The 288,358-nt window shown below is 37.6% G+C and overlaps 1 protein-coding gene across 5 annotated transcripts; it reads left to right on the top strand.

Moving 5' to 3' along the window:
* Positions 1-132,239: 132,239 nt before the first annotated feature.
* Positions 132,240-272,274, top strand: PAM (peptidylglycine alpha-amidating monooxygenase). Of its 5 annotated transcripts, none has more exons than XM_032213399.1 (26): positions 132,240-132,364; positions 175,486-176,022; positions 177,115-177,235; positions 186,960-187,017; positions 194,656-194,743; positions 205,696-205,781; positions 206,473-206,556; positions 211,191-211,239; positions 213,059-213,126; positions 214,310-214,390; positions 216,240-216,316; positions 218,980-219,083; positions 227,748-227,935; positions 230,561-230,632; positions 240,605-240,922; positions 244,258-244,387; positions 248,068-248,184; positions 250,701-250,773; positions 251,129-251,339; positions 252,049-252,249; positions 261,938-262,056; positions 263,919-264,018; positions 265,283-265,336; positions 267,879-268,079; positions 270,404-270,460; positions 271,165-272,274. In XM_032213399.1, exons 2-26 carry the CDS (start codon positions 175,913-175,915, stop codon positions 271,344-271,346), a joined length of 2,949 nt encoding a protein of 982 aa, XP_032069290.1. In that variant the 5' UTR covers positions 132,240-132,364; positions 175,486-175,912; the 3' UTR covers positions 271,347-272,274. The 5 variants fall into 5 exon arrangements, with proteins under 5 accessions (XP_032069290.1, XP_032069287.1, XP_032069288.1 ...); XM_032213396.1 differs by lacking the exon at positions 240,605-240,922 and adding an exon at positions 155,115-155,284; XM_032213397.1 differs by lacking the exon at positions 240,605-240,922 and having other exon boundaries at positions 267,882-268,079.
* The last annotated feature ends 16,084 nt before the right edge of the window (positions 272,275-288,358 follow it).

Raw genomic sequence — 288,358 nt, 5'->3', positions numbered from 1 at the left:
TGATTTATGACCTTTTCTATCATGGTTGTTAAGTGAACCACTGTTGTGGCCCGTCGACTGCCAGCAGAGCTAGCGGCAGAGTCTGATGAGTAGGAGGTTGAGGGCAGGCTTGGGCCGCTTTTGAGCCTTTGGAAGGCTCTGATAAGGAAGCAGCATAGAAGATAGAGGCATAGCCAGGGCCTTCTGTCCTACCCCAGGTGGAGAGGCAGCTGTTCTTTCACGAGAAGAGTCCTCCACTCTTCTGTTCGTAACAGAATACCTTATGCCATCAGACTTGAAATGTTGGGCTTAGAACATTGATCTGACCTAAGTGTAGTGCATAAAATTATCTGCTACAATGTTCTACCTGTCAGTGACTACTTTAGCTTCAACCACAACAACACACAAGCACACAATAGATACAAACTTATGGTAAACCACTCAAAAGTTGTTTGCAGAAAATACGATTTCAGTAACAGAGTTGTCAATGCCTGGAATGCACTATGTGACTCTGTGGTTTATTTCCCAACCCCCCCAAACTTTAACCTTAGACTATCTATTGTTGACCTCACCCCATTCCTAAGAGGTCTGTAAAGTGCATGCATAAGCACACCCACATGGCTACCGTCCCTGTCCTGATATTTCTTTGTATTTGTATTCATTTCAAGTATTCATAATCATGTTTATACTTATATCTGTTATCTAATTCATTCATTATTGTTATTGTTGTTATTGTTGTTATTGTTGTTATTGTTGTTATTGTTGTTATTGTTGTTATTGTTGTTATTGTTGTTATTGTTGTTATTGTTGTTATTGTTGTTATTGTTGTTATTGTTGTTATTGTTGTTATTGTTGTTATTGTTGTTATTGTTGTTATTGTTGTTATTGTTGTTATTGTTGTTATTGTTGTTATTGTTGTTATTGTTGTTATTGTTGTTATTGTTGTTATTATGCTATTATTAAATATTTGGGGAGATTCACAGCCTTTGGGGCTGGTTGGTAGCTCAACAACTCGAGTCCTAACCAAGGACCTAGGAACTGTTAAGGTAACATCGGCGGATATAAGCTGTTCCAAGTAGGGTGGTTTTTTGTAGAATCAGAATGTTCAAGTCCGATAAATTTAGAATTTTCAAATAGCGAGGTAGCCCTCTAGGTATTGCTCCAAGGGCTCCAATTATAACAGGGACAACGCACAATTTCTTTTTCCACAGTCACTCAACTTCAATTTGCAAGTCCCGATACTTTGTGATTTTTTCTTGCTGCTTATCTTCAATTTGCGCATCACCAGATATTGCAATGTCAATGAACCAAACTTTTTTCTGTTCAACTATTGTTATGTCAGGTGTGTCTCAACCTGATGTTTCCAGTAGTTTTTGTTGTACTCAAATCCAAACTTCTGGCAAAATTTCCAGTGAATGATTTTAGCAACTCGTCATGGTGTTGTTGTTTGTGAAACTTTGTTGCACCCACTGATCAAGTGGTTGACTGTCTCATCTTTCTCATTACAGAGGTGACATTTGCTGTTGGTGGTAACATGTTGAATTTTTGCCTTCATGCAGTTTGTGCCTAAGGCTTGTTCTTGAGCTGCCAAAATAAAGCCTTCTGTTTCTTTTTAAAGTGCTCCTGATCTTAACCAGTTCCAAGTTAGCTTTTGGTCAGCTTTGCCTTCAATGCTTTTCAAGTATTGGCCATGCATAGCTTTGCTTTTCCAATTTTCAGCTCGCTTCCCAATTACTTCTTTCTTGTATTCAGCTTTTCACTTAGTTGTCTTCAAAAGGCCTCTTTTATTTACTTCCTTAATCATTGGTTCTTCACTTTTCTGGATGTAGTCATTCAAGCTGTGACTTTCTTTTTCCATAGTCTGCTTTACTTGTAGGAGTCCTCAACCAAGCTCTGCTCTTGGTAGATATAACCAGTCTACATCACTTTTAGGGTGCAAGGCATGATTCATTGTCATAAGCTTCCTTGTTTTTTTGTCCAAATTTCCCAATTCCATCTGGGTCCAGTCAATTATACCTGCAGAATATCGAACCACAGGTATAGCCTAGGTATTTATGGCTTTTATGATGTTTCCTCCATTCAATTTGGACTTTAATAACTTTGGCATTGGTTACTAGTCGGGCCCCACCCAGGGGCCTAGGACGTCGTAACATATTTTCGTAATATGCGTGCAGATCCAAGCAGTGCGGCTTTTTGCATTTGACTGATGGTGATTTTGTCAATTTTTAACTGTTTTAAATGTAATTCCAGTGCTTTTGGAATAGCACCCAGTGTGCCAATTACCACTGGAATTATCACTGCTGGTTTGTGCCATAGTTGTAGAATTTCGATTTTTAAATCCTGGTATCTTGTGATTTTTTCATGTTCCTTCTCGGCGACCCTGCTATCACCTGATATTGCGATGTCTATGATTGTGACCTTATTTTTCTCAACCAGTGTGATGTCTGGTGTATTATGCGCCAGTATTTTGTCGGTTTGTATACGGAAATCCCACAAGATCTTGACCATCTGATTTTCGGTGACTTTTTCAGGCTGATGTTCCCACCAGTTTGTTGCTGTTTTAATATTATAATTTTTGCACAAATTCCAATGGATCATTTGTGCTACTGAATTGTGCCACAATTTATAATCAGTCTTCGCGATTTTTTTACAGCAGCTGAGTATGTGATCAACAGTTTCATCAGCTTCTTTGCAAAGTCTGCATTTGGCATCATCAGAGGATTTTTCGATTTTGGCCTTAATGGCATTGGTGCAGATAGCTTGTTCTTGCGCAGCCAGGATTAGTGACTCTGTTTCTTTCTTTAATGTACCTGTTGTTAGCCATAACCAAGTTTGTTCACTGTCCACTTTATCTTTTATTTTTTCCAGAAATTGGCCATGCAGTGCTTTGTTCTGCCAACTTTCCATTCTTGATTTTATCACATCTTTTCTGTATTCTTGTTTCGTCTGTTGGGCCTTCAGTAGATTTTTGTTCTTTACTTCGATTAATAGATGTTCTTGACTTTCTTTTAAATAATCAGCCAGTGCATGTTTTTATTCTTCAACTGTTTGCTTCACTTGTAATAATCCTCTGCCACCTGATTTTCGGGGCAGATATAGTCTATCAGTATCACCACGTGGATGTAAACTGTAGTGCATTGTCATTAGTTTCCTGGTTTTTCGGTCCAAAAGGTCCAAATCAGCTTGTGTCCAGTTAATTATACCAGCTGTGTATCTTATAACTGGTATTGCCCAGGTATTTATGGCCTTGATTGTCTTTCCACCATTCAATTTAGATTTCAAAATTTTCCTAACTCTGTTGGTGTACTCTCGCCTGACAATAGTTTTTACTTCTCCATGCTTGATGTTATCCAACTGCAGAATGCCTAAGTATTTGTAGGCTTCATTTTCTTTGCATTTAATTAATTGGCCATTGGGCATTTCAATTCCCTCACATGCAGTGATTTTGCCCCTTTTTATGGATACAGTGGCGCATTTTTCCATGCCAAACTGCATTGAAATATCGGTGCTGAATACTCGGACTGTGCTTGTCAATGATTGGATTTCTATTTCTGACTTTCCATAGAGTTTCAAATCATCCATATATAGTAAATGTGAAATTTTTTCAGCTTCTTTGGCTGTTTGGTAGCCTAATTTCATTTTTTTTAAGATTACTGATAGTGGGATCATTGCAATGATGAAGAGAAGAGGTGAAAGTGAATCACCCTGGAAAATTCCTCGCTTGATATTAACCATTCCGTAGATCTCATTCCCTACTGCCAACTCAGTTCTCCATTGTTTCATCGCCTTTTCAGTAAAGGATGTAATATTTTTGCTAATGCCAGTTGTTTCTAAGCATTTTATGATCCAACTATGTGGCAGTGATTCAAATGCTTTTTTGTAATCAATCCAGACCATATTCAAGTTCGTTTTTCTGTTCTTACAATTTTCTAATATCATTTTATCAATTAGAAGCTGATCTTTTGTGCCCCTGCTCCTTCTTTTGTTGCCTTTTTGTTCTACTGGCAAGATGTTGTTTGTTTCCAAATAATACATCATGTTATCTGCAATAATGCCTGTGAGTAATTTGAAGGTTGTTGGCAAGCATGTTATTGGTCTGTAGTTTTCAGGTGTTGTTCCTTTAGTTGCATCTTTCTGAATCAAGTATGTTTTTCCAGTTGTCAACCATTCATCAATTTGGCCCTTTTGTAAAATTTCATTCAGTTGCCTGGCCAATATTGCATGTAAACTGGTCAGATATTTGAACCAGAAACCATGTAATTGGTCCTTTCCAGGTGATGTCCAATTCTTTACCTTTTTAACTCGATTTTTGACCATCTCAGTTGTTATTTCTAATACTTGCATTTGTTTGTTGCCAATGCTTTTCTCAAAGTCATGTATCCACTTTGCTTTCTTGTTGTAATCCTTTGCATTTTCCCACAATTCTTTCCAGAATTCAACTGTGGCCTGCTTTTCTGGTTTTTCACTTTTGGTGTCACCATTCACATTAAGACTTTGATAAAAACGCCGTTGGTCTGATCGAAATTGCTGATTTTGTTTATATTGGATGATTCGTGCCTCATATCTTTCAATTTTTCTAGCTGTTGCTGTTATCTGCTGTTTTACAATCTCTACAGCTTCATTGATGTTTCTTGTATCCAATCTATATCTTCTGATTAGCCGATCTATGATTTTGTTGTTTTTAAGCCGTTGCTCATGCATGTTCTTTAAGTTACTAGCATCTGCCCTTAATTGTTTGATTTTTTCTTCTAAACGGATTTTCCACTTTGGCTTTGATGCTTTTTCTGTTGTGTGACTAGGTACTTTGATTTTAATGCCTAGTTCATTAGTGACTATTACAGCTGCGCTGTACATTAACTGGTTCGTTTCCAAGATGGATCCCGGTTCAATTGTTGAAAACACTGCATTAACCATTTTCATGATAGGGGCCAAAATTTTCTTAGGCACAGTTTTTAGTGATGGTAAATGTTGCCTTTCCTCATTAAGCAGAAAATGCTCCATGATCTTATCCTTCAATTCTTTTTGTTTTTGAGTTAGTTCATCAGTTGGTTCAGTGATAACTGGTTCTAGTGGTGGTGATGTTATTTCCTCCCCGAGAGCTTCTTCTGGGAGTTCTACTATAATGTCTTTAGTTGTGTCTTGAATATCAGTTATTTCCACTTGTGATATTGTTTTTTGGGTTTTGCAATTTGCCTGAATTTCCTCATGTTCAACTTCACTAAACACTTTATTCTGTATAATAAATCGCCTTTGATCTGTTAGTCGTTGTTCACTAACATTTGAATCTGGATATTGTTGTTTCCATAATTCATACATTCGCTTTAAATAGCCTCTTTTTTCTGGCTCTGAGTTGTAGTAACAGGCCATTATGGCACGGTTTTCATCTGCACTATATTTTTGTCATTTTGTTGGCTGGTCCACTTGCAGCCCACTTGTCGACGGATGTCCAGGGACCCCAACATCCGCCGCGGCCCTTGTTAACCCGCGCGACGACCGATGCGGTATGGAATTCTTATTTGTTTTTTTCATCATATTGTATGGGTTGGCGGGTTTTTTTTTACGGGACCAGATGCCAACCTGACCCCAACCTTCCTCCTTTCTCATCCGGGCTTGGGACCGGCAATGGCGGAGTTGTTGTTGTTGTTGTTGTTGTTGTTATTATTATTATTATTATTATTATTATTATTGTTGTTGTACAATTGTATCACAGCGGCCAGTTGTTTCGCCAGATTTGGCATTGGTTACTAGTCGGGCCCCACCCAGGGGCCTAGGACGTCGTAACGTATTTTCGTAATATACGTGCAGATCCAAGCAGTGCGGCTTTTTGCATTTGACTGATGGTGATTTTGTCAATTTTTAACTGTTTTAAATGTAATTCCAGTGCTTTTGGAATAGCACCCAGTGTGCCAATTACCACTGGAATTACCACTGCTGGTTTGTGCCATAGTCGTTGAATTTCAATTTTTAAGTCCTGGTATCTTGTGATTTTTTCATGTTCCTTCTCGGCGACCCTGCTATCACCTGGTATTGCGATGTCTATGATTGTGACTCTATTTTTCTCAACCAGTGTGATGTCTGGTGTATTATGCGCCAGTATTTTGTCGGTTTGTATACGGAGATCCCACAAGATCTTGACCATCTGATTTTCTGTGACTTTTTCAGGCTGATGTTCCCACCAGTTTGTTGCTGTTTTAATATTATAATTTTTGCACAAATTCCAATGGATCATTTGTGCTACTGAATTGTGCCGCAATTTATAATCAGTCTGCGCGATTTTTTTACAGCAGCTGAGAATGTGATCAACAGTTTTGTCAGCTAATAATAATAATAATAATAATAATAATTATTATTATTATTATTATTATTATTATTATTATTATATACTTTATTCATGAAACAGCCAACTGAACATTCAAAAATGCATTACAAATACCATTGACTGATGCTAATGGTTGATACGGTTTGCTGCCAGCGTCCTAGGTATCAACCAAATACTTTCTTAAAATATAAGATGTTCTGAGTAGCACAGTTTTTTGCAGTTCCGCTGCTGTTATTGCAGGAAGCTGCAATTTGTTGATGTACGTTATAAAATTCTTGGACCAATTCTTGGTGCCAAGTGCCCTGATGATAATTGGTATCACCGTTACATGTTTCATCCATAGCGTGTAGTTTCGATGGCCAGGTCGTGATATTTCATTATTTTCTCTAGTTCTTTTTCTTTGACTCTGGTATCTCCTGGAACAGTGATATCAATAAACTGTACACTTCAGCCCTCTATAACTTTGATATCTGGCATGTTGTGCTCCAAATGATGGTCTGTTTGTATTCGAAAGTCCCACAAGATCTTTACCTTCTCATTTGTGATAACTTTTTCCACTTTATGTTCCCATGACTTTCTGGATACAGGTAAATCATATTTTTTACATAATGACAAGTGGATTAATTTAGCAACTCGGGTTGTGTCCAGCTTTGTGTTGTTGTTGTTGTTGTTGTTGTTGTTGTTGTTGTTGTTGTTGTTGAAAGAAATTGTGGGTGACAAACATTTTTCTTTCATTTCATTAATACTGCTTGGGTATTTGGATACTCTGCTATCTTTTCTCATCTAAAGGTCAGGAAGCAGATTCTCCAGATATTCTAACAGAAGGGAATATCTCCAGATATTGCTGAACCATACTTTAAAAAAGCCTTCATCATTGGTCATGCTGGTTAGAACTGATGGGAGCTGTAATTCAATAATGAAAGGATGACAAATTTCCTGTCCTATCTATTCTTTAACCAAAGAGGTTAACAAAAATCAGTAATGAAACCATTTCAGTTCCCTGGGTGGGGAAAGGAAGAAAGGAAGGAAGGAAGGAAGGAAGGAAGGAAGGAAGGAAGGTGTAAAGTTTCCAAATTAATTTATGAGCCTCAAGACAAGGTTCAAAAAAAAACCCAATTCATTTATTAGGACTAACATCTTGACACGGACTTCTGTAGAGCCGAAACTAAAATCCACTTAATGGTGTCTGAACTTTACTCCTGTTTCCCCTCTCCTCCGGTTGGGGTTATTAATCACATTCCCAAACAGGATGTTATGGTAGGGTTCTGGACATGCGCATTTACAGCCCAGTAGAGAAATATGAGACATTTACTCTGGCCAAAATTATGCATGGCATTTTCGCCCCCTCCTCAAGTTGATAGTAGTCATGGAAACGCTTTAGACATTGTCATCCAGCTCCCCTCACTTCCTTAAAGTGACCTGTGTAAAACAAAGCAATTTGAGTAGAGGTGTATAACTTAGGGATGTGGCCCTCCCCCAGGCTTGTTTGGATTTTCTGCATGGAATTTTGCTATAAGGCAATAAGCCTGGATATTTCTACTTTTCACCCAAGATGCCTCTGATAAGGGGTAGCCCTTCCATTTGATTAAGTATTGGAGTTGTCTCCTGTGCAACCCTGAATCAAGGATACACTGAATTTCATAATGGTTTTGGCCCCCTATGACCATAGGGCCTGGGGGCTCCTGGGTTAGTGGTCTCAGAGTGGATCCAATCATGGGTTTTAAGAGGCTGCTATGACATGCTGGGTGTATCTTCCCCAACAATCAAGGCAGTTTCAATTGCACTGTGACTGGGTTGATGATCTTTACTATGGGGAATGGTCCCATAAACTTCGGCCCCAGTTTCTTGCTAGGCAGTTTTAATCTCAAATATTTTGTAGAGAGGCAAACCGTCTCTCCCACCTGGAATGGCCGTTGTGGAGCTCGGTGTTTGTCTGCCTGTTTCTTATAGGTGACTGAGGAGGGTGGATCCCTTGTATACTCAAGCATTGGGACGAAGTCCATACCACTCACTATTTTGAATGGCTTGAGTCCTGTGCTACTGTGAACAGCATTATTGTACGCCACCTCAGCAAAAGATAAAAGGTTTGCCCAATTGGACTGCTGATAGTTCACGTAGCACCTCAGGTACTGCTCCACCATGGCGTTCAGTCTCTCTGTTGCCCCATTGGTGCTCGGATGAAAAGCTGAACTAAGACCCTGAGATGATCCAATGGATCACAGGAACTTCCTCCAGAACTTAGCCGTGAACTGGACCCCTCTGTCTGAGATAATTCTTTGAGGTATTCCATTCAGTCAGTAGATATGCTTCACAAACAGTTTAGCCAGCTTGTGAGCCGAGGGTAGTCCACTACAGGGTATGAAGTGTGCCTGTTTGGAGAACAGGTCTGTTACAGTCCAAATCACCATGTTTCCCCCACTTTTTGGCAACTCTACTATAAAGTCCATTGCGATCTCCTCCCATGGCCTCGTTGGCTCTGCTACTGTTTGCAGTAGTCCAGGGGGTTTTCCTGGTCCTCTCTTCATTGTGGCACAGATGGTACAACTTTTCACGTAACTATCGACATCTTTCTTCATGCCAGGTCACCAGAATTGCCTCCAGGCTAAGTATAAAGTCTTTAGGAACCCAAAGTGGCCTGCTGGTTTGGCATCATCACTCTTCTGGAGAATTAGGGTATGTAGGGATTCTGGGACGTAGAGTTTTGTCCCCTTCCAGGCAAGGTCACCTCTCTTTGTCAAGATGTGTTGGTTGTTTTGGAACCAGGGGTCTGCTAGCAGTTCAGTTTTGAGCCTCGTGGTTAGGTTGCTTGCAAGTTGGTCTTGCCGGTCTTACCAGCGTTGCCATCTGTTGGTCACTTGGACAGCAGTTTGGGTAGAGGGAATGATGGAGTCCACTACGTGCTCCCATTCCCATTTGTTCTGAGGCATGTGGGAGAGGGCGTCAGCTATAAAGTTTCTTCCCCCTGGAATGGGCTTTAAAACAAAATCAAAACGGTTGAAGTTTTTTTTTTTTTTTTAGTATTGAGCCCATCAGACTTGTTTGGGTGATAGCTTCCATGGGATCCTAAGCGCCTCTAGATTTTTCTGGCCCCCTTCCAACAGGTGTCTCCAGGTTAGCAGTGCCCATCTCACTGTGAAAGCCTCCTTTTCCCACACGGCCCATCATCTCTCTGTGTCTGTGAGCTTGTGGGAGGTGTAGGCACAGGGTTGTGAGTTTCCTTGGTTGTTTCTTTGGAGTAGCACTGCTCCCATTGCCATGTCACTGGTGTCTGCCTGAATCATGAAAGGTTGCTCAGGGTCAGGATGCTTCATCACCGGCTCCTTTGCAAACATTTCTTTTAGTGTTTTGAACACCTCTTGGCAGGTTTGGTTCCACTGTAGGGGTTGTCCCAGACAGGGTTTCATTCCTGGGCTCCTTGTCTTCAGGAGATCTGTTAGGGGTTTGGTAATTTTCGCAAAGAATGGGATGAATTGCCTGTAGAAGTTCGCGAAACCTAGGAAACTTTGTAGTTGTCTGCGGGTGTGAGGGGGTTGCCAGCCTAATATGGCTTGCACTTTGGCTGGGCCCATCTCTATTCTCTCATTTGACACTAAGTAACCCAGGTAGTCTAACCATACATGGTGGAATTCGCATTTTGATACTTGATGTACAGGTTGGCTGCCAGAGGTTTTTTCAGTACTTGGCGAACCAGGGGTACGTGGTCATCCATGGTTTCAGTGTAGATAAGGATGTCATCTAGGTAGAAGAGGACCCCCTTGTAGAGGTGCTCCTGCAACATCTTGTTTATTAACTGCATGAATACCGCTGGGTCCCCCTGCAGTCCAAAAGGCATGACTTTGAATTGAAAGCTTCCTAGGGGGCAGTTGAACGCTGTTTTCCACTCATCTCCCTCTCTGATACATACTCGGTAGTATGCTTCTCTGAGGTCTAATTTGGTGAAGACTTTTCCCTGGGCCAGATGGAATAGCATGTCCTTCATGAGGGGGAACGGGTATAGGTTGTGTATGGACAACCCATTTATCCCTTGAAAGTCCAAACACAACCTCATAGTTCCATCTTTTTTTTTTAAGAGGATTGGCGCTGCGACCCATGGCTTGGCTGGCTCAATAAACCCCCTTGCTAGGTTTTTGTCTATGTATTTGTGCATCTCTTGCATTTCCCAGGGTGTCATGGCATACAGTTTGGGCTTGGGTAGTTTTGCCCTGGGGATGATTTTGATGGCACAGTCTGTCTCCCGGTGGGGAGGCAGAACATCACACTCGGCCTCGCTGAATACTTCTGTGAGGTCCTGATATTCCATCAGAATCAGTTTGGCCTCTGGGGTTTTGTCAGATGTGGTTGCCAGTTGTTCTTGTGGGCTCTTTTGGGGGGTTTCCAGCATGGATGGTGTTTCTGCTTGCTGGTGTGGGAGGGGTTGGGGGCCCCTTGATATTCTAAGTCTGCGGGTACCCCCTTGCCACCAGATGGTTGGTCCCAACTTGTCTAGCCAGGAAAGTCCCAGTATGGCTGCGTCTGTCATTTTGGGGAATATTATGAATCAAATTACTTCCCAGTGATCCGCTAGCTCTAGCCTCACTGGTTCAGTCAGGTGGGTGGCATAGGCTTCTCCCATTATGGACCCATCGACCTGCTCAAACCGGATCGGGTGGGCCAGTCTTTTTGCTCTGATCCCCAGTTTCAGGACTGTGGTTAGGTTAATCAAGCACCTTGTGCAGCCTGAGTCTATTAGGGCTTGAAAATCCCCCTGGTTTCCTGTTTTTGGGGCTGTGAGGCATGTTGGAAAAAGGAAAGGGTGAATTGGTTTTCTCACCATTGGGTCATTTTTTCCCTTGTCCTCACTGTCATATGGTTCAGGCAGCTGGCTGGCGTTGCCTGGGGTTCCACCACTTTTGCCGGGGGGGGGGGATTGTCAGTTATCTAGGACATGGTTGTCCCAAAGGTGCTTTTTCAAGAGACAACTGGACTTTTTTCTTTTTCTCTGAAGACATTTCGCTCCTCATTCAAGAAGCTTATTTGGCTCTGAAGAAGCTTGGGTGAAAAGCAAAGCCTCTTCAAAGAAAAACAAGAAAGTTGCCTCTTGAAAAGCCACCTTTGGAAGGAACTCATTCTTAAATATACAGTTTTTAGATAGCCTGCTGAAACAGCTGTTTCTAGAAAATTCATATTCTATAATATATCTATTATTATCAGCTATTCATTTTAAAGATGACACTATTATAAGGAATGACCTCAATGTATAGAAATCTAGAAAAGACAGGATCTAAAGACTAAGATATAAATAAGATTTCAGTATTCCCGGGCTATATTTTATTCAAGAAGGACAGATATATAAAATATCAGTGATCAATGTTCTTATGTGTCATTGTTTGTATCCCCTTCCCCATGAGTTGTAAGCCGCCCTGAGTCCCCCCAGGGAAAAGGGCAGCCTATAAATAAACTTTAAACTAAACTAAACTAAAATAACAATATGTTCAAATTGTTTGTCTGGACTATCATATTCTATGCCTGATTTATTTGCTTCAAACATATTAATTCCAGATGGAAGAAGCGAAAGTTGTAATCTTGCTTCCCAGATATTGCTCTTACAAGATAAAGCAACTAAGCTAAGATCTGAGGTCAGTAAGTCAAACTGTTTTAGTCTACAAAGCAAATCCTACTGATGAAAATATGAATGTTGCAAATTGTAGAAATCCATTTGATCTGAATGCATCATGGCATTATAAATATGGGCAGTAAAGCCATCGATCATACTTGAAAATTACAAAAACTTATGAAAATCCATAATGCTAAGAAAATGTTTGGTCATATGTTGTATACTTGTCAATAATTCTCTGGCAATCTATACCAAATTTATGACAAAGCAGAAATTCGATTATTCAATAAAAAAACCAGTAGGTTTGTGTACTCCTACCCCAAGAGGAATAACTGACTCTAAAATCCAATTTTATGCTGAAGGATCAATAAACATACTAAGAGAATTAACCTAGAATAGGAAACAGAAAAAAGATAAGAAATAGCATGATAGCCATTTCATGTTAGATGCGAAATGGAATCTACAAGAAGAGAATACCGGATGAATCAGGACATAAAATAGTGGGTGAATGGTTCAAAGAGATTTATAAGCAGATTGGTCATCCTGAAACTGCTTGAAAAATAATCATTACTTATTGCTATGCAAGTTAATTAGCCCATTTAATAAATAAAATGAATAAAAATATCCCCAAGGAGATATCCTATGCTTTTGAAGTATGTGTGAATTATGGAGCCATATTAATGGAATTAATCATGTCAGTTTTTCCCCATCTGGTGCTTTCTTTCACCTCCCAAGCAAGTAATTATGCAACTGTTCTTGACCAAGCACTTCCTATATCTGAGTGCATATCAGAACAACAAAAGTACAAACGATCATCTGGAAAAGTAGTAACACAGATTGTGTCTTGAGTCATTAACGCCAGTAACTCAAATCCCCAGATACTTTCCAGGGAAAATATTTTATGTTATTTAATGACATGTGGATTTACAAATATAGTGTGTAACATTTCAGTACATTTGCCTTTTTATCAACAGTTTTTAAGGAATACAAATAGTATATAAAGTAAGGTGACCAGATTTTCAGATTGGAAAAGAGGGACACCCTTAACCGGGGGGGGGGGGCTTTTTTTTAAAAAAAATTTTTTTGGCAAAAGGTCACCCCAGGGCACTGAAACCAGCATAAATACGAATCTGTTGCCAAACAAAATTTTGATCACGTGACCATGAGGATGCTGCAACGGTCGCTAAGTGTGAAAAATGGTCGCAACGGTCGCTAAGTGTGAAAAATGGTCGCAACGGTCACTAAGTGTGAAAAATGGTCGCAACGGTCACTAAGTGTGAAAAATGGTCATCAGTCACTTTTTTCAATGCCATTGTAACTTTGGTCACTAAATGTTTTCCCCCTCCTCGAGACTCCTCACTTCTTCCTTCATTCCTCTTGCTTATCTACCTTCACCTTATCTGTCTTCTGCTCTTTCCCTCTCTTCCTTCCTTCCTCCCTCCTTCCATCCTTTTCTTTCCTCACTCACTCCCTTCCTCCTTTTTTCTCTTCCTTCCTCCTTCCATTCTTTCATCTTCATGGGAGAGGCAGCTGCCGGCCGTTTCACCTCGCGCAGAGAACTTCCACTCGGTCCCGGGGTTTCTGCCGGGTGGGGGGGCTTGATTAAAAATTTTATACGGAGCAACAAAAATTTTCATACATCACAAAAATAGTATTGTAATATTTTTTTATTTCAACATAACTACAATATAATACGTTTATTTACATTTATATTTATTAAATATATTGACAAAAATTATGTACAGTGCAAATATAATACGTTTATTTACATTTATATTTATTAAATATATTGACAAAAATTATGTACAGAATAATTTTACTCTTTGGCATATTTCTCACTTGAGTGAATTTTTTTTAGTAGATTGCTGTCATTGTTTAAAAGCTCATGAAATTTTTCACACGAATTCGTTAAATTATATTTTACACATAAAATGGCTTTCAAAGTCTCAACACTTAATTGTGATTTTTCTGATGTCCACACTTGATTTACCGTAGAAAAAACACGTTCAATCGCAGCATTAGTTCCTGGTAAGGACAGCGCGTATTCCACAATTTTTAATACATTATTATATGAAATATGGTTTCTTTGAAAATGATTAAACATTTCTATCCATTTATTCTCTATTGTCATTTTTGCTGATGCCCAAGATTCAACTTTTTCCTTATTCATATATAGTTTTAAATGTGATACCTCAGTAAAAAGATTAGTTTTGGAAATATCACTATTTGGGAAATTTTGATGAATATGCTCGAATTATTTTTGCACATCATGCCAATCAAGTTCTTTTTTTAATTCAACCCAATTAAAATGTTCGATATTGTTAAAATGTACCGTCCACTCTTCTAAATAATCTACGCAGTTACTATAGAAGTTTTTAAAATGATTCATGGTATCTGCACGATTTATTGCACCTTCTTCTTCTAGCTGCCTTATAGTATTACGGATAGTAATGGGAATAAAAATTGCATCTAACCGCTGTTGACACTGAAATTTTAAATTATTAAGTTCATTTGCTACTTCGATTGCCGAAATTTTGTCACCTTCAATAAGTTTTATACTATTTTGAAAAAGAGCTGCTTGATTGTGTACAAACTCTAGCCAAATTTTTGAAGATTCTTTTTCAAAAAGCTCTTTTAAAATTCTAGGACATTTATCCTGTGATAGAAAGTAGGACTTCAAAGGATCGTATAGTTTCAAAATTCTTTCGACAGCTGGCAAAAGAGCTAACCAGCGTGTTTTACTATATCCAAGCATTTTGTGATATTCGACTTCCGCATCTTCACAAAATTCTTTAAGACTTTCAACGCGCACAGTGTATATATGAAAATAACAATATATTTTAACAATAATATTTTCCACATCTATGGGCAACAAGTCAGCAGCTGTTTGAATGTCATTATGTATTATGTGCGCTGCACAACCAACACCAATAATGTTTTGATTAAGGTTTTGGTTTAATTTATAAAAAATATTATTGGTACCCCTTCTCACTTTTCCTCCAAAATTTGCATTCATATTGTCTCCACAATATGCAATTATTTTGTGTTTTAAATTGTTTTGTTCCAAAATATTAACAATGGAACTGAAAATTATTTCCGAAGTTTCGCCAGGCAAAGAAACAAAATCTAACATTCTAATTTTTATTCCAGTTTCCGAATCAAAAAATCTAATAAGGGTTGGAAATAATTTGATATCCTTATGATTTGATGCATCAGAGTATATGGATACAAAATTAATTTTCTCTAGATTTTTGCTTAATTCTGTAAATGCATATGGGGAAAGCACATTACGCACAATTGCCTAGGATTTAGTTCTAGCACAGGTAAATTTTTTGTTGAATAACTTTTTGACCACTTGTGATGTACAGTCCATAGATCGGAAGGAATGATTGTGATTAATAGTATGAAAAGACATAAGTCCTTCTGCCAATGCTAATTTCTTGTCTTCGTCTGCATATGTTGGTTTATGAAAATAGTCTTGCATTCTGGAGGAAGATGCAACAGCATCTACATATCTCTTATGTTTCTGCGTCTCCAAGTGCTTTGTAATATCATGCCTCCCACCGTGCGCAATAGAAAATTCGCCATTGCATTTCTCACATCTTACTATGTGATCGCTTTTTGTTTTTTTAAGAAAAGGAAATTCATTTCTTAGATCATCGTTGAATTTGCATCCTCTTTTCTTACTCATGTTAATAATCTAAAAAAAATTAAAATTATATGATTTTATACTATATAAAATTCAATGAGGGTGAAACACACCAAATCTGGCAAAGCTGCCTTGCACCAACCTGGCCTGCCCATAGAATAGCAGCCACTTTGAGACACATAAACCTGGTCTGAACATATTGCATCACAAAGATTTGCAAAGATCACATTTGCAAAAAGGAACATTTCTTGTAGTAAATACATTTTATAAACAATTTAAAAATAAAAATCCCCCCAAAATAATAAAAAGGTATTCTATAAATAAAAGAAATCCTTAAAAACCATTGTTAAGTATTACACCAGCAATAATTTATACTGTCACCATTTCAAACTATTCCACACAGAATAAATTGAAGTAAAATCATTTTAAACCATGAGGTTCCACAACGGTCGCTAAGTGTGAAAATGGTCGCTAAGTGTGAAAAATGGTCATCAGTCACTTTTTTCAATGCCATTGTATCTTCCTGATTATTAAAGTGCAAATTCATTCAGTGTCAATCATGACTCCTGAGTCCATTTCAAAGTATTGTGCATAGAAATTTTAAAAATGGCTTGTTTCAATTTATTTTGGATAGAATCTTTTTTTAAATAGTTTAAGACAATTTAAAAAAAGAATCAACACAGAATACCACTATTTTAAAAAATCATATGCACAATAAATAAAATATTATTTTAAAATACATTAAAAAAATAAAAGAAAAAACCCGGCTCACTTACCAGCAGGCAGGCAGAGTCAGCAGATCTTCGTAGCGATGGATGGAAGCACACAGGGAGCCTAGTATATACGCAACTGCAGTAACAATGACAATGATGAAGGATTGGATTGAGTTAAAGAATAAAAGAATTCTGATCTTAGAAGGCCATGACCTGCAGGCAGGCTGGCATAATTTCTTATGGAATGACAAACATAAAACGCACAAATACTTTCAAAATCATTTAATTGGAACTTTAGTGCAACAATGGCTCAAAATAAAAAAAAACACTATGTGAAAACCCCAAATTGGCTATCACCAACAGAAAGAACGACACACCCAAATTTTACAGATTGGAACAAAATTCTAAGATACAGAGATCTAATTGACAGACAGGGAAATTTAAAAACAATTGAAGAATTGGCAGATCAGAATATGAAAGGTGATTGGCTAACCTACCTCCAAATTAAAACTAAATACAATAAAGACACTAAAATATATGGTATTGAAACAGAACCACACAAATTGAATAAAATTATTCGAAGTCTGGACAGAAAGATGATAGGGAAAATATACAAATTCCTCTTGAAGTATCAAATGGAAGAGGAAATTGGAAACTGTAAAAGAACCAATGATAAAATGGGCACAGAACTTTGGCTATAACATTGAACTAGACAAATGGGAAAAATTTTGGGGAATAAATTTAAGAATGACACTATCAATCCCATACAAGGAAAACCTTGTTCTTTCAATCCTTCCAATATTTTTTTTCCTTCATTCCCTTGTCTGTTTCAATATTAAGTACATTTCTTCCTTTCTTCCTATAATTTTTTCCATTTTCTTCCTTATATTCTTTTCCATTTCAACATTGTCTTCCTTTTTTCCTTCCTTCCTTCCTATACGTCTTTCCATTTTCTTCCTTATATTATCTTTTCTGTTTCAACAGTCTTTGTTTCTTCCTTCCTTCCTTCCCTTCCTTCCTATACTTCTTCTTTCATTCATTATATTTTCTTTTCCATTTCAATATTAAGTGTAATTCTTTGTTCCTCCTTCCTTCTTTCAATCCTTCCAATACTTTTTCCTTCATTCTCTTTTCCTTCAATATTAAGTGCAATTCCTTCCTTCCTTCCTTCCTTCCTTCCTTCCTTCCTTCCTTCCTTCCTAAGTTATTTCCATTTTCTTCCTTATATAATATTTTCTGTTTCAACATAAAGTGCCTTCCTTCCTTCCCTCCCTCCCATCCCTTCTTTATGTTTTCTTCATGCTTTCTTTTCTTTTTCCTCTGCTCTTTTTAAATTCCCCCTCCCTTCTTCTCCTCCTCTACATTTAGGTCGGATTAGTTTGTACAACGGTCATCAAACTTCTGAAGTAAAAATAAATAAATAAATCATATTTAAGAAGAAGAAGAAAAAGGAAGACGTTTTTAGTTAAGTCAAACGTTTTAATAAAAGTTTCATCTTTTAAGATTCGTCCAACACATCCAATTGTAACCTTAACAGAATCCCATTGATTCACGAACGGACTCCACGGAAGGAGGAGAGGTCTGGGCAGCAGCGGGAGCCCCAGAAGTGAGAGAACGTTCTCTGCTGGCGTCTGCCGCTCCCCCGACCTCTCTTCCTTCCGCGGCGAATCCCATTGATTCACGAACAGACTCCACGGAAGGAGGGGAGGTCTGTGCAGCAGCGGGAGCCCCAGAAGCGAGAGAACGTTCTCTGCTGGCGTCTGCCGCTCCCCCGACCTCTCTTCCTTCTGCGGCAAATCCCATTGATTCACGAACGGACTCCACGGAAGGAGGGGAGGTCTGTGCAGCAGCGGGAGCCCCGGAAGCAAGAGAACGTTCTCTGCTGGCGTCTGCCGCTCCCCCGACCTCTCTTCCTTCCGCGGCGAATCCCATTGATTCATGAACGGACTCCACGGAAGGAGGAGAGGTCTGGGCAGCAGCGGGAGCCCCAGAAGCGAGAGGGCGTTCTCTGCTGGCGTCTGCCGCTGCCACGACCTCTCTTCCTTCCGCGGCGAATCCCATTGATTCATGAACGGACTCCACGGAAGGAGGAGAGGTCTGGGCAGCACGCACAGAGCGGGAAAGGCAGCACCAAAGCCTGGCCGCGAGCGAGGGAGCGCGCGGTGAGCAGCGACGCCGGGCTGCTTCCTCCTCCTCCGCCACCGCCGCCTTCACTACCCAGCAGACAAAAGCGAGGGCGGCCGGCGGGGGCTACTTTCGCCGCGGCTGTCAGTCCCGGCGAAGGCCGCGCGTTGCTTAGCCGCCGGACCCGTCCTAGCCCTTCTGGAGAGCGCGGCGCATTTGCGGGAAGGTCGGAAGGAAGCACAGGCTGTGCTGCACTGGAACGGGTGGCAAAGGAGAGCGAGGGAGCAGCCGCCCGAGAACTTCCACATGGTTCCAGAGCTTTTGCCGCTGGCACGGGCGGCAAAGCTCTGGATGGAACCACAGGGGCTGGCTGTGAACTCCGCAAAGCCAAAGGGAAGGGGGCTGTCTCCTCCCCCCAGCGCCTCCCGATTCCCTCTCTCTCAATTTTTCTTGGCTTCCAGCTGCTCTCGCCTTCCTCCCTTAACGGTTAGATATCGAGATGTCCCCTGAAGCCCCTGAACCATGTGGAAGTTCTCGGGCGGCTGCTCCCTCTGGGGCAGGAGAGCGAGGGAGCAGCCGCCCGAGAACTTCCACGTGGTTCCAGAGCTTTTGCCGCTGGCACGGGCGGCAAAGCTCTGGATGGAACCACAGGGGCTGGCTGTGAACTCCGCAAAGCCAAAGGGAAGGGGGCTGTCTCCTCCCCCCAGCGCCTCCCGATTCCCTCTCTCTCAATTTTTCTTGGCTTCCAGCTGCTCTCGCCTTCCTCCCTTAACGATTAGATATCGAGATGTCCCCTGAAGCCCCTGAACCATGTGGAAGTTCTCGGGCGGCTGCTCCCTCCGGGGCAGGAGAGCTGGGAGCAGCCGCCCGAGAACTTCCACGTGGTTCCAGAGCTTTTGCCGCCCGTGCCAGCGCAGCACAGGGGCTGGCTGCGAACTCCGCAAAGGGGAGAAGGGGGCTGTCTCCTTCCCCCAGCCCAGCGCCTCCCGATTCCCACGGTACCAAATTAGACAATACAAAACATGATTTACTCACCACCAGTGAGTAAGCGCAGCTGCCCAAAACAAAGACGAAATAAAATGGAGACTCACGCATGCGTCCTCAGCTAAGGACTCCAGCCAATCAGTGAGCTGGTTGGGATGGAAAATTTTCAGCACGTGGCGTGCTGAAAATTTTCCAACCCAGCCAGCTCACTGATTGGCTGGAGTCCACGCCAATCAAATCAGTGAGCGGCAGGCTGGGCTGGCTTAAATTTGTAGGTAGCATAGAACGAAACGATGAGCCAGCCCAGCGAGCTAGCTAGCAGCTGATGGGCGGGGGAGGCTCCCCCGCCCAGACTGGCTCATCGTTTCGTTATGCTACCTACAAATTTAAGCCAGCCCAGCCGGGGAGGGCGGGCGGGGCGGCGGCTGTTTTTCACCTCGCCCAGAGAACTTCCACGTGGCTTCTGCCGGGTGGCGAGAGAGCCGCGGAAGCGAGTGAAAGTTGTCTGCAAGGGCAGCAAGGCTGAAAAATGGACTCTGCGGCAGGAGAGCCGCAGGGGAGGGCGGCGGGACGCGACCACGCCTCGTGGACTTGCGGCGTGGTCGCTGGGAAGCCAAGCGCACAGCACAGGTGCCACCACAAAGCTCCGTCCGTGACCGAGTGGAAGTTCTCTGCGCGACCGGCAGCGGCTTTTTACTCCCACAGAGAACTTCCACGTGGTTCCATCCAGAGCTTTGCCGCCCGTGCCAGCGCAGCACAGGCTGTGCTGCGCTGGCACGGGCGGCAAAGCTCTGGATGGAACCACAGGGGCTGGCTGTGAACTCTGCAAAGCCAAAGGGGGAGAAGTGGGCTGTCTCCTCCCCCCAGCGCCTCCCGATTCCCACGGTACCAAATTAGACAATACAAAACATGATTTACTCACCACCAGTGAGTAAGCGCAGCTGCCCAAAACAAAGACGAAATAAAATGGAGACTCGCGCATGCGTCCTCAGCTAAGGAGTCCAGCCAATCAGTGAGCTGGTTGGCCAGCTCACTGATTGGCTGAAGTCCAGCCAATCAAATCAGTGAGCGGCAGGCTGGGCTGGCTTAAATTTGTAGGTGGTAGCATAGAACAGAACGATGAGCCAGCCCAGCAGCTGATGGGCGGGAGCTGCGAGCGCCAAAAAAAGCATACCTTTTAAAAAAGCGGACGGGACGCGGGAAAATGCATCAAAAAGCGGGGGTGTCCCGCCAAAAGCGGGACGTCTGGTCACCTTAATCTAAAGATGTACTAATTTTAGAAAGTTAGCCAAGTATAGCTGGGTTTATTTATAGAAAACTTTATTATATTAAATAAACCCAAACTGAAATTCTGCATCTTCGCCTTTGTTTTGGCTTTCTGGATTCCAAGACTAGCAATGTTTCCAAAAGATTATGATTTATTCCCAAGGCTCCACATAGCTTGTAATAATATTTTTCACTTTTGGCTATGTAGCCATAAATCTGGATTTAGTTAGAAGAGGAAAAATAATGCTGAATAAATTGAGACCACAGAATGAAATGGCATTATTGCACCATGGATTATTTTAGCTCCATCTGCTTGTTTTTTTTTATCCCACTGAACTTCCAGGTCTTATTATCAATGTATCACAAAGCTGAATAAAATAATAAAAATCAATATCACTTGTGGAAAATAAGAAACTCACCAGTGATTTCAATATTCCTTGGGAATTTCAAAATATTGACTTTATTGGTTTGGAAATCCTTCTGAATTGCCTATTTTGCTTGAATTTCAGGCTGCTAATAGTAACTGGGATTTTTTTCAAACTATCAGCTGATCTGTAATAGGAATATAAATGCAATAGTTATACAGTATTTATTACTGAAATTGGGATTTTGCTCTGTAATCTCTATCAACTTTAAGAATGTTGGTTATTTCTTGAGACTCAGCAGGAAGTTAACCCTGGGCCTTCTTTCAACTGTTTTTTGTCTGATGTGCCAATGAATGCCAGAAGGCTGGAGGTGGGAACCATTGCCATTGAAACTTAAATTTAAATTAAGTTAAATTAATGCATAGACCTAGCCTTGCTCAAGGGCAATTTAGCTATTCCTTGATCCAAGCGCTCTTTTTTTCCCAGGCATCTGTGTGAAAGGATTAATGATGGAAGCAAAACTTGACATTACTTTCACTCTTTGCAGTGAGAGGTTATTTTTTCCCATTTCCACATAACCCTATTATGAGATTTTCATGAGAAAGGGTTAGTCATAATATACTGTCTGTGAAATGTAAATCAACGGGGATAATTGTTTATGGATGTTTATATACATTTTAAATTAGCCTGCACACATTTAATGCAGATTGTGCCTACTTGATCTATGCTCCAAATTCAGGAATCTAGCAATATGCAATGGGTAGATAATATTTCTTTGGGGGGGTGTTTCCTAAAGAAAATATTGGGCCGTAACCATTCATTAATTTTGTTTTTTTTTTAATGCCCTTGAGCTTAGTAATTTTAGAATTCTTGAGAAGAAATTTCATATTGCTACAGGCTGGCATTTTACTTTGCACCATGCCAGCATAATTAAATTATTGTTCATTTTAAAATAGTTTGTAGAAGCCAAACATGGCACCAGAATGGTATATGTGTGCATGATTATTCCAACTGGAATTACTTTGCCACCTCTGTTCTAGAAATATACAACATTACTTCTGGATAATATAAAGGCTTTGATTTAATTAACTCTAAAGTCAAGAATTAATTTCTTCCCCAGTTTTAGATTCCTTTTTACTCCAAGTCTTCATTCCAGCCCAAGCAACTCATCTTAAAAACTCTCATCAGAATATTACATTTTCTAGATTCCAATTTGATTACAGAGAAAGCTGCTGTCTTATTTGATTTAAAAAAATCACCAAAGGTGGCTTAGCATAAAGTGTTTCTCACACAAATGTGTCCTCTAAATTACACCCACTCTGCAAGCTATCTGTCCAAAATATTTTATAAACCCAATAAAAGTCCTTTTGATAGTTTTTTTAAAAAATAGTCCTGGTTAAGTTATATAATTAACTTATATGTGATAATATATATTTAATCATACTCAAAACTTATTATACATCCTAAAATATTGACTAAATAAATTGTTGAGAAATGTGTTCAGGATGGGAAGGGGGAAAAGGCCAAGATGTTGACCAGAGCCATATGACTGAAGCTCCATCTTTTTATGTGTGTATCAGGACACCCCTGAAACTGTTATATATCTAAAAATTAAGATTGGACAGCATGGCTCTTGAATTTATGTCAAGAACTAGCCTGTTGGCTTGGCTCTTATTTCATTTAGAAGAGACACATACACAGAAAATGGCTAAAATAAAAAAAATAGAAACATTTAAGAAAATATCTCACGTGGAGTCTCAAAATGTTGAAAAATCAAATTCTACAATAGAATGACATGATTTGAATAGCATTAAAAATATGGTGGTTTTACATAAAAAGAATGGGGTCATCAAAGCCAAAGAACTGACGGACCTAGAATAATGCTGCTGATTAAGAAGTGGCCAATTTAATTTCTCCAGGAGTATAAAACTCCAGCATGAATTAATTTACTTCACACAGAGACCTGCTGTTCACTCTTCTTTTTTCAATCACTATTTACTTCCTAAAATCACCACTTACCCATCTTTTTTTGATTATTTAATTTCAGATGGATTTTCCTTGCTCAAAGCTCTTAGTACAGTTAAGCCTTACGTGACACTTAATATAGAAAAACAGTAGTTAGGGAATATTTTAAGTTTGAAACTCTGTTGTTTTAGCAGTAGGCCGTCTTTTTGCAGAGATCACACACAGATCAGCTGTTCTGATATCTTACAAGCTAATTTTTCTCTTTGTTCCCTTGTAATGTAAGAACTCTCCCTTCATCTGCTGGAACTCTACATTCTCAGGCAAAATTCTTACTAATTGCCACTGGATCTGATCACTGATTCTCTTTGTTTTATTTCTCAAAATTGCTTCATCATGTATACACATTTTTTTTGCCTGGTATGCATTGTTGAATCCACAAGATCTAGATCAGGGGTATCAAATTTGATTTCATTGAGGGCCGCATTAAAGTTGTATTTGACCTCTGGGGACCAGGATGGGCATGGACAGCTCAATGTCACTCATGTCATGGGTACCTGTGGTGGCCCAAGCGCTCTGCAAGTGAAAATGAGATCCCGAGCTCTATTTTGGGCTGTGATAGTCTCCTTCAACCCTCTACAGGAGAAAATGGAGCTCGGAGAGGCCATGTGCGGCCCTCACAAGCTCTGTTTTTGGCTACAACAGCCACTTGCAACCCTCTGCCATTGAAAGCAGAGACTCCATGCCCCTTAGAGACACCATGGGCTGCTCCTTCACTGTTTCCAGGGAGGCCACATGGGCCAGATTTAAGCACCCCATGGGCAGGATTTAGCCCACAGGCCTTTAATTTGACACCCCTGATATAGACTATTAGGACCTGAATTTTCTCTATAGGTAAACCTCACTTTTATGATTGCCCTGTTTTTGTGACTGTTCAAAATTATAATGGCAGGTAAAGGTAATTTTACAACCAGTATTGACAATATACTTATTGTATATTCAACTTGTGCCAGAAGATTACACAAATTAAATATAAATAATGATATAATACAGTTATGAGTCACTGTAATATCTTTTAAAAATCATCATGTCCCAATAATGAAGAATTGATGGAAAAATAGAGTTGAAAAAGTAGTCAAAATTGGCCAGATTAAAGTATTATGGAACTTCCAAAAATAGACTGATAAAATCTTGACTCATAATATACCAAATATAACTGTCATTGGAAAAAAATGCAGATGTTTGATGTGACAATATCAGGGAACAACAATGTAGAAGATAAAGAATTAGAGAAATTCACAAAGAATCAAGATCTGAAAATTGAAGTTGAAACATTATGGCATAAACTGCCCATGATGGTCCTAGTGGTTATCAGCATGCTGGATGCTATATATATAAAAAAAAAATTGGATTGCATTTAGAAAATCTGCACATTTCCATTTGTCAATTATAAAAGGCCACACTGCTCAGAACCCCAATATACTACACTACACTATATTATAACATCCTAGGTTCTTAGGAAGAATTCAATGCATATGAAGACTGACATAAGCTAAGGAACTGACAGATATGATGATGATGATGATGATGATGATGATGATGATGATGATGATGATTCAACAAAAATGAAGCCAACAAATACTTAGGCATTCTGCAGTTGGATAACATCAAGCATGGAGAAGTAAAAACTATTGTCAGGGGACAGAACACCAACAGAGTTAGGAAAATTTTGAAATCTAAATTGAATGGTGGAAATACAATCAAGGCCATAAATACCTGGGCAATACCAGTTATAAGATACACAGCTGGTACAGTTAATTGGACACAAACTGATTTGGACATTTTGGACTGAAAAACCAGGAAACTAATGACAATGCACTACAGTTTACATCCACGTGGTGATATTTATAGACTGTACCTGCCCCAAAAATCAGGTGGCAGAGGATTATTACAAGTGAAGCAAATAGTTGAAGAAGAAAAACATGCACTGGCTGATTATTTTAAAAAAATCAAGAACATCTATTAATTGAAGTAAAGAACAAAAATCTATTGAAGGTCCAACAGATGAAACAAGAATACAGAAAAGATGTGATAAAATCAAGAATGGAAAGTTGGCAGAACAAAGCATTGCATGACCAATTTCTGGAACAAATAAAAAATAAAGCAGATCCAAGCAGTGCGGCTTTTTGCATTTGACTGATGGCGATTTTGTCAATTTTTAACTGTTTTAAATGTAATTCCAGTGCTTTTGGAATAGCACCCAGTGTACTGATCACCACTGGAATTACCACTGCTGGTTTGTGCCATAATCGTTGAATTTCAATTTTTAAGTCCTGGTATTTCGACCCTGCTATCACCTGGTATTGCGATATCTCTGATTGTAACCTTATTTTTCTCAACCTTTAAAGTCCCAGCGCCACATCCGCCATAGAGCGGGACGCATCCCACTCTATGGCGGATGCAGCAGCGGGGCTTTGGGGGGGGCTTTCATAAAGACATAGGGAGGCTTTTGCTCGCTTGCCTCATCGGCCATGAACCTCACTGCACGCCTCTGACTCTGGAGCTCCTCGACCAATTTCAACCAAACTTGGTACATAGATGATTTATCCTCTGGAAACAAATACTGGGAGGGAGGGTATAAGGCATCCTTGGTGTGTGTGAGTGTTCCAGCATAACTCTGGAATGCCTGGGCCATGAAGGAGAGTGAGTGCAACATCCTAGAGAGGCAATTGTTTGTGATGTCAATTCCTTTGCAGCTTCCTCCGGAAAGTCAGCCATGATGTTCACCTTCCAGTGGACTAATGGGGAAGTGCCTGATGGATTCGGGGCAAAGTGCCAGGTTTGTAGATAGGGTGGAAAAGAGGAGCACATGGGAGGGGGAAGGGAGAGAGCATGGGTGATGGGCATGGGATTAGAGGGAAGAAAAGTCCCTCTCAATGGCTCTCTGTCAGACAAACGCTTTGACGTCTATAAATACCCAGGCAACACTGGGTTATCAGCTAGTAGGCGAATAGAAATGCCAAATCCAATTTAAATATTTGACTGTTGAACAAATTACAATAATAATAAATTAGTATGTTGCCCAACTTCTCTAAGTAGCTCACAACAAGCAATAAAAATTACAATAACATGAAGAAAAGATAAATGATAAAAGATGGGAAGCATGATAGACCAGATCAAATTAAGTGAGAGGATTCACTCTCCCTCACCAAAGGCTTGGGTGAAGAGCCAAGTCTCCACAGCTCTTCTAAACAGCAACACAGTGGTGGCCATCTCATGGAACTGCGGACACCATCTGCACAATGTTGCAAAATATTAAGTTCCCAGTATTTTACCCTTTGCCATTTTTAAATTGTTAGCACTAGGCATTTTGTGTTAGTGTATTAATTATTCCTTTAGATAGAAATAAAATGTTGTGATGAAGGTTGGAAAATAGCTGCATAACAATGAGCTAGGAACTCCTGTTGTTTTATTCTTCTATGTGAATTACTTCTCTGAAATAATAAAAATTGTGCAAAGCTGGTGGAAAGATACAAAAGTTTTATTATAAATCTTGGGAAGCCAGGACTGCATCCAGAACTGAAACACCAGGCAAAATTGGGGTCTCTAAATAGGTTTAGGTTACATTGCTTAGATAGTAGATCTAAGCTTTAAAGTTGTATAAGGAATTTAGGTGCTAAGATTATAAGTGATTGGTCATAGATGGTCCTTCAGACTACGTTTTTTTAAAATAATTATTTTAAAGAATGATCTTATTTTTAAATTGTATCATAAAAATATGTATAAACACAAATAAGTTAAGACTGTATATCTTAAGATCAAAGTTCATACAAGCTTTTAACCCACAATGACATTATCTCATTCTGTTTTGTTTGCTAAATAGCTTTTTTATGTCAAAAGTCTCAGCATATTGATATACTGGAAAGGGTGTGCATACTTCAGATATGACTCAGTTTTTCAATTGTTTCAGAAGTAATAATATTTTTAATATGTCACCTCATTGAGGCAGCTTCATCTTTATAAATATGATATTTACATATGCAATGCCAACAAGAAGTCTGAAGAACTTTTGGGTGATTTTTGAAGTATAACAATGATCTCTATTTTGATATATTGATGCAGACTTGTATGGAATCTGGCAGAGCCAGATTATGGAGTTCTTAAAATATTTGGGTGAATTTTTGATTTTACACTAGCCTGTTATGCATTGCTATTTGTTGGGCAAGAGGTTAAATTGTGTGGATTTGTAGCTCTTGAATGGCATCATTTCATTCCAACAACGTTTAGTATTTGTGTCATTTATAACCAAGATTCACTATGAATTAAAGCATATATTTCTATGCATATGCTTTTTGTCCCATTAAATGACCAAACTTTGCAGTCTTTGTCCATGGACAGATGTTGATTACTGTAATGCTTAACATTCCAAAGGGAATAAAAAGTCACATTTGCAATACTCATCCAGATGGTTAGATTTTACTTTAGCCCATTAGTCCTGTCTTGTTATCCTATGGTGCCAAGAAATCATTTCTCTTTTGATGAAGGGCAGTTTCTACAACTCCTGTTCCTACTTTTAGTTCCAACTCCACATTAGTTTAATAATCTAGGATAGGATGTAGGATGATTAGTGCAGCCACATCTTGACTGGAATTAATCTTAATAAACAAAAAAGGAAGCATGCATACAAATCTAACACATTCCTTGCTCACAGCTCAGTCCTCTTTGTGATAAATAAAACTGAAAAATAAGTCCCACCAAATTAGGTGAGTTTTAAATGTTTAGAGTGCTAATGACTGAAATGCATTCAATTGTCCTGCATAGCTAATTGAAACTCCCCCTTTTAAAGGAAAGGGCAGTGATAGAGAAAAAATTGTGATGCTAAAGAATTGGTTGAAGTCATGAGGCATAAAAATAAATAAATAAGACATGAATTCAAAATAAGTAACCAATATTAAAAATATCATCTTGGCACATTATTTATAACTTCTAGAAATATTCACTAAAACTTAAATTTTAGTGAGATAGGTAGATAGGGCACCAAGTATAAATAAATAAGACATGAGTTTTAAAAAACAGTATTTAAAATACTCTCAACTGTAATTTACAAAACTGTAAATTCTAAAAACAATTACTACTAATGATATTTTAATGACATAAATAACTAGATACAGAGAGAGAAGTTGTATCGAAAGTCAAATCCCACAAAGTCAGACAATTTATTATATGAATTACATTAAACATTCAAATTGGTAGCCATTTTCTTCTAAATCCTTTCTTAGTCATTCAATGTATGATCTTTGAACATTCCTAAGGACAGTAAAAATTGAGGGGTGGGGGGAACAATTTAAGCCTACAGTACAGCCTGCCTGCCTGCCTGCCTGCCTGCCTGCCTGCCTGCCTGCCTGCCTGCCTATCTATCTATCTATCTATCTATCTATCTATCTATCTATCTATCTATCTATCTATCTATCTATCTATCTATCTATCTATCATCTATCATCTATCATCTATCATCTATCATCTATCATCTATCATCTATCTATCTATCTATCTATCTATCTATCTATCTAATCTATCTAATCTATCTATCTTTGTCTCACATTGTGAAAAAGACTTTCATTTTCACCCTTGCAGGAAATGGGGAAGACATTATTGCTAATAAATTATCTTCTGTACCAATTGGTAATACTCTGTGAGAACATTTGTTCTTGAACTTTAGGGATGCTTTCCCAGCCAAAAAAATGTAGGGCAATTATGATGGATGCATCTGCTTCTCTGAAAAGATGAGAGTTATGAATCAAATGTCCACTAGCAAGTCATTAGATCTATGCAGGAATATTGTTATTGGCTGGTTAGTTTACATTTCTTTATTTGCTAAGTGGGAAAAAAGGAAGAAAACATTAGTGGGGGAATATTTAAATGCTCTCTTAATATGTCTTAATGAATCCCCAGATCAAGTGCTTTAAAGAAAGATACAGATACAGTAGAGCAGGGGTCTCCAAAGATACAGTAGAGCAGGGGTCTCCAAACTTGGCAACTTCCCCAACCAGCCATACCAAACTTTGCATGGCTCGCTGGGGAATTCTGGAGGTTGAAATCCATAAGTCTTAAAGTTTGCCAAGTTTGGAGACCCCTGCACTAGAGAATCTCCAATACTGACTCCAATGTCTACTTGGATATGTTTTTGCCATTTATTATTTCTACAAAAGAAAGTCCTTGAGGAAAATGCTAAAAAAAAATGAGATGACTAAATGAGTATGTGATTTAAATTAATTTTAAGTTTAGGCACTTTGGAAAACATGTAATATAATTTCTGAGATGTTGTTGTATAAAAAAGTGATGTTGTTTCAGAGATCTCAGTGACCCGATTATACCCAGAACCTAACCTGAAAAAACTTTTCAATATAGAAAACCCACACCTTAGGTAATTTTCTTTCTTTGTATAATTTTTTCCCCCAGTTATTGGAAACCAACCATACTTTCTTTCTTAATGCATGTTACAAAAGGTGGTAGGCTAAAGCAACATTCAAAGGGAAGTGGTAAAGAGAACGTTAAACTTGATTCTGCAATCATTTTTAGTCTGTCACATAATATAATTAATGGATATAGTTTTGCATCCTGTTTAATTTTATTTCTCCAACTGACAATGAATGTTGATTCTTTAGTGTCTATATATTCAATGCCATGCCTTTATAGGTTTTTCTAATTTCCTGTCTTCTTTATATAACTTAAAGAAATTTTTTTTCTCATGAGGAACAGTCACATGCATAATTTTGCAATAACTATGTAAACTCTTTGTAAAGCTTTTTTAAGATTAGGAAAAGATAAATACCTCCAGAAAGGATAGCAGCTTATGGAGGAAACACCCATGGGATCCAACCTTTTTGAGAACTTTTCAGAATTTATTATTTCCCCCACACACACACCCACACATCTGTTACATAGATGTGATTAATCAAAACACCCAGTTACCAGAAAAATTACATTTTACCAGTCTTTAGACCTGGTCTGATGCTCCCTGATAACTTCTGTCTTTTTCATCTGTGTCTTCCTTGAATTTATAGAAAAACTTAAATTATAGTACCATCCTTATTGTTTTAAATAATGTATTTAATGGATTTAACCCTAGCTTTGTTTCTCATTCCACTCATTACCTGCCAGCATTAAAAACAACCACTGTTTTCTCATCTTAAGTCTGGGGAAGTGAAGTGAACAAGTTAAGATGTCACCTTTTTTAAAAACAAAATTGTTACCTACACTCTCCAGGTTGGTTAGAAGAAAAACAATAGATTATTCATAGTATGATCCAAGGGCAAAGGAAAGAAACAACCCATGGGAATTGTGATTCATCAACTCATAGAGAGCCATTTATTCCCTTTGATTGTTTAAGATTATTACCTGTTATCTATTACAATGCAGTTTTTAGTTTGTGACATGAGTTTATCTATTTCTCTGTTTTGCTCCATTGTTTTGAATTATTCTACAGTGATCTCATGTTTTTATTGTGGTGATCTCATGTTTTTATTGTGCATTGATCTTCATATTTCGAGAAGAAGTGATTCTTTATCAATTAATAATCTAATGTATTGTTCATTATCATATTAGGTCAAGCACTTCCAATTTAAGACTTGATCATATGCCGCCATCTTCCTTTTTGCTTCTATGCATGCACAGAATCAATTTTTTCACTATTTAGCATGCGCACGTAGCACGCCCAAAGCACGTCCCTGAGCGAACTGGCAGTAAAAGAATCTGGAACCCACCCCTGATACATATACACTTAATTGCATTTGTTTGAATGATGGTTCACCTGGGGAAAATAATCTTGGCAACTAAAACTGTAATGTATTCCTCTAACTCTGTTATGTTGTTGCATGCTCATTTTTTAAGCTTTATCATATGTATCATCACTAAAATAAGAGTCATTCTGAAACTGTTTTACAACCAGAACAAATAACATTTTTTTTAATTTCTCTTCAATGTGTCTTTGGCAAATGACAGATTAGCCTTAACTATTACTTAGGGTTTTAGTTTTAAAAAAAGCTTTATAGAACTGCTTATCCAGTTTATTTATTTGGATTAAACACATTGGTCCAGGACATGTCTCTTAACATTCAATAGAGATTATCAAGGGTGTTGTCAATATTTAATATGCTGAAATCAGAATAAATCAGATTATGCCCATGGCATTATTTGATTGATGCATAAATGCAGAAGCCCTGGTCCAGAATTGCATTTTTAGGTTTCTCTAGGGCAGCAATGGCGAACCTTTTTTGGCTCACTTGCCATACGTGGCATGTCACACCCATAATGCAATGCATGAACCCCCCCCCCAGCATGCATGCACGCATGACAGGCGCTCCCCCCATTTTTTGCATGCTTTTTTTGCCCTCCCCAGGCTCCAGAGGCTTTATAGGAGACTGGGGGGGGGCAAAAACAGTCTCCCCCGCCCTCCCACTGGAGGCTCTCCGGAGGTTTCAGTGACTTCCGGTTTGTCAGTTGGGTCATTTTTCGTCCTCCAGAGCCTTCAGGGAAGCCTCTGGAAGGTCCCTGAAGGCTCCGGAGGGCTTAAACCAGTCCCACGAGCAAACTGGAAGTCCATTCCCAAACTTCCAGTTTGCCTGTAGGACCATTTTTTTTGCACTCTAGAAGATTCAGGGAAGTCCTAGGGCATAAACCTAGGAACAAAATTATGTCCATACTTATTAACAATGTCTGGAAAAAATTACTGTTTTCTATATATTTGTCTCTTTCAGACTTAATAATAATTGTCAAAAAGATTTATTAGAAGGACAGTTTCTTTTCTTTCTTAAGCTCTTTCTTAAGCCCATTCCTGGATGCTTCATCAATGGAGATTTTTAAGAAGAGACCTGACAGCCACTGAAATGGTACACGGCTGTGATGGCAAACTTATGGCACCCATGCCACAGGTGGCACACAGAGCCCTCTCTGCAGGCACACAAGTCTTCACCCCAGCTCAGTTCCATTGCGCATGCACGCATGTCTCCCACCAGTCAGCTGATTTTAGGGTCTCTGTCGGCATGCGTGGGGGGTGGCTAATGCAGGAGATGCAAGTGCATGCATGTGGGGGCAGGTGTCACACGCACATGTGTGGGGGTTCCACGTGCATGCATGGAGGTAAGATGCATTCAGGGCGTCACACAAATATGCACGGGGCAAAGCACATACAGGGCGTTTGTGTGCACATACATGGGGGTGGGGAACACATGAGAGGTTGCATGCATGTTGCATTATGGGTGCTGCATGCACACTTTTGGCACACAACAACAAAAAGCTGAGCCATCACTAGTATGGGGTCTCCTGCTTGAGTGTTAGGTTGGACTAGAAGGCCCTTTCCAACTCTGATATTCTGATAATCTCACCTGCCCTTGGAGCATAGATGTAGACCTAAAGCTGGTTCCAGTTCCTGCCAGTGATTGTACAGAAAGAAAATAATTAGACAAGGAAGTCCGAGTAAGCTTACTAAAATAAAGTACATCTATGAAACAGAAGTGTGTAGTGTTTCTTCAGAATGAAGGCATGTCAATATTGTGTTCTAGTAATGTTTTCCTTAACTCCAACTTTTGACAATCCTGAGAGTAGAATATGAGCAATAAAAGTGCTGAAAGGGGAATCTGAAAGCATCCGTGATGTGTTGGAAATTGTGAGAAATGTTCATCTGTCTGCCTCAACATTAAACACTCAGCCAGTTTGGTCTAGTGGTTGAGGTACCAGGCTAGAAACCAGGAGACCATGAGTTCAAATCCTGCCTCAGCCATAAAAGCCAACTGGGTAACCTTGAGCCAGTCACTCTCTCTCTCTCAGCCTAACCTCACAGTGTAATTCTTGTGGGGAAAATAGGAAGAGAAAGGAGTATTAGATATGTTCGCACCCTTGAGTTATTTTTAAAAATAATAAAAGTGGGATATAAATAAATATAAACATCAGCTAAACAGTATTCAAGTTTCATTCAAAAACATGCATGAGAAATCAGCTTATGGAATAATACATATCACATTCAATTTTAAATAATACCACAATAAAGAACCTGAATATCAGGAAGATCCATTGGGGTGATCATAACTCTGATCATTTGTCAGTATGTGTGACAGTAATATACATACAAAAAGGTAAAGGTCTGATCACACTATCACAGCCACCATCTTAATTTTATTGACTCCTTCCTTCAAAAAAAAGTCATCAAACTTTGCGCATCAAAGAGTTAAAGCTGCCATAGCAAATTGCTATAAAAATTATTACTTCTAAAGCCTTGTCTCCAAAAATTTTAATGGGCAGGTGTGAATAAATACATTAATCTTCTCTATGTCTAAGCATTTGTCTTTTGACAATTGTAACTTGTACATAAAATGGTCACTACCACATAAATACATTGTAATATGTTTCCCTGTTCTCTTATTATTCAGAAACACTATATTATGTTATAGTTATTGACTATTTAAAGTGACCTCACCTTAAACACCAGAAACAAAATGGGAAGGTAAGGGTGCTTTGCATATTTGCAAATATTCAGACACTGATAGCTTTTGGTAAATGTTATTTAGCAAAAAGGAACAATTATGTCAAATTTGATCCCTTGGCATGGAACAAACTTTAAATATAACACCGAAATGACATTTTATTTGCTTTCTTTTTCTTTCAAGAGAATGAAAGTTTCTGAGATATGTTCACTATTTACAAATATGCAGGTAAAGCAGAGGTAGTGTTCTGTCAGTTCGCCCCGCTTTGGGCGAATCAGTTGTGGCAGTGATGTGAGGCTCCGCCCACTTGCCCAGACATCATCAGAGATGCTCTGCATATGTGCAGAAAGTTCTGCGTATGCACAGAAGCACTTCACACAAACAAAGTTCCAAACTGGTAGTGAAGATTAGAGGATTTCATGCCTGAGGTAAAGTATACATAAATACTTAGATTAGTTATAAGCAATGGTAAAACTAGCCATCAATCTCAAATCAGAAAAATGCCCACATTTGTGAAGGACCTTCCATCTTCTGTTCTTATATGTATCTATGTGCTTCCAAATGTCTACACAACTCCAACTCTCCATGCTTTAATTTGTCTTGTAAATCCAGCGATCGGTTTCTTTCCTTCTCCATGATCATTTATTTATGCCAGGAATAGTCACTGCTTTTCTCAAGAATGATTTCAACCAAATTAGGAAAGATGCATTCTCCTTTAAAAGCCCACAAAGCCATTTCTTTGTTTATTAAGATCCATGGACAGGATATCAACAATAAGCAATTTAGAAATGAGGTTTCTTATCATGAGAAAAATTAGGAATTTTTTTTATTTTTCTTTTAAAGAAGAGTCTACTTTATGCCTGACTTACAATTAAACATGAAGTAATTTGGGCTTCATCTGATGGATGAGCTCTCAATTTGTTTTGAATTTGGAGTTTGTGGTTTCACAAATGATTTAAATGCAAAAAATGTCAAAAGCCTTTAGCTGGTTTTCAGGATAATCCCTTTTCAAGATATTGAATGTTTTCCTAAATATCAATAGTGATACATTTATACTTACATACTGCCCCATGGTTCTTTACAGAATTCTCTGGTCAGTTTACAATCTCATCATAAAGCTCCAGACAATCTGGGTTCTCATTTTACTGATTTTGGAAAAATGGAAGGCTGAGTCAACTTTGAGCCGGTCAGGATTGAATTCCTGGCAATGGGCAGAGTTAAACTGCAATATTGCCTTCTAACCCTTGCACCATCTTATAACAGCATGGGGGGGGGGGGATTTCAGTGGATAATCTGACAGCAATTCTGTTAATCTTGTGCTAGGTTTCCATTCCCTTCATCTTTTTACATGACCTATACTCTCTCCACAGCTGTTCTCTGATAAAACTTTCCTTATGCAACCTGACAGCACTAATAGGCTTATGGTAGTGAATTCATGCTGCTGATGCTTAAGGATGTTTTATTTTATTTTTTGTTGCTATCATCATGTTTATTAGACTAACTGGGATGCCAGATATGGTCTCTTTTTGGAGATGATGGGTATTAGAATGATGAGATAAATGTTATTCCTGCTCCCTCCAGGGCTTATGCAGCACATACATTTGTTTGTCATGGTTGAGTAGCTCCAGACACATTCTGTAATGTGAAGCAGCAACTTATGTAACTGCTTCATTATCACTACAAGTAGTCCTCAACTCAAAACAGTTCATTTAGTGACTGTTCAAAGTTACAACGTCTCTGAAAAAAGTGACTTAAGACCATTCTTCCTACTTACAACCGTTGCAGCATTCCCATGGTCATGGGATTAAAATTTGGTTACCCAGAAACTGGTTCACATTTATGATGGTTGCAGTGTTCCAGGGTTATCTGTTCACTTTTTGCAATGTTCTGACAAGCAAAGTCAATGGAGAAGCCTGATTCATTTAACAACTGTGTGACTAAATTAACAACTGCAGTGATTCAATTAACTGTGGCAAGAAAGGCAGAAAACACTGTAAAATACATTTAGCAACTGTCTCACTTAGCAACATAATTGTCAGGCTCAATTGTGGTTGCAAGTCAAGGAATACCTGTAGTCACACAAAGGAGTCCTCCCATTTAGAAATAGGAGATAGCATTGGTTGCCAACTCCCCAATCAAGAAAATGAACTACTGCCAGAATCCCACCATGGGACAATCTTGATACCAACCATTTCATGCCTATACAATAGAGGCAGTTCTCGACTTACAACAGATCTTTTAAGGATGGTTTGAACTTACAACAGCACTGAAAACAGTGACTTTACATTTACAACTGCAACTTTCTGACGAGCAAAGTCCATGGGGGGATCCAGATTCATTTAACAACCGTGTTACTAACTTAGTAACTGCAGTGAGTCACTTAACAAATGTGACAAGAAAGGTTGTAAAATGGGGTAAAACTCACTTAACAATTGTCTCGCTTAGCAACAGAAACATTGGGCTCAATTGTGGTCATAGGTTGAGGGACCTCTGTACAGGTAAATCTTTTCAATGGATGACTTAAGTACTAACCTAGTATCAGTGTTATGTAGATAGATCACAAATGAAAAGAAGCACAGAAGTTACCTATATTTAGCAGTGGAGTGAAGGGCTTTGAGATGCTGCTAGTCTTTGGTTCCCATAAGTCACTGCCAGTATAACCAATGGCTCTGGATCATAGAAAATAAAACCCAGCACCACCTGGAGGGACACAGTCCTCAGTCCTGAATTAAGGCACATATTGGCCCAATGAATAAGCAATAGTGCTTCTGAATTATTACTATGATCCACTTCATGAACCATTTTAAGGAAAGCTTCTACTAGTAAGGATTACAGATGAATCTCTTTAACATTTCTTTAGCTAGCACATATGACATATCACAGTAGCCATGTTTTCTTAACAGTAGTTCAATCGGATTTGCGTATAGTGCCACATCGTAATGACATTTGTTGGCTGTTGTTTAACACAGTGAATTCATATTCATTGTGATTATTCAACAAATCATGGTGTAATGGCAGTTTATTGTACTATTGTTTAATACAATGAATTCATGTATCCAATTGCACTTATTCAACAAATCATGGTGTAACAAACCATATCAGGTCATGGGCTCTCAACTGCAGGTCAGCTCTGGAAACACACTCTAAAAGTAGGTAGGGCCATAACCAAAAAAGGGCTTAATTGTGGAGGAGGATTTAAGATTTTTAGATGGTGAAAATTAATCCTCTATAATGTTTAAAATTTAAAAGGGATAAAAAATACCAAACAGTGTAACAACTTTGGTAGCTCCAAGGTAGATCTTGTGATGCAATGGTTAGACTGCAGTATTTTTAGGGTAACTCTGCCCACAGCCTGGAGTTCAATCTTGATGGGCCTCAAGGTTGATTCAGCTTTCTATCCTTCCGAGGTTTCCCCCAATATGCTAACATTGTAAACCACCCAGAGACTGCTGTGAAGCATTATGGGATGGTATACAGAGGTAGGTTGCTGCCGGCATTATTGCTGGTTCACAACCCATACACAACGAGCATTGTTCAATGTAAATTTGCAGTGAACTGCACATGCGCAATCACTAAAATCCAAAATGGCAGCGCCCAAGTGGCAATGAGAGAACCGGTTTCAGTGGCATGGCAGGCCAGGGGTTGCTGCTGGTTCTGCGACCCAGGCCTGAATTTTACTACTAGTTCAGCCAAACCAGGCCGAACCAGCAGCAACCCACTTCTGATGGTATATTAGTGTAAGTGCTATTGCTATTGTTGCTCGGTTATCTATAGATAGTATTTTTGCACCCTCCTGATTGCAATGTAGAATCCATGTATGAGTTTTGCTGTGTAGATTAATTGAGATACATTTTAACTTTCTACATCTCCCATTTCATGGATATAAAGTATTTAGAAAAATCCTTTGTTCTCCTTCACAAGATATCTCAGATTATTTATGTTCAAAATTCTAAACAACAACAAAAAGGGAAGTATCACCAAGGCTAGGGAACAGCAACCTTATAACTGGAACCACAGAATTTTACTGAGAAAAAATATCAGATAACCAGAGGACAACTCCCTTCAGAATGACAACCAAAATCTACACAAGGGCCCTCAGAAATAATTGATGTTGTTTTCAAGGAAATTGGCTGATACACTGTTTGTCAACCTCAACAATTTTAGGATATGTGGATTTCAGCTTCCAGCATTCCTCAGCCAACATGCTGACTGGCTTATTCTGGGAGTTGAAGTCCACATATCTTAATGTTGTTGAGGTTGAGAAAACCTGATGTAATGAAATAATTGACTGAAATATGGGTTGAAGAAACACATTTGCAGGAAACAGTTATTTCAAGCCAAAACCAAATAGATTGCTGCAGGGCTTTTCAGTTGCAGGACCTTTCTGAAACAGGAAACAAACGGTAAATTATGAAGAAGGAAGGCACATCTCTTATCTGGAGTTTCTCAATTTTGACAGCCTCCAGATGAGTGGGACTTCCACTTCCAATTCTTAACCATGGCCAATTCTGGAAGTTGAAGTCCACACATCTGGAAGTTAGGAAGGTATGGGAAACAAGGAATCTGTTCTTCCAGGGATAACTCTAAACCTACAAGAAACATGTGCTGCTCTTCTGTCCTTTCCTTCCTTAATCAATCCTAAGCAGTTGAAAAAACAATGGGCAAATATGTATCTGTTATAACTGGTCTCTGATATGAATTGATGTGCCCCCCTTCACACAAAAAATATACTATGAAGATGCAAAGCAATTGCACATAAAAAGCTTTGTTCGGAATCACTGGCATTTGAACAAAACAGATTTGTAATCTTTTTTGTTCAATGGTTTTGTTTTAATTGGGTAATCTGGCTTTTATTTCGTTTTATTTTGCATGGTTGATTTGGGAATATGTGTGTCAGTGCATATTTCTCTATAGTTTTGTTTATGAAGGATTTGATTGTCTGCTTCTGGACATAAAAGGTCTTTCTGAGCGTTTAGAAACTGGCTCTTGTTGATAAATATTCACAGAGTTAGACAGTGACATTGGCACCTGGGACTTGACACAGATTGTGAGCAAAGAAGGAAAGAAGACTTTATATATGCTATTGAATGAATAATGGATGACATGAGGTTAACTTAAAGATGAAAATAAAGAAAAAGCAGTGAATTGGAATTATGTTACACTGCAAACAAGAAATTTATTATAAAAACACCAAAATCTTAATGTATGTCTGCTTGAAGAAATCAAAAGCAAAACACGATTGTCTGGATTTCTGCATAATTAAGTTAGAAAGATGACTTTGTAATATAAAAATAAACTATGATTCTGGGCCAAAATGTGCCTTTGTTCAAAGACTCCCTTCAGCTGCGGACAGTGCAGCTACTAGAATTCATGCTAAAAAGAGGATAAGGGTCACGGCTATTTGAATGATCCGCTCCTCATAAGCAGCTACACAGAAAGACATTATTACCAGATCCTCTAATATCCTGAATTTCCAGAAGAAAAATAGCTTTGTAAAGTTGCCCAGAAATCTTTCAATATTGCAAAAAGGCAAATAAGCAATGCAATATTCTTAGAAAAATAAAAATGCCCAGTCTTAAGCAGTTTATCAATAGGCGTTCTGAGGATCTGACTGGGAAATCTGAAAATCTCACCCTTCCTGATCCAAAAAGTCCTATTGAATTCAGGGTGATGTACTTTTGAGCAAATAGTCTTAAATTCAAATAATAATAATGTTCCTGAAGCATGATTGATTACCTTTTTATTCATCTGTAACTGCTGGGTAAAAGCTAAAATAAATGCAGTGAATGTAGCTGAAGTCATTAACTGTAATATAAAGCCTACGGTGCACCGAACACTGTTTTTACTACAAAAATATCCCCTCCCTTTCCCTAACAAGGAAAAGGCACCCTTGCCCACGTACTTAATGTAACCATACTGAATTGGCAGCATTGTCATTTCCATTGCAGCTTCTCATGTTCTATAAAATTCCACCTCCCCATGATTGCCCGTGTTCTTTTATTTAAAAGATTTATAACAGCAGTTACCAACAAAGTGCCTTTATGTGAATCATTCTATTTTCAATATAAGCTTTTAAGAAGCATGCAAGCCACAGGTCAGCAATGCAGCATTCATGGGAAGCAGAGGATAAATGCTCAAATTAAATAAAAAGTTATTTATTTACTTATTTCCTAAAATAGGTGAGATGGTTTTATGAGATCTCAAAATCTTACAAAACAAATCTTACAAATCTTGAAAGATCTGAGCATATCACACCGATCTAGTTGGATCACAGGTTGGGAATCACTGACACTGAGCAACTTGTACTCCAATTGTGCCCTTTTCTGTAGAGCCAAGAGCCAAGGTGGCGCAGTGGTTAAATGCAGCACTGCAGGCTGACTGCTAGATCAGCAGTTCAGCGGTTCAAATCTCACCGGCTCAGGGTTGACTCAGCCTTCCATCCTTCCGAGGTGGGTAAAATGAGGACCCGGATTGTTGTTGGGGGCAATATGCTGACTCTGTAAACCGCTTAGAGAGGCCTGAAAGGCCTATGAAGCGGTATATAAGTCTACTGTTATTGCTATTGCTATTGTACCAGGAAAGGTCTTGCTCATGGTCACTCATGTCATAGTTACCTCATAGCTGGATTATTTCAATGGATTTTACATGGGCTGCTCTCAGATGTTATAGGTGGTTCAGAATGCAGTAGTGTGCACAGTACTGAATCCCCATAGGTTCAGACATGTTACACCTTTGTAGCATGACCTGCAATGGCTTCCAATTTTCTTTCAGGTACAATTCAAGATGCTGGTTAACCCCGTGAAAATGCTACCTGGCGCAAGACATCGTTATTTGTGGGACAACTTTTTCCCTAAGAATATTCCTACCCCACTAGATCAAACAGCATTGCCATGCTCCAGGTTGCCACATTGAAATCTTGTGGGACTTCAGAAACATGCCTCTACTATGGTTACCCCTACTGTGTGGAACACCCTCCCAACAGAGATTCAGTAAGTCCGCTCCCTTCTAGCTTTTCAGGAGGCCGTTCAGACTTCATTTTTTAGGGAGGTGCTGTGATTGTATAAGAATGGAAGGAAGAGCCTGCTGGGCATTGACAATTACAGTGTAGGGTTTGTGTTTGTGATTGTTTTATTTTTTGGCTTTATGATTGTTGTAAGTAGCCCAGAGTTGCTTAAGATGGGTGGCCATATAAATCTTTTAAATAAATAGCTTACATGGAGCTTCTAGTGATGTCCCATTATAGAAATTGATTTGTTATATCCTTTTAACAGCAGCATTAGCTACTTATAAACATTGTCGTGACAGTTTCACATTAGAGTGGGAGTGTCACATTTGTTGCTTTGTTTTTATAATATTAAAAATATTAACAACGTGTTACATTCCAGTGTGCTATGTGTCACCTTTAATATTCTTCTTATGTATACAATTATATATACAATTTGTTGGGGCAACGGCCTGGATAAAAATGGAATATCAATGCCACTCTATCAGTTGCAGACACAAGAAATGATATTGCAAAGGTTATTATATGCCTAATTGGAAGCTTCCCCTTTTGAAACAGATAATTGTTTCGTCTCTTTTGTTTCTAATGAATTCCTGAATTGTCCCTTTGTTACCCTTTAATGTATCATAGAAAGATTGTAGAAGGATCTTGCCCAGATAACAAGTCTATTATTACAGGTTATTACAGAATACTGTTGTGGATTTATCCTTTTATTTGTCGACTTATTTTATACACTGCTAATCTGAAGAGACAGAGAAACTTAGTAGACCTATGCTAGTATTTTACTTATTTCATATTGCTTATAAATATTACTAATTCTAAAAAAGATTATAGTGCAAATTCAATCTCATTCTGTTACTACAACAATACTTGTTCTTTGTTGAATAATAACATAACTATGGAATTCTCTCATCTATGGATCTTAAGCAGACAAAACTTTAAGGCATTAAATTATCCCTATGCTTCATTCCATCTTCCGAAATAGCTGCATATCAAGCACAATGACTGAATACTGTAGTAATTTAATGTGATAAATGTTGTTTCTAGCTAAACATAGCCTGGCATATACTTTGAAACGTGACTGAAGCCAGGGTGTGTGAATTTTCTGCATAGTTTACCTGTGGGACTGTTCTGAGGTTAAAATACTATGCCATGCTTGAGTAAAAATGCGATAGTTATGAATAATAACCTGCAGATCCTTTAGAGTTTAAATAAATGGAAAGGAAATAGATAATAGCTGCTATCAAAATATAATAACCCTTTGTCCTCTAGTCCTGTCACTAAATTTTATGCCTAGAAATGGTAGCATGTGTGTGTTTGTGTGTGTGTGAACCCTGAAATGTATTGTGATGCTGTTGAACAGGGAGGCAGAGTGCATGCACAGACAAAAGCAGGGAAATAATCAAGCACGCAAGGGGGGGTGGAAAATCCCCCAACCTATGCTTTCTTATGCCCCTTTCACCTCAATTGTCCCAGAAGGCCCATTCAAACAGATAAGCTCTGTACCACATATGGAAACCCGACTAATTCAGGCTATTTGAGACCAGGAGAGAAAATTAAATTGAGTATTCAGGGCCGCTGCACATATTCTTGCTTTAATTGAACTCTATTCCATGGAAACTAATTATGGAGCCCCAAAACTTTTGAGGAATGTCAAATCTTTAGGTTCGATTATTGCTTAATCTTACCAAGAGTTTATCTTAAAGGAAAAGCCTGTGAATAGCAAGTTTCACTCTCTACATCTGTCGACCTGCAAGCCAGACCCTTTCTATGCAACCCATGATGAGAACTATAGTCCAACACAACTATAGGACCTGAGTTAGGCAGCTGTTATAGCAATAGCAATAGCACTTAGACTTATATACCGCTTCATAGTGCTTTTACAGCCCTCTCTAAGCGGTTTACAGAGTCAGCATATTTTCCCCAACAATATGCGTCCTCATTTTACCAACTTCGGAAGCATGGAAGGCTGAGTCAACCTTGAGCTGATGAGATCTGAACTGCCAAACTGCAGCTAACAGTGAGCTGAAGTAGCCTGCAGTACTGCACACTAACCACTGTGCCACCTCAGCTCATAAATTCTAAATTCTAAATCATTCCAAGTCTACTACATGGAGCTACTGAGCTCAAGAATCATTCTTTTAGAGCTGGAAGACCATGCAATGCTGTGCTCATCTCTTAGTCCATGTAAGCTCTGATTGATTAGTTAGTTTATAAAGGTTTCTACCCCACTTTTGTTGCCCCAAAACAAGAAGTGAATCTAAGTAGCTTACACTAAAAAAAAAAAAGAAATCATGAAAAATTGTAAGAATCCATTGCTAAAAGACACATAACCAAAAGGAACAGTATATACAGACTCATAGATGAGTAAATGACAAATTAAATAGATTTTGATAAAAGTATCAATACAAATTTGATATGATTTTTAAAGATCTAGGAAGCAAGGACTTGTCTACATAGTCTGCCCAGAATTTACAAAAGTGCTCTCAACGGCTGTGCACTCCAGCCAGTCTCCTGCATCTAAAACTCAATCTATCTGTGTTATACATTTAAATTGGTTTCATTATACTAGATTGACCATTATGGCTTAACACAAAGAATCCTGGGAACCTTCATTTAGTAGGATGCTGAGCCATTCTGCTAGAGTTCACTCTTCTGGAATAGACAATCAGATGCTTTTCTAATATTTCAGACTACAACATGCTTCCAATCATGTCCTCTGGGACAGACTGAAATTACTAGATCTCCTTTTCCTTTTGGCCTATCCACTGCCCAATATTTCCTGTGAAAATGGAAGTTATCAATAATTCAGTTTAAGTCTGGGATGCTCTATAAACCATCAGCTGCTACACAACGTTTCCTTTCTCTTCCACTGCAATTTTTTTTTCATAAGGTAAATATATAGCAAACTTTTCCAATATGGCAACTTATTTCATAATTGACATTCTTAATTAGGCAGTTAAAATCTAGCACTTCTGAAGAATTTTGAGGCGGATAATGTTGATTCATACTGTTAAGCAAAATGGCAGCCTACATAAGTGACTGTGGTTATTATCAAGGTTATTATCATAGCAAGTTGTTATGGCTTTTGTTGATTAAGGAGGGGAAGAGAAAATACAGGTAGTTCTCAAATTATGACCACAATTGAAGCCAAAGTTTATGTCACTCAGTGAAACATTTGTTAAGTGGGTTTTGTTGCAATGGTTGTAAGTGTGAAAAATAGTCATAACTCACTTTTTTCAGTGCCATTGTAACTTTGAATGGTCTCTAAATGAACTGTTGTAAGTCAAGGTCTACTCTATCTGAAAGAGATAGCAATGAGAACTTCCTTGTTTCTGTTTCATTTTGGCCTACTTGGTTTCATATCTTCCTGCAGACTACTCCAGTCTCTTTCAAGGATAAAAATGAAGGTAATAATTCAGTTATTACTTATGTATCTACTGTTTATCATTATATGACACTGAACAGAAGATAAGAGGTGGCGCAGTGGTTAGGATGCAGTACTGCAGGCCACTTCAGCTGACTGTTATCTGCCGTTCAGCAGTTCTAATCTCACCAGCTCAAGGTTGACTCAGCCTTCCATCCTTCCGAGGTGGGTGAAATGAGGACCCAGACTGTGGGGGCGATATGCTGACTCTGTAAACCGCTTAGAGAGGGCTGAAAGACCCTTACTACCCTTCCGGCCTTCCACAAAGCGACCAAGGCCTGGCTGTTCCAGCAGGCCTGGGGCTGTTGAATTATCCAGCCCCATCCTAAGTTATGAATGTTCTTGAATTTTTAATTGTTGTTTTTATTTTTTATTCCCCCCCCTCCCCTTCTTATTATAAGCCGCCCTGAGTCTTCCGAGAGTGGGTGGCATACAAGTTTTAAAAAATAAATAAATAAATAAATAAATAAATAAATAAATAAATAATATAATATAAGTCTAACTGCTATTGCTATTGCTAACTTGCATAGTACTAATGGTTCTTTGCTCTTAAGCCTACAAACCATAATATTATTGCTCATGCACACAGATCTGCAGCCAAGTTCATCTTGGGAAATTAAGACAGAGAACTTATTTTAATTTGAAGCACAACTTTGAATTTGAAATTTGAAATGAAATTATCAAAACTTTTCTTTTGAGCTTATTTTCATTAACACAGTTCTGAAGTTGAATTACGCTTCTGTTTGACAACATTACCTTGTACACCTTTTTTGAATACACCCATCCACTCACTAACACACACATAGACACTTGGTTTGTAAACCAAGAAGCCATCTGAATTTTCCTGGAATAATATTGTGTAGAAAATGAAAAGAAAATGGGGACAAAAGGAGTTTATGATTGTAAGTCTAAACTGTAAGAAATATAAAGGTAAGATAAAGGTTCCCCTCACACATACATGCTAATCGTTCCTGACTCTAGGGGGCGGTGCTCATCTCCATTTCAAAGCCAAAGAGCCAGCGCTGTCTGAAGACATCTCCGTGTTCATGTGGCCAGCATGACTAAACGCCAAAGGCGCACAAAGCACTATTATCTTCCCACCAAAGATGGTTCCTATTTTTCTACTTGCATTTTTACATGCTTTTGAGTTGCTAGACTGGCAGAAGCTGGAACAAGTAATGGGAGCTCACTCCATTACATAGTGCTAGGGATTCAAAATGCCAAACTGCCGACTTTTCTGATCGACAAGCTCAGCATCTTAGCCACTGAGCCACCGTTTAGTAAGAAATATAGGTTTAGATTAATATGAAAAATATTAAACCCAATTATTCTTAAATATTAATTAATCATCATTGGTTTAGAACAGCCTTATTTTAAAAAAATTAGGTGTCAGGCATAGGATAAGAAATATCCAAGGACTGAGCTGTGTGTAGCCCAAGGCCAGGCCAATTCCTCTCTATGCAGCCATTGATCATTGATGCTTTCTTGTATAATCACTGAGTCGAGGGAGTTCCTCAAGTTACTCTCAGCAGAAGCTGCTGGCAATTCTAGCTACTTTTATTAACATAATGGGATTAGACATAGAAACAAAGCAGTTCCTAAGCAAAGTTTACATACTGAATAGAAAATAGAAGGATGGGTGATACATGGGAAGTTCTGTTTTGGAGCATCTATATTATTGTGGACTTCAACCTTAGGGTTAGTTGTCAAAGAGGATCCATGTAGAAGAAGACATCAGGATGACTGCAATTAATTAAAGTTTATTAAGGAAATTCTAATACTTATAGCATTAAAGAAATTCTTGCTGGACCACCTGCTGTGAGTCAAAGTAGCAGCAAGAAGGAAATTCCATTGATTGACTTACAAAGGGATTTCTTTCATTGGACAAATGTTATAACTCTTCAGCCTTTCTCCCTGTGAACCCTGGAGTTGCTTAGTTTAGGTACAAAAATAGCTTTGTAGCAGTAGCAATGGCAGCTAGACTTATATATCGCTCCACAATGCTTTATAGCCCTCCCTAAGTGGTTGATAGAGTCAGCATATTGCCCCCAACAATCTGGGTCCTCATTTTACTCACCTCGGAAGGATGTAAGGCTGAGTCAACTTTGAGCCTGGTGAGATTCAAACTGCCAAATTGCAGGCAGCCAGCAGGCAGTAGAAGTAGCCTGCACTACTGATTCTAACCACTATGCCACCACAGCTCTTGTGTCAAGTGTCTAGCAGATATTGGATGGAAAATAATAATATAACAGTTTAAAGTGGGAAGTTTGCTATCTTGCAGCTTGCAAAGCAAATAGGAAGAGCTTGCTCTCTTCATAATGTTAATTTAAAAAATAGGTCACTCACAAGATCTCTATTTAAGTCATTTTCCAGTTTTGTCCATTAGGGCCTACTGGTTACTTGGAAAGCGCATTTAGATGTAATGTCTTCCTGTGTCCAATCATGCTGTTTCCTTTGGATATATCCAAATGAATCTGAAATTCTAAAAGATTTCATCACCCATTCTGTGAAAATCAGAAAAAGTAAGGTTTTTTTTTAAAAAAGGGGGAAGCTCACAATGCAAGGTTATCCCCAATCCATCTTTATCTGGGAGAAGTGACAGAATGAGGGTCACTGGCTTTTGCAGTTTTGACCCATCCACTCTAAGTATTTCAATCAAGCAGTTTCTCCTTTTCCTCTGAATAAGAAAAATCAGATAAGTTGTTTTTTGGGTTTTGTCTTCACACTGGTTAAAAAGGTTAAGGTTCCCCACACATGTATGCTAATCGTTTCCGGCTCTAGGGGGCGGTGCTCATCTCCGTTTCTAAGCCGAAGAGCCAGCGCAGTCCGAAGACTTCTTCATGGTCATGTGGCCAGCATGACTAAACAACAAAGGTTCACAGAGCACTGTGGATAGTTCCTATTTTTATTTGCATTTTTACGTGCTTTTGAACTGCTAGATTGGCAGAAGCTGGGACAAGTAACAGGAGCTTACTCCGTTATGCGGCACTAGAGATTCAAACCGCTGAACTGCTGACTTTCTGATCCACAAGCTCAGAATCTTAGCCAATGAGCCACCTCACACTGGTTAGTGGTTGTATAATTTATACATTTTGCCATTGACAAACAGATTCCTTATTATACCAGTAAAATATAATATGTGTTTAATACCATGTCAAGTAGTATTGAAAACCATCAGTTTTCTTCTATATCAGAATTCAAAATGGATGCAATCTTGAATTTCTAGTCATCTAGTAAAGCATAAAGAAAAACTTTACATTCCTTACATGCAAGGAAATAAACTAATTGATAATTGGACAAATCAACCCTGAGTTCTCACTTGAGACAAAATGAACAGACTCAAATTATACTACTTTGGACACATTATGCAAAGACTCAGCTCCATGTCTTAGCTATGAAGCATTATATTAAGTCAGGCTCTCTAGAGAAGGCTCTAATGACAGAAAAGACAGAAGTAAGGAAGAGAAGAACAAAATAGCAAGCTAAATGGACTCGGTTACAGTAATGATAGAATATTGAAAGACCTAAAGGATTAGGTTAAAATAGATTGTCATGGAGGGGAGGGGAATCTATGTGGTTGCTAAGAGTTGACACTCACTTGATGGCACATAACCAATCAATTACATTCCTTTTGTCTCAGAGCATCTGCCACAGTGTATATTTTTGGTGAGTTTTGGCATTCTTTTTAGCAGTTTCCCCTTTCTCAAATGAGATGGCATGTTGACCATGGTGATCTTCAATTTGACAGAGGATAGTGTCACACCTTAGGAGGCTTCATATCCAAAGCACAGATTGTTTAGAGCAGGGGTGTCAAACTCACATCGTCACAGCGGCATCACGTGACCTATTGAGACGTCTCCTTTGCTAAACAGGGCATGGATGTGGCCAGCACATGATGCATCTATTCTCTGCTTCGCAAGTCCCAGCTGATTGGGAGGAAATGGGGATTTTGCAGTAAACTTCCCCTGAAGTGGGAAGGGAATGGAGATTTTACAGTATCCTTCCCCTGCCATGCCCACAAAGCCATGGCCATCAAGCCATGCCATGCCCATTAAGCCATGCCCACAGAACTGGTAGTAAAAAAAATGAATCCCACCACTGTCCTAATAATTCTTATCTAGAAAGCAACATACTGGCTGCTGTGTTGGTTCTCGTGGTAAAATCTTGGCAGCTATGGAGTAGAAGATACTGTGTGAATAATCATGCAGTATCTTCAAAGTCACCTTATTTTGAGAGCCCTGTTCTTCTTATTATTACAAGATGTCATTAGTAGCTTGTCAGGGAAGCTGAGCTGTTCTTTGGCATGGATGTCACTGCTTGGTTAGCTCTATTTAAGGTGATTTTCTGGGCTGCTGAGCCACAGAACATAACATCTATTCTGAGGAGCAGATGACATCTTTTTCTGAAGCAATGTTTTGCATCTTCTGGGATGAAATATTTTATAAAGATATTCCCACATTCCTGATCAAGGCTAGAAAGTCAGTGAGTCTATTGGTGATGTGGGGTCTATTAGAAATTACTGCCAAAGGTAAATTGTAAATAATTCTATAATTTAGTGCCCAATAAGAAACAAAAAGAGGAAGGGCTATTGTTATTAAGTATATCATCTTGTGGCCTTGTCATGGTTAGTACAGCAGAATGTTTTGATGTGTAATGCTGTCCATGAGTCATCCCAGCATGCTGTGTTCTTTGTTTCCTAACTGTGGGGAACAATGTGAAATATAGAAACACCAGGATTAGTTTGGTACTATGAACCTGCCTTTCATTCTAGTGGTCTAGTTTCCATATAGAATTTGCTTGTTAGAACAGCAGTGGCACACCAGTATATGGAAGTCTTAATTTTAAGAAATATTAAAACTTTTTTTAAAAAAGTGGACTTTAATCAATTCAGAGCAATGATAAAGGGGATGCTGTGCAGGGAATAATAATGGTAAAATGTGCTCAAGATAAGTGGGTGTTCCAATGAAGGCAGATGTGGGTTGCTCTCAGTTTGGCCTACCGGTAGGTGGGTGAACCGGTAGTAGCATGCGCAGAAGCATTGCACATGCGCATGAGCATGCAAGAGCAAACCGGTAGTAAAAAAATTTGGAAACCCACAATTGAATGAAGGGGATATAAAAGCACACTTCCAAATAATTCCAAAGAGACAAAAAGTGGAGAACAATTGCACAATGAAAAGAGCAAAACGTTAACACATAAGAAAGACCCTATTCAGATCAAAGCACTATGAGTTCTGTCTGGATTGAGAAAGGTAGAGTGAACAATCATAAACTTACAAATGATAAAAACAAGATCAGAGAACAGTTGTTTATTTCAAATTAGTATAAATCTTCAGAACCAGCTAAATAGTGTATCCCAGTACTGAAGGAACTGCGATGGTGGCAAATATCTATAGCATGGGTGTAGGATGAGGGTTCATTCTCCAAGCTTGTGGGTTAGTTTCCAAATGTTTTGTTACCAGGCTAGGTAACATCACCACATAAACTCCACTGAAGTTGTTACCTAGCCTGGTAATGAAACATTCAGAAACCAATCCACAAGCTCGTGGAACTAACTTTCCCACTCACTGAAGGAACTAGCTGGCAGCCTTGGCAAATCCTTACCTTTGAGAAATTCTGGCCTCCAGATCTGGTAAACTGTGAAGGACTGTGAAGAACAAATAACTTTATTTTTAAAAATAGAGGAAGGAACTTCCAGCAAACTAAAAATGAATCAATCTGATGGTGATACCAAAGACCATAGGAAATAGACTAAAATGTAAGATATAGGAAGGGACATTCCGAAAGAATAAAATCATCAGTAGATTTGAATGCTTGTCAGTTATTAATTTGGCCTTGCTAGTTACTACATCTGTATTGTTATTATTTGACAGGCAAAGACAATTGTCTCTCTTTCTCTGGCAGCATCCTTTCATAAGGTACTTCTAGGTGAAATCCATGATTGTGGCCTCGAACTTGTTTTTTAAGGTGGAACCAAATGATGAAGTCGAGGGCGAGTCCTTAGTAAATACTGGTTCTCATTTCTACAGAACTTGATATATGGTCTTTCTGCACAAAGCCTGTTAACTTGGTTTTCTCAGTTTTAGAGAAGATTTCCCAGAAAAACCTTTTGATCAATTTGATAGGATGTTCATGAGGAGTTGGAGGCCCAGGGAAGCCCCACCAGATGACTGATAGGCTGTATTTTACCTGTTAGCCAAACTTTGGGCAAGTCTAACATATTTTGCCTAATCTAAATTATGGAAATTCAGTTTTTCTAGCATGATAATGGTTTGGAATGATATGGTTTGAAGTACAGCACAACTGGAGATAACCAGGTTGGGGATTGCAGGTTCATTTCATAAGAAGATCTCTACACATAGTTTCTAATCCAAAGGGGGTAAAATTCTTCTTTATGATTTTTTTCTATGTATCTGCCATGACCCAGATGTAACCTTTCAGTACTAAGCAAATATCAGGTAAATCTGCAACACAGACATACCTTGCTGTGAAATTTTCCTTTCATCACTGGATGAAGTAGAATTAGTTATGATGGAAAGCCATTCTATTGTGCTTAACCAATGCTAGATTCTTTTTATAATTGCAAGACGGTAATCTATTTTTACAGAGAGCCACACAACTTTAGTTCAAACAGAATTTCAACAATCCATGCCATCTATATTCCAAATTGTTTTTACAATAAGAAAAGCAAAACTCACAAACTGAGAGGCACTGAAAAGGTCAAGATGGTGCTTCTTACTGGATTAGCTTCTTAGAAGAAGTAAAAGCAAGTTAATTGGATCACTATCTAAGCATCTCAAACTAACATTCTTTCTGTGTTTTCAGCTTTGAGATGCTAATGAAATAACCCTATGGCACAGACTAACTCATCTCTTTTCAAGGTTTTGAATGTTTGATTGCAGAGGAGGAGGAGGAGGAGGAGGAGGGAAAGGTTTCCAGTTTTTCTGATATTTCAGTCTGTTTTATGCCTTACAGAAGCATCAAGGCAAAGATGATGTACATTACTTACATATTGATGAAGTAGATGATGATCAGCCTGAATCAATTCATTGCTATACGAAAGCCTACTTATTGAAGCCTATAGATGGCAACCTACTATGCTGGTCCATTGTGGGTTGATAAGTGTGTGTTTGTGTGTGTAAAATCACATAACATATTTAAAATCTACAATAAAAATGCATTAATATATAGTGCAGAGCACTATATGTTAATGCAATTTCAACGGCGTTAATTAAGATTAAGGAAAAATGCAAAAAAATGGAAAATAAAGAATACAAAGTCAGTAAACTGCAGGTTGACTTAAAAGAACTGCGCAAGACCTCATCTTGTGGACCGTTTGGTCTTGAGGTTTTCATAACTGACATTTCAGGATCATGAGACAATATTATTTCTGTGGTTACAAGGTGGAGAAATCTTGGTTTCCTTTACTGATCAGGCTACTTGTTTTATTTAGTTCAAAACTGAAAAAAGGCTCAATGTGATGCTTTGGTCTACACAGTGGTATTCATGGACACTAATACATCCATTAATGCCTTTGGCATCTATCAGGCTCTGCACACTCTGCTTTCTAATGCTATCGCAGCTACCCACCCTTTTTTCTGTTCATCAGTGGAATTCTGTGGAAGCTACACTGCAAATTTCATTTGTTTACACTGGCTCAAGAAGTCCTAGATATAGTGAATGGGATATAAAGGGAAGGGGGAATCCTTAGCATTCTTACCAACAGCCAAGATGAACTTCATTGGATGAGCCATGTTTGTGAAGTTAGTCTTAAAAATCTTAAAAATCTAAAGATTCAAGCCTCTAATTTTATCTGCAACAGAAATTGAGAAAACAGAGTGGGCAGAAGCAGTGAAAAAATGGGACTGAAGGTGCATGGGGGCCAGGTTCATCTTGTCACAGATGCAGGCTACATAATGTCTTCATTCCAAATTCATACAAAGGTGTGTAAGTGGAAATCTTAAAAGAATTGAGGAAGCTTAGCCCTGCCTTACCACCTGTGCTAATCTTCATCAAACCAACTGTTTCACTACACCTCTCCCAGGGGTATTGCTTCCAACAGTGGAAACCAACTATGAGAAAAATGCTATGGAAAAAAATAGCAGATAACAAGTGGTCTGTTTTCCCCTGTCAGGTGCATACTTTAGCTTTAAAAGCTACCCATGCTACCCTCTTTATATACAATAATCTAATACTTAGATAGTGAACTGCTGGTATCTAATTTCTTCTTCCATGCCTTATTTAAAGTTGTGGTCACCATTTATTTATTTATTTAGTAAATCGATTTGTATGGATGCCTATTTCAAGTACATCACTCTCAATGTTCATAACTTTAATATAAGATGCATACAAACAAGAATAAAAAGTAACAGAGAATAAAATCACAACTATTGGAGATTGAAAACAAGTCTGATAATCAGGACATGAGCTCCATCCCATACCTGGAGTTCCAGGGAGAACAGTCCTGTAAGTAACCTGGTCCCAAACCCTAAAGGTAACCATCAGGACTTTGAATTGCATTCAGAAGCAAATTGATTTGGGGACAAGGAGCAGGTAAGTCACTCTACAAACGAACAAGATATTATGGTTCAACTAGTTTTATACAGAGCTCTGTAGATTTAAGAACAGGTTTGCAGGCATATAAAGTACCTAAAATGTTGCATGTGCCATTCAAATTATTGTAGAAGAAGGCAGGACACTATTAATACAATTAAAACTACTTGTGGATTATTATTTTTTTAGTAAACACCATGCATGAAACAGAGGTAGAGATTGATATGAAGGTTCTGATCCTTTTATTATTTTAGAAAGGAAAATTCTAATCACATCACTGGAAATTTTTTTTCCAGTATAAATATCAAGCATGGGATATCTGATCAAGTTTGAGATTATAGCAGAGATCAATGATTAAAGCCTACAAGACAAGCTCTTGGCTCTCACATTGTTATATGCTTGTTAAAGAAAGCCTTAATACAAACATTTACAGTGTGGAGTAAATGGGGTTATGTCATATTATGAATTTTAAGAGACTCTGAGATGTTTCCCCAACATCAGAGTTTCAGGCTCAAACAAGACACTAGAAATGAATGATCAATTATCACATTTTTCATTTTCATGATATCAAGAAGATATAAGCAATTAAATCCTGTGACATAATGTGATTGATTGTTTATTTATTAATGTAATTCAAAATCTAAGCAGTATGCAATAATTGAAATATAAGAAAAAATATAATATTGATGCAAGTAAAATGATAAATAATACCTGCACATTCATGCACTATTCAACCATCAAAGGCTTCTTGGGAAAATTATGTCTTAAGAAGCTTCTGGTAAACCATGAGATTAGGAGCAACCCATTCCAGAAGATCATCCACCAAGTATATTTGCCTCCAGACACTTCTATTATCCTTCTTGATAAGTATAAACTAATCACCCCATATTATAAGTATTCTCTGTTTGCCTAGAATGTGTGTGTGGTGTCAAATCTGGGATAGTTGATCTTATGGATAAACCAGGCCCTGAGCTCTGTATGGTGATAAGCAATCTTTTGAATTTTCTTGGAAATGTACTTGAAGCCACTACAACTACTGTAATAGCAGTGTCATGTGACAGTATCAAGTCTATCCAGTGATCAAATGAGCTGCCATATTTTGCAATGGCCTAAAGTTTCTAGATAGAGTTGAAGAGTTACTTTATCTAGAGAAAATTACATTAAACCAGGCAAGAAGTGAGGAAGTGACAAGCACAGGATCAAGCATCCATGTTGCATCCTGTTTTAGGAAATTCCCTAATTCTTTCCCTCCCTCCCCACTTCTCTCTCTTTCTCTCTCTCTCTCTCTCTCTCACACACACACACACACACACAAACTGTGGCTCAAAACAATTGTGATTTTAAAATAGAGAAGATGTGAACTGAGTAAAAAACCAAACAAACCGCATTATGATTTAACACAATGTACCATACCAACAATATAATTCTGCAAATGTACTTCTTCGTTTGTGATGTGAATTTTCTTTTTTTTTTCTTCACATAGGCTGTATGCTGCTTTTTTGTTTGTACTGAAGTAATTTAAGTTCCTAAGAATGAGTTCTAGAATCGGTATGTGGCTTAGTTTCTGTCATCATTATCTGTAAACTAAGCCCTGATTCACAACAGTGTTTATTACATTATTCTGTAACAAGAGATAAAGGCAACAGTTGGGCCTCTCAACTGCAATAGTATCACTGAAGTATAAAACATTCTATTTTGCTGCAAATGGTCCAGTGAATTCTTTAATCTTTGATCTAAATCCTTCAGGGATGAGATTTCAAAGGACAAAATGCACCTGGTGGCATTCATGACAAACACATAAGGAAACCAGTTCTATTCATTTATAAATGAAGGTACAATATTTTTCTTGATCTGGAATAGGTTTTTTTGGGGGGGGTCTTTTGCATGGGGATTGTAAGGTCACCTCTTGTTTGTGCCTTGATGTTTAAAACTTAATCACTGAAACTTAAAGGATTTAGATAAGAAAGTCAGAAATCAGAAGATGAGAAAGCAGAACGTTTGTTAAAGGAGGTGACAGCAATAGAATTGATTGATTATGTGCCATGTCTTAGTGACTATATGGAGAGGCCTTTTACAGAATGATCTGCCCCAAACTGGTCCTTCAGATCTTCCCAAAGTGCACTCACCTCCATTCATCTTGCTGCTGGTTGTCTTCTTTTTCCTTCCATTTTAGAATTATAGACTTCTCCAGAGAGCTTGGTCTTTCCATAATGCGTCTAAAGTATGTTACTTTGAGTTTAGGCATTTCTGCCTCAAGTGAGAACTCTAGATAATTTGTTCTATGATCCTTTGATTTAAATTCTGCTATCCATGATATTCTCAGGAGCCTTCTCCAACAACCAAGTTCAAAAGCATGAATATATCTTCTACATTTCTTCAGAGTTCAACTTTTGCTTTCAAAGAGTGTCACACAGAAAACTTTTGCCTGAATGTTTCTGATCTTTATAGGTATAGACACATTATAGCATCTGAATATCTTTTCCAAGGCCTTCATTTATATTCTACCATGTGCTAGTCAGCTGCATATTTCCTAACTACTTATTCCTTTGTTGTTAGTACTTTACCCTAAATATCAGAAGCTGTACCACATTTCTATATCTTCATTTTCTTTTTTTTTTTCTTTTTTTTTTTTTTTTCGTATAAAATATTTTATTCAATTTTCACATTCCATTTGCAATCATTTATATACAGGGTATTTACTATAAGAAAAGAAAAAAAAAGAAAAAGGGAATAAAACGAACAAATAAAAAGGAAACACAACTCATCATTCACAACCCCACCTAACCCTTGCATCCTCCATACACCCCATCTACCCCCTCCAACTTTCCTTTCTCCCTCTAACACTCCCCTCCTACTTCCCTTTCCCCTCAAACCTTCCTTCTCCCCTTACTCCCCAGACACCCTCCTTACATTCCCCTTACTCCTTACATTCCCCTTACTCCTTCCTTACTCCTCCCTCTTCCTTCCCTCTACCTCCCTCCTTGGTGTATGCCTTTATTCGAGTATTGTTTGATCTGATAAAAGTAAAGTGAACCAAGGAAAATAATAATAATAATAATAATAAAAAAAAAACCACCGTATATAAATACATTCTTGTTCTTATTAAAACTATATTAACACCCCCCCACCCCACCCCCCACAATCCCCATCCCTAATCCTCCCGACTTCCCAGGGCCCACACCTGGCACTACCTTCTATCTAAAATATCTTGTATACATATGGATTAAAAAATAAAAGTAATATATCAAAAAAAAAAAAGAAAAGCAGAGAAAGAAAAAAAAAAAAGGAAAAAAAGAAAAGAGAAAAGAGAAAAAAGAAAAAAAGAAACCACTCTTTGTGTTGATCTCAGCCCCCCATCTTTATCTATGCTTAAATAGTATAAATCATTCTATCTATATTTTATTCTCATCTCTTACTTCTTTGCTATTTACCCCGACCTTCTGTAGGCTCTCCCGTTCCCTTCCTAAACCTCATGATCCCTTCCAATAAGATTTAAGCAACGTGGTTCATGCCATATATTCAAATATAACTTTACAGACAAGTAATCAAACTTTCCCTTCTAGTAAAATTTAAACAACGTAAGTGATCTTTCTTTACCCCTTTTTCAAACAGTAATTCAAAATAATCTAACCAGATTTCCCCTTCTTAGTAAAGTTAAGCAGCGTAGATCAGATATTACTTTACACAGGAATCAATTTCTATCTTAAGATAATTCCAACCGACTTCCCCTTCTAATAGAATTTAAATAACTTAGTTCATTCCACATGTATTTTACCCTCATCCCTCACTTGTCTGATATTTACCACTATCAAATTTATACTACCATTTGTTTAAAATATAACTCAGAGCGATTTGTAGCATAAATCATTCCACATATTCCAATAATACTTTCAGCAAGAGTCAGTTAACCTTCTATTTTAAGGTAGTCGCTTCTAACAAAGTTTAAACAACATAAATCATTCCGCATTCTTTTTACAGTTATCTTAAGATAATCCCAAGCGGCTTCCTATTCTAATAAGCTTTAAACAACATAAATTTTGCCCTCTTCCCTTGCTTGTCTGGTATTTACCTCAAATAACGTAGTTCATTCCACATGCATTTTACCCTCATCTCTTGCTTGTCTAATATTTACCACTATCAAATTTATACTAGCGTTTATTTGAAATGTAACTCAAAACTATTACAACCAACTTTCCCTTCAAATAAAAGTTAAATAGCATGGATCATATTCAAATAATACTTTCAGCAGGAGTCAGTTAACCTTCTATTTTAAAATAGTCCCATCTAACAAAGTTTAAACAACATAAATCATTCCGCATTCTTTTAACCACTATCAAATTTATGCTAACGTTACTTTAGAATCTAGCTCAAAGTAGTTTCACCCAGCTTTCCCTTCTGATAAAAATTAGTCCACTTTTTCTACCGGAGAGAGGTCTCAAACCCCCATTCAGTCCTCAACTTTAGGAAGTCTTTTGAAGTATCTAAATTCTCGATCTGCGTTCTTCTGCTTCTCCGAGGGAGGAGGGGCTACCCCCTCCATCTTGCAGCCGCATGGCCAGCCGTTTGCTTTCTCCTTCCGCTTGTCTCTCCTCTCTTCCAAGCGCATCAGGAAGTCCCGCCTTCAGAATCCTACAATAGAAATCTTGAGCCTCTGAAACAGAGTTAAGACGAAATCTTTGATTCTCAAATGTAACCGTGATGCCGGCAGGGGCCTCCCATCTGTATCGAATCTGTTGACTCCTAAGCTCTTTAGTTAAAAAGGTGTAGTCCCTTCTTGCTTTCAACATCTTGGAAGGTATATCTTTGAAGACAATCACGTCCTGGTCATCAACTCGGAGACTGTTATTATGAAACTTTTGCACAATCGCGTTTCTAGATTCTTTTGTAGAGAAATGTATAATTATATCCCTCGGGAGCTGTCGCTGTTCCGCTATCAATGAGTTCTGGCGATAGATTTTCCGAATCTGCCAATCAAAGTTAAGTCCCGGGCTTCCCAGCGCATGGCTGAAGGCTTCAGCAAAGGTCTGTTTCAAATTCTCTTGCTCCTTTTCACGGAATCCTCTGACTCTTATTGAAAATGCCTTCCTATCAAAATTTAGCATCATAAGCTGTTCTTCGTTATTTCTAATTTTTTCTTGTAAAATTTGAATATTGGTAGTCAAATCAAAATTAGCCTTCTCCAGACTTTCCAATTTGTTCTCTATTTCAGCAGAGTAATCCGACAGAGCAGACACGGCTGCAAACGTATTCGCCTTCATTTGATTAACTTTAGATTTTAGATCATCATAAAGTTGCAATACAAATTCCTTAAGTTCTTGCTTAAAGGCATCAAAGATTTTAAAGAGATATTCCTGTGTTAAAACTTCTCCAGTAGAGGGCGTAGGAGACAAAGGCTGTATTTCCAAAAAAGATTCTTTAAATTCTTTAGACACATTTGTAGCAAGACGCTTCTTTGATCTGGGTGCCATAATAAATAAACAAGTAAGCAGCGCTTCGCTCCCCTCTATTTCCAAAGAAAAAGAGTTTATTTTGTTAAGGAGCGGTCTGCAGGAAGATAAGCCCGGCTAAGTACATCCAGTAATCATCCACGGAGAGAAATCGCCATTTTGAAGTCTATTTAAACAAAGAAGTCTTTAAGACGAATGGTGCTGGTATTTAAGATAGTAATAAAAGCATAAATCTCACAGGGGTGGTACCCTCCCGTATCAAATCTAGCTTGAAAAAAACTTTGTTTTGTCCTGGGGGGGGGGCTAGCCTGTCTGGGGCTGCCAAAAAAAAAAAAGGCAGCTGAGAAGAACTGGCCGGAGATAAAAGCTCCGCTTCGGCTGGATCTAATCTCTTCCACAGCCAAAAAAAGAAAAAGGCTGTGGCTTACGAATAGACCCTAGTCTACGGAGCTACCCTCCCTGCCCCTTTCTTAGCCAAAAAGGGGTGCTATCTATGATCTTATTTAGATATACAGACCAGATCTCTGAGGAGCTCGGTGGAGCCCTCCTCGGCAACAGGCCACGCCCCCAGGAAGTCCCTATATCTTCATTTTCAAAGGCTGGTTGTTCTACCATTACTATTAGTTTGGTCATCTTTATATTTGATCTTATTCTAAGTTTGTTTGTTTGTTGCTGTGTTCCTTGATTTTCAGGATTAAATATTCCAGATCATTTGCGTTTTCAGCTATCAAAGAAGTGTCACCAACATAGTATTATTGATGTTTTATTCCCCCAATTTAAAAACCATGCTCATCTTCCAATCAGACTCTCTCCATATATATTCAGCATATGGGTTGAATAAATAAGAGAATATTCAGCCTTATTTCACTCTTTTCTCAATATGGAGCTAGTCTGTTTTGCCATGTTTGTCCTGACTGTCTTCCTGTCCTGTGTATTGGTTTCCATAAAGACAATGAAGTGTTCTGGGATTGCCATTTTTCTACTGTAAGTACATTCCATACCTAGATATAATCAATAATCATCACAATTAACACAGCATGAAAGCCAGCTGAAAGGCATTGTTATTTATTTACTGATATCCTGCCAAATAATAAAGGCAGGATATAAGTAAGTAAATAGCAAATTGATAGGCTTTCTATAATCAATGAACTATACATTGAGCTCTTTTTGACATTCAAGTTGTCAAGCTTCTATTTCACAATATGTAATGAAATTCTTTCATATCAAAAGGATTGTGCAAGATGGATTTCTCACATGCTGGTGACAGAGAGGAGTCTCTGGCAAGTTTCAAGGGTTGAAATTGTGACAACCAACAAAATGTCAGCTCATCATTATGAGCTAGAAACAGTCCCTGAACTGACAGAACTTTACCTGAGGGGGGGAGAATTCAAAATTCAGGCTTAGCAAGAAAACTCATAGTAACACTCAGAAGGGATATGGATGCATTATTCACATGGGTTTCCTTGAACCTGGTACTATTATCAACTCAAGAGTATTACAACGCAATATTCAGAACTTTGAAACAAGAAGTAGAGTTTGGAAGCCTAAAAAGAAAATGTTGCTGCAACATGACAATACTAGATCTATACCTTATGAGCCATCCAAGCGACAGCTGTGAAGTTGGCTCTCACCATCTCATTCCATCAACTATACAGACAAAGCTTGATACTGTGAAACTTCTATCTATTTCCAAAATTGAAGAAATACTTTTATAAGCATCTATTTGACGTAAATAAAGGGATGGGAAGGGCTATTAGGACCTGGTTGAAGATACAGAAGTGAGGAGTTCTTTCAAGAAAGCTTGGAAAAAATATGTAGTGAAATATGATGGTTATGAGAAGGAAATGCATTCGTTCATTTTGTTTCATTTATTAAAATATCTCTATCTGAACTATAATTGAGGTGGAGGCATTCCTTTTCGTTCAAGTTGTATAATAAATAAATTTTTAAAAATGAAGTGAATTTCAATGTATATATTGCAGAAGAAACAAAATGAGGGAAAGGGAGAAAGTAGAAAGTACTAAGAAAAATCACATTAAAGCTAAGTGTGAAATCAACCACAAATTTGGTTTATTTATTGTTTATTATTAGTTTTACATTTCAGTTTGTCCTCTAGGAATAAAATATAGAAAAGGGATTTCCCTTCAGTTTTCCTCCCATCCAGTACCTGTGAAGTAGTATGATCAGATTATAGTGGCTTATCTAAAATTACCAAGTTGAAACTAGACTGTTGATTTTGCTTCAAATATATCTTCTAAAAACCCAACTGATTCAGGTACTTCTAAAACTCTTAAAGCACATATGCATAATGGTAAAACCTAAATTTCTGCATTATGTTCTGTATCCAGTGGAACTTAAAGCTAGCTCTCTTTTTTTCATTGGATCAATGTTTAACTATCATGCTACACTGGCTTCCAGACTTACCAACATTTGTAAATGTCTTTATAATTAGGACAAAAGTGGGGAGGGGGCCTCTTAAAATATATGAATGTGAAAAGAAAGCAAAGCTTATTGATTTGGCCATCCATGCAGAAATCCCAAGAGCATGGCTCTTTAGATTCAAATCCCTGTGCACTCAGCTATATATGTGGTATGTGCTTTTGTATTCTGACAAGGTGCTTCTGCTTTAACCTTTACATGGCAAGGAATACATCATGAGGAAAGACCATACTTACCTGATAGAAGGACAAGCTTTCTCCCAAATAATTGAGAGTGCAGGGAGCTTTTGACATTGGCTGATAAGAAGACAAAGAAATGAAGAAGACATGCACATGGCTGAAAACTTCACTACAACAAACCAGTAATGCTTTCAAGATCAAAGGATGGTCATTGCTTGTGTGGGGCTGAATGTAACCTTTCTTCTAATGCCTAAGCAGTACTCTTCTTTCTTATTCTGACCATTCCTTCTTTCCCTTTCTAGGGCACTCACCTCATTCCCCATCATCCCACTTCTGGGTGTGAGATTGATTGGAGAATGCTCACGGTATGCAGATGAATTAATTTTGTAAATGCTATATCTTATTCTATGGACACTTGCATTAGCTAGTTATGTGCAACAGAAATTTATGCTTACCCTGCATATGTGTCTGTGACCTTTGGTAAGAATATACATATTCATATCATACATAGGTCTGCTGTTATATATATAAGTGAGCATGACAGAAATCTTCAAAGTTGCTTTCAGCTGGAGTTGCAATCCTGGTTTGACAAAGTGGGAAAGGTGAGCACTGAGAAGTCTTTTATCTGGGTTTATGTATATATTCCTCTGCCTAACCAAACTTTTTTGGAAAGATTGCATTAAGATCAGGGTCAGTTCCAGTACACACGGTGATAATGATACTTCATCCTATAGCAGTGATGGCTAACCTTTTCATCTCTGCATGCTGAAAGCATGCACATACCCATAATGCAATGCACGCACAACCCCACACATGCCCCGCACTCCACACATACATGTGTGATACACCTGCACATGCACCCCCCATCTGTGCCCCCTGCACACACTACCCCTCGCATTCTGCCACACACCCCTGCACATGTGCAGCAGAGACCCAAAAACCAGCTGGCCAGCGGGAGGTACACATGCATGTGCGGTGGAGCTGAGCTTGGGTGACAGCTCGCATGCCATAGGTTCACCATCACTGTTCTATAGGAAGGGTAAAAGTGCAAATGTTGTTACATCCCCTCCCTCCCCCAAATAACCTAAAATTCAGCTTTTAGTTTTGAGTGGACATATTTTAGCAACGTGAAAATAGAAATGATTAAGTTCCTTCCACTATAATGCAAAAGACTCACAAAAAAAGAACATAATGGCGATGTATTCAACATGACAGACGACATGAAACTTTGTGTAGGCAGTCAATACATATTAAAATACCACTGTTCTGATCCACATATCAGGAAGGGAATTGGATACAGCTGAAGATAACTCTACATTTTTTTTAAAGTGATAATCAATGAAATTATAGAATTATAAATCTGGAAGAGTTTAATGGACAAAGAACAGGCAAGCCTAGAAAGGGAGAAAACTGAATTTTTATCTCCTTTACAGGTTAAAAAAAGCCCCAGATCATTGCTTTAATTGTATTGGAAGGCAAATTGGCACTACGTAAGACCAGTGAAAAAGCAAAAGAAGGTAATGCCAGTTAATTGAAGAACATTTAGTTCTAAAGTTTTCAAATGTTTTAATAAGAATATTTAATCTTAAATAACAGGTGTGTGCACAACTTTCCATAGATTAAATGATGAACCAGGTCATGGTGGCAAACTGAAAACTCTGGAAATGGGCAGGAACAGATCCTATCCTAGGTATTTAAAGAGAACCTATCTGGGCAATGTTTGGTCTTGCTCTGAATAAAGGAGACAGCTTTATGTCCTAGTATGACTGATAAAAAAGCATTGAGTAAAAAACTAATCTGACAACTGTAACTAATACTCTGTAGGCCTGAAATGTAGCCTTGAAAGAACTCTCAGAAAACAATCTGATGCTGCCATGGCTGAAAGTATAATGTAATGGCGACATATATTATCTATTTACTCTATATAACCAAAGAAATAAATATTAATTCAAGAGTAAATGGTCAAAGTAGTGTGGGAAGGTCTGTGATATTTTGTTGTCTTCAGTGGGAAACATAACAATATGCCATCCTGTCATTCTATGTATAGAAGGAGTTCCGACTGATAACTGAATCATTATTCAACATCTTTCTTGACACTGAAGACAGCAGGCTAGGTTTATGAGATGCAAGATAAGCATATGTCCAGCAATGAACTTCATCACTTGGGGAGCATGTACAGGATAATGGGACGGATACAGTTGGTAGTGGGACTCAAGAGGGAAAAAAAACAGCCTTAGCAGAGTAACACTATAATATCTCATCAAAGGTAACTTATTCAGCATAACAGCAGAGCTGGATCTACTGAAGTGCCCTGGAAGGAGAAATCCCTGATAGCTGCTCTGTGGCTATCCAATACCAGAGCAGTTGTTGGCAGGATGGAATGGAAGTCTCTTAGTTAAATCAGAATAAAATTGGCATGGTAAAGCCAAATGTTTGACCCTGACCAGGTTAAGCAAGCATGGTGTCAGGTTTTACATGGTTTTTAGTTATGCTGAGTTTGGAGACTCTGAATGCTTAGTTACTTAAATCTGTCTCCTGAATTTAGTCTCCTATATTGTGAATCATGGAATAGTATAATGAAATATGAGTTTCCATGCCTTTTCAAATTACAAAGACAGGAGGAGGTTATGTGCTCCCTAGCAAAACTTCCCATCCTTTCTACTACATTAGACAATGCTCCCTCCTCCCAGTCATGCCTGCCAGCACATCTAAGCATGATCCTAAACAAGATGAGAAGCAACATTGTCAGATTTACCATTGGCAGAGCCCTAAAGAATGTTAAATCCATATTTAAAAATAGACAACACAACAGTGGAGTGTTGCATTTCACCACACAGTATGCACACACATACACCATGTGTTGTTAACTGTTTTTAAGTATGGATTTAGTATTCTCAGGGGTGCTGGCCAGGCAGAGTGGATAATTCTGATCTTCTGAAACCTGTTTATCAACACACCAATCTTTTCTTCTTTAATTTCCATTGCCAGTATGAAAATGTAGCTAAAGATAAAGCTGAGATCTTTAGATATTATCTTACTTTCTTACTTTTTTCAACTGCTTCATATTTAGCATCATGTCCATTAAAGTAAAAGTAAAGGTTCCCATTGCACATATGTGCTAGTCGTTCCTGACTCTAGGGGGTGGCGCTCATCTATGTTTCAAAGCCAAAGAGCCAACGCTATCCGAAGACGTCTCCATGGTCATGTGGCCAGCATGACTAAATGCTGAAGGAACATGGAACGCTGTTACCTTCCCCCCAAAGGTGGTTCTACTTGCATTTTTACATGCTTTCAAACTGCTAGATTGGTAGAAGCTGTGACAAGTAAAGGGAGCTCACTACATTACACTGTGCTAGGGATTTGAACCGTCGAACTATCGACTTTTCTGATCGACAAGCTCAGCATCTTATCCACTGAGCCACAGCATCCCTTTCATGTCCATTACTACAATTTAAACTGTGAAACTTCTTGATACATTGCAAGAAAGACAACATATCAGTATGTGGTCAAAATAAATAATGAACTCCTTCCTTGTATGGGTTTGAATAAATGTTCCATGTATTATTGCATTAGATATTCAAATTATATGTTTATGTTCACAATCCAGAAAGGGTTTTTTAAACCTTTGGATACTCTACTTCTGTAAAAAAAATTATCAAAAATAGCATTTTACCCTAAGAAGTATCGTAAATTATTCAGTACTTCAAAATTCAGTGCACACAAGCCAGGTTTTGGAGAAAGTTGAACTAATCAAATAGTCTGAGGAAAGGGGAAAGTTCTATTATTACAAATCCTCTACAAGATGCTAAACTGATCAGTAAGCATAGCAAGAAGCAAATAGTGTAACCCATTTTAATGGATACAGGCCAAAGAGAATTTATTGAGTACAAAAAAAGAAGAAGAGGATGATTCACAGTTTGGTAGTACCTTTGATTAAGGTAGGCTATGGAGCAGAGAAGTGAAAGTTTCAAAGTCATGCCATTTCTGGAGAGTTTTAGATTTATATGATACAAAAAGAGTGTAGCAAAAGTATTTCTGAATTACAGTATTTGTTGCATTGGTGAATACCCCACCCAAATGGAAATGTAAAAGTATGCACACATGCATGCAAATGCATAAAATATAAAGAAAAAACTAGTGCTCCATGCATTAAGCACAATATAATAATAAGTATATTGAACATAAAGCAGTCAGCAATATTGCTTATTAAATCACAATAAGAAACCTGATAAAAATGAAGTGTGTCCATGTATAGAGCAAAGCTGTCAGATGTCTTCCAAATAATCTTAACTCAAGTTTACTTGACTTGATACACAATGGGTGCATGTTGTTGTTGTTCAGCTCAGGACTGACTCCTGGACCATATGGACCATAGCACACCAGGCCCCCTGACCTCTACTGTCTTCTGGAGTTTGCCCAAAGTCATGTTCGTTGCATTGATGACATCATCTAACCATCTCATCCTCTGTCATCTTCTTCTTCTTTTTCCTTCAATCTTTCCCAACATCAGGATCTTGTCCAATAATTATATTATTTAACCAAATCCCTGATAACAAACACATTTGTATTTGTAAAAGTCCAGCAATAAAACATATAGCACATATATTATTGGACTGTTAGCTGTATAGGAAAAAGAGAGAATGGAACCTTGGACCACACATTAGAAGAACAAATTATTGTAACCTTTATATTAAAATAACATATTTCATGTATGTCCACAATTCAGAAAGCACATATAATATGGCCCTTTATTTGAATAAAACAGTTCAGTTTAAACCTACATTTGTGGGACTGATCAGGATAAATTGTAGGGGTGACTCATAAGCATGTTATTTAATTCCTTATTTTATTCTTTTCAATTAATGTTTTTGTATTGCATTTTGGCATATGGTTCTATTGTGTAATGTTTTATTTTGTATTTTGATAAGGCTAATGGCTAATCAGCACCAATAAGGTATATATTATTATACCCCATGTTTCCCTGAAAATAAGATCTTATTTTTTCTTCCATATATGGGAGGCCTACTTCATCTGCTTGCTCATGGCAGGACAGGAAGCCCCAAGGTGCACCAGTACTGCTGTCATGAGGCAGGGAAAGTGAATCTGCCTCATGTGCCTCTCACCAGCTTACCTCAGAGCTCCTGCAGCCAGTCCATCCATGCCCCTGCCTCACCTTATAGCCTCAGCAACATCAATCAAGCAGAAATGGGCCCCTAGCTACATAGAGTCCTGCTGCACATGGCTACTGGTGTTGGAGTATGGATGGCCTGGCTACAAGGGCCCTGAGGTAAGTCAGTGCAGGGCATGTAGGGAAGCTCTACCAGACTCCCACCTTTCCCCATAGCCATGGCATTGCGAGCAACTTGATAGAATGGGTCGACAGTTGGTTGTGCAGGCTCTTAAGTAGGGCTTATTTGGGGGTGGGGCTTATATTAGGTGCACGCTTAAACCATGCTAGGTATTATTTTCAAGATAGGTCTTGTTTTTGGGAAAACAGGATATATTATTTAGGGGAAATCTAGTTTTCCAATTTTGTGTTTATCCCTCAAGATAAGCTAGCCTGTGAATTTTGCCTAGGACCTTCTAATTAAGCATATGATTAATAACAATTAATGCCTGGGTTTCTCCAGTTCAAATAGCTAAAACTGAGGTCTGATTCAAAATATCTTACTTATCTTATTTATTTCACAAAATTATAATTTGCCTACTTTTATAGCTTCTATATGCCAGTTTATTGGGCAAAGGTCTTGGCTGCAAATTTTGAGTCCTGTAACCCCATTTTGTAGCATATGATAAAGGCTGACCTTTACCTACTAGTTGCCAAGAATTCTTCTTACTAATTCTCATAAGTTGGGAAAGGAATTGGGTCTATGGATTTCATCCTGTACAGTTAACATTTTATGCAATTTCTGTTTATTGAACAATATTCAGAAAGAAGGTCAGAAAGGTTAAGGAAAAGAAGATAAGAATGAACTTATTCAGCAGTGTCAAATTCTTACCAGTTGCTGCTTCTGATCTCGTTTCTCACTTCTTTTGAGACCAACATTGTTGTGGAATTCAGGGACCACTGAATAGAATCTAATTAATAAAGAAAGAAAAATAATTATGATATTGTAGTGTTTGGCCTGCAAAATAGTTGACAAGGTTAAAATAGGTTCAAGGAAAGCATGACATAATGCATATATTTTGCAATTTCTATTTCCAATCTGACATACAGTACATATGGTTACAAGTAACATTTATCACCAATTTCTCCTGCATTATCCCAACAAAATCTTACATTTTAAAAGGGATTGCATGATTCAGTGTTTTTGTATAAAATTTTACATGTCTTAAAAAAAAATCATAGAAATGTCAGAGATTTTGAAAACTTGGTGGATATTAACTTTTTCTTAAATATGGGTACATGCCCATATTTCTTATTCTTCAGAATAGTGTCTTGGCTTTTACAATATAATCCAGGTTTTTGACTCTAGAATGATTCAAATTTATCTGACTCCCTTGGTTATTCCAATTGCCTAATGTTTGCCTATTGGAAGCCGATCAGAGTTCGCTACATGATGACCGGCTATATAAATGTTTACATAAATAAAATAAGGGAATGCTACAGACTTTGAAAGCAAAAGGTAAAAAGCTATTTAATCTTTTGCCTCTTCAGTTAGGGCCTGAGAAAATCTGAAATGCTGGATAGCTAATGCTAAGACAATATCTAGCTCAAAGGTACTCACTACAAAGCAGTTCCTATTGTGCTGTCACACATACACATGCCATAGCCTGAATTAGTATTCCCCAGAAGTTCCCTTTGCCAAAGTCAGTGCACCCCCAATGAGTTCAACAGGCTACTCAAGACAAGCCAGCGCCAGTCCACAGCACAAAAGCAAGGCAAGTCCATTTGCCACAGGGCAAAACAATCATGAGGCAAAGGGAAATGGACTTTCAAGAGTTCAATAGGCACAATATTCAAGAGGCAGAATCCAGGCAAGAATCACAATGGCTGAAGAACACATAGCAAAGAAATGAACACGTTGTTCCCAGAGCCATTTCACTCCACTTGCTGAGGTAAATAGCCACTTCCCAGTGCAGCCTTTCAAGAGGGGTGCAGCGGCTACCTGGCAAGTACCTGGCTAACCTTTGTTATGCTTGCCTCCTCTCAGCCCTACGTGATCTCAGATTGGGAGGAGGAGGCAGTACTTCATCATCTTCACTGACCAGCTGCATGCCCTCTCCATCCAAAACCTCTGGGCTTCCCAGCTGCATCTTTGCCTCTCGTGTCCCTAGCTCAGCCGGCTGCTCAGACGGTTGCTCCATTTTGCTCAACCCTTCCACTCCTGAGTCAGAGCCTCTGGCAACCTCTGGACATTCCTCCACATCTCTCCCTGATATCCCTGGGTCCTTCTCTTCCTCATCCAAACTAATCTCTGGGGAAGCATCCAGGGAAGTCATTATACTCTATGCTCTACCTTATGACAACACTCCAGGCTGCTATTTTCCAACTGAATAGCTTTGACCAGGCTATGTGTCTAGAATCTGCACTAAGATTTCATCCTTTTGTAGGAAGTTAAAACCCACCCCTCTCCTAGAAAAATGAAATATCCTAGGAATTATTGAAAAGCAAGAAGATTATATTTCCCTGGATAAGAAATGGAGAAACATGTTTTTAGGCAGGAAACAGACTTACTCTTAATAGCCCTCACCTTTGTCAATGGGCCATTAAAAGGCCTGAGGCGGCCTATTCTACATAACAACGATACCCTCCCTTCAGCTCCAGGGTGATGGGATTAAGGCATGATAGTATTAGCCCTTTACCCATCTCACCACAGGGCACCTGAGAAGAAGCAATACTTAACCAAACTTGGACTCAAAACACAGGCCCTAGAGAGTTGCCCCTGCATGGCCCCATGGGAGTCTGACAACCAATTAGAATACAAGATCAACATCAAAACCCTGAAAGGACATAAAACCAGGGACTTTCAGTAACTCGATCCTTTTTCTTCTTTACCCAACATATGGAAGCATGTGATCCCCCTTTTTTGTTCAGGAGCTCAAGCCACGTGATCCTGTCCATCATTAAACCATCTTTCCAAGCAGCTTCCATGTTTCCAGTGACTTTTTCCCCACTTGGAACTGAGCCCAGAAGAACATTTCTTCCAACACTTCATTTAAAAATGAAGCGGGGAGCAACTCAAATTTTAAATAGTGGAATTGGAGTAATTCTTTTCTCAAGTTAATATTTTTTAGTCTGTTGTCTTACTGTCACTCACGAAAGGCTCTTCCAGAGAATATAAAATGCACAGCTTTTTCTTTAACCCAACATTTCTAAAGTCTTTTTTTTTAAAAAAAAATCATTATTTCCAAGAAATGCTTTAAATGTAAAATAAACTGGGAGTTTAAATGCTTAGTAAAAGTGGAAAGCCAATAGCAAGGAAATGATGGCAATTAGAAACAAAGTAAAGCAAACAAAAGAAGACAGGTAGTGAAGCCTCCTGTCAACAATACCAAAGGGAGGTGCCAGGTCATCCTGGGCTATGGTGCTCATGGATTTGAAAGTGTATCTCTGATCAGAATAGAGTTAGCATTAGTTTCAAGGTATGGATTTTTCCTCCCAATTCAGAAGGCAATTAGGTAAGAATTCGAAGACTTAGTAAACAATTTGCTGCTGTCTGCAAAACTGAAATCTGGGGGGAGGCGGCAGCATTCTTTGTGTAGTCTTAATAGCCAGTGGCATGGCTGGGTTAAGGTCCAGTTCATCAATTGATTTCAAGCCCATGTAACCAATTGCATGACAACTGAATTGGAGGCAGAGGTGGGTTGCTACTAGTTTGCACCGGTTCAGACAAACTGGTAGTGGAAGTTAGGACTGGGTCACTGAACCAGTATTGATGGCAGGCTGGCCATGCCCCCAAACCAGTTCCCCGGTCACTGCTGCTGATGCCAGCTTGCTTGTCAGTCATTTTTTCCTTGTTCTGTGCAGCAAACCAGCAGCAATTCCAGCAGCAACCCACCCCTGATTAGAGGGGAAATTAAATAAGAAGAGAAGCAACAGAAACTGGTGGCAGATCAAGAGATGATTTAAGAGAATCAACCAGCCTAAAAGAGAAAAAAGATTCCAGTATCTCTCCACCAGTAATCAGCACTCAGATCAGCATAGATTAACTCCAGGTCAACTTCAGACCAAAAATCAAGTAAGTGATACCCCAATCAAGAAACTGCCAAAGAGCCATTAGTAAACAGCCCAACCAAAGAATCTCTATGACTGCCCCTATCCACACAGACAGGCAAGACACACCAGAATATAAACTGACAGCAAATAGCACTCCTTACTAGCACTGATAATGTTACCTAGTTAGGGTAATTAAATGTCTTCAAGAAAACCAGCAAGCTCAGAGAGCACAAAGGACTCCCCCCCTCCCCAAATTTAAGAGAATGAAATTCTGAAGCAGAAAGAAGGAATCCTTCATAAAAAGAGATTGGAGTTGTAATAATGTTCTACCTGCGCCAACTCAGAAATCTCAGACTGCCCAAAGAGCTGCTGATGCAGTTCTGTAGAGGAACTAAAGAATCTGTCATTTGTACTTCTGTAACTGTCTAGTTTGGTATAGCAATTAACCAGGTCAGACACAGACTTCCATGGATAGATAGGACTGCAGAAAAAAACAATTGCAACCCATCTCCTTTCCATTTAAGAAATTTAAGCTGCACAAGCCAGAAATAGGGCTGAGAAAATATCTACAAATCCTTCACATCTTGGTCATAATCTGCTTCAGCTCATCCCCTCAGGACACCACTATACAGCATTGGGTACCAAAACAACTAAACACAAAAACAGTTTTTCCTTTCATGCCATCACTCTGCTGAACATCAAATTGCACAGCACTGTCTTATACCTAAAGCAGAGATGGTAATCAGCAGGTTCTGACCAGTTCTGGAGAACCAGTAGCAGAAATTTTGAATAGTTCGGACAACCGGTAAATACCACCTCTGACTGGCTCTGCCCTCATTTATTCTCTACCTCCCGAGTCCCAGCTGATCGGGAGAGAATGAGGATGTTGCAGTATCCTTCCCCTGGAGTGGGGACGGAATGGAGATTTTACAGTATCATTCCCCTGCCACACCCACCAAGCCACACCCACCAAGCCACGCTCGCAGAACTGGTAGTTTAAAAATTTGAATCCCACCACTGACCTAAAGATTTACCCCATGTAGTAGGGCTGTATTGTATTATCCTTCTCATTTTTCCTATTATCTTCTCCTATTGGTATGTTATGATTTATCACTTTCTTGTTTATCTTGTGATTTATGATTGTAGCTTACAATTTATGATTCATCACTTTGTTGTTTGTATGTACATTTAGAGTTTATGCACCGAAGGCAAATTCCTTGTGTGTCCAAACACACTTGGCCAATAAAGAATATTCTATTCTAATAGCAGGAAGAGTAGGGAATGCTGGCATGGAGACAGCAAACTGAGCCAGAATCCTGAGGAAACGCTGCAGAAAATTCTGTGGAGGGACAAAAAAAGGGAGAGAGAGAATTATTTGTGGTTTTTTTTAAGAAACCTACATTCCAAGTGTCCATGAATCCAATCTTTACACATAACATATTTGTGAGAATAAGCATTCCAAAGAATAGAGATCAGAAGGAAACAATAGGGCTTTTAGGAGGAGGAATTTTGCAGGACGTTTCAGAATTAGAAAAGAGAAATCAGGTTTGGGGATAGATTCAAGGGGGAAAAAAGAGGGGGTATTTAAAAATGGGAAATATCTCTGTTTGTTTCTGTATTCCAAGAGTCCTACTTTCTTTACAAATCATTTCTACACCTAATGAGAGTCTATTCTAGATGTCTACAGATGAATCCCAAATTTTGTTTGAGACAGTGTAACACTGGGCAGACACTGGGGCTTGATTCTCATTTCTGCGCATGTGCGAAGAATCGGAATGGTGGCCAGGGCTCCTTCGTCGTAGACGACCTGACGAAAAAAGCGCTGGGAGCCCTTGGAACCAGCTTCTTACCGCCTTTGCCGGGGTCCTCCGGGATGACAGAGATTCGGTGGACGTGTGCGGGCCAGAAGTTGAGGGAGGCCGATGCCTTCTGTCGATCTGGGGCTTCGGATTCTCCGACGTGGCTGGGCGTTCTTGGCGGCGGGTGCAGCGGCCCTATGGTGGCGGTGGAAGCAGAGGCGATTGAGGGCGTTTTGCGGCGGCTTCAGCAGCGGTGGGGTTTTTTAACCCCTTCTTTACAAGTACTGAAGCTTGGTGAACAGCTCGGTGAGCCTAGGGAGCTTATAGTGACTGTGACTGTGTCAACTGTCTATTGCTATCTTTTGGAACCGGGAAATTCGAACGGGGGCTTTATTTGGACTAGGCGAAGCGGGCGGCTGACTGTGTGTGCCGTGGCTGGAGCCTTTTCCGGATGTCTCCCCCCCCCTCCATATTTAGCTCAGCTTTTACAGCGCTGCTACTGCCCTTAACAGCGCTGCTCCTCTCACCAATGCTGTCCCCTTTACCAACGCTGCCACTGGTATTACTATTGCTCTTTTCAGCAACATAGCCCCCTGCTCCAGCACTGTTTCCTTCACCAACGCTGCCTTTTTCTCCAACGCTGCCTTTTCTACCAACGCTACCTTTTTTACCAACATTGGTTTCCTGCCACTCTGGACTTTGACTGTCTGACTTCCCTCACCCATATATTTAGGGCCTGTGATCCTGTTTTTCTTAGCCCTGACTGTTACCATCATTATTATACTGGTTTTACCCCCAGAAGGAAACTTTGGACCTGGGTTGCAGGTGGACAGTCGATGGCAGCAATCTGAACTCGCACCTTAAATTTTAATCAACTGCGCAACTATTTTAGTTTCTTTCTTTTCTTTCATCTTTTTCTTCTCTCTTTGTATGGGATATGCATGAGATACGTATGAGATGAATGAATGTCCCACTTTTTATTATTATATTGTTGTAAATTTTTGTGTTTTTAACTCTTACGTGGGGATTGTCTGGGGGAGTGCATGGGTATGTATGATTCGGAGGACCTGCCGGGAGATGCGGGGGCCATGGGGGTGGTTGAGGGGACCAGAGACACGGGAGAGGGTCGGGATATTACGGTCGTAACAGGGAGGGGCAGATACGGCGGGGACTTTAGGGCAGGCCATTACCGGGGAAGGAGGGTTCACTACATTACAGAGATCCCTCCTTCCGGCCCTATGAGTCCCACTCCGAGACCAGATGGCGCAAGTAATCAGGACCCTGGACTCAGGCTGCTGTCGCTAAATGCCAGGTCTGTGGTACATAAAGCTCCTCTCGTCCGGGACTTAATTTTAGACGAGAGGGCAGACCTGGCATGTATTACTGAAACCTGGCTGGGCCCAGAGGGAGGAGTCCCCCTTGTAGAACTGTGCCCAGAAGGATTTCAGGTGCTGCACCAGCCGAGAGCCCAGGGAAGGGGTGGGGGTGTGGCCGTTGTTATCCGGGAGTCGTTAGTTCCTCGTAGGGTCCCTGCTCCGGAGCTTGTCAGGTGTGAGTCTCTGCTGATAAAGTTGGACCTCAAGGGTCAAGTGGGTTTGCTGTTAACGTACCTGCCTCCCAACAGCATTGCAGCAGCCCTCCCCTCGCTCCTCGAGTCGGTAACCGAGCTGGCAATTGAGTTCCCTAGGTTGATGGTCCTGGGGGACTTTAATTTGCTGTCGCTCGGTGAAAACTCTGATGGGGCGCAGGAGTTCATGGCTTCCATGACAGCCATGGGCTTGACCCAAGTAATTCGGGGCCCAACCCATTCGGCGGGTCACATGCTCGACCTCGTATTCCTCTCGGAGCAGTGGATTTGTGACCTTGGTCTGAGGGGTAACGACATCATACCCCTGTCGTGGTCAGACCACTGCCTACTGAGGCTCGACTTCCGGAGACCAAACCCCCACTGTAGGGAGGAGGAACCGACCAGGTGGTTCCGCCCCAGGCGACTTATGGATCCGTTAAGGTTCCAGACGGAGCTTGGGGTCATTCCTGATACTTTCGCCCACAGTCCGGTAGAGACTCTGGTTGCTGCTTGGCACTCGGCAGCATCGGAGGCCCTCAACCGGATTGCGCCACTACGGCCCCTCCGAGGCGGCGGATCCCGGAGACCTCCTTGGTTCACCGAGGAACTCCGGGAGATGAAACGCCGGAGGAGATGCCTAGAGCACCGATGGAGGTCCGATAAGTCCGAATCGAACCGAGCAATGGTAACCACCTGCACCAAGGAATACACCAGGGCACTTAGGGCAGCGAAAAGATCTCACATAGCCACCTTGGTTGCGTCCGCTGAGTCCTGCCCAGCCGCCCTGTTTAAGATAACCCGCTCCCTATTAAATAAAAGGAAAGCGGGGGAACCTTTGCAGGGCAGAGCTGAGGATTATGCCCAATTCTTAGCGGACAAAATTGCTCGGTTTCGGTCGGACTTGGACTCCATCCCCGCAGTTCCAGCCGAGGCACAAGAGGATCAAGTAGAACATCTCTGGGTTGAGTTTCAGGATGTTACCCCCGGGGATGTGGACAAGGCCATGAGGGCTGTAAGTGCCTCCACCTGCGTACTGGACCCGTGTCCCTCATGGCTGGTTACTAACAGCAGTGAGGTGACACGAGGCTGGATCCAGGCGGTTGTGACCGCCTCTCTTCGGGAGGGGAACTTCCCCGCCGCACTGAAAGCGGCGGTGGTGAGACCCCTCCTAAAGAAGCCATCTCTGGATCCAGCTGTTCTTAATAACTATCGCCCAGTCTCCAACCTTCCCTTCCTTGGGAAGGTTGTTGAGAAGGTGGTGGCCTTCCAGCTCCAACGGTCCTTGGAGGAAGCAAACTATCTTGACCCCTTCCAGTCAGGCTTCAGACCCGGTTACAGCACAGAAACCGCTTTGGTCGCATTGACCGATGATCTCTGGAGAGCCAGAGATGGAGGACATTCCTCCATCCTGGTCCTCCTTGACCTCTCAGCGGCTTTCGATACCATCGACCATGGTATCCTTCTGCGACGACTGCGGGAGGTGGGAGTGGGAGGCACCGTGTTGCGGTGGTTCTCCTCCTACCTCTCGGACAGGTCGCAGTCGGTGTTAGTGGGGGGGCAGAGATCGTCCCCTAGGCCCCTAACATATGGGGTGCCTCAGGGCTCGGTCTTATCCCCCCTACTATTCAACATCTACATGAAACCGCTGGGAGAGATCATCCGTAGGCACGGGATCAGATACCATCAATATGCGGACGATACCCAGTTGTATCTGTCCGCCCCGTGCCAACTCAATGAAGCGGCAGACGTGATGAACCGAGGCCTTGAGGCCGTTATGGACTGGATGAGGATTAACAAGCTTGTGCTCAACCCAGCAAAGACCGAGTGGCTGTTGTGTTTCCCTCCCAAAGATTCGACCAATATTCCATCACTCAGGCTGGGGGGTCAAATTTTATACCCCTCAGAGAGGGTCCGCAACTTGGGAGTCCTCCTGGATCCACAGCTATCGTTTGACCACCACCTGACGGCTGTGACCAGGGGGGCATTCGCCCAGGTTCGCCTGGTGCGCCAGTTGCGACCCTACCTGAATCGGGAGGCGCTCACAACAGTCACTCGGGCCCTTGTGACCTCTAGGCTGGAATACTGCAATGTGCTCTACATGGGGCTGCCCTTGAAGAGCATCCGGCGACTTCAGCTAGTACAGAACGCGGCCGCGCGAGTGATTGTGGGTGCACCTCGGTTCACCCACATAACACCTATCCTCCGCGAGCTGCGCTGGCTACCTGTCGATCTCCGGATGCGCTTCAAGGTGCTATTAGTCACCCATAAAGCCCTGCATGGTAGTGGATCTGGATACTTGAGAGACCGCCTTCTGCCAATTACCTCCCTGCGACCAATTAGATCTCACAGATTGGGCCTCCTCCGTATTCCATCGGCCAGCCAGTGCCGGCTGGCAACCACAAGGAGGAGGGCCTTCTCAGTAGTAGCCCCGACCCTTTGGAACGAACTCCCCGTGGAGATTCGTACCCTCACCACCGTCCAGGCCTTCCGCACAGCCCTTAAGAACTGGCTAGCCCGTCAGGCCTGGGGATAAGATAGCCGCCCCTCCCGAATGATGAATGTATGTTGCTTATTACTTTTATTATATGTGTCTACGTCATTGTTTGTATTCCCCCTCCCTGATTTTATGTGAGCCGCCCTGAGTCCCCTCAGGGAAAAGGGCGGCCTACAAATGTTAATAAACATCTCAAACATCTCAAACATTTCCTTCGTCTTTTTTAACCATCTTGCCTGGTGAAGATTTCTCCTCAACCTGAATGTGAACTTTATCAGCTGGAGAATGAGGTAATCAATATTTAAATCAGGGGTATTTTTTGTAGGCAAGGCTGCACATTATTAATTTTTATTTGTAGCCTCCATGATCTTCAGGGACCATTGCCAATGGTATAGTAATATTCCCAAGAAAAGCAGAAATCCCATTTTTTTCTTTTTTATCTTTTCAGCATTTGTGTGTATAAAAAGGATAGTTAAACCTACCAGAGTTTTGAAACAGATATTTTACCTTCTTTGTTTAAAAACTTGAAACTTATACTTGGGATATAAGCACGGGGATAAAAAGGTGAATGAGAGCCCTAAGGCCTTGCTTTTTGCTGGAATAAATTAAAAAGTCAGAAAAGCTATCCCCCAAAAGGCAAGGCTTTTAGTTCCTTTACAGCTACTGTACAATCGCACATCTACCCATTTCTGTTTGGCAATTGTATGGACACCTGCAATAAACAGCTTATCTAGCTGTCATATGAGCTAGCATAGCAAAGATTCATCAAAAATGTAAAATAATTTTTCAACAGAATTTACTAAAAAAAATGACTTTCCCATCCTCTCTCCTCCCCTCTTTGTCTGTTTTAGCTTTATTTCATTTTTACAACAACTATCAATGTGTTTTGTACTGTTTGCATTGGTTTTAAAACATGTTGGAATATGTTTATTTTATAATGCTAGATGTTTATATTGTGGTTGAATATAACCAGCACTGAAATATCATAAATGTAGTATGGTTTTTCCCAAAGCTTTTGAAGCATCAGTTTTCTGGTGCTAACCGATGAATATACTGTAGCAAACAACAACAGAAATGAATGTCTGGAACACTCAATAGAATGCCACAATCATTAACTCACTCAATTTCTATTTGCAATATCATTATCACATCAATTTTAGGAGAAAATGACACTACATAATATGCCTCTGGGTCATTCCTTATTAAACTGTTTGCCATAAAACAGTTCTTCTCTATGAGTGGATTTTAAAGACTTTCATCTTCTTCTTTTTTATTAAAGTTTTTTTTTATTTTCAAAACAAACACAACACATAAAATCTTCCTTTTTTACATACTGTAGAAAGTGTATCAGTTGGTTACAAAAGACTTTCGTGCATCTCTTCCACAGTCATCAAGCATAATTCATATTAACTCAAGTATTTTAACTCAGATATTTATACATGTTACCGTCATCATACTTCCATTTTCATTTGACTATAGTTATTTAAACGTCCATCATAAAATAGACCAAGATTTAATACATAACGACATACTGGCATTTCATTTACTATTTCTAAAATCCTCCAAAGACACTAAATCTTTATATCCTATTCTAGCTAAACATCCATAATATTTAATAACAAAGTTTTCTATCCTTCTTTTCAAATCATTGTTTACAATTTACATCTCATTTCCTTATATTGTACACATACATACATGCATGCATGCATACATACATACATACATACCAGGGGTGGGTTCCTCCCGGTTCGCACCGGTTCTTGCGATCCGGTTCGTCAGTGAACCCGGAAGTAATTAACTTCCGGGTTCCTAGCCCCTGTCGCTGGGTGCCTGCAGGGTTTTTCTTTTTAAAAAACACCTCTCCGGAGAGGAAGCCCTGTCAAAGCGCACCTTTCCTGCCTCAGCGGCTGCAGGGACCACCCCGCTGCTTTATCTTCCTCCTCCTCCTCCTCCCCTTCTGCCCACAGCAGCAGCAACGGCAGCCGAGCTGGGAAAGGGGCGCTTTGGCAGGGCTGTGGGAGCCCTGTCAAAGCGCACCTTTCCCACGTCGGCGGCTGCAGGGACCGCCCCGCCGCTTTCTCTTCCTCCTCCTCTTCCCCTTCTGCCATGAGCAGCAGCAACGGCAGCCGAGCTGGGAAAGGGGCGCTTTGGCAGGGCTGTGGGAGCCCTGTCAAAGCGCACCTTTCCCGCATCAGCGGCTGCAGGGACCGCCCCGCCGCTTTCTCTTCCTCCTCCTCTTCCCCTTCTGCCATGAGCAGCAGCAACGGCAGCCGAGCTGGGAAAGGGGCGCTTTGGCAGGGCTGTGGGAGCCCTGTCAAAGCGCACCTTTCCCGCGTCGGCGGCTGCAGGGACCGCCCCGTCGCTTTCTCTTCCTCCTCCTCCTCTTCCCCTTCTGCCATGAGCAGCAGCAACGGCAGCCGAGCTGGGAAAGGGGCGCTTTGGCAGGGCTGTGGGAGCCCTGTCAAAGCGCACCTTTCCCGCGTCGGCGGCTGCAGGGACCGCCCCGTCGCTTTCTCTTCCTCCTCCTCCTCTTCCCCTTCTGCCATGAGCAGCAGCAACGGCAGCCGAGCTGGGAAAGGGGCGCTTTGGCAGGGCTGTGGGAGCCCTGTCAAAGCGCACCTTTCCCGCGTCGGCGGCTGCAGGGACCGCCCCGTCGCTTTCTCTTCCTCCTCCTCCTCTTCCCCTTCTGCCATGAGCAGCAGCAACGGCAGCCGAGCTGGGAAAGGGGCGCTTTGGCAGGGCTGTGGGAGCCCTGTCAAAGCGCACCTTTCCTGCGTCAGCGGCTGCAGGGACCGCCCCGTCGCTTTCTCTTCCTCCTCCTCCTCTTCCCCTTCTGCCATGAGCAGCAGCAACGGCAGCCGAGCTGGGAAAGGGGCGCTTTGGCAGCGCTTCCGCCACGCCCCCAAGGACCGCTGACCTCGCGCCTCCGTTTCTTCTTCTTCCCCAGCCTTCCCAGTTAGCTTGCTTGAAGCTCCGAGGAGGCGGGAGGAGGGTCGCAGCAGGAGTGGAAGTGGGGGGAGGTCTTCCCGGCCGGGAAGAGCTGAGAGGCTGCCGGCCCCTTTCGCAGGAAAGTTAACTTTTCTTGGCGAAATCCTGCCCCCCCCCCCGCGTGGGTGAGTGGTCGGCTGTCCTCTTCCCATAAGCCGCCCGGAGTTACCTGTGTGTGAGGTGGGCTGCCCTATGCATTTGCGTGTGTGCGCTGGAAAGAGAGTGAAAAAGAGAGGGAGAAATAATTATATTAATTAGATAGATCAATCTTTCTCCACCTTGGAGACTTGAAAGTGTGTGGACTTCAACTCCCAGAAAGGGAGTTGGGAGAAAGGGAGAAAGGAGGAGAGAATGAAAGGAAGATGGGGGAAAGAAGAAAGAGGTAAGGAGAGGAGGATGGAAAGGAGAGAAAGAGGGGGAGAGAGGGTAGAAAGGGGAAGAGGAAGAGCAGGAGTAAGAGAAAGGGAAGGGAAGAAGGAAGGGGAAGGAGAGGAAGAAGGAGGAAAGTAGAGAAGGGAGGGAGGGTGAAAATAAAGAGGTAAGGAGAGGAGGATGGAAAGGAGAGAAAGAGGAGGAGAGAGGGTAGGAAGGGGATGAGGAAGAGCAGGAGTAGGAGAAAGGTACAGGAAGAAGGAAGGGAAAGGAGAGCAGGAAGGAAGAAAGTAGAGAAGGGAGGAAGGGAGAAAAGAAAGGGAAAATAAGGTGGTGTTATAACAGGAGGAAGGGATGGTAAACAAAGCAACCCAAACTGTATATTATAACCTATTAAATGAAATAATAAATGTATAAGAATGATAAATGTTAAAACACTTGTAACCAAACGACATGCTATATGTGATGATGGGTTTTTTTCTTTTTGTTTTGTTTTGTTTTTATTGTTGTGGGTATGTGTTGTCTATGTAACAAAAAAAATAAAAAAAAATATTTTTATAAAAAGGTGGAGAAACACTGAGATAGATGATAATGAGGGAGGGAGAGGGAGAGAGAGAGAGAGACCATAACTAGATAGACAGTTAGGCAGGCAGATAGACGGATGGATAGAGAGAAAGAGAGAGAGATAGGTAGGCAAGCAGATAGATGGATGGAGAAAGAGAGGGGGGAAAGAGGGAGAGGGATACCATAACTAGATAGGCAGTCAGATAGACAGACAGACGGATGGATGGATAGAGAGAGAGAGGATGTATATAATTAAGGTGACCAGAAGTCCCTAGCAAGGTCGCAGGCTGGCAGTAACTGCCGTGGCCTAGCTCCCCCCCCCCCCGGTCAATGGTGTCCCTCTTTACCAATCTGAAAATCTGGTCACCTTACTTGTTTAGGTAATTCTGAGGTGGTTGATGGTTCTGTGAGTGCCTGTCCTTTATAATTTTCCACATTGCCTTGATGGTTTTTATTCCAGTGACTTAGTCTTTCCTGTTCTTAGGCTTAGGAAAAAAAACTGGTTTCATTGGCAGTCTTTCTTTTTTGGGGGAGGGGGGGGATTTTTATTTTTTTGGTGTTTTCCTAGCACTGTCATAGTTTGTGGGTGTGGGTGGTGTGTAATGTCCCACAGTTATCTACGCATTAATAATGATCTAGTAATATTAATAATATCTAGTAATTAGTAATATCTAGTAATAACATCGTCTTGGCCACTCCCACCAGGTCACATGGGCGGCAGGCCACTCCCATCCGGTCACATGGGCGGCAAGCCACTCCCATCCGGTCACATGGGCGGCAAGCCACTCCCACAAAGGAGGCCACGCCCACAGAGGTGGTTCGAACAATTTTTGAAACCCACCCCTGATACATACATACATATATATTATCATTATCCCTTCTTTATTTGACTATATCCTGCATCATATCATTTTTCCCCCTAGTAATCAAGACTTAACTGAATCTAACTTAATTCTTTTTATTGTTATTAAGGTTAATAATAATAAGACTTTCATCTTCTGATGAAGGAATGTTTCCCTGATAAGAAATTCTAGCCAGAAATACAAAACTTGAGCATCCTTGTAAATATTACTGCAGTTGTCTTTGGCAGTCTCAAAAGACTGGTTGCATCCAAAGACTTGACTAGATGTCAGTGCCAAGTTACGCACTGCTGTAGGCAGAATTCCAAAGGATAAGAGAGGTGAAAATGTTCTTTCCTTTCCTTTTGATAAACTTCCATGAGGCCTATTTGTCAGCTATAGTGAGGCTCAGCATTACATTAATCAGACAAAGGATTTTTTTTCTGGAAGATTATAAATGCTTCAGAAGAGGAAATTCAGAGTTCTAGAAAATGGCCTTCAAGCTTCTTCTTTTATTTTTATTTTTTTTGAAGCCCTCGGATATAAAATTGCACAATCTTAGCAATCTTAGCAATATATAATGCTATTTTTTTTAACTTTTAAGTCAAGACATTTTTTTTTCCTTTCTGATCCTCTAACATTGTTCCCCTTCTTTGCTGTCCTGAATTTTGTAAAATTCTAAGATTGGTCAAATTTTGTTCTGGGAAATAGTTCCGATTATGCTAACATTCTCAATCTTTACATTAATGGGCCTGTTATCTTTACCCTGATAATTTACCTGATTATGTATCTTCTTTAATTATCTGTGCTAAATCCTAAAGCAATGTTATGAGGTTGGGTAATGCTTGCAAAATCTCATGGGAAACATTATATAAGTGACTTTTTTTTAATATTGCATTGTTTTCATGTTCATTTGCTTATTAGATAGGTAGCAAAAGCAATTGTTTGAATAGAAAAATGTTGTATCATAATCAACTCTATATTCCTTTTTTTTCTTTTTCTTTGCCTCTATTTTCTGTTCGACATACATTGGCCATCCCTAAATTTGATACTTGCATTTCTGTTACCTTCGTATCATTTTCTTTGCCATTTCTTTATTTTCTTGGTTGCAGATTTTTTTTCCTGCTGATTATTGCTTCTTTTCATTTCAGTGGTCTGGTTAATGATGGACATTTTTACACAGTTTCTTTTCATTCAAACTCTGACTGGAATTACCATTTGCCTTATTCGTAGAACTAGGCAACTCTTGAACTAGGCAACTCTTGAGGGCTGCCTGCATCAGGGCGGTGGAAGTGGGATTCTTTAACTGAGATCCTGGAGGAAGGGGAGGGGGGGGTAACCTCTGGAATTATGTAGACATGGTCAAATAAATGATTGGAAGCAATGTTGGAAGAAATGTCCTACTGAGTTCAGTTCCAAGTGGGGAAAAAGACCCTGGAAACATGGAAGCTGCTTGGAAAGATGGTTTTAATGGTGGACAGGACCACATGGCTTGAGGTCCTGGGGAAAATGCTTCACATGCTTCAAGATGTTGAGTGAAGAAGAAAAAGGGCTGAGATGCTGAAAGTCCCTGGTTTTATGCCCTGTCTGGCCTTTGATCTTGATCTTGTATTCCGATTGGTTGTCAGACTCCCATAGGGCCATGCAGGGGCAACTCTAGAGGCTGTGCTTTGAGTCCAAGTTTGGTTGCCTTGCTGGCTGATGTAATTTTCCCAGGGGCCTTGTGGTGAGTTTCTGTAGAAGGCCAATCCTACCTTTGTTATATAGAATAGACTGTCTCAGGCTTTTAATGGTCCCTTGACAAAGGTGGGGGTGGCTGAGTTTCTGCCTCTCTTGAGTTTCTACTTCTCTTTTTAGGGGAAATACTCTGCCTTTTTAATATTTCCTGGGATATTTCATTTTTCTAGGAGAGGTGTAGATTTTAACTTCTAACAGCAAGATAAAAGCAAAGTTGGTTTAAATTAAATTATTCTCTGGATATTTAATAATGTATCTTTTTGTTAGAAATGAGAATTTCATGGCAATTTTTGAAAGAGCTGTCTGAACCACAGCCAAAGATTATATGTGCTCCCTGAGGTTTGTGGGATTCAGGTTCTGCCCCCTCAGTGTATGCTTGCGTCATAGTTATACTGTACATTGCAAAATAACCATTCTAGGTTACTGTTTCTAAGATTGGAGATGCTGGAAACTGTAGTTGAAATCTTCCACATGTGTAAGATACACTACACTATTGAATTGGGGGGTTTTGTATAGTATATACAAGCAGAGAAAAATACACAGCCTCACACACTACACACTCCTGAGTATCCATAACACATAACAATGGCCCCAGTTTTGGCTCATCTTCATCACATGAACTGACAGCCAACAGGCCATCACAATAATTATCTTCTTTTCTTTTAAAGAAAGTAGTATTCAAAGATATGCTTTATCTAACCTTGGAGATATCCAGTATAACCATTGTGAGTAATAGTATTTGAAAGTCTTATATTTTTCAGTTTCTATAATTCTGCTAATCGTTTTATATGTGTGTGTGTATGTGTGTGGCGATGAGTTCATTTAGTGGAGGCAAGCAACAGTTTAAATAGACAGTGTATGAAGTAATATTTTTTGTAGGCCCACTTGTGTTTCATTAGATAATCTCAGGATTCAAAGAAAGAAAACCTTATCTGTTAACTATTTTCTTTTGATACAGAATGTTCTTTGTCTGTCCATCCCCACCACATCCCAATATCTCTACTATTTTTCTGAACCAGAATCTTAATATTTGTTATCACATTTCTTCATGTTCCAGATTTCTATCATTTAGTTCATCCTTTATGGATATTTTTCAAATCCATGGTATGCCTTTTAAAATGAATTGGAACACAGCATTCTCTTTGGTATGGAAATGTCTCTCAGCAGAGGGCTTACATAGGAATACCAAATTGAATTGGACCTATTTTTACTTTCAATAGACTGCTATGGATTGTTATTAATTATTACATTTGTTCAATTATTCTGCCCCTTGTTCTCTGAATATTCTAGAGTAGCTGATACAGGCATAAAGTGCCAGGCAATTTTTTACTGCTGGATCAGATTCTATTTGCTTTAAAATTAGATACCTACAGCCCAGGGGTGGGTTCCAGTAGGCACTACTGCTGGTTCATTCATGTGCATGCCATGCACATGCGCATGGTTGATGCACACTGTGCACACATGCGCAGTCCAATTAAAATTATTCTGCACATGCGCAGAAGCAAAAAAACCAAGATGGTGGAGCCTATGGCACCGCCTGGAGAACTGGTTTGGGGTGTGCAACCCAGGCCACCAAACCATTACCGGTTCGTCCGAACTGGTCTAAACCAGTAGGAATCCACCGCTGTTCCAGCCCATTGTCTAATCCAGGGGTCCCAACAAGCATTACGGGCTGCCAAGGACCAGTTTGGTCTGGCTGAAGGCAAGAATTGCATAGAATAATAAACTCTAATAACTTGGAAACTCATTATAATGGTAAAAAAACACACCCTTGAATATTCAATTAGTCATTATCAAGATCATGCTAAGGATAATATGGTATAGCATGAATTGATGTATAGTTGCTGAGCATGCTCTCTGGACACTTTATGAGTTATAATTGTGCCAAACTCTGCCTTCTAGTTTCACAAGAGATTTCTTCTTCTGCAAATGGACTCAGAATGGCCTTGCCCTGAAACAGAATAGTACATTTCAGATCAAAACAGATAGCACTAACCATTTGGCAGTAAAAGATTCCAGTGAAATGGTTTGCCCAGCTTTATTCTGTTTTTTTTTTCCAGCTAATTCTCAAGACTTTTATGAAACCTTTCATTTTTATTTATTTATTTGGTTACTGGTGTTTGTATGTATTGTTTCTTGTTTTTAAGTGGTAAGAGATTTTATTTTTATCACTATTTTACTTACTTAAATCTTCTTTATCCTGAGGTTTTCTAGCTGATTGTAATTCTTGAACTCAAAAAAGACCATGAGAACAGTTTCCTCCTAATGTATTGTTCCTTTGAGATTTAAGGGGGGGGGGGGGGCGGGGAGAATGAAAAATTAAGGAAACAGGAAACTGTTGGAAAGATGATGTCAAGCACAAATCAGAACTCTGTGCAGTTCAAATGAATATAGATTTACTGTATGCTAATGTTCTCTACAAGAATCTGAACTAACTACGATCAAAGCCAACAGGAGGTAGATACAAGTCAAGAACATTCAAGGTAGGCCAGACTTAGATCTCTTGTGAGCACAAAGGAACTTGAGACTGATGATGTGTTTGACCCGTCCCTTGGGCTCAGTCTGGTCATGTCCTACAGGTGATTGTGCAATGAAAGACAGGAAACATTCACATACCCATATTTGCACAATGAGGATTTTATGGAAATTTCACCAAACTTTTTTTTTTATCCCTTGGAAAGTAAAACTTGGTACAGTGTATTTTTCAAATCATTAATTGAGAATTAATGAAACATTAAAGGCTGGAACTGAAACATATGAAGATTGATTGCAGGAACTGGGTATGGCTCGTCTAGAAAAGAGAAGGGCTAGGGGTGACATGATAGCAGTAGTCCAGTATTTGAGAACTGCCACAAAGAAGAGGAGAGGTGAACTTATTTTCCAAAGCAAGTCAAGAAACAATGAATGGAAACTGTTCTGACCCCCTTGTCCCACACCAACACACAGTCCGAGCCAAATATTAATTATGGCATTTAATTAACAGACAGACAGGTCCTTGGCAGCAAACCAGCACAGACAAGCTTGGGCAGCAATCCAGCACAGATAAGGCTTGGCAGCAATCCAGCCTGCCAAGCTCACCATAATGTTCTTCGACATTAATTCCTGCATTGACTTCTGCAAGAGGGGCATGTGCACAAGCAGTCTTTTTATAGTCTGGAGAGGAGCCTAATGACCACCAGCTGAGTGCAATTACCTCCTGTACTTGCGCAACTGTTCCTGACATCTATTAGCTCTTTGATGCCGGGCATCTAGGAACAACTCACTGCTGGCTTCTGGATCACTCTCCCTTGTCTCCTCCCTACTGGTCCAAGGCTCAGGCACCTCCTTAGGCCAACCAGTCTCTCTGCGCCCTGCTTGGAGTCAGAACCCTGTTCAGGGTTCTCCACATCCTCCAGAGCCAACTCATAGGGCCTCTCGCTGTTGGAGTCTGGTGGCAGCTCCAACGGCTTCTGCTGGGCCACAACAGGAAACTAATCAAGGAGAAAAGCAACCTAGAGTTAAGGAGAAACTTCCTAACAGTGAGGGCAATTAACAAGTGGAACAGTTTGCCTTCAGAAGTTGTGGGTGCTTGATCACTGGAGGTTTTTAAGAAGAGATTGGACAGCCACTTGTCTCAAATTGTATAAAGTGTCCTGCTTGAGTATTGGGTTGGACTAGAAGACCTTCAATGTCCCTTCCAGCTCTATTCTGATTAGATATGGAAACAATTTTCAGCACAACACCGTAAGTTAGTTAAAAGTAATACAGTTGCATTTAAATTTTAAACATTCTCAGTCAAATTACATATTTCAGGGAAATTCCATGTGAGCTAAACTCTGTGGTACAAAGTTAAACATGAATGCTGCAGATTTAAATGTATCCTTACTACTCCTATGCAGTTCGTTAGAGTCAAAATATAAAAAGAGTAGATATAGCAAATACAAAATTCTGGGCAGCCTTTCAGCTCATATTTTGTTAACATCCACTTTGGCAGGAATAACACTTTTGATAGCTACCTAAGAGTATTTCTACACATATTTTTGGACTTTTTCCCATTTTATTCCATGCAGAAGTCTTCCCTATCATAAATATTTTATTATTTATTTAATTTAATGTAGGTGCCACCTGACTCCAACTGACTCTGGCATAACATAACATAACAACCAATAGAAACCAAACCAAACAGGATTCACTCACAATATACAGAAAAAGCTAACCAACACACCTAACAAGAAGCCCCATCCATCTCACCCAAAGGAAGAACAATCGTCTTCAAGGTCTTAGGGAACACCAAGAAGATGAGAACCATATGAATTTTACGGGTGTGTGTCAGAGGTGATATTCAGCAGGTTCTGACCAGTTCTGAAGAACCGGTAGCTGAAATTTTGAGTAGTGTGGACAACCTGTAAATACTACCTCTGACTGGTCCTGCTTTCATCTATTCTCTGCCTCCTGAGTCCCAGCTTATCTGGAGGAAATGGGGATTTTGCAGTATCCTTCCCCTGCCACGCCCACCAAGCCACACCCACAGAACTGGTAGTAAATTTTAAATCCCACCACTGGTGTGTTAGTGTGTTATGAGTGTATGTGTGTGTGTCTCATTTCAAAGAGAAGATGCCTTGATGAGATCTGTTACCTGCATTTAACTGATTTTAAATAACCTTGTATGCACTGCCTGTCTGAGATTTCCCCACAGATTTTCAATAACATAAAAGTCTGGGGACTGTTAAACCTATTTCAAAACCTTCATGTTTTCCTATAAATTCTTCATAGTTAATTGGGGGGGGGATTCAGATTATCTTGCTGAAATATCCAATCTCCTTTCAGCTACTTCACTAACTGTGAGTCATTAAATCCTAGGCTATGTTGATATTTCTTTGAGCTGATTCTTCCATCCACCCACACAGTTTCCTGTGCTACTGACTGCTTCACAACACCAATACATAATAAAACCACCCCCATGCTTAATCTCATCAAAGTGTTTCTTGACAATGTTTCTCCCATTTGAAATTGCTAGCTAGAAGAATTTAGTTTTTTGCTGATGTTTTTGTTAAGATTTACCTCTGCTTTTTAACAGTCACTTATGTTTATTTTCAATTGCTAAGAGAGCTGTTTAGAGGAGCCCATGATTGTTGCAAAAGTAGACAGAACAACAATTGCAGCCAGAGACGTTAGAAGGGTCAGAATATTTGTTCAACTGTGAAATTGTCTTCACCTGGCTAATTGTAGTCCTAACAAATCAATTGTCCTTTGAGTCTTGTTAACAACTGTACAATTTAAAAACAACAAAGGGAAAAATAGCACTAAATTGATTGGACATATGTTTAAATTTCTACATCAGCCATGTTCACTTTTTCTTATTTTGAAACTGTTGACAAGTCCACACAAATAGTAAGTATGCATTTGATTTTGCAGAAAGACATGGTACTTAACTTTCTATTTTGTAATGGTTGTGCCATTTTTGTTGGTGAAAGTTTTCAGCACCAAGTTCTGAAACGGGAGCACACATGCCAGAAACCAGAAGAGCAGCAGCTGGTGCGCATGCACACACCAGGAAGATGATCTTCCAGTTTCCGGCACATGTATCTGCACCACCCATCTGGTCTTCACACACGTATGTGCACTAGAAGACCAGGTGGCCAGTGCACATGCACGCACTGGAAACCGGAAGATCAACTTCCCGATGCACATGTGCGTGTTGGGAAGATGATATTCCAGTTTCCGGTGCTCCTGCACAGGTGAAGGCCAGCTGGCTGGTGCACCGGAACTTGGAAGAGCAACAAGCAAAAACTCAAGTGCCCAGAGAGATGGCTCTGTGTGCCACTTTCAGCATGTGTGCCATCACGAAACTAGAATTTCAATCAAACATACTATTTGATTGGAGTGCCTAAACTTTGTATGCAGTTACGTAATGTTATTACTGAAAAGTTTTACAAATAAATTTAAGCTTATAGAACATAAGACCTAACTTGTCTTTAGTAATCCATGAGAAGTGGTTAATTGTTCTAGTACAGGTAGTCCTCACTTAATGACACTAAATGGGACTAGGAACTTAATCATTAAGCTACACAGTCTTAAGCCAAAAAGCCCACATGTTTGCAGTACTTAGCGATGGCCGTTCTGGCAGTCCTGGTTAAATCCTGTGGTTAAGCAAGAATCATGTGAGACATTAAGTAAGGACTTCACATAACCCCAACTTAAAATTTCCAGCTGGTTTCCCCATTGACTTTGCTTGTTGGAAGCCATCAGATTTGTGATTATCTCACCATGGCCTTAAATTCAAGGACCAGTCGTAACTACCATTTATTCATCCCTGTATTAGTTCAGTTGCTGAATGAGAACCATTAAACAAAAACCATCTATATTGAGGTACATTAGACATTAAATATTCAACTTTCAATAATGTTGCAAATCAAATTGTTGCAAATATTCAACAATTCTGAAAAGTTTGAGAAGCAAGATAGAATTCTATAATAGAATACAAAGTTATCTATTTACAACAATATTCAACAATATCCATGTAAACAGAGCTATAGAGAGCAGTAAGGAATTAAAATTATAAAGCAATAGGAATACATTCCTCCCCTCCCCCACAAAAAATCCCAGATCTTGCCCTTGACATATGAACATCAGACAAATTTACTAATTTAGTAGATAGTTTCAGCTAAAAGATTGATTAATTAATTAAAGGTTAAGAGACATTAATTTTGTAAATATTTTACAAAACTGTCTGCAAAACACCTTAATTTATTTCGATGTAAAAGTTACAATAGTAGAATTACTAAAGTTCTATTCTAGATGTATAATTTAAATTCAGCATTTTTAATAAATATTTTTGACGAATAACTATAATGACAGTCTCAAAATCAGACTGCTTGCAACCCAGTCAGATTATTTAAAGCAGCACAGGAAATTGGCAGAATCTTGTCTTGCATTCTGCTGAACAATTCAATAACCTTTGCTTTACACACACACACACACACACACACTCATTTTAGTGGTTTCCTATGTTTTATTTGTTGGGGGAGGGGGTTGCATCATCATCATCTGAAGGAGAGAAAAGAACCACAAAAACTATATATACATGTATGCTTGATGCTATTTTTTTCATAACAATTTTATTTTATTCAAAGAAAAGTTAAAATGCAAGACTCCAAAAAATGTAAACGTGAAAAACAAAAAATACAGAACATACAACACATTAAAAAGTGCATTAAAAATAACCCTGCACATATACACCTATGATGTATATCCCTCTGATTGAATACTGATTAATACATTGCTACAATATTCCTTCCCACCTCTTGTGAATCAGGCCATCCCAATTTTTTTTTAAACTAGTAAATCCATTTGCAAGCTATTGGCCTGCCATCTATATGCTATTTTGCCAATTTTTTAAAGACATATTTTACTAGTACAGCATTGAATAAGGTAAGTCAACCTATTCCAGTTCAGCAAACGATTGTATGCAATCTGTATTTTTCTAGATGTTTCCAATTTGCTCCAAAACAAATCATAAGTATCTATTTTTTTGACATTTCAAGCCGTAATGGACAATCACCTTTAAAGGATTAAGTGCTTAGCACTAAATAATGTATTGAGAGGATGTGGAACTATTAATATTTTTTTCCACTGGCTATTCAAGTGAATTGAGTACCTACCCAGGATCAACAGTTATGTCATACTTGGTGCTCTGGACAGAACATAGTGAGATCAGCATCAGGAAATATTGCAATATTCCTACTAGTGCAGAGACAAGATTGAAATTGCATTTGTATCTTACAATGGAATGGTTTATTTTTACTGGTAACTCAATGGAAACCTCAGCATATAATAATTTAAAAATGGATATCCACACAATTTTATTAAAAAGTGCCTGACCACTCAACTCATCATAACACAACACCCAACACAAGATTTGTATTTGTATTTTGTATTTGTTTATTATTTATAGGCCGCCCTTTTCCCTGAGGGGACTCAGGGCAGCTTACAATTTATGGGGAGGGGAATACAAGACAAGACATGAGACAGTACATAAGTAAAAATAGAACACAACATTCATTCATCATTCGGGTGGGGACGGATTAAAATCTTTATCCCCAGGCCTGACGGGATAGCCAGGTCTTGAGGGCTGTGCGGAAGGTCTGGACGGTGGTGAGGGTGCGAATCTCCACGGGGAGATCATTCCAAAGGGTGGAGCTACTACTGAAAAGGCTCTCCTCCGCGTAGTTGCTAGTCGACACTGACTGGCGGATGGAACTCGGAGGAGGCCTAATCTGTGTGATCTAATAGGTCGTAGGGAGGTAATTGGCAGGAGGCGGTCTCTCAAGTACTCAGATCCACTACCATGGAGGGCTTTATGGGTGGTAAGTAGCACCTTGAAGCGCACCCGGAGATCAACAGGTAGCCAGCGCAGCTCACGGAGGATAGGTGTTATGTGGGCGAACTGCGGTGCGCCCACAATCACTCGCGCGGCCGCATTCTGGACTAGCTGAAGTCGCCGGATGCTCTTCAAGGGCAGCCCCATGTAGAGCACGTTGCAGTATTCCAGCCTAGAGGTCACAAGGGCCCGAGTGACTGTTGTGAGAGCCTCCCGGTTCAGGTAGGGTCGCAACTGGCGCACCAGGCGAACCTGGGCAAATGCCCCCCTGGTCACAGCCGACAGGTGGTGGTCAAAGGTCAGCTGTGGGTCCAGGAGGACTCCCAAGTTGCGAACCCTGTCTGAGGGGTGTAAAATTTGGCCCCCCAGCCTGAGTGATGGAACACTAGCCAAATTATTGGGAGGGAAACACAACAGCCACTCGGTCTTGTCCGGGTTGAGTACCAGTTTGTTAGCTCTCATCCAGTCCCTAACGGCCTCGAGACCCCGGTTCATCACGTCCACCACTTCATTGAGTTGGCATGGGGCGGACAGATACAACTGGGTATCGTCCGCGTATTGGTGGTATCTTATCCCGTGCCTCCGAATGATCTCGCCCAGCGGTTTCATGTAGATGTTAAATAGTAGGGGTGATAAGACCGAACCCTGCGGCACCCCATATGTTAGGGGCCTAGGGGTCGATCTCTGCCCCCCAACCAACACCGACTGCGACCTGTCCGAGAGGTAGGAGGAGAACCACTGCAAAACAGTGCCTCCCACCCCCACCTCCCGCAGTCGTCGCAGAAGGATACCATGGTCGATGGTATCGAAAGCCGCCGAGAGGTCAAGGAGGACCAGGATGGATGCATGGCCTCCGTCCCTGGCTCTCCAGAGATCATCGGTCAATGCGACCAAAGCGGTTTCTGTGCTGTAACCAGGTCTGAAGCCAGACTGGAAAGGGTCAAGGTAACTAGCTTCCTCCAAGGACCGTTGAAGCTGGAAGGCCACCACCTTCTCAACAACCTTCCCAACAAAGGGGAGGTTGGAGACCGGACGGTAATTGTTGAGAACGGCTGGATCCAAAGATGGTTTCTTCAGGAGGGGTCTCACCACTGCCGCTTTAAGTGCGGAGGGGAAGTGCCCCTCCCAAAGGGAGGCGGTAACGACCGCCTGGATCCAGCCTCGTGTCACCTCACTGCTGTTGGCAACCAGCCAGGAGGGACACGGGTCCAGTACACAAGTGGAGGCACTCACAGCTCTTATGGCCTTGTCCACATCCCCAGGGGCAACATCCTGAAACTCAACCCAGAGATGGTCTGCCAATTTATCCCCTTGTGCCTCGGCTGGATCTGCAAAGGTGGAGTCCAAATCCGACCGAAACCGAGCAACTTTGTCCGCTAAGAACTGGACATAATCCTCAGCCCTACCCTGCAAGGGGTCCCCCGTATCCCTCCTACTTAGGAGGGAGTGGGTTATCCTAAACAGGGCGGCTGGGCGGGACTCAGCAGACGCAACCAAGGTGGCAATATACGTTCTTTTTGCTGTCCTCAGTGCCCTGATGTATTCCTTGGTGCAAGTTGTTAAGAGTGCTCGGTTCGATTCGGATTTATCGGACCTCCATAGGTGCTCTAGGCGTCTCCTCCGGCACTTCCTCTCCCGGAGCTCCTCGGTAAACCAAGGAGGCCTCCGGGATCCGCCGACCCAGAGGGGCCGCGGATGCAAAAAGAATAACATTGCAATACATCAAAAAATATCTCAGGAACCATCAACATACTATTGTAACCATATGGCATCATGGGACACACAAACCTACTATAGCCCTCTGAAACATCCTAAATAAACCAAAAAACACAGCAGCACCAGAAAAAAAAACCCAGGAGTCAACTACAACACACACTGTAAGGACTGTAGCAACCATTATGTAGGACAGGCAGAAGACTATCAAAGCACATCCATGAACACCAACTAGCAGTCAAAAGGCATGTTAAAAAGTCCTTAAATCCACAGCACATGGACAGACTCAACCAACTGGTTGACTCAACTGGGAAAATGAGCATTCTAGATAAAAAATGCCAGAGAATTCCTGGAAGCCTGGCACCCAAACAAATCAGACATCAACAGGCATATAGAGATAAACAGCATCTGCATGCCACTCAGAAAAGACAATCAAAAAGCCCAAGAAGAAACCAAAAGATCAAAACATCTCTTCTCGAGCAAGCAATACTCATAAGAACAGAGATTGTCCAAGACTAACACTAAACCAACAATCCAGTAAACAATATCTCAATAAAGGAACTACTAATGCAGACAAACAAGCTAATAGTAAATAACAGTCTAATCAAGGCACCTCCAAGAGCACTCCTACTAACATTGACAGATCAAGTCACCAGCCTATAAAAAACAAACGTCACTCCTTTTTACTACTGATGATGTTACCTAGTTTGGTAATGAAAAGTTTGCAAGAAAACCACCAAGTTCAGAGAGCAGCAAGGATCCCACAGTTGAACTCTGATTTACAAATATTCTCTTCTATCAATAATTTTAAAATACAACACATCAAACCAAATACATTTTTGAGTTCTTGGTGTTAAGCCTGTATCATATTTATGAACAAATAACATTTTATCCCCATCCGAAATTAAATCATTGCATTAACAATGCAGCATTCACTTGCAAACATCCAAAGCCCATTAGGCCAGACTAAATGGGAAGCAATCTGCCCTTTACAGTATTTCAAACACTGTTGATATTCTACTCTGCGTGTGTGCAATATTGATTGCTTGAATAATGAAGAGCCTTTCCTTTGGAAAATTCACCAAGGATCATACCAGTACTTTGCTTCCAGGGATAGTTCTAAACTATACACTACTAAAGAACAAAGCAAATATATTACCCTGGGACAAGAAGAAAGAAACATATTAAATATTAAATTAAATATACAAGAGGGAACAAAAAGTCATAATGTATGCAAAAATAATGTACTGCTGCTTTCAAAACAATTTGAAACAACTGGCAGAACTTTCCTGGCATAAATACTGGGACAGATAAATTGCCTGTACTCAACAGTTGAACTTAAATATATTTCATTTTTAAGAGTGTATTATTTGGGGTTATGTCTGAACTAGGGGATTATGTTACAATTGCCAAGTGACACTACCCTCAGGCAGCCTGGCTTCTTTTAAACCTTTAATAACAGGGTTATCTGCACAAAACCTGAAACTGAAACTTTTTCTGTACCATTTGCTAAAGATTCAGCTATAATGCATATCTGAAAAAAAGCTTAAACCTACTCAGGTTCTGTCTTGCATTGCATCATTTTATATATTTTCCTTGAGCAGATGTTCACCCTATAGTCAGGATCCAAGGTAGTGGGTGTTATCCCGAAAGTATATAATTGCTATGACTACTATAAACTATTACGTCTAGGTTGCAAAAATCCAGATGATTACTAGATGACAGCAAAGAAGCACAGAAAACCATTTTCACTGCACAGACATGGCACGGATATTACCATGATAGTTTTATTTTCCCATAAGGGATGTAGGTATTGAATTCATGGTTATACTGTGTCTTGCTTTGTCTTTTTGTTAATAGATTGATAAAGAATGGGTGTCTTCTCAGTAAATACTGCCATGCGACAAATCATCATGTGATAGTGGTTCTTCTCAAAAAAAAAAAAGTCAGAAAAGGCCATGCAAAGTCAAGTGGGCCAGGATACAACAGGATAAGCAAGAGAAAAGCATTCTTGCTATTGGGATTCAGGGTGGAGTGCTGGTTTCTGATTGAGGAATTCTCCAAATTCTCCAAATTCTCCAAATGCCTTCAAAGAGCAATGGTGGCAGAGAATCAAGAATTGGAGGGTGAAAAACAGATATATATTTTTTAAAGGCAGGGGATGGTTCCTTTCAGGAAACACTCCAACTCAGAGGGAAGTTGGTACTCTAAACTAAACCAATGCAATCCAGCTGATCTATTTGTTTATTCATGTTACATTTATATCCTATTTTTCCTTCTGGAGTGCAAGGCAGCATATTTTGTGCTCATTCTCATTCTATTTTTATCCACCACAACAGTGGTGGGATTCAAAAAAATTTACTACTTGTTTTGTGGGTGTGGCTTGGTGGGTGTGACTTGGGGGCATGGCAGAGGAAGAATACTGTAAAATCTCCATTCCCTCCTCATTCCAGGGGAAGGTTACTGCAAAATCCCCATTCCCTTCCGATCAGCTGGGACTCAGGAGGCAGAGAATTGATGGGGCGGGGCCAGCCAGATATGGTATTTACTGGTTCTCCAAACTACTCAAAATTTCCGCTACCGGTTCTCCAGAACTGGTCAGAACCTGCTGAATACAACTTCTGTACCATAATAACCCACAGAGGTGGGCTGGTCTTAGAGAAGGTGACTGTCTCAATCCTTTTGCTTAGGATGGACTTGGTCTCCCTGCTCCTAATCCAGAAATTTAATCATCTGTCATTCCAGAGGCTTCAAACCTGAGATATAATGGCTAGGTTGAAATGATTCAATGTTGGACACAATTCCTTTCTTCCTCATGACCCGCACTTGGAACTTTTGCCACAATCTCTTGTTCTTTTATTGAACCCTTTTGTTTTGCTTTTCGGCAGCTTCTTGAACTATTGATAGATTTTGCCTCTGCTTAGCTCCCGCCTCAGTGTTTAGAAGAAAAATGTTAGCAAGTTCAGTCTTCCCTCCAAGTACAGTGACTCTCTCTGTGGGAACAAGCCATGAAAGCATTCAAACTCTATTAAATATTTAAATCTCAGACTGTGAGTTGAATTTCTTTAAAGCAAAAGCTATAATGAAGCTATAATAATCAGGCGGCAATACTGGAATGCTTGGTAAACTCATTAAGAACCTGAAGTTACACCTTAGGCTAATAATGGAAAGTTTTGGTAGAACCTAATAAAAGAATATGGTCCCCCAAAGTCCTAATATGCTGTTGCAAAACAAATCAAGTCTCTGTTTAGTTTCTGTACCTGCCATGATTCTCCTTTGCTTCACAGATGCAAAATTTCCTGCTGTGTGATCTCACTTCAGTTTCATTCATTTAACACTCTTTTCCTAAGTGATTTTCCCATCAATGATAATGATACTTCTAGGTGAATATGATGCTATTATTCTTAAAGTTACTTTACCTTTCTAAGAATGATAAAAGTAAAAGAAAACTTTATGATTTTGAAAAATCCAAGTCAGTACAGAATTTGACAGCCTAAACACCCAGATGGGAAACAGGTACAAGAAAGCAAAAAAAAAAAAAAAGGCTTTGTTTTGTTATAGAAGTTTTAAAAAAAGAATAAAAACATTCAAGAAGGCAACATCACAAAATTTCACTATCACATTCTAAGCTATTAATGTCAGTTGAAATTTAATCTGTTATGCAAATGTCGTGTATTCTGTTTCAAATTGCCCTCTGATTTTGGCTCTGCTAAATGTTGATTAATAAGCTCGGAAGGATGACTTGGAATACAGGTCCTTTGAAGACTTCTGTTTGATCTTCTTCTTCTTAAAAACTTCATAAGGTAATTCAATGCGTCTCTATCCAAATGTAAGCGCCTCTTTCTTCAAAGAACCTGAATATAGGAAACTCTATAGGACTGCAGCATTTAATATATATAGCAACTGTTGCTTTGGGAGGCTTATGTCGAATCTGGAAACATGTAATCAACATTTTTACCAAATGGCACATAGATTGGTTTAGGGATGGGCTTCAAAAATTTCAGCAACGGGTTCTTTGCCAGGTTGCTGGGTGGGCATGGCCATGGTGGGTATGGCTAGTTGGCGTCCTGCACCATGACAGAGGGGAGTGTTTTCACCTTTCCCAGGCTCCAGAGACTTTCCTCGAGTCTCTGGGATGGCATAAACTGCCTCCCCTGGGCTACGGAGGCCCTCCGGAACTTCTGGGAGGTCCATTTTTCCTCATCCCCGAGTCTCTGCACAGGATCTGCACTTACCTCACATCCAAAATGGGAGGGGCAGAGAGGGTAGGGTGGGAGGGGCCACCCAGGGGTGAGTGTTGGTTCTCTGAACTGGCCATAAAGCTAGCTACGGGTTCTCCCAAATCTGGGAGAACCCATAGCAGCCCACCCCTGGATTGGTTGCTAAAATGAAAGGGTCTAGTCTAAAACACCTATTTACAAGAATTAGACTTAAAGGATGTTCCTCAGCTCATTTTCTTGTTTGGGTTGTAAATTCAGAGAATCTGAGAAAAAGTTGTGGGCTTTATGGAAAAAGCCTACTTTCCCTTTCTTGCTTTAACATATTACAAGACCTTGTAGCATTTTTCAGTCTTTGTTTTCATGGAAACAGAATAAATTATCCTCAGAGAGTCTGGCCATTGGACTGTATAGTTCAATAATGTCTACCATTCTAACTAGAGTAACTTGTATTAGACAAGAAATGTTTAGTATTGAACTGGGATTAGCCTGCAAATATTGTTTGTGCTCTTCCACTATTCTAGAGTATTTTCTTTTGAAAATACCAGGTCAGGTTACATCTGCAGTTTGGCTGTCACTCACAGAAAAAAAAATTGTGGTAGCTAGGAAAAAAGGTACTGAGGTACACCTAAAAAAAAGCCTTACACAGAGACAAGCTGTCAAAAAAAGATTAGTGTCCATTGTAAATGCCATTATCCATTTTGCAATAATAGTTGCACTGCATTTTAAATTATGGGGTGTACCTTACTATTTGATGTGCAACCAACTCACTCATAGCATAGCACACTATGAAGATACTCACATACCCATTTAGTGTAAGGATGACAGATCGGTAAATATACCTGAACAAATATTCTATGAAACATAATGAAATAAAATTAATGCAACTATTGCAGAGGTCGGTTCCTACCGGCTCAGACTGGTTTGGCTGAGTAGGTAGTAACTCGGCCTGCCACCCCCCCGAACTGGTTCTATTGGTGCTGCCATAGGTGCCGCCATCTTGTTTTTTGCTTCTGCGCATGTGCACACCATTCATTGATTGGCTGGATCACCAATTGCCCCGCCCGCCTCTCCTATCTAAATCTTAAAGTCTTAAAGCTGTCAAGTTTGTACACCCCTGGGTTTTTTTATAAAGGATTAGGGGTGCAAGGGTCTTGTAACTTGACAGCTTTAAGACTTGCGTGCTTCAAATGCCAGAGTTTCTGAGCCAACATTTTGGTTGCTAAGCAACAGCATTGTGAGTTTCACCACATTTTACAAGTTGGCCATGCCCACCTAGTCACAAGACTGCCAAACCATTCCCACTTGGTCACATGGCCGGCAAGCCACTCCCACCTGGTCACATGGCTGGCAAGCCACTCCCACAAAGCAGGCCACACCTACAGAAGAGGTTTTAAAATTTTTTGAAACCCACACATAGCATAGCATCAAGCGCTCATGCACGCATAGTATCAAGCGCACCCACACCCAAAGCATGCGTGAGCCTGAAGCACATCCCTGAGCTAACCAGAAGTAGAAGAAGCTGGAACCCATCTTTGCTAAATGAAAAGTAATGCCTCCTCCTCTATAACTTTATTTTAATGATATTTTAATATATAAGTAATCCTTGAAGTGGACTATTTTGGGTTTTTTTATTTTTCCATATGAACACCATCGTTCACTACATATGTCTGCCAAACAATGTACAAGCTTCTTAAATCTATTATTCAAGAACCCAACCTTTTATCTCTTTGACCTGGCAGTTCCTTCCACTGCTTCATTTGAGTCAAAAAGATGCTCACAGAAGTATTCCTTGAATTTTGAGAAAAGATGTTAGTCTCATGGCACAAACTCTGGACTTCATGGTTGATTGGAAAAGACAATGACATCCAACTTTATAATTTCCTCTTGAATGCCACATGAGATGTGAAGCCCAGCATTATTATGCTTCAGCAAAATTTCCTTCTGCTTCTAAATGCTGCTGAGCCATTCTATCAAAGTTTTGATTGCTGCAATATAGTGCTTTGAGTCCACAGTGATGCCAGGTTTAAAGAAATCCATGTGAATAACACCATCTGCATCCCCAAAAATGTAGCCATCAATCTTCCTGCCAAATCCTGACTTTTGATTCCGCCCGGTTAAGCTTTGGATGATATTTGAGGAATTTGCACTTTGTTTCTGGATCATAATGTAGAATCCATGTTTCACTGGCAGTTGTGATGAAATACAAAAATCCATCACCTTTACTCTATTAGCATGACAGCAATTGTTGGCAAATATCAACCTTTGAAGCTTTTATATCTTCCCATCAGTATTTGAGCAACCCATTTTGCACAAACCTTTCAGTATTGAAGAAAATCAACACAGTGACCCACACAGTCCTGTGAAATGCCAAGCTGACAGCAATTTCCCTTTGAGTGATCTTTGATTGTCTTTAATCAGTTCATCAAAGTTTCTCATGTGTAACTCAGTTGCTATCATAGATCATTCTCGAACACACAAATCAGCTCTTCCTGGTTCACTGTCTTTTATGTATTTTGGTTCTACTGTGCCCATTTATCACGTCAGCACAGTCAACATAATAAGCAACCTGGATTTGATGGTGAATTTTAGTGGTGGTTCTCTTTTGGCAGTCAAAACTTAAATCATGGTGCATTGCTTAAAGTGCATTATTGAGTAATCACTGCAGGCTTCCTTTTAACAAACAATGGCAACACAACATTTTCTGACAGCAATTTATTTCTGGTTAGTTTTATCCCTTTCTTCCAGAAAATCATGGCAGTATATACAATCAGGTACATAACCTAGGATTACTCTGTAGAATATAAGGCATTTAAGCCTTATGTGCCTTAAGTAGTCCAAGTATAAATCAACATCTATTCTTTACTCTGAAATAAGGAACCTAATGTTACTGTTGTAGAATTCACAGTATCCCTCCGATTGGCTATAATAGAGGACCGTATGTTCTCCACCTTTATTCCTAAGAGAATTAAATTCTGGAACAGCTTGAGGCTTTGTTATGGCAAGGGTAAATTGTTCTAAAGGGCCTTCTTTCCATCATCCTATACTGACAGGTGTGGAAGTTTGCTGGATGATTTTGACCTAGTCATCCTCTCTCATTCCAACTGGCATCGTAGATTTGTAGTGGAAAGAAAATGAGAAGAGGGAACATTACATACACTGTCTTGAGCTTCTGAATGTAAAGTAGGATGGAAACCTAACAAATAATATGTGGGTTTTTTTTTTCAATCATAAGCATAGATAGGGGCATTAACACACTGACAGCAAAAACAATTGATAATACACCTTCAATCTGTGTTATGACTCATTGGCAACATCATTATGATGGCTATGCTCTTTCACAGCTTCTATTCATTTCAGAACATTTAAGACAGGGGTGCAGATTGTGCCTCTTGTCTCTGATGGGGATTATCATTATTCAACAGCCTCAAGGCCAGAATGGAGAAGGCGTCTTTTATGCAATACTATCATGCTAGATACCATCTTTGCCCCAGGTTAATTACTTAAACAAATTCAAAGGACCTGCTGACTGGCCATTCAAACAATACAGCATGCAATTCTCAACTGCTCTTCCCAGAGGCAAATACAAGAATATATTTCTCTCTGATCATCATCTTTTCTTTCCTGAGCAAATTGAGGGAGGAAGACAAAGATTATTTCAGTATTGAACAATATGCTACAGGCCACAGTGCTATTGATCCCAGTCCGAGCCTGACGGTGATTGAATAAACCAATTTACTACATACTACATTTCTCTCAAACTATATTATCTGCTACTTCCCACATTTTATTTTTTATTATCTAGAATGAACAGGTTGCTTACCTGCAACTGAATCTTTTTAGTAATCATCTCTATATTCACACCTAAGGGTCAATCCTTGTGCAAGCTTTTTTTACCAGAATCTTCTAGAACTAAGGCTAATTTTTCAATGGACACACATTGATCTTTGTATTCCCAGATACACTTTCCATCTTTCTTTTCAGCAGTCTGTAAAGTATCAAGAAAAACCCATAATGCATAGCAAGGCAGATGTGATCAGGGATCATAGACTAATTGAAGAAGCATCACACAAAAAGTTGAGTACCAACTATATCCCTGGGTACTATGTAAGTACTACAATATTTTTTTTATTTTATTTGTTAAATTTCTACACTGCTCATCTCATGTAAGTGACTCTCAAGAAGAAGAATAGACAGTACTGATTGCATAAAGGAAGCATCTGTACTCAAGGAATATATTCTGATCACTTTGGAATGTTGAGATAGTAGTTTTATACGGTTCCACCACAAAACCACGCTCGACTAAACCACGCCCGACTAAACCGCGTCGCTGACATCATCAACAGGGCGACAACAGCACGGAGACAGAAGCACGCTGTAAACCCTAAACCTAAAATTAACCCCTAAACCTAAACCTAACCCCCCTAAACCTAATCCTAAACCTAACCCTAAACCTAACCCTAAACCTAACCTTAAACCTAACCCTAAACCTAACCCTTAACCTAACCCTAACCCTTAACCTAACCCTTAACCTAACCCTAAACCTAACCCTAACCCTTAACCTAACCCTAAACCTAACCCTAACCCTAAACCTAACCCTAAACCTAACCCTTACCTTAAGTTGAATCGGCTTGCTTTCAAAGCGCTATTTAAAGCGCCCTTCTTTCTCCGCGCTGGCTGTTGTCACCCTGTTGATGACGTCAGCGACGCAGTTTAATCGGGCACGGCTTAGTCGAGCGCGGTTTTGACGGGTCACGGTTTTATACATATCCTGGAATAACAGGCCCCAATAAAGGACTAGGGAAACTGACACTACCGTAGTACAAGACAATTTATACCCAATTGACACTGGAAATATCAGGTCTTACAAGGAATGACAATAACCATTATTGTTCATTTCACTAACTACTTTAAGGACAATGACAAATTTCTCCTTGCATTTATATGACAAAGAAAAAGGCATTGGATATGGCTAACATTGGATAGTAATACTCAATATGTGAGAAGTGGAAAGTCAAGGAAAAATACTGATAGTCCTCAATTTATGACCACAATTGAGTCTAAATTTTTGTTGCTAAATGAGACATTTGTTAAGTGAGTTTTAGACCTTTCTTACTACAGTTGTTAAGTGAATAACTGCAATTGTTAAGTCATTAACATGGTTGTTAAGTCAATCTGCCTTTCCCATTGACTTTTCTTGTCAGAAGGTTGCAGAAGGTGACCTCAGGACACTGCATGTTCCACTGCAAGTTCTACTGCAACTGTCATAAATACATGGCAGTTGCCATGTGTCTGAATTTTAATCATGTGGCCATGCAACAGTCAAAAGTATGAAAAACGGCCATAAGTCACTTTTATCTGTGTTGTTGTAACTTAGAATAGTCACTAAACAAACTGTTGTAAGTTGAGGACTATCTGTACAGTGAGAAAGTTAAGACTGACTTAAATAGAAATAGAAAATTTCGATAAACATAAAATATGCCAGAAAGTAATTCTATCACTATGGAAGAGAAGCTAGGAAAATTCAGTGTAGAAAACACACAAATCACTGATACGGCATACTGAGGTCTTTGCTATTAAAATAGCTAAATTTAAGAGACAAGAAGTACGAATGGATGGGACTAGATTAGGGGTGCCAAACTGGTGGCCCATGGGCCGGATGCATCACATGCCGGCCATGCCCACCCCAGCTCCACAAAGGGGGAAAACATCATGAAACATCACATGACTGCAACATGACACCACAAGTTTGACAGCCCCTGGACTAGATCAATCAGAAGCAGTATCTTTTGAGGGCATGAGTTCTTTAAGAAAAAACTTGGTGGGTTGAGGGGTGGGGGAAAAACCTTGAACAAGTAAGAGGAATGTGCTTGGAGGACTAGTCTCTAATTTTATCTCCGGTGAATTCACTTTTAAATGAAGATGAAATTGAAAAATATCTTGAAGTGGGCACTTAACAGAATCCCCAATCATTAGAGAGACTGCAGCTTGGAAAAAAAAAAAACCACTTGAGGCTATAGAATTTTCGAGCAGGGTTTATGCTATTTCTAGGACACCTGTAATTTATATCAGGCATACATTTCCAGGTTTGGATGTGGAAAAATGTCATTTCAGAAAGGCAATTAAAATTCATTAGGGTCAGAAAAACTGTAGACAACCCAATGTGTCTTAGGCATTATAGGAATGACTGTAACTGAAACCACATTTCAAAACTGTTGAAAAGTTTGGCAATCAATATGATTAGTAGACTGGCATAAAGGATGATTCAATCCATTAATGGCTATGATATGCCACATTGGCACCCTCTGGATACTGCTTTCAAAATATTAAGTTTTGGCAATTACCTCAAGCCCAAATAACTCATCCAAGTCAGATTCTCACAGAAACTTTATTAATAAGATTTATTGAACTGAAAAGAATAGAATTACAAGAATTTTCACAACTGAATTACTACTCTTATGTTGCTACTTTATTCCCTGAAGTAACTCAGGATGGGCATCTACTCTATTTCAAGTGCTGAGGAGACCTCTTTGTAGATAACAAAGTACTGTTTACTAAATTATCTTCTAAACTATTTTCAGGCAGCAAACTAATCTTTCTGTCTAACTGAGGTTAATCCCAGTCATTGAAAAAAATTAAAGTATAGCCTCGGGACAGTGCATGGATAGAAGCTATATTTATGAGAAGTTGTAGACCTCTTGAAGATAGGAACCAGTAGGATGAACCAATACAAGAAAAACATTCTAAAGATCACATGAGTTCCAGAGATCAATGATAAAATGAGTAAGAGTTTGTTATATGTTTTCCTTGTTTGTTTATAGAGAACACTATTACTGTACAATCTGAACAGTAAAGTCCCATAAGACAGGTTTCAAATTCTGAAGAGTTGAAAGCAGTGAAAAGCTTTGATACACAAGACAACTTCCTCAAAGTGAGCCTCCAAGCCAGTTTATGATTCATCTATTGTAACCTTGCATGAAGGTTTAAAGCCTGGTAGAATGCAGCTGCAATCCACATTGGTGGAAACCATCACTATAAGTAACACTAGATCTCTAGAAAAATGCAGTTCTTGGTTTGGATTAGATGTTCAGTCTGGAGAAAAGATTTTGAGAAGTACTGGACACTGTCATCTGAAATCCAATGAGGAACATAAGCTAAAGATAGATTCCAGGATGAAGATAGAAAACTACTTGGGGGATCTCCTTGTACTAAAAGTAAACTGTCATAAGCATTATGTAAAAGTAAATCTTATCTAAGCTGATTGACTCCAAGCAATCCTCTATCCATACACCTTCCATCCGTCTTTTGGATGGAAAAAATATCAAACCAGAAATAAAAACATTGCATCATTGGGTTTGGAAAAACTGTTTCAAAGCTACATCTTTCACTGGTTTCCAAAGCAAGTAAGGAACATAATTGCCTGATCAATTTAACAAGTACTTCAGAACAAATTCAAGGGATATCATGCCTGCATCATTGCAAGGACCTAAGAATCATTGGTTATTATTTTTTCCAGGTTGTTAAATGATGTAAAAGATGGAAATGAAATGTCATATTCCTGAAATCAAAGATACTACACCGTTCTGCTCAAGCATCATTATGAGACAAGCTCTGGAAACATCTAGGAGAATATTATGAAGCTTGTATCCTGGTACAATAAACATAATAGCAGTTAGACTTATATACCGCTTCATAGGGCTTTCAGCCCTCTCTAAGCGGTTTACAGAGTCAGCATATCGCCCCCAACAATCCGGGTCCTCATTTTACCCACCTCGGAAGGATGTAAGGCTGAGTCAACCCTGAGCCGGTGAGATTTGAACCGCTGAACTGCTGAACTAGCAGTCAGCTGAAGTAGCCTGCAGTGCTGCATTTAACCACTGCGCCACCTCGAAAAATGTTGATGCTGAACCTTAGGACCAAGGAAAATTATTGGGGAAGAATTTTGACATGTCTTTTGACATATACCCATAAGACAGACTGCAGTTTTTATCTTTTGCTTTCTATTAAATATGTCAGCTGAACAACCAGTAAACAGAGGATTGTGCCTTCCAGCCTGTTAGAGCTACAACCAGCAGCGTATTTAACCTTGCTAATTTGCTACTTGGAGAAAGCTTCCTACTTACTTTTTAATGCAACTGTAGGAGTGGTGTCACTTTCTTCAAGTTCTGGTATTAGGTTCACATACCTAGTGGTTCACTATGAACAATAAGAATGCAGCACTGAATACAATCATATCCAATTTACCTCCTTAGTATGAAACTACCTTAAAGTAGTATGATACCAATCATTGTCTCTTCTGCACTACCTCTGCAACTCTGCTGCTTTCATGAAAACATTCCATGAAAACTCTATCCATAAAATAGCAGCAAATAAAAAAGAAATATTAGGGATGACCTTGCCTTTAGACAAAGTGAGGCAGATGTATCAGATGGCAGAAGACACTGGAAGATGGCAACAAGAAATAGACAACTGAGTGGCACATAGCATTGCTGTGTAGAGCTCTTAAATAAGCCAGCTGATTTGGGATATGGTTGATACTGCCAGCCAAATGGCCTTGCTGAAGAAGTATCCAACTGCCTATTTAGTTAGTTTTCTTTCTCCTGAAATAGGTGTGTACCCTCTTGTTCTTTGTCTTACATGGCAAAATTGCTTCAGCAAGTTCTACAAGGCTTCTTTGAATATGGGTTCTAAGGTGTAAATGTTGCATTAATTTTTCCAGGAATTTGCTGTATACTTCAGATTATGAGTAATGGAAATGAAGTTATCTTACATACAGTAGCTGCAGTGAATATCATTCTCCTCACAAATGCTTTTGAAATATATATGAAAACTATAAAAGTAAGATATGCTTTAATAAATAATCCACACAAACCTACAAAGAACTGTTTGTTTATGCTCTCTTGAGTATATTCATAAGCCTGGCAAAATTGTTGGGGAAAAAACCCAAAATCATGAAATATTTTTAAAGGAAAAAAATGCCTATTTTACGATGATATCTAAAAAACACTTTGTTTTCAGCAACCCTGGATTTATCATCCTTCATTTATGAAGGAACCAGATAACCAAATAGGGTTGATGTATAGCCCTACATTCATTAAACCATCATTTCATAATTTCAGCAACTGTGTGAATTTCATCTCCCAGAATTCCCCACCCAGCAAACTGGGAATTAAACTTTAGTAAGAGATGTAAGTGCATATCTTAGTAAGATGGCTGAATAGAACTGGCAAATTATTAAATCCTGTCACATTTTAACATTCCTAATCAAAACAGAGCTGGAAGGGACCTTGGAGGTCGTCTAGTTCAACCCCCTGCTCAAGCAAGATACCCTATACCAGTGTTGGCAAATCTTTTTGGCACTGAGTGTCAAAACAGGAGCATGCGCACATGGGGAAGCACCAGAAACTGGAAGAGCAGCTCCCTGGCACACATGCACAGGACTGCTGGAAACCGGAAAAGCAATGGGAAGCTGAGTTTCCAGTTTCTGGAATGTGCATACGACCGGTCACTTAGTCTCCAGTTTCTGGCACACATGCACATGTGAAGACCAGCTGGCCAGCACGCATGCATGCTGGAATCCAGAAGAGCAACAGGCAATGCTGGCATGCCCAGAGAGATGGCTCTGCATGCCACTTTCGGCACTCATGCCCTAGGTTCACCATCATAGTCCTATACAATTTGAGACAAGTGGCTGTCCTGTCTCTTCTTAAAACCCTTCAGTCACAAAGCACTGACAACATCTGAAGGCAAGTCGGAACTTTGTGTGAAAGTAAACAGGTTCAGTTTTGTATTATTTTGCTTTTCTTGTATATGAAACTACATAGTTATTTCTTTTTATATGCTCTAATGAGGTATTTAGTGATCTCACCTTTGTTCCTTGGCATCAGATTTCGTCTTCCTTTCCTTACAGATTTATTTTCCATTGTTGCTACATATTTTTAAAAAATTATAAATATCTGCAAAAATGTCCACTTGCTGTCCGAAAAATCCTCATTTATTTTCTATTATAGTTATTGGAAAAATAGGAGGTGTGTGGAATCACAGCACTGCCATCACCACCCAGCAAGAAAAGATAAGTTTTCTTTTAATTTTAACTTTTATAAACAGGGAAAAAATGTAGATGACTAGTGTAGAGTTGGAAAGAACAAATGTGAAACAGTTACCAAAAATCTCTAAACGCCTGCCTGATATTAGAAATAGATAAATTGACACCAAAGTTGACTTATCTTTTCTAGCCAGTGTAGGAACTCTTAATGGACAGATGTGCCCATTAATTCAAAATGCACTTTGCATGTTCTTTGATTAGAGAAATGACAATATCTATATTTATGTCTGATTGGAAACTTCTTTAAAGACTTTTTGCATGATACAGAAAAAATGCACTTATGACTTAGGCTTTCGATGATTAGGGAAAAAATGGATAATAGCAAAAAAAAAGTGAACTTCTTTGTAATCATAGAGTAAGAGACACCTTTGTAATCATACTTGTTATTTGCTGCAAAGAAAATCAGAAGCGTCTTTTTTCTATTTCATTTTATCTTTTCTTTCTCCAGCTTTACTTTTTCTTTGTCTCTTTGTTCTCTTTATGGTACATTGGTTTGTGTTTTTATGTTGTCTTTAAAATGAAAATTTTTAAATGAAATTTATATTAAAATGTGGTTTGCTTGAAATTAGCTTGCTATACAAACTCAACCAATTGTGGCTAATTTGGTAATCCATAGTTTTGCGTATGAATCTCTGTGAATGGATTCACCAATTTTATTATTTATTACTTACTCTTATTTATCAGTTTTGTTCTTAGAATACCAAACCGATTGCAAGATGTCTATAATAAGAAATCTCAAACATCAATAAACTGGGACTCAGATTATAGAATATTCCACCTAGTACCTCTGACCCCCAAACTGTGAACAATTCCAGTTCACAGGAAAAGAGCTGAGGCGTAGCAATCCACTTTGCCGCACCTATCAGCTGGGCTAAAAAACAAGGAACTCTAGGTGAGTATAGCCGAGGGGAGGATGGATGGGCCCACCTGAAGGTCGGAGCGAACCGGTTCTCTCTCAGCTGATCTTTGGACCTACAGGTTCGCTAGAACCAGGCCAAATCAATAGAATCCCACCCTTGGCATTAGCCATGGTTTACTGAATGAATCTGAAATGAGACCCTGCAGCACCAAGGGGAGAAAATGCATCTTCTGAGAAGGCTTGCATAAAATTTGCATATACTGATTTACATGTATAACTCCACATTTATAAATAATGACTGCACCTTCGGTGGAATGCAATGTATCTTAGCCTGCATGGAAATCTGTGGGAAGCCAGCTCAAGCTCTGTGCAGATGTTAATTGCTGATGCCCAGTGTCAAGGCTCCTGCTCTTTTGATTTATTATTTTAATTGATTTGGGATTCAACAGATCTTCAAACAGAAGACCGCCCTTCTAAAATGGGGCACATGGCAACTCAAGATCCAAGCTGCTGCTAGTTTAGAAACCAGTTCTGTGTTGCATGTTTTAGTTTAAGAAAAAAAAATCACATTTTAATCCTTGATTCCATTTTCTCTGCATTGTTTCACCTGCTTTGTTTTGGCATGTGCAGCCCTTGCCCAGTATTTCTTTCTAGCTGCCTAAGAATCCTTGATGGCATCCATATTTTTATCTCTTTAAAATATATATTATTCAGATAATATGAAACAAGGATGCTTATCGCTAGAAGTGAGGCTAGGCATTTCTTTTCTGCCTCCTGCACCCCCTCCACTTTTCATAAGTTTATTGGACTAATTGATTACGATGAATAATACATCTATAACAATATCTCCCACTGCCCCTCCCCTGCTGTTAAAATTGAAGCTTTAATGAAAGTTTGCTTTAATTATATCATCCTACCCCTGCTGTTAACAGACTGTATAATATCTAACTGCAACCCTCAAAATGCTCTGTGTGAGCAACTCCCGGGGAACATTCTAGAGCAGCAGTCGGAAATCAGCTCCCCTGCGTTAGAGAGCTTTATAGCACAGACAGACAGACAGAGCACACTTGCTGTAGTCTAGCTTTGCTGAAATGAAGGAAAACCATAGGAGGCACAACTCTGAGTGCTGTGTGAATCACAGACTGGGTGCATCCAGCTCCCTGCTCACCTCCAATGGAATGACACAATTTGCTGCAGCCAACATGCCATGGTCAACTCGCCATGGCCATGGCCAATTTATCACAGCCAACTCACTGCAGAACAAGTCAAGATGGTCAACTTGCCACAGGACAATTCACTGTTGGACAATTCAACAATGCAATGATTTTAAATATTTTTTTTAAAAAAATAGTCATTCACATTTCATTTTGTCACTCCTTTGGCATCCTTTCTTTAATTATTCAACCCACTATTTGTCAACTCTGAAGTGAACTTGGCTGAAGCCTTCTTGTGCTGCCTCATAGTTGCCCCAGAGCCAGAAAGGGGGAAGGGAGAGGGGAAGTAGATAGCCATGCTCCAGTTGAAACAAAGTGCTTTCTTGTGGGAACCAAGTTCATTGAAACAGGTGCCCATTGAAAGTGGAGAAGAGTTTGCCTTCCATCTTCATTGGACAATGTGACCAGTGACACTTGGGAGTGAGGGGTTTGATTCTTTTAATTAGGTGAAAATCCCGGGAACTGTGAGAGTTGGTTTTTACCAGCTGTGCTGATACAATGTTATCCAATAAACATATCTTCTGAAGAATCTACCTGCCTCAGAGTTATGCTTTCAATGGGTGTATTACTCAGTACGCTGACACTATTTTTTCAATATTAGTATAACTTTTGTCCTGCGGCACATTGGCCACCATGAGTTGTCATAGATCCAAACTCCCAAATGCAGGTATAGTGTTAATTATAAAATACACATACGCTTTCAGGCATATTGCCAATATGTTTACTGACTTATTTATATGCAGCAAACAAATTCTTTGCACTGTGCGCCACACATATTTTCTTTTGTCAAAAGACAACCCTCAGTATTCACGAACATTTCGCAAAGGAAAAACACTTAAAAGCTAAAAGCAAGGGAACTGAAACATAATGGCCTTTTGTCCAGGCAGTGGGTAATTGCAATGTTTTTAAATCATCTTTAAAGAACTGGAGAGCAATTATGCCCACACTTCCAAATTAACCTGGTCTTAATTACACATCCCTTTATATGTTTTTATACAATTTTTCACATATGTGCTTATTATTTTTTTGTCACTGAAAATGTCCCCATAATTAAAATGCAACCTTTTATTGTTAATAACACAGATTGGGAAAAAAAGATGTGCTCTATTCAAACATACCACCTATGAACTTGGTCTGACAAGGAAGGACGTTTGATCATGAAAATCAGGCTCACTTTTAATTGAATACCATTTGGAGTTTTTTTTCTCTGCCTTTTCAAAACACGAAAACACAGCAAGTTTACAAAATAATCAGACCCGTTTATAATTACAGTATGAAAACGGGTTGAAAATAATTTGAAAGAACTTTCAAAACTCAAGTTTTCATGTGAATCTGAAAAAAAGTTGCTGATTTAAAGAATCTATTCCAATCCAACGGTGAAAGCATTACTACTTTATTTTTCCCTGGCTCATGTAAAAATATGGAAAATGTTGGGAGAGGGGCCTTTACTGAAAGGACTTGCAGCTATTTTTTGAAGCAGAGAGAGCCCTGTTGAAAGTACAGATAGACCTTGGCTTAAAACAGTTCATTTAGTGACATGACCTTTTTTCACACTTTTGACCATTGCAGCATCCCCATGGTCCAGTGGTGGATTGCAGGCAGTATACCCCGGTACGGGCGTACCGGTGCTGCCGGGAGCACCGGGTACTGTTATGGTACAGTGCTCCAGAGGGCCCACCTGCCCACCCACCCTCCTTACCTGTATTTGAGTTCTTCGGTACTTCTGCACATGCGCATGGAGCGTATGGTGCCTGCATGATGCTCCGCCAAGCAGCTGCAGCATTGTGGAGGCGTCGCAAAGGTAAGGATGCATGCAGCATGTGCGCGCTTGCTATGTGTGTGCATGTGGGAGACGCTGGGCCCCGTTGCACCATACCAGTTGCAACGGAATCCAGAGCCCACCACTGCCATGGTCACATGATCAAAATTCAGATACTTGACAATTGACTCATATTCATGACGGTTGCAGAGTCTGTGGTCTCCTTTTGTGACCTTCTGATAAGCAAAGTCAAGGGAGAAGCCAGTTTCACCTGTGTCAGTAACTTAACAGCTGCAGTGATTCACTTAACAACTGTGGCAAGAAAAGGAGTCAAAATTCATTTAAATGTCTAACTTAACAATATAAATTTTGGGCTCACTTATGGTTGTAAGTCAAGATCTACCCGTACAGTCCCCTTATTCCATAATATTGAACAGTGCACCTTGTCTTCTACTACAGAAAGAGCTTCAGTGCAAAGCACAAGGTTATCTTTATTCAATTTCTCTATAATACAAATGCAAAATGCATTTTAGCCTGATCTTTATTGAAATTCCTCCCTTTGATTTATTTTATGACATTTCGAGGCCACCCATCTTCAGATGACTCTGGGAAGCAGACAATTAAAATGAAGAAAAAAAAAAACAAGCAAAAAACCGTGCACATAATTTATGTTATGTTATAAAGAATTTTTTGAATAAAAAACAAACCCCTTAAAGCCTTTGTGTATTGCCATGAAACCAGTGGTGGGTTCCCACCGGTTTGCACCGGTTCAGCTGAACTGGTAGTGGTTTAGCGGCCTAGGTTTCTGGAACTGGCAGTGACTCAGGTCTGCCACACCCCCGAACTGGTTCTCCGGGCGGTGCCGTAGGCACCACCATTTTATTTTTCTCTTCTGCGCATGTGCAGAACAATTTTCATTGTGCTGTGCATGTCCGCAGCACACCCATGAGTGAACTGGCAGTAGTGCCTGCCAGAACCCAACCCTGCATGAAACCACTTTGTGGTATTGGATATGCTACTGTTTTTGGACCAATTGTTATGGGCTAATTTGTCCATGAGTCCTTCTTCTTAGCCTGTTTGAATACTATGATTGAAAAGATAGAATTCAAAAATATGATAAGGTTTCTAGGCTCTGAAGGCATTCAAAGCCTCTAATTAATATTTAATTACTTCATTTTATGCACATCCGTACTAATTTATGTTTTTTATAATTACCTTAGGGACATTCCAGAAAAAGTTGGACTTGATAAAATTAGCATAGTGATATGATAGTCATTTACCTACTTTGCAGGGCTGATGTCCCAATTAATTAATTAATCAATCAATCAATCAATCAATGTTGGTTTATATACCATCGAAGGGAAACACTAACCTCCTTCGTCCTTTGACTTAGCTACTAATGTTGTTCTTTGTTCATTTTTAATTGTGTTTATATTTGAACGCAAAGGGTATTTAATTGCCAGGACCTCAGTACATATGAGCTATGTTTATTAAAGCTATGTTTTAAGCACTGGATAAACAAATGAAAAGTGCAGGTCTTTCAATGCTGAAGGTAATTAATTTACACAAATGAAACAAAACAGCTCATATAAGCAATGGAGAACAGAGAAATGATAATCTAAGCATTAGAGAAGTCATTGCAAGGGAAAAAGTGGCATCACTTTTTGTAACAACTTGCGATTTCTTGATAATCTCCATCATAATTCTAACTAGCTCTGACTGTTTCATATATTCAAATTCAGTTGTTAGGTGCTAAGTGTGTAATTAACTTTAAATAATATCTTTAAAGAGTTACAAGCCAGCAGCCTAACTTTTTAGCTATTTAGCTATTGAGGTTGGAAATGTACAGTGTAATGCTGCTGTTACACAAACTGCACTCTAATTTCATTTTGTGGAGTCCAAACTGTATTGCAGCTCCTGCCCAGTAGATTCAGAAAGCATTAAGAACCTAGTGGTTCCTTGAGGCATTTGGACTGGGATATTATGTGACCCCTGCTGGTTGTTTTGGCTGACTGTTGTTTTGTTATTGATTTATAAATGAAACATGATCTGTGAGATCCTTCATGGTATCTGAGCTTGCTTGCTTGCTTGTTTGCAGACATTTCATTACTCTACTAGGTAATATCATCAATGGTAGTGAGTGTGGGGTTGCTTCCTGTTTATATATATAGTGGCTCGGTCTGTCAGTGTTAATACAGGTATGGTTTTCTCCTTGGTAATTCCTTGATTAAAGTATTGTTTCCTGCTTGATTGTTTGTCTGGTATTAATTCCTGCTTATCTGAGCACAGGCTGTTCTGATATTTTTGTTTCTTTTGAGCTTTTTTATTGTTTATTTTAAATTGTGTGTAAATGTGGTTTATTTGTAAAATCTGTTGATGGCTGATTTTTTGAATGCCAACCTTCCAGGAATTTCCTAACATTTTTGGATTAAGTTTGGTCTAGGATTGTCAATTTCCCACAATTTCTCTTCTAAAATTTAACAAGTTTGCAGAGATTCCCAGGTTCTCATAGGTTCCCTTCTATTGGAACAAATTGATTCTTAGGCCTTGGACATGGATTATAGTGATTATTATTGGCTGTTTATTTTGTTGACTGGGTTTGCCACCCTGAGTCTCTGTTGTGAGATGGACTACCATTTAAAAAAAACCCTAAATAAACAAATTAAAGATAACAGTGATTTGATAGTGGTGATTTAGCCATATTTATTAATATTGTCATATTTAGCCATAATTAATAATATTTATCAATCTAGGGATGTGGTGGCTCAGTGGCTAAGACACTGAGCTTGTCGATCAGAAAGGTCAGCAGTTTGGTGGTTTGAATCCTTGGCGCCACGTAATGGAGAGCTTCTGTTACTTGTCCCAGCTTCTGCCAACCTAGCAGTTTGAAAGCATGTAAAAATGCAAGTAGAAAAATAGGGACCACCTTGGTGGGAAGGTAACAGTGTTCCATGCACCTTCAGTGTTTAGTCATGCCAGCCACATGACCATGGAGATGTCTTCGGACAGCGCTGGCTCTTTGGCTTTGAAACGGAGATGAGCACTGTCCCCTAGAATCAGGAACAACTAGCACATATGTGCGAAGGGAACCTTTACCTTATTAATATTGAAGAATTGGGACTTGGTGAGGGTCTTTTGTTCCAAATTGGGGAAAAAAACCATGAACAGCATGAGGAAACTTCATTCTGGAAGACAAGGGAGTTAAAATGTACTGCTACACCTGACTAATAGAAATGGTTTCATTTTAAGATTATTAACATTGTCATCTTTAATTTGTTGCAACTTTGATATTCCATGTACATTTAAGAACCCTTTGTCTCGGAGGAGGATGTCAATCATGGCTTCTTTTCTTATTTTTCACTTGATTGTTTTGCATTCAACAATTTGCTCTTTTCAACATCTGGAGTCTTGTTCATTATTGCTATCATCATCAGAAGGGAGTGATTGGCAGGAGCCATGGGAGAGACCTAGGTAGGAAATTCTCCTAACTCAGTAATAGATTTGAAAAGTGATGCTGTTCTCCAGACTGCAAACTGGAAAGGCTAAAAGCTGTTTATATTGACAAGAGAAACCTGTTACACTGCTTGTAGGTTACTTCTGATAAGATGTTATGTTACAAAAGAGAAAATGCTTCCTGTTCTTTTCATGTCACTGTAGAAAATCTATACAGGTTACCATTCCTTTTTCTAGGAAGCAAAAACAGGGGAGATTTTCACCTTGCATTTGGTTGCTCTGAGGATTGCTAATAAGGAGTACTTGAGTTATTGCATTTGCATGTGTTCAGATGCAATATTTTGTATCTTAATAATTAAGTGGAAAAAAATAAGGCATTGGAAGTAGCTGTGAATAACAGTTCAGCCTGAAGGAACTGAGAGTTAGCCTGCTCTCCCAAAGCTTTTGCTGCCAGCATGTTTCCACCTTTTTACAAACTGAAACCTCCCCAGTGTCGCCTTATGCAGATAAATTGTTCAATACAAACTGAATAAAAAGGTGAGGCTGGCAGCATATTTAATCTTCAGAAGAAGCAATAATTTTCAGAAATACTACAGCATAAAACGTCCCTCATCTCATACATGGAAGTAGCCTGAGGTTTGGTACTTAACTGCTGTCATTCATGCCATAATTTTTAACACAACATCAAGTTGGATACCCTTCTATGAGATGCAAGCTCTTTTGAAAATCCAAACTCTAGATATGTTATCTAGATGACGGGTAGGAAAGTAAGAGCAGGATTACATTGGACTCGAAACTTTTGAGTTTTTCACCTCTTTTCCCTCTTCACCCATTATTCAATAATGTCAGCTGAATTTAAGAGCAGGGTATACTGGGGTTTACCACATTTGCATGATGACATCAACACACGTATTTTATTTGTATTGTATCTTATTATGCAAATGATGTAAATTGGAGCAGAAATTTGTTCCATTCCATGGATGCTATAATAGTCCATTATGTTGAGGTCTGGTAAATTAACATTTTACCATGTAGGAAAAATACTTAAATATAAATTAGAATTAAATGCAGTAATTAGCTGTGCTATCATAGTCAAAATAATCTTAATGTTGTCATAGTTTTAACTTCCATAGTATAATAACTTTAATTAGTACTCAACATTTAATCTCATTCTAAAGACAAAGACACTAAATATATTTCTAAATTGATAGAAGATAATTGGCAAGCTCCAACTATGAAAGATAATGACTTGTATCTTCTGCTTCAAAGACAATTTAATGCTCTGTTTACACAGGCATATGGTCCACTCTCCATCATAAGTATCCCTGCAAAAAAAGAGGGAGGTATTGCTAGTCCGGAACCAGAAACAAGACACTATAAATTAGAAATTTCAGGTTTGTTGTGCAAAAACCTAGAAGATCACTAGATGGTGGCAAAGAGGTACAGAACATTTTAACATCAGCTTGCTATCTAGTGGTTATCTGAGTTTTTGCAGTCTATATCTATAGATGTCTAGATGTCATTTGACCATTCTATAATGCCTTTGTGTATGTAATTTGTGTATGAGGTGGATTTCCTGCAGCTGAAATGGCATGTGGGAAGCAGTACAATGCTGAAGTTTTGAGGACCCCATAAAGAAATCTCTCTGTCTCAGTAATTCATAAGCCACATTAATCTGCTTACAGATGAATGAGAAATAAATTATGCTCTGTTACACTGATATGTGAGTTTGGAACTTCATAACTGTTCTTGGCTTTATGGACCAGCACAAGGATATTTGTAGTATCTATTATAGTCTATTGGAACTGGATTCCGAAATGCAATAATTACATGACATTCTGAATACATCCATGCCTTATTATATATATAGTACTATATTTTCTATTAAAATACAGTACTATATATTTTCCCCATACAATAGCCTTTTTATAAGACACATTTCCCAATAAAACCTTACTTATGCAATATTCATTCACAAAATTTTATTAGAGGATCAGATAATGATAATTTTCATTTGCAGTCTTCCCACATTTCCAATCATTTTTCTGACTACATAAAATCTTCAGTGTGGGAATAATAGCACACTTTTTTGAAGTTGGGGGGGGGGAACCTGTGGAAACTCAAAAACTGTGAGAGTATGTAAAAGATGCTTGCTAAGATCAGCTGCTCAAATTCACAATAGACTAAGCAAAGCATGAATGGTTAAATATTGTTCCTGCTGTAAGAAAGCTGTCTTAAGATAATCATTCTTATTTCTGACATTTGATGGCACATCAGACACATGACTGACTTTTCAGTGCGTTCTTTCATGCTTTTTACTAAGTAGCAAATTGTTCTAGTACATGTGCTGATATTTGTGCAATGGTATGAGGAAAGAATCTCTAGATTATATAAAGATCTACTCTGAATTATTTATATCTATATCTCTATAGCTTTATCTATATCTATTCATGAAGAAAAAGAAATTTATTTAGATCAAGCAAAAATTCAAAACTAAGACCAGATGTTTTTATTTATAAACTCAGCCCTCTTGTAGAAACTACAGATTGAACAATTTAATTCTCGTGGTGAAAACATTTGACATAGTTTTGGGATTTATTTATTTGCTTTCTTCTTTAATCATTATTTTTGTATTACCACACTCAATGAAGTATTTGAGGAGATTTTAAAAGCTGCCTGATTTTTAAATGACATTTTTGTGACAAAGCAATAAAAACATTACTGTATTACTGTAGAATTGAGGTATTCTTTTCTGTTTTTATTTACTTATTTTATATGATTTTAAAATCAATTGATTCTCATAAATTGCCAAGTTACAATAACAAGGAGTCAAGTTTGAATCAAGGCTGTTTCCTTTTTAACCGACAACAATGGTCTAGGACTCTGTAATGTTTATTTATCTGTCAATCATTTCTGATAAAGCTCATCCAATTTTTGAAGTAGAATTTTGCAGCTATATAGCTCTTTCTGGAAAAATTCTTGAAGCTTATTTTATCTGGCTGAAATGTTACTTTCCTTAACTAGAGCTTTCTTCAAAGTACTATTTCTTAAAATAATTTCAAATGTCCCCTGAGGAACTAGTTCTCATTAGCAGAGCCTAAATATTTTTAGACTAAGCATTACATCTCTATTCACTGGACCTGCATTCACTGAATGCATTTGGAAAATACATCAAAATGGTTTCAGAATCTCATTCAGTATGTAAGCCATTACAATAATGAAACAATGAATTGTTTCAATAACTTTCTAACTGCTCCTGGGCTATTGAGCATTTTTGGAAGATCAGTGTACTTAGTTAGGAACTGAAATATGTATTTAACGGTTCAGATATTTTCATTTTAAAAAAAGAAAAGAAAGCATTTTAAGGAAGCATTTAACTTCCATAACTAAACTGCCTTTGCTGTGAAAGATGTATGTGTATTTAAGAATACATATATGTCTTGTAATGGCTTGATAGCGAGACAAATGCATATACATTTAATAAATAAACAAATGATTGTGGGTTTATCATTACATATTATATATCTCTTAGTTGGTGGGATGCAGCAACTATGTTTAGATTAGATCTCTAGATTAGATATCTTGCCTTCATAAAATAACATAAATATGCAAAACTGCAAAACTTTGGTAGCGTCTGTGATATCTTGTCTTATTATTAAAAGCAATGGTGCATAAGGAATGGCTATGGCTAATATTGGTAACCTAATCTATATCCTCTCTGTATTACTAAAAAGCATCAAAACATGGGTTTCAATCCTCAAGAGTTATGTACGGATGAGAAAAATTTGCAAAAGTAGAGATGGGAAATTTTAGTGTGTAGAGATAGAAAAGGGATAATCACAAGGATACTGTTTGAAGTGGAAGCCAGAACTATTTTGACAGGAAAAAACATGCCTTGGATATGGATGGAAAGGCCTGAATAAGGGTTCTCAACCAGTATGAATGGAATTAAAACTAAAACTAATAAATAATTTGGAGTGAAATTGAAATGGAAGAATGCTGTAAGGACAGTTTAAAAATTTGAATGGAAATGGTGTTTAGAAGTAAAATTCAAATGAATGAATGCCATAAATTTGATTGATTTATTTAATTGATTTATTTATTTATAGGCCGCCCTTTTCCCTGAGGGGACTCAGGGCGGCTTACAATCAAAAAGGAAGGGGGGTGTAGGACAATACCAAAAAGAAATGTGCACAAAGTAAATTAGACAGTAAAACTCAACATTCACTCAACATTCGGGAGGGGCAAAAATAAGATTATCCCCAGGCCTGACGGGCTATTTAAACAACAAATTTATCTATTTATTTATTGCAATGATGTTCATTCTGGCCACATCTAAACAGCTTACAAGGTCGACAGTCATTAGCAGAAGTGAAATAACACACATAGAAAAATCAATGTAAATACATCAGTACAACACTTGCAATTCCACATCTTAGTCAGGACAACTAAATATTGAACCAACTGTTCCCAGTAGTTTCTTCAAATGAGCCAGGATAAATGGAATAATTGGTTCAGCCTTGAGTACTAAATAAGATGATGTGTGATGTCCACTAGATTGTTTAATGTTATTTATGGACAAATTTAAAAGACTATTTGTGGTGTCTGGCTCCCTACCTAGACTCTGGCAGTAAAACATTAATGTTCTGACACTTCATGGCTTATGTTGGCTCCTTATTCAGACTCTAAACTTAGCAAGTGAAAATGAAGCCATATAGACCACTGATTGTCTATTGCCACTAAGAATATATAAATGATTCCTGGGGTGCATTTTTCATAAATTAATTAATTCTTGCCATAGTACTTGGTGGCCTTGAAGTTGACTAGTTATTTACAAACTGCCATTTCTGGCTTGAGAACTGTTAGCTCTTGCTTCACCCTGCAAACATGGTGACGTTACAGTTGTATTGTTAGAAACATGAATGAGCATATATTTTTGTACACAGTGTTGGATGTTAGACAGCAGCAATTAGGAGTTAAATTTGAAAGAAAAAATGGAGTTACAAGTTATTGCAACTTATTCATCTCTAGGAAAAAGCAAACAAACATTTGAATTTGGCTGCTTGATTGAAAAATTTCTAAAGCTAGAAAAAATAATAGAAAATGATCAAGATGCATTAATGCTGGGAGGAAAAAATGGATAGAATGTGATATTGTGATATCTTTGAAAAGGATGAGTTTTGTAAAAATGGCTATGCATAAGTGCATACTTTTTCCATTTTTGTTATATGGAAGCTGGGTATCTCAGAAGAAACATAAATGCCATGGGAATTGGCAACTTAAGAAACAGTGTATTTAAACAACAAACACAAATAACAAATACATAAGATCAGTGATGAATGTATAATGAATAAAAATGACTAACTAATATGGAATGAGTATATTGAATTTATTCAGGATTTTACTTCCAAAGAAATTACATGAAGTAAGAATGAATAGATTGAGAAGAAGACTAAGAAAGTTGTGCTTGGGTAGAGTTCTGAGTTCTTGAGATCTTCCAATGGCAAGAAGTGGGTAATATAAATAATAAAAGGCAGCATATAAATGGATATGTAAAGATATTATGGACCCAAAGATTTATAATGATAGAGAGGTAAGGAAAAATATAGTCAGTGGTGTTGATCTAATTTAGATTTAGCTATATATCCTTTTCTTACCTCATATTTTAATTTTTTTACCTTATATTTCTTTCCCTTTCCTATAGATTGCATAAAGTTGCTTATTGAAAAGGAATAACTTGATGGGTGTATGTATGTACGCCATGGGTTGACTGGGAGAGAATAATAATCCATTGTTTAGAATTGCATAAATCAGGTAATAAAATTACATTTTTGCATTAAAATGTAAAACAGCTCACATTCTGCATGAAATTGAAATTCTACTATTGGCAGAAACAGCTATCATTTATCCTAATAGCATAACTTGGACTTTTTTCAACCATCCAAAATAAATTTACAGTCGTTTCTTGTATTGTATTGCATGCAGCTTTGCTGCTGTTGAAAGAGATAGCTACAAAAGCTGTATTGACACCTTTTGCAAACGATTTCAATCGTAAGTGTAACATTTCTAATCTTCAAATATCTGCATTAACACAACTGCCCACTTGAGTAGAGCTTGCACAACTTACAGTTTAAAAAATTATATAAACAGCATGTATATGTATGTGTGTGTGTGCGTATAATACTCTCTCTGTGTGTATATATAAAATATTTTTTTACTGAGGAAATTAAGCAGACAGATTACTTGCTGAAGTGCCAGCAGCTGTATACAGTGACTTCAGTGCTTATACATTTTGTTTTCTCTAGCTCAGTAGCAACCTGAGTAAATCTTTAAATGGAATATTCAGAGATTCCACTTCCCATCAAGTATGTTGCTTGGCCTTTTGTTTTGACATTGCAACAAAAATATGACTCATTTTATGCAGTTTTCAAAATCATGACATAGAGCATTTGGCTTGAAGAGTTCTGTGAATCCATTCTCTATTATGTGTAAAGCATAGCTTAGAAAAGCATATGGACCAATAGCTTTATTTATTTAATTTATGTATCACATTTAGAAATTGCTCATCTCCCTCACAGAGTGACTCTGTAATTGCATTGCTTGTTCAGTTAACATAATGAGTTAACTACTGTTTCCAGGCCTTTTATAAACCTCAGTTGGCGTGGAAGGAATGATCATTACATGAAAGAAAGGGAAGTTAAAGCTTTCCATGTATAATATTTAATTTATTATTTATCAAATAAATTTATGTAGCAGTTGATCTCACAAACAAGCAATTCTAGACAGAGCTAAAAGAGTTAATAAATTCAGTAAAAATAAAAAAAAATGCTATCTTTCAATGTGTTGCTTTTTTGAAGTTATGGGCATGGAGACTTAAGTATAAAACCGTTTCTTGTGGAAATGGTTTGCAATAGCTTGCTTGCTTACAAACAGTATTGCTTAATATATGATATAACTTGTGTAAAGGTACTTTACCAATATTTTGCAAGCAGTTTAGTCAGTTAAACTGTCTTCACCCTCAAAATTCAAAGCAAATGTTAAACATTGCAGGGTATAATATTAGTTTTTTTTGCAGAATGTTGGAGATAGAGCGTTAGTGGTGGGCCAGAGTATTTGAATTCCTGTAAATGTAATTCTAGCTGCTCAGCAAATAATATTTGAGAACTTTATTTTTATTTAATATCAAAAATATACCAAATGAGTGACAGAATAAGTTCTTCAAATTGTTCTATTTTTAAAGGAGCAATTCATTAATATGTATTTTATTATTTATTTTGGATTGCCAAAAGTTTAAGCAATCAAACATGTATGATTTTACTCTTACATCATTTTATTGTTTTAAATACAATTCCTTGTTTTTACAGGGGACCAATCACTATCCAGACATTGTGTTTTTGATCAGAACCTGACATGATGGTCAATAATTAGGAAAATAATTGTAGCTTCTGAGTACCAGGTCAGTTTGTATTAATGTCTTCCTCAACAGGGAATGAGAGGAATGACTCTGCATGTATAAAAGAGACCTGGATGGTCATGTGAACAATGTCCCCTTCTGGGTTTTGGCACCAGATGCAATCACATGCAGGAGTAACGGGGTGACTACAGTCATCCAAGAAATTCAGGGCAACATGAGCTTGGGTTTGTTCTATGAAAAGTGTCAGTCAGGTAACGTGAGTTGGATCTTCTGAGATGGAGTCTAGTTGAGCTGAAAGTGTAGCTACCTACTGGTATGTATAAAATCTATGTCATATCTGAGTGGTCAAGGCCCTCGTGGTTGTTCAAGATGTATGGTAGGGTCCAGGCAATGCTGAATTCAACTTTAAGAGACTGTACTTAAAAGATCTGTGGTCTGTCTTTCCTCAAAAAATATAATTACATCCCAAAACAATGGACAATTTTCATTTAACTCTCGTCTTCTCTTGTTGAAAAGATGGTTGGTGGGAAGCTTCATAAAGTCCTGGAGGAAGTTTTACTCCAGTTTCAGATATGGGTATACAGGTGAAATTCGAAATCCACAATCTCAGAAAATTAGAATATGGTGAAAAGGTGCAATATTCTAGGCTCAAAGTGTCCCATTCTAATCAGCTAATTAAGCCATAGCTCCTACAAAGGGTTCCTGAGCCTTTAAGTGGTCTCTCAGTCTGGTTCTGTAGGAATCACAATCTTGGGAAAGACTGCTGACCTGACAGTTGTGCAGAAAACCATCATTGACAACCTCCATAAGGAGGGCAGGCCTCAAAAGGTAATTGCTTTCCTGCCACGCCGCATTGAGGTAGTAATTGGTGCAAAAGGGGCCCAAACCAAGTACTGAGTACATATGCATGCTTATACTTTTCAGAGGTCCGATATTGTTCTATGTACAAGCCTTGTTTTATTGATTGCGTGTAATATTCTAATTTTCTGAGATTGTGGATTTGGGGTTTTCATGAGCTGTAATCATCACAATTATGATAAATCATGGCTTGAACTATCTTGCTTCACATGTAATGATTCTATATCATATATTAGTTTCACCTTTTAAGTTGCATTACTGAAATAAATGACTTTTGCACGATATTGTAATTTTTTGAGTTTCACCTGTAATATTGAAATGAATGCACCTGTGGATGAACCCTGCAGGATAAGGATGGTCGTGCTACTACCATTCTGGCTGTTCTTGATTTTTCAGGGCCTTTTATACCATCAATCATGCCATTCTTCTATGCTACCTCAGGAGGTTATGAATAGGTGCAACAACTACAGGATTGATTCCAGTTGGTATTGAGGAGGTGGAATATCTTAAGCCCCTCTTTTGCAGACTTTCACATACTTCTAATTTCTTCTCACTCCTATTATGATCTACATCCATGATTGTGTACCTATGGCATGCATGCCCGAAGTGGCATGTGGAGCCATGTTGGCTGTCACATGGAACATTGCCCATTCCTCTTCCAGGTTTCTAGCGCACACGCATGCACAATGATCAACAGTTTTTTACACGGCAGTGCCAGAAAATGGAAACTGGAAGAGCTGGTCTTCCAGTTTCCATTGTGTGCATGTGTGCTGGCCAGCTGATTGTCGCACGCGCATGTGCACCAGTAACCAGTAATCAGAAGAGAAACTGGCCTGTGTGCAGTTATGCACCAGAAACCGTAAGTTCAATTCCCGGCATGCACATGGCTACTTGGCAGCTTCCAGGTCGTGTCCCTGATGAGAGCGTGCACATTCCCTTTTTGGCATTCAGTGCCAAAAAGGTTCGCCATGACTGGTCTATACAAAGCCGATGAATAAGGTCAATTGTCAGCATTGAACAGGTATCATCAGTATGCTGATTTCACTTTGGGTCAACCAAGTGATACTGTTAAGGTACTTTTTTAGTTTTAAGAGTCTGGATAGGGGAAAACTGGCTTGGACTCAATAACAAGGCTGAATGACTATTGTTTTAGGCCCCTGGTTCTTGACCCTCCAACATTGGTTCTCATAGCATAAAGTTTTCTCAGATCAGAGGTGGTTTCCTACTGGTTCAGACCGGTTTGGCTGAGTAGGTAGTAACTCGGCCTGCCACGCCCCCAAACTGGTTCTCTGGGCCTACGGCACCATCATCTTGTTTTTCGCTTCTGCGCATACGAAGCATTTTTAGTACTGTGCATATATACATAGTGCACATCAAGTGCACCCCCACATGCAGTGTGTCCCTGAGAGAACTGATAGCAGCAGCAACCAGAACCCACCACTGTCTTATATGGAATTGGTACATAAATTGAAGTCCTCTTAGACCCCTGCAGTTGGCAGTTGTTGCAAGGAAGGCCTTTGCAAAAACACATCTTATTTGGCAATAATTATTGCTGTTCCTAAATTGGGATGGCTCTACTCTAAGTCACTTACACCATGGTTATTTTGCACCTGAATCTATCATACTGATCTTAATATAAATGTCAGCTTTAGAAACTGAAACCCATCCAAGAAGTCTTTGCTAAGCCAGAAAATCTAACATAAATAAAGTACAATGCAAGCAGCCAGACAGAAATATAAAATCAGACTATCTTTCTTCAGCTGGACTTAATACATAGGCTTTCTGCAACAGAGAATGCAATTTTCAGATAGATAATGCATACCAGCAGTATTTCAGATTCAAAATAATATTACCTAGTCTCACTCATGCTTTGTATTTACTCTCAGGTGTGGCTTTACTCTGAGATACTGCTTTTATGCATAACACCAATTTATAATGTGACTTGCTTAGTGTAATGTGTAAACTCAGCATATGGGACATTCTGGGTCTAATCCTTATAATACTGGGCAACTGAACAAAACATCAGAAGCAGGCACCAATAGTTTATTGATTAGCCCATAGGCCATATTGAAGCACAGTTCCAAACAGCAATTATTAATAAAATCTATAAAAACAATTTAAAATGGCATTGGAGTAAAATGCAATAATTTGGTACATGGATAAGTGAAATAAGATAAAATTATATTTCAGTATCACTCCTACAATCTACCCCAATCAGTCCCACATATGCTAATCTCAGCTGAACCATTTTCCTCAAGTACTGTGCCATATTAAATGTTGTTTTCATATTCTGGCCGCACATAAGGATTTTTTTTTTTAATATGGGATTCCCAATGAGTCATTCGTTTAATATATGAACAATATACCTGTCTCACCCTCTTGCACAAACAACAATCAAATAATATGAGAGCCAAGTCTTCTACCTTTACCACTCTGCAAATATAGACATATCCATTATATGATATAGAAGGGAACCGCCGAAGCATTGTATTAAGCTGTTTGAATGTCGCTCCCATTAATATCTCCCTAAGATGTTTTGAGACACTAGTAGCTCACTTTTCTTGCTGTTTCGTGAATAGAACAATCCTACAGTGAGAGGAGGAGGATTCTTGCAGCCTATTAAATGTGCTAAATCTTCAGCTGAATTTTCACAACATGCTAACCACAAGCCTAATTTTGGGATAGCATGATGTATGAAATAAGGTAATGTTTAAAACTGTTTTACATTCTAATTGTTTGTTAATTTTTTATTTTCTTTTTCTGTAGCAGCTCAAAGCTGTATTTGCATTTCAGCCGCAATCGTTTCTTTACTTGTTGGTAAAAATAAAGCTTTATCCTTTTTTAAAAAATAAAAAAATAAAAAGAACAGAATACACAGAGTTAATGTTATTTTAAGGGTACCAACATTGAGTTACAATCTACAGCGGCTTGAGCTTTTCTTTCCTTCATGTTGTCATAACAAATCTTCTGCCAGTGATTGATGTTGTTGGCTGCCAAGGAGGCTTTTCCACTGAGAGCAATGTTCCTACCATGCCTCTGGTGGAGTTCATCGCCCTTCCTGGAAGCTCAATGCAGTAGCATGGTTCCCCAAAAATAATCTTGCTTAGTGATGCATGCACTAAACTCACGTGTCTTTGTTTTGAGCCCCTTTCTGGTGGCAAATATTTCCATCCCCTAAATCCATTAGGGCATTATCCAAAATAATTCAGCAACATGTAACCCACACTGGTTAGCCATTGACTTCTACTGCTATAGAATAACAGATTGGAAGGGACCTTGGAGGTCTTCTAGTCCAACCCTCTGCTCAAGCAGGAAACCTTATACCATTTCGGAGAAATAGTTGTTAAGTATGTTCTTAAAACTTCCAGTGTTGGAGCACCTACAGCTTTTGGAAGCAAGCCATTCCACTGATTAATTGTTCTAACTGCCAGGGAATTTATCCTTAGTTCTAAGTTGCTTTTCTCCTTGATTAGTTTCCACTCATTGCTTCTTCTTCGGCCTTCAGGTGCTTTGGAGAATAGGTTGACCCTCTTTTCTTCCATGAGCTTTATTTCTTACCACCCTGGAATCCATCAAACAAGTCATGATATGAAATTGAAATTCAGATTGGTTCATCTATTTTTAAAAATCCACATCACATCTAAGTTTGTTGGCTTTACATACAGCTTGATAAAGTATTTGGAACAACTTAAACTAAGCCAGTTTGGGATAGCGCATTGAACCTTTTAAACTGCAACCCAAAACCCACTTACTTATTGTAAAGTGCCAACATGGCAATTTAACCTGAATAATGAAGTTTTACTACCTAAAATAATGATAAACAAGGCAGAGTTCATCTAATTGCTCTAAGAAAAATGTGGCAAATGCACTTTTATGCCTTCCTTTTTTCTCCTTTTGAAAAATTATGTTTAGCAACAATAAAAAAGAAAAACTTTTGTACTATCATTTCTCTTTCCCTCCTTCTCTCTTTCCCTCTCTCTTTCCCTTCCTCTCTCTCTTTCCCTTCCTCTCTCTCTTTCCCTCCCTTTCCCTTCCCCCTTTCCCTCCCTTTTTTCTCTCTCTCTTTCCCTTCCTCATTGTTTCTCTCTCTTTCCATCCATCCCTCTCTCTCTCTCTTTCCCCTCTTCTCCCGCCTTCTCTCTTTCTTTCTCCCTCTGTTTCTCTCTGTCTCTCTTTGTGAGGCAAGGGGTGAGGCCAGCCAGTGGTGAGATCACCCAACAGGGAGCCACAGTGGAGAGACAAAAAAGCTTATGGCTTGCCGACACCTGCCTTATGGCATACTGTGCTAGGGTGATGGTATCTGTCTGCTCACAGAAAGGACTTTGTGTGCCATTTCTGGCACATGTGCCATAGGTTCGCCACCAGGGGTAGGGGTTAAGGCAGAAGGCTAGGAGACCATGAATCTAAACTAAAATGATACAGGAGATTGGTTAGGTGTTTTTGGTGCCTTTGAGTCAGCAATGACTCCTGGTCATTGCCAGGTCATTGCTTTGCCTGGACAAGTCTTCGCAGTTTTCTTAGCAAGATTTCAAAAAAGAAGTTTTTATTATTGTCTTCTTTCTAGGCCTGAGAGATTGACTAGCCCACAGATATGCAGCTGACTTTGTAAATAAGACAGAACTAGAATCAGTGCCTCCTGCCTTCCAGCCAGATGCCTTAACCACTACACTAAACTGGCCTAGTTTAGGTCCTTTCAAATACATTATCAAGCTGTATGTTACAAAAACAGAGACTAATAAAGAAGCAATAAAATCCAAAAGATGATAGGTAGATAGGAGTAATCACAAGTAGGTTTTATCTAGCATTCACGAAACAGGAGAAAAAACCCAGTTAGTTTGATAGCAACCAGTTCTTCGCTTAATTCTGGGAAAATATACTGATTAAATAATGGCTCAGAAAGATAGAGAATAGTCTAGATTATTATTTATAATAATAAATATTAGCCTCTTTAGTGATTTAGTAATTTATTTATTTATTTAAATAATTTACATAATGGCCTTCAGAAAAGTTATTTGAAAGCCAAATTGTGGCTTGTTAGTTTCTGGCTTAGTATGCTATGCCGACCCAACCAAGTGTGATTATATTCAATAAATCATAAATTAACTGAGGCTGTGTGCAACCAGCAAATCAACCAGTGAATGAAGGAACCAAGTAATTCATGCATGTGCTTAAATCTAAATTTTATTGTTAGGAACAATATTAGACCAATGTTATAATTCCTATCTTTAGTTTAGCAGCTTCATTTAGGAAAGGAAAAGGCGACTTATGGACCCTCTGAGGTTCCAGACGGAGCTTGGGGTTATTCCTGATACTCTAGCCCACAGTTCGGCGGAAACTCTGGTTGCCGCCTGGCACTCAGCGGCATCGGGGTCCCTCGACCGGATTGCGCCACTACGGCCCCTCCGGGTCAGCGGTCCCCGGAGGCCTCCTTGGTTTACCGAGGAGCTCCGGGAGAAGAAGCGCAGGAGGAGACGCCTAGAGCACCTGTGGAGGTCCGATAAGTCCGAACCGAACCGAGCGCTTTTGACAACATGCACCAAGGAATATATCAGGGCATTGAGGACAACAAAAAGAACATATATTGCCACCTTGGTTGCATCCGCTGAGTCCCGCCCAGCCGCCCTGTTTAGGATAACCCGCTCCCTCCTAAGTAGGAGGGACGCGGGGGACTCCCTGCAGGGTAAGGCTGAGGAATATGTCCAGTTCTTAGCGGACAAAGTTGCTCGGTTTCGGTCGGACTTGGACTCCACCTTTGCAGATCCAGCCGAGACACAGGATGATAGCTTGGCAGACCATCTCTGGGTTGAGTTTCAGGATGTTGCCTCTGGGGATGTGGACAAGGCCATACGAGCTGTGAGTGCCTCCACCTGTATACTGGACCCGTGTCCCTCCTGGCTGGTTGCCAACAGCAGTGAGGTGACACGAGGCTGGATCCAGGCGGTCGTTACCGCCTCCCTTCGGGAGGGGCACTTCCCCGCCGCACTTAAAGCGGCGGTGGTGAGACCCCTCCTGAAGAAACCATCTTTGGATCCAGCCGTTTTTAACAATTACCATCCAGTCTCCAACCTCCCCTTTGTTGGGAAGGTTGTTGAGAAGGTGGTGGCCTTCCAGCTTCAACAGTCCTTGGAGGAAGCTAGCTATCTTGACCCCTTCCAGTCTGGCTTCAGACCTGGTTACAGCACTGAAACCGCTTTGGTCGCATTGACCGGTGATCTCTGGAGAGCCAGGGATGGAGGCCATGCGTCCATCCTGGTTCTCCTTGACCTCTCGGCGGCTTTCGATACCATCGACCATGGTATCCTTCTGCGACGACTGCGGGAGGTGGGGGTGGGAGGCACTGTTTTGCAGTGGCTCTCCTCCTACCTCTCGGACAGGTCGCAGTCGGTGTTGGTTGGGGGGCAGAGATCGTCCCCGAGGCCCCTAACATATGGGGTGCCTCAGGGCTCGGTCTTATCACCCCTACTATTTAACATTTACATGAAACCGCTGGGCGAGATCATTCGGAGGCACGGGATAAAATACCACCAATACGCGGACGATACTCAGCTGTATCTGTCCGCCCCGTGCCAACTCAATGAAGCGGTGGACGTGATGAACCGGGGTCTTGAGGCCGTTAAGAACTGGATGAGAGCTAACAAACTGGTACTCAACCCAGACAAGACCGAGTGGCTGTTGTGTTTTCCTCCCAATAATTTGGCCAGTGTTCCATCGCTCAGGCTGGGGGGTCAAATTTTACACCCCTCAGATAGGGTTCGCAACTTGGGAGTCCTCCTGGATCCACAGCTGACTTTCGACCATCATTTGTCGGCTGTGACCAGGGGGGCATTTGCCCAGGTTCGCCTGGTGCGCCAGTTGCGACCCTACCTGAACCGGGAGGCCCTCACAACAGTCACTCGAGCCCTCGTGATCTCTAGGCTGGAATACTGCAATGTGCTCTACATGGGGCTGCCCTTGAAGAGCATCCGGCGACTTCAGCTAGTCCAGAATGCAGCCGCGCGAGTGATTGTGGGCGCACCGCGGTTCGCCCACATAACACCTATCCTCCGCGAGCTGCGCTGGCTACCTGTTGATCTCCGGGTGCGCTTCAAGGTGCTACTTACCATCCATAAATCTCTCCATGGTAGTGGATCTGAGTACTTGAGAGACCACCTCCTGCCGATTACCTCCCTTCGACCGATTAGATCGCACAGATTAGGCCTCCTCCGAGTTCCATCCGCCAGTCAGTGCCGACTGGCGACTATGCGGAGGAGAGCCTTCTCAGTAGCAGCTCCGACCCTTTGGAACGACCTCCCCGTGGAGATTCGCACCCTCACCACCGTCCAGACCTTCCGCACAGCCCTTAGGATCTGGCTATCCTGTCAGGCCTGGGGATAAGGTTCTGATTCGCCCCACCCGAATGTTGAATGAAAGTTGCGTTTTATTGTTTTATTTTTATTTATGCACTGTCTTATGTTTTTTGTGTTGCACCCCCCTTCCCATGTATTGTAAGCCGCCCTGAGTCCCCTCAGGGAAAAGGGCGGCCTATAAATCATAAATAAAATCCTAAAATCCTAAAATTTTGAAGTTATTGCAATATAAACTACTGGGTTTGTGCATTGCTTTGGACATGCACATAGCCCCTATCAGAAATGCTTAAAACATCTGTGTATTGGAGGGGAAGCTAGTAGAAATCCAAATTACATTTTCTTCTTCAAACGTGAAAATCTATACTGTCCTAAACAAAATGGGGGGGGGGGAGTATTATTCTAACACAAGTTATTTAAATATCTACCAATAAACACCAACCAGCCTTCTTACTACCAATTTCATAAGCAAACCAGAAAGTCAGTTGCCTTTTTGTTTTTCACAACTTCCTGTTATTTTATTCTGATAATTTCACTTTTTTCTCATTTCTTTGTCATGGGGTTCTACTGGCAGAATTTGGGATTCCTCTGATTTTATTTATTTAAACAGGTTTTTTTAGACTGCCCACTTGAGCAAGGATTCAAGGTAATTAACAGTCATAGTTTGTATGATTAGCACAAAATCATACCTCATCTAATTAATCCAGCCAACCTTTATTCCGTCAGTGTTGCAATGAGTTGTGGAACAATAACATTTTTAAAGCATTATTAATCTTGGGTCAGGGAAGAGTGTGGGAGCCCTTGAGAAGCCAATGTTAGTTCTCATCTCTTCTCGGGTAGGACCCTCAGCATAATTTACTTAGTGATTATATGTGACTGGCTGTGTTTGATTGAGAAATAAGACCCTAAAAATCCTAAGCACCAAGCCATGAACAGCTCTAAAAGTGATGATAAAGTCTTTGAACTGGACTAGAAGCAAATCTAAAGCTAATCTAGGGCCCACAGAATATAAGAGTGTTGAATAGACTAGCTCCAGTTAGCAGATGGATGATGTGAAACTTCTAAATAATTTTTAAAGGCATCCCTTTGAGCAGTGTATTAGTATAGTCTATATACAAGTGCCAAGACATGAGTCACTGTTGCCAGAGCACTTGAGCCCCCAAATCCCTGAAATTGGCATACAGCTGGAGCTAAGTAAAGAACTCCCTTTGTAAGGCTCTAAGTAGTTTATAAAGTCAGCATATTGTACCAACAATTCTCATTTTACCTTAGAAGGATGGAAGGCTGAGTCAACCTTGGACTTTGCTTGTTTTGACCCCCATGGGACCAAGTAGGAACAGGAGTAGATTTCTACAGTTTGGCCTGGTGTGACCCAACTGAGTACCAAACATGAGGAATGACTTTATGCAGATGTTAGAAAACAACACTGAGGCAAGGGCTGAGTATATGGAACCCAACAATCGTGCAAGGAAGCACTGTATTACCATGTGAGCATAGGACATTCGTACCACTTCACATTCAGAGCAACTGCTTGAGCTAAAAATATTTCAAATTCAAAAATACATTGCGTGGCTCTATAAAATGCCCTGCATAGTCAAAATTGCTAATTTTCATACCACTTCATTTTCTGTGCACAATTTTAGTTACTCCATTCTGACGGCAAATCATTATGAAGGCATTGTTTGAAATGAAAGCCGCACAGTCCTGAATTAGACATTTTCAATGGTTTCTTTTTCAGCAGCTGCATAGCACACAGCTACGGATGCACTTGGAAAGGGAATCTTAACAGAACCTTCAAAGATAAGAACTATTAGGAGGAATGCATCTTGGCCAGAACTACTGTGCTATTGTATGTATAAATTCCTCAAGCAGTTGTCCTTGCCAGTGAAGTATATAAAGTGGCTCACTTGAGTGTTGGCTGCATTGTCTATTTCTTGGCTATGGGAATGCCTGGAAACACTCTGCCTACCAATTTACTGAAACTGTCATTCACAGAAAAAGGCAAATTACACTGCAGTAAAAATACCCTGGTACTTACCCAGCAAGCTGGAAGCTAGGCTTTAAAGTCTCTCATCAACCTGCTTTCTCTGCTGTTGCTCAGAGGTACTATCTGAATGTTGTTGTTTTTTTTTAAAAAAGGGGGGGGGAGATTTGTCAGAATAGGCTGGAGAGGGAAGAGGGGATGATATCCCCTTACCCTCCTGGAGAATGTCTCAATTGGGCAAATAGATGCTCAAAGAATGTGGTTTTCACTATAACTTCAAGTTGGGAAGAAAGAATGAAAATAATTCACCACAGGGTCTGACCTAGTTTAGTTTTATTCATTCCATTTTTATTCTTTAGGTAAAACTCGCTTTGTGCCTGTACCGGCAAGAGCTACTGCCATCTGGCCACGTTGACTCATACAGAAACATCGACTCACCCATACAGCAATCGCTCTAAGGAGCCAGTAGCACCTACGTGCGTGCCAAGAGGCCGCGTGTGTACACGAAGCTATAAATCAAGTATAGTTTCAGAGGAGGTCTTGCAAAAGTCTCTCTTGCTACCCTTGTCATGCTACCCGCTCATCCCGTCCGGCCGTGCACATCTTTCAACTGCTCGCTTCAGAAAAGCTCTTTGGTGGCCCCCGTTTCGTTTCCTTCCTCCCGCTCTCGTCGAGAACTGGGGGGGGGGGGGAGTCGCTTCCTTTGCCCCGTAAGGCGGGGAGATTCCCCTTCGCCGCCGACGCCGCGGCCGGCCTCTCAGACCTCGCCTTGGCCTCCCAATGGCACTCGAAACCTCTTCGCAAAGGCGGCGGAGGCTGAGCAAAAACAAACATCCCCCTCCCAGCAGGCAGGGAAAGCAGGGCCGGCGCCGGTGTACATATTTGGGTTTGGGAGAGGCGGAGCGGCGAGCTGGCAGGGGGAGGGCTCGGGGCGGGCCTCGGCAGCTCGGGGGTGGGCCCTGGCTCTTGGCTCGTCGTCAGAAAGGCAGCAATCGCGGCCGTCTACTCCAATCCGGAGGGGAAAATCCCCGGAGGTGGTCGTCGAACAGTTGGAGAAGACGGCGAAGAGGCAGCAGCGGGCCGGGCGGTGAGTAGCTGGAAAGGGCGGCAGAAGAGCGTCCCCCGCGAGCTCAGCGGAGGACAAGTTGCGCCCAGGGCTCCGGCTCCTCGCCGGGGCCAGGCAGGCGGCGGCGGCTCTTCCCGTTTGCTCCGCGGGCTATCTCGCCGCTCCTTTCCGGACTCCTGGTCGGCTCCTGTGTTTTTCGCCCTTGTCCTGATGGTGGGGCTTGGTTGCTCTCTACTCCCCCCCCCACTTGCTCGATCCAGCCCTCAGGGCAGCTTCTTCCTTGTCTTCCCTTTCCTCCCCTGTTCCCTCCCGGTGCCTTTTCTTTCTTTCTTTTTCTATGGACCGCGCCGCGTCCGGGCTTCTCGCCGGGCACCTGCCTCTTCTTGCCTCCCCCGCTTTGTCTTCTTGGGAACGTGCGCCTTTTCTCGTCGGCTCCTTCCCCGGCCGAGAGAGGTTCCGGCGCTGCAGCTTTTCGGGTTTTTGCTGTTGAACAACTTTTTCCCCCCCTCCCTTTTGCATCTTTGGACAGTGCCCGGTCGAAGCTGGATTACAAGAGCAAAAACTTGGGGACTGCCCTCTTTGGGGCGACGGGTACGAGGAACGGTCCTCTTAGCGCGGCATCCCCGGGCTGGAAGCGGCTGAATTAATTTGGCTGCCCACCCCCGTCCCATACTCCCCCCTGTCTTTTAAACCGGCGATTAGGAGGCTTTTAGAGGTTGCTTGTTCCCAGATAGGCTGGACGAGGCGGAGATCGGCGAGCGCGATGGGCCTTGGGGGCTGCGGCTACTGAGTGAGTGAAAAGATTCCTCCGGTAGATAATCTCGCTTTTGAGAGGGATTTATCCCTCGCCGACTTTCCCTTTCTCCTTTTCTTTTGACCTCTTTCTATTTACGATTCGCCTAAGGATGGAAAGACAGCGGGTTTTTGTCACAGCATCCCTCCCCCCTTGTCCCCGTTTCCCTCCCCCTTAGATTTAGTGAGCAAGCCCGGAGTGGCGACTTGCGTGTTTCTTCTTCAAGTTTCCTATCCCGTCTTCTCTTTGACGCTGGGGTTGTGCTGAAACGTTCCTTGGCGCTTTTGGAATGCACGTCATTCGATGTTGTGTACTTGCTGGGTTTTGCGAAGGCGCCTGTAAATGAGACTGGGATTCAAGAGGACCTCTGATGTAAAGAGGTTCTGTTAACAACCATTGTCTAATTAGAGGAAAGCGATGCTTGTGGCTTTTAAGTAATGTGTGCGTTGTTCTGACGTTATTAACGGATCTTGTAGTAACAATATAAGAGTGGATCGCAGAGTGCCAAAAGAGCCAACTCTGGACATGGAGTGAGCTTGCCTGAAAGTTTTTTTCCCCCCTGTAAGAAAAACAACAACATAGAAGAAAGATCAGAAAGAATACAGAAAACAGAATTTTGAAAATGGGGGGAAAGTTCATGATTTCTGTTGTCTGTGATGCACTTACTCTCCCAACTGCTTACTCACTTCGTTTCTGGCTCTCACTTTTAAAATTCTATTTTGTGCCAAGCACAGGTGAGCCAATAGCAACGCTGAGCTATGTTTATTAGGGATATGGCTTGCTTTCTAACTTTATGATAATATATCTTTAAACATATCACTTTCTGTGTCTTATGGTGTGTTTGGTTTCAGACTACGGAGGGAAGTACACTATTGTAGTAGTGCTTTCTGATACTTTGTCTGGCATGGCATTATTAGAATAATACTTTTTATTGTTGCAGTGCTTGACTTCAAGGTGAACGTACAGCATCTCTTTTAAGTATTTACAGAATTTTTACACATAATTAGAGATTGGATGTGGTGGTTTTTTATATATTGTATCAAGAACCATGTAATGAAAAAAATGCAAATGAAGGGTTCCCTAAAATTCTAGTAATATAATACTTTGAATTACATTTTTAGATTACAAGGCAAACCTGATTAGCTTTTCCAGAATTCTGCATTATAAGTATTACTGACTTCTAGAATAATTGATTTTCATGTCTTTGAATGGGATAAGGGGAGCTAAAATCTTATAATCCTCAAAATGTATTGCTGCTTTCTGTATAAGTTTTGCTTTTTACAATATTTTAACAGGTAATAAAACAGTGAACATGAGTGCAGGGTTGGCATAATTTACTTAAGACAGAGCATTGTTGTTGGTTATATGTCAGTATTGGGTGAGCCATAGCTGTACAAATTTGATAAATAAATAAATACGGGATACAGACGTTGCTTCATAAACCTCATTGCACTGTTGAGACTATAACTTCTCAGTAGAAGTAATGGTTTCAAGAACATTGAATTTGTGGTTGCTATTTGATTTCCAGATAAGTACTACTCATAAATATTGAACTATGTATTTAGTGTTCAACTTGACCTTTTGGAGCACTGTAATGATTATATGTAATTTGCTCATAAAAGGTGGTCTTATATGATCCATTTTTATTTATTCATCCATTCATTGAATCTCTTTGAATCAAAATCACACTTTAAAAGCCTCTGTAAAGTGAAGCTAGACATTCAATTCAAAAAAATGCTGTAGGATCAATGGCGCTGACATATGCATATACTATTCTGTTTATCTTATAACCATTTTCACATTATTATACAATGAACATACAGATAACATTTTAGAAGTAGTGATGCCAGTAATTCTCTCACAGAATTGGAGTAGCTTAGAAAACCCAAATATGGGTGCTGGGCAAACTTTTGTACAAAGGAGATCTCCAAATAGTTTTCTTATTTTAATCATAGTTAGCTTCTAGGAAGTAGATGGCATATTAATGCAACTATGCAGCTACTGTCGGAATAGTTTGTCACCATTAGTTTAAGGTGCCAGCTAATTTAAAGGATTAGTTAAAGGCAGAAGAAGAAAGGCAACAGGATAGCTAATACTGTTTCAGAGGTTGTATGAACCACTTACTACTAACCTACTAGGAGTTTTAACTCTTCTAGAAGTTATTATCTCTTGTTGGGGTCAGTTGGGTATTTAGAAGGAAGTATATTGTTTCATGAACAATGCATATGCAGCACGTCTGTGTGTTTTGTTTGCTTGTTTTGCTTTATGTTAGGGCTTTGAAGAAAGCAACTTTGACGTAGTAGCTAAGATGCCATGTTAGAAACCAGGAAACTATGACATCTAGTCCTGCTTTATGCATAAAATCATGATGTCTTTGGACCATTCACTTTTTCCCAGTCCTAAGAAGGCAATAGTGAACCGCTTCTGAAAATTTTGCCAAGAAAAGGACAGGAATAAGGGCAGTGACTGAAAGGCACACAATAAATATTGCTGAATATTTTCTTTCCTGAAATAAGAAAAGTGATTCATTGCTTGCTTGTACTCCATGATGAACATGCTCGTATAAAATTTAGCTTCTTAACCATGCAATCAAAAATTTAAAAAAATACGAAGTTGTTTATTATTATTTATTCATGCCTCTTTTATTCAAGTCGTCGCCTGTGTCAAATAGAATTTTCCTTAAAAAGTCAAACCTGTTTTATGACCAAGGGCTTCTTTCTGGATACTTTATTATAGAACATGTTATCTGACTTTTATACATCTTTCATTGACATTGACCAACTTTATTAGCATTTTTCCTAATCATATCAAGATGAATTTAACCTTCTGACTAACTAAGCCACCTTGCATATAAGCAGATGTTCTTTCGTTCTATGGGTAATTTTGTAAGTAGGCCCATGTTATGTGTTAATAGGTCTATAAGGCACACTTAGCAGTATAATTCTAGTGCTGAATGCCACAAAGTTATGAATTCTATATTCTGTAATGCACATTTTAAAGTTGCTCATGTTAAAGAATTTGAATTAAAGAGGTTTTAACAATTACTTTTTCCCAAAGTGGATTTTCTATATCTGTAAGATGTACAGAAAAGGGCAATCAAAAGGATCAAATATCTGGATCAATTCCTTGAAGAAAATATTTAAGTCTTTATAGCATAGAAACATGATAAATGAGGGCATGATAGAACTGTATAAAATGGAAATGGTGAAGAGGTTCCTCTCCTTCACTTTCTCCCAATCCTCATAATACTACATACTCTGATGCACTTGAAAAACAAAAAAGTATTTCAAGTGTATCAAAGGTGGTATTCAGCAGGTTCTGACCAGTTCTGGAGAACCGGTATTGGAAATTTTGAGTAGTTCAGAGAACTGGTAAATACCACCTCTGACTGGCCCCATCCCCATCTATTCTCTGCCTCTGAGTTCCAGCTGATCGGGAGGAAATGGGGATTTTGCAGTAACCTTCCCCTGAAGTGGGGAGGGAATGGATATTTTATGGTATTCTTCCCCTGTCACGCCCACCAAGCCACACCCACCAAGCCATGCCACACTCACCAAGCCATATCCACAGAACCAGTAATAAAAATTTTTGAATCCCACCTTTGAAGTGTATGCTGGGAGCTTCCAGGAATTAAAAATAATTACTATTTCACATGACACACGGTTGAACAATAGGAATTTGATACCTTCAGATATAATCATGAGCACCAATGTGTTACAAATGAAATTGAAATTAGACAAATTCATGAAAAATTATTATTATTGACTGATGATCACTAACCATAGAAATGTTTTTCAAATTTGACAATGTTAAGATGTGTGGATGTCAACTTCCAGAATTCTCCTAGAAGCTTGCTGGCTAGGGAGTTAAAATCCATGTATTTTAAGTTGCTAAGTCTGCAAAACACCAATCATAGGCAGGATGCTTTCCAGTTCTGCTTGCTGGGAAGCATTGGTAAGAAAGCATTGTTAACCTCATGTCCTTCACCTGGTTGATACCTGGACAATGGTGAAGTAAATAATCCTTAAATGTGATGCAGCTTCTACATTTGTAGTGTTGGCAACACTGTAATTTCTTTTAAAGAATTGTTAATTTCTTTCTCATCTTTTTTATTTTAAAATATAATAGCAAACTGGTGATTGGGGGATGGATTTATAGCCAGCTGCGTATGTAGGCTTTTGACCTCACATTGTTGCTATCTTCCCTTGCCCTAGGATAGCATTCTTGCTTCTGATGTGTAAGAATGTACTACTTCAGTCAGCTGTCAACCTTGCAGCTTCTGATTAGTTCTGTCAATCTGATGTCAGTTTTAGGCCCAGGAAAGTACTTACAAGAAGAAATGCTGTGACTTAAATATTACATGCTTCAGACAGGTGAAAAGGCAGTTATCTTCTAAACCCTGAAGCTCTTGTCAAGTTTCATTTTATATGGCTAAGAGAGTTTCACATAATGGAACCAGTGCCTTAAAATATGCATGGGGTATATGTACAACGTGATGTTGGCTTATATAACAAAGAAATTATCCTGTATCTCACATGGTTTAATCAATTAAAATGGTCCTTTCCGACCTTGTTATGTTTATTAGTGCCTACCTCTAATAATCTCCGTAACAGGCTAGAATTAAGTAGTGAGAATTATTTTAAGAACAACAAGCTTATAAATACACTGTATAAAGAATTAGTTCTGGCCACCTTAGATTATTGAGGCATTAAAATAAAGTTTAGTATATTGCAAATCTGAAGTCTTTGAAGTTACATATTACTTTATTTAGTTGCTTGTACATTTATGCATAGACATACTATATATGGAGGTCATCAGTTTTTTCTCTTCTTTTTAGGTCTGAAAATTAGTATTAATTTTTATTTTTCAGTCTTAGACTTTTCTATCATCCTTTTATCTTGATTTCTAGCCTAACAGTCATAGTAAACTTTTGATGTGATGTGATCTTTACAACAATAGCTCAGTGAGCTTGGATTGGCTGAGAGAGAATGATTTGATTCCATGTAACATCCTAAACTGTGATGCTTTCTTACATTTAAGGAAAAAAAATGTATTTCTTTGACTTGTATGAGTGATTAGTTTATAGCAACAATGGGTGGCACACAAATTAAAAGCAAGCATAAAATCAAAACAAATTGGCAACCAAGGTTGTTAAAACGATTTACAATGTCTCCTAGACATGGGCCATTCAAAATTCTAACCCAATGTCAAATTTTGGCTTACCATATTGTACAAATCCGACCATGTTGTGCGACGTGGTAATGCATGAGAATGTAACAATCTTGGCCATATAAGAGTAGGCCAGTGTTCCATAATACCTTCTTGTTTCAGTGTGCTCCGCATTTAAGTTTTCACAAATACATGCATGCCTATCTGTACTTGCTTTTGAAAAATGTGCCAAAAATTTCTAACCATGTGGGTCCACAGAAGAATATGAAAGTGACAAAACATGCATGGACAGATGGCCCCCTTTTTATATTGTAATGTTAGGTGTAATAAGTAAAGAGCAGATCTTGTGTTATGATGCTATGATAACACATTTTCTCTTAACAAAATCCCCTGTTGGTGGGAATGCTCATGTTTCTAACATTGCTTTACTGAAGATTTCAGTACAACAGTTGTTTACATTCTCTTTGTTTTGTTTTAGTTAGTTTAAAAAAGAATATCTGCTTTTTCTCTCTGCTGAGCTCTTCGAACAATGTTTCTCAACCTTGACAACTTTAAGATGTGTAGATTTCAACTCCCAGAATTCCCCAGCCAGCATATATTTTAGATGTATGGCAAACTTGAACAGTATACACCTGTAATTTGAGCTATTTCTCTGCAATAATACCAACATGATATTTTGTGATAGTCTGTTAAATGAACTATTAAGGGACTAGGATGAATTCATGCTTCTGTTACTTCTGAATGAATAGTTGTATGAATAATTATCTGAGCCATTCAGTGGTAGCCTTTTATTTCTGTATGATTAGGGAAATGTGAATTGTCTTTTGTCTTACATTCAGAATTACATCTAATTTTGCTAAAGTTAAGCAGGTATTCTTTGTTTACCCTGGTACTAATTTTTTCTAGTCAGGTATAATAAAAGTAAGCTGATGGTTCTTGACAAAAAAAATCTTATGTAGTCTAAGATCAATATTTAGCTATATACTACTGAAATTTTCTTCTCTGCTACTTTGTAACCTTCAATTGAGTGAAATGCTGCAAAAGGTTTTTCAACAGAAATACCTCCAGTGGGCTAATGTTCAGTCCTATTACTCCCAAGGAAATTAAATGTTGGAAAAAAGTTTTTGCTGTTTTAGTGCTACTGCAGTCACGTGATCCCCACTTTCAGATTCCCTGGCACTTTTGCACAAATTGATGGGGAACCCAGAAGGAGCCAATATGATTTCTGATGCTCCTATACTCCTTGCCGTATTCCCAACAACAAAGTTTTGCTCATGGGAAGCTTGCAGGGAGAAAATCAGTGGAAAAATGGTCCAATTCCTGTGTTTGCTTGTCAGTCACTTGTATTCTCCCCCAGTTCCTCTCCCACCCATCGGCAACCATTTATCTGCCTACTGGGAAGGGGAGGGAGGGATGAGAAAAAAGGAGGAAGCAAGTTACATGTTACTGGCAAGGGAAGGGAGGAAAGGAGGGAAAGAGGAAGGAAGAATGACAAAGCAGTAGAGAGGGAAGGAAGGCTGAAAGGAGCAGGCAGGAACAAAGAGAGGGAGGGAGAAAGGAAAGGAGGAAGACAGAAAGGAAGCAAGGGAGGGAGAAACAATGTAAAAAGGAGGAAGGAAGGAAATTTCTGACACTCACTGCCAACTTCCCATAAGAAAATATAAGGAAATGGACAGGAAGTTAGAAAATATTCCCACTGATTTTTGCCCATCCATGGTCATTTTGTTTCTCTATTTAGGTAAGGAAATATTTCTACAATGATGACTCAGTGGGTACAGAATTTTGCTGTAAACTGTAGTGTTTCTCTTTTGAGCATTATTTATCTTTTGCTGAGTTATTTTAACTCAATCAAAACCATTCTGTTTGCATTATAAAATCAATGTTTGTGTAATGCTTCCTGATGGAGGTGGTGGAGATGATGATGATGATGATACAACCATTTAGTTGTATATGACTCACAGTGATTATATGGGCCAGGTTTTTCCACATCTCTTGATCTTTCACTACTTCTTTGAGTTTTTCTATGCTCTCTGGCTGGTGTCAGCTTTTATGGTGTCCAGCCACAGTGTTGTTTGATGGCCTGGTTTCCTTTTACTGCTCACTCTTCCAAACGTAATTGCTTTCTCAACTGAATTCCCCCATATGACGTGGCCAAAATAAGTGAGACAGAGTTTTGTGACCCTCCCCCCTTTCTAGGGACATGTTTTGGTCATGCTGTTCAAGGAATATGCAGGAACCTTCTCTAGCACCACAGTTCAAACAAGTTGATTTTCTTCCTGTCTTGCTTTTTAAGGTCCAACTTTCACAACTGTGGGGAACAAAATAGAGTAGGCTAACTTACATTTAATTGCCAGACTGATATCCTTGCTTTTCCATATTTGGCTCGCATTCATCATTGCTATGCAACCTTATTGTGGCTGAATAAGAGCTCAGTGTGAGAATGCATTCTGTATATACAGATATCTTATACACATAGTCCTCATTTAGTTACCATTTGCAGTTACAAATATAATGAAAGCAACATTACAACCAATCATTTAAGAGCCTGCAAAGCAAAGGATTGCTGAAGTAAGATCCTAAGCACAATCACAGTTCCGCTTGACAACCATTTCACTTAGCAACTAAATTGCCAGTCCCAATTGTGGCAACTAAATAAGGACCGCCTTTTGCACATGGGATGGGAGCAGAGGGAAGTGATGGAATTGCTTGAGCTAGTTGCTTAAATATCATATCACACTTCAGTTATGAACCATGATCTTCCGAGAAATAGTAAAACCAAAGATCATTTAATATTGTTTTTAGTTCTGTTAAACCTAGGGAGAATAACATTTTAAAGTGTATCTGGTGGAATAATTAGTTTTCCCTGGTAAAGGCCATTTGAAGAAGAAAAAAATAATTGGAAACCATGTCATTTAAGCACTATACCCATTAAATTTGTTTTGAGGTTAATTTGGGGTTTTCCTGTCTCTGAACCCATTTTATCCATTTGTCTATTCCATTCTTATTCATGGTTGCTTGGGCTGCTTACAGTTGAGTCAGCATGTAAAGGATCCCAATTTCTCCATCTGTAGCTTAGAGAAATAATAGCAAAGCATATCTGTGTTCTTCATTTATGAGGACTTAATGTAACAAGTGGTGAACTGATTGTATTTATTAAGATCAGCTTGGACTCAATTCTGACCCGGAAAAGGAAGGAACTTAACAGATTACATGGAACATTCCATTACTTGCCTTAATATGAACAAGGTTCAACTTCTTTACATCCCTTTCTTGCATTGTTTCTTTTAAAACAAAATAGCTTATTCACACAACACTATCTTGATACTTTTCTATCAATAGGCCTGGGGAACCTATGGTGATACAGAGCCAACCAAGTGCTGAGGTGATGGTGTGGTTGCTGACATGAGAGAGATATGGCTTCTTACACGGTGGAATTACATAATTTTGTATTGACCCAGGGTGTGAGTTGGGCAACCATTTGTTGAACAAATGAACACTGTTCATTAAACTGTTCAGCTTCTTAAGAGACACAGATTTAAAACAAATGCAGTCCTCTCTGAAACTTCAGTCTATCTTAATTATTAAAGCAAATTATCCAACTAGAAGCTGTCTTGACAATAGAAGTTTATATCATTTTGCTCATTCCTTCTCCTACAGGCAATTCTGGAATGGCAGCCCCAGCTGATGACTTTAGGCATTCCTTTTCTATTATATTTATATAATAACTGCTCATTTACTTCCCACCTGGGTATTTTTTTAAATGTGAGTGAACAGCTCCATTCTCCACCAAGGATGTGAACTATTTAAAGGCCAGGTCTCTGAAGTATTGAGGGAATATATAAGTCCAGCAGCAGTTTCTTTTGCTTTTTCTCAGCTGTCACCTTGACTTCAGGATCTCCCTCATCCTTCCGTTCCTCCCTTAAAGGCAAGCTTTCTTTTCTTAGCACTGAAAGAGTCTGAAAATCCTCACTATCTAATGATGAGGTGTGCTCCCAAGGAGATGGTATTTCTCTTCACCACATGCCAATTTAATGTTTGAAGACTTGCCTTTTTCTGTTTTCAGTTTTAATTGTCATGCTTTTTCTTTCATAGCGCCCATTTCAAGTATGCCGTCCATACATTATATAACTTGGCTCCTCATATACATTTCATTGGTTGGTGCATGGTTGGATGACATGCTTCAGATGCAGAACATAACCCAAAGGGCATGCGTTTAAAATTGCATTGACCATCTATGTGTGCCTTTGAGTCAGTTTTTTTTTTATTTCTGTCTGCACAAGTTTTCTTGGCAGGCTATTTCACAAGTGGCTTGTCAATGCTTACTTCCTAAGGCTGATATAGTAATTGGTCCAAGCTCACCCAATTGGCTTTGTGCCTAAGGTTGGACTACTAGTTTGTAGCCTAGTGCTTTACTATCTATACCAAACTGACAGTGACTACATGGCATATTAAATATACATAAAAGTTGATTTCTTAATTCAGTGATAAGGGCCCAAACTTGCCTTCCATTTCTGTAGAGCCCTGTTCATGTTGGGATGTCATAATCATCTCGGTGAATACACTTATTTAATTTTGCAGATGAGTGGGAAGCAAATAGTTAGACATTCATGTCTCTTGTGAACTATAACCATGCAATGAACTCATGTAGTTTGATCTTAAGTACAACAGATAATTGATTTCTTTCCTAGTCAACTAGTCAGTTTATTCTCAATGTTGCTGGTAGATATCTCGTAGTACCTGCTACTGGCTATGCATTTTTATTAAGTGCAGTGTCAATATGATTTACTGGTTGTAACAGTTCAGATGTTTCTAGGTTCAGGATGGTTCTTCAGGGATTTGGTACTACTGCTGTTTTTATAATATATAGAGTGCCTTCCCATTTGTAGTGAGTTCACAATCACCCAGCGTGACTAGATGATTTTTGATACATGGTTAAAAGGTATGGGTCTAGTTTAGATTTCAATTTGTTGTAATCGCTTTCAAATATTAGAATAGTGTGCACATCAGCATTATTATGATAAACATTAAGCATTGTTTTATCCAGCCTTCATTCTGATGTCCCACCTGTCCATGTCAGAGAAATAAGTATACCATTTTTCCTCAGATCAGTTTTCTTTTCCTTTGGAAGCATTGTTCCCCACTTTTTTTTCTTACAGTTAAAAATGTATCTTTGCTTAGACATTCATTTATTACTAAAGTCAAAAGCCTTACTTTTTCATATCTGTTACAAATTACTTCAATACGAATATCCTTCAGTAGGGACAATCTAAAATAAAATCTTGCATTCAAGTAATGGGGGCAGAGGGTGGCTTTAGGGTGGTCTTCATTGTAGTTTTAAAACTCCTTTTTCATGCACTAATGTATTGTATGCATCTAGTCATTATTAAGATTACTGTTTTCTGTTCGTCTTTGTGACCGCCAGTTGCTCCCCTGCACTACCGAAATCTTAATTGCTGGCATCATCATTGACTTTCCATATTGCTAATAAGTTCAAATGGTGGTGGCTGCTCAGACTATCCATATAAATAATATAATGAAGTATTTGAGGGTGCCACTACTTAGCTAACTCCAAAAAGAGCTTTATTCTCTGATGTCTGCTCAGTAATGTTGTGATTGGCCTTCTAGTCCACTGCTAACTTTCTATGATTTGTGCAATAATACTCACATTTTTTTTGGTCTTTTTAATAAGCTAGTGTAAGAGATGCGGTTTGCTACATGTTATAGCACATACTTATTGCTGCACAGAACAAAGCTGCACTTTTGACATCATGTGTTATTCAGCTATAAGAAGGTAATAAATATGGCTCTCCACAATAGCACAGAAGGTGACTTTGTTTATTAAGTGCAGTTTGAATCTTGGCATATTACAAGGAATATACCATTGCTTTCCATAACATACTAGGTTCAATTTTTGGTAAATACTCTTTCACAATAACCACTCTTAACTGATAACCCTTATATGTTTGAATTAAAATGTGATAAATATGTTCACCATTTAATTGGAAAGGAAAAAGTGACACTTCTCTTTTTTCTTGTCACTATCTTTTTTTTTGTTGAGCTTGCAAATCTGATGCTTTTACATTTTCTATTCAGTAAAGTTTAGCTTTTATTATTTATTTGCATTATAAAATCAATTATTGAAGAATAATATAATTTTTAATATTAATATAGTTATAATATACCTTATATACCAGTTTGATGACCTAGTAGTGAAGACGTTTGCCTCCCACTCAGAAGATTGGGAATTCAATTTTAGGTAGCGGCAGATATTTCTTTCTCAGGGCACTAACAGAAAAATCTGCGAACTCTGCATAGGCATCAGGAAGGGGATCTGGCCAGTAAATGCTCAGCTTTAAACAGTTGCTCTACCCCAAATTAAGGAATTACTTGGTTTAAAAAAGGGAAGGTTTTAAAAATTATAATACAACTTGTTATGTCATATCGTATCACATTATTTCTAAATTCATCTTCAATAATTGGTTTTACAATAATATATACATACAGTGCATATTGAACTGTGCAGCTTGTTGTTGATGGTGGTAGAAATGAACATAGCATCTCCCTGCAAACACTTAAACTAATCAGCAGTTCCTTAAATCAAATCCAGCTTTTCCTGGGATTGTGCCATAGCTGTGGAAGGCAAATTGTGAATTAAACAGCTTGCACACTTAGGGATTTCACCTGGTTACACATTTCTAATTAAAAACCTTTCTTTGTCTTGCAAGTACAAAATGTAAAATCTCTGCCATCTCCAAGCATATCTACCACATTCCCTTAGCTATTCTAATATAAGCCTGTTAACAGACAAGGTACTCCATAATCTTGTCCTATATCTCTCATTAAGGAGTGCCACATTATCACTAATTGACTTCAGTCTACAACTCAGCTTCCAAACAGTATTGCTGTTCATGTAATCATTCAGCCATTCTTTAGAACTGTCTTGGGGATATGTGTATGTTCTTTTTTCAGCCCATGTCAAACAATTGCCAGGTGGCTAAAATTCTTGAGCTCCATATCCCACAAAAAATGTTAAGCATCGCAGATCAGATACATACTATGTTTTTAATGCTTTCTTCTGAGAATTAATGATGAAGTTAAATCACTATTTGTACACAAACACACAAGAACCATCATAACACAGAGAAACTCCATATATGAGGAATGATACTGAAAATAAATTGAATATTTGTTTTGGACTTTGGATGTCTGGCTTCTGCAAATTAAAATGTTTATTACAAATATTTTCCAAAATGAGTATTCCTTAAACAAAACATGTGAAGATCTTCTTACGAGAGTCTTGATATTCTACACACACACACACACACACACACACACACACACACACACACAGTTTCCCCTCATTACTTTCAGTTTTGCCCTTTTAGGTGTCAAGACATCCAGGAAACAATTGTAAACCTGTAACATTTAAGTCACAAGAAAGATTATAATAGTAATAATGAACAGTACAAAAACTGAACAGTACAGAAACTTTGAAAACATTTTTACATAAGGTGATTTTTTAGTCTTTAAATGTAACCAATATCCAGGTTTAATAAAAAAATTAAAAGGCAAGACAAGAAAATAGTATTTGTTGTTTTAGTGACAGCCTTGACAGTATGAGTAACTTGATAAATAATGAAGCTTTGGGATGGCTAAGAAAATTCTACTTGACAACATTGTTATTTTACCTCTAAGTTATACAGAGTTGGCAGATACCAGGAGGGTGTCAGTAATTGATACAGGTGATGACACTTGTTAAAAATTATGTCTGAATTAATAGACCCTGGATTCATTGAGTTCTTTGGAATTGGTGCTGCAAATTGCTATATTTCTGACAACCTTCATTTCCTACTAGGCAGATTGAGATCCAGTATCCATAGCCCTGGGAAGTTGTTAAAGCAATTAAAGGCTTCTGTCCCTCAGCACATTGCTTGGTTACCATGGTATCCCCTGCCTCGAAGCCTTTACTGATGATGTCAGTATGCATAACAGGGGTTATTCACAGCATCTACGTGAAGATGATTCACCCTTCCTGAAAAATCATAAGCCCATGCAAATCCTCTTCTACTTAGCATTATGTAAGACAACTAGGTGCGCAAGGTAAGTACTTACTGCGTATAATACATATTATAACCTAAAACTAACAGTGCTATGATCAAAACTGTTCTTCTTTCAAAAGTGCTATATAAAGAAATCCCTTCAACTTCATTTCAAATAGCATTAATATTGATATTAAATATCTTCAGTCAGACTTTGGATGGTATATTGTAAAGTCACTCTAGATAGTATGAATCATGATTGCGGTGAACATAGAAGAAGACTCTTTGTGTATAGTTTTAGGCAGTGTAATTTTGAGAAAGAATTAATAGAAGTCTTGAATTATATATGAATCTATAGCATTTTTTGTAATGTTATTTTAAAAAGTATTTCAATTTTATTTACTAACATTGCTGCTTAGCTATATGCACTGAAGGAGGCAACTACTTCAGCATAGAAGCTAAGAGTATAAGTTATATAAGACAAAGTCAGTTGCCGGGTAAGATTTTCCACGTTACTCCTTCACTGGCATACAGGGATTGGTAGAACATTACTTGTGGATAGTATCTAGAACTTATTGGGTATAAGCCCTTACGATGTTTAGTTAGAATGCTATATGGTAAGGAATAATAGAAGTTACAATTTAGTAATAACTGAAAGATCACACATGGATGGTCTACCCCTTCTTTAAATAATGACTTACTTAAAAATCTTCAAAGCACTTTGAAAACTTTCAGTTGTAATATATAATACTTCTAGTGGTTAATGACCAATGATTACATAATTTTTTTTGTTCATTTATTTTTAAGCAGTGGAGACAACATTTGTCTGTGGTAAAGAGGCATCAGATAAAAACTACTATAGAATAACTTGTAATATATCTATTTTTACATAGCCACTTATATGAAAACTAGACATATTCTATCTGGTGGTCTAGTAACTTGTGCACATTTTCAAAGCTGAATTATATGTGTTACATTTTTCAGTATCAGACAGTATCCAAATTGCATTCTCTGATTCCACTTAACAATGCAACTGGTACAGTAATTATGTGGAACATCGGTCACAGTTTTTCACCTCCTTTCTCTTGTGCTTTAACTATTTAGTCTGATGAATAAAAGCTAATTTAAAAGAGTATATCAAAAGCAAATATGGCCACAGAAAGTAAAGATTTGAAAATGAGAAACAACACATATCAGAGAGGGAAGATGGCCATGTTACCAAAGAACAATGCAAAGAGGTATTCCAGAACTGTAGAGATCATGTTAAGAAAGGGAAAATTTGGATTGGTCTTATAAAAGGTTGTAAGTATAACATCAAGGGCTTCTTTAGGTATGCTCAAAATAAAAGGAAATGGAAAAAGTAGTATGCTCATTGAAGCAAAACACTAGCAAAACTATTTAAACTTCTCTTTTATTCAGTCTTCTTCAACAAGAATTTTGTTTTTCTCCAGGAAGTGGTAGTAAGCAGGAGGAAAAGGCCAAGATTACTACCGGAAGAAATATGATTTCCTAAAATTTAAATTTTCAGGGCCTGATAATTTGCATCCTAAGCATTGAAGGACAATGGTCTGACTAAACCCTTATTTTAGAACAGATAGTGCCAGATGAGCAGATGGTAACATCAGGTAGTTGAAGAAAACTCTCATATCTCCCCCCAGCCATCTTTTTTCGAGACCTAAAATTTTAAAGAATTTTAGAACATTTAAATACATCTACTAAAATATGTTTGGTCTAATAAAGTTATTGTATGCATTTTGAGTAAATATTTTTTCCAGTATGGTTTCTATTGTGTGTTATGTCTAACAATGTTTAAGAGCAGCGTAGCTTTGGGACATAACAAAAAAAAATTGTTCTCTGAGTTTTCCAGAAGGAAGGAAAAGACAAGAACATAAAGCTTACTGTGATTTGTTGCTGTCATAAGAAGTCATCCTAGCTTGTTTAAAAATTGAATTACACAATAAACAAGTTAATGACATAAAAACACAATCATTGATTCTTTGCTCTTTGTCTTGTGTATTTGTAGGTATCACATTCCCACACCTGACAAATATAATTATTGATACATTCTGGAAAGTTTTTTGTTGTCAAAAATAAGACAAGTGCTTGTTGACATAGCAATTTTTTGTTATATTTAAATCCCATCTTTCATTTCAAGAGCTCATGGCAGGACATAATACAACTTATTCCATTTTTTGCAACAGCAACTCTGTGAGAAAGGTGGTCTGGAAGAAAGGGGGGAAGAGATTATGACATTGTTACGTTCCTTGTATTATCATGGTGTGCATTTCATGTAACAGATAATTCTTCATCTTGGAGCATCATAAATCTGCAGGGGGAAGCAGAGAGACAAATGATGAATGACATCAGGATCATGCAATGCAATATAGGCTCTACCCCTTTATACACACATTATAACTTTTCATGTATGACACTGTTTTCCTCATTTTGACAAGAACAGTGGAGCCTGTGGATGTCTGGGTTCTGAATGACTGGTTATGTGCCATCATGTTTCTGCTACTCATAGCATTCATATAGATTTACTCCATGATGATCTGTCCCTAACCTGGTCTTTTAGCTTTCCTAATGGCATATTCATCATCATTAAGTCCATCCACTTCGTTGTTGCTTATCCTCTTCTTTTTTTTCCTTTCTACCTTTCCCCTTTCTATCTTTCTTACTTTCCTAAAGAGGTAAGTCTTTGCATAATGTATTTGAAGTAGAATAATTTGAGCTTGGTCATTTGTGTAGCTAGTGGGTTGACTTGGAAACTGAACAGAACCAAAATAAAACTTTATGTTGTTCAATCTTGAGCAGGAGAGAGATTGCATGAAGAGTCTTTCTTTTTCTGGTTCTAACTTGCAATAACTACAGAACTTGAGTTTCTTTCAGTAGTAGATAAATTCACAAAGATTGTTCTTAGAAGCAAAAATAGGGATGGAGTTCTATATATGTTGCCTTCATCTCCTGAATGTAAGACAGGATATAAATCTAGTAGCTAAGTAATAAAATAAAATAAAATATAATACATAACTTATCATTATACTTCACAATAATGTTTAATGTATTTTTATCCTACTCTTCATAAAATAGCACCAAGAGACCTATAGCTTGTTATATCATACAATTTAAACACCTGTTTTTAAATCACCTTTCCTTTCTTATTGTATTTAATGAATGGATAATTTTATATATTCCTTTATAGCATGTTTGTAAAATTGTCTTATATATTCATATGCAAATGCCTTGGACAAATATGGTAATATTCTTTCATTCTGTTTGTAAAACCATCGGCATTATATTAAAATTGGATTGAGGTTTTTCTGAATTATAGTAACATAGGCTTGTTTTAGCAAATTATGTGAATCATACCATCATGTTAATCTACCACAGGGTTATTTGTTGTTTGGACATATCATGTTACATGAACACGGTGGTAGTATTTTGTTAACCTGAATTTGAGTTGCTCTCTATTCCCAACCTGATTTAGTATATATTTATTATTATTTGGCCTCTCAATTTAGCTCTTTCATGCCTTTTTTGAAGCTGTTTATTAAAATCAGTAAGTCATGGTGTTCAAGTACCGTAATCATGGCTTACAGTGATGAATGAAAATGCATGAGAATTCTTAAAACTATTTGTGGTGAGTACCATTGAGGAAAACAAAGCCTAGCTTTAGGATTGCACTTTTAAAACTATTAAAAAGAAAACAGAAATTGCTGGGAAATTTGAGATGATTACTGAACCATATAAATCCCATACATTTAAAAAGCAACGCTGAACTAATTCAGGGATGGGTTGGAATTTTGAATTTCAGTGACTGCTCATGCACAGAGCAATTTACAGTAAACTGTGCATGCACAGTCACTGAAATCCAAAATGGCGGTGGCCCAGCGGTGGCGAAGGAACCAGTTGAGGGATGTGGCAGGCCTGGATCGCTACCGGGCTGAACCAGCAGCAACCCACCTCTGAAATAATCCCCTTAGTTCTATGTATAATCTCCAAAAAATGTACTGCAAAAATTGTTTTTGCTTCACAGTGAAGTTTCTTAACTTAAAAGGATAGTCCTCCCCTATTTTCTATTTGTCCTTTTGTCCTTGTATTGAGGGAGACAATGGAGATCAAACTGTAGGCCTGTATGTGTTTGGACTGAACATATGGAGCAGGATATATTTTCTGTTTCTGCAGGTTCTGTGAAAAATCATGGTTGTATATCATGAAAATACTGTCCAGGTATATAGGAATCTAGGGTTGAATTTGATAGGTTGCTATGTGGATTAGAAATGGCTAAGAGGACTGAAATCTCCACTTTAATGGGTGCTGTCTTGTTTCCTCTGGTAATAGAAAACTTCTATATAGAGCTTACATATATTTAACATTAAACTTTAGAGCATTTGAAAAGGACAGTTTGCAAAGTGTGACAGTGTAACACTTCTTAAAGTATTAGAGAAGCACTATTCCCTTGAAAGCTGTTTCAAAAATTGTCTCTTGTTTGCACAAGGGATTGTCTTAAATTTAGGGCCATTTTTAAAAAATAAATGAAAACAAGTAACATTTGTCTCTTTTTGTCCTCATGCATGTTTCATACTGTCCATGTTCCTTATATGTGCTCCTATAAGGCTAATGGAAAGAAATAAAAATGGTTCCTATTAAACATTAAATATGAAAATATATTGCAGTGTTTGTTGATTTTTAAGGTAGCTTTTTCAATCTGGTTTTGCCAGATGTACAGAGTTAATATCACCCTCAACTACAATAGTGTATTTGATGTGGCTGATAATGATGTGAATTTTAGCTAAAAAAACTTGGTAGATACCAAACTGGGAAACAGTAAGTTGTCATAAGTTGTCAAAATACTTCAGAAACTTGTATTTCATCATGGTTTTAAAACTATCTATGTTTCTTTAGAATAAATAAATTTTAAAGCAGATGGCAGATATTTTATATTTAAAATTTCTGATACCTCAATAGTTTTTTTAATCATGTTATATGGTATTAGAAAATTCAGAAATGGGGTTATCTTGCTAGATTAAATACTTCAGCTTTACCTTCACTTTAAGGTATTTTCATGCTTTGAAGTGACATGCATTTATGAGCTAGGGTTGTTTTTTATTCTAGAGCTTGTTAGTGCAAACATAGATTAAAATTTCTACTGGCTCATTAAAAAGAATCCTTCACAGCATCTGTCTTATTTCCTATAGATTTATTACTTAGAAGTATAGGCTTAGTCTTTGAAATCAATTGAAATTCTTTGCTTACTCACCTGCTGATTTTTAACTCTTGTAGAAACAGATCTTTTTAAGATTATCTAGAAAGAATATTTTATCTTCAAAAACTTTAAACATTGAATGCATACGCAGAATTGTATTCATTTAAAAGGGATGCTGTGCCCAAATATTTTGCACTTTACTTATTAAAATGTAGATGTTGTTCTTTTATATCTCAGTGCAGTTCACAATACACACACACACACACACATACACACACACACACACACACACACAATTTCTTCTTTTTAAGTATCAAATTTCAACAATTCTGGCTCTTATAGTGCTGCTGAATGTGTTGTATTGCAGGTGTTTAAAATGAGAAATGAAAATGGCTCAGTTTAGTACACGTGAAACACAGTCATAAGTCACTTTTCTTAGTGCTGTTGTAACTTTGAACGGTCACTAAGTGAACTGTTATAACTTGAAGACTACCTGTAAAGGCAAGCCTATATATATAAAAATCTTATATTTATCATTTATTTATTTGCATCTTGCTTGTATTATTTTTACAAACAACTCAAGGTGGCGAATATACCTAGTACACCTTCCTCCACCTATTTTCCCCACAACAACAGCCCTGTGAGGTGGTTTGGGTTGAGAGAGAATGACTAAGTCCAAAGTCACCCAACTGGCTTTTATGACCAAGGCAGGATTCCCTGATGCCTGGTTTCTCTCCTGATGCCTCATTTCACTCCTGATGCCTTAACCCCATGCTGGCAAACCAATGGCACACGTATCACAGGTGGCACCATAGGCGTTGCCCTGTCAGCTCCAGTCTGCTGGCCAGCTGATTTTCAGCCTTGATTTTCAGCCATTTTTCGCCTCTTGCTCATCATGCAAACTGGAAGTTTGGGAACGGACTTCTGGTTTGCATGTTGGTTACAAACCATAAGTTTGGGAACAGACTTCCGGTTTGTGTGTTGGGCTGTTTTTTGCCCTCCAGAGGGAGAAAAACGGCCCAACGAGTAACCCGGAAGCCAGAAAACAGGTCATTTCTGGCCTATGGAGGGCTTCCAGGGGGCAGGGAAGGCCATTTTTGCCCTTCCTAGGCTCCAAGAAAGCCATGTGCACATGTGTGGGACAATGGGAGGGGGTCACCCATGCATGCACATTAAATTATGGGGTTGGCACATGCTCGTGTGCAATAGCTCACACGCACATGCTTTTGGCACCCAAGGCGAAAAAGTTCGCTATCACTGCCTGAATCTCTATACCAAACTGTCTCTCTCTTACCAGTACATAATACCTAGGAATACATCCTCTATGAACCCCTATATAGTCTATAAAGTCCAACCTTAGCTGGTGATTAAAATAATGTCAACCATATTATTTAGGCAAGGAGGAAATAAATGCCGCTTCTTTTTACAGTGCTATTCAGCTTTGGCTACACTACAATGGCATTGAAAGCATAATGCTTTATCATTTCAATTTTCTGTTCTTTAAACTCTGAGTCAGACTCTGAGTCTCCAGGTTGCATACAGTCCTCAAGCTCCTCCAGGTATTGCTATCAAATCGGAGTTTATAAGGTGACAGAAAGAGGTAATTAATAATTATAGTAGCTGTATTTGAACAGTTATATACAGTGCATTTGTCAGTTAAGTGAAATTACTTGTCTTGCATTTTTTTTGTCTTGTTCTCCATGATTTTGGAGTGTGGTTTCAGTGGCTTGCCACTGTAAGATCAAATGTGGGTCTCATTCTGGAATAAAGTTGTATGTCCCTGATACCAAATGGTACACTTCTGATGTTCTGTTTTCAAAACCAAAAATAAGTCACTTAATAGTTTAGCAGTTCAGAATTGCACTTCATAGTCGTATTAGCGTGAACTGCCCCAGATGCAGCCAGATGGGATCTTCTTAGCACTGCTCAGTTCGCAACCATGGTTGTCATTTGCACCAGTTCTTGGATTGGGAAGCTTTGCTTGTATTCACATATGCCCTTGTGACCTCTCACCTGGATTACTTCAACATGCTCCACATGAGGCTGCACTTGAACAGCATTCAGAAGCTTCAACTGATGCAAAATGTAGCTGCATGTATAGTAAAAGGTTTGAATATTCAACATATAAAACAACTACTGTGTGAATTGCATTGGTTACCAGTATTCTTCCGGGTGCAATTTAAAGTTCTGGCCATGATCCTGAAAGCCCTTCATGGCTTGGGGATAGGTTACAGGAGGGACCATCATCTTCCAGGTACTTCTATTCATTCAGTTTTATCCCCATGGGTTGGGCATGTTATGGGTCTTGCTTGTGAAGGAATGTTGGTGGCACAAACCAGGAGTTGTGCCTTTTCTTCTGTAGTCTCTGCCCTCTGGAATATTCTCCTTTTAAATATTAGGATAACCGTGATCCTACTGGTCTTTCATGAAGACCATGAAGACTTGGTTGTGTGCCCAAACCTGGGTTGCCAAATAATGTTAAGGACCGCATTTCTTGGCTGTATTAACATTCATGGCAATAGTTCTATTCAGTTACCATATACATTTATTTTGTATTATTTTAATTGTTTTTAATTTGTTTTTACTGTTTTATGATGTAAGCCACTTGTTGATATAGGAAATTATAGAAATGAAATAAATATAATCATACTGGCAAAATAAATGGACACTCTTTATACAATATAGTGAGATGAGCTTTGTTTAGCCTTTCTGGCATGTTAACATACCACGTAAATGTTGCCTGATCAATGTGTACAAAGTGTTCATAGAGGATCTAGCCCATGTGATTGAGAATCTCATATTCCATTTAGGTAAACTCTTTGTTTACCTTTGTATGATCCAGATATTGGATGAAAATACATGGGGAGAATACCTCCCTCTCTTCGTTTTCTTTGTTCACTGATCATGCAGGCTAAATCCCTGAAAGAGCTTTTGACTATAATTGAATGCAGCAAATTTTTTCTGCATATGGTTTACTTGTTTGGCCTCTAGTTGAAAAAATAAATTTTGTTGGAAATGGGCTTTTTCTTAGAGGAAAAAGTACCACAATGTTATTATGTATGTGTTACATGAAAATTATATTCTGTCCCTTTCCTATTTCTAAAATGTGATGAAAGGTATGATGACATACTTATTGTTTTTCTAGCTCTAATACTATGCAGCGTACATGAATTTTTAAAGAACTTGAGTGACCTTTTTTTCCAGGCATGTAGAACATCAAAATCTACCAGAATTATTTGCCCAGCATTTTCTGGATCCATTTTTGGTTGAACATACTGTACTTATATATTTGTAAAAGCCTGTTACATTGAAATGTATGTATTCACTTTATAGTGAAGTACAGGAGAACTGGGCATAATTCTATAACTGTGTATTTAAATAATTATTGGATATAACACTTGCCCTATCTTTCCCTCCCTTCCTCTTTTGCTAATATGGAGGCATTGTTATCATTTCTTTTGTAAAAGACAAAGTCAAAAGCAAGCACCCTGGATTTTCTTGTTCTAAAAAGACTAAATATTATGAATTGCAAAACATCTTATCTGGCGTTTTTATGTTTAAAAGGCAGATAGCTCCATGGAAGATTTGGAGGAGGAGCACTGCTGACAGCTGAGAGACACTGTTCAATTTCTTGATCTGCACATCTGTCATTTTAGCTGCAAAGCCTGCTCCCAGTATAGTCGAAGAAATTTTTGCTTGTGAACTCCACATCACGTTAACCTTTATGAATTTTGGTAACTCGTTTTTTTATATTTGTTCTTCCTTATATTTATAACAAATATTGTATCAAGTCAGTATGGTTTAATTTATTAATACAATTAATATAATATACAGCTATATATATTTCTGTCACCTTTCAGAGATAAAGAAAAAAAGTGGAGCATTGAAAATAAGTTCTTTGCAATACACAGGCATGTAAACAAAGTACTTCATTTTAAGTGGTTAAAGCAGCTGTGTCTTTTGCAGAGAAGGGCATCAAAGCAATTGTGCTAGTCTTGCCAAAAATGCAGTTGCTTTAATTATTTAAACAGGGATGTTTTGTTTGTGTCAATGCATGTTTCAAAGCACATCTGTTACATTCTTACACATCCCACTTTGCATTATTTTTCATATAAAATACTATATTTTTTCTGTTGAGAATTAAATTGCTTAACTGATTTTTATTAGCATTGTTTTAGTTGCTGCATATGCTACGCTCGGTCCAAATTCTTTTATTTGCACTCAATGTGTATAAGACATAGAAATATATATTATGTTGTCTCAGATGAAATATTTAATTTAATGAAATCATAATGGTAGACAGTTTACATAATAAGATGACAGCCTCTTCCATTGTTTCTTCTATTTAAAATTTGCTTTATCTGTGTGTTTTGAAGCAAATAGCACTTAAGGCTCACAAATATATGCATCAGTTTAATAACATATTCTAAGAGATGGGAAACTTTCTATCAATTTATAAAAATGTGAAGCAATGGTAGTTAGTCTAAATGGAATTAAATGTAGAAGGAAACCATCATTCCAAGTATTTGAGAGAGAGATTGAATGTTGCCAAATACACAGGAAGTATTAATTTCATTTTGGTTTTAAAAAGTAATCTTGGAAGTACGATTATTGCATTACTTAATGTTAGTCTTCCATCTGACCTTGGTCTTTTCAGGCGGATGCATACTTGACTCAGACAAAAATAGAGATGTCAAGATTTGCACATTAAAAAAATTGCAGTGTTAAGGGATGTCACCAACATGAATTGTGGCCACTCTCTTAAACATGATCAAATAGATTTCCATGGTTTAGAGTCTCCTTTATGAGACACACAATTGGCTCTGTGAAATGGTAAGCCTAGAGAGACTAAAAGAATAAAGGAAAAAGCAATACTAGATATACCACATATACTCCTTGGCAGAATAAAGATATAGAGAAAGGAGCAATGCTAACTTCACTGAGGATTTTATGCTCAGAATAGTAAAATACATCTTGCTTAACAACTTTGCAAACATTCCACCATATCAAAATGTAGAGTCTGAATCAAAACTGATTTCTCTCTAAAGAGAAGATAATTACTGTACCTTATTAAAATAGTACTTTCATTGGCACATTTTTTTAAAAAAATTACTTGGATAAAATCCAGAGTCCTGGGGGGCTTTCTGAGTCTTTTTAACCATGCTGCTCTAATTAGATCTTCCAAGAAGATGGAAGATGAGTACAACTACAAAAATTTGTGAGGATGTATTTCAAGGCCTATTTCTGTCTGCCACTTCTTAGAACTGACTTTTTTGTCTAAAAAGTTGAAGCTGGACACATTAGCAACCTTTTCTCCCCAGCACTTAATATTTATCTCTAGAAGACAGTTATTAAAGGATTAGCAACAAATGTATATTCAGAAATATATTTAGAAGCAAAGCCCAGTTTCTTAGATGTCTTTTAGATGTTTATTTAAGAACAGTGCAAAGTTTACAGTAACTCAAACTTTACATTAAAAGCAATTTAACAAACTGGGTACAATAAATCGCTTAGCAAGGCTAATAGAAATACAGTAGTTACAATTATTTCCCCCTTCTGTTTAATTGTATCCTTTTTTTGGAAACAGCCTGGGCAAGTTCCTGAAGTTTTCTTGGCAAGATTTTTCATAAGTGGTTTGTCATTGCCTCTTTCCTAGGCTCAAGGTAACGCATCTGGATATGTGCCCAAGAAGAACTTGAACTCATAGTATCCCAGTTTCATTAAACACTATGCCAGTATAACCACTCTACGAAACAGGTTTTCTGTATGTTTTAAAGGGAGGCAGGGATCTAAATAGTTATAAACACTGTAAATTGGTCAGAATATAAAGAAGAGGTAAGTTAAAAATCAAATACAATACCAATCTTTTCCCCCTTTTCCCTTTTATCCTCTTTTCCAACATTTATAAAGAAATAACAACAAATGACAAAACAGTAGAGGCTATTAATTCCAAAGATCGAAATCTTTCTCATAAAACAGTTCAATATATTTTGCAACTATTTATCAGTGTTATGCAAAGTATTAATTGTGCAGCTTAAACAGACATACTGTATGTTCATTAACATTTCATAAATCATATCTAACATTGATGTAAACTTTCCTCCCCTCATTTATAAGGTTCAATTTACTTAATCATTATAGCATTAACAGTTCTTATTTTCTGAGGCATAAACATCACTGCACTCAGTTATAATCTGAATTCAATAATACATGATTCACTGTTTAATGATTCTCATATAATAAACAATTAAATGAAAAGAGGAAATTATGAAAGTTTGTCTTATTTTAAAAAGCCCTTAACACGTGTTTTTTTGCATAGATAGAGGTAGTTTGCTTCTTTTGTGTTACTATCAATTTACATCAATAGTTGTTTTTATTTGCTTTTAATATTATACAATGCACTGTCCAGAATCAGGTGGCATTCCAAATTGGTTATAAATTATATTAAAAAACAAAATTATCAATCTGGCTATCCAATCTTATTTTGAGAGCACTTTACAGGTTAAATTATGAATATAATTAGATATCCATAGAACATGAAATATTTTTATAAAAAAAATTTCAAGCAAATTGCCAAATATATTTTTAAAATTTTAAAAAATCTTTACGTTTCTCAATTTTCATTTTCTTTTTTGTCCCTCAATTCCTTTTCTCATATATTTTCAATTGGAAAAACATTAAATGACCACCAATCCTCAAGTGGAATTTATATCATACTTCTAGTTGGCTTGGAAGTGACACTAATATAAAAAAAATAAAGGAAATAAATGAGGGGAAGCAATAATAATTTGAAGGTTCATCTGATTTTATTGGAAATGTTTATTGTTCAGTCAAATAATATTTTCATTTTAAGATGCTTGCTTTTGGTTTGGTTTGTGAGCTTTGTTTTGACAAAAAAACAACAATCATACTCAATATTTTTCTAGATTAAGCAATATGTCTAAAACAATATTTGGCAGTTATTTTTTCAGTTACTTTGATAGCTTCAAATGTTCAATGTTATTCATTCCATAATACATTGAAAATGAAGGTAACTGGGTTCATATTTGGCTTTTCTAGTATAAGGATTTATTTACTAGACACTCTAACGCACCAGTATTCAGCTGCTTTATTATAGGTGACAATCTTCTAATTGAAGCTCCTCCATGATAAGTAGTTAAAAATCAATACTTTAGAGTACCAGCTGCTTGACTCATTGGCATTCTAGATAGTAAAGTCTAGGGAACAGATATACATTCGTACTTCTGGATTTATATTACCAGATAAGTGATTAAATAAACTCATTTAAAATGACTTAAATTTACAATTTCTGAAATAGGCTCAACACCATCTAAACAAACAGATGTTAGAAGAAAATAAGGTCTGGTTCTAAGCCAGGGTTGCATAAGAATGACACTGGATACACTGCTTGAAAATGAAACTGAGGAAAGAGGCAAAGAAAGATGCACTCACACTCACTTCCTAGGCACAAACACAAACATTCTCTAACCGATTATCCTCATGTTCAAGGAGCTATTTGGTTCAAAGCCCAAAACTCACTTTAGTTCCTGCACCAAACTGGGCAAAGTCCAGGAGGAGCAGCACCTTCCAGACAAATGGCGTGGTGGCAACTGATTGAAGTGTTACCTGGGCAGGGTCTGCTGGCCAATTTAGTTTCAGAGTCCCATAAGAGTCACCAAATTGTTAGAAGAAAGTGACGTCTTGTTCCAGGGGTGAAATGCTGTCAGTTCAGACCGATTCACCAGAACTGGTAGTAAAAAATGCTACTGGTTCGCCTGAATCAGCAGTAACAATATGCTACCGGTTCGCCTGAACCAATAGTTCCGATGATCAGCTGTGCGACAATCAGTTGTGCCACGTGATTTAGATTCTAAATCACGCGGCACAGATGTCCCCCCCCTCGCTATTCTACTTACCTTTGCAGACTCAGAAAAGGCTTTGGTGCACATGCATGCAAAGCGCGCATGTGTGCTCAAAGAGAACCTGTGGCAGACTTCAGAGCATTTCAGCCCTGTCTTGTTCCGATACAAGGTTGTGTGAGTGACACTGGGCATGCCGTTTGAAAAGGAGACAGTTTATTTGAGAGCATAGCAACAGCACTTAAGGTAGCTACAATTTGCAGTTTTGAGCTTATAGGAAAAGTGGTTCTTTGAGAGGTCTTTGAATGTGCCCTTTGAAATGTTTATTCTGGTGGATACGCAGCCCAGTGGAAATGTCCTGCACTTACTTTGCTGAGTTTTTAGATCACTTCTCTTTGGTGAATGCCTGTGCTGACTTTAGGTGCCACATTTGTGTGTTCAGGAAATCTCTGTATCTTGAAGGGATTTTACCTGTGTTATTATTCTTTTGAGAGACATGCAGTTTTATCACTTTCAGCCTAAATGGCTAAACAGCTGAAGTGGTTTTTGCAACATTGCATTATCTTTGTTTGCAACATAGTTTCTTTCGGTTATGGGTAGGTCATGTTGATGATTAAAGGAGTTCACAGAGAGTTCATGAATAAAATTAATCTTGAATCAAAAATTCTTCCAACATGTATTTGAAGTAAAAATGTTATAAATAAGTTTGTAAATGGTGAATCATTTTTCCCATTATTTTGCATGTTAGGCATGCCAAAGATAATTCCGTAACATTGATTATTTTATTACATATAGTTTATTGCGTAAAATCTTTTATTATGCATGTGTGTTCTCTACCTCTTCGCTGTCAGTTTCCAAATTTCTCTGAATATTTTCTGATTTGTGTGAAGAACTATTACGACCATCATTCCCATTTGATTAATTCAAACCAGAAAGGGGAAAATGTTATCTCTTTCCCACATTATTTTGTACCCCATCGCCACCAATTTTATTTTTCTTTCTTTTTCCACTTTCAGCATTAATAGATGTTCAGCATTATGGACACATCTTCCTACTCCTACCCATTCAACCCCATATCTTTTAAACCATGGTTTCATTATATTTTCAAAGAAGAAATAGTAAATAGCACCCTTTTTGAAAATAATAATAGTAATATTTTTCCTGCAGTTTATTTCAAAGTTTTCCAATCTTTTTAGCTGAAAGCTTATTTTGAAAGAATAGTGAGAGCAATTCCCACAGTGAATGGATGGGTTTGCCCATTCACAAATTGGCCGCTTTTCTCTCTCCCAAAATTCAAAGGAGCAAAAGATTTTTGACTGCCAAGAAATTGCATATTGAAACACATAAGCACTATGTTGGGAACCATCATTCTTCAGCATTATAATGGATTATTGCATACAGTAATCACATAGTCTTGGATCATTTGTGGATGTCATACTTAAAGCCATCTTGCTGAAACAAAATATGCTGTATTTATTGAGTAGCAGTAAATCAGTCAAGTCTCCTTGGGAAATACCATGAAGTATCTTATTCCATATCTTAAGCTAAAGTGAGGTATAAATAAATAAATATATAAAATAAAATAAATTGGTTTCCATAAGAGTGGTAAGAGTGGTCAATCCTTTCCAACTTATTTTTCATTTTTTATTTATGTTCTTGCTTTCTTATTGTAAATGCCATAGCAGTTATTTGAAATATTGTGTATTATTTATAAACAATATCTTTGTGGTTAATGAAGATTGCAGAGCAGGAAGTTTTTGTATTTTGGAGACTGTGGACACAGAAAAAATGCTGCTGGAAGAAATAACTCTTTCAGTAGACAGGATGCACATACATCCTATTGACTTTCATAAATGGTTGCCTTTCAGTTGTCAGATGAGGATGTTGAAGACTCGCTGCATCATTTGATAAGGATTGGAAATAACATGTTTGTAATATCTCAGTCCGATATGTTGCACCACACTGATGAATGCAAGTATTTCTGGGCTCATGTTGCTTAATTCCTTGATTTACATTTGTTCCTTCCTTGGTCCCAGAATAAATTAGAGCCTTCATTCCTGCAGAAGTTGTTAATAATTCCATCCTCAAGATTTACTTAATGTAAGAAAATAATTTCATTTGGGGAATAAGAATGACAAAATCAAATAGACATTACATGAAAACATTGATTCTAACAAATAAACTAAAAGCAATTTAATGGTTAAACTATCACAACTTTTTCCAGACTTACACGGCAGCTTTGAAAGTTGCTTTCTCCATATGGGTGCATGAAGATGTAAGAAAAGACAGCTGGAAGCAGCTTCTGAAGCAGCTAAAAGAAAAGATTGGCTCCTTTAACAATTTGAAAAGAAGTGCTTTGTTCTTACAGCCCCACATTTTGAAGCATGTGTTGTGAAGGATTTGCGCAGCCCTCAAGGACAGTCCTTTCTACAGACAAACACTTTTAAAATGTTTTGTTGGAAGGCATGTTGCCAAATGAACTGTATTGTTTAACCGATTTCCAGCATTTATAGATGGACCTCAACAAGAATATTATATGTAATGTTAAATGCACAGTGTAATAGACATGAGTATGTCAGGTTGATGTTCTGTTGAAAAAAAAAAGTTTGAGAGCAGTGCCTTTGTGCGCCACTTGTATTTTTAATCAACACTATTTTATTGTTGAAAAGAGGAAGAAAGCAGGGGTTTTTTTTTTGTTATTGATGGAGAAGGTGGGATTTTCAGGAATCTAAAAACCAAAAAGCATTTGTTTCTCAGCTCACTCAAAAACCTGCCTGTTAAATATAGGCAATGTTTATATATTGTTGACTGAGAGACATTTTTGTAACCTGGAGAACACTCAGGGATTAGAATTTAAATGCAGCAATCCTGCTGCTTTGAATAAAAGTTTGATAGCTGACCCTAAGGAAGATCTGAACAAAGCCTTCCAGTGAACTAAGTCTCTAGGTATCTTGCTCTGCTTTTGGAGACACAAATATAGTTGCATCCCATATTATTTTAACCGTACATATAGTTAGTGCAAAATAATAGCGAAGGCATAAGCAGATTATCAAGGCGATTTATGAACAAATATTTTGCTTTTGTTCCTGAAAATTCAGTGATGAGATTTGTGATGCCATTAAAATGAAAACTCCAGTGGTAGCACTAAGTATTTTCAGTTTGATAGGCTTTTAAGATATAAAGCTTAGCTTTATTTAATGTCCTGCTGCTATTTGGCTGGCTGTGTTATTTGCTGCTTCTTATTGCTTATATAAGTTTGTTTGTTTATCACATTTCTGAACTGTCCATCTCCCTCAGACAGTGGTTGTCTAGGTGTATTTATGTTATATTTTATGTGATCCTTGATAGATTTTGTAACATGAATGGAATTAACTTATGAATTTTATGAAACTCTTATTAAAAGTATTTGTTGGCAGTGAGCAAAATTAATGCATCTTAATGCAATTTAGAAAAGCAACCTCTTTTCTGAAAATGTTGATAGTACAACACAGGGTTGATAACACTAGAATAGCAGTTTCTCCTTTTTACTGTAAGATTTTATGTGAGCACCTGGATGCTTAATGCTTTTAGATGCTCATTGGGACATCATTTCTCACCAATCATTGAGCAGGGTAGATATCAGTTGCTTATTCCCTTTTCCACTATGAACTTCAAGCTTTCCTGTGCAATTTCTGAGAAGATGCCAACTGTTTCAATGCACTTTCGATAGCCCACTGTGGCTTTGTTTCCTGTTTCTTTTCTTAGTTTTTACTGTGTTGCGCCAGCAATTGGAGGGGCGGGGAATGGCTGACCCTGCATCAGACAAGTTGGTTTAAGTGTTTCTTAGAATAAAGTACATTGATCTTGTTGTGGTGACCACATTAGTTTTGGATCTGTTTTAAGGAGGGGTCTCCCCCCCACATAAAAAGCATACAGTTCCGTGAAGCAACTTCAAGTAAATAGCTTTGTGCTCATTCTTCCCTAAAGCTAAATATTGTTCAATATTTTAGTAGTTAGCTATAGAGACAGATCTTGAGAACATATATAGTGCACATTTTTGTTTTACTCTTTTTCTAAGTTGTTTCTAGGCATTTTTAAAAGAACAAATGGAAGATGATGGGCATTCTGTACTCCCAGCCTATTCCAAGCTCTATGTTTGGATAGAATTATATATAGCAAGAACATTAACCTTAGTTGGCTGCAAATGCTAGCAGCTTTCTAAAGATCAGATAGTTTGTTAAAAAAAACAGCTTGCAAGGCTGAAGGCATCTTACACATTCATTTTTTTAACAATCCCGGCTGGGTACCACATAGTTTTTACATGCCATTGACATGGAAACATAAAAGACTTGGTAGCCCAAGTATTTTTTAAAAATATTTTTGTTTTTTCAGTACCTTTGGAAGAAATTCTACCACTAATAGGCAACAGCAAGGGAGTAATTGGTCCAGGATTTTTTCACAGTTTATTTCGTCACTGAATTTATATTCCATATTTTCTGTGAGGACTTGGCATGTATGAATATCCCTCCTCATTTTGTTTCCACAAGAGTGATTGGCCCAAAGTCACCCAAAGCTTTATTCAGGGTACGAAGATGAATTTGATTTATTTTCTCTTGGGAGTCTTATCTAATGAAAGGGGACGGGGGGGGGGGGCTGTTTTGTTTTTCAGTAAGGTGGGTTCAGAAAAAGCATTTTCCATGAAGTCACAAATCACAAATGTGGCAAAAATGATAAATATAGATTATCATTTATCAAGTAGGCATAGTGCATTTACCACATTTTCTGGTTTTCTGCATTCATTTAACATTGCAGTAAACTGCTTAGCACAAAATTATGCAAATGATTGGCTTTCTAAATAATGCTATGGTACCATATGCTACCTACCACTTGCTAAATTGTTCTTTGAATTCACTTTCTGCATGAGTAGTGAATGAGAGAAAAAGACTGCATGCCTTGTGAAGATGTATGTGTAACTTTACTTTGAGAGAGCTAAAATGTTATTGTGCTTAAATGTCTATAAAGCATACTTGCCAATACGTTATTTCTGTATGAATGCTTAGCTGTTTAGTTGACCCTGAAGTCCATAATCTTTGGGGAGAAGTTGACCCATTGGAATTCCGAATCTGTCCTCAGTGCAATCAACCGTTAAAACACTCATTTCCCAGGTGGCAACTGATGAGAGTAAAAAGACTTCGCTACACAAACTGAGCATACGGCAAACAGAGGATTTCATACCCATAATCTCTAGCTTCCAGCCACATTTAACCCTGCAGTGTTACCAGTCACCTTCTAGCTAGCTTACCTTTTAGGTTTTCTAGATATCATGTCAAATACCATGATGAATCATAGGGCTGCCATTGTATACAGCAGCCTGTTGTTTTATTTTGATAGCTGTGAGGTGTTGTGTATTTAAAATAAATAAAAATAAACTAGAATGATACAATGTAAAATATACTTACCTATAACATATAACATGCAATGAATTTCTGGGTTATGTAGTTTATACTGTAGTTATGTAGTTATGTAGGGATTGTGCCTCTGGTAAATAGAAATGAATGCCTGCGGGTACAACAGGACTCCATTGATGTTAAACTGGAAACCACAGGCCAATATTTTGCAGACTCAGACGCAATGAAACACTTTGCACATTAGAACACTTGGTTAAATGGCTTGGCTGGTATAAATTATTTCTTTTAGAAAGAGGTATTATTGAAAATTACTCAGCACTGGTCTTTTATATGTTTTGGTTAAAAAAATGAAAGTGCTATAAAACTTTGCAATGGGATTCAGCTGTACAGTATCTGTCTTTCAATTGTTTGAGACACTGTGTTCATGTCTGCATGAAAGTTTATGCAAAAATAAAGCCCTTAGTGATTCTTCATTTACAACCATGAAAAATATTTTTCTCTTCGCTTCAAGTGTTAAATGGGCTGAGCGCGAACGGCAATGCAAATGGAACTTCTACTGCTCTGGCTGTAGTGTAAATAGCATTCTACTCTCAGATTTTGATGTTTAGGTTCTGTGGACTTGAGTAGTTCCTAGAAGAATTATGAACATGGTATCTTAGAAAAAAGCAGCTTGAGTTCTCTGTTTAACTGGACATGGCACACTGTCCAGTTTAGTTAAATATGTAGCATGCTTTCCTCCTGTTTCCCTTTGAAAATGTTCTAAAATGTATTCTAGAAATAATAATAAAGACAGCAAAAAGAAAAAATGCAACTACTAGATACAGTGCTTAATCATTTGCTTTGACAAAGGCTACATAGACTTCCCCCCCACACACACCCCTGATACTTCCATTTAACAATAATATGATAACTGCTGATCTCTTTGTGAGTTGGATTCAGTCTAAGAGATTGCAGAAGTAGTTAGAAATCACAACAAAGCATTTCAAACCCCAAATGTGTCAGATTCATTTTAATAAAGTACTTTTAATAGTCTTTAACACTCTTCTGTTCAGGATTTTGTACAGATTTGCTGTCCCATAGCAATTGATTTCATTGGTCTAGGCTACCTGATGTATTGCTTTTATTAGCTGCATATTGTTGCTATTGTTGCTAATTCTTTAAAAATGTCCTTGTATGTCTGAATAATAACCATGGATTTCATTTATACCATATTTATGCTTGTATAAAAGCATTGTCATAGAAGTAAAGGTAAAGGTCCCCCCCGCACATATGTGCTAGTCGTTCCTGACTCTAGGGGGCATTGCTTATCTCCATTACATGGCACTAGGGATTTGAACCGCCACCTTTCTGATCGACAAGCTCAGTGTCTTAGTCACTGAGCCACATCTTAATTGTACCAGCATCCTGAACCATGGCATAAAACAGCTTTACTCATTTACTAAGCATGCTGAGGAAACCAGTTTGCTTACCGTATATATTCGAGTATAGGCCGACCCGAATATAAGCCGAGGCACCTAATTTTACCACAAAAAACTGGAAAAGTTATTGACTCGAGTATAAGCCTAGGGTGGGAAATGCAGCAGCTACTGGTAAATTTCAAAAATAAAAATAGATACCAATAATGTTTTTGAATATTTATTTCAAAGAAAAACAGTAAACTAGCGGTGTATTCAATGAAATACTTCACTCACCTCATGATGCTGATGTCCCGCTGTGATGATGATGTCCCGTGCAGCCGCGGGAGCGATGTCCCGCCTCCTATGACACACGGCACAGTGATTCCTATCATTGGATCACTGTACCAGAGGAGGTGGGACATCGCTATGTGGCTGCTTGCCATAACAAGGAGGAGGTGGGATATCGTTGCAGAGCGGCAGGAGGGGGAGGAAGGGGAATCGTAAGACAGCCCTGCATTACATTAGAACGTGAGGAGGGGGGATGGTGCGGTGCGCGCTGCGCGGCAAACTGACACAGAGGGAGGGGAAACTCACAGGGGCACTGGGCCATTCACGAGTGTCACCCAGCAGCATGGCCCCGCCCCTTTTCGGGCAAATTTTTCACTGACTCGAGTATAAGCCGAGGCGGCTTTTTTCAGCCCAAAAAGTGGGCTGAAAAACTAGGCTTATACTCGAGTATATACAGTAATAAAAATATTAATAACATGAATGAACTGCAAAGTAATAAACATAGAAGGTGGATATAGTCTTGCAGTGGAATCAGGGATAAATACTCAGAAGTGTCACTGAGTTTAATAGGATTTATTCCCATTTAAGAATACAGAGGATTAGGATCTAAGAGATGGTTCTAGACTAAGAAATACAGTAGTTTTGTAGTTCTTCAATTCATTTAAGATCACCTTTAATGGCTTGTAAAGGCTTGTAATATGTATTATACTTTATTATATAGTCTCCTTCCCTAAGCTTGAATGTCAATTTAGTTTAAAAGTTAAAAGCACTGGGCAGAATGCCAAGAAACCATGAGTTCCAGTTCTGCTTTGGCATGGAGCCAACTAGATGATTTTGGGCCAATCATTTTTTCTCATCCCTTAGAAGAAAGCAAGACTGGCCCATGTTCCTCCCCAATGTCCTCCCTGTCTGACTCTGCTGCCAGCTTTGCTGGCTGCCGGCGGGCCACAACAGATACTCTGTAGACCATGGGTGTCAGACTCACCGTGTCATGTTGCCATTACATGATGTTTCACTATATTTTTCCTATTCATGGAACTGGGGTAGGTGTGGTCTGCATGTGACGCATCTGGCTTGTTGGCCACCACAAGCTGTAGACTGTGCCTTCTCATTCCCCCTTCATCCTATTTGCAAAAACCATGTGTACCAGGTCATGTATGAAGATATTTTCTTTAGGCAAGGCCTTGCATAAATTATTAACTGTTCATCAAACTATTTATGTGAATTGCAGTCTTGTTACACTGCTTCAGTAATCATCTACAAAAAGGCATTATTTATTCACCCAGAATGTAGGGCAGCATACACGTTTAACAAATTATTGAATTATTAATATTGTGAATCAGATGGAAATTTCTGTATATGTGTTCTTTATACTTTTGAAATATCAGCTTGAATGATGGGTAGTATAGTTTTGCAGAAGCCAATAATTAAAGATAATAAAATTAATATGACATTAAGCTAATCTGATGTCAAAAAAGTTATATTATGATTTTTAAAATAATCCATTGGAAGAGCAAGCAAAGTGTTTGCTAAATGTATAGTCCATATTTCCTCTAGTCTAGAACATAAGACGATGTGCATGCCCTCTGCTAGTTTTTCAGAATAAATGGCTTGCACAAAGCGCCAAATCACTCTGGGAGCTTAGTAGCAGACATGCCTGATATTAACAATCCTGATTCTTTTTTTGTTATAAATATGAGAAATGACCAAGTCCTAAATTAGGTTGTTTCTTCCTTATTGCCTTTTTTAATAGGAAAAACACCCACAATGTTATAAATGAAAACAGCCTTAACCCTACTGAATTTGTGCTCCTTGGATTTTGGGTTTTCAAATACCAAAATCCATATTTCTCAGACTTCTGGGTGCTGTGACACTCTCTCACCAAATAAAAATAGCATCTAATCCTCATCTAGCAAAACCAGTTATTTCTTTGGGCTATGTTTTATCAAGAAATAAACCCACCAAATACTGTCAATAAAATTTTTAGTTTTGCATACAAAAACCAACCAATAATAAAATCTTGAAAGATTACAAAACAAAACATTTTCAGCCAACAGCAAAATAATCAAATTGGAAAGCATGCCACTCTCTGGGGAGAATTTGGAAATTCAACCCTGACATATTTCCTGAAATAGGAGATATGCCTGGGAGATACCCAATATCATTGCTCTGTCACATTTTTATACTCAGCAGCCCCCAAAAAGCAAGGACAAGTTCTGATTGTGATCCACGGATCCAGTCACCTAGGCAGCCGCAAATTCCAAGCACTTATGAACATATGGATCCAGCATTTCCTTTAAAACTCTCTCCTGGACCATCTCTCTACCTACTTACACAATGGCCAGGCCACAAGCACATCTGTGCCAAAGTATTTCTCTTTTATAACTACTAATTAGGGAGAATGTAAACAACCTTAATCTATCTTCAAGCACTCCCAAATTTATGACTTTTAGATGTTCTTGCTACACCACATAATACAATTATGATTATCTTTTTCAAAGGAGTTTTAATATGTCGGATGGAGAGAAGAAACATGGTCTTAAAGCGGAAATAGGCCTTAATTTGATTATAAAAACAGCTCAGAATATTTAAAAATAGAAGCTGCTGTATTTTTGCTTCAAATGTCAAGAAAAGCTTTGATCTCATTATCAGAATGTAAATAAATGTACAGGTCGTCCTCAACTTACAAACACAATTGAGCTCAAAATTTATGTTAAGTGAGAAACTTGTTGAGTGAGTTTTGTCCCATTTTACGACTTTTCTTGCCACATTTGTAAAGTAAATCATTGAAGTTGTTAAATTAATTGTTAAGTGAATCTGGCTTTCCCATTGACTTTGCTTGTCAGAAGGTTGCAAAAAGTGATCACATGACCCTGGGACACTGCAATCGTCATAAATATGAGCCAGTTGTCAGGCATCCAAATGTAAATTACATGACCGGGGGTGTGTGTGGCTGCCATGGTTACAAGAGTGAAAAATAGTCATGTCACCTTTTTCAATGCTGCTGTAACTTTGAACAGTCATTAAATGAACTGTTGTAAGTTGAGGACTAAAGCACAAGGTAATGCTAATGCAAAGTTCTGTAGCTTCAATAAAATTCATAACTAAATGCAAAATGTTTCTGAAGTTTTATGGACTTTTTTTTCTGTGTGTATCATTTGAATTTCAGCATTGTTCTCAAGCACCATTAAGTACCATTATTTAAGTACACAGAGTAAGTTATTGAGAGTACAATGTCCCTAGCCAGATACAATAATTCAGTGTCATCTTGTTCTGGAAAGTTACATTATGTTCTTTTTCATGGTTAAGGGATAATGTTTTATAGTCAAAGCATATTTATTATATATCTGAGTTAAGTACTAGTAACTGTCTAGATTTTTTCAGACTTCGTATAGTACAATCACTTTCTCAATATAAATTAGTAGGATTCTTTAAACCTTGCAATATGTAATATTAAAAGTGATTTGTCTTCAGAGAACCCAGTTTGGTTGCATGAATGGTAAGGATCTTGGGCTAGTTTTTACACAGAAGGAAGCAAACAAAGAGTGACTTTCGAAAGAAGCTTATCTGGAGTCTATCTGTCCACTAAGTTCAGGTTATTTGGGCATGTTGTACTATCTTTAAGGGCACGCTTGAAAAAGTTATTCTGTTCCTTATTGTACTACAATTACTAGCATGTGGATAAACAGTTTATTCTTCCCCTTGTTGACGTAGGGTATCCAGAGACTATTTATTCAACACTTTTTTTTATTCATCTGAACATCTGAATTTTTCCTAATGTATTGTTGTCATTGCTTTATAAATCAGTCAGAATGATCTTCTCATAATAAAGTCTGACAATAGAAAGCCAGAACAGTAAAACTTTCTAATATAATAATTCTTTTTATTAAAGATTTTTTTTCATTGGTACAAATAAATTTAATTTTAAAAAGAAAGAAAGAAAAAGAAAGTAAAATATAATAAACTGCAAAAGAAAAAACGGAAAACAAAAAAGAGAAAGAAAGAACTAAAGAAACTAAAGTAGATGATTTCTGGCCTTCTTTTCAACAGATGTTAACAAATCCTAATCTCTTGTCCCTCTTAACTATTCCAGAAATATGTTCAGCTCAGTCCATCTTTTTTTCAATCATTAATTCCATCACTCATCTTTTTCTTAAAAAAAGGATAAATAAATACATTAACCCTGTTTTTCAAATATTTGCATAGTCTACGTTTAGGCTAATCATAGTCCGCTTTTCAGATTCAAAGACCTGGCAGTAAAAGAACTAATGTATTCTACCTGTGATAGTTATAGAACAGTGCTTGTTTTAATAAGTCTATCATATCTTGCCTGAAAAAAATCTAATTACCATAAAATGTCTATACACATTTTATGTTGTATAACATTTTTGTTGCCATCCACAGGTTATCTGGAGTTTTGCAGACCAGATAATTAGCTGTAGCATTATCCTCTTCTTTAACATAGTTCTGCTTTATAAAAAAGCTATGCTTCAAATGAGATTTACAATATACTGTGGTGTATGTTTGGAACATTTTTATGGTTTCAGTTGTCTTTTATGTAAACTAACTAAATTTGTGATGTTTCCCCAGTCATTTGTCTTCCAATCAAATGGAGGCATTCATGGGTATTTATATTGTCTGTTAGGCCAGTAGAGTGCTATATTTCAGATTTTTCAACAGTGTAATTGCTTTGTGCTATGGAAGATCAGAAAAAGAAACTTTCCATTTAAAATCCTTCATTCACTGCTTTATTTGAGATAAAAGGTTCATGGAACATATCTTTGAATTGATTAATGCTTTCCATTTTTTTATAGTATGGAGGCTTCATTTTCTCACAATGCAGTTTTCTAAACAATCAGTTTCTATAGTATTATGCAAAAGCCTTTTGTGTAATATTAAAATTAGACTTACAGAGCTACATTTAAAATCAACTAGCATTTCTATGCAGAACTGAAACTTTTCTTATAATAAAAATTCCAGATGATATTGCTTCAAACAGAATTCATCCCTTATAGCGTGTGCCCTTTTCCTGCAGGAAATGGCGAGAAACCAGTACAGGTAATTCTCTGACTGACAACAGTTCATTTAGTGACCATTCAAAGTTCAACATCACACTTATGACCCCATGGTCATGTGATCAAAATTCAGACATTTGATAACCGACTCCTATTTATGACCTTTCAAGTGTCCTGGTGTCATGCAATCTACTTTAGCTGCCTTCTGACAAGCAAAGTCAATGGGAAAGCCAGATTTACTTAACAACTGTGTTGCTAACATAACAAGTGTGGCAAGATGGGACAAAACTCACTTAACAAATGTCTTGCTTATCAACAGAACATTTTGGGGTCAATTGTGATCGTAAGTTGAGGACTACCTATATTGCAACCACTAGAAAGTTCATAATCAAGGCTATTGTCTGAGTTGTAATTGTGTAACAATCTCTGTTTTATACACCTATTATACTCCTGGTTATAACACTGCTGGTTTTGTTGAGAGGAAAATCTACCATTCTGTTTCATCAGAAGAAACATATTTACCTCGTAATGTAAAAGGATGTATCTAGATACCCTGATCCTCAATAAGACCTTCTACCCATGTAAGATTTTAGTATGTTACATAGGAGCATGTAAGAATATTTCACTGTGCTAGTGGAAAAATATTGTGTGATACAAGATTTCACCTGGATAATCTTTGCCCTACTGGGAAATCTGTATGAATGTGACATTTTCTAAGAAAATGTATGAATAATGAATAGGAAGTTGGAAATGAATAACTAGAAAGTGTTAAGCAGGTTGTGTCCTGCTTTGTGCTTCCAGAATATTATGGAAGTTAAGAGCCTATTTTAACTTTTCCTAACCTCTTTCCTAATAAACATCCTCAGAATGTAACTCCACACTGGCTACGAATTCTAACTAAGGGTTGTATTTTCATCTCACAGGGAGAACAATAGATTGGGGAAATATTTTTGCTGATGATGATACTGGACATTTTTATAATTCCGTACATACTGGATTTTATGAGGGAACAATTCTCTGCTCGAGAATTCTCTATTAAGGAAGGAGAAAAGAATGTCAGATGCGATTACACACTTCCTACTTATTTTTAGAATTTTGAAAGACAACATTTGGACTCTTCCGAAATATGCACATTCTTTGTACAAATTAACTTCTTGTTTAAATTTTCTTTTCAAAAATTTATAAAATCAAAGGGTTACACATTCAGAATAGATGTGCCTATTAATATCAGTCTGATAAGAGAAATACATTTTTAGAATATATTAGACTCCTTCCTTTCCATCATTCTCTGCAGAAACTTAACAGTCAATATATTTGTTACAAATTATTTCTGGCAATAGTAGCATAAGTGTTTTGTTAATACTAAGCTATATTTTGTCCTTAAGAGTATTAAACGCATCACTAAACATTTCATATGCTGATGATTTAAATATTAAGTTATATTTTATATAGCATTAACTATATAATTCTTTAAGGATATTATCAACTAACTAAAGTGTATTACTTTCATAGAGCCACTTTGCCAGTTTCTTTAGCAATATATTGAAAAGCAAAACATAACTCCATTACTTTTTGACATGTATGTCACACTTGAATGATTTCATTGTGGTCTGCTAAAACTCAAATATGTCATGAGAGTCTTGCTGCCTTGTTAATCAGTATTGTGCTCTTTGTTAGATGGATCAGTTCTTGAATATGTATGGTTAGGGCAATGGAATAGAACATGCACATAGCAGTATAATTTTATTACTTTTACTATATGAGCAGTCTGCAACACTGCATAACTATTCAAAGGCTCTTTGCACACTCTGGAATTCTCTCAAGAGAAATTAAAGGTTACAGGTTTACAGTGCACCAATAAGCAGGAAATATGTTTTTAAAAGTCAGTGTTAGTTTCATCTCCTTAAGTGAACGTTTCATATATTTTGGAGTGATTGAGAAGGGATGAAAAATGTATACTCAATGTGTATATATAAATAGGCCTAGGGAAGACCATTTATAAACAAACTTCATTCATTCATTCATTTATTCATTCACTCATCCTCACATTTCTATGCCATTTCTCTCACTCAGAGGAACTCTAATGCACACTTCTCAAATTAAATTTGAGTTTGCAGTTTGGAACAGAGTTCAGCTCTGGTTTGCAGTGCAGTTTGTGATTCAAAAATGACATATGTAAATTCATATATTTAGGAAACTTTCTTAAAGAAACAAATGCCTACTATTAAAATAGTAAGTTGATGCAGAATTTATTGGAGATGACTTCCTAATGAATATAAATGGAAAGGATGTGGACTAGCTATATAGACTCCCAACCATGAACGAACTGTTGAAGAAGAATATCTGACAACAGTAGCCAGGAATAAATGATGGAAGAAAACCTGTACATTTAGGGGCAATGTTTTTTTTTTAATATCTGATGCTCAGATATTATCTCCACAAGTATATTAACAGTGACATCACTTTGTTTTGCTAGGAAAGATGCAAAGCAAAGTGGCTAGCCATGCACATGTATGCAGAAACAGCCTAGAGCAGCTTCCAGTGCAGTTGAATGATTCAGAAAGAGATGCTTGGTACATTCTTCCATGCATTAAGAAGCACCTTTTTCAAAGGACTGACAGAGCCCTGGGGCTCTATTTCAGATGTCTTTCCTCTTAGTGCTTACTCAGCCCTTAATGTGCAGTGTTGACTTCTAAAAAATCAAAATAGTTGCCTAGGCTTTCTGCTTGACTTTATTCCCGTTTCTTCTTTTATTTGATGTTTCTGTCAGAAGCATGTCTTACCAGAATGCAAAGCCAAAGCACAGATCTAATTAACCAAAAGCATCATGTAATTTTGTGATTATATTCCTTATTTTATCTTGTTTCCTTTTATTCTTTTCTATTTTCACTTCTCACAGAGAGTTTCCTTGAAAAATATTTGTTGTTGCTTGTTCAGCCTATTGCTTAATATAATTCAAGGCATTTCATAAATAATAAAAATACTGTTAATGAAACTTAACCTTGGTGTGCGGTTTTTTTAATCTTCTGCACATTATGTTTGTGTTTTTAATATGCTATTTGTTAGTTAAAATTGAGTATATAATCATAAGCGGATATAACTCTATGAACATGGAAACCATATTTCAAGATCATGTTTATAATTCTAATTAGACAGTTAATAAAATATTTTACATAAAATTGAGATGGTATTCATTAAATACTAGATATTTTCAATATTTCTGTTTTTCTAGGAATAATGTACATGTTAGCTTTTTTGAATGCCAAGTAATTGCTGTAGTAGAAATAACAGCAAAGTATGAGTACACTGTATCATAAATTGAAATGAAATGGGCCAAGGGAAATATAAAGGAAATAATGGATATTTAGAAACTAGAGATGCTCAGCTCCCGCAGCTTAATTTGCTGAAAGCATTTGTGCAATTATAGCCTAAAAATCTGTAAGACATTATAGCTATATGCTGCCTGCTTTTTAGCTTCTAGATTGGAAGAATAGACATCTCACACATTTTGTTCTTAAATTCTATTTTTTAAATATTATATGTAGGATCCTAAGCATCTCCATGCTGTAAACTGTACAAAAATAGAAAAAGTTGGACAAAGTATGCTTCATTTCAAATTCAGCATATAGATTTCTCTGACGAAAAGAGCTAGAACTGAGTGCACTTTAGTTTTATAAATCCTGTCACTTGAATGCTTGGGGGAATTTGATAGACTAATATTGCTATGTTTGCCTACAGCATTCACAAAAAGATGTTTGTATATACTTATAGATGTAGCCATAAACAGATAGACATATTCACACCTCAGACTTGTGAAAATTGCTATGTAATGTTTAAAGAGGCAGAAATAGGTCAACAAAGCTTGTAAAACTTTTTGTGAGTTGAGATGGAAGCTTGTAAAATACCTAACGTCTGAAAAAGCTTTAATAGCAATTTCCTAACAACTAAATACATAACATGTTAATCACCCATTGCTTCTATTTTTATAGGTTTTGAATCATGAGTGGCCTAGGTTTTCTGTGATGCCACTAGGAGCTTTTTTCACTGTGGAATGGACTGACAACAGAGCCTGGAGATTTGACAGCAGACTTAAGAAAACTCTGGAGCAGTGATTCCTGCCTTCTTTTCATTGGGCAAAAGTACTCCAAAGGAAATATCTCTTTCCTACTACCTACAATCCCCAATTTCCCCCCCCCCCCCAATTTCTGCCACTTTGAATGAAGACAGGACAGTATTGGCACATCTTTCTGATTTAAAGAATATCACCTTCTGAGACAGATGGTCTGTCAAATGCTCTAAGATGCCTGCAGAGAACATCATAATGAAGAAGAAAATGGATAGTTGTGCCACTGCCTAATTGTCAGGATCACAGCCAATAAAGCTGCGCTGCCCTTTCCCTGCTGCCATAATAGGGTCATGAACAGCAGGGTGGACATGGCTGGCCTTGTTAACAACTTGCTAATATTGTTCCTTATTTTTCAAAACAGCTGTTGGGCTTTCAGAAACCCACTTTCTGTCTTTAAGAGGTGAGTGATTTAGACACATTTTGTGTTATTTATCAGTATTTGCAGCTTCACTTCAGGATCAATTTTGATTAATGTGTTACATGTTTTAAACAATAGCCTCTAATGGTAAACAACAATAAACTCATTTGGAAGGATTTAGTTGCTTAAGCTAGTTACTGGATGCTTGAAATATTCATTGAAATGTTTACTGCTTTTCCTTGGTACATTATTATAATAGCAGTAGTTGAACTGTAGTTGAGTAATTTATTTATGGAAACTCTGGTGACTCTTCTTTTTCTTGGGTTTGAATAGCTGTTTTAAAGGGTTCAGACCACCTACAGCTTGCTAGCTTAATCTTTTGCAACGTATCTGGTGAAATTTCAGGATGAATTCTTAAAGCAAAATTAGCCTTTTTTTTCTCCCTTCCAAGACATTATGGTTATATGTGCAATGTATGTATGTATGTATGTATGTATGTATGTTTGTTCTGTATATTTTTGCAGCATATCAAGGAAGTGTTATTATTGATTTGAAAACATATTTTTCATGTAATGACTTTAGACTATTCCATATAAAATTATGAGTAAATTGATTGGACAAAAGTTAGAAGCACAAGAGATTAAACAGATAGTAAAGAGATTTACTAATATATTTTGTGAATTGAAATTCAAGACCTTTTTCTTACACTTTTTAAAGTTTATACAAACGCAACATACAGATGTTAGTATTTAAGTTGGCGTGGTAATGCATTATGTATAAATGTGTTGTAATTGGCTAATGTATGATTGCAACATAAAATTTATTTATTAGCAGATTTATAATGTGAACCTGATTAGCTAACAGATTAGAATGTAAATAATTGGTAATCTCTCCTTTCAAATTATACCTTTCTCCTTTTCATCTGTACATGGCAATCTGTACATCTCTACATGGCAATAATATAATAGCTATTATCTGAACTAGTGGCTAATTTTGCTATAAAAGGGATACTTTTTGAAGTTTGCAAACAGCAACAGAAGTTAATAGAACACCTTGATAAATTTTACAAGCCAATAGAAATACATTTAAATAGCAAATGTCATTATAATGTTCAAATTTCCTATTAATTTTTAGGTATAAGGATGCTACTAGATCTAATTCCAATGAATGTCTTGGTAGCACCAGGCAGCTGGTTCCATTAGGTTTATCAGAATTTGCACTGGACATTCGTATGCCTGGAGTGACTCCTAAACAGGTAAAAACATATGCACAATACTAACTTGTACCTTATTTATCTATGGAAAATAAAAACATTAAGAGTTGAGTTGCATGATTTGGTACATCTCATTTGCAATGACTTCAAGACAGATTTCATAGGGAGCTGGTTATTGTTATTGCTGTTGCTGTTTTCAGGGTTTGTTTCCTGGGGTCACTAAAAATAGAGAAATGATCATAATTAAAAGACATGTTGTTTTTTGTGACTTCTCAGCAATTCTACATTTATATTGTACAATCCTTTATAACAAAGTTTGAACGTTGATTATAGACATCTTAAAATATAATAGATAGAAGGAAAAAGGACAAAGGAACTCAAGATAAGCCTGTCTTGATTTTGCTTAGTATAAAATGGGACAGAAAAATCTTAAGCTTTTAAGATTCTGTTACATTCTACACAATAAAGGAGGAATCCTGGAATCCCTGTGATATCTATTTCATGACCTGGCCTTCCTCAGAGGGCCATTAAGTGTGAACATATATGTAAACTATTTTAGGAAAATGATTGGAACACAAACAGGAGATGCAGTGTTGTAGGTCTCACTGGGCAGTCCAGAAGTTATCTTTTGAGATAAAATAGCCATGTTTAGAAAAGCCTATCTCATTGGCGCCTTAGATGTTTATATCTTTATCTGTTTATATCTTTATATCTCAAAATTCTTTATAATACCCTGTATCAATAAAATGCTAGTATATAGTTATTTTTCTGATCTTGCCTATCCCAAAGGACTGATACCAGTATTGACAACTTCTCTATTAGACCAAAGAAACTAAAGCAAACTTTAGTTTATTTCTCTTGCCTATTTTCCATAGGCTCTTATTTTATTGGCAATCACCACATACCTTCACTAATGTCATCTCTGTAGAGAAAGAATAGAAAGTAAAGGAGTTGCTAGTTTCATGCAGAGGTCTCTATCAACCCAAACTGAGAGCCAGTTTGGCCTAGTGATTAAAGCACCAGGCTACAAACTGGATGTCTGTGAATGGGGCTGCCTTTGAAGAGTGTTCGGAGACTACAGATGGTCCAGAATGCAGCCATGCGAGCGATATCAGGTGTACCTCGATACACCCATGTTACACCTATCCTCCGCGAGCTGCACTGGCTCCCTATTGGTCTCCGGAAGTGCTTCAAGGTGCTGGTTATTACCTTTAAAGCCCTACATGGCCTTGGACCTGGATATCTGCGAGACTGCCTCCTGCTGCATACCTCCCAAGAGCCAATAAGAACTCACAGGCTGGGCCTCCTCCAGGTGCCGTAGACCAGACAATGTCGGCTGGCGGCCCCTCGGGGGAGAGCCTTTTTGTAGCTGTTCCGGCCCTGTGGAACCATCTTCCCACAGAGATCCGGACCCTTCCCACTCTCGCAGCCTTCCAAAAAGCCACCAAAACTTGGCTGCTCCGGCAGGCCTGGAGCTGCTGACCCATGAATGAAGGCCAGCCCCCAGCTAAGTCGAGTGTATGGTGTGTTCCTTTTAAATTGTTCTCATCTTTCCCCTATTTTTTTTTATCTTTGTATTTGTAAGCCGCCCGGAGTCCTACGGGATTGGGCGGCATATAAATTTATTAAATTACGAATTATGAATTAATTCTACTTGTCTCATAGGCTAGAAAGTCATCTGGGTGACTTGGGCCGACTCTCTTTCTCTCTCTCAGCCCAATGTACCTCACAGTGTTTTTGTGAGAAAAATAGGAGGAGGAATGAGTAATTTTAAAAAATTATAAAAGTGAGATAAAAATAAATAAATGCCAACTATTTTGTAAAGGTAAAGGTTCCCCTTGCACATATGTGCTAATCATTCCCGACTCTAGGGGGCAGTGCACATCTCCATTCAAAGCCGAAGAGCCAGTGCTGTCCGAAAAATCTCCATCGTCATGTGGCCAGTATGACTAAATGTGGGAGCCACACAGAATGCTGTTACCTTCCCACCAAAGGTGGTTCCTATTTTTCTCTATGCATTTTTGCATGCTTTCAAATTGGTAGGTTTGCAGAACCTGGGACAAGTAACGGGAGCTCACTCAGTTACGTGACGCTAGAGATTCAAACCGCTAAACTGCCGACCTTTCTGATGGACAAGTTCAATGTCTTGGCCACTGAGCCACCACATCCCTTTTTAACTCTTTTGTGGGAACAGGTTAAAAAATATTTAAAAGCCATAGTTGAAGACTGAAGTGCACCCAACATAAGCTCTAAATTCACACAGCATTTTAGTGCTTAAAGTGCAGAAAACAGAATAGACGTTCCGTGTTACACCAGGAAGCTTTTACTACCAGTTGATTTAATACCTGTCTTGACATTTAGAATAATCCCTTTTTTAAATATTTACACATAAAGAAACTTTTAAGGATACATAGAGTCAACTTAGTTCTGTCTGTAACTCCATGTTCTGCCAGTTCCAATTAATTTGTAAATTTGTCAAGGGTACAAAGGTAGGTCAAAGTCTTCTATGGTATTCTTTTGAAGACAGAACTAAAATTCTAGAGTTAAGGTAGACAAAGCAAATCTTAAAATTATGAAGTAAGAAGTTCATCAATCTATTTTGAACAGTGTGATTTCATAGATTAGTGCTGTTTTTTTAAAATTTGCTATTTTTTGTCGAAGAATCTACAGTAAAAAATGTGCTTGTGCTAATGAATACATTTCACAAAATTGTGTGTTTATGGAGAGAGTAAGGAAGATGATCACGATAGAGCTATGCAAGGTCCTAGCAAAAAGGGCTGGAATATTTTTTGAAACTTAAGACAAAATCATATTCCAAAGCATCTGAAAGACAGACTTCTATAATTCATTGAACTACTAAGTATGCCTTTTCTGTAGCAGCTTTCCTCCCACATACAGGAATAAGTGACTAGATGACTTTTATTGTTCTTAATGTGTTTAGTTTTACAGTGTTATTATAATTTTGTTTTATACTTTGATTGGAAGCTGACCAAAGTTGGTTATAAGATTGGAGGCTATATAAATCTTTTAAATGAGGGAGGGGAAAGGAGGAGTAGGAGTGGTGGTGGTGGTAGACAAGGAGGTGGTGGTGGTTAAGACTTGCAAATTTTTTTGCAAATATTGCAAGCTAACCAATCCCAGTAACAGTAGTTGTAGCTTTCCTGTGGAGTTGATTTCCTGGTCTGATCTACCTAGTGGACTGACAATTTGTTACTAGATTTTATGGTTGCATTTTCAAGATTTCTGCAAGCAATAAGCAGAACAGAAGTAGCTTTTCTGTCTTCGAGACTTGAGTCTAACAGATGGCTGAAGCTGTAAGCATTAGCTATAGAATACACATGTTGCATGTGCAAGGACTATATCTAGTCCTCTGTCATTCTAAACTAGATGACCACTGATAATCAAAACTGGCAGCTAATATGTAGCAGCATGTGAGATCCCAATGAAATAACTGGAATATTGCATGTATCATTGGATTTTTGTGGTTTAGCAATAACATCTGGCAGCAGCTGGAAAACATGATTGCAGTATATATATTTATTATAGCCTTTGTACAAACACTATCATTATTAGATCAGGCTATACTGTTTAAACTGGTTCCCCCTGTTATTGAGCCAATTACAAGTGATTTTCCTCTTCTAAATATTCATAAGGCAATTCACTAAAATACTGGAACCAGTACAACATTCAGTTAAGACTGACTTAAATATCATTAACCAAATACATGTCTTTTATAAATTGAGAAGATAATTCAACATTTAAATCTGTGCTTAGAAAAGCTTCATTATATATAATTTTTTTATATTAAAGAACCTTTCTTTGTCTTGGTTATCTCACTCTTCCTCCCATGTCATGGACAATAAGCTTCATAATAGAGAACTTTCAAATAACACAGGTTAGAAGTGTTAGAAGTAGTCTAAAGATAAACTCTGCATTACATCCAATATAATGGGAAGGTATTGTGAATCATTGTAGAAGTGCTTGTTTAACTCTCTTAATAGAAATTCTTTCCTCTATTTTCCTCTTTTTCCCTCCCCAAGGGACCTTTAGATTCATGACAAAAAATATTCAGCAATAAAAGAGATGAGTCATTGCAGTTAGATTATTCAGAAACAGCAGAAAAACAAGTGATCTAGATATTGGGGATCATTTCCTGGAAATTATGATTAGAACCAGCTGTTTCAACCTAATGATTAGAAAAAAGATGAAAGCAAATACTCAGCTAAAATGGTCTCTACTGTAGGCAGTTTTTTCCCCTCCCAGAAATCTAAACATAAAAGAGAATTTGCAGGTGTATTAAATGAACGTGCTGCCCAGTTGAAATGTGGATTACATAACAAGTCTAATTTTAATAAAGCTGAGATCTCAATTTATGATTTTTTTAGAGCTAACTTTTTAACATCCTGCTGTCTTATGAATAATTAGGGCAGGTCTTCTCAGGAGCTGAAGGATTTACAGGAGTCTCATAAGAGCTAGTGATTGAAAGAGTGTGGTTGTGGCCATCTTAGTCACCCTTAGTCACTTTTCTGGGAATGTCATCCTTTGCTAGGTTATTTACCCTAATCTCAGCCCTTTAATAAAGTAAGGTATTATAAGTATATGGTGTGGTAGATGGCACTATGCAGCAACATAAGTATTAGTATTAGAAGTTATTTTTATCATGTTTATTTCCAAGAAACAACAAGTGAACATACAGTATATTTTCTCCTTTCCTATTGCATATCTTATTTTTTGGGTAGGATAACTTTGATAGGTGATGACTAATTAAGCTCAGTGGGTAAGATACTGAGCTTGTTGATTAGAAAGGTTGGCAGTTCGGCAGTTCGAATCCCTAGTGCCACGTAACAGAGTGAACTCCTGTTACTTGTCCCAGCTTTTGCCTAGCAGTTCAAAAGCATGTAAAAATGCAAGTAGAAAAATAGGGACCACCTTTGGTGGGAAGGTAACAGTGTTCCGTGCGCCTTCAGCATTTAGTCATGCCGGCCACATGACTACGGAGACATATTCGGACAACTCTGGCTTTTTGGCTTTGAAACGGAATGAGCACTGCCCCTTAGAGTCAGGAACGACTAGCGCATATGTGCGAGGGGAATCTTTACCTTTAATAAAGAATTTTTTTTAAAGAATTGCCTCTTTTAGGTAGCTTATTCTTATTTTTTCAGGAAGAAGAACAGCTAGTGAAGCACAGGTAGTCTTCGACTTACAACCATTCATTTAGTGATCATTCAAAGTCATATCACCACTGAAAAAAATTACTTCTGACCATTTTTCACACTGATGACTGTTGTAGCATCCACATGGTCACATGATCAAAATTTGGAGGCTTGGCAACTGGCATGCATTTAGGACAGTTGCAGTGTCCCGGATACATGTGATCACCTTTTTGCTACCATCTGACAAGCAAAATAAATAGAGAAGCAATTTATTTAACTTAACAACTGCAATGATTCACTTATCAACTGTGGCAAGAAAGGTCGTAAACTCATTTAACTATTGTTTTGCTTATCAATGGAAATGTGGGGCTGAGCTGTGGTTGTAAGTTGAGGCTAACCTCTGTAAAGGTCTTCAGCATTAAAGAATCTTCAAAGCAGTGACATAGTTTAGTAGATTCATGCTCACCATAATTATGTTTTGATATTTTCTTAGTAAAAAAAGAAGAGTCATTGCAATGTTATCTTTCACTCAGTTGACTTCTTGTTCTTACTGTCATTTAGTTTTATGTGATCGTACTTCAAACGCTCACATTCTGCCCCATGCCTGCCCCCATCTTTTAGCATTCTGCAAGCCTGCATTCACTCTTAATTTGCTATGGCTGCATTTGCCCTACAAATATATTCCTAAGCAATCTTGAGTAGTGCCACCTGGAGAGAGAGAGAAAGAGAAAACCAATAAAGCTTTCTCATTTTTTTGTCTGTAAGAAACATTGATTATAAAAAGCCCTGCTGGCATGAAAGGAAATTGGGAGGTTTAATTCCTTGATCACCTAGCAAGTCTGCTCCAGAGCAACGGTTTTCTGATACTAATGGTTTCAGGAAAAGTGATCGTTAAGGAGGGCTACTGGAAGAAAAAAGTTTTTCTTTGAAACAAAACAAACCTTTTTAATTCTTCCCAGTATCCACTACGGATGGCTGATTTCCCGCTGCCGAATGGCTGATTTCCCACTGCCGTTGAAAATGGGAAGTCAGTCATTTCTTCGTATATCTCCAGTGGACCACCTTGATAAATATTAAGTGGGAGTCTATGGCATTGTGATTTGCATGTTGCTCACAGCATATTAGATTTGGAGTTAATTATAGATTGGAGTTTAATTCAAAGTATACTTCAGATGAACATATAGAGGTTGAACGCTTTCTGCTTATTCTTAGCCACAGTCATATGGAAGAAGAGACAAGTTCAACAAATTTATTAAATTTCTTTTTCATCCTGTCACTTAAAGCAAGAGAAAGATCCTAATTGTTGCAAACCTTCATCCCAAAAGTTGCTATTCTTTCCTTGCATGAAGACGGTGGAAATCTTTGCAGTGTATTGATATTCTTAATATTGTAAAGCTGCAATATTTATATCTTCAGAACTATCAATGTCTCTACAAGGGATGAAACTTGCATCCTTATTTTGTTTTTATCATTTCATTAGATTATGTGGAGAACTTTTTAAGGGACTTCTGTAAATGAACCTTTAAGGATTTAATCTGACTTTCATCATATTTAGGCTTCTAGGTAGACTTTTTAATTTTTGTGGTTTGATAGGAGTAATATCAAACTGAAAAATTCAGCATCTATTACAATATTCTATGCAATGTTGACAGAATTCAGATTGATAAGTATGCTGGTGCATTAAAGAAAGGATAATTAAAGGGTTTGGTTAATTAGAACAGTGTTTTTCAACCACTGTGCCGCGGCACACTAGTGTGCCGTGACATAGTGTAAGGTGTGCCGTGGGAAAATTACTTTATATATAGTCAATATAGGCACAGAGTTAAAATTTTTTAACATTTTCTAATGGTGGTGTGCCTCGTGATTTTTTTCATGAAAAAAGTGTGCCTTTGCACAAAAAAGGTTGAAAAACACTGAATTAGAACATAAGTCTCTTCCATTGTGATATCTTAAAGAATAAGGAAAATCTTAATGTAGGTTTACATCTAGGTAAGGTAGAATAGTATTTCCTTGCATCAACCTTATAAGTATTACAGTTCTTTGCTGTCAGTTCAGAGCATATGATTTGCATTTTACATTTCAGCTTTATCCTGTGATGTGATCTAGTGTCTAGAGCTAATATAATTTTAAGGCATATACAGTATATAACTGGAAAATGAATCCTCTTGAAACTAATTTATATGGATATATAGTATATGAAATTGGCTGTTTGAATTTAAATTGTACATGACCATGATGTAGTTTTCATGATACACAGAAAACATAAGTGTGGTAATAAACATGCTGCTTATCTAAGCAAAATTGATGATGATGTGATAAGGACCAAATAAATTATCTTTACCAAATGTATAGTATCATGTAGAACAAAGGTAATTGTAACAATCATTTATGGAGGGGAATATGGCATTCATAGCCATAATTTGGGATACCTATATTATGCCTCTTTGTCTTGAATTTTCAATAATCTAGTTGTTAGACCTTTTGAGGAGCTTTCTACCCAGACTGCCTGCATTTGTGGCAACCATAAAAAAATATGTTAAAGCAACTATAACATTAGCATCTTTGAATTACCTATGATTTAATATTTTGAAGTTAAAACAATCTTCAGATGCTAAAAACAACTTTTTATGCTGAATGCAGGGGGCAAATATAAGGAAGAAGAAATTTCCATTTTCATTATTCAGTTTTAATTATTTAGGTGATTGCGTCTTAAAGAAATTAGGCAATTCAACTTGTATGTTATTTGCAACCACTCCCAAGCCATTAATGTTTGCTTGTAGACTAAGATATGAAATAATGACAGTAGATTGCAGAGCAATTGACATTTTCATTGCTCATTTATTTTTGTATTAATAGGAGTGTATCCATTAGCATGCATGACTGTCAGCCCCTGACAGTTTGAAAGATAAAGAGCAATGAGCCTTTGTATAATCATTAAAGTTCCCTCTCTTCATGTAAATTATTTACTTCGAATTGATGAATTAGGGAGAATTATACTGGAGTAAATTGTTTATTTATGCAATTTGGGAAACCAGAAAACAACATATAAGTTACTAGGAGTTACCAATCTGAAATAAAATATAATGAAGAACTGCAATTATATGCTCAGTCTTTGTAATTTTATACCTGAAAGTATATGTAGAAAAAGTAATAGAATTATGTACTTTTGCGTATTATTGACATTTTTAGATTTTTAAGTAAGCAAACTCAAGAAAAGTTTATTTATCTAAGGAAATGTATATTATATAAAATAAATAATGAACGTGATTTAGCAACTTGGAAATTTAATATCTGAAGATTCAGATAATTTTTTAAATGTTCAATAGAAAATATAAAATTATGAAATTAAATTATAACAATATATTTCATTCTGCTAAGGGAAATATTACTTATTAAAAGATATTTAATGCAAGGAATCATAAGACTTTATGAAGCATGATTTATAAACTGCCATTTATTTTAATATTAACAGAGCTCTTATAGAATATAGTTACAGTAATATTTAACAATCTGTTAAAGTTGTGAAACATCTTGCTGTTGCCATTATTATTATTATTAATAATAATAATAATAATAATAATAATTTGCATATTTTCTTTGATTAGAGGTAAAAGTTGATTTTATTATAGAAAACTAATACAGTAATATATTACTGCTAGCTATGACTTCTGGGACAATTGAAATAATTATTTCAGTATTCTCATGTTTAGTGTACAGTACAAGGCTGTTGCTAAACCATGTCTGGTCTGAATAATTTTCCCAGCTTACTTAAAAAGAAAGTATTCTATTGATTAATTTTCATGGTTCCTGACACCATTAGGAGTTTCCAGTTTATATAATCTCTATACCTAGACTATACAGCTTGACATCATTATTACTGTAAAAAAAGTAGATAAAGTACAAAATGATAGTTGAGATGTATTTTGGTTGAAGCACTATTGACTTGTATATATATGAAGTATAGATCTTCAGAAAGGTTTCGAATTATATTTAGTTTATAATACTGCATGATTTTGACTTGGTAAAATAAATATTTATTTCCAAATATTTATATAGAAAAGTTTTTTTAATTGATTGATTGATTATACGCTATTATATGCTTTACAGCCTCTCACAATATGCCTGCCTTTTCTTACCATAATAGAAGGGTATGTGCTTGCTTAGTCTCCTTGCAGAACTACACTGTTGATTGCAGCAGGAGTAATCTAACATCTCTTCACCTGGATGTTTAACATTCAGTTAAACAGCTGAATATTATTGTATATATGATGCATGATTGTTGCTTGCTTCTAAACTGCCTTAATGGTGTGGTTGAACATAACGAAAAGGATAGCGCTTGAAGTATTGAGTCTAGCTCTCGCTGATTAATATAGTTGAATTTCATATAAACATGTATGATCCCTGATTAGGTAAGAAGTAACCAAAGGTACTATGAGTTAGGGAATTAAAAGAAAGGTATGTTTTATCATTTTCTCAACTAGATTTTGTTTTATTTAGAAAATAGTTTTGGCTATACTTCAAAACAATCAAAATTATGATCACGTCCTCTTTTATTTTTAAATTTTGAAGCTCTAACTTTTTATATACTCTACTTTTTCTGTCTTTCCATATAGTCTGATACTTACCTTTGCATGTCACTGCGTTTGCCAGTTGAAGAGGAAGCTTATGTAGGTGAGTAGTATTTAAGATTCAGAAAAATATGGTAAATTTTATATGACTCAGTCAAGGTTACTGTGGTTTGTCTATAGCTTAAACTTTTCCATAGAGTTCCTGCAATGCAATTATCAGGCCTAATACAGAAGCAAAACTAGAAGGAACCACTTAAGTTGGGGAGAACTGCATTTGGTGAGGCCAGTGAGTAATAGTACTTAAGGAGTTTCATGTAGATGCTGTTGGCAGTTCAGCCCAAGCATTCTCATTTGTAAAGCATTGGCTTTCTGTCTGTGGCTGGATATTTAATTCCACTCCATTGCACAAGCTGTTTATTTACCTGCTAGTTCAGGCTGTAAATCTCTTTGCACTTACAATAAGCACAGTAAGTTCTTACCTATCTGCAAAACTTACTTGCTTTATGTTGAGGCAAGGATGAAATGACAGGTAAATGACAAGCCCCACCACAGCACTGTATCAATGTTTAATGTACGTAACTAGCCAGTGAAGTAAGCACCATCTGCTTATCAAGTTGGGTCCCTCTTAATTTTTATTTCATTCCCATTGCAAATATTTACACCTACTAAGAGTCAATAGTAAAATGGAAATTTATGACAGTCAGAACTCAGGAAAGTGCTATTTGTAGTTTGAAAATGTATTGGTAAACTTTTAACACATGTAAAGTGGTTGTTGAGTGCTAAAATTTTAAAATAGAGTGAGAAGAGTCCACTTTCCTTGCAACCAAATCAAATAACCAGTAAAACCTGCAGAAAGATATTTTTTATTTTTTTTAAAATGAATGGTCTAGAAAGGTGAGATAATTTATATATAAATAAATAATCCTATTTTTAAAAAGTTGTAATAGTATAGTTACTAAATTGTTGTATTTATGTGGATTAGAGCTTTAAAGAATATAATTTGGGCTTTGGGTACCATAGGTTTGGTAATACAATGAAAAATGATCACTTTTTAAATCTTTTTTTTAAATTGCTTTTATAGAAAAAAAAAGCCAGCAGCTTGTGCTATGATTTATTGGTAATAATTTGATCAATATGGCAGTTTTAGATTGATTGAAGGTTGAAATATTTTATGGTATGATTTGCTTCCTTCCTAATGAGTGAGTTACAAAACTGTGGTAATCCATATGCATATTGGAACTCCAGGTTCAAATCTCTTTTTAGCTATGAGGTTTATCAGTCAATTTAGGATAAACGGAAAGATATAAGATAATCTGTCTGAGGGCCCTGTTATGATGAATGCAGGAAATTTTCAGTTCCTTATTTATTTACTCAGTTTATATATCCGCTCATCTCAAGCCAGCGATTATGGGTGGCAAATATTCATAAAACAGTTGAAAACAATTATTATAAAATACAAATTTAATATATATGGCTGCCAAGAAAAAAATGGTCATAGACATCAATATAGCTAAGGAACCTGAGCCTTCACACCCTCGGCGCCCCAGGCCAAGGCTTCAAAGCTTTATGAAAGGCCAACAGGGTCAGGTGATCCTGAGGTGAGAATGTTGCAGAGGCCAGGGCCTATAGTACAGAAAGCACCTCTCTTAGTACCCATTGGCTGACATTCCTTATCCCACCTGCCAAGCACAACTGGATAGATAAAAACCAAAGGGATAAAATGGTAACCTGGCCCCAAACCATGTCACTTTAAAGGTGACAACAAGCACACAGGCAACAAATGCAATCCTCACAGCAGTGGTATTATATGTGCTGACTGACTATCTGACACCATTTAGTCCCCATGCAACCACATTTTGCCACATTATTCTTTGAAGGAAAAATAATAATAATAGCAACAGCAGCAATTCAAACATTGAATGAGGATTGTGATCTCAATAGGGATTACAGAGAAACATTTTTTGATTAGGCCTCGTAGCAAAGGGACCAAATGCTACATGTTCAATCAAAATTTAAAGGTTAGGCCCTGGAGATCTCAAACCAATTAGAAAAAGATATAGATGGGTCTGATTCAATATAAATCTGCTTCATTTATTTGTAATCTGTGTTCTCTGCATATTCTCCAGAGTCTGGCAGGAGAATCCTTTAGAAGTAGTACATTTCATTTGGATAGATATATGGTGGCTGTCAAAATTGTTAAGGGGCATTTGTGCTTTATATTGAAAATTATTAACCCTGACAAGAATAGAGTGAATCTTGAATACATTAGGATTAAATTCAGGAATATTTCTATGAATGTTAATGTCAGTTACTGAAATATATTGCTTAACCACAATGGTAAGTTTTAATGGGTCTTGATTATATTTTATTTCCCTGTGTTGTGCCTAGGCTGAATTTTAAATGTTTTCTACTTCTATAAGCATCTCTATAGTCATACAAAATTCCATTACAATTTTAATTTAAAACTACTTTAGATAATAGTAAATAATTACACTAAGTATCAGAAGTCTTAGAGGTGAACTAAAATACATAAAATATCAATTTGCCCAATATTCTATCTTGTGCCTTAACCAGTAGACTAAATGCCCAATATTTATTAAAATATCTATTATCTTAATAAAATATGTATCTATTTTTCCAGTAATTCCCAATTAACTTTTTGTATTTTATTAAAACTGAAAGTCATATAAGACAAAACTGGCATTAAAAAAACATAAAAATATTCTACACATAAAAGGTAAGTTACCAAACATGGTTAGAAGTCTTTGCTGAGAACACATAACTGTATTTTGTGCTTTTTTTCCACAGAGTTTTTGCAGATGTTTCATACAATTAATTGTGTTTGTGAAAACTATTATTTCTCCATTTAGCATTTTGATATTTAATTACTTTATAAGGGCAAATCTGAAAGCTAAAATGTATTTGTTATACTATGCAGGTCTGGTACAATCTGTTGTTTATTATTGAACTGTGGTGATAACTAAAGGCCATTCTACTGACACTGAGAAGTATTATGTCTGAAAGCAAGCCATTCTGCCAGAGCTAGAAAATTTATCTGCTATTCTACATCCCTGATTGTCATGAACATGCCCAACAGTACATAATGTATTTTTCCCTTTGCTGGCTGATAGTAATCCCCATTTGTCAACAATTCCATATAAACTGTATTATACAATTGATGAGAAAATGCATTGCTTGTTTATTTGGATTTACCACTGCAGAACTGTTGTGATAGCTATCTTACTGCAGACTGAGATTACTTTTTTTGAGCAAATACATTTACTTTAATAAGTCTTTAAAATATATATCTATACATATGTACACACAGACACAGACACAGACACACACACAGATAGATAGCACACATATATACTTTGGTGGAAACAATTTATCATAACTTTTGTAACGTGAAAATGAGTGAAGTTATCTGATGTGCAATTCTTAATTTGCTAAAAAAAATAGACCTCAAAGAAATAATGTACATAGAGAATTAAAAACAATTGAACCTAACTATTAAAGTAAATAAGAAACAAATAATATGTAAATTATAGATGCAAAAGGAATAAACTAAAATATTTTTCTTAAGCTTTTAACATAAACCCAGTATTAGGAAAAGTAGCAAAAAAAATATAAATAGTGTTATTAAAGTAACACTATTTAATTTTCAATCAAAATATTGAGTTGAAAATGAAATAGTTTTACTAAGCCAATAGTATTTCCTAAGAAAGATAAAGAAAGCACAATTTCTTGAATTCTTTCCAGGTATGCCTTAATTTTTATAGTTCAAAGTAATAAAAACATGTTATCAGATACATCCCTTTCTCCTGCTTCATCAGCCCCCCCTCCTCCACACAAATAATATAATAGTGCTTCACAGTCAATCTAAATGATTGAAATTTCCTCTTACAAACGTACAGGTAGTCTCCAGCATTGGTCAGTAAGGTAAAAATAAAATAATGCTATTTTCTAGTTTTACAATGTTTAAGGTTTTTTTCTTTTTCAAAATGGAGATGACTAGGGAGATCGATACACAGAGACATTAAGTTTACACCTATAATTTTGTGTCATTAATCTTTTGTATCCAAGTAGAAAAAAATACAAAAAACATGTATCTTATTTACTAATCAGAACTACTGTACTTGTATCTCTATTTCACAACTGAATTATTAATTTTAAGTCAATTTATACAGCAATATAACAGTAGGATATTACATATATAAACTACTACATGCAGGCCATTTTTTTTTATATAATTCCTCAGCTGGAATTGTAGGTGATCAATTATAATGTGGTCTAATTCATCAGTGCTTCTGTATAGCTTATAAAGAGCCACTGAGTTAAGTTCTTAAGACCATGGAATGATTAACAATGGGCATTCTTCCAGCTTTGAATATTATTTGTTTATGATGACAAACACATAACATATCATTTCCATTGTTCTTATGCTAATTTACAAACCACTGGTCCATAATTAAGAAGAATAAGAACATCTGCAGAAACCAGTGAGACTTTGAGAAAGAAATATTGAAATAACTTCTGTCTAAAATAGAGCAATTATACTGCAAGATCACATCTTAAGAACACGTGTAATGAATTCTGTGATGATGATACCTTAGTTCTATATTTTTAAAAAAAAGAAGAGTAGCAAAAATGAACTCATGGTATTGTTTCTTTACCTCCCTACTAGCTAATATATAAGTATAAGGAATTTCGTATTTTCCAAAGTACTTAAAATCTTAACATAGCAGTTCCCCCGTAACATAGGAGTTTAAATATGCCAATTCTAAAGCGTTTCATGAAGAATAGTTTCCACTAGGCCAGAAAGAAAGAAAATATAGCTAAAAATATGAACTTAAGATTTTGATGACTAAATATTTTCTAATTAAGTAAAAATCCAAGAATACAGGGGTTGTGGGGAAATGACTTTGCAAAGAAACATGTGTTACATACTGTATATATTATTATTGCCCTGAATCACTGGTATACATTTGGAGCTTTTGGCTGCTTTAATCAACGGGCCAACATTTTGCATCATCATTCTCCAACTTTGTGAAGGTTCTACAGAAGTAGAATCTATCCCTCAGTAAAAGTAATTAATGCTTACATTTTGAAATTCTTTGTAGAGGTCTAAGGATGGATAGGTAGAAAATTGAAATAATATAAGCTTTGCTTTTTAACAAAGTCTAGAGAAGAAGAAAGAATGGTATAATCTCTTTCAGTTGTGTCATATCATATGTTAATTAACCAATCTCTTCAGTGCTATTTTGAATGATGAAGAACTCAAGGGCAATATAGCTTAGACAATTATGAAATACACAAGGAATAGCTAGGATATAAATATTAAGCAGGACGTACTTTCAAATTACTGAATTATCACAATGACCATTTACATATAGTATTCCTTGGAAGCCGGAAAGCTCTACTCCATTTTTTTATTTTTTATTTGTAAAATGTGTAACATATTTTACCACACCTTTCTATAAACTATATATCATGACTTTTGTATATCCAGTCAATTATTATTGATGAGGCAATTATTATTGTTTTTAAAAGTTTTTTTCCACTGTGCTATAATATCCTAATAAAACTTAAAATGAAACCAAATAATTATTCAATGTCTTCAGCCTCTGGGAATTATTTTGGTAGTAAATAAAAAATACTGAGGGGAATAATATAATATTGAAAACTTTTTTGTCTATATGTAGTTTTGCTATAAAAGAAACCACCCAATATTCTTTGTGCAATTGTAAATCTCATGAACGTGACAATTCAGATAGTCCTCGACTTACAACCACAATTGAGGCCAAAATTGTCACTAAGCAAGACAGCTGAGTTTTGTCCTATTTTATGACCTTTCTTGCCACAGTTATTAAGTGAACCACTGCATTTGTTATGTTAGTAACACGGTTGTTAAGTGAATTTTGATTCCCCATTGACTTTCTTATCAGAATGTTACAAAAAGATGATTTCATGGCTCCGGAGACACTGCAATCATCAAAAATATGAACCAGTTGCCAAGAGTCTGAATTTTGATGACATGATTATGGCAATGCCACAACAGTTGTGTGAAGAGAAGTCGTAAATCACCTTTTTAGTTCCATTGGAACTTTGAATAGTCACTAAACAAAAGGTTGTAAGTTGAGGGCTATTGTAAATATGAATTTAGTATACTATAGTTCCTACAGGAGCTGAAAAATCTTTCTTTCTTTCTCCTGTTAGTATTCAAATAGTTTTAAAAAGTATATCTCAAAATAGAAAGTAGGATGCTGGATTTTTTAAGATGTTAAATATTTATGTTGTTACTATCCGATTATACTTCCAAATAGATAAATTATGTTTGTAACACTGGTAAAGTTATGTTTGCTTTTGGTAAAGTTATTACAGTAAATTCATCAATTGTTCTCCTGTTACCTGATCTGGAATTACCATGTTCTGAATTATCAGTTCTGGTTATATTAATATCAATAGATTTTTGAAGTACTCCCAAAGAATCATCAAAAGTTTTCATTTGTTTAACATAAGTCAGTATGCAATCCCAGTGGATTGTAAAATTCTAGTGGATATCACAGGAATGAATTTTCTCCATTAATGTATTCCATTTCTCCTTCCCAGAAATACTCTTTTATATCACTGAACTTCAAAAATCAGAATTCAAAGGCATTCTTTTGCTCAGTATTAAGAAAGCTCTGTGATTCTAATACTGCAATGAATTAAAAAATTTGAGCTACTACTTTTTAGAACTCTCACAAATGTTTAAGAGAGAAAATTAAAAAAACTATTATAGTCTGTCATCTGTTACCCCAGAAAAAGAACAGAAAAGGAAAATTGTGAGCATTTTATCAAAGGAACTAAAATGATCTTAATTATCATGCTTTTCTTCTATTATGAATTCAAATAGACTGGTGATGACATGTTATTGTTCTTTTTCTTTTCTTTTTTGATTATCTGTAATTCATAATAATAGAACAAAAATAGAAACTTCATTATTTTTGTTTTATAAAATTTTTGTGTTCAAAATATGTATCTCCAAATAAGAATTGAATGGATAGACAGATAGATCGCAGTATAACTTTATTGATTAGTCAGTTGTTTATATCAAAGCAATGGGAATCTGTCACAATAAGATACAGTAAGATAAGATAAAGTAGATTAAAGTAAGATAAAATATAGTAAGATAGATAAAGTAAAAAGAGCAAAATAAAATAGTATGATAAAACAGAATGCAAATTCATAAAATGAATGTTGAAATAATATGTCACAATGAAGGCAAATATCCTACATATGTTTTTGTGTTATAAAGGTAATTTAAAAAGCCTTTTGTTATAGTCTCAATATATGGTTCTATCAAGTAATTATTAGAACTGAGCCCTTGCTGGAGAATATAATTGATAGTTGAATAGGACAAGTGCAACAACTTCTATTTCACAAATATATGTTCCCTCACAAAATGGTACTTGCTGAATTGTCTGTATTTAACAATAGAGCTGATAAAATCTTGCTCTGGTAAGGGCTGTCCTGTGGTATTGAGTCTAACCTATTGACAAGTATTATTCTGTTTGAAAAAAACTCTTGACCAGCCATTTTAATGACCTAGTGCTTGCAAGATATACAACCAAATGTAGATGACATTGTGTTTTATTCTTTTTGCAGTGTTCTCAGAAAAGCATTCCTATACAACTTAATGATTTGTTAAAATAAGAAAAAACAAATTTATATTTATATTATCATTTTTGTCTTTCAGTTGACTTTAAACCTCATGCCAGTATGGACACTGTCCACCATATGTTGCTATTTGGATGTAACAGTCCTACTTCAGATAATGGTTACTGGTAAGGAGATTACTTCCATTGCACTAGTTAAATATTCTTCTTGTTCAGTATTAAGTTGAAGATAGGCTGGTGTTACATAGTTGTGAAGCATGGAATGAGATCTGAGTATGTTTAATTATGAAGCAGAGTTTACTATTAGAGTTCATTCCACTCTTATCCTTGTCAGCTTCCCTATTCAGTATAGGTAGTCCTCAACTTACAACAATTCATTTAGTGACCATTTAAAGCTACAATGGCACTGAAAAGGTTACTTATGATCGCTTTTCATACTGTTGCAGCATCCCCACAGTCATGTGATCAAAACACTTGGCAGCTGATTCATATTTATGACAGTTTCATTTGCTCAGGGTTCATGTGATCACCTTTTATAATTTCTGACTAACAAAGTCAATGGTGAAGCTGCTTAACAACTATGTTACTAACTTAAGTACACTTAACAACTGTGGTAAGAAAGGTCATAAAATAGAGCAATAGCAATAGCACTTAAACTTATATACTTTCATAGTGCTTTACCACACTCTTTTAAGTGGTTTACACTCCAGCAATCTAGGTTCTCATTTTACTGACTTCAGAAGGACGTAATGCTGAGTTATCCTTGAGCTGGTCTTGTTCGAATTCCAGGCAATGAGCAGAATTAGCCTGTAAATACTGCACCACCACTTAACAACTATCTCGCTTAGGAATAGAAAAGTTGGGCTCAATTATGGTCATAGATCAGAGACTTACCTATATGTCCTTATTACTAGCCTCCCTATTTAGTATTTACAGTTGCTCAGTGAAAAAGGAAGAGATGAAGCTTGCATATGAGGCAGATGATGTAGCGAACATTTCAATAGAAGGATTAGTAGAGAGACTGTGAAGGATAAGGGCGAGAGAAAATCACTATTTCTTATAAGAAATTTGGTAGGGATTCATCAGTGTGGCGTGGCCAACATTGCTCACAGATAGGCAAAAGTTCTCAGTTTCATTTGTTTTTTGTACAATTTCTATATAGTACCTTTTAAAATTGAAAAGTTCAAATTACATTAAAAATGGTTATACAAAAATAAGAATTCCAGAAGAACTAGAAATACATTTTTTTCAGAAAAATGGGAATGCATTTTGATCCATATTTTTATGATTTTCAAAGCACTACTCTCATTGAATTTATAGAGAAAGCATTCTAATACATACTTAATTTAATCTTCATTTTACTGCAGTTATATATATATATATATCCCAAGACAAAAATGGCTGAGGGTTTTTGTAGTGTATTTATTTCCTTTTTCTAATGGGAAACTATCAGTTTTACTTACTACAATTACCGGTATCTTCTGTATTTCCCACTTCCATTGATTAAGTGATAGAAATACATGTTTTGTTACAATTCTAGTAATGAACAACATGTTACTATTACTATAATTATTATTTATTCATTTATTTAATCCAATTTTGAAAAAGCTCAATTCCTTAATGATTTTGGAGCTCAAGTAAACTGGTTTTTATTATTCCCTAAAAAACTGAGACTTTAAGTTCCCATGTTATTGTTTGCCCTTATCTGGATAGTGAATAATGCAAGCTTTTTGAATGTTTGCCAAATTTTAATTTAAAAAGTTTCATTTGTTAGGAAATAATTCTTAAGCTAGAATATGTTCAAGTAATTTTCCATTTTTATATTATTAATATTTATGCTAAATTGAAGAGCCAATATGGTATAGACGCTAAAGCACTAGTCTAGAAATTGGCGCTCTATGAATTCTAGTCCCACCTTCGGCACAAAGCCAGATGGCTCACCTTGCACAATCACTTTCTCTCAGTGCTAGGAAGGAGGCAATGGCAAACTATTTCTAAAAAAACATAGCTAAGAAAATTGCAGAGACTGGTCAGGCAATCACCAAGAGTTAATGCTGACTTGAAGGCACTTCTGTACAAGTTAATATCACCAGCTAAGTTAACAAAAACATGGTAAAACAGTGATATCCATGATATAACCAAATGGCCTCAGTTACATGGTTATAAGTCCTTATTCAGATATGCATTGTTCTGGAACTTTTAAAAACAGATAAATATGCAATTATATTGTTACCTGACTGCTAGAATTAAATACATTTGTATTATTGGGATCAATAATAAATAAATGAACTGATTTTATTCACAGCATTCCTCTAATGCCCACTTGAATAAAGGCTCAGGGCCATTTACAGAAATAGAATTACAAGAGCAGAAATACAATAAACTTAAATTTTATAACATTAAAAATGCATTTCAAAAGTGTTAAGACAGTTGAAGCAATCAGAAGACACAGGAAACTAAGAGGTTGCTTTATTTCCAATAACATTGTTTGACAACATGGATTTGACAAAAAGTAGACAGAGTTAAGTGTAGATGTCAAATAAATCCTTAATAAAACTGCAAAAGAGGCTACATTGATTGTCTAAGAGTTCTGGAATAGGCAATTCTATAAAGAGCTGATTCTAAGCTGTGTGAGCATTTTATACATATGAGAATTGTGAGTTGGTCTTTTGAACCAGTGAAGTTGTTGGTAGACGGGACAGGCAAAACTTTTAGGAGGCACCAATCCTCACATATTTTGCTATGTTCTAAGCTAGGTGCAATTTCTGAGTCTTTTCAGGCTGTTTCATGCAGTATAATCCATATTTAAGGTAGCAGTGCATAAATCAGTGGTAGGCCTTTGTTCTTCCGATAGTGACACAAAGGTCAAAGACTAAAAACTCTCTTTGCTACTGACGAGATATGATTGAAAGCATCATGCTGAATTCAGGAAAAACTCCAGACTGCGAACCTGATCACTAAAAGGTGGCGCAGTGGTTAGGGTGCAGTACTGCAGGCCACTTCAGCTGACTGTTATCTGCAGTTCAGCAGTTCAAATCTCACCAGCTCACAGTTGACTCAGCCTTCCATCCTTCCGAGGTGGGTGAAATGTGGACCCAGACTGTGGGGGCAATGTGCTGATTCTGTAAACCGCTTAGAGAGGGCTGAAAGCCCTATGAAGCAGTATATAAGTCTAACTCCTATTGCTATTGCTATTAAGAATGCTCATTTATTCTGAATTCCAGTTCATCTTATCCATTCAGACCCTTTCAGTCTGGGCACATAGAAGCCTAAATGAAATCTAACCTCTAAGTCGCAGAAAAGGAAAAATATAACTACCATCAGCACTGATGATTGACTTCTCTAAACCTGTGAACAATTCTTTCCAATGGCTTTATACGGATATTAAATGACATGGCAAACAAGACAAAACCTTATGTTGTGCCATCTTCTGATTCTGTTTTGAGAGTTAGGAACAGAACTATCCCAAAGTATTACCACCAGACTCCTAATAGAATAACAGTGCAAGAAGACAGAGTTGCTTGTGTCTAAACATGCTGAGTTTTAAGGCATATATGAGTTGTTAATACAATGTTTTTAAAAGTATTCATTCTCTTTCAGGTTGATTAGTCTAAATCAACTGATAAACTGATCATATTTACTCTTTTGGAGAAAAAGTACAATTTTTATCCTTCCTTCCTCCTTCCTTCCTCCCTTCCCCTCCCTTTCCTTCCTTCCCTCCCTCTCTTCCTCCCTTCTTTACTTCTTTCTTTCTTTCCTTCTTTCCTTTCTTCCTTGCATATGGCCACTGTCTCATATAAACAACTTTAATAAACCTCAGCTACTTCTTGAACAGAAATTCGACCTGTATTTATTAAAAATGTTACATCACTGTGATACATTGGAGCTAAAAATAAACAAAGAAAACAACCATTGCAGTGTACTGTTAGTCACTCATTTATGATTCACCATATGAATTAATTAACTAAAATGGATTGCTTTTATGCTTAAATAGATAAAAGATTGCAACTCCAATTTTAAATTCCCAGAGAATACAAACAGGTGCAAATATCTGCACCTTCTTTCTCATCAATACAATACTACTATTAATAAATAAGAACTTTGAAATGCCTTTTAAATTTTGATTGGGCCATTAATATTTGAAAAGGGCAGTTTATAAAACAAGTAACCAGAAATGCTAGCAAAACCCCAAAGGGTTCTGAAAATGGGAAGGTGTTCTGTTTATATACCACTGAAAATATACTCAATATAAATATATTTATTAAAGCTATACTCAACTTATTCAACGTTTTGTTTTCAATACTTCATGCACATTTCTAGTATTCATAATTGATAAACATAGCTTATACATATATAATATTGGGGTTGCTTTGTATTATTTTCAGTTTTTTTACTTAATTTTATTAACAACATATATCACATAATGCTTAAAGTAAAAGTATAGTTTGGGTTTTCTCCAAAGATAGGCTGGATTTGATAACAAACCATAATTTTTAATTGCCATCATCTCTTCTTTACTGTGCCTCTCTTGTTCATATGCTATTCTTGTTGAGCTGCTTTATGTTATTTGTGGCTGGCTTTGCACCTCAGTGGGCTAAATGAAATGCTTCATGGCCTGTGCAAAAGTGAAAGTGGTTTCTGTCAATGAAACAAGATTTTAAAAGATAAGGATTTTTTTGTACATTGTTTTTAGTGCTGAAATTTCTATTTCATTGTGGTTGAATCCATAAAATATTTGAAATTAACATGGACATATTGAAGAGGAGATATGGTACGTTGAATGAGTCATGTTTCCAAATACTGTATATCTTTTATAGAACTCTTTTGCATAGACCTGTGCATAGTGACTAAGATTAGCTTTGACAACATGATTCAGGCAGTCTGCTTGGTTTTGCTAAAGCCATTCCGGTTGTTTCAGTGAAATGGTTGAATGCATTGAATGATTTTGAGCCAGCATTTACCAGGAACGTCTCATCTCACTTATGCCCCTCATCTACCTCTATTGCTGCCTACTAGCCTCCCTCCATCCAGTCTGATAGCATCAGGCCATCATATACAAGGAAGATTGGAGTAGGGTAGTGATGGTTAACCTTTTTGATGCTGAGTCCCCAAAGTGTGTGTGCATGCGAAACCCCAAAATGCAATGGGATAACCCCCATTGTACATGGGCATGCATCCCCTGTGTATGCGTCCTCTCCTCACCCATTTTTGGCTTCCAGGTTTCTGCAGGAAGCTTTCCAGGCCCAAAGGAGGGCACGGGGGAAGCCTCACACGGCAACCCTGTGCCCTGTTTTGGCTTCCAGGTTGGTGCAGGAAACCTTCCAGGCCCAAAACGGGGCACATGCACATGCGCAAACCCTTCAAATGCAATGCCAGCACTCTCATGAGCACATGTCCCCAGCATTTGCCACACACCCCGAGCGTGCACGGCAGAGATCCAAAGGCCAGCTGGCCAGTGGGAGGTGCACACGCATGGTGGAGCTGGGCTGACACAATGGCTGGCATGCCCACAAAGAAGGCTCTGTGTGCCACCTGTGGCATGCATGCCATAGGTTCCCCATCATGAGGTAAGGCATTTCTGACTAATGCATTGCAGTGGATTTGAACATATATGTATGTTCAATATACATATGTTTATTGTATATATAAAATATTTTGTTTAATATGAATAGAATGGATTATACCTGAAAAACTGTCTCAGATGCTTTCAATACTGCCAACTATGATATATGTGTGACTCATCTCAATATTGGGAGTCTGGGGGCATGGTTTTATGGACCTTCTTCTTTCTCTGTGGTCAAATCTAGTTGCGGGGGGAGGAAGATATGAAGTTCCAGGTGCCTAATGTGTGTGGTCCCTTAGAACTCTTATTCCCCTCCCCCTTTTAACAAGCACATGAGATTGTTAGACAAGGTTAACTTCTTTTTGGATCAAATATCAGCAATATGTTGATGATACTCATTTATAGCTTTCAACCTCAGGCTGATTGGATGATGTTGTCAAAGCCTTGCCCCATTGTCTCGAGGCTGGGTGCATCCCCTGTGTATGGGTGTGTATGTGTGGAGAGGAACACATTCATGCTCAACGCTGACAAAGTAGCTGAGTAGTTGTGGCGTTTTGAATCATATCAGGAGTGCTGTGCAATTTGCTTGAGAAGCAAGTGGCAGCTGTAGTTAAAAGGATCTTCATCAAATCCATCTTTTGGGAGAGCTGTGCTCCCACCTGGAGTACACCTGGGCCTTTTAGACAGTCACTCATGATTTGGTTACCTCATGTATGGAATATTGCAATATACATAGGATTTTTCTCAAAAACAATTTGGTAGCTGCAGTTGTTCCAGACTGCAGTATCACATGTTATGGACATGTAGCACCTCTGCTTCATGGCTTGCAGGCTGGCTCTGGATGCAATCAAGCTGGTAGTTAGAAAGCCCTTCTTGGCATACCCTCTGTCTTTCACAGTTTCTACCTATCTTCATTGATCAGAAAATCACATATTTCATGTTCTATCCATTAAGCAATGTCATCTGTTGGGATCTAGGACATACAGTATGTTTTCTGTGTCACGGTACCTGCCCTCTGAAAAAACGTTGCCCCTGATATGGCCTGGCTGCCATCCTTATCATGTACCTGTAGTCCTTGCTTAATAATGGTAATTTGGACCAACAGCTCCGGTGCTAAGTGGACCAGTCATAAAATGCAACCTCATGTAACTGCTGTGACTTAAAACAGCAGTTGTAGCAATCCTAGTTGCTATAATCAAGCTAATTCTGCAAATTACAGTATCCTACTATTATATGAACACCATTTCTGACCTCCTGCCAGCTTCCCCATTAACTTTGTTTATCGAAAGCTGGCAGTGAAGGTTGCAAGTGATGATCATGTGACCACGGGAGGCTAAAATGTTGTAATTGCAAGTTGGTTGCCAAGCATCTGAATCACAATCACATGACCATGGGGAAGCTGTAAATAGCTGCAACATATGACAATCTGTTGTAAATCCCCCTTATTCAGTGTCATTGTAATTTTGGTTCCTGAATGAGTAGTTGTTCAATGAGGAGTACCTTTATAGAGTTTAAAGCCTTCAAAACCTGGTTCTTTTGCTAATACCTTGCATTAAACTGGATAAAGGATGGTACTATTTATAGGATAAATAATTTTCTTTTCTTTTCTAGATGCCTATTTTATGTATTATTTTATTAGTGTGCCCCAGAGTCATCATAAATATAATAAATCAATGTAACTGCTAATCCATCAATAAATAAATAATTTGAATTATTACTAATTTTATTTTGTGTTTTGTGTTTGCTGTTAAGAAAATAGAAAAAGAGCAAATACATTATCATGTTCTGATAATCTCTTTAAATTTTTAACTTAACTATTCAGATATAATAAATTGAAATCTTACGTAGTTGATACTTTTATTTATATACAACATCTATCATTCAAAATTAGAAACTTTGTTACTAGTGATCCAGTCATAATTTACTACTCAAAACAGTCTTCCATCTTCTAAAGATGCTGAAGGTGATAATAAAAAATGAGAAATCCTTTTTTGGTAACTGTATAATTAAAAATACCAAACTGATTAAAAAATAAGCTTAATTGAGTTGGGACAAAGATTTGGCAGAATAAAAAGAGCATGAACAAAAATATTGTGAGGGAGAAGCAGGTGGATCTCTCAAAATGGATTCTATTACAAATATGGTCCTTTTTTAATCACATGGCGGTGTCATTAAAATTTATTAATGAAAAGGATCATAAACCATGTATATGCTACTCTAGATAATTATACCCAGTTTTGAAATACAATAATTTAAATAATTCATTACATCTCACCATACTGGCAATGGCCGGATAAATATATTTTCACTCAGTCTATTTTCTAGGTGTAATTATGGATGGGCAATTCCAAAAATTACGTGTGTGTGTGTGTGTGTGTGTGTTTCTTAGCCTGGAGTTGGACAAGCGGCATTTCAAAGAACATAAGAGCAGCTTTGGTGTTTAAGGCCTAGGCCAGCTTAATTAAGCATTTTGCTTACCACAGTGGCCAACCAGGTGCAGGAAATGGAGGCATATATTTCTCCCATAGTTATTATTTTGCTTAATATCTGGAGAAAAATTGCACCAAACTAGAGATAATTCTGTCTTTAAGAATGATTGTCCTGAAGACAATCAAATTTATAAAAAGCCTAAGGATCTCCATAGAATTGGAAATATGCCTACTATATTCTGCTGAACTAACATAATTTGGGGAAAAAAAATTAGAGCATAATCCAGAACCTCCTCTACTTATGTCAATGGACAGAGATGATTATATGGAAAGAATTATGATAGCCCTTTCAAACCATCTGGTCTTTGAAATGCTAATACAACAATTGTAGTTACGATTGGCAATGTATCAGAAGGCAGAGGTGGGTTGGAAGTCAGGCCTGGGTCACAGAACCAGCAATGACCCAAGCCTGCCATGCCCCCAAACCTGTTCCCCCACTGCTGCTGGGCTGCTATTTGGGATTTTAGTGGCTGCATGTGCACGCAGAACAATTTACATTGAACAGTGCACGCATGTGTGCACATGCGCGGGTTGCAAATTGGTAGTAAAACTGGCAGCAACCCACCCCTGACAGAAGCTATGCTTTTATCTATAAACTACCCAGAAAATGTGAGATGGCCATTATCTAAACTGGGTGGGTGGGTGGGTGGGTGGGTGGGTGGGTAGGTAGGTAGGTAGGTAGGTAGGTAGGTAGGTAGGTAGGTAGGTAGGTAGGTAGATGATGGATGGATGGATGGATGGATAACAAGTGCAATAGTACTGGATTAATCAACAAAATTGATTTTAAATTGCTTTCAAACATAAGGCAGATAGTTCATTCAAAATTTTAAATTATAGTCTAGATCTTCAAATTTATTTGTTGTAATTATTATTGTTATGGTTACTGTTGATTCTACAATTAGCTATCCTACCTTTTATTCTTTCAGCTCCTTTTGCACAGCTTCCTTGATATTATAATAAAATTCTTAAATTGCTAGACTAGATATATGATTTCCTTGATTAAACACTAACAAAACCATTCATTTTGTATATTTCTCAAGTATTAAAATGATGTATATGTGGAAGTAGCTACTGGCGCTACTCAAAATGTCACACTTCTTTCACTTGTATAAGAATGTAATTTCAGAATAAAAAAGCAAACATATTTGCTGAAGTGTCTGTCCAAGGGGAAAGCTAAGTCATTTCTTATGAAAAGATATGACATTCACTCGAATTAAATCTGTGATTCTAAAGACTAATTTCTCCAGGGTCAAAAATAGGAGTTCAGTTAGATACATAATTAATTGATTATGTGTCATCAAATCAGTAGCATCTGTAGGTAACTATATAGATAAACCTTTTCCAGGATGATCTGCCTCTAACCTGACTCTTCAAGTTTTCAAACAATACATCCAATGGCACTATAAAAGTCTACCCATCTTGCTGCTAATTCAACTCTTATTCTCCTGCTTCCATCTTTCACAACATTATGGACTTTTCAAGGGAACAGGTCTTTGCATAAGACCCGAAGAATACAATATTTTTTCCTACTTCATTTGTGTCAATTAGAACTCTAGAATGTGTTCAGTGATGCTGTGGTTTAAATTCTTGGCTATCCAAAGTATTTTCAGGTGGTTTCTCCAACATCAAAGTTCAATAGATCAATATATTTTCTATCCTAAGTATGTACATATCAATTGAATTGATGTAAATATCTTTTCAAAGTTTTCATTGCATTCCTACCTTTTGTTGTTGTTGTTAGTTGAAGTTATGTCTGACTCATAATGACCCCATGGACAACGTTACTCCAGGCCAGTGGTGGTGTCCGGATCCCGTTCCAACCAGTACGGTTGGAACTGGCCTGGCGGCATCCACATGGAAGCATGCAGCGTGCATGCACACATGTGCAGCACACACATGCATCTTAACGCCTCCATGAGCCTCTGTGATGCTCCATCTGTTCAGTGGAGCATCATGCAGGCGCTCTATGCGCCATGCGCGTACATGGAAGCGGCAAAGACTTAAAAGATTGGTAAGGAGCTTGGGCAGGCCCTCTGGAGCACCGTACCGGAACAGTATCCGGTGCTCCAGGCAGGCTCTGGTATGCCTGTACCGGGGCATACCGCCTGCAACCCACCACTGCTCCAGGCTTTCCTATCCTCTACCATCTTCTTGAGTCCATTTAAGCCTAGCACTAGTCTATGGTGTACTTCTTGACTGTTGCATAAGGTAGTCTTCAAAAACAGAAGATATCAGTATGAATTTTAATTCTGGTTGCTTTACCTGTTCTCATTGCTTTAGTTTTCTGTATCTTAAATATTAATGATATTTTTCACAGCATACCCTGTCTTTTATTAGCAGACAACCCAGATTATTCGTACTTTCACCTATCAGAGTAATGTCATCAGCATTCAGGTTTTTGATCAGCTAGGTCAGCTAAATTCTGACACAATTTATGACAGATATATGAGCCTGCCTTTCTTTTTTGCTTTCTCTTATTGAATCCCTTTCTGATACCAATATAATAGTACTTTAATATTTAAATGGATATAAACAAGAAACACATATAATTATCATTAAGAAGTATGACTGACTGACTGACTGACTGACTGACTGACTGACTGACTGACTGACTGATTGATTGATGTGGACCAATATGATATAGTAGTTAGAGGATCTGATTGGAAAGATTCCAATTTTTATCCATTTCCTGTGACAGCCTTATATCAGGTTCAGTCTTTTACCTTAACCTACTTCAGAAGCTGCTTCAAAAGATAGGGCTATAAAGACAGTATTAAATTTTATGGTGGAATGGAAGACTACTAATATAATAAATAAAATATTCCACATTCAGGACATGTTTCTGATGACAGTGATGACAAGGACAAAGGGATTCAATACCTTGAAAAACATTTTAAAATGATTCTAAATTGTAAAACATGTCATGGTTCAGAAGCATTTTTTTAAATGAAGAAGCCTAATTGTAGAAGTAGCTTTTCCGATGAGATGTGAAATGAGAGGTCTGATGAGGTTGGGGACAAAACTTAAAAGAGATTCTATGTTTGTGTTTGTGTGTGGATGTTTTCTAGGAATTGTGATGAAGGAACATGTACGGACACAAGTGATATCTTATATGCTTGGGCAAGAAATGCACCACCAACAAGATTGCCAAAAGGTATGAGATTTTTTGTGATGTCGCATTCTACACATGATGTAATAATAGGAAAATCAATTTATGTTGCATTAGTGCACTAATTTCTATATTACTCTAATAGTAGTGAATATTTTTACTCAAATAATTAGGCATTCAGAGAATGAAATTGCTCACTTAGCAATTTACTATAAAAAGGGGTGTTTGGGGATTTTTCCCCCATGTTTTTTACTTTTAGTGTACAGCTGAACACATTATATAGTGCATCTTTCTGCTGATTTATTTCTTTTTACTGCAGTTGCCAATAACTTTTATGGCTAATAAATTATGAAATATTAGTAAATCCATTTGGCTTGCAGCAGAATATGTCAAAAAGATTTTCAAAATCTATAGCAGTTTTCATATTCCCACATTATAAAACAAATATAAATATATAAATAAATAAAGAAGATATGAACTAGGATCACTATTTCTATTTGATTTTGTTCTTCTTAAGGTAGAGACAAATTCAGAACTATCATGCAGAACTATCTGTTGCAATATTTATTTTCCTTGAAGCACGTACTTTAGGGATGGCTTCTTCAGAGAATATAAGGGCAAAATGTTGCATTGTGTCTTAAATCTTTAATATTAACATGCTCTTACGGTTTTTTTCCCCTTTAAAAGTATGCTTGAATGTGATAAAGTGAGTTTCACCTTTTCTTCCCCCTTCAAGGTGTTGGGTTTAAAGTTGGAGGAGAAACGGGGAGTAAATATTTTGTTCTCCAAGTCCATTATGGGGATATTGGTGCATTCAAAGGTATGTAAAATCTTTACTCTTGCTGTTATGAGTAAGATAAATAAATGTGCCTACTGTGGGATGGCAGGGCTTCCTTTATTAAATTTAGGATAAATCTGTCAATAGGCTGATGCAATAAATTTCCAAAATTATTTTGGTGGAACTTTTGATGGAACAAAATTATTTTGATAGAACCAAATGGAAGATTTCTAACTGGTAAGTTCCAATCTCTGTCCTCACATTTCCCTGCATAATTAAGCATGAACAGAACTCAATTTTGAATATTAGTTAACAAGTCCTCTTCTGAGGTCCATAAATACTTAATCCTTGAGGATGTCCATTGAACTGCCTGAGATTCTTCTTGCTATCCTCTTCCACATTAAGATTTGTGAAGGCAGGAGAGATAATAGCAAGAACTAGGGCAGGAAGAATGGATCCATTTCATGTTAGACTCAGTAAATTTAAGTAACATTTTTTTAGAGGAAAGAATTCAATTTTAAGTACCCATTATAGTACTTTTCTTTTTTCAATCTTTTCTTTTTAACCAATCTTCTGAAATCACGTTGGTAGACTAATTAAATTGAATAAAATCAAATGGATGTTAAATTAATAAAATATTATGTTTGTTCACTATATTTCTAATAGTCTCTATTAAAAAAACTATTTCAGTTTTTGCAAATTACAGACCATTTTGGTAGTTCATGTAAATCTCAGTTGTGATAGCATGCCATTGCAGCATATTCCAGTAAGATACATATCTTGTGGGTTTAATTTTTAGCAAGTGAAAATGTATTCTGATTTATAAATGCCAAGGACCTCTGTTTGATAAGAGCAGCAAATCAGTAATTCATAGTAACTATTGTTAGCTCAGTTGAAATTAATTTAAACTGCACTTTGATAATATTTTGTAGATTACTTATCTTCCCCTTACTGTATCTTTCCTTCAAGGCTAAATTGAAGGTGTTGTGGAGTTTATAGAAGTCTTTATTGTTCTTCGCAACATGTTCTCTGATGCATGTAATTATACCTAGTTAACGTATATGTGATTTTCTTCTTCCAAAGTAATCTGATTTTCTGTTTATTTGAATGTTTATATTTTATTCTGTTTTTAAACAGCTCCAAATTTGTTTATAGTAAAAATACATTCCTACGAAGAGCTTATAAGGGCCTGGGGAAATTAGATATAGTTTTTAAACAATGTTAATTTCCACTCTCAGTAAATTTGTGCCACAGCTGATCTTGATTATTCCTGAAAAAATGAGGCAACGTTGAAACTGTTATTATTTGAATAGGAAAGGGCTAGGAATTTCTTCTAGGCTAGACTAAAAAATGTAATCATTTCCATATTATTGCCAAGAAAATTACAGTCATCATAGGATATCATGTCAATATTTCCAGCTGTTTAATTTAACAAAGTTTGTGATGCACAAGACACTATTTCTTTATTCAAGGACTGGTCTTCATAAGATTCATTAGGTCTTCACCTTAAGCTACATTGACAAAACTTCAAAAGAAGAATAAAATCCATTGTATTCTTTATAATAAGTATTCACTTAATTAAAAAGATTGTTTTAAATTTCCTTTTTAGATATATAGACTCTTTCCTAATCTTTGAAATGTGCATTTATAAATATATCTTAGATGTGCATCTATGAGCATTCCTCCACATGCCTTCATACATTATGTAGCAAGAGATGACGTTTAAGATAAACTTTTAAGCAAACGTTTTTATCATTTTCTTATTTGTGACTATGTTTGCCCTATATTTTTGGTCTAGTTTGGAACAGTCAATAACAAATGATTTTATTAACATTGGGTACATTTATCACCACTTCCATGTGTAATATTTCACAAATAAGAGTGGAGTGGAAAATTGGTTTCTATTTCTTCTGGGCTTTTTAAAAAACATAACCATGGTACAATAAGTAGGTTTTAGGATTTTTTTTAGTTTTATAAACCTTTAATGTATCATTTGAGTGGCAGTTACCATTTATTTTTTTTTAGTGATCAAAGAATCAGGAGCTGATACTCCTATCACAATGGATTTTGCTATAGAGACTCTGCAGTTCAGAAGTGCTATTAAATCCACAGTAGTAAGCATAGATTCTTGTTTGATCTCTGTTGGAAACGCTGCCTAGAGAATCAGCTTGAAAGAAATCTGCTTCCGAGAGTAGGTTGAATACATTTTCCTCTCATTGCCATAGGGCAAATAGAAGCTAATAATTCATTTGTTCTAAAGGAATATATACTTGCTGTCTAACTGAAATGCAAAAATCAAAGGAGTTATCCTAGACTGAGAGGCAAATGGGAACGAACATACGCTCTATAAGGATCATTGTGTTCAGGCAATCCGCGTAGCATATGTAGTACTTGCCAAGAAAGGAAATTTTATGATCTTGTTTTTTCCAAGAATAAAATTGGTTAGACATTGCCGTTTTTGGAAATAGATGTTTAAGAATTAAAAAAAAAAAGATCCGTATGTTGGAATTCTGTTAGAAAGTTTCTACATCATGTGTATTTAATGTAGGAATATGTTATTTGCAAAAAAAAGAAAACTATATGTTACACAAAGCTTTAGTACAGCAGGCAATTTTTCTGAAGAACGTAGCTATATGGATTTAAAGGGAGCAATTATTTCCCTGGGGTTTCACTAGCGATGTTAGTTTATTCCCTTATTGTTTTTATTTACTACAGATGAAAATGTGATAATGGCTGCTTGTGAATGCTACAATTTTATATAATTTGGGGTGAAGTAAATTTCAGATTATAGCAATTACATATCATTTTTAACCCCTTAGAAATCCCCTGCAATGCTGTTTATAAGCTGTTGATTTCTGCATCTGTTTTGAATTTCTTTAATGAATCAAGGATTGAAATATATGAATATTTGGTGTAAAACCATTGAATCTGGACGAAGTGCATGAAGAACCTCTCGATTCCAATGCAGTTTCTGTTTTTCTTGTACCATCTGTCCTTTCTGGATCAGCAATGCCTGACTGGATCTAGAAAAACTATCCAGTTCTTTGCTTGGCTAAAGATAATGAGTTGCTCTTGGCAAATTATAATCAGTCAGTGGAACATCTTTGACTTAGTAAAATGAAAGCAAACTACTTCACAGGATTGTTTTAGGATGAAATAAGAAAGGTTATAATGTGATCTGTGTTCTCTAAAAGGAATTCTAATTTTCCATATCTCTGTAATGATCTTCCTTTCTCATTTGTTTTTCTAAGCTTTTCTTTAACTAGCAACTGTTTATTTTCCAGCTATTTAAAGTATTTTTGTCTAAAAACTATAGTCTGCTAAAGCAATTCTTATGGTTAAAAAATGAGGAGAGTTACCAAATGTTTATAGTTTGAAATGACAAGAAGCCCAAAAAAAGGAGTCCAAAGAAAAGGTTTATTAATCCTCTCCTTTGGCTTCTTGTCTTTTTAGACCAGGGGTCTGCAACCTTAAACATTCAAAAAGCCATTTGGACAGGTTTCCCACAGAAAATAAAACACCAAGAGCTACAAAATCAGAGGGGGGCATGGACAACTCAACATCACTCATTCCCACCAAGTCACATGACCCTCCCTCAGCCACTCATACCCAGGTTTTGTGGCTCCTGGTGTTTTCTGTGGGAAACAGGTCTCTCTCTCTCTCTCTCTCTCTCTCTCTCTCTGTCTTTCCCTCTCCCTCCCTTCCTCTTCTCTCATCTCTCTCTCTCTCTCTCTTTCTCCCCCGTGTGTGTGTGTGTGTGTGTGTGTGTGTTCCCTCTGATTACCATTTCCAAGAACAGGCAAGAGGGTTACGGTTTTTTTTTGGTTTTTTTTTTTTTTTTTGCTGATGTTGTTCTTTCTTCTTTGGGTGCTTTTTACCATATGATTTAAATCAAGAGTCATTTCAGGTTCCCAGATAAATGAAGCTCTTTCATCTTCCTGCTGTGCCTCTCTGTTGGCTGAACAGAGTGGGAGCGAAGTGCCCCTCTATTTGCCATATCTCGCAGGTGGTTCTTCCAGTCTTTGTTGGTGCTGTGTGCCCCTTGGTAACTCAGGGAGTTGCACAACTTGCTCTTCACTCTGAGACACTGGCCCAAGCCTGGCTGCGACTAACTCTGCTGCTGTTGCCACCTCCATGGCCTGCCCACTGCTGTTGCGGCACCTTGTGCAACACAGTTAAATTTAGCAGAGGAAACAATGGGGTACACAGTGTCCCCTTCTTCTCCTGGAGCCCATTACGATGTGGAGCCTCGGCCTTAGCCAGACCAGAGAACAAGTTGCATGTCTCCCCAAGTAACTGAGGTGCGCATAGTACCAAGAAGAAATAAACACGTGTGAAAGATGGCAGATACAGGGACACTTTGCTCCCGCTCTGGAATATTGAGCGACTCTCCATCCCCCACCATATCTCTTACCTTCTCAGGCCAGGCGAGGAGTGACTGGGAGGGGAAGGTGAAGGGCAGGGCAAGCCAGTGGTGGGTCCAGCTGACAAAAAGCCACAGCAAGCTGCATGCGGCTCCAGAGCCACAGGTTGCAGATACCCATTTTAGAATATAAACATTTGTTCTTCATATTTCATATTTTCAATACGCAATTATCTAGTCATATACTTAATTATTGTATCAATACTAATAAGAAAATTATTTATGTTTAAACTCCATTTTAACATTTTTGCAGATAAACACAAAGACTGTTCAGGAGTGACTTTACAGCTGACTAATCAAAAGTAAGTTTCTTTCTTGTAGTTTCTTAAATATTTTTTCCAATTCTTTTGCAAAGATTAATATGAGCTTTAACAGAATAGAATGCTAGTGATAGTCCAAGACAGATTATTTAATGAATACATTATTCAAAGTGACTTGATAATATATTTCTAAAATTGTAGAAAGGCTATATTGAGCAAAGTACATTTGTTGTCTTTTCTATCTTGAAAAATAAATGTTTGACTTTTTAATATGTAGCCAAAGTAAATATTCTTTAGAAAGGATTACCGAAGTCTTTTTTATCTTTAGCTTTCAGTGTAAAAAGTTTGTTTAGCACAGTCACTACTTTTTTCTGCTTGATTATGAATTGTTCTTTAACCGCAGTTTCTTTAATAATAAAACATTGCTTGCTTGTTTCATTTCCTCCCGCGGTTATGCCACCATTTCTCCTGCCCCCATGCAAAGAGGATATTTGGCTTTATATGCATTCATCATACGTCCTTTAATTCTATTTTCACCTGCAATTAATTAAGATGTGGGGTTAAGGGCTGGTTAAGAGGAATCTATGTAAACATTTATTTCTTTAACATATACACTTCCAAGCAGTGTTGTCATTGTATAAGAATTAAAACAGAAACATTTATTTCTTTAACATATACACTTCCAAGCAGTGTTGTCATTGTATAAGAATTAAACAGAAAAGAAACCTAGCCAATCAGCAACAGATAATGGCCAACCCAGAGGGAAAACCCCACATTATTCTAAGACACTCACATCCTCATTTTAGGGTTGGAAAAAGAACTTTCTAAACTAAAGCAGGGTAGGGGTCTTGACTCTGGGGATATGCTATTGTAGAGGGCAGATGCATTGTCAAAGGAGGTAGTGCCGGGGGTGGTGGGATGTATCTTCTGATACTTTGACTGTGAACGAGAGCTGTTTCAAAATGACATAGGTTATTGACACAGAAATGGAAAAAAATATTGATGCATCCAATTAACTATCAGGGAGAATGTGTACTGATCAATAAAGAACCTTGAAAGACTATTTTCATCCTTTATCTTTTCCCCCATGGTGAATGCCAAAACGTCTTTTAAAACTAGCTTCTCTATAATCAATGTGGGGAAAGTGGATGTGTAAGCCTTCTAGAGCAGTAAGTTGTAACTTCTTTACAATTAGTTGTAACTGCTTATCATTAGTTGTAAGTCTCAAATTAAGAATTGTATGCCATACATGTGGGAGCCATGACACTAGAGATTGTCTCACCACAAGAATTGTAAAAGCCTCATACCACCCTACTATATAAGTGCATTATATTTGTTCAATAGTTTTTCTGACTTTGAGTAACTGTCCATAACTGTCTTGGTTGTGTCAGTATATAGCACTTAGCAATAGCACTTAGGCTTATATACCACTTCATAGTGCTTTTACAGCCCTCTCTAAACCGTTTACAGAGTCAGCATATTGTCCCCAACAATCTGGGTCCTCATTTTACCCACCTCTGAAGGATGGAAGGCTGAGGCAACCTTGAGTCAGTGAGATTTGAACTGCCAAACTGCAGCTAGCAGTCAGCTGAAGTAACCTGCAGTAGTGCACTCTAAGCACTGCACCATCTCAGCCCTTATATATGCATATAAAGATATGTCTATTGGTTTTGAATTTTTAAAGATTCTCTATATAGGTGTTAATAGAATGTTTTCTTTTTTAAAAAAACAGCAAGTAATACAGATTGGTAGATTCAATTAAAGTTACCTTGTTATTAATAAAGTAAAATATACCATAGTAAGTAATAAATCAGGGCAATCTATGTAAATTTTATACAGGTTTCTTCTTTTTCTTTCAAAGGCAACCTCTGATTGCTGGCATGTATCTTATGATGTCTGTGGATACTGTTATACCACCTGGAGAAAAAGGTGAATAAATAAGTTTTCCTGTCCACCAGCCCCACCTCAGTCTTTGTACTCTTTTCACTTCAAACAGTGTACTGGTGTGGACTTTTAATACTAAAAGCTTTATTAGAAAAATGTTAGAACAAGTTAAGATACTAGTTTCTTTGCTTGCCATATCACAACATCACCATTGCAATATAAGAAAAAGTATCAAATTCTGATCATTATTGACTTCTAAATACATGTTTTTATTATTATCGCAGAGTTGTATTCCTTTAATCAGTACTTTTTCCAATTAATGATGGGAATATACATAAGCATGCACTTCTACGCAAACATAAAGGGAGGCTGCATCACTAAATTTTAATGCTTTAGGTATTTATTTTAGCTGTAAGATCATATTCATTCTCTATGAGCTTACACACATACCTGCACAGAGAAATTAATGAGCCTCCTAAATATTTCAGCATAACAAAGGAACAAACCATACACGGTACAATATGCTATCTTTAATTTCTCTTAATTATTTCCCAAGTTTTACAATAGACTATAACTTCCCATTAATATGGCTCATCTTCAGCCTTCTCTTGTCTCATTGGCTGCAAGCCAAAGACCAAAGATTTTCACTTCTATGATTAAGTAACCTTCTCATGGTACCCAAGTTTGAAATTATACTTAATATTTACAGTGATTTTCTGAATCAGTTCAGTTTCATAGATTTTAATTAAACTTCGCTTTGTTACACTGGCCGTTTCCAGATTTGTTGAAAACTGCAACCTCTCCCCTGTTCCTACCCTACTTTTTCTAATTATTGACTCATAATTCTATAATACTGAGGGTTTGTAAAACTTCAAAACAAGATATTTTGCCAGGAAATATCTGTTTAACATTAACCCTCAAACCAGTTGATTTAATTCCATGTATTTGTGGATTGATGACATAATTCTGTATGGTAAGAACAGTACTATGTATATGACTATATGTATACATGTCTCTTCAGTTAATCAAGCACAATAGCCATTAATGGCATTACATAAATGAAAGACCGTGCAAAGATATTTGAGGATAAATGCAAGGAGAATTTCTGATTATAGCCCTGTTGGTATTATATATTGCCATATATTTCATTAACTTTAAAATCATAGTTCTAATTGTCTTCAATATATAAGCACAATTTTTAATGTCCTTCATATCTGTTTTCTAACAGTGGTTAATGCTGATATTGCTTGTCATTATAAAAAGTATCCAATGCATCCATTTGCTTATAGAGTGCACACACATCACTTAGGTAAGTCTTTACATTAATTGATAATTTCCTTTCCTTAGTAGTTTAGGCTTAATTCTTATACTCATTTTTTGATATCCTGATTAAGATAATAAACTATTGAATGTTACAAGATGGAATTAGGTTATTGATTGTAATGTAAATTATTCTATAAAATCTATGTCATAGTTCCAAGTAATGCTCCCAACCAATTCAAGAGTCTGAGGCCTTGGCTTCCTCAAAAATCCTGTTTATTGGGTATATCATATCGGCACAGTCAAATGTGAAACCAACACTGAATAATTCCCACATTTTTGGTATACTTAAAGAATAGATACTGTCCACCCTCCTTGGGTTACAGGTCACATTAGCCAATCAAACAGGTGATGAACTTCTCAGTACTCCCTCCTGCCAGGTTGATCTCAGGAGCCTTATCTTATGTCTTATGTCTGGCATATTGGAAGAAAACATCCTACATAAGTCCCCCCCCCCAAATATGGCAACTAAGAAACAAAGCAAGAAAAACATGGCTTCAGTTAGAATTATTTCGAGAGTTGACAATCTACACTATACACACAATTACATGGACATACACACACAATCTACACTATACACACACAAACATACGGACATACAGACATGCATATTAATTTTACTTAAACTGAAGAGTGTTAGGGCAGAAATCCTTTTAAATACATGTGCTAAGTATCTGGCCCAGATTGTTAGATATTCATAGTATTTAGCATGCAGTTTCCATATCTGGGCTACAGAAATGCAGGTAAATGCTAAATAGCAGTAAAGAGATATTTTAATCACATTTACTCACATTTAATCACCAACTGTTCAGTGGTTGAAATTTTTGATGAAGTGAACAAGTGCTACTTATAGTCAATCCTCAAAGTTCCAGCTGTTGTGTACTTCTATGGTTTTGTATTCTAGGCAGTCACATAATCATAATTTAGGACCTTCCCTGCCAACTTTCTGTTAGCCAAGTCAGTGAGAAAGCCAGTCCTGATCACTGTAAGTTGTTAAGCAAGGTCCTTGCTTAACAACTCAGTGATTCACTTAACAATAATAACTGCAGATTGCCAGAACTGCCATCACTAAGCTTTATGACCACATCAGTTAATGATAGACATTTCACTCCCAATTACTGCCATTAAGTAAGGAGTACCTGTACAGAAAATCCTATCTATGAATTTAGTGAATGTTTGCACCAGATCAATTGTCCTAACTGAGGAAAGTTAATGGTATATGAAGCCAAGTGGTACTAGGTCCAAGTAAGATAGTACTTTTGTTACAGTCAGCCACACAAATCACTATATAATGAGTTAATTTTTTTGTTACACTTAAACCAACTCTCGTTGGACTGGTCCAGATTTTTTCTATAAATGCAGTTCTGCCAGTATAAGTTTTAGACCAATGGTACAATTTCCAATTTAACTCTCTTAGATTTTTTTTTACAGTGATTAGGTGATTAAAAGTATTAATAGATTTTTTGAAGACAGGTTGCCAGACTCAGAAACAATTGTAACATAAAAATATAAACAACTACTATATAACTGATGTATAATAATACACATTTTGTCCAATTAATTCTGATGGCTCCTTATAAGTTAATCTATTAAATGTTATATTATAAAATCTTATCTACTGAAATATTAATATAAATATGTGGGAATAATCAGTGGATTTCTAAGGAGGAAATCATATAGAGCAAATATCAATAATTCAAACTTTTAGCCTTGTCAATTGATTTAAATGGTGAACTTGTAAAATATTTTTGTTATTTCTGCATATTTATTTTGCTAAACAGTGAAATGGTGGCACCACACAATGTTTAATTCTATAAAATGTGTTTTTTTTTACAAAGGAAAAGTAGTAAGTGGGTATCGTGTTAGAGACGGTCAATGGACACCAATTGGCCACCAAAGTCCTCAACTGCCACAGGTATGTTTACTTGCATTTTAAAGCTATCTTAAGTTAGTGTGCTTCAGTGTTAAAGATAATTACTCTGTTTTCTTAAAATTTAATGGACAGTTATGCTAGGTGAATAGCTGGAATATAAAAGTAAACAGGTGAATTATCATAATATAAAGAGTCGCAGTAGTTAGAGTGCAGTACAGTGGGCTACTTCTGCTGATCACTGGCTGCCAGCAGTTTGGCAGATCAAATCTCACCAGGCTCAAGGTTGACTCCGCCATCTTCCATCTTCTGAGGTGGGTAAAATGATGACCCAGATTGTTGCGGGCAATATGCTTACTCTGTAAACCGCTTAGAGAGGGCTATAAAGCACTGTGGAGTGGTATATAAGTCTAAATGCTATTGCTATAATTGTTAAAATGTTAGAAAAGGTATGGGGAAAATAAGGTCCTACACACAGTTTTGCAAGATCACTAGAAGACTTTGAAACAATCCTTCTTTCTCAGCCCTATCCATCTTGCAGAAATGTTGTAGTGAGAAAATATGCTTTGTTAATATAATAGGTAATTTTTCAAATTTGAAGAAGATACGCTGTTGCATAGTTCATTTGTCAATACACAAATGGTTCTGCAGTCCCAGCCTGGATGCAGTTTTGGGTGGAGCCTGGCTTTGAAGCTACTCCAGGCTTCATATCATAAGGCTTGCCAGCAGGTAATGTCAGCCAATGTTTCTAATTCCTATCACAGTAGTATATGGTTTCCTTCACAGCATCTTCATAGCACTTATATAGGTGATCTTGAGGCCTCTTCAATTTCCAGTCCACCACAGAGCAACCGATGAGGCCTACTGCAGTGGTCCATTCCAGTGATGTGTCCCACCACCACATTGGGTCTCTGATAATCAGAGAATCAATGCTGGTGAACTCTGTGCAATTGAAGACCTCCTGTTAAGAGTCATGGTTTTGCCAAGTGTGGAATGTGGGATGCACATATGAAATTTGTCATGTGTCAACAGAATAGTATCCAGGACTCACATTCACATAGGAGAGAAAGGGTAACCATATCTCGGAAGACTTTCAGCTTTGTGGAGATGCAGACATTGACCTTGTTGATCCCAGAGTCAATTTCTTTATCCAAGGGTCCAAAATTAAATATAAATACATTACCCAATAAAACTATTTTTACTATTACCATTACTAATGTCACTAAATCAGTAGTTTCAGATTACATCTAAAAAAATTAAAACAGCATGTTAGTTAAGTAGTTTGAATTGATTGCAACCTTATATAAAATATGGGCAAAAATAATGTCACAGGCAGCTATTAATATCCACTAATAATTTTTCAAATATTTTAGCAGATCTTGTATCAGGCTCCAAGATAAGGGAAAATGCTAAGCATGACTGAAGAAAAATAGAGACCAAACATTAGAGATTTTTTTCCCCTTTTCGTACTACAAACATCTGTATTTCTCATTCTGCTTCGCTTACTTCCATACTTGCAGAGGGTATATGAGTAAGCTATCCGAGAAAAATATATATGCATTGTGAGTCACTTTGGATTATTTCCATTTTTTTCCCTGTTATTCATGTAGCCACATTTTGAGGTAGAAAGACTATTATTTTGCCACTTTACTCAGAAATAAGCGCCATTATGTTTAGTGAGACAAATTTTCAAGGATAGGATATAAATGCTATGAAGTACTCTAATATTGGTGAAAATATGGAACTTGTTTAATACATAAACACATCAAACACAGACAGACACTAAATGTATATTTAATATGCATGTGAAAAAATATAGAAGGATACAGTGACTATTTAATATGCAGTTATATATCTTTAATATTGTAGTTGATACCAAATGATATGTATTACTGTATATTTCAGTACAAATCATGTATTTCATTTTGATATTAAATTTGTTTCATTGGATTCTTTTACTATGTCTATTTTTGGCAAATGGAAAGGAAATGAGGATGGTACTTAGGCACACTGCTGAAAAGATGTCATAATAGAATAACAAAGTCATAATAGAATAACAAAGAATCCCTTCCATTACTGTCACAGAATTACATAAAACTTTATCAGTAAGATTCTAATCATTGCAATTTATATAATTTAATGCCACATAATTAATACATATACTAATCTGTTAATCAAGTATTTTTAAGGTAAACAACTTGGAGCCATACTTTCTTTTCTCTCCTGTTTTTATAAAAAATTGTCTCTATTCTATTTTGTGTCTCATAGGAAAAGTTTGTGTGTTTTAAAGTGTTTGCATGCTGTGTGTTATAGATCATTTGACACAGTAAAGAACATACCCAGTGAGTCTCTGATTTGCCAGTATGTCAGGTTTAGAAAATTCAGCCAACACCAATGCTATTAAAGTACTCAACATGATTCATTTTACAGGGTATTATGAAAGTGGCAAAAAAAGCAGAATTTCTATCTTAATAATAAATTTTGATTAATTAAGAAAATTAAGCTTATTTCATGATATAAAATTATATTATAGTCATCCATAAAAAAGGAAATGTGTTTTAAATTATACACCAAAGAAGCCCGAAATATGAAATACAAAGCACACTCCAGTGATACATTTTATGCGTTATTATGGTTATTAAAAGTAATAGAGGAAAGACAATTTTCTAACAGCTTGAAATTATTATTCCTGTTATTTCATTTCTCAGGCATTTTATCCTGTGGAAAATCCTGTAGAAATCAAGTATGGTGATATTCTGGCAGCAAGATGTGTCTTTACTGGTGAAGGAAGATCTTCAAAAACTTATATAGGGTATGTGTGTTAATATTTGTATTAATGTTTACATAAAAGTTGAGAATCAAAATGGTTGCTCCACATGGGAGAAAAATGGCTAGAAAAGTCTTAACTGTTAATATTTCCTGCTTTGCCAGTGAAAACAGACCAGGATATTGATATTACATGTGAAGACTCCTCAAAGATTTTTTTTTCACCTGCACATTAATCAAATCATTGTTGTGGCTAATAGTGTAAGTGACAAAGCTGAAATCATCAGTTTTGGGATTAGCAAGAAGTATTGTGAGAACCTCTTCCATTTGTATCAAAGCTATCAAGAAACTGGCCAAGTTTCCATTGGCTAAGAAAAGCAAGAAAGGAAAGCCAATTGTTTAAATCCTGGGGGGGTAGACATTACAGGGTCAGAATTCCTTATTCTGCTATTACAGTCAACTGTTGTGTTACAGGCTTTAGTCTTTTTCCAATAAAGACTAATCTAGCTGAGGTTTCTAAGAGTTGTCTGCCAAGATTAGCCAAGCAATGAATGAGAGGTTGTATGTCTTCAGAGTCATCATTTGCTGCTGAGCCCTCTGAAGGCTGACAGATTTGATCTAGTACACACAGTATATGTATGAAGCCCTTACAATGACATCTATTCTGCAATGTCAGCTAGGATCAATTTGTGTATATCATGTTACATCTCCCAATGAAATTTGAATGTATAAATGATCATTTTTAAAGGCATTATATGCTATTATTCATAGTGATTATGGGAAATTGGTTCATTTGCAAAAAGATGCTGTTTCTAAAATACAGTATCTGTACTTTGTTCTTAGGGACGCGATGGCTCAGTGGCTAAAATACTGAGCTTGTTGATCAGAAAGGTCAGCAGTTCAGCAGTTCGAATCCCTAGCGCCGCGTAACGGAGTGAGCGCCCATTACTTGTCCCAGCTTCTGTCAAACTAGCAGATCAAAAGCATGTAAAAATGCAAGTAGAAAAATAGGGACCACCTTTGGTGGAAAGGTAACAGTGTTCTGTGTACCTTCAGCATTTAGTCATGCCAGCCACATGACCACAGAGACGTCTTTGGACAGCGATGGCTCTTTAGCTTTGTAACAGAGATGAGCACCTCCCCCTAGAGTCGGAAACGACTAGCACATATGTGCAAGAGGAATCTTTACTTTACCTTTTACCTTGTACATAGAGTTAATATAATATGGCACAAAAATGATTGTCTTCATCTCCTAACTCACCAACTGTAAAATTTATAGGGTAAGGTAGAGTGCTCTTGCTTTAGTTCCTTATTAAACCCATATAAGAGCTTTTTTATGCAAAATATATAGTACCGTGTTTCCCCGAAAATAACACAGGATCTTATTTTCTTTTGCCCCACGAAATATGGCCTTGGGCTTATTATAGGGGAGGGCTTATTATTTTCTGGGGCAGGTGAGAAGCGAGGCGCGCCTTTCACCTTTCCGGATCCATCGCGTTCCTCGCCATTGTGCTCAGGGAAGCGGCTGGTAAAAATAAACCCTTCTCGTGAGTTCAATCAAACATCTTGAAATTGCAAGCAGGTTTTTTTTTTCTATTGTGTTCCTCGTCCTTTCACCCATTGAATCCCCTTATAAAAAAACCTCATGAGTTGAAGCTTTTTTTTACAAGGGGATTCAATGGGCGAAAGGGCGAGAAACGCAACAGAGCCGGAAAGGTAAGAGGCACGCTTCGCAGCCCAACACCGCCCACCTCGTCCCAATGGTAAAGGCAGCCTGCCTGGTTCCCTTCCTCGCCGTCCCTTTGGCGAGGGGTGGCAGGTGGGGAGGGAAGAAGTGAGGTGTGCCTCTTATCTTTCCAGCTCCGTCACGTTCCTCACCCTTTCACCCATTGAATCCCCTTCTAAGAAAAACGTAATGAGTTCAACTTGTGAGGTTTTTTTTACAAGGGGATGCAATGGGTGAAAGGGCGAGGAACGCAGCGCAGCTGTCAGTCTCTGGTAGCGCTAGGACGTGAGACTCACTACTCCCTCCACATACCTGCCACCCCCTCGCTAAAGGGATGGTGGGGAAGGGAACCAGGCAGGCTGCCTTTATCATTGGGGTGAGGTGGGCAGTGTTGGGCCACAAGGTGCACTTCTTACTTTTCCAGTTCCATCGCATTCCTCGCCCTTTCGCCCATTGAATCCCCTTGTAAAAAAAAACCTCATGAGTTGAACTCATGAGGTTTTTCTACAAGGGGATTCAATGGGCAAAAGGGCGAAGAACGCGATGGAGCTGGAAAGGTAAGAGGCGCGCCTCGCTTCTCCCCTCCCCACCTGCCATCCCTCGCTAAAGGGACAGTGGGGAAGGGAACCAGGAAGGCTGCCTTTACCATTGGGGCGGGCGGTGTTTTTTTGCACAAGAAGGAACAGGCAGGAGAAGGTGATCGCATTGCTGGCCTTCCGCTGTTTTTGCGACGGGCTCTTTTTGAGCGGGAGGGAAGGGCCGGGGGTGGAAGCACTTTGCTTTACCTGCCACTGTTTTTGCAGCGAGACCTCTTTTTGTCCCACAAGCTGTACTGGTAGGTGATACAGTGGTAATGGCGGGGACCGGTTGTGCATGCACTTAAATAGTGGGGGTGGGCTTATTTTCAGGGAGGGCTTATTATGGCACATGCTCTGAAAAGCCCGATTGGGCTTATTAGCATGTCTTATTTTCAGGGAAACATGGTATGTATAGAACCTGGTTCTATAGTAGATCTAGGTTAACAGTCGCTACTGGGACTGGCAACTCCATTGCTAAGCAACACAGTTAAATGAAACATCACATGAACACACTCTTCAAACAATGTCCTTTGTATTGTGGTCTTCAAGCAAATCAGTACTTTGGTTGTGCAGGACTAAAACACAGTGTAGATAACTATCAAATATACCCTGACAACACTTAATGAGGGTCTACTCAACACCTCTTCCTACATAGGCAAATCTGGCTGATTAGCTCCTCTTGAAAGACTTCTTCCCTCTAGCGATTCTGTACCAGATTCCAACACACACTTTGAAATACATTTTTGTTGGTGGTATTTATTACCAGGCTGTGAGTTTCCCAGAGTTATTTTTATATATATATATATATATATATATATATATATATATATATATATATATATATATATATATATATATATATATATATATATATAAATGGATAGTCAAACAAATATTTTAAATAAATAGGCATAAAAAGGAGTTATTTTTCAGGACTCCTCCTGTTCTCTCGGTATCTATCCATCCCAAAGGTAGGGATGGATAGACATAAGGACGACATATCCCAAAGTCTTTTCACTGACAAAATGCCACTTTATGGGATATTGGAGGCATGTTAGTAGCCCATGTAATTTACTTATAAATATATAGTTGGTCCTGAACTTGCAGGTCTTTAGAAGGGTAGTCAAAACCTGACTCTTTTTCCAGGTCTTTGATCTTTGATTAGTTGTTGGATGTTTTAGTTTAGTGGTGATTTTGTGGTATGACTTGTTTTTAATGTATTATATTGTTTTCTTTGGGATTTGTAGTTGTAGTTGACTTTGGTACACTGCCCAGAGTCCCCTTATTTGAGTTGGGTAGAAGAAAAGCAAACAAACTGCTGTGGAAGATAGACAAATACAGTACTAATGTGAAATAAAATGGGATACATTGACAAGTAAAGGAGGTAAAGGGCCTTCTACAATAATACCTAGGAAGCTGAAACAGTTACCTAAACAATAATTCAATCAGACCTAATATTTTGCAACTGTTCCGCATCCATCAATAATTCTCACAAAAATCAGGGAGACAACATATTTGAATGGCAGAGTTTGTCATGTCCAGTTCTTCTTTTGCCATCTGTTCTCGACACACGGTTTCTGAAAAGTTACAACAACCCTTTGGTTTAAAAAGATTCCCCATCCATATTTGTAGAACAAGCAAGCATCTAATTGCTCATTATTTTTCAGCAAACAAAAAAGCAGTTTTGTCTGCCATTGATATCTTTTTTCTCATTAATAACTAAATTTATAAGGAATAGCCTACTTCTTTATCTTCCAAGGATAGCAAATGTGCTATGTTAAAAATATTGATAATATTTGGCTATTGTTAATACATGTAGGAAAGTTAGTTTTATTCCTCAATTACACTTCAGTGTTTTATTTATGTTTTAAAGAGGTGTCAGTTTTCTGACAGCTATCTAAATCAACTTGAAGGAGAGGAGGCTAAAAGGAGGAGGCTAACACTAATCTTGCTGAGGCAAAACAGTTCTCTGGAACAGTTCCATATTTTAAAAAGGCTGAATACCAATTCTCTTTTGGGAAGGTCTCATTCGCTTCCTGACAGATGTCATTATTGTTGCTATGGTGAATAAATGAATGCTGCATGATGCCACAGGATAAGAGTAAGCACTGATGTCTTTGGAAGCTGCACATAGTCCACCCCCACATCATTCTATTAGTGTAGGCTGACTGATTTGATTGCAAAAACTAATTGATGGGAGGAGAGTTAGACAAAGCTTTTCACTGGTCTTTGCTCCCCGTTCTATATATTTCTGTGTTTCACACATCTTTTCTTTCCACTGAGTCCTCTTAATGCATTCATTTTGAAATCATTTTGTTATCAGTATAAACGTCTTGAAGCAAATATTAAATATTCTGTATTCAGGAATACTTTTTTTATTTCTAAAGAAAGATGTTTAAATATTCTATTGATTCTTATTTAAAAAACAATATTCTTTATGAAACAAATTATGTGATATTTTTTCAGTTTAAGTTCAGACCTGAACACAGAATATAAATAGTACCAGCTGTTTTAATGAATAATATTTTCAGGATACAGTAATCATTTTATACCTCTTTCAATATTTCAACCATGGTACTGGATCACCTATGGCAGAGATGTCAAACTGGTGGCCCATGGACCAGATGTGTCACACATACGCTCACCCGCCCCACCTCCTCAAAGGGAAAAAAACATCATGATACATCACATGACATCAGCATGACATGATGAGTTTGATACTTGTGGCCTATGGAGATTGAAGATTGAAGATACCTTTTATAGTGGTTACCCTCTGCCTTAGTTTGTATTTATTGATTATGTGGCATCAAATCAATGTTGGCTTCTAGCAACCACATTTCTCTAGAATGATTTGTCCCTAATCTGGTCTTTAAGATCTTCCAAAAATGTCACCATTAGTAACTGACTTCATCTAAAATGCTGCTGGTCATCCTGTTATTTCTCCTTTCATCTTTCCCAATATTAGAACCTTCTCTAAGAAGCTACATCTTTGTATATTATGTCCAATGTAGCATTATTTTAGTTTGTCATTTAAGCCTTAAATGAGAGCTCTGGGTTGAGTCATCTAGTGATTCATTGGTTTGTTATCTTGACTGTCCATAGCAGGAGTGTCAAACTCGTGGCAACACGCTGTTGTCATGTGATGTATCACAACTTTTTTCTAAATTGAGGGTGGGGTGGCCAAAATGTAATGCATCTGCCCCATGGGCCGTGAATTTGACACCCCAGGTCTATAGTATTCTCAATAATATTTTCCAATGTCACAGTTCAAAAGACTCAATTGTCTTCTTATCCTCCTTCTTCAAAACTACCTAACTTACTAGACACTTCTAATCATTCTACTCACTAAGCAGTGATAGATAAGGAACGATCATAGTAAAGGGTAAATATTCAGCTTTGTTCCCATTGCTTTTCAACAGCTATATAAATCTGTTGGGAGAAATCATCACTAGTTTATGTAAAATATAATTGTATGCTATTTCGCCACTCCAGAGTGAAGTAGCATACCATTATATCCAGGGTGAGAGGAGCTGTGGGAATCTAAGCCTAATATCTGGAACTTTATGAGGACTAGAGAGGTAGAAACAAGCTCAATCAACTCAATCCCAATAAGACAGAGTTTATGTTTGTAAACAAACATTCTGGTTTCACAACTGCTTCATTGTTAGTTCTAGATAAGGTTACTGGCATTGGATATTTACACTTTCGAGATAAATTTCCTGATCAAAAACTCTTGGGCCAGCTGAGCAATCAGTAACAGATTGAACATAAGAAAATAAATAGGAATAAATTGGCAGTTTTCACAGTGGAAAGAGATAAGAAGTAAGCATCATCAGGATCTCTTTGAGGCCCAATGCTATTTGACCTGTTGGCATACAAATCAATCTAATATATCCTGTGAGTTGCAAAAGTTTGTTTCTTTGATTTATTCATTCAATTTATATAGTTTCCAATTCTCAGTTTTTGATTCTGAGGAGATAAAAAATTATTTAAGGAGTGAAGAAACAAATAGACTGTGAATTGCTTCTTTCTAGGACATTAAACAAGGACATTAAAAGCAAGTGCAATTCAATATCAGGAAGTACAAAGTGATCCACATTATGGATAGTAATTCATATTTTTGTAATCAAATAATAAGGATTGAATTGCCAGTGGTTACCCAAAAAAGAGACGTTGGAGTAAATGAAATCATTTACATAATGTGCAGAATTTATAAAGAACTTTCTTGCTACATCCGTAGAAAATACATAATGAGTCACCTATAATACGTTAATGTCCCTATGAAACATTATGCCACATCTAATGGGTACAGTTCTGGTCATTAGATCTAGACAAAAGATATCATGGGACTGAAAAACATATACAAAAGGAAAACATAAAAGGCAGTTGATCAGAGGGCATGAACACCTTCCACCTTCCTAAGAATAGGAAGTAATGATTTGGGCTGTTTACATTGGAAAAAAGTACTTAGAAATGTTTCAGATTTATTGAACTATGGATGGTAAATTGAACAAAGAACATGTGTCTACATCACTGACATATGGACAAGAATTATAAATTATTAAAAAAAATTAAATTGATATGAAGCAAAGTGTCTTCAATGGCATGTAATCAACTTACATTGATTGATTAGAGAAACTCCTACTAGCCCTGATTACTGAATGCTGCCTCCAAATACAGATGCAATTTGGTTTCACTTATTAGATACCCAAGAGCAACAATGGGAGAGAACAGCTGCCTTGATCTCCTATTTGTTGCCTTCTAGGTGCCACTGGGGTGCACCATTTGAAACAGAATGCTAGCTAGCTAGCTTAGGTGTAATCCAATCAGGCTATTCTTATGTTCTCTATAAAGTTGTAAGAGCAGGTGGAAATTTTGCTCTAGATTGCCTTTTCCCAGCTGAAATTGATAAACTGATTTTTGCTTCATTTGGCCCAAGATAGTCTAGCAATGCCCTTATTACTTACTCACTTAGATTACTGTTATACTTTCCAGATGTGACTATTTTGGAAATTACAGTTAGTACAAAATGAGGCAACTAAGGTGATTAGTGAGTGAGTGCTGCCATCGAAAATATGATATCTATTATGTGGCTGCTGGATAGAATTAAAGTTCCAATTTAAGATTATGAATTTGACTAATACAGCCTTATATAGCTGAGTGTTCCTTATGGACTGTCTTTTCTAGATGGAATTTGCTAAGTCTGGACAGGCAGAAGAATAATGTTCATACTTCTGTCTCTGTATGAATAACAATCAACACAGATCCTAAGTAATCTTCCTCTTTTGTCTGTGGAGACATTACAGAATCCCTTGTTCCCAGAGGTGCACTTGGCATCCTCTCTACTAGCTTTCTGCAAAATTGTCTAGTGCAGACAATTTTGTGGGAGCCGTTATTTGTGGGTTAGTGGTTGACTACTACTTGGGTGGGCACTGATTTGTATTTGTTTTGAATTTCATTTGGCTTTTATATTTAATATTTTGTGCAAGCTGTCAGGTGTATATTTTGAGCTGGGTAACATAGAAATACTTGTAATGAATAAATAAATGGATTTGTCATGTTGAAAACACTGCTACTGTATTCATTAATTTTCTTTTGCATTAATTCTTTAAAAGAAAAGGAAAAGGCTTGCAATCTAAGCTTGAGGGGAAATTGCAGCATCACTATTATAGCATCACTTAATCTAAATAAAAGATGCTACAATTAGTGTCCCATAATAATATAATGAAACTAGTTTTTTAAAAACTTGGATCTATACTTCGTGGCCTTGCAGAACAAGGGAGAGGCAATACAATGAATCTGGCATGCATTAAATAGAAGAGCCCTAAATTAAAAGAGTAAATTATTAATGATTTTGTAAATGGAATATATCATCCGGATGGGTGGTAGGACGATGGAAGAGAATTCTTCAGGAAAGAATAAATAGTTTATACTGTTGCATACCATATAAGTGATCTTGATTGAAATCTGCACTGCTGGATGCATTTTGATGGAAGCTTATGAAATATATCTGCAAAAATAAAACAAAAATGAATTGTATAGAAGCCACAATTAAGCAGGCATGGCCTTAGTAGGATTGAGTGGTAACTAAGAATCTGTCAGTAGAAAAAAGTTTGCTTTGAAGGCTGAAAGTGCTAGGAATTTCTACTAAGGTCTGATATATTTCATAAAACTATGTAAAACAATGTTCTTAATAAATGCTAAGCAAACAGTTGAGATAATAGCTTTTATTTCAAGAGCCCGTGCATGTTTAATATGAAATATTTTTAAAGAATAGTGCTATATGACTTTGTAATTGTAAGATGTCCTTTCCTCTTCTACATTTTACATTAATCTTTATAAGTATGTTTCTTATCTAGCTAAAATTTATATTTTATCTTTTCCCTCTACTCATATTTTGATAAAGGGGCACAGCCAGGGATGAAATGTGCAATTTCTACATTATGTATTACATGGAAGCCAAATATGCCATTTCATCCATGACCTGTACACAGAACATTAAGCCAGAGATATTCAAAAGCATACCTCAAGAAGCAAATATCCCTATTCCAGTCAAGCCTGATATGACTATGATGGCCCACGGACATAATGAAGGTAAAAATATTTATTTCTTTGCTAATACCACTACAGGAAAGAATGATATAGCTGATATAGTATTTGTGAGGAAGTCAACCAAGGTGATTGAGATACCTAGGTAAACATGCTGCTATTTAGATATGCAGTCAAAAGAATGTGCCAAAAAATCCAGCACAGCCGTCCAGATAGTCAAAAGTACATTCAGCTGATATGGCATTGTGTAGTATTTAATAGTTTAAGAGTCAGTTGTCATATTACTTTGTTCTAAAACTTACTGTATGCAAAATAAATAAATAATAATTGGACCAAATTCAAACTGTAATCTGTTATTAGAACTGCTTTTTCCAAAACATTTATATTTAACACAGAATAAAGGGGAAGAGAAACATTGGATATGTGATAATCAAGTATGTTGATTTCTATAAAATTAAACTGTATCTTATCTACATATTCAAGTGCATTTACTAGTAAAACAGAATATAAGCAAGCTTCATTTAAATTATCTGCATTATTATTTTTTATTTCACTTTTTCATCCAATCTGGATAATAAAGAAAGCTAACAAAAAAGATAAGAAAAAGATAAAGAACAGAATTAAAATTAGACATGTTCTCTGATTAAACTAACTGAAATTTGTTATACTGAAACTTGGTCAAACTTACAGTTTTAAGATAATATTTACAGAGGATTGAAATATATTTTTTAATCTAGGCCTATTTTGGACAGCTCCTGGGGCGGGGGAGGGCAGAAATGAGCAAAAAATGGACCGTTTTTGTCCCCCCCCCCCCAGCCTCAATAAGCCTCCATAAGGTTATGCATGCAATTTTTTTGACAAAAAACCAGCCCATTTTTGCGAAAAATGGGCCATGTTTTTGTTCTTTTTTGCCTCCCCACTCCTCCAGGAACACTGTGCAAGCCTCCTCAAAGCTATACATGCCTTATTTGAAAAAAATGGGCCTGTTTTTGCGAAAAATAGGCCATTTTGGGGATGTTTGCAGAGTGCAAAAACTCCCCCCCTTTCAGAAAGCTCTTTAGTTAGAGTGATTGATGAGAATTACATTGATCAAGTGCTGTGCCAGCAGAAACAAGTCTTAGATGCTGCAGGTTGTCAGTGATTTTCTTCTCCAGCACATGGATAAATACACCTGGAAACATCTCCCTACCTACCTTCTCTCTCTCTCTCTCACACTCTCTCTCTCTCTCTCTCTCTCCCTATCTACCTACTTTATTTCTCTCTATCCCTCTACCTACTTACCTACCTACTCTTTCTATCCCTACCTACCTACTGTATTTCTCTCTCTCTCTATCCCTCTATCTACCTACCTACTCTCTCTCTCTCTCTCCCTACCTACCTACTGTATTTTTCTCTCTCTCTATCCCTCTATCTACCTACCTACCTACTCTCTCTCTCTTCATACCTACCTACTGTATTTTTCTCTCTCTCTATCCCTCTATCTACCTACCTACATACTCTCTCTCCCTACCTACCTACTGTATTTTTCTCTCCCTCTCTATCCCTCCATCTACCTACCTACTTTTTTTAAAAATTTGCCTCTTTAAAACCTTGGTGCGTCTTATACTCTGGTGCGTCTTATACTCCGAAAAATACGGTATGTAGTATATATGTAGCATATAATGGAGATGGTTAGCCTTTGAGAGGGTACGAACCGGTAGGAACCCATCACTGTCTTGGTTGCAAAATTAACAATATGCATTATAGATAATTGATAATATTGCAATAATCTCTTGTGAAAGTCAAAATAATTGTAACTCAAAAGAAGATGTTTTCTAATTTTTATATTTATATTTATTTCTGTGAAAAAATATTCATTGACTAGTATATGTGCCCTTTCTGTAGTAATTTATTTGATAAGAATTTGATACATTGCTGTGTTCTTTCCATTGAAGAACCATTGAGAGCCTGAATTCTCACATATGGTTACCTATGAATCATTAAAGAATAAGTGGCATAATAATTTATGGACAGGAATGAGCCAAGTTATGGATCCTTATGAATCAATTATAAATAGTATATTTTAGTTAATTAAATCAAATTCCTAAAGGTAATAATTCTCTTCCAGAAATTAATAGTTGTTCTGTTTCTTCATGGCATTCAACCTAAATATAGGTTCACATGGATTAGCCAGAAGAAGGAGAATTCTTTATTTTTCCTCCCTATAGTGACATCTCCAGAAATCTCAAATTCTGTGACTATAGGGAAGAAATTGTTGCACTGTACAGGATCTTATCTAAAGAAAAAGGGAAGGCTTCCTGTAAAACCGGTATAAATATCTTCATTTTATAAGCAATTTGTTAGACTTACAAAATTCCAAGCAATCACTATGCAGCAACAAACTCAACTATTGCTCCCATGTAGTGGTCTTCCAAAATTTTTAACTTAAATCTGGTAGGCCTAATCTTTTGCCAGTATCTTTTCAGACAAACATGTTTTGTTTTGCTTTTTGGTGGGACAGGTTTTGTGATCCCCTTGCCTGCTTGATTATATCTAGATTCATTGTGATTGACTATCGATATAAATGTCATTGGTTAGAAGAATAAGTATTTCCATGACTTTCTCTAGTAATTTATTTCCTGTTTGTAATATGGAATTTCCTGATGAAATTTCTTTCATTTTCTTTTTTAGAAATCAAAAATGAAGGCATGGGTATGATAATGCAGCAGCCAAAAAGAGAAGAGGAGGAGGTTTTAGATCAGGGTATGTATTACATTTGTCCCTTTAAATGCATATTTTATCATTCCAGTGTTGCTTCTTTTTTTGCTAATACAAAAAAAAGTTATCCTTTCCAGTCTGTTATAGTGCCCCAAATGTTTTAAGAGAAAGCAGTTGATTACCAACCATGAATCTTGCAAATGCCTCCATTAGCACAACCTAATTTGATTTTTCAAAGTTTATTTATTTATTTATTTATTTATTTGTATAATTCCAATAATCTAATTAACTAATACAATAATCTGAAAATATTATTAGATTTCGCTATACTCCAAATGGAGTTAATGCTTAATTTGTAGCTTTTAGTTACAAAAAATAATAACAGAAAAATAATGCATACATTTTATGTAAGCAGTACATTTTGACACTGATATTTATAACATAATAATTGTAGTTATGTTTTCCCTAATGTGTAGTAGCTTGGCAATAATCTTGAAATCTGCACAAAATAAATATGTTTCTGTATTTTAATACTTGATAATATTATTTTTATTACAATGTAAATGTGTGAAATAGGTTTAATTGCATGTTTTTCAAGGCTTATAGTAAATAAATCAAACATTAATATTTTTAGGGTTTTATTAATGTTTTCTTTGGGGGTATGATTTCTTGTGGTTCACTGTAGGCCAAAGAATGGATAATGGAATTATAATATATAATACTTATTAAAAGTATTACTTATAAAAATATAGCTATAGGTTATTTATTTGTATAGCATATATAATGTTACACAGGCATACATAATCAGGTATCAATCAATATACAAAGGGAAGATTACCTAGGTTGCATTTTTTCAATCAGTACCTTAAATGTGTTTGAAATCATTATTTTGTGAATGTATTTACCTGTCTTATTTATGGGAACTTTCTCAGTGGTTTTTTTGCCTCAGCATCCTAGCCGCTTTAGACCTCACTTCTATAAATGTATGTTTACATGTGTGTTGGTCAAGCCAGCCCTCCCCCTTGAGCAGAGACAAGAGAAAATTTTTATATTAGTTGATTATATGCCTACTAATGAGTATTTGTAAAATTATCTAATCACTTATTTGCATATATTCACAATCACTTTTCAAACACATAAGTACATGCACGTCCACAGGTCCACTCATCTGCATAAGTAAATAGAAAAACACAGTAATTCCCATAGGGAAAAAGAGGTGGAGTTCAATGGCTCTTCCTTCCAGAAACATATTTATATGATGCTAAGGCTTATTCTCCTCCTTTTTTTCATCATATCCAGAGGGAAGACACTTCTTTCAGTTTTAAGGTCTCTAGTAATTAACGATCCTAATTTTCATGAATCTCTATTAGCTCGGACAGCCTTTAAGGAGGCTTTCTGAGATAAACACTTTCCGTACTAGAAACTCCATCCTGAACAATCACCATATATGAATCGACTCCCAGAATTCTCAGTTATGATCATGATCTCTGGAAATACTGCTGTAAATGTACATGCCAGTGTGCACACATTTCTTCCTTGAAGGAATGGCAGCAGTTTCTTTTCTCCTCTGACAGCTCTTTCAAGCATGTCATTCATTATTTGTGCTGCCTACCCATTTCTTCATTCTCATTCATATGAAAATATTCTCTGTGCAAAACACCAACTCCACTCCAAATCACAACAATTTTGGGGACAGTACTCCTTGATCTTTTGTATACCTGTTGAAAGACTGCAATTTGTAATATGCAATAGAATGAAATTTTACAATATGGCTTCAAAGCTCGGAGAGTAATTAGTCAGATGTTTCTATAAATTATAACTTGGCGCCGAACTGGTACAGATAACATGCATAGGCATTGAACACATGTGTGTTCTTATTCTTATCACCCAAAAGGCTTTTGTTTGCAAAGTTTCCTCTGAAGTAAATCCTGTAGATTTTAATGTGATATTCTAAAGCATTTTCTTGCTTAATATAGCAGTTAATGTACTCTCAGTATGGCAGTGATATTAATAGGAAAATTTTGCATTAAAAAACACTATAAAGTTTCTTTTGGGATTTTTCTTGTAAAAGCGTCATTTTTAGAAGATTCTACATTATAATTTTATTCAATAAAAATCTCTGCTTTTAGATGAATATATGCTTATATGACAACACATTCTTTATCATTGGCTAATAGTTCTTAAGACTGTGTTCTAGTTCCTATAATTTTTTAAATAATTGATATAAAATATCTTTTCCCTCCAAATTTTATTGCAATAGTTTTAGTTTTATATGTAAGAAAAAAATATAAAGCCAATATTGGGTTTTCACTTAGGATGCCAATGACAAAGGTATTAAATTAATATAATTTTCTAAATAATTCATTTCCACGAATAAGGTCCCATTAGCTAGTGGATTGATTTTGAATGTTTTATTGGGAATATATTGTCTAATTCAGGGAGTTACAGTCTTTTTTTCTAGTGAAAGATATATTTCTCCAGATAATTTGTTATCTTTGGGATGACAATTATGGCACAAGTGAACCATAAATTGATCAGGTCCCTTTTTCCAATTTTTTTTCTAACCCATCAGCATCTTTCCCAAGCAGTAAGTTGACAGGAAAGTAACAGATATCTTTTTCCAGAGTTCTAAATAGCATTTAGAAATACATATAGTTATAACTATTTTGTATGACATCAACATGGAAGTGAGAACCAGTTTGATATACTAGTTGAAGCATCAGGACAAACTTTTTAAAGCACTTTTTAAAAAAATGTTAGATTAAAATATAATGAGGTAGTGAGGTGTACCTGTGTTACATTTAATATTATAGATTTATAGTTTACTCAGAGGGAAAGATAGCTCATAAAATCATTATGCTCTTTCTCAGTATGGTAGAGCTGTTTGAGACAAATAATAAGAGATTAACTCACTGTTCTGTTTCATGAAATAAAACAACCATTATGCTAGTCAACTAATTATCACAGTTTACACAGCTTTATCATACAATTATTTAGGACGAGACTGTGCACCAATGAATGTTAAAAACTAAAAATATCTTTTTGAGGATCTGTTCACAAAGTAAAGTCTGATATTAAGCCTCATTCTCTTTTGAGGACAGATAATTTAGTCCCTGCATCCAATACTTTTCTTCAGTTTTTCCACTTTTATGGTATTTGTATTATCATGTATACTTATTACATTTATTGGCTGCCCAACTTACCACAGAATAACTCTGGGTAGCTTACAATGTTAAAAGGATAAAATTGCACACAACCTGTACCAGAAGAAAATACTATAAAATAAGATTAATTATTTTATAAAGATAACGAAACAGGTCAAGATCAGAACTTTGGAAAAATCTTGATCTAGAAGGGAGTAGAATAAGTTCAGATCCATCTATTCCAGTGGTTCCCAAACTTGGCAACTCTGCTGGCTGGAGAATTCTGGGAGTTGAAGTCCACAAGTCTTAAAGTTGCCAAGTTTGGGAACACTGATCTATTCTGTCCTATGTGTTCTGAATTATTGCACTGTCAGAATTCTATCTGTGAGCGAAGGTAAAGTTTATCCTTAGTACATATGTAACACACTTCCAGTTTCAGATAAAACACCAGTGATACCATGCCTTATTGTATGCAGTATCTGAAAAATACTGAAATGAATTTATGCAGTAGGGTTGGGATTGTAGGTTATGAAAGCCTACAAAACCATCAGTAAAGTTAAATTTCTAGCATTTGATGCGTAAGCCTTATAACATTTTTTAAAAAAATCTTCCAGCCAGCTGCTTCATTATTCCTAAATCAGATTTCATATTCTGTCCTTTCAGTGCAGAGATGAGGTGTATAAATATAGTGCTCAACAAGAAACAGAGTTTGCTGTAATGGCAGTTTGTTTAAGGCTTGAAGCAATGCAGAATCAGCTATATTAAATACTTAAACAAAATTCAGTTGATCTCTATACAAAACATGCCTATTGAGATGAGACAAAACTAAAATTTTAAAAAAAACACATTAGTTCTATGCCTAGACAAAATCATTGATGTAGCAATAGTACTTAGACTTATATACTATTCCATAGAGCTTTATAGCACTCTTTGAATTGTTTACAATGTCAGCATATTTTCCCCAGCAATCTGGGTCCTTATTTTACTGATTTTCAACGGATGAGTCAGTCTTGACCCCATCAGGATCAAACTCCAGGTGATGGGCAGAGTTTACCTGAAATACTGCATTCTAACCACTGCACCACCACAGCTTATTGATATAAAAACCCTGGATGTAACTGAGGGAATACTGCAATAATGCCAGAAAGATATGGAAAGCAAATAGGGTTTCTATGATATTGTCAAATTAACTTTTTACTTAAAAGTAAGCGCATTGCATCTTTTAATTAAATGTAGCTAATATCGCAACAAAGTGCAAGTAATATATTATAAGTTGTACAAGCAAAAAAACAAAAACTTGGAGAGGAAGCATATCTATTTTTCTTAAATAGAGAGAAGTTTGATGACTTAAATCAGAGAAACTTGATGACTTAGCAGAGGATTTAAGACATGAGTCTCTACACCCAAAAATAGTCATCCCGCTTGACAGGAGAGCTTCCTGACTTTCGTGGCTTCTTCACAGGAAACAATAGGGGACACTAAGTACTTGCAATTAAAATACTGAAAATAGTTCTGTATTCCGCTCAGTAAGACTCAGGAAGTCTATTTTCTCTGTGGGATATATAATTTTCTGATGAATATGATCTTAATTTTTTCTTCCTTGCCAAATATTTACTATTTGATCTGCTCTAAAGAAACAAGAAGTGTTTGGGGAGAGATTTATAGTCTGGCTTTATGCCACTATTCAATCTTTCCCAAATAATTTGCCCAGGCTGGGAGATAATAACAACACCTAGATATCAGAAATTATGATCCTATATTCTTGACTTCAGCCAATCTAATTTTCAGGACTGACATGCTGAATAAGCAGTTAATTATTTTATCCTGATTACTACTTATTGTAAAGTATTCCAGAGCAGACTGATTCCAGTTAGAGTAGGAAATAGGAAAGCAGAAGAAAAGAACTACAGTGTTTGCTTGCTTGTGTGTGTGTATGTGTGATAGAATACCAAATATCATGTGAGAAATGCTTTTAATCAGAGCTGCAGGAGGACTAATGAAGGGAAGCAGTCTAACACTGAGAGTGCTTTATCAAATGTGTTATCAAGGTTGGCTTAACACATTTTGTTTAGCTCCAATTTGCTTTGTTAATTTCATCAAAATTGGCCATATTAACTGATAATTATTTCTTGACAGGAGATTTCACTTGGGAAATTTCCTGTCAAAAGAGTAAAGCTGCAAATTCAGTAGAAAGCATTGAGACAAGACTGTTTATAAACATGACAATCCCTCCTTAGGGTTTTTTCTAAAAAGACTTAATTTTCCTCTTTGCTGGTTCTTAATAATAGATTTTCTACAAAACACTTGAGCTAAGCTCATTATTATTTGCATTTATTGTTTTTGCACAAAACTTTTAAAATATTTTATGACATAATTCCATAAACATATTTTTTTAAAAGGCTATTAGAAATATTCAATATTTTCCTTAATTATCCTTTAAATCTTATGGAAGTGCCTTTGAACCAGCATATTTGTGAAGCTGTGGTGGTATTCCTCCTCGCTACTCATATTTAGTGTCCAAAGCAGACATAAAACATATGCTCACTGATGATAATGATAATTCCAGTCCATACATAGGAAACTAAGAAATAGGTTTAAGACAAATCTAGGCATTCACATGCCTTGAATTTTGCTGTGAAAGGGGACAAAATATAACTGATGTTTGTGCTTAAGCATTTTTTTCAAATTTTGATTATTTCCAGTGCATTGCATTATGTTCTTTTATATACTCCATGAAAATATTAAAAAATACAGAGCTACGTAATGTTGCAAGATTGTACATGTTGGAGTGGAGCAGTGGTGGGATTCAAATTTTTTTACTATCGGTTCTATGGGTGTGGCTTGGTGGGTGTGGCTTGGTGAGTGTGGCAGGGGAAAGATACTGCAAAATCCCCATTCCCTCCCCACTCCTGGGGGAAGGTTACTGCAAAATTCCCATTCCCACCCCACTAATCTGCTTTAAAGCTCTGTTTTCCTGTTCAGTGCAACAAAAGAAAATCAGCTGGGAAGGTGGGAGGCAGCAGGGGCAGGGGCAACCTATTTGCTGGCTCTCCGAACCACTCAAAATTTCACTAAAAATCAGAACTGGCTGAATACTACCTCTGGAGTGGAGGGGTGATACACATAAAAGTAGCATAGCTTTGATCACATGGCTATGATTGACTTTTATTTTTTACACCTATCTCTGCAGATGCTTCTCCAGGGAGTAAAATAACAGTGATTTATTTGCAACTAGCTACTGATATAAGAAAGATTTTACTACAGTACAGATAGCTCAAGGGAAATGTACCTTGTTCAGATTTGATACTGTTTAAACTAATGGGCGCTGGTCGGGAGTGCTGGGAAGGGTTGGGATTCTGGGGGAGACATTAAGCCATTCCATTGGGGGGTCCACCATCTCTACTGTGTGTGGGAGAGGCAGATATGGTGGGGGCCGAGGGCCAAATTATGTTTGGGGGACGCGGGTCCGCTGTTTAAGAGCTATCGCGCGTTCTGACCCTCATCACGATTCTCACACCCCTGGGTGCTCGGGATTACAGGACCCTGGTCTCCGGCTGGTGTTGCTTAACACCAGGTCCGTGGTACATAAGGCTCCCCTCATTTACAACCTCATACAAGAGGGTAGAGCGGACCTGGCGTGCATTACGGGGACCTGGTTGGGCCAAGAGGGGGGTGTTCCCCTTAATGAATTATGCCCACCAGGCTTCTGGGTGCTTAAACAGCCGAGAGCCCAGGGCAGAGGTGGGGAGGTGGCGGTGGTTATTAGGGAAAGTCTCAGACCTCAGGAAGTCACTGTGCCTCAGGATAGGCAGGTGTGAGTCCCTTTTTGTGAAATGGGGCCTTGGAGTTCAGGTGGGCCTTTTTGTTACGTACCTGTTTCCCTGCTACGTTTCATCGGCCCTGCTGGAGCTGCTGGATGTGTTAGCTGGATTGGTGGTTGATTTCCCCAGGCTTATGATCCTGGGGGATTTCAATCTGCCTTCCATTGGCGAGACATCTGAGTCAGCTCGGGAGTTCATGGCTTCCATGACGGCTATGGACCTAACTCAGTTAATTCAAGACCCCACTCATAATGGGGGACACACACGCTCAACCTGATTTTTGTCTCTGGGCAGTGAATGAATGATCTAGATTTAGGGGATATTTCTATCCAACCCTTGTCATGGTCAGATCATTTCCTCATCAGGCTTGACTTCCATACTGTTAACCCTCACCTCAGGGAGGCGGAACTGACTAGATGGTTCCGCCCCAGGCGCCTGATGGACCCTGAAAGGTTCCTGATGGAGCTTGGGACTTTTCCTGAATCCCTGGCTCACAACTCAACCGAAGCCCTAGTGGAAGCCTGGTATAGGGCGGCCACTGGGGCTTTGGATCGTGTTGTGCCTTTGCGGCCTCTGACCCGGTGTCGATCCAGGGTAGCTCCCTGGTTTACCAAGGAGCTCCGGGAGATACAACGCTGGAAAAGACGCCTAGAGAGTGGCTGGAGGGCCAGCCGATCCGAATCTGATTGAACACTAGTAAGAATTCATATTAAATCCTACTTAGTGGCGATAAAAGCGGCAAAACAGCAACATTTTTCTGCTCTTATCGCATCCGCAGATAACTGCCCAGCCGCCCTGTTTAGGGTGACCCGCTCCTTACTTAACCAAGGAACCGGGAAAGACCCCTTGCAGGGTAGGGCTGAAGAATTTGTTCAGTATCTGCAGGATAAAATCGCTCAGATCAGGACAGGCTTGGACTCTGACTGGGTAGATTCGGGCAAGTCAATGGGGATGAATCTTGTGGAGACCATCTGGGATGAGTTTGATCCTGTGACCCCCGAGGGCATGGACAGGATTATGGGGAGACTCAGTGCTGCCACTTGTGTGCTGGACCCGTGTCCCTCTTGGTTAGTCTCGGCTTCCTGGGAGGTGACATGAGGCTGGCTCCAGGCGATTACCAACGCTTCATTGAGAGAGGGGTTCTTTCCCACCGCCTTGAAGGAGGCAGTGGTGAGGCCCCTCCTTAAGAAGCCTTCCCTGGACCCAGCTTCTTTAGCCAACTATCGTCTAGTCTCCAACCTTTGCTTTGTAGCGAAGGTTGTTGAGAATGCGGTAGCACGTCAGCTTCCCCAGTCCCTGGATGAAGCTGTTTACCTGGATCCATTTCAGTCGGGTTTCAGGCCTGGATACAGCACGGAGACGACATTGGTCACATTGGTCGATGATCTCTGGCGGGCCCGGGACAGGGTCTGTTCCTCTGTCCTGGTCCTATTAGACCTCTCAGCGGCTTTCGATACCATCGACCATGGTATCCTACTGCGACAACTCGAGGGGTTGGGACTGGGGGGCACCGTTCTACGGTGGTTCTCCTCCTACCTGTCGCAGCTATCTAACAACCCTGTTTTTGAAAAGGGCTTGGCTCTGTATTTTGTTCAAAATTAAATAGAAAATTGGATTCACTCTTTCAGAGACTAGGAATCATACTTTTTTCCCCCTGAGGGAATAAGGGAAGGATGGTGATATAAATTAAGTAGGACTAAAACAAGTAAATAGGCATAGTCAGATTTTCCCTCCAAGAAAGGTTCCCCCCCAAATTTCAGTAAATAATGTGTGATAAATTATGCACCAAGTCACTGTAGATTCCCAGAAACCCCCAATTTTTTCACAACTATCTGTCCTTAACCTGGTCTTGCAGGTGCATTCATCACTACTATAACAATCTATCCACTCTGCTGCTGGTTATTCTCTTCTCTTTTCTTGCATTTTTCCCAGCATTAGAACCTTTTTCAGAGGGACAGGTCCTCACATAATGTTTCTGAACTAGGATAATTTGAGCCTCATCATTTATGCTTCAAATGAGAACTCTGGATTGATATATTTGATGATCCTTTTTTTTTTTTTTTTTTTTGCTTTCTTTGCTGTCCAGGTTATTTTCAGGAGTCTCTGTAACACTGAAGTTCAAAAATAGCAATACTCTACTATATATGCATTCCAAGGTTTATTTATTTTTTGTTTTCCACCAAAAACATTGAGGAACAAAACCCTGAAAATGTGTTTGGGATTCTGCAGGTACCCCATGTCTGCAGATTAGTACGAATACTATTAGTAATCACTGAGAATTCAACTGATAATCCCTTAACTACATAGAAAATAATTTATATCAATTGGAAAGATCAGATTAGTAAAATAATAGTAACAATAACCATCTGCTAAACACAGTGCCACAAAATTGAGAAACACAAACAAACTAAAGATATGATTAGTTACATCACTGGTGTCTAACTCGGTCGTATCACGTGATCTTTCGTGAATATCATGACATATCGTGGTGTTTTTTGCCTTTGCAGCGCCAGAATGGATGTGGCATGCATGTGATACATCCAGTCCATGCCAGTTTGATACCCCTAAGGCTTGTCACTATTTAGTATTTAGTGGAAAGCAAGTACAGTTTCTTTTGAACTGTTTTCATCTAATTTTTGGAGAATGGAAAAAAATGGTCATTGTATTTCAGGGTATAATTCAGTTTAAACAAGTTTCAAAGGTAAGTGTAGCCGTACACCAAATATTCCTTGTAAAGTCTCTTATTTAACGTAAGTATGTTCTTTCACTCTCCTGACAATCTTCCAGAGAGTCTTCCCATGTCTGGATTTTCACATGGCCTTATTTTGACAATGTAAATATTGTATCTATCTCTGGTTCATGCCAATAATTCATGAAGTTATAACAATAGTAACCCAAGTAGGCTTTGAGGAATAACTTGCTGAACTTACAGAAAACATTTCCTGCTGCTTTTCCATCTGTTCTTTGTCAGCTTTGCTACAGCATCTTGCACCCTGCCTAACTTGCCTGCCATTCTTTCCCTGTCTCCTTTTTCTTTCTCTTTCTCTACACAGGTGATTTCTATTCCCTCATTTCCAGGCTGCTAGGAGAAAGGGAAGATGTGGTTCACCTGCACAAGTATAACCCTGCAGAAAATGCTGAATCAGATTTTGTAGCCGAGATTGCTAATGTAGTCCAGAAGAAAGATCTTGGCTGGCCTGATGCCAGGGCATTTTCCAAGAATGACAAAAGAGCTAATACCATTCTTGTCAGAGACAGAATCCATAAATTTCACAGATTAGAATCAACTCTGAGGCCACCGGAAAACAGGCGTGTTGCTTTGCAACAAAATAAGCCCAGTTTAGGGAACTGGGAAAAAGAACAGACAGGAGGTAGGTGGTTCAGAGTATTTTTGATCTTTCACTATCCAGTACTGTGCTCCATTCTGTGCAATGTGAGGAGGAAATGTGAAATGATGTGTTTGGGGCTGAGTTTTGAAAATGTATCATTTGACACTCCTTGTACCAAATGTTTAAATGAAAAATGCATTCCTTTCAGTACTGTCGTCAGGAATTATTAAAATAATGTTCATTTTGTATTTCTCTTTCCCAAACGACTTGTATGTTTTTTCCCCTAGACATCTAAACTGTATAATCTTGTCACAATTTTATTTCATTAATCATCTGTAGATAATTTCTTTATAAATTGAGCAGCTAATTGAAAAATACTGTATTGTTTACTATTTTGAGATATCAATGTAAAACCAAATAAGGGGAAAATGTTTTTTTTAATGAAAGCAAGCTAAAGCTTGTTTTTAAAACAATTAAATATCAAGATAAAATAAAATACAAAACAACAAAAAAGGGAAAGAATTGATACAAAAAGGAAAAAGGTTAAAAAGGGAGAAAGCTAGCTAAATCTGACAAATTCCATTTTTTTGGTTACAGATGTTTATTTCACGCTTACATGAAATATGTGATTGCACTTTCTGCATTTCTATTCATATGTTACCTTTCCAAAAGTGTAAGCATTATTGTTCTGTATATAATATTGTTTTCCCCAGAAGCCCAGAGCTAGTGCATAAGTTGCTGGTGCCAGCTTATCTATGGAAATAAGTCAAGATGCTGAATAGTGTAAATCAGAGAAAGGAAATGTAGGAAACAGCAACTCTTTTTCCTGATTAGAAAAGTTTTATTGATTTTTCTTCCATTTCCCAACAGAAGACTAAGAGCTGCAGTTAAACCCCAAAAATGCAAAAAATAAGAGAGCAAATAATTCCGCTTTATTTTCTTAGTTATTTATTTACTTAGTTTTCTCAAGGAGAGAAACCAATCAAGGAGAGAAGCAACCTAGAACAAGAATTTCCTGGCATTGAGAACAATAAACCAGTGGAGTGACATCTTCAAAAATTGTGATGGCTCCATTACTTGAGGCTTTTAAAAAGAGACTGCACAGCCATTTGCCTGAAATGATATAAAGTCTCCTGCTTGAGCAGAGAGTTAGACTAGGAGACCTCCAAAGTCCCTTCCAACTCTGTTATTCTGTTATTTACAATTGCTGAAGCCATAGTCTGCTTCCTATTTTGGATGTATATAATTCAGAGGCCATGTGTTTTGTACTCTTGATTTAAAACAGCACTGCCTTTTGTTACCTGAAGGAATTTCCTCAGTTTATAAAAAAGGAATGGGTGGGCATCTCTGTTCTTTTGAAAAGCAATTGTAATTATTTGGGGAAAATAGTGTTGTGAATGTATATATCACATCAGAGTTTCATATATTGAGGATATGTAATTTGTGATTTTATTTGTTTTTTTGCTGTTACACAAATAAGATCAGGAATTACATACAATACCTGAAACTTATGTTTGGTATATCTTATGTTATATAAATATTCACAATATTTTCTTTCAACCTTCTTTCCTTGTTATGACATGATTATTAATCTAGCCTATTGTTTCTATCACTTAAATTAATTTTAATAATTGCAAATGAGAATTTATTAAATTTACTTATATAACTTTTAAGATATCCCTGCCAAGTTGTATGTACTGAACAGATATCTAATATCTAGTACATTCATTCATGGAATGAATATACTGTGTATGTGTTTGTATGTATTGTATGTATGTATGTATGTATATGTATGTATGAATGCATGCATGTATATATACATACATTTGTTAACCATTGCAATCAAGTACAACATAAACATAATGCATTATGATTATGTTGCACTTGATTGCATTGGTTAACAATTATTGTAAATAAATTACTTGTAAATATAATAAATTTCATTTCATTCCTGGGCTGATTCACTTGGATATATTTCCTTTAAATGTTTGGAATTTATTTTCAAATTAGCATAAATGTATTATCTGTTTGGTACTTTATTCTTATTGAAAGTTTATTTTTCTTTTGGTTTGTAAGTAGAAAACAAATTGTATTCCTACTTTTGTAGCTAAGGTTTTCCTAAGAATCGTAACTTTAATCACTTAAAAAAAAAATTACAGAATCCTGAAATACATGGCATTAACCAACCAATCAAGGGAATACTAACTAAAACATGCATATTTGGAAGTGTTCTACTAAATCATTTTTTGCACAAATATATTTGGAATTGTTTTCATTCTGTGTATGCAAGGTTTCAAACAAAAAACTCTTGTTTGAGAGTGGGAGTAGGAAGACAACGGAAACATGAATAAAATTCAGCATAATTTTTATACAGTTATTATAACAGTTTGTTTGGAAATGAGTCTGAGGGGGAGTCATCAAATTGTGGCGGCTGCTGTTCCTGCCAAATTGATGGAATGAGCAATTGCTGTCTCCCTCTGTCGTAGACAGGCATATTGCTACTGACAGCTCACTTATTGGAATATTGAAATATTGACATTTACAGCATAGATGATATAGTAAGAAGGTTGAGATGAGTTCATTTTACATTACGCTTCTAAAAGAAGATATGGTTTCCATACTTTTGGAAACTGCTGGGGAACATGCCTGAGGGATCTATGCTGAGACTGGTGTGTGTGTGTGTGTGTTTGTGTGTGTGTGTGTGTGTGTTTTAAGAATAAAAAAAATACTGACCAGGTTCATTCATTGTAGTTATATAACAACATTATGGTTTGCTGAGATTTGGCCACTCACCAACTTGAATATTAGGCTATTATGGTTGTCCAGAAATCATTTAAAATATAAGGTTAGCTATGTTGTAATTATTACACTATATGCCTTATAACATTGCATTCAAATGTACAACTTAATAATCACAGTTGAGACTCAAATTTGCATCATGAATTTGCTGTGGTCGTAAAGCAAGTCGCTATGTCACTGGGCCCAATTTTTGTCCATTTTTAACAAAAAAAATTAGTGAATCACAAGATCTGTGAGGGAATCGCACTGTCATTCAGCAAATCCAGCTTCCCCATTGACTTGTTTGTCAGAAGCCAGCTGCAATCTAGTTGCTATCCCATGACCAGAAGCCACTGCAACGGTTGTAAATGCAAGCCAGTTGATGAGCCTGAATTATGATCAGGTGATTTTGGGAGTGGTGCAGAGATTGTAACTTGAGAATGGGTTGTAAGTTATGTTTTCCAATGCCTTTGTAACCCTGATCCATTGTTCAATGCATGATTGTAAGTCAAGAATTATCTGCACAAGTTTTGTAAGAAGCACATACATTATCATAATGTATATAGAATAAATATAATCCTTGCTGATTTTTTTTTCAGGTTTAAATATAGAAGAAGTAGCTGACTGGCCAGGCATAAACCTCAAACTAGGCCAAGTTTCTGGGTTGGGCCTTGATTCTAATAACAATTTAGTCATATTTCACAGAGGTGACCATGTGTGGGATGCAAAGTAAGCAAACTTAAGTTTCTCTATATATCTTTGATGCTTTTGTGTTTATTCTTAAATCTCACTCTTTTCTGGCTCTTTGTATGTGTGAGATAAAATTATATCAGCTGCCTAAGCAGGTGATTTTATTTGAAATACATTAAAAAAGAGATTTTTTCATAATCAGGTTTCATAATTCAATAGCTGTTAATTTGAATACATCTAGAAAAAAAGGTATGATGTTCATGTCTCATTTCTTAATTTCTTTAATGGAATTTTGGCTTTTCATAATTTGAGAGATGTTGCAAGTTCCTGTGGAAGTAATGATAGTCATGGATAGTGACAATAGAGAAAAGGAACCTCAAAGTTTGAACATTCTTGAGAATACATATTCCAAATATTTTATAACATTTTCAAAAATAAGTTATGCTTTAAAAAGTAAACTCACTAGGCATAATAAAATTACAAATTTGTGTTTAAACTATAAACGTACACAATGCAAAAGCTACCATGTAGATCCTAAACCTGGGACTACATCCATGTACTAAAACGAGTAGTAACAGACACTAAACCATGATGTTGCAGTGTTTCAAAGTGCTGCTTAAATGTAGAAAAAGCATGATAGATAATTTTAATGAATGATTTATAAAATGTAAGAGAATAGATGGATGCTCATTACCAATGTACTTATTTTCCTTCTGGTTTCCATTTATGTTCCTCTTAAAACTCAAAGACTCCCATCAAATATTGTCCCCAAATAATAAGTTTGCTTGATTGGTTCAGAAAAGTGTAACTGGCTCAAAATTACTAAGTGAGTTTCAGGACTGAGCAAACCTTAATTCTGATTCTCCCTAGTTTACACTTTAACCACTATAATTCCTTGACTGTTCGTTATTTTTATTCTAAAATACCTTTATTGTAGATCTCAAACATCTCAAAGCCCAGAATAAATAAGCAAATATTTTGGTTTATATTTGCCTGACTTGTAGTATGATCATGTGACTCTTCAATGGCATGAGCATATTAATATTTGTCAAGGATGACATTTTTATTTCAGGTAGATCAAGAGATTAGAAATAACTCAGTTATCTTTTCAACATAGCCTAAAATAGTAGTAAGTGAAAATAAGATCTTGTACATTTCTGTACTGAGAATCCCTCAGAGATTTGTAAATAATTTTTTTAATAAGCAAATTACTAATAAGAAGAAGGCAATAACATAGGAGAAATAATGTTTATTATCATATGGAATAGTTTTATTCCCCCCCTTGAGAGTTGGCCTTCATTAACAGTCTTGGCTAAAAATATGCACATAATCAGAAAATTAATGCACAGTTATTAATTGTTCTTTATCAGTCATAGAGGCACTCAATTATTAGCCTTAGGAATATAGTTCATTCTTTGTGGTTGATTGCTTCCCCATCATACAACAAGAAAGATGCAAACAGATTATCAGTGCTTCAGGCAGAGTACAAAATGGCAGCAATATATTAATAATACATGAACATAAAAAGCTGAGAATCCCTACAAGTAAATGTAGCAGCTGCTTGAAAATATTAGGCAACTTCATTTAGTATTATCCATAGAGTTCTATGATCACGATCCGGTGCTGTGTGTCTATATCAGTGTTCAGCCCCAAACAAGTGAAGCCACTATCACATTTACAAAGCAATCTGTTCTTTAAATTGCTGCCTTTGGGAGTGCTTTTGCTTGATCATTTTCCTTTATTCTGATGAGATAGCAACTTCAAGAGTATCCTGCCAAATAACAGATGAACAAATGTTTTTGGAACATGCCTCAAGTCTGGAAATTTTGTTTGTAACCTTATTATCCATCTTGATAGTGTATTAATAGTACGTCTCAAAAAACATGGATATTTGTATATAAAGATTTTTGGCATATAAATAAAATATATTTAATATGCTGTTATTAATTAATTAGTCTATTAATTTATTAATCTAAATTTAGTCTTTCTTGGAATAGAATCCTATGTTACTTAAGTTAATAAGTTTCTTTTATCTCTCAATATATTAACAGTTTATACTGCTTTGCTCTTCTCTCCCAGCTCCTTTTCCTGGCTTTCCAGAAAACATTCATTGTTTAAAAATAAAACTGAAATTATCCAGTCGCACAACTTCATAGGTGAATTAAGCCAATCTGGTGCTCTTCAATTAATGTGGAATTTGTGCCCTGGATTTATTAATGTCACTTTTAAGCATTTCTTCAGAAGGGTTTCTATAAATAAGAATGTTGACCTAATTAATGTAATAATAAAAATATACTTAAAAGTCAATTATTGTATGTAAAATAATTGTAATTGTTCAGCTCCTGTGGATTTTTCTTAATTACTATATTGTGGATTGTTTCTGTAAGGAGAAAGTAAGAAATATGTTTCTTATTCTTACAGTATTACTTTACATGTAATTTTAGTTGTTTGTATTTTGTGTTGCATTCTAACATTTTAGTTATAAATATATGAGAAAGAATAATACTATGCCCATAATGCTGTAGTGCAGTGAATGCCTAATGCTTATATCAAAAGACCATTTGCAATTATAGGGAAATATAGCCACATATAGTTAAGAATTTCTCTGGGGATAATGGCATGAGTGTGTTATATCAAGTATATAACTCAGAATGATCCTAGTAGAATTTTCAAAATACTTTAACTCTAGCTTAAAATAGATTGAAATACTTAAAGGTTATCTTATTGTGTCTACAGTGCATTTAAAATCAGGTATTACTTTGATGTAGAAACTAGAAGAAGAGGGAAGAAAGAATATACAGCTTTAAGATTCATATTTTCTTTCTGTAAGTGTGTTTATGTATGCATCTAGTGTCTAGTAAGAAGGCTTTTTCGTGACTTTTTGTTATATCTGATATAATATTTGAAAAGTCACAAAAAAGCCTTCAAAGGAGGTTGTTACTAGACAACTGTTTCCATAAAGGTGAGGGTTATGCTGACAGTATTGTAATACAAAGTTCAAGTGTATAATTTTAAAATTTAAGCTCTGAGTCACATCAGTGAGAAGGGGATGGTATAGATTTTTAATGCAGGAAGACATATATGTTGTTAATAGAAAGATTTACAGGATGAAACATGGAGAGTTCCTGAAAAAAGCAGACACTGAATGTCAACTATAGAAAGCTATCTTCCTAGCTTTCTAGCTATTGTCAGGCACCAGTAGTGTTACCTAGTTGGGTAATGAAATGTCTGCAAGCAATCAGTCAAGCCAAGAGTATCAAGGACTCTTTAAAAAAAACTCTGTCTGAATGAGTAATAGTTATTAAAGAAAGAGTCTGAGCTAGGAAAAAAGTTTTAATAGAATCTAAAGTACTTAAAATGTTCACGGTTTAAAAGAAGCAGATAGAGAAAAACATTAAAACCCTGAGGGATTGTGAGGTCGATTGAGATCTTATGGGGTATTTGGTCTTTGGAACTGATAGGCATACTTTAAATTATTACAATGTACTACAGTATGCTCACAGATTTCCTGCCGTATTTACTTGGATATTTCCAAAATGAACGCTATGTTGAATGTAGCCAGTCACAAAATATCTTTTTTACTGGAGACACAGCAAAAGACCAGATGTTAATATTCCAGGACAGAATTCTAATTCATGTTAACTAAAATGTGGTCCAGCAAATCTACATTTGAGAAGGCAGTTGTACATTAATATATATTTCTTTTTTTTTTACTTTAGTTCATTCAACAGTAGCTATGTTTATCAACAAAAAGGACTTGGACCAATTAAAGAAAATACCATTCTTGTAATAGAGGCTAGTACTTCAACAATTCTTCATTCCACAGGAAGAAATATGTAAGCTCTTTTTTAAAAAAAAAGAACAACATACAACTTTTGACGTATTCTTTATGTTTGATCGGTTTGAAATGTTTAATTCTGCTTTATTTTGTGTATACTAATCTGTTTTTGTGCTAAAATTTCTTCAATTTGGCTAGTATCTTTGGGAACAATTCTTATTTTTGCATCCACTAACTGTTTACTGATCCATATGAATAGTACTCCAATAAAAAATAAAAAATATATAGTCAGTCAGTCTGTCTGTCTGTCTCTCTGTCTGTCTACAGCAGTGGTCCCCAACCTTTTTATCGCCGCGGACCAGTCAGCCTGTGATAATTTTACCGTGGCCCGCTGAGTGCGCGCAGGGGTGGGAGGGCGTTGTTCGCGACGGCCCAGGAGCCTTTGCGCTGCAGCGATCATGGCCCCCGGCCGCTGTGCGGCCCGGTGCCAGGTACTCCACGGCCCGGCACCGGTCCGCGGACCGGGGGTTGGGGACCACTGGTCTACAGTATCTATCTATCTATCTATCTATCTATCTATCTATCTATCTATCTTTCTCTAGCTATATCTATCTTGGAGAAAAAACACAGAAGGCTTGCCAAATGTCTGCTTATACTTGACCTGGCTATAAATATTATGTGAGGTGGATGTACTTCTATCACTCAATTAAGTACTGTGGGATGGTATTGAAAGTCATCATGTATTCTGTTTTATTGCTTCAATGTGTTGCAAAAATCTCTTTTCTCCCATGTATCACATGTTCCTTCTAGAAATGAAATAGGTGTGATCCTTTACCCTGGATCACTCTAGTAAGCAAAGTAGGCATTGTTTCTATTCTGTATTTCCTCTAGATATGTATTTTGTTTCATGCATCCTGTAAAGAGTTATGCAATTCTAAAACGTTCTTACGCTTGAGTGACATTATTTGTCACATCAAATCTGAATAGAATTTTTGAGATAAAAATTGTGACAAGAATGTCTTTTGTTTACATGCAATGTACTCTCCTAGGTTTTGGTAACTTTTCAGTCTGCATGCATCAGGGTTCAAAGTAGGCTTTAGTGAAATCATTCCTGCAAATAACATTGAATATAATTCCATGCCATCATCTTTGCAAACCTTTCTCCACTGTCAGTTAAGATTCATTAGGGAATTGTCAGATGAATACATTTACAAGACTACCCCATGATCAAGAATCCTATCTTATCAGGACTTTCAGTTTCAATGAAATCTGGACACATGTTTTGCTGAACATGCTTTTATTATCCAGGGAACATTGTTTGTCAACTCTTGAAGGAATACAGATATATTGGGAAATAGTTGAGGCTGGGATTTCTTTGCATACTCTTTGCATATTTTCATAAAACAATTAAACCAATGCTTTTGCAAGCTGAAGATCTGCAGAAGATTATACTTCCTTAAATCATTTGTTTCCTGTATCTCTAATAACCCAAATTAAAAGGTTCAAACAAAATCTTTATTCAAGAGGAGAATGATTTCCATCAGTTAGTTTACATAGAAAAATTTCCTCCTTCTTTTACATATTCTCAAAAATTTTCTTCCCCTAATTCCATCAATATATTAGATTAATCTAATATATTGATGGAATTAGGGGAAGAAAATTTTTCGGATAAACGGAATGATATTTTTTGTCCATAAATTAGTGTTTATGATATAATTCAACAGTTCGATATTGTCAAACATAATATGCTTCTAGACCAGTTGCGGAGTTTAGGAACAGGACTGGTCAATTCCAGTTGGGAGTTTACTAGGTTAGTTTCAGTAATATGGATTATACAATTCCCTGATATTTTGGCTGTTTCTTTTCACACATTAATAGTATGGAAAGAAAGTATCTGTGCTTGACTCTAATGTAACTTGGATGGAATGCTTCCTTTCCTAGTGATCTTTATCTGATTATCAGTTTTGAAGTATAGTCATTGTAGCATTGACACTAAATGAAATCAATTACTTGCAAATTACAGAATACAGAATAAGAGAGAAGGAAGAGACCTTGGATATCATCTAGACTAATTCCCTGCTGAAGCAGGAGATCCTATGCCATTCTGAACAAATGACAAGTTGTAGGAGAAGGAGTGGCAGAACCTGGGGGCGGAGTTAAAAGTGAGATCAGCCTAGAATCTCTATGTAGCTACAAACAAGCAAATTAAATCCATCCCCACTTGAATTCTGCTGATCCTTATCTAAATCTAATCAAGTGCTAACTGTTAGCTGAAAGGATTCCTGTGCATAAGCACAATTAGCAATAAATAGGTTTAATTGATCGGTTTAATTGGACCTTGATGTGTGGATGTGACTTTCACATCTGTCACAGGTACAATACTAAAGACAGGTAAACTAAGTGAAAAAAAGAAAAGGGCAGCTAATTTTGGTAGCTGTACTATTTCTGTCAAAATAAGATAACCCTAGTTCTATCTCTTGGAACAGCTAAACAACTGAACTAAACAACTAAACAAAACCAGTTGTTTTTAATGCTGCTTTTTCCCTCATTAATATTACTTTCGTTTATTCTCAGGTTTTATTTACCTCATGGCCTGAGTATAGATAATAATGGCAACTACTGGGTAACAGATGTAGCTCTTCACCAGGTATGTAGAAATAGTTTCTATATTAGCAAGAAAACTACTGTCTGTCTGCCTCTAACTAACACTTTGGGTATAATATTTGTTTTAGTCTAGTGTGGTTTGAGGAAAATATTTGTCATTATTTTACTGTTTGGGTAAAACAACCCATGGGTTGACTTTTATACAAAATAAAAACCAAAACACTGAATCCAGCTCTTACAATGGATTTGTGTAATGATCTTATGAATATTAATGCCCATACAGCTGTTCTCTAAAGAAAGATATATTCTCCAGGTCAAATGTTTGATCTTCCTGTAAGCTACAGCATTTTTGTATTAGTCTCACTTAACTGAAGCTCTTTATTCTTTTACGTTGTTAGGTGTTCAAACTGGCATCAAATGGTGCGGAATCTCCTTTGCTGACTTTAGGGAGGGCTTTGCAACCTGGAAGCGACAACTACCATTTCTGCCAACCCACTGATGTGGCAGTGGATCCAGCAACTGGGAATATTTATGTGTCCGACGGCTACTGCAATAGTCGTATTGTTCAGTTCTCTCCAAATGGAATATTTGTCATGCAGTGGGGAGAAGGTATAGGCTAGAAAGTCAATTCTTTTTTTTTTCCCTTGGAGAATGGCTATAACAATGTATGTACAAGATAAAATTCAGATTTTGCCTCTAAGTCTGATTGAAATCAAGGATCTGTGTTATAAAGCAGTGTTTCTCTACTATAGCAACTTAGATATGCAGACTTCAACTCCCCAAATTTCTAGCCAATTTGAAGAGTTGAAGTCCACACATCTTAAAGTTGCTAAGGCTTATAAATACTGGTTTAAGATTTTCAGAGAATAGACTGTTATGTATTTTATAATATATTTCTAATATTAACGCATTCTTGTTTTATAAGGAACTTAAATTACCATTGATAATTTAAATGGGTGAGAAGTTCCATTGTTGAGATATCACCTACATTCTGAGAATATGCAACCCTAGAAATAGGATTTATCAGTAAAAATTCTGTGTATGGTGGGAAAGTATTAAACCCTATTTTAATTATTTATATATTTGGATTTTTTTTCAAGATACAGATATTTTAATTCTTTTTCATACAGCTTTTTGTTAAATTCAGTCACTAACCCCAAAACAAGGGGAAAAGATGCTTAATTATATCTGTTCAGAAACTTAAAGTTGCAGTGGTTGAAGAAATTCACATGTTTTCTTCACTTCGTTTTTCTTCAAATGTAACTATTAATAATGGCTTTAGTTTTGTCATATTTAAAATGGATATCTCTTCTTTCAGAGACTTCTGTAGGCCATGCTAAACCGGGCCAGTTCAGCATCCCTCACAGTTTAACTCTTGCATCTGACTTTGGTCAGTTATGTGCAGCAGATAGAGAGAATGGTCGGATTCAATGTTTTAAGCCAGAAACAGGCAAATTTGTGAGAGAGATTAAACATCCATCATTTGGAAGAGAAGTTTTTGCAGTTGCTTACACTCCAGGTAAATATGAAAAAGTGTTGCATTGATCATCTCTCCTCTTGGTGTCTGTGGCTCTTTAATATTTTTTCATCTACAGTTCTTTAAAAAATATTTTTTTTAATTATTGTCAACACAAGCAGATTTTCCTTTTCGGTGTTTGAGTTTCATAAAAACTGTAGTGGGCAGGGAGCGCTTCCACTATATACTGTATATGAACAAAACTATGTTTGTTAACCATTTGTTAAGGAAAGAAATGGAATTATAAACCAGAACCTTTGTTAGAGAGAAAAACAGAGCCTAAATGCACAATAGATTATGAGCAGACGATCCACAATAACTATTAATATGAAATAGAGAAAGGGCAGAGGGTGTTAACCTAACAGAAAAGGCCTGTATCTCTTCAACCAAACTCTTTCTTCCTAAGCTAATGTTTCTTCCTAAGCTACAGTATACAGGTGAAACTCGAAAAATTAGAATATCATGCAAAAATTCATTTATTTCAGTAATGTAACTTACAAGGTGAAACTAATATATGAGATAGATTCATTACATGCAAAGCAAGATAGTTCAAGCTGTGATTTGTCATAATTGTGATGATTATGGCTTACAGCTCATGAAAACCCAAATCCACAATCTCAGAAAATTAGAATATTGTGAAAAAGTGCAATATTCTAGGCTCAAAGTGTCCCACTCTAATCAGCTAATTAAGCCATAACACCTGCAAAGGGTTCCTGAGCCTTTAAATGGATCTCAGTCTAGTTCAGTAGGAATCACAATCATGGGAAAGACTGCTGATCTGACAGTTGTGCAGAAAACCATCATTGACACCTCCATAAGGAGGGAAAGCCTCAAAAGGTAATTGCAAAAGAAGTTGGATGTTCCCAAAGTGCTGTATCAAAGCACATTAATAGAAAGTTATGTGGAAGGGGAAAGTGTGGAAGAAAAAGGTGCACAAGCAGCAGGGATGACCGCAGTCTGGAGAGGATTGTCAGGAAAAGCCATTCAAAAATGTTGGGGACTTTCACAAGGAGTGAACTGAGGCTGAAGTCAGTGCATCAAGAGCCACCACATACAGATGGATCCTGGACATGGACTTCAAATGTCGTATTCCTGTTGTCAAGCCGCTCCTGAACAACAAACAACATCAGAAGCGTCTTACCTGGGCTAAAGAAAAACAGACCTTGTCTGTTGCTCAGTGGTCCAAAGTCCTCTTTTCTGATGAGAGCAACTTTTGCATCTCATTTGGAAACCAAGGACCCAGAGTATGGAGGAAGAATGGAGAGGCTTGAAGTTCAGTGTGAAGCTTCCACAGTCTGTGTTGATTTGGGGAGCCATGTCATCTGCTGGTGTTGGTCTGCTGTGCTTCATTAAATCCAGGGTGAACGCAGCTGTTTACCAGGAGATTTTGGAGCACTTCATGCTTCCTTCCGCAGACGAGCTTTATGGGGATGCTAACTTCATTTTCCAGCAGGACCTGGCACCTGCCCACACTGCCAAAAGCACCAAAACCTGGTTCAATGACCATGGGATTACTGTGCTTGATTGGTCAGCAAACTCGCCTGACCTGAGCCCCATAGAGAATCTATGGGGCATTGCCAAGAGAAAGATGAGAGACATGAGACCCAACAATGCAAAAGAGCTGAAGGCCGCTATTGAAGCATCCTGGTCTTCCATAACATCTCAGCAGTGCCACAGGCTGATAGCTTCCATGCCATGCTGCATTGAGGCAGTAATTGCTGCAAAAGGGGCCCAAACCAAGTACTGAGTACATATGTGTGCTTGTACTTTTCAGAGGTCTGATATTGTTCTATGTACAATCGTTGTTTTATTGATTGTGTGTAATATTCTAATTTTCTGAGATTGTGGATTTGGGATTTTCATGAGCTGTAAGCCATAATCATCACAATTATTACAAATCACAGCTTGAACTATCTTGCTTTGCATGTATGGATGTGAGAGCGATCTGGCTGCGAATCTGTCACCCCATTGATCGCCAGGGTTGATTCGGCTGATCTGGCTGGCTAGGCGGGTGTCCCCTTCCTCCCTCACCACTCCATGTACATCCCTCCCAAAGCTGCACACTCGGTGGAAGAGGATGGCCATCCCAGATAGAAGGAGTGTACCGATCTTCGGTCAAGGGTATACGATAGCTGCGCTCCCCTGCTAGAACCTCCGAACAAACTTTGCATGTAATGATATATTAGTTTCACCTTTTAAGTTGCATTACTGAAATAAATGAAATTTTGCACGATATTCTAATTTTTAAAGTTTCACCTGTATAAGGCTTCAAAGTATTGTAGTAATTTGTACCTTTTCTCCTAAACCTTTTGAATTTTTTTTTGTATAGTTCTCAGGAACATAACAGTTTTCATTCCATCCAGTTTGCTTCTTCTATGTATTATTTTCCATATGGAGAGCCTTTCTTTACAATGAACTACCCAAAGTTTGAACAATGCCTTAACTTTAAAACTTAAGAGCCCTACAGTGTATAAAATCATCCAGCATTTTATGGCTAAATAGATGCCAATGGAAAGTCACAGTTACAGCATCCTCCACTTATATTTCCTAGCATCTGATATTGAGAAGTATTGTACCTCTTGTTACTACTGTTTGGGAATTAATTTAATGGAAAATGGGCTAAGTCTTAAACTCCAAGAATGTATTTCCTTTTTATACACATCCAACTACCATATACTGCTGAACTGAAATAAATTCTGAGTGGAAAACTGCTTATTAACCCTTTAAACTTCATTTGCTGACATCTGACTGTACTATTTTTAGAGAAAGAAAAACTGCTTTCACAACGCTACTTTCTCTACTAAATGTACAATATTGTTTACATTTATGAGTCAGCAATGTGCAGCAGCAGCAGCCAGAAAAGCTAACACAATCCTTGGTTGTATAAACAGAGGCATAGAATCAAAATCATGTGAAGTATTAGTACCGCTTTATACATCCTTAGTGAGACCACACCTGGAACACTGCATCCAGTTTTGATCACCACATTACAAAAAAAATGCTGAGATTTTGGAGAAAGTGCAAAGAAGAACAACTAAGATGATTGAGGGCTTGAAGACAAAAACATGAAGAATGGTTGGTAGAAATTAGGTACGGCCAGTCTAGAGTAGGAATAGTTAAAGAGTAGGAATGAGTAGGAGTGACATGATAGCAATATTCCATTATTTGAGGAGCCAACTTATTTTCCAAAGCACCAAGACAATAAAACAATGGGTGAAAATTAATCAAGGAGAAAAGCAACCTGGAATTAAGGAGAAACTTCCTAACAGTGAGGACAATTAACCAGTGGAACAACTTGTCTTTAGAAGTCATAGGTGCTTCATCACTGGAGGTTTTTTAGTAAAAAAAACTGTATAGCCATCTGTTTGAAATGGTATAGGGCAGTGATAGCTAACCTTTTCAGGACCAAGTGCCCAAACTGCACGGGCGCACCCGAACCCCTAAAATGCAATGTGCATGTGGCCCCTATGCATGCACCCTCTCCCTGCTTGTGCCCCATCCCTGAGCATGCATTCCCCACACCCGCATACTCTGCCCCCGTGTGCACACGCACCCCCAAACATACGTGGCCCCCTATAAACACCCCATTTCCACATATGCACACATGGCCCCCATGCCCCACCGTTGCGCATGCATGGCAGAGACCTGAAGACCAGCTGGCCAGTGGGAGGCAAGTGCACATGCACAGCACAGCTAAATTAGAGTGACGGTTCCCATGCCATCAGAGAGGCACTACATGCCACCTCTGGCACACATGCCATAGGTTTGCCATCACACATGCCATAGGTTTGCAGGGTCTCCTGCTTGAACAGGGGGTTGGATATACACACACAATTAGTACTAACTCAAGGCAAAATGGAATGTCTCTCCTACTTATCTCCAACCCCCAACCCCACCCCAAAAAATAACAACGCAGCCATGTGAGGTTCGATCTGAAAGAGAGAGTACTTGGTTCAGACTAAAATAGGAAGTTAAGCAGGGTCTTTCTCAATGCATATCAAATACTTTTTACAATCTATTTGCAAACTCATTCTTCCTTTGTTATTCAGTAGTCCAAACGCTCCTCATTTGTAAAGTCATTGTTAGTTTCAATATCTTTACAGCTGTGCCTCACAGAGTGCATGTTTGCATCATTTATTGTAATTCTTTAGTGCTAGATTGTCTCTTTTTTTAGCTACTATTTGAGCAGCATTTTCATTTTTTGAAAAGAGATGTCATTTTTCTCATAGTTTCTCTGACATTGATCATCATCCATGCAGGTCACTGCTTTGACTTTACATTTTCATAGCTAGCAGAATGCAGTCTGGCTGAGTTTTGTCCCAGATGTGTGATAGTTAGCATGCTGGTTTCACTTAACTAATGATGGAATTTGAAGTTATCTGTAAGACCATGGAGATTCACATTGTGTCAAGCTACTTGCATTCAGTGCCCTGAGTTGCTTTAATAGAGGTAATCTATTCTGGGAGATTTAAAAGAGATTTTATAAGACCCTAAGTACTTGGTGGGAGACCACTAGAGATTCCAGGGCTGTAGGGTAGACTGTTAAATAAGAATAATTTTTTTAAAAAAAAATACAAAACAACCCTAGAAGAAGGCAATGGCAAACGTTTTTTGTAATGTTACCAAGAAAACTGCATGGAAGCAGTCCACAGGAGTCAAGTCTGCTTGAGGATATCTTTATTATATTACAATTAGAATGTTTCCTTCAGCAAACTTTATTCTTCTGCACCATTCACAGAATGTTATCTTAACTACTCTGACTTGCTGTTTCCCTTTCAAGACAGTTGGCTGTTAATTATTGCCTCTAATAAGATGAATATATGCATCATCATCTATTGAAGTTTTTACAAATACTTGCAAGAATCATTTATCTTGCTTGACCTTTCTCATATTCAGATATTACCACTGTTACCTTCAGTATTACAAATTGATACTTTTCAGCTAAATGTTCTATGGATAATGGTGCAGTGTCTACTCTGAGACACGTTTCAGGATATTGACCTGACTTGAAATATCTCTATGGTTTGTTTCAAAGAGTAAGATAAAGAATTTGACAATATCTGTGGTAAGAGAAATGACAGGATTTGTCTAAGAATATACTAGGAGACACAGGTTTTTTTTTAAGTTGTCTTCTGTCCTTTTGGCAGAATCCTTCCTTAAACTTCTTAAAGCCATAACCCCCCCCCCTTTCCCCAAACATGTAGAAACCTGTAAAAGTTGGGCTGCATTAATGAATAGAAGTGCTGCTCCTAACACAAAATCCAGACCAGTTCTTTTGAAATTCAGCCTTAATTAAATTCAGTACTTAAAACATTTTCAGGGCCCCCGGTAAACAATATAAAACTAATTGTATTAATTCAAGCAAGTAATAAAGATGTATCTTAAAACTCCTGATCAAAATCAAATAGTGCTGCGATATGTTTGGAAAATAATTCTAGTTTAGTTTGAGCTATACTAAATGTTGCATTTCCCAAAAGAAAAACTTACTTGGGTAGAAGTGCATAATCTGTGCCTCTCTTACCCATTCTTAGGTGTAGCCCTCAAGGACCCCTCAAAAGCTCCTGCTGAATTATAAATTGTAATGTGTCAGAAGTGGAAAATTACTAAATACATGTCACATAATTTTGTTTTAAACTGATTCTAAATAAATTAAATACATTTAGTTTTTTAGTCTGGTCCTTATATTTATTTTATTGTCCTGGTTTAGTAGAAATACCAAAGAAATATACTGCTGTGGAAATGTTTCAGGATAGAAAGACTAAATTGCACAAGATGATTGGAATTCTTGTTGTACATGTAGTTCTTGACTTACGATCACACTTGAGCCCAAAATTTCTGTTGTTAAGTGAGACATTTGTTAAGTGAATTTTGCCCCATTTTACGACCTTTATTATCACATTTGTTAAGTGAATCACTGCAGTTAATAAGTTAGTAACTTGGTTGTTAAGTGAATCTGGCTTCCCCATTGACTTTGCTTGTCGGAGGGTGACAGAAGGGGATCACATGACCTTGGGATACAGCAATGGTCATAAGTGTGAACCAGTTGCCAAGTATCTGAATTTTGAACACATGATCATAGGAATGCTACAAAGGTTGTAACTATGAAAAACAGTCCTATGTCACTATTTTTAGTGCCATTGTAACTTTGAATGGTCACTAAATGATCTGTTGTAAGTCAAGGACTAATTGTTATTTCTCTAATGTAAATTGGAGGTCTGACTACAGTGGAACCTTGGGGGATGGGGGAATTTAATCTAAATAAGCCATTTCATTAATTCCTAATTTTATATTAGAAAGCCAAGTTGCAAATTGTAAGTCATATTTGGCTGTAAGAAAAATAGTAATGAGAGATATATACTTTTTCTATCCGATTCTTAAACTTCAATCTTTAGGATTCATACCACATTGCTATGGCATGAAAAACAAAGCATAAAGATACAACTACTGATTAGTTGGTGCAGTGGCTCAGCGGTTAAGACACTGAGCTTGTTGGCTGGACAGCTGACAGCCCAGGTTCAAGATTCAAGTGCTACATGATGAGGTGAACTCTGTGTTACTTGCCCCTGCTCCTGCCAACCTAGCAGTTCAAAATCATGCAAATGTGAATAAATAAAAGGGTACCACTTTGATGGGGAGGTAACAGCACTCCATGTTTCCACTCTACAGTGTGTTGTCATGCTGGTCACATGACCACAGAAACGTTTTTGGATAGCGCTGCTTAAATGACCTTGAAATGGAGATGGGTACCACCACGTAAAGTCAGCTATGACTAGCAGAGTAAAATCCACAAGGACTCCTTTACCTTACCTTTTACTGATTATTTAAACATTTTATGACCTAAAGTTTAGGGACATTTTTTTTTCTGTTAAGACAGATGATTTTATCTTATCATTAGACATCTTTCCTTAATAGGTCTTAGTACTGTGATGGCGAGCCTATGGCATGCGTGCCCAAAGCAGCATGCGGAGCCATGTTGCCTGGCACACGCAGTGTCACCTGCTCCTCTTCCGGGTTTCTGGTGTGCATGCGCATGCAATGATCAGCTGGCCGTTGCGTATGCGGCAGTGCCAGAAACCGGAAGAGCTGATCTTCCATTTTCCGGCATGAGCATGGATGCCAGGCCAACTGATCGGCGCGTGTGCTTATGCGGCAGTGACTGAAGACTTTCTGGCCAGCGCACATGCATCTCCTTTTCCTGGCTGCAGTCCAGGCATGCATATGAAGTGCTCCCTTTTCGGCACTTGGTGCCGAAAAGATTAACCATTATTGTCTTAATATCTGACAAAGAAGCAAAAATCATCTATATAGATTTCTCTCCAAAGATCAAGAATAGATATCAGAGTGCTATTTTTTCAAGTGAGACATACTACAAGCATTGTAATATGTCTCCATTCTCAAATTTATTTAGTCTAAAGAGAGTTATCAGAGAACAGATATCTAGGCTCCTAGATATTGAATATCAGATGAGAGAAGCCTTCTCCTAGCATTTATCCAAATACAATCTAACTACTCTGGGTAGAAAGCAGCTGATGGGACCCACATTTCAACAAAATGCGGATTGTTGATTGAATACCTTCCTTTCTATTGGGATTGAATAGCTTACTTTCTATTTTTAAATAAGAGATTTAATTGCTGGTTTCCATACCTGGTTGAACTTGTCCTTGTGTTGATGTTTCAGTTGAATCAACCTGTCTCCCATGTACTATTACACTTTACTTTCTATAATGATACTTGAAGAAAAATTTTCTTTGTTGTTGCATATTCCAAGTCAGTTTGAGGAATCTTACATTAATTTACTTATCTAAAATAAGAAAAATCTTGTGCTTAATAAGTTACAGAAAGTTATAAATATGTGCAAACAACTTCTGATCTACCTAAGTAAGCACCTCCATATTTGTTCTATCAATCTTTAGTCCTATATGAATAAATTAGCAATTATAACATTTATACTTTAGAGTATTAGATTGTACAGTACAATTTATTTTGTGGGTGAATATACTGAGTATAAAATGTTAAAATTCACTTAAAATTAATGTTTACTTTTCTTATCTAATTTTAAATATCAGTTTTGGTTTGTAACCTTAGTGTTAATAAATGCAGTGAAGCATTATTTTATTTACCTCAGTATATTTCACTGACATGGCTGGATTTTATTATATTTTGTTATCTATGTCCTTATCTACCTACAATCACTATAACACTAATAGGTTGTTAAGTGATATTAAAAGAGTTTTTAAAGGATGCAGTGGTGATAACTTAGAATAATCAATGAATCTTATGAAGAATTTTTAGGCCATTATATTGTATTTATTTCTAGAAAATATCTTGCCACAAATTTTATCAGTCACTTACTCTGCTGTAAGAACACATTGTGACAAGGCTGCCCTCTTATGTTTAGTGGGCTTATCTTGATTAAGACTCTGACCAGATTCTTTGTGATAGTGCTTTATTGTTTTGTTTTGTTTATAATTTTCAGTCAATATAATGAAAAATATTAAAAATTTGAAAATTGGGGAGGGTGGTTTGGGAAGGTATTAATTTTACCTTGGGCTGTGTTTTACCTTGGGCTGTGTTCTTTATACTGGAGCATATTGTTTGTGAAGTGCTTGCTTCTACTGCTTTAGAATTAAATGTTTCTGTAAAGCCATTACAACACTGTCTTATCAGTATCCCTGAACCAAACATTATCCATTTACAAGATGTAAATGATACCCTGAATCCTAAAGAGAAGAAGTAAAAGGAACATAATGGAACTCTAACATTTTTTGGGAACAATGTAAAAGATTCCATTCCTATTTTTCATTCATATTTAAGAGACTCTTCAACCCCCTTGGAAGGCAAAAAAGGGTGGGGATGTCTACCCTTTATCTCTATTAATACTACTTAAGACTCCATACAATGTGACAGATGTGTGATGTGTACATTTTAATAATAAATATCCTGTTGCAGCAATTAATCTTTTTCCAATTTATTTTTCTCCTTAAAGATTACACTACTTGTACTCCACGAGGTCTGTCATAACTTAAAGGATTAATATTTGTGTGATGGCATAATGTTGTTCCTATCAATTCACTGTTGCAAAAGCAATCTCATATATATTGGCAGTTTTGTTGATTTTAAGAGTATATCCTCAAAAAAAAGATTCTGTCAGACAGAAACAGCTTCAGAGTTCTGCAGTGTGAAATCCCAAAGTTGGTTGCAGAACAGTGAAGCGTTCTGCAATACTAGGCTTGCTGATTTTAGAAGCATTACGCTTCGATTTTTCCACTTGCGTCATATACTCCTCCTGACATTCAGGTCCCTAAATCCTAGCATTTTATCAGCATTCTAAACAAAATGAACATGAAATTTGTCAGTTTGCCCCTTCTGTATAGTTGGAGATCAGCCAAAATGCAAAGCATTTTGTTCTCTTATACTTTCTCTTATATGGAGCACTAAAAAAGGGATTTTAGTTCCTGCAAAATCTGCAGGGTAGGTGGATTCTCCTTGTTCTTAGAATTTCAAGTGAGCAATAGTAAAAACAATCACAGATGGCTTTCAACGTGCAATTGAACATTAGGGGAATGAAAACAATAATACTATAGATGCGTAACTTTTCTCAATTGTGCATTGTTGTGCTTAGACTGGATTGTAAGAAATAATAAACTTTTCATTATATGCATAGTATTAAAATGTGAGTTTATGTTTATAGGTGGCCTCCTGTATGCAGTTAATGGAAAGCCTTACCCTGGAGACAGGGAGCCAGTACAAGCATTTGTGATGAACTTTTCAACTGGAGAAATCATTGACACTTTCATTCCACTTAGAAAGGTAACACATTGTGAAACTTGACTTGGTATTATTAAAAATGCATGAATGCACTTTTTTTCTATTCTACATCTTGTGCACATTTCAAATTTCATTATGAAAAATCCCATCTAGATACTTTTTAAAATAATGTTTTATGGATTATTATTATTATTCTAGCTCATATAACAGAATTCTCATATTAGACAGTATCACTGAATAACATTTCAGTGCAGTCAGATACTTAATCCTAAAATGTTTAACCTAAAAATGCATGGGATTTGATGTTTCAGAAAAACTATTTTGAATTATTTATTAAAAGAGTTCAGCCAAAAAAAATAATATGCAAGACAAACTACTGTAACACTATTTTAATAATAAAATGGCAATAGCCAATAAGAAATAAACATATGTTACCCTTTAAAGATTTACATGAGCACTAGGTGGTCCATTGGACTGTATCAATTGTTGCATAAGATGATTCCTTAAGTGTAATGCACAGAAGACTGGATTACATCTAGAGTTCTCCTAAGGACTTTGGATGTTTCTCGATGTGGGGGGAATAGCGAAGTCAATAATGTTATTTGCCAAATTATGAAAGCATGCTTAGTTGCTGAAAAGGAAGCAGGTGGTTTTGCAGTTTTTGGATTTCCCTTTTTATTTAGTAGTTGAATTTTCCAAAACTAGAGCCAAAGGATGGTAAATTTAAATTAATTGATGAAACAGCTTCATTAATCTGTATCTACAGGGGATCAGCAAATTCCCGAGGCCAGATAATGATGAAACACTATTAGAAAAACTTTAAAGCAAGAATGCCAGCTAGAGAGAAAAATATGTTCCAAGAAAGAAAAGCTATCTGTATGGAATTCTGATTTCTGGATTCTAATAGTGTATTGTAAACTAACAGGACATGCATTTGGAAATTGGGGTTTTATATTCTGTTACTGGACTTGGCTTGATGTTATTGATTTATTGTTGATTTGAGTTTTATAGGTATGGTTTACATAAAATACAGAATTAAAAACATGAAAATACAGAATAGAAATTAACAGCCTCACCTTGGTACTTTGTAACAGTTCAAAGACATGCATTGGTGCTCTTTGGATTTTTTTTTTTAAACTTTGCAAAATAATTCAAGAAAGAAAGAGGAAATGGTGTCCCAAAGTAATGAACTCTCTCCATTTTCTTCTTAGCTTTAACTATACTACATGCAATATCTGGCTCAGAATTTATGCAGCACACAGTGGCTTATTGCCTCATATGGAAAGGCTTTTATTTAATTAGGCTACAGCCACAAAAAGATAAGAGTACAGGCCAAGAAATAAATTTGATTTGTTAATGCAGGGAGGGAAGAGATATTTCACTGAGGGCAAGTCAGAGTACATTGTAATAGTGTTTTCTGTTATTTTTAGCTTGTCTGTAGCTGCCCCTACGCATGTAGAATCAGCCTGCCATCAGATTAAAATTAATCAGTATTCTAGGTTTTTGTCTGCTTTGAAAACTTAAAACAAATGTCAAGTGCACTTGAATAAATTCTTTTTTCCACCAATGTGTTTTTCTGATTATTGAGAACAGGAAACAAACAACATTGTTTAGTTAAAAAAAAAACCATAATATCTATCTTATCAAAAGAATAATGATTTAGAAGTAATCTGGGAAGTTTTGAAGAATGAAGACTCCCTGGAGTCTTCCATTTATAGTTACAAAGTATATTTTATTGTTTCCTCAATGACATCCCTGCTAAGAATCTTTCACAATTTATACAAATTATGATTAAAAGTTCAAACACTGTCAAATGCCTCTGCATTTGTAATTCTGCATCTTGAATTACTGAATAATTTCCAATGTCTTCCTTATTTTAATATGTTGGCTATTTACCTTCGTAGAATTTTGAGATGCCACATGACATTGTTGCTTCAGAAGACAGACTGGTGTATATTGGTGATGCTCATGCCAACACAGTGTGGAAATTCACATCCACAGAAAGTAAGAAATTGTTGCCTTAGATCATCACAGCATTAATATTCCCATATAAAAAGAGGATATTCTTAAAGCTACTGTGCATTATGTCTCAATGTATGTCGGGCAAGATTTTTGTAAAAAGGTTGTAATGCTGTTTGACAGATTAACCAAAGATTTCTGTGCCTCCTAATGCTCTATTTTGTTAAAGTGTTTGTGGAATGATTTTTTCAGATGATTTTATCATTGTTCTGTACATGCAGTCATGTTTTAACTGTGTTTTTAAATCATGTATTTGCAATGTTTTAAACTGAGCAGAGTTTTAGTTAATAAATAATTATTTGTTTCCTGTATTTATCAGAAGCCTCTATAAAATTACTGTAAATTAAAATGGGGTTGGTACGCAGCTATTTTTTCAGTAACTCTTGGTAAGGAATAAGGAAAAGTAATGCTCTGAACTATCAGAGCTAGACTAACTGAGGGTCTAAACTTGTAATGAAATCCAAACAAGACCAATGGGGATTGTTACTTTTGCTCTTTTAGAGATTCACCAAGATGATTTGCAATATTAAATGCTGTGTTGCCATGTGTGGCTTTATGATCTTGTTAAAGAGAGCTCTTCATCCCAGGTTGTTCCTTAGCATCTGGCATGCAATGTCCATTGACAGGCCAGCTGAGAATCGTAGTCACTCTGCTGTGCAAATGGTTTGAGTTTCATTTTCCTGTGCCATTTTCACATCTTGTTAACCTAAATAAGTCGTACCCACTGGAATATTTGCTGTCATTTGGTCACTGAAGTTGGCACTTGTTCTTGGCTGAAAGTGTCTCTATCAGTATCTTTGTGCTTAAAGTCATTAAGGGATAATTCGTGTGTGTGTGTGTGTGTGTGTGTGTGTATCTTTCATTTTATATTTTTAAAGCATAATAAAACAACAAAGTAAAGAAATCTGAAAGTAGAAATAGGTAAGAATGAAAGGACTGTAAGGATTCCCAGATCACAATTTTGTGATTGTTATAAATCATCTGCCAACCTAGTACACGCCAAGAATAAATGTTTTGTGCTGACATTTTGGTTTATGTTTCTGATTTCCTGGGTAGAAAACCTTTCATTATTTATTCTGAAAGAAATGTACTACTTACTATATACTACTTATAGTATAACCCCTGCTATTCTAGAGCTGCTGTGCATTCTTATATTTGCAACATCAATTATGTATCACAACTGGTGACCATTACTGGTTCAATGAATCATAGACATCACAGTGTGTCAAAAGCAATTTCTGTGTTTCAGAAATGGAGCATCGGTCTGTTAAAAAGGCTGGGATTGAAATACAGGAAATAAAAGGTTGGTCTTTATTTCTGCCATTTAGGCTCAGGGGAAGGTGCTGATTCTGTGTTGGATTGTGCAAAGTGCTTCAGCTTAAAACATTCTGACCACAAAGAAGCTGTTCTGATTTTCCCTGATTTTGTGTTTTGAGAGTTTAGTTTCAAGATTGGAACAAAACCCAAGCATTAAATAGAACTTATTTGTTACGAGAGGAATTGCTTTGAGTGTTGCAACTGTTCTGAGCACTGTGGTCAGTAATTGTTTCGTAACTTATGCATGAATGCTCTTTGAAGACATCCATCCCCAAAGCATCAAGAATGCTTTGTACTTTCTAGTTTGCAAGCAGCGCCCTAAGTGTTCCATATCGCCCTGATGTAGACCTCCAGAGCAATAGAAATAGTTACCGTGTGTCTGTGTAGTTTGAAGACTGGTTGTCCCAGCCTTTTCCATTTTTATTTTCCAACAATTGGGGTAGATTGGCTTTGGTCTTACAGTCTACACAATTCTTGGGATTGGCTTGCAAAACTCAGAGCCAGCAAAAGCATCAGCACACAACACAGGAGTTCCCTCCTAAAATATGCAATTATGTAGTCTCTACTGAGTTTGAAAGAGGGAAGTTTGGTTTGGAAACACAATACATGGTGTATCAATTGGCAATAAATTGAACCGAGCCAGCAGTATGGTAGGAGACAGCTGTATGAAGGGTGAGTGCAGTTCTGGGCTACATTAGAAGAAACATCATATCTAAGATGTTTGATGTTGTTTTTCTGCCATTTTCAGTTCTAGTGTTCGAGTCCTTGGGAGAAGGGTGGTATATAAATCTAAATCTAATAAACCTAGTGAGACTAAAGCAAAAGTATTATGTTTTGATTCTAAGTTCCACATTTCCAGAAAAATATTGATTAAATAGAGAGAGATCAAATGAGGTCAAGGAAAATAAAAAGGAACTTGAGGTCCTGCACTGAAGAACAGATTGAAGGAATTTAGATAGTTCCTCCTGGAGAAAAAAATGACCAAATGGGGATATGATGTCCAGGTAAATAAAAGGAAGTTACAGAAAGGATTGTCAATAACTATTTTCCAAGGCTGCAGAAATTAGGGCTAGAATTAATAGCAGCTACTTATATTTTATGTAAGTATAAGGGAAAAAATCCTTTCTGATCGTTACACCTATATAAAGTGGAATAATCTAGCTGTAGAGAGGGTAGATACTCTATTTTTAGAGATTTTAAAGAGTCTGTACAGCTATCTCATATTGGTAGTCTAGTCGGGTTTCCTATACACTGCTGAGGATTAGATTAGAATTATCCTTGCAAAAGGAAATTCTCTGATTATATAGATCAGTGATGGTTAACTTGTTTGTCGTTCCATACTGCAGGTGCACGCGCGCTCCCATAATGCAATATGCATGTGACAACCCCCATGCCCCACGTGCATGCATTTGACTCCCGCATGCACCCCAACCCTGTGCCTGCGCATGCAACCCTTGCACGTGTGCCCCCCCCATGAATGTCTCCCACATGTGCCCCTCCCCCATGCATGTGCTGCAGAGACTTGAAAACCAACTGGGCGGTGGGAGGCACACACACATGTACAGTGGAGCTGAGTGGAGGCGGCAGTTCATTTGCCTGCAGAGAAGGCTCTGCGTACCACCTGTGGCACGTGTGCCATATGTTCGCCATCACGGATATAGATGCTTGTCTGGAAAATACTTGTGCATATGAAATAAAAGGATAAGGCTTGATGCACACCAGTTTTTGTTAAATATTAAATTGTATGATCAGCTTCTTCAGGCAATGAGTTACAACCACTGATAGGAACTGTGTCCTTGGTCCAAAAATTGTGACAATAGCAGAATGGAATAGGATGACTTATAAGGAGGAAGAACATTAAGAGAATGGAAGGATTTCTAAAATCCTTACATAGTTTGTCTTAATCATGTATTATTTATAGTATAGCTGCAAAAATATGATTTGGCCACTGGAAAAGATATAAAGTACTATTGTACTGTATAAAGTGGTATTTTAGTTGTTAGGTAGGCTTAAAAAGAAAATTTGTACAGAATCATGTGGGTTCATCCGCTTTCTCTTCCCTCTGTTTTGGCCCACAAACATATAGGATTCAAAGTCACACATTTGCTACCTATAGAACTGTAAAGCTGGAAGAAGACACTTTATAAATTGCTTGTGAGGATAAATAAGCAGTGTTTCATTTTATGCACAAAGAATGGATTTTAACAAGTAAAGTTCTTCCTTGTTAAAGGAAGGACTTTAGTTAGCCATGATTACAAATCCATCATGTATCTACCAAAGACAATTATAGAAATTTCCAATAATTACATGAGGCACATAAGAGGAATTGCAAACAATTGATTGCACTGTCAATAATTTTGACTTTCTTTTAGGAAGTTATCATACTTGCCCTCTTCAAGGCAAGTAGCTAAAAACTGGTATTTAAAAGTAGCAATAGGTGTTCTGAAATGAACTGTTATATTGTAGCAGATTCTGCCTGGATCAAAAGAGTTGATCTGTGTTTAATCTTTTCTTCTCTCCAAAAAAAGCAGAGGCAATTATAGAAGGCACACTGACAAAGAAACCCACATCAAAAGAATTTTTAAGGAAAGAAGAAAGGCATCAAGTTGTCCAGCAGGCTAGCAGTTCTGTTTCCTTTGTTCTTATTACAACACTTCTAACTATTCCAATAGTTGTCCTCTTGGCAATTGCCATGTTTATTTGGTGGAGAAAGACAAGAATCTATGGAGGTAATTAATCTGTGTTTAACCTGGTAACAAGCACTTTTGATATCAAAGCTTTTATAACACAGAAGAATCTCAAAAATGTTTATTTTCCACTGCTGCAGCGTAATCAATTTCTGATCATGTTAACCGGCTTCAAAGAACATACATCATGGGATCTTTGTCCTGAGAAATCAGGATGTATTGTAATTGTAATCTTGTTTGCATTCAGTTCAGTTTTCAATTAGGATGAATGTTCTTGTGGTTTCTGGGATGAGATAATATTTTGAGTTTACAGCATTGCTTATTATATAAGGGAAATTATAAATCTACTGCATAAGAAGGATTATGGAAATGGTCTTGTTGCTTTGTTTAGCTTTTTCCTGAATAAGAGTGGAAACACCTATTCCTTCGGACATTTATCCTGTATTCTTTAGACTCTATTCTGGCATTGATTCTCTCTGAGCCAGCCAAAGACAGCTACTTTTTATTTTAAGCTCTCGTAAAACAGTGCTTACAAGCTCCAAAATTATTGCAGCAGTTAACTTAGAGCAGTGTGCTCTAAAAATACACACAACAGCATCAAAGGTAAAAGCAAACTGTTAAAATCTGTTCCCTAGCCAACTTTATAAATGTGCCGATGCAATTATTAAGCATTATTCTCAGAAAATAATTTCATTTGTGGACAAATGCCTCTTTAAACTCCATACCAGTTCATTAAGGAAAGACAACCTGAGGAATGCAAGCACATAAGAAGTCTAATCCTCTCTTCACCTTTATTAGGCCACAAATACCTTTTTTTCCTATGTTTTCCTATAGGCCACCAAACCCCATTCATTGTTGTCAAAATTCACCATCAGAGTTTTTAATCTCCAAATTTAACCTGAGATGTTATTTTTGAACCTTTGAATTTCAAATTTGGATGGATGATTAGTACCAGAAATGCACACATTTTAATGCTCAATTTTTGTGTGTGTGTGTGTGTGTGTGTGTGTGTGTGTGTGTGTGTGTGTATTTCTCCTCCAAAACACTATATAATGTATATATTACCTATATAATGTATATATTACCCTTGGACTGAAAATGATTGCCCCCAACTGAACATACAAAATCTTTTGAGTATTACTGTAAATGCAGTTTTTATGAGGAAAATCATACTTTATGCAAGAAACATATTGTAATTAAGAGAAACCTTATGAGCTTGGATTCACAAATGCTACATCCAGTTTTGGATGGCGCAGTGGTTAAATGCAGCACTGCAGGCTACTGCTAGATCAGCAGGTCAGCGGTTCAAATCTCACCGGCTCAGGGTTGACTCAGCCTTCCATCCTTCCCAGGTGGGTAAAATGAGGACCCAGATTGTTGGGGGCAATATGCTGACTCTCTGTAAACCGCTTAGAGAGGCCTGAAAGGCCTATGAAGCGGTATATAAGTCTACTGCTATTGCTATTGCTATATTCTCTCCAAGTATAAGATTTTTCAGAAAAAAATATTTTAAGTATCTTAAGTCATATGAAAGTTTATTAAGTTTTTAAGATAGTTTGAATACTAGATTACAAAAACCAACTTAGTTTTGCTAAGTTTAAAAGGCTATGTATTTGTGTGTGACAGAAAAAGAAAATATGAATATCAATTACGAATTAACTGGTGTCTATTAGAAAAAGAAATTAAAACAATTTATATTGTTTCAACTTCTTAGTTTGATTGTGACATTTTTCAGGGACATCAGAAAAAGTATCATCAGACAAGGTGGTTTCATGTTTAATTTGATAAGTAAAATATAATTAAAGGAATCAGGGACACACTATAACAATGATAGGTAACCTTTGTTGTCGTGTGCCAAAAGCATACGTGTGCTCCCCTGCACCCATAATCAAATGTGCGCGCAACACCCCCCCCCACTCTCCCCCTACACATTTGCGTGTGACACCCCCCCCTGCACCCCATTTTGGGCCTAGTAGGTGTCCCTGCAGCCTCCTGGGACAAAAAACAGGCCATGGGGATGCACCCCTGTGCATGCGCATGCGCAACCCGTGCATGCATGTAGATTTTCCACATGCATTTTGCGCATGCACAGGAGAGACCCAAAAATCAGCTGGCCAGCAGGAAGCGTATGCACATGCACAGTGGAGCTGAGCTGGGATGACAGCTCACGTGCCCGCAGAGAGGACTCTACATGCCACCTGTGGCATACGTGTCATAGATTCACCATCACGGGACTAGAATCATTTGTAAATTCCAGCCTTAATGGTAATACTGTACACAGTTTTGTTTCCCTTCCATGTTTTGTTTCAAGTAATTTCACTTTAAAATTCTTGTTCCTAATTTACATATGTTTCTCAATCTTATAGCTGATGCTGATCATAAACTTGATTCAAGTTCAAATAGAATTTTGGGCAGATTTAGAGGTAAGTACAATTAAAGAACTAGTGTTGCCTTTCTATAAAAGTTAAATGATATTCCCTTGCATGTTTTCTTGTTATGCATTGTCTTTCTTCTGATAATGAATCCAGCAGTTACTCCTGATGAGAAAGCTCTAATGATGTTGGCGAGTCATCTACTTATATACCAGACAAATCCTTTGGGAACTGATGATTTCTTAGAGGAACACAGACAAAGCAAAGAATAGGACTAAGAAATTGATTTTTTTTCCCCCAGACTTGCCCTTTATCTAAAATGAAGAAAAATATTGGCTGTAGTACTTTCTGTCAACCTAAATTCTAAATATCTGTGAGCTATTTTTAAGCAAGGAGAGGCAAAAGGTTAGAGGGGAGCATGGGTAGAAACCATAACCTATTATATCATGATACGCCTATGTCATGTCTCATTTGAAAGGAAAATAGAAGAAGGTACATGTTACCTTTGGTGGAAAGATCAGAGGACAATTCTATGACTTTTAAGGTGTTCCATAATGTTGACCAGAAGGAGCTGATAAGCTAACGAAATTGAAACCTGAAAAATCAGAATAACAATGTATAGTAAAAAATATGTCTTTTGTAAGCCACCCAGAATTGCCCGGTAGTAAGATGGGCAGCCAATATGTTCAGTAATAAATGCAAAAAATGTCTTAAGGATAACATGAACCACGTCCTAAATTTGATTTCCATTGCAGGAAAAGGCAGCGGAGGCCTCAATCTGGGGAATTTCTTCCCAAGCCGTGCAGGTTACAGTCGAAAAGGGTTTGACAGACTTAGTACCGAAGGGAGTGACCAGGAAAAAGAAGAGGATGCAACGGATTCAGAAGAGGAAGAACCTGTCCCTCAGCCTCCAGTCATACCTTCATCTTCTTCCTGAAACTGGCCTTTAATTGCTACATGGTCCCAGTCTACAAAGATTGTCAGATTTAGCACGTTTTAAGATTTTACGTATTTAATTGTAAACTGTACTAGTCCTTTGTGAGGCTGTACACGGATTTAATTTTGTTTTTGTTCTTCTGTTCCCTCCCCTTTTGCTTCAGTTCAGTTTTGGAGTGTGAACATTTCCTATCAGTGCCATTGTTTTATGTGAACCTTTTAATAAAGCAGGGCAATCCCACTTTAATTGCAGTAATGCTTTAAAATAGTAATATATACTCATTTCAATTAGGGACCACCTCTATATTTGTAAATAAGTCCCAGTCTCAGCTTTAAGAATACTTTTGGTTTTCAGTTTTTCTTTGGTGCCTTTTCACTTTCGATGCCCTTAATCTATCACAGAAAAGAGAGAATACAGTGCCACAATGAAACAGAGCCACTAAATCTCCTATTTTTTAAAGAAATATCAAAAGTATTCTATTACTTTAAAGTAAAGATTTTAAAAAGTCTCTATTTATAATTGGATCTTTTTTCCCCCCTTCTCCTTCTTCTTGCTCAGACTTCGTGTGTTTCCAGGATGTCTTATTTTTAGATGGCTATACTGTTAGAACACTATTTTCAGAAGCTGAATGTAACTTGTGTAATAAAGTGTTCGCAGAGCATCAGCTGTCAAAGTGGAATTTTTGCATTTGGGGTGAAGGGGAAATGCTGTGGGAGACAGCCCAGTTAAAAAGCCACCAATCCCCAAAGAAGGTTCAGAACAGTTTTTTAACAAACACAGCAACTAAAAAAATGAGTCAAATGTTATTTTGTATGAAAGAAAATATTTTGTTAAGGAGTGCTTTTCTAAAAATAGGAAAAAAAAACAAATCAAAAAGTTAAAATTCCATTACCTGTATAAGTTCATGTTGTAGGGAGGTGTTTTTTTTAAAAAAAAAAATCTGGCCTGTATATCCATCCTCCAGGGCAGATACCAAAATAAAACATTGCTGGAACAGGAAATGTGTGTCAACTTGCATAAGAACTGTTTTTGTTCCTGTATTTTTCTTCATTTATACCATAGAGCCCACATATGATTATCATGTCAGCTTGTTTTAAAATTTAGCATTTTAAAGCACTTTGGAATGCTCAAAATATTTAATTGATATATATTCCAATAGTTCAGAAAGCAACCAATATTGTTCATATTGCACATGGATTAAATATCAAAAAGGGAATTCATGGCAAATGTACTATTTGAAGTAGGGCTTCCTGATTAAAGTTTAGGCAGGTCTACTCGGAAGCAAATCTCACTGTGTGAGCAAATAATTCTTTTAAACACTCCCAGTTTTCTTCACTACTGAAAAAAATATGGGTGCATTGATACATAATTAATATATCCATATTATGTATCATACATAATAGGGATGAAATCAACTTACCTTCGCTACCAGTTCACAAATGTGAGCATGAACTTTCTTTTTTTCTGAATCTTAAAGTCTATACAACTTTCACAAATGTTCAGCTTATTTGGTCATTCTGCGTACTTTTAGCAAAAGCAAAATAAATGTCATTTATTTTGTCTCCACGTGAGTAATGCTGTGCAATATATTGCAATAGTAAATTAACTCTTCACACATACACACACCCCAAAAAGAAAGTAAATGTCCAATTATGCACATAATTGCACCTTTAGCTAGCATTTTAGTGACAAATAGAAAAAGTAGAGTCATCAGGCCAGAACAAGAGGAAGAGCCTAGTCAGCAGTGGAGATTGCTATAGAAAGGGAGTTGTAGCTGCAGTAAACCAAATAATGCATTGTTTACATATTGCTGAAGTGTAACACTTTTCATTATCTCTAATATTCGGGCTATGAAACCTGATCAGATTCTACTGATAGGCTGATAAATACAATAGCGTTTGAAATTATCTAGGATCCCACCCTTTATCCACAAGAGTAGATAAGGCCCAAGGCACCACAGACAAGCATGCCAACATAAGCATCATGCAGTTACCTGAAGGTGTTCTAATTATGTGGAATTACCATCCCAATTAAACAGCTGTCCTTGCCATCAAATATCATTAGGTGGAAATTGGTTCCCTGGGAGGCATCTTGATTAAGTAGTGTTTTCCAATTAAGCAGAGCACTAAAGTAGTTAATCAGAATTTATAGATCAATGTGGTATATTGAAGTAGCATGGTATAGTGTCTATATGTTCTCCCATCCTTATCCTACTCTCCTAGCTTGATTTAGGAGTATTCCTTCAATCCATAATGTCTTGCTAATAAGTCTTATATTAATTCCTGTAACCCCAAATCAGGTTGACAAACATGCTATTTATAAAAGGTGCAAGACAAATGAAAGATTTAACTTTACATCTGAAACCAGAATTGCTTGGAAAAGTTTGATGCTATTCACAATGCAACATCAAGATTAAACCAAGTTTCCTCTTTCTTACTATAACTGTAGTTTTTGCCTGATTATAGCAGCAGCATTTGGAGGAGAAGACAGTGAGCATTGATTTCTGTTGTGATTAAAAATAACTTAATGAAATAGGCGTTCAGTAAAATACAGTATATTCTACATTATGTTTGAAGAGCTAATACAGCTTTTCATCAGATCAATAGTCCCAACATCTCCCCATCTGCGGAGTTACAGTGGCCATTGGAAGATCATGCAATCTATGATTTTATCCTTCAAAAATGTATCCATAAGCAAGTACCATATATATTCGAGTATAGGCCGACCCGAATATAAGCCGAGGCACCTAATTTTACCACAAAAAACTGGAAAAGTTATTGACTCGAGTATAAGCCTAGGGTGGGAAATGCAGCAGCTACCGGTAAATTTCAAAAATAAAAATAGATACCAATAATGTTTTTCAAAGCCATTGTAAAAATTTGCTCTGGATAACAAATTATTATCACACAATACCGGTGTATTCAATGAAATACTTCACTCACCTCATGATGCTGATGTCCCGCTGTGATGATGATGTCCCGTGCAGCCGCGGGAGCGATGTCCCGCCTCCTATGACACACGGCACAGTGATTCCTATCATTGGATCACTGTACCAGAGGAGGTGGGACATCGCTATGTGGCTGCTTGCCATAACAAGGAGGAGGTGGGACATCGTTGCAGAGCGGCAGGAGGGGGAGGAAGGGGAATCGTAAGACAGCCCTGCATTACATTAGAACGTGAGGAGGGGGGATGGTGCGGTGCGCGCTGCGCGGCAAACTAACAGAGGGAGGGGAAACTCACGGGCGCCGGGCCATTCACGAGCGTCACCCAGCGGCATGGCCCCGCCCCTTTTTCTCCTCCATTTCGGGCAAATTTTTCACCAAAAAGTGGGCTGAAAAACTCGGCTTATACTTGAGTATATACGGTAGATTACAAATAGGAAGTTTTTGTAGCCAAAAATAATAGCAGATTTTAAAGGTTGGGTAAGAAATAAAATAGCAACAGTATAAAGGTAATTCATGAAATTATTTCAGGCCTTGGAATTTAATCTACAGCAAGAATTTTGCATCACATGTGCCTAGAACTACTTTCATGTTATTCACCATGATTTCTGCTCTTCTTGCTTTGTTGCATTAAAAATAAATAAATAAGCAAATAAATAATGCAACTGCTGCCATGCTGCAAAGCACACAATTTACCATGCCTCTTATAGCTGCCTACCCCCAAGCATGGATCTAAAAAGCAAAAATGCAATAAAGCAATAACAAAAAATATAAATAAATATGAAGGGTGACCTAGTGCTTTGTTTGAAAAATATGCTTACTTGTCTGAAAAACTTAAAACAGAGTAGGAGTTCAAGAATGAAGACTAGAGGAAAGACCTTCCTGTGATTTGCAACTAATGTTCTATGGGGCAACCATTCTATTAACAGATAAGTCTCTCAAAAGAATTTTTTCAAGTGAATGGAAATGCTGCTCAAAGTATAAATATAACAGCCCAAACTTTGGCAAAATATGCACCTAAGAACTTGGAAAAACTTGTCTAAGTCACTTAACCACTATTTCCTATGAAACTCACAGTAAATTAATCTGATGAGTGAGAATTAGTTGTGCTGTCTTTAGTCACCCCAATCAGCTGAATTAGTCCTCCAGCAGGGAATAGGTTCAGTATATATCTCCTAGTCAATGGTACCTTTTAACCAATCTTAGGTTTATCTTCCTGCTGTAGTAATGACTAAGACTATAGTGCAGAGGTGGGTTTCAGCCGGTTCGGTATGTGCATACTGATGGTGGAAATTCAGTGTCCATTTGCGTACCAGGGCCTCCGGAGGCCCCATATGGAACAGTGCCTCCCCTGGCCTGCCCCCACTCGCTCTCCCCGCCCCCCCCCGTCACCATCCTCTCTCTCTCTCACCCCGCCTGTCCGTACCATGCTTTCCCTGCCCACCCACTTCCTTTGCCAGAGCAGAGGACTCAGCTGTTGGAAGAAGCCCGTGCTTCCTTCTCTTTGACAGCTGCCTCATTTCCAATGCGGGGAGGGAAATCCATGCTTAGAGAGGGAAGAAAGGTAGTCGCTAGCAGAAGCTCGACCTTCTCTTCCCTCTAACGCATGGATTCTCTCCCCACTCTATTAGAAATGAGGGAGCTGTCAAAGAGAAGGAAGCGTGTGGGGGCTTCTTCCAACAGCCGAGGAAGGAACAGGAGCAGAGGATTCGGCTGTTGGAAGAAGCCCACGCTTCCTTCTCTTTGAGAGTTGTCAGTGGCAAACATGAGGGAAATGGTTTGTGTCTGTGTGTGTGTGAGAGAGAGAGGAACAACACACCTACTGTACTTGACAATTTGAGACAGTCAAGATGCAATAATCCCCGCTGGCAAGCACGAGTCCCCCATCTTCCCACCTCTCACCCTTCTGGCAGAGCTGCAGTGTTGGAGCTCGGAGGTGAGGTGAGTTTTTTCCCCCTGGCCCCTGCCATTCTGGAAGAAAAGAAATCTAGTGCAGGAGGAGTAAGAGAAGGGGAGGCATAAAGTAGTGCCACCTTAAACTAAAGCTTCTGAGTAACTGGGAAAGAAAGCTGTGCTTTTTGAGCGGAAGTTTTCAGCAGATTCCAAGCACGGCTTTCTTTCCCAGTTACTCAGAGGCTTTGGTTTAAGGTGGCACTGCTTTATGCCACCTCCTCCTCCTGAAAGCAACAGGTGCCTCATAGACTCGGCGGGTAGCTCAGGGGAGACAATGGCTATGATGACTTCACTCGCTGCGAAGAGGAATTGGCACCACGTTGTTCTTTTAAAGAGGTTAGCAATTTTTTTCTATTTCTTCCCTGCTTCCTTTCCGCATAGACACCCACGCGCACGAAACCCATCTAGTTGCCAAAGAAAGGCAGCATTACCTCCGCTTTACCTGTCCTCCCCACCACCCTCTTGGCTCTGCAGCAGATCAATTAAGAAATAAACACTCTGTTGAAAAAACCAAGACAACCCCCTGGGATGGCCTAAACAGGCGCGAATAGGCTTCCTCACATTCTTGCCAGACTTTTTTCGCTGTTTCTCCTCTTTCTTCTCTCTTCCACCACCACCCTCCTTCGCCCATTTAAGGTAGCTTGAGATGCGTGTCGAGTTGGAGGTTCACAGAATCGTGAATCACAGGTTGGCCAAAGGTTGACAAACATTCAACCAAAACATTCTGCCCTTCGCGTGCCCTGCGATGGCAAGTGCAGTTTTGGCATTGGCTGACTATATTATGTAGGAATCTATGATCCGAGGCAATTTTCTCTATGAATGCCATAAACTGGCAGACAGTGTCTCCGGTGCCATTAGGAATTTATTTTTCAATATAACATTTAGCAACTATTTATTTGAATGTATAAGCTACCTAACTCCTTTGGACTCTTCCTCTTTTTCGTAGATGCACTAATCCAAAGTTTGCTTAAACATCATTTGGCAAAGCCACAATTGGTTAGATTTCCATTGCACTCTTAATTCCTAAAACATAAGTTTTCCAACCACCAAAACAGTTTGTTTTAAATGGATAGTGAGGCTTCTTTGCCAGCCTCCCAGCTGGCAAAACAGAAATTTTCACCAACTGGAAGGTATGTGTGAGAGAGACGGGGGAGAGAGAGAAAGAAAAAGAGAGGAAGAGAGGAAGGAAGGGTGAGAGAGAGAGAAATAAAGAGAGAATATAGAAAGAGAAAGAGAGAGAGAAAGAAAGAAAGAGAAAGAAGGAAAGAGAAAGAAAGAAAGTTGGAGACAGACACACAAGAAAGAAGGAAGAAGAAAGAAAGAAAGAAAGAAAGAAAGAAAGAAAGAAAGGGAGAGACACACAAGAAAGAAAGGAAGGAAGGAAGGAAGGAAGGAAGGAAGGAAGGAAGGAAGGAGGGGGGAAGGAAAAAAGAAAGGAAGGAAAGAAAGAAGGAGGGAGAGATAGACACAAGAAAGAAAGGAGGAAGAAAGAAAGAAAGAAAAAGAAAGAGAACTTATGATCACAATTGAGCCCAAAATTTTGGTTGGTAAGCAAGAGCGTTGTTAAATGAATTTCACCACATTTTACAAGTTGGCCACGCCCACCCAGTCACATGACTGCCAGGCCATGCCCACAGAATAGGCCACGCCCACAGAATAGGTAGTAAAAAATTGAAACCCACCACTGCTATAATATTAAATGCTGCCACCACTATGCTTGATCTCAGCTAAAAGGACCAGAAACCCTGAGACTCAGTGAGTGATTGACACCTAGTGGTTAAGAAGACAAAGAATAACTTATATTTTGCACTGAATGGAGCTTTATTGTCCTACTAATCAAAATATCTTGTGGTTTTTTTTCCTAATTTGTATAATAATGATGCACCAGTAACTTGATTGCTTATCAATTATGGGTTTAAATGTTCAACAATTTATTTAAACAATATAAATAAGCTTTAAATGCTTGCTCATACATAACAGACCCAAGTTAGTGCAGAGCTTTGTCTCTTTTTGCCTCCAAAATAATTAATCATAAACTCTGGTAAGACACAAATTTACTCTGAGACTTCCTTGAATATTAACTCCCAAACAAACCCACCCAACATGGCTAAAAACAAAAAATTCAGGAAGTTTTAGTACAAATGATAACCCCAATTGATTGGATAAAAATTCAAACACAGATAATTATATTTGTGCTAGGATGAAACGTTGCATTTAGTACAGTGGTGGGTTTCAAAAATTTTTAGAACCTATTCTGTAGGTGTGGCCTTTTTTGTGGGAGTGGCTTGGCAGTCATGTGACCAGGTGGGAGTGGCCAACTTGATGTCACTCACCAGGAGATGTCATGGATTGGGTAAAATGTCGTGAAGCTCACTTAACAATGCTGGTTGCTTAGCAACCAAAATGTTGGTCTCAATTGTAGTCATAAGTCAAGGACTAGCTCTGCCTTCCTCTGCATGGCAGCCTTCTCCTAGTAAACTATTTCTTCCTTCTGGAAATTTTCCTCTCTGTTAGAGGCACCAAAATAATCCATACAATGTAAGATTTTCTGCTGCAGCAGGGAGTTGAACTAGATGACCTCCTAGTAGCCTTCAAGCCCTAAATTGCTGTGCTGTTTTATTTCTTTCTGCTAACAAAGAAACCTGCCTGAGGCTCATTCCACATGCCTGCCAGATAGAGAGGCTCATTCCACATGTAGCCTGCTGTCTGGGTGGAAAATGCCTGGAATGCAATAAAGCCCATCCATCCACCTCCTGCTGGCAGGTTGGGGTGAGAGGAGAGGCAGAGAAGCCAGAGGGGAGCCAATCCGAGTCTTCCAAAAGAAAGAGGCTGGGGGAAAGTGTGTGTGCTACAGCATGGTTCTTTGCCTGGCTTCGTGCCTCCTCCTGTGGTCTCCTCAGTGCTTGTGCTCTCCCTCCTCAAGTGTAGTTTGATTGCAGACGGAGCCACATTGCCTTTTCAAACTTTTAATCAGTGAAGCTGGGCTGGATTTTTATATAATTTTATCCAGCTGTGTGTGTGTGAGAGAGAAATGGATGGGGGCCTGGGGAGAAAGTCACTACACTTAGGGAGGGAGAGCATGAGCGAGCACTGAGGAGACCACAGGAGGAGGCAGGAAGCCAGGCAAAGAGCGTTGCTGTAGCACACACACTTTCCCCCAGCCTCAGAAAGATCCACTATGTAAAAATCCAGCCCAGCTTCACTGATTACAGGTTTGAAAAGGCAACGTGGCTCCGCCTGCAATCAAACTATACTTGCGGAGGGAGAGCACAAGCGAGCCAGGGTCCTTCCCTCCAGCCTTTGCCCAAATCCCCACACAGCACCAGGAGGATGAAGTTTGAATTCCTCCCTCTCCCTCTGACCCACACATACCTTTTCCAGCTGCTTCAGAGAGGACTTCAACTCTGCTCTTATCTCGGGTCCTCTGAAGAAGCCCCACCCTCACTTCGTTCTCTTTGAAGGAAGGGGAGGGTAGGGCAGGGGAGCATATCAGTATGGGGGCATGGCCACACCTCCATGGAATGGGTACACAAAAGTATGGCAAATTTCTAGAACCGGTACGCCCGAAGAGGTGCGAACTGGCAGGAACCCATCTCTGATTAAGTACAACAATTGTGTACGATAGATAGATAGATAGATAGATAGATAGATAGATAGATAGATAGATAGATAGATAGATAGATAGATAGATAGATAGATAGATAATATTTGAATTGCCTTAGAAACTGACTTTCTTTTAAAACATGAGGAATTACTGTATCTACTGTACGTTTCCAAACTCAGATATTGATGGCCAGAAATCTCACAGTAGGACAGTGGTATCGAATCAAAAAAGCAATGTCAGACCAAGATATTGGAAAATTACTTCTAAGTGAGACAATATGCCCACGAGAATTTGCAGATAATTGAATATTTATTAATGCAAATATTACCTGGAAACAGAAAAGCTAGAAATCAAGGCAAACTTTTAACTATGACTATTCTTCTAGTTTTCCATGGATTTATTTTTCTATAAATCCTCTCACCTACAGTCTGAAATTACAGAATAAAGATGTAGAACCAATGCAACTTTAGATAATACAAGGCTGTGTGTCTTCCATTTCTTTTCTCCATGTTATTTACATTGAGGCTCCAAGGCAGTGGTGATGAATCTATGACATGCGTGACACACCACAACATTTTGTGACATGGCAGCATTCACCAACATCCGACAACTATTTTCAAAAATGCCCCATTCTCGCATGATTTTGCGGGGCTGCAGATGCTGCACAAAGGATGGGGAGTGCTCTTGCACAACCTCCAGAAACTGCATGAAAGGGCTGTGCTCTCATGTTGCTTCTGGAGCCTCCAAAAATCTAATGAGAATGTGACACACTTTTACACAGTTTTTGAAGGTTTCAGAAGACCATTTTCTTTTTGCGGTTCTCCAAAGCTGCTTCAAGAACAAAGGCCTTGTGTGGCCCTAGGGAGGTAGGCCACAGGGTGGAATGGAACAACTTGCCGTGGTCAACTCACCACGGCCAACTTGCCGCAGGACAATTCAATAAATACAAAAGTTACATTAATTTTGACGGAACCGTGGCCAATAATAAAATTAAGTCAACCCAGAAATATAACAGTTATAATAATTTCAATAAAAATGTGGTCACAAATAAGAAAAGCACCTGAAGGAAATGATGAACGCAGAGTTGAATTGTTCCATGATGAATTGTCCTGACACGAGTTGGCTGTGATGAGTTGTCCTAGAGGAGTCTGAAAACAGAAAGAAAATGCTTCCTAAAGGTAAGTGGCATGCAGCAGATCCTGGAGCATGCTGGGCCTTTCATGCCATTTCTGGAGGCTGCGGAAGGATGGAGTGTGGTGGACTTTTTGAATGGCAGCAATGGCTCTATTTCAGACCTAGCTTTGGTGCTGCCACCAAGTGCTACTGTTCAAGATGGCCCATGTAGGGGTGAAGAGGGATAGGGAATTGTTTCTCTTTATTGGAGGAGGGAGGATAATATGCCAGCAGAGTTAAGTTAAGCATTTTCCAGATTTTTAACAAGCCAAGACCAAAAGATAAGGGAAACTGCATCTAAAATGAAAAAGGTGCCACTTCTTGAAATATAGCTCTGAATGGTAAAATCACATTTCGATGTTGTATTTCAGTGGAATGCACTTTTCTTTAAAAAAAAAATAATGAAATGGATTCTTGCTTAAAGAGATGGATTTGAGACACAGAATGAATTTGCAAACAATTATTTACCTCACTGGCTCTTTATCTTTCAAATTAAGATCCCTAAATTTCTCTCTCATTCTTTATCAGGGCTAGGAAAGGAACAATGAGATAAAAAGCAACTACTAGTTTTCTTCAATTATTATTTATGTGATGGCTTGAAATGTTCCAGATAGTTTTCTTGAACTATTTGAGAATAGTTGCTTAGCTCAGACAACATGGGGGGAGTTGGGAAGCAATTCTCTTAGAATGTTTTCTTCTAGGTTGTAAATCTTTGCTTCAGACCTGAATATATTAACCACCATGTAAAAAAAAAGACTCTAGAAAGAGTGCAGAGACGAGCAACAAAGATTATTAGAGGATTGGAGGCTAAAATATATAAAGAACAGTTGCTGGAATTGGGCATGTCACTGGGTACCTATAATCTGCTATATTGGCATATTTTATAGAAATCGCTTTTTTGAAAGAAACTGAAGTACAACAAATTCAGATATATTGGTGCATTTTAGGTGTGTGTGTGTTCTTTGGGAATCTTTAAATATTGATATTTATTTTTCAAAGGAACTTATGAATATTTTTATCCCTTGAAGGTTCTGGACAGAATCTGCAACAATAGTGGGTTGCAGGCGGTACACCTCGGTACATGCATACCGGTGCCTGCTGGAAGCAATAGCCACCATACCGGAACGGTGCTTTGGAGGGCCTGCCCTCCTGCCCTTGTTCCTTACTTGAAGGAAACGGGCCATCTGTGCATGCGCATGCAGCATACAGCACCTGCATGATGCTCCGCCGAGCAGCTGGAGCATCGCATGCAGTGGGTGCGCCCGTGGTGCACACCCGACTCCCGTTGCAGCGTACCAGTTGCAACGGGAGCCAAAACCCACCACTGATCTGCAAGCACAGTTACTATTTCTGGGAAAGTTTCAGAAGAGTAGTTTAAAGTATGAATATGTATGGTGGTAACAGCTGAGCCTAGAACAGCCCAGTGAATAGGAAATTAAACAAAGACGTAGTAATTTACATTCAACTGACAGCTTCATTTTTCTAATGAAGTCTATACCATATTTTATTCAGGTTTCTTATAAATCCAAAAGAAATGCAAACCATTGCTTGGTATTCAAAGCAGTCGTTTGGATGTACAAATTCCAAGTACTTTTACACTCTGAAAAAAGGTCCTTCCTCAGGAAGGATATACTGTACCATGGGCAGTAAAAGGTCCTTTTGTAGAGAAAACTTCTGTTCTGCCCTCCTTTGTGGATGTTTCCAATGAAGCAGCAATAGTCACGGTCAACCACAATGGCATTTTGTCAGACATAGCTGCTATCTGCAACATGCAAAGATCTATATCACAGTTGTCAAACTCACAGGATCCGTCATGTGACGTTTCACAAAGTTTTTCCCATTCATGGAGCTGGGGTGGACATGGCCTATGCATCATGCATCTAGCCTGCAGGCTGCCAGTTTGACATCCCTGATCTATATTAAAGATACATTTATCTCATCATAAGTATTAACAGAATAGAAATTCCACTGACTGTGCTTTAGTTTGGCAGTAAGGATGATGAATGTCTCTAAATTACAAAAAAATTAAAATAAAACCCCCATCAAAGTCCAAAACATATATTACATTTCATATAAAAACAGCAAGAACAATAAAGCAGGACAGGCAATTCTTTCTTTCATTTTATGATGGGCTCAAGAAATCTTAGATATTTCCATTAAAAACTGGAAACAAAGTAAAAAAGACTGATATGTGGAAATTTCTCTGGAAAGCACTGTACATAGTCAAAGTAATGACTACCGATACACTGCAAACTGTATGTTATAGAAAGCTAAAATCATTCGCTTTCTATAACATATTTTCACACATTCTCCTCCTTTAATTATGTAACTACATATTCATTATTTCTTAGCAGAAATAAATGAAGAGAATATTTATTCATTTAAGACTCCTAGCAATTAAACTGACCACAAAGAAGTTTCTTTCTATAATAATAAATAAATAATTCACTAGTACATTTTATAGTTAAGCCCGCAAAAATACACACACTCTGTGTTGCAAATAGATCTTTAAACTATGTTACTATTTGGCTTCTTTCTAATGATCGTGTTCAATGATTCATTACTAATTTAAAGGGAATGAAACAACACAAGAGAAAAATGAAATTGCTGAATCTATCACAACTAAGCTGGTATTTAAAATTAAATATTTCTATAATCTTCTCTGAAATAGTACAAAAAATAAATCAAAAACCTCCTCTATGAAGTACATACTGACATCAAGATATTCATCCCCTCAATAAAAGAATAAAATAGTTTAAGAGGTACCAACAGAGGCATTTAAAAATCCATTATTTTTACTGGCTAGATTAGAGAAAATGATTTAAATTTAGGGAAGAATTAAAGACAGGAAGCATCTGTTATATCTTATTTAATACTGGTGTGCTGTCATCAGAAATTATGTAAAGCAATAATAATAATAATAAAACCAGAATTCTTAGCAATTGCTGTTTGTGGACAGTATCTGTTCAGTGTCTTAAACTTTCGTTCCCTCCCTCTTTCTTTCTCACACTCACAAAACTCTAATTTCATGGAGGATTTTTTTTGTTTGCTTTTTTCAAACAGTAACTTGGAAGAAAAGTTTTGCCAACTGGTGACAGAATAGAAGCACAAGATCAAAAACATCAGACTACGGTGTTTTTTCCAGAAGGTACAGAATTGGCTTTTTATTTACAGTTTTATAATAAAACTCTTCCTCTACCCAAAGAATCAGAAACAACAACTTTTACTTTGATTACGTGATACTTTGATAGATGTTTTGAGATATTCTGATGGATCATTTCAATTCTGAGCCTGCAACATCTCTTGAGTGTTGCACATTCATTATTGGTGACGTAGTCTATAATGCAGGAAGCCAACCTATTCAGATGGAAAGGTGGAAGCACCCATCTTTCCACTGTTTTATTTTATTCTGCCTCAGGACATCATGTTTAACTTTAAGGGGAGAAAAAGATTCAACACTCAGGCTTTTTTTTTCTAATGTGGGCCTTGTTCCTTCTCTGGATCCACATCTATTTTCTTCAAATTCTAAGAAAGTAAGGAATCTTTTAGTGTATTTTGGCGGAAGGTATACACAGATTAACATGTGATTTCAGAATATATGGTAACACAATCATTGTTTCATTATGTGTGTATGTAAAACATACATTCATACTTGGTCATATGTGTCTAAATAACTGATTAGTCTCTATTTTCTGCCTAAAATAATTCCTGTAGATGATGTTGCTATACTTAATGTATAAAAAATTCCTGGTTGTGAGCATTTGCCAAGAAATAAACTTAGATCTATGTTGGATTGTAGTGCATAGAGGATAACTTGCAATTCTCTGCTAAAAAATGTTGCAAGAAGTACCACCCATTTTTTTTCATATAACATTTTTGGCTTCCTCCATATTAAAATTATTAAAAACTCTTATAAATCCATGTTTAAGCACAAACAGGTAACATGCAGTTTTTTGTAATTTGATAAAATTTGCCCTTCAGAAACTTCTTGTTGTTTCATGCAGGTTCCAAACATTATGAACTCCAGATAAAAGCACATAAAAGGATTTGAATAGACTGCAGAATGCCCTGCCAATCCTTCTATCCCAGCTGTCCCTTTTGTTCTTTGCCTTCTACTCATCCAATCTTCGAGAATCTGCTATGCTAACTAGCTCACTGTGTAAGCTAATCTAACTTTGTCTCTCCCAATGGAAGGAAGATCAACTTCCTCTTGACAAATTGATTGAACTTCGGAATGATCCATATGCTTCATTTTCCTATCTTGCTGGACCTTCCTACCCCAAAAAATATGAAATGGTCCATTGCTTTTCCTTTTCTTCACCAATAACTGGCAATTGGAGAGCTATGTATGGTACACAACTTGCTTCAAAAATGGGACCAAAGATGGGAATACATTTTTGCTACAGACTCTGGAAGCGCAGGTAAGTCTTATTACATTTTGGCCATTTTAGAAGAGTAGTTTAATCCTCCATGTTTAACTCTAAAAGATGAAGGAATGCATCAAATAAAATTATACCACCAGAGTATATTCAATGAGTACTGAATCTGTTTCATGAGATAAAGACTTATCTGGCAACTCAAAAGCCTTTTCTTCATTACCCTCTTGGCTTGCTAAACTGCAGTTGAAATTCTTGTGAACATGTTTTTCCTGTCTTGTAAATTTGGTGGATATCAGGATTTCTGTGAAACATTTTGAAATATGGTGTATTTGAATTACTGTCCTTTTTTTCAAAGGATTTAAAAAGAAACACATTCTTATCTATATTGTGGTACTAAAAAACATTCAGTTCATACAACAGTGTCCATACATACTGAATGAATCGAATTGAACATCTATACAATAGTTGGAAAATGATTGTCTAACTCGCTCCCAGCAGTGCTCCATACAAAATTTGAGAAGGAAAGATCTGATTGGCTTGCTAATTTCTTTTTCATGCTTGGTTTGAGGATGTGGCACAATTAATTCCTTCATTCAAACAGCTTACTCTTGAGCTTTAACAGTAAGAGGAATGCTTTAAAAATCTTCACATTGCTATTGAAATAGTAACTGTCACCATGTGAGATGGGTGGTGTACAAATATGAATAAATAAACTTGAAACTGTTGTTTATAACTGTGCTGTCCCAAACTATTAATAATTCATATATAACATGCACATATTTTCAAAAGAACTATATTCAGTTGCAACTGCGGAATACCTGATGTTTAAGGCACCTCTTTCAATAAGCACTATTGATTGCTTCTAATAAATTATGTAGGTTCAAAATCTTCAAAAATATTCTCATAACTCTAATAACATGGAGACAGATGTACATCTTTTCATTACACAAAACATGAGTTGCAATATTTATGCTACTGTCATGAGAGCAAGCTACTACTGAAATACTATTTGTCTTTTAACCACTCTAAAGAAGGGGAACATTTATACTGTCTCCCTTTAAATCTATCTGACTATGGATTGATGGAGGGCAAAGCTTTTGTCAGTGGGTTTATAGCTCTTTCTAGACTCATGATCTTTAATTATCTTTTTTTCCCTGAGACCCACATATATCTTTTTGGATTGGGGCATAATTTAATTCTACAAGTCTGCTCATGAAAAGCAAGACTCAAAGAGTGGAAACTCATTTATGTTTCTTAAAAGAGAAGGGCCATTCAAACTCACATCTGACTGAATTTGCACTAACTGGACCATCAAATTCAAATTACTCCCTTTAGGGACGTCACATACTTTTTCTTGTGGAGACTGTGAATATTGGTTCAATGAGTAAAAACATGACATTTTCTGAGGAAAAGGAGCTGGAAAAATAGTATTTTTCAACAGATAAAATGCAAAGCTAAACAAAACTAACAGGCAACTAAGTAGATTCACAACTCTTGAAAACTGTGTTCAATGAAGGTTCATCAATAGTTCCACATCAAATCAATGGCAGGTATTTACTAGATTGAATAATCCACTAGAAAAATAATTTTAAAAACCATAAAAATAAAAATTAAATAAAAAGGTTTTTAAAAACCCAACTAATCAGATCTTTTCACTATGAAGTGATGGAACTACACTTGAGCTGCTCAGCTTTTCTTTAGTGGCCCTAAAATATGTTGATTTCAGGATTTTGCCTTGTAATGTTTATTTGTTACTTTTTCATTGACAAGTGCAAATTACCACATGTTGGAAAGAAATTATGTTACTTTCAAAGAACATATGTTTTGTGTTTTAAATAACTGTGATGGTGATGATGATGATATGGTATTTCTTTGAATTGCTTGAAAATGTAACACCCATTTCATTTTTGTATTTTACATACAGCATATTTCACATATAATGAACAGGAATTTCTTTTTTTTGTAATAGAAAAAGCATATTTTTATTGGGCAGATCCAAAATATAAAAATTAGTAATAATTGTTTGTCTCCTCTCTCTCACACACATGCACATATTTTAATAGAGCCCAAAAGCCTTCTAGAAACTGTCAGCTTCTTAACACGGAAAACTAAAAAATCAATATGCAACAGGTGCTTTACAAAGAAAATACATAACACTGACTCATAAATATTCTGATATAATTGTGCTCTTTACTCTTCAGATAGATGTACTATCCACTTTGAAGGGGTGTATTCAGAAGCAAGTTCGCAGGATATTAGGCTTATTCTAAAAGAACCTTCAGTTTTTTCATGTTTAAGATAAGCCATTGTGAATGCTAATAGAAAATGGAAGTTCTTGTTTAATGACCATTGTTAAGTAAGTGTTTAAAGTGGAGCTGAATGATACTTTTGCCTGGTCCCCAAAGTTATGGCTGTTGCAACATATCATGGTCACTTGATCAAAATTCAAGTTTTGGCAGCCCACCCACATTTAGGATTGCAAGGATGTTTTAGTTCCCTCCATCTCCCCGTTTCCTCCGCTCCCCCATCTTTGCCCTTTTGGCCGCCCTGCATTCCACTGTCTCAGCTTGCCCTCATTCCCTCAGCAGACTTTTACCATCTTCTTTTCCTGCTGGTGACAAGGTATGCTGGCCTGGCCGTTTTCCTGAATCTTTATGTAGCCTTGTCCAAATCATCAAAAAGTCACCTTGGACCTATTTCTTTGATGTTTCTTTTATACATCTATGAATACATTGGCTTGCAGAAAGCTTGCTATCATTCAATTTTCAGAAATACATCAGTCAGAAATATAGCATTGTAATATTTAATAAGAAAAAGAATATAAAATGTCTACATTAGTAAGAGAATCCTTCAACTGACATTGTGCCATTGAGCAACAAAGTGCTATCATCCTGATAAAGCTGGCTCAGAAACATGAAAATTTTGCCAAGCATACAGAAACCTAGTACAGAGACAATTAAT

This window comes from Thamnophis elegans, chromosome 3 (genome assembly GCF_009769535.1).
Source record: "Thamnophis elegans isolate rThaEle1 chromosome 3, rThaEle1.pri, whole genome shotgun sequence".
NCBI lineage: Eukaryota > Metazoa > Chordata > Lepidosauria > Squamata > Colubridae > Thamnophis > Thamnophis elegans.
The sequence above is the reverse complement of the archived record's forward strand: the minus strand, read 5'-3'. Positions and strand labels throughout refer to the sequence as shown.

Bases quoted from the DNA above. Each gene is read 5' to 3' on its own strand.
- PAM (XM_032213399.1), top strand. From the start codon at position 175,913: ATGAACAGCAGGGTGGACATGGCTGGCCTTGTTAACAACTTGCTAATA. The intron at 216,317-218,979 runs GTATGTTTACTT...TTCATTTCTCAG, and splicing joins AAAGTCCTCAACTGCCACAG to GCATTTTATCCTGTGGAAAA. The intron at 248,185-250,700 runs GTAAGCTCTTTT...GTTTATTCTCAG, and splicing joins CATTCCACAGGAAGAAATAT to GTTTTATTTACCTCATGGCC.